Source organism: Oreochromis aureus, linkage group 19, assembly GCF_013358895.1.
Source record: "Oreochromis aureus strain Israel breed Guangdong linkage group 19, ZZ_aureus, whole genome shotgun sequence".
NCBI classification, from domain to species: domain Eukaryota; kingdom Metazoa; phylum Chordata; class Actinopteri; order Cichliformes; family Cichlidae; genus Oreochromis; species Oreochromis aureus.
In genome coordinates, this window is record NC_052960.1 from 5,301,363 (window position 1) to 5,589,720 (window position 288,358).

At 38.8% G+C, this 288,358-nt stretch overlaps 1 protein-coding gene and 1 long non-coding RNA gene across 3 annotated transcripts; both read right to left on the minus strand.

Annotated features, from left to right (window-relative positions):
* Positions 1-46,184: 46,184 nt before the first annotated feature.
* On the minus strand, positions 46,185-156,428 carry lrfn5a (leucine rich repeat and fibronectin type III domain containing 5a). 2 transcript variants are annotated; one of them, XM_039602958.1, is made up of 12 exons: positions 155,450-156,428; positions 99,157-99,273; positions 96,121-96,341; positions 95,612-95,725; positions 70,526-70,750; positions 69,189-69,317; positions 68,923-69,103; positions 68,368-68,523; positions 67,252-67,508; positions 65,113-65,580; positions 48,762-49,035; positions 46,185-48,176 (listed from the first exon to the last, which is right to left on the minus strand). In XM_039602958.1, the coding sequence occupies exons 4-12, from the start codon at positions 95,623-95,625 to the stop codon at positions 47,220-47,222; spliced, it is 2,661 nt and encodes an 886-aa protein (XP_039458892.1). In that variant the 5' UTR covers positions 95,626-95,725; positions 96,121-96,341; positions 99,157-99,273; positions 155,450-156,428; the 3' UTR covers positions 46,185-47,219. The 2 variants fall into 2 exon arrangements, with proteins under 2 accessions (XP_039458892.1, XP_031602017.1); XM_031746157.2 differs by lacking the exons at positions 95,612-95,725; positions 96,121-96,341.
* Positions 156,429-185,602: 29,174 nt separating this feature from the next.
* Positions 185,603-186,511, minus strand: LOC120435049. The gene is made up of 2 exons (XR_005609487.1): positions 186,440-186,511; positions 185,603-185,689 (listed from the first exon to the last, which is right to left on the minus strand). It is a non-coding gene; the product is annotated as an uncharacterized LOC120435049 (long non-coding RNA).
* Between the last annotated feature and the right edge of the window lie 101,847 nt (positions 186,512-288,358).

The window sequence follows — 288,358 nt, forward strand, 5'->3', positions numbered from 1 at the left end:
TACAAATATACAAACAGATATTTAATATTTGACAATACATCTATTAAAGCTGCTACTAGTACCACTGTTACAGTTAATACAATAACTGCTATTGCACAGAAGTGGAAACATTTGAGCCCTATACAAAACAAAGTACCAGATTAACAGCAGCAGTTTTCCTGCTGCAGGAATTTTATGTGGAAAGCTTTATAGACTTTTTTAAAATCCAGACCAGTATGAAGACGAATGTATAGCTTTCAGTGTGTAAACTATAAGTGTGTCATCACTGGACTTTCTAAAAGGACGATAATCTCAAACATATAACTAAAATCAATATCTTGAATTTGAATCCAATTTGATTAAAACATAGTGACACCATGGAAACCAAAGAATATTAATAGGCTGAATGCTTTTTATTCATACGGGATGGACCAGAATTTCAAATAAATTAAAGTTTGGGAGAAAATACTGAAAAGATTTATTGTAGGTCATAAAGACAGAACTATGCTCCACAAAACATTGATTTTCGGGTTGAATTCTTTTTACTGCCTGTCTTTTGGGAGAAAACTTTATTTTTTATTTTTATTGCTTTTAAAAAGCCCAATATTATGGTCTCAAAGTTCTCTCTATAGAGCTATACATAACCTTATCTTCTATCTCTTTAGCTGAAGTGATTTCTCACAATATTTTGTATTTTGAGGGGTGTAAATAATTTTGAAAGCAGTTCATTGTTGGTGTATAGTATCAGCCAGTAATTTCATGAAATTACTCAAAGTTTTTAAAGCAAACATAAAGAACTGCAGAATATCCAGACGCAGTACGTTTGCACTATGTTTTGTGGAAGTTTGTTACTGATTATGCTGCAGGATGGATATGAGACGTTTTATTAAATGTTTCATTGTGATCTGTGAACCTTGGTCACCTTTGTAATGCAGCTGAATCTTTTTGTAACATATTGCAAAGCTTACAACCTGCATTAAGATCTAATATAAAGTGTTTTAGAGTTTTCCCTCTAAAATACATCCAAAATATAAAAGATGTGCTACTATGATTATGTTTGTAATGAAATTTTAACCTTAATCCACAGTAATGCATGTCTCAGCCTGTCTTTCAATTTCCCAAATGCTTGTTGTTTGTGGGTCATAAGAATCTTAATAAAACTGAGTTTTACAGACAAAAGATAAGAAGCCTAAAAGCTATAAAATACAAGTTTATATTAGAATTCAGACAGTAAGTAAAAGCAACATAAAAACTTGTCTTAAAATTCCTGAAACAAGAACTGTCTTTTGTTTAGTTTAAGTTGCTAAACTTAGTGTATTTTTGATTTCCTTGTGGAGCTGATTACAGCAGATTACCAGCAGATTGCTGAAAGGCATTTCCACATGCCTGGTTTGATCTCTGGGCAACACTGACTGAGCAGTCTCTGCAGATCTGAGGTATCTAGCACGCTTGCACTAAACAAAGAAATCGCTGGCATGTTTTGGACCCAGATCTTTGAGACAATAAGAAGGACCTTAAATTCAATTCTTTATTTGACTGGAAGCTACTGCAAGGATCTAATAAATGGGCTGAATTATCCTAAAAAAGTTTTCCTAACTCTTCCAGAACACAAGGCTTTTAATTTGAACTTATTTTGTTATCTTTTGTTTGTTCGTTTGTTTGTTTGTTTCATGCCTGGCACGTTTCCCATCTAAGTACAAAATCATCATCCTTGGCAAAGCTGTCAAACCATTTACATGGGTATAACTGGGTTTTGATTACTGAAAGGAATGCTCAAACCAAGTCTGAAGCTTAGCATATAAAATACTAATATCCACATGAGGCTCCCAAAAATTCCAGACCAGTAGTATTAGCCATACCCTTAGGTACCTGGATGAGCACTGTGGGTCTATAACTGCAGTATTTGTTAAAAGCACTACAGAGAGCAAAACAGAATCTCAGATGGTGAAGAAAGGAGCAAGTGGGGAGAAAGGTGGGTAGGAAAAGATAATGGATGGAGAAAGATGTATGGATTTGAAACAGAGGAAATGCAAAGGTAGGAAGTGTGAAGGGCAACACGGGTTGCTTCAGGTAAATGTGAATATTGATTTAATTAACACTTAACTGTGTTGACTCTTGCTCACACACACACACACCCTCTCTCTGGTATAAATTTTTCATCAGTGTCTTGTTTTGGGAAGGTGGTTATTTTGCTCGGAGGAGAAATTACAATGGATTCCCAAATCCATTTTCTCCTATCAATTATTCAGATGTGACCCAGGCTCATTATGCATGGAAATGTACTCAGCTCAGTGCATCGAGGGGAGGCTGTGTAAGAGTGTGCTTATGTGCGTGTGTGTTTACATCCACACTGTACAGTTTAACCCCACGTGATCACAGACGAACATGTGGGAGTGTATATGTGCACATGCAGATTTTATGTCAAAGATTGTATGTCTTCCAGCAACTGTGCACCTGTGAAGAGTGTTAATTCTCACGTGTATTCATTGAGGAACAGCTGTTGTTGCATGTGTATGTATTTGTACTCAGCTGCCTCTTACAATACCTTCTAGAGCAACATGTCCTGTTGAATAAAATGCCAGTGACTGATAACAGGAGCAGGTTAAATAATCGGTCAATTACTAATTAATGATTTCCACTTTTTATAAATTATTACTGTGGCAGAGTGACTTATTGGCATCATATTTTATAACTTCACTGCTCAAACATGCTAACACAAACCTTATAAAGCACTGGTTTCTAAATCAAACTGCTATTTTTAGCACAAAAAACATCTTGTTATGTCCCGTTCTACTTGGAATCCAGCATTCATCTAAAATGCATGCTGGATCCCATCCAGTGTCTCAAAACAGCAGTTATTTTAATTAGGTTTTCATTTTTGGTAAGTGGACAAAAATCACAGGAGCCAGGTGGTGAGCAAAGATTATGCTGGTGTGGCCAAAACCTCACGGTACACAATTTACTTAGTTGAAGAAAAAAATAAAAGAGATGCATTCTCGTGGTCTGGCTGGGGATTCTTTGACGGAATGCTGCTCAGCTGTAGCCAGAAATAAGATTTCATTAGCATAACGAAGTTTGAGGTCCAAATTGAAACTGCAAAGCACAGCACGCAAGTAAGACTAAACTGCAAATTTAATAAATTCCCAAAATAAAATTTAACATCAACATACAAAAAACTGATTTTAATTTTTCTATCTTTGTGTATTTTCAATGAATTGCTTATTTAAACTTTAATCTATTTCCATTATTACTAAGTTAATAGTTCATCCTCAGTTGTAGCAAGTTTGTAAATTATTATTTTTCTGTGAATAACACCACAAGGTTTACAAGACACCATACACCCTACGGTAGGCATGTGAGGCTACATTAAGCGGCCTTCCCCGTTGTTTGCTAGTTTTGTTTTTTTTGTTTACTTGTTTGCAGGGGGGGGGCTGGGATGCTCAGTCTGCATTTTTGGTCAGCTTTTCCAATGCTCCATATCATGTTAGCAATACTGTAACCCATATGGGTTCATGCAAAAGCATTCCTTGAGTGCTTTACCCACAGAGATGATTGGTTAATTCTGATTATGAATAAAATGTGTGGTTTTGGTGCATTTGCAGTCCACTTCTTATAACTTTGAGTATGTAGCTAATAAACATATGCTGTGTAGTTTGTAGAATTTTCCTCATCAAAAGAGAAGCACAATGTTGTTAGTCTGTAAATTAGCACTAATTAGCCACTATGTGTGTCTGTAGTTTGTGTCCGTACAGTTTATGAATGCAACTTGCATTAACTTGCACTACCCAATTACGTCACTCCAAACTATAGAAACCATTAGGTGGCATCTAATTGGCCATATCCATCCTTAATATACATTGTTTACACATAATTCTACTTATGTTTTAGTTTGTGCATTTACATTCTATGTGCTGCTTTTTTAGTAATGCAGTGCGCTCAATGGAAAGACACCACACAAATCCATGGATTAGAGTATGCATGGCGCTCACAGTTAATTTTGTCCTTGCCTTCTGTATATAATTTAGTTGTGATAGATTTTGCAGAAAAAATATCAGAGCTCATGTTATATTTCCTTCTTGCTGTGATCTGAAAAAAGAAAAAAGAAATACAAAATAAAAGCATGCGGGTCATCTCAAATGTTCTGGTTGTATTTCCATTTAAGACTTGTTCCCAGATTAATTCAGCCCGTCAGGGGTTTTCATTAATATGCTCGAGTCTAGCTGATATGAAAGAAGAAATATTCTTTAGCAGAAAAGCTTGCCCAAAGACATTCAGTCAAAAACCCCTAATGCTTTTGAACAGTATCCAAAAGAAGGTGTTAGGTAGCTTAACTTCCAAGTTCAGACATTTTCTCAACTAATAGAAGTGTGGATGTAAGTTCAAAAACATTTCTGAGGTCAAATGTGCAAAGCAAGACATTTATAAAAATGAATGAAAATGCTTGAAGTCTGAAGTTTAAATCTAAATGCTCACACAACCAAGTGTCCGTTTATATGACGGCATGTTGGAAATGAGAATCTTTCAATACTCATAAGAGGAACAAAGGTAAGTAAAAAGCATGGATTGCATAGTCAACCAGTAATTTGTACTGCCAAAAGAATTTCCCTGTTGTCTTTTCCTTATATTTGTTCACTTATTCTGTCTCTAAACTTTCTATATGCATGAGTGCAGAACTTGTTCTAATAGATGGAAACTGATTTTATTGTCACTGGGATATGCCCATTGGAAATTAGAAAAAAAAAAATACTATAGGAAAAGTCTTATACTGTGATTTTTATTTGGTAGCTTGATGCAAACCTAGACATTTTCATAAATGCTTAATTAAATTTTTATATATTTGCATACATCAACAAAGGAGTGTTGAGAGAACCCAGCGTTGCCTGTGCAGAATAATAAAAAGGCTGATGAAGTTTAATAAAGATAGAGCAAGTCACAAATACACTTGCCAGACCTGATAGGTTGCTCTGAGTTTGTGCCCGTCTCCATGCTCCAATTAATTCTGTGATGCTAATCAGGCAGCAGAAGCCTGATTAGTATGGTTGTCATGGTAGCACTCCTGGGATCTGACAAGAGTTTCTGGGATGGATTGACAGCATGGCCCTTACTCTGAATGACAATAGCATCAATAACCTCAATGGTGTATTTAAAAGGAGTATATAGTATAAACATACTCAAAGTGTAATAAATATGTGTAATAACTTACTGTCATAAAAAATATAATATTGCATGTAAGTCTTGAAAGTGATGTTTTTTGCAACATCATGATTTTTTTTTTTTTTTTAAGCTTTTTGCTTAGTAATTTTTGAACATCTAGTTCTGAAAAAAATGACCAAGACATGCATGAATCATATGGCCTTTTTGATTTTTCCCTTTTTTCATGCCAAATAGCATGTTTTTTTTATCAACATGATATGCCTGATATTTGGCTTTAACTGACAGTCACAGCTGGAGGAGAGTTCACAGCTGAGACGCAGAATGAATGTCTATAATATGTGTGAGGCTATGATAGGTTGCTGTTTAAGAAAAAAGCTTCAGTAGAGGATAAAGGACCCCACTTATCTGCAATCAGATAAGTGCAGATACCCTATATTCATATAGTCACAAAATATAGTGAGATGAATCACCATTTAGGTTGTCAGGCACGAGCTGTTTATTGACTAACAGTATTGAACACTAAAGTTTTTCATTGCCAGTCTTCAGTTGAATTCTTATCAACTTTCAAAAGCTATAGCAACCTCGGGAGGATGTATATGTTACTGCTTCCTTCCGCTGATAGTAGTCAAATTAAGTATTCTGACATGTAGTGAGACTGCACACTGTAGACATGTTGTGTCAGACAACATATTACCTTACCTTGTGCATTTTCCCTTTGAAGACTGACTTGTTTGACTGCTTATGGCAAAAAGACTTTCCTAGAAAATTTCACGCATGCTTGATGCCTAAAACAAGGTCAGGAGCATATGAAATGGTAAATGAAAGCTATATATAAGTATATATATAAGTACAATAATAAAACACAATGAACCTAAAAATGTGACTTTGTTTCACGGATACTGAGCCTAAAAATGGTCCTTGTAAGTATTTCAGTGCTCTTTGTAATCAAAGGACGTTAGGCCACAAACACGGTGATGGAAATATAACTGCTACATTTATTATCTTCAATGGCAATATTGTGTTGAGCGAAGAAGAAAATGATGTGTGCTGAATGCATTTGTAATTCGGTGAAGATATTGGGGTGGATTTTAGGCTTTTCAGAATATTAAACCCACTGAGATTTTGGTCCTGAATTAGGTTGTGTTTAGTGGCCACGAGGATCCTGTTCTTCACATATCAATAAAAAGAAAGGTTTGGTTTTATGGCACAGTTGGATACCACAGATACCACTTTTTCATTTGAAAGATGATCTTTATGCTGATTTATGAGTTAAAATAAGTCAATTTTGTGTCCTTTGTATGAGGCGCTTTGGTTGGGTGTTGCATCTTACACTAAATAGTTCATTTAAATGTTTCCGCATGTGGAGACACGAAGAAACATATCTGGTGTTGTCTAGGAAAAGTCTGTGTATAATTTGGTTTAAAAATAACATTAAGTTCCACTGTATGCATTCATACACACCTTGCAGAGATCTTATTTAATTGGCTCCAGTGATTGAGTTTAATGTGTTATTTTGAAATTAACTAACTTATTTGGACTCAACTACTAGGTTGGTGTTCCGGCTCCCCACTTCATCAAAGTGCCAGTGTGTTTAAACTGATCTGTGTATTGTCGCAGTCAATGAATCTGGTCAGCCGGTCTGCAGCTCTTTGATTAGCTGATTAGTTTGGTTCAGGATAAATCACTGTCATTCTGGGGAGTCTGCTGGCACTGTAGATGAGACATTAATAGAATTAAAGAGTCACACATGCAGAGGCAATAACTCACAGCTTCACGGGATCACTGTTGTATCGATACAGGAGGGTATGGTCCTGGTGTTTTCTAATTTGTGTCTGTGCTTATTAACTGAACATACTCTGGGTGGACATTTCAGTGTTGTTTTGCTTAATCATGGGGAAAGAACGCACACAGCATTGAGCTGTGGAAGAATTATACTTCAATAAGATTGATTTAGGTTTTGAAAATGTGTGTAACAATCTGGAAAAAGTGCAAATATTCCTACTGGCACAGCTACTGTTGATTTGGAGGCTCAGTTTTTCGTGCCAGTTTTTGCAAAATTTAACAGAAAAATGGTGGAACAAGTAGGGGAACCAGAGAGGATGCCACAGTCCTTCTATCCATTTACATTTAGGCTGTCTCAGTGTTATTTGATAGTATTTAGAGTGACTCCATGATGTCATCATCAGGTCTGTGTAGGAGCACTGGTTAACTCTGCAGACCTGAAGGCTGATATGCAACAAAACAGTTTACAACAGTATTTCCCCAAGTAAAAAAGCACTACATCAAAATATCAAGAGTACATCAGTACATAGAAATCTATGTGGATGCAAACAAAATCAAAAATACCTTTAAGGCCACTGGACTGGTTACCAGTTACCACAAGCAAGGTAAAAAAAACAAACAAAAAAAACAAAAAAACATCAAAGGTGTAGTGCTTGGAACTATCCTTACTTTTGGGGTTCTTCAGATTGTAGTCTGTATATTTTGAAATGTATTCCATCAATAGGCAGTCTGTTTTTATGTATGGTAGCAATTATAAAGCTACATACACTACTCGAATGGGGAAAAACACAATTTTTAAAGTATGTGAGTATCTCACTACCATGCACACACATAAATATTCAAAATCAATTATGATTTTGGTATTTCATATAATCCCAGATCGACATGGTAGACAGTATTATTACATCTGCTTTAATCTTTCTATGAAAAAGTGAGCAGAATTGTGTTAATGTATTCAGTTTAAAATCTATCCTGGAAAAAAGAAATGGGTTTATAGTAACTGGCTGGAAAGCAGCAATGTCTTCTTTCCTCATTTATCAAAGCTGATAAAACTTACAGCACTGCTGCTGGACACTATTAAACCTTAAGGAATATGAACTGCCAAAAATCTTCAATATATCTGTGATGGTGCTTAAAAGTCCAAAGGATCATGAAAACATATTAAATCTAAAGTTAAGAAAGTGCTCTTGCATGATGAAATCATTATTTTTTCTCACCAGAGTGCACTGCCTCCTACACACTCTGATATCACATCCAATTTATCCCAAGATGATTGGTATAAAGTCAAAAAGCATTTTAGGATTAAGTATAAAGAGCTCTTCAGGCCAGTTTTGCTGTTCACGTTAACCCTTTTGGGCCATTTACAGCATTGAATGTGATGCAGATTGGTTAAGGTTAAGGTTAAGGTACAATATCATTCAAGAAATGACACTAAAACTAAATATGCCTAGTGATAAGATGCAACCTGCCTGTTAATCGTGTGCAATTTCATAACGCGAGGCTTGAAGCGGTGAAGAAAAGGCCTTGCTTTTTCTAATTTTAACTAACTATTACCGCCTTTTAGCTGTGTACTGAAGACATAGTTAGCAAATAGCTATTCAAATTTCCTGTTCTTGAGTGACAGAAGTGGCACCCTGTGTGGTCTTCTGCAGCTGTAGCCCATCTGCTGCCTTCCTAACAGCTCAAAGCAGTCTGGCCATTCTTCTCTGACCTTTGGCTTCACACAGGTATTTTCACCAAGATCACTGGTGCTCAGAAAATATTTTCTCTTTTTCAGATCATTTTCTGAAAGTCAAAGTGGTTATTTTGTTTCTGGAATGCCCAGACTAGTCACTGAAGTCATTTAAATCACCTTTACTCCCAATCCTGATTATATTTTTGAACTTTAACAGGTTGTTTTAACCATGTTCAGATTCTAATTGCACTGAGTTGCAACCATGTGATTGGCTGATTAGATATTTGAGACAAATAGCAGTTTAATAAAGTGGCTAGTCAGTATATACCAATGCTGAATTAGTTACCAGAATAATAAGAGTCAGAAGAATATAAATAAGGAAACATCTCACTGCATAAATATTTAGTAGCAGGCTGCATATATTGTTTTCTAAGCTCATATTCATTACCTTAAATAAATGATAAGTGTTTTTTTATAAGTTGTCTTGTTTTGCATGGGTTGCCGTGTGTTATTATTTTTAATTTTTTAATAATATTAAGGGTTTTTGTTCTTACAGTTTTATTGTATGCTTTTATTGTGATATTTGTGTTTGACTTGGAAGACACAACACACCTCATCACTAATTTTATACATCTGTCCATGTCCTGTAAGAACTCCGCCATTAACCAATCAGGGTTAATCTTGCTTGCACCTAAAGACCAATAAGAAGCCTTGGCGGGAAGCATGAGGGGGCAGTCATGGGGTGGTGAAACGTGACATGGCTGCCAGAGCAGCATGTAACAGACAAAAGGACTCTATGATAATGATGATGACCACCAAAGAGCACCATGGCTGGAAGAGATTACGGTGGTCCTATCTATTCGGAGGGCGAGACGCAAACCACGGTTGTCAAGCAGAGAACAGCAATGGGCAGAGTTAATAGCTCTGGAGTTGGCGCAGGAGCGAAGGAGTGGAGAGGACGTGTGAGGACGCTGCCCTGCCTTAGTATTTTAATGGACTTTTATTGGACATTTAGCGGTTTTAATTGATCAGCTGTCATTGCTGGAATTTTTTTAAGTTTTTTTTTTTAATTTAAATTCTTCTTGTCCCTGGCCAGGGTTGTTTTTTTGCTTGAAAACTTAGTTTTATTGGCTCCTCCACTGCTCTTCCTATTTTACAAAGGTTTTCCCTTCTGATCAAACCATGTTGCATAAAGACCCAAGAATTTCTTAAGGTAAAGAAAAGGAAGACAAAATCAAAAGGCAAGCATACTCACATATATGTAACCCTACTGCAAAGCATCACGAGGGAGGAAACTGCATTTCATAAAAATTTATGGGTTCTAGACTTCAGTTATTTATTGCAAAGGGTTCAAGTATTACAGTTCGTTGTTACATTGTATAAGCTATTTAAAAAGTATCAAAAATGACTAATACTTTTATTTAAACTTTGAATAAGAGCTCAAAATCAGCGCTTCAGTCAGACCTTTTATTCTTTGGATAAATTGTATATAGCGGTGTAGTCAAGAATATCTCCATCTTTCTATTCACACATATCAGACAGATTAAATATCAAAATAAAAAAAATCTAGCCACACTGTTACTGCATTGATGTGTTGAGTACAAAAAGCAAACTATTATAATTAGATTTCTGTTGAATTCATAAAATAAAATAACCAATTGCCTCTTGTTTTAATGTGCACTTCTGAGAGAAATATTGAATGACTGTCTTTTAAAAAAATCTTTTTGGAATAAAACGCAGTGAACCCATCAATATGTCACATCGTCTAGTATTGCTGGAACTGTCCAGCAGGTTTAAAGCAACAGCTAAAAAGCATTCATGAATTTAAGCTCATTTTAGGCACTTGAGACAGCAAGGGTAGACTTTTCTTTCGCTCACAGCTTCTTCAAATGTGCTTTTTCATACATGAAGTAGAGCTGCATAATGTGTTTTATGGGTTCAATAGAAAAGGAAAAGAATGTCACATTGCTTTTAACTGTGATTCACACAGACTAAAACTGAGTTTTCTGCTGAGGACAAAAAGTTATGTATAACTTTATTAGCTTGATGTTCTTTGGCGCAGTCTAAATTTTAATACATTTCCTTGACTGGTGAGTCATATGTCATATGTCTGCTTTGAAAAGGAATCTATTTATATGTAATGAATCATTTCTTACACTAAAAAAGAAATTCTCAAACAAGTGAACAGTCAAGTAGATTGTTTTTCTAAACTTCATTAGTTCACCACCTGTAAAGGGATCTGCATTTTAGAAAAGGAGCCCACCTCTCATGTGAAATAAGTGCAGCATATATGTCAGTTTCATCCTGTTTTTCTTTGTCACCTTCCATCTGTGTCTGTGCTGCCATGTCTTGTCCTTGTTAAGATTCCTAACAGGCACCCGGGAGGCGTCAGCAAAACGACGAGTCACTAAACGAACAGACAGATTGTTAATTTCCCTCCTCTAGGCACAGACTGCACAGGGTTGAAGTCCAATCCTGTTTGGAGACTGAGCAAAATACTGTCACTTTTATTAGCTTCCTGACCACATCAATCTGTCTCTGTGTTTGTGCCCTGTCTTTCCACCTTCGACTTCCTTCTTACCACTGACATATTTTTCAGTCCCTCTATCCCTCTTCTCCTTCACTGATCTTCTGTCTCCGTCTCCCTACTGGGCAAAGTAAGCTAAAAATAAAAAGTGACACATTGTATATTAATAATATATTGAATATGAATTAGACAGGAGGGTTGAGTCACGCTGAGGGATTTTTTATGAGGCTGAAGAAATAGCTGACTAAAAGTTTATTAAAACAGACCCAACCTTTGACCAGAAAAACCAGACTGTGTTGGTAATAGACAAACCATTCCAGCTCTTCAGGAGAACAAACCAATAACCAGTAGATGAAGGAACTGCCTTCATCCACCTTTATCACGATGCAAGACAGCAGCTCTAAACAAACTGCTCAGAGACCTGAGGTAGCTGTCTTGCATTGATCTCAAATTCCAAATGGAAGCACAAAAACATGATGTTTTTCCCTCGACTATTTACATACTTTTTGAGGGCAGTGTACATCTGCTGCAGTGAGGCTTGTATTAACAAAAGCCACTAGCTCCATCAGCAACAGATGGTATGAGGGCTTTGTGTTTAGCCTCTGTTGTTTACATTCTGAAACAGTGGAGAAAAAAAAAACATGTGGTTTACTTGACAAAAAGCTCACTGGACAATAGATGACTGTAGTTGTATATATATGAATAAAACTCTCAAGTAGTTCTTGCATTTTGAACATTTGAAGTGGAATACAAGTTGAGTACACATTCTACTACCTTTGTATCTTCTGCATCATGCAGACTTATACCAGTAGACAAAGGTGACTTGTTTTTGAAGTACGCAACTAGTATTTGTTAATGTTTTTGCTTGCTCAGCGGACAGTAGGGAGATTCTAACTTTATACATCAGAGAAGAGAGTCTTTTCCCCCTCACACTGTCAGTGTTCTTTCCTGTTTGGCAAATACTCAGCAGGCTGCCTTTTTATTTCTGGTGGATGGACACTCTACTTAAAGGTCAGATTGATGAAGTGCTGCTGAATTCCCATCTCTGCTGAGGACTTCTGAAAACCCCTTAGAGTACTGTTTGGTTCTTGGTCAGGTCCTTGACAGAGGCCCTTTTTTTTTTTTGTTCTCAGTTACTCAGTGCAGCTAACTCTGGGAAGAGTGCTGGTTGTTCCAAACTTTTTCTATTTTACAGTTACTGAGGCCACTATGTCCTTAGAAAACTCCTCAAATTTAGGCCACAGTTGTATTGCAGACTTCTACAAAGAATTAAGGAGTATTTTGCTATGAAAGTGAGACCTTAAACAAAGGTGTGTTTCTGAAACATTAATTATTCACAACACTTACCTAATTTAGGCCAACACCCCGAACAGTTTACCAGTCTGCCACAGGGCTAAAATCAAACAATGAATACTCATATCTGCATCTGGTCAATTTTTAGGTTAAGCAGATGCATTACAACGAAATATACAACAGCTCCAACTTTATGGGAACATTTATGGAATAAACAGGTCAGGTAAATGTTATTCATCTTCAATGCCTATAACAGACATATCTATGAAGGCTATATGAATATTTAGAAAATGTTATGTACTGTGTGCAACAGGCAGGAATGGCACACCCAAATTGCAGACTCCAGGAGGTGAAAAGTGCACTCACAGCAGCTTTATTACTGTACACAAAAATAACTAAACTGAAAATACAAAATAACTTGATAGGCAAGGCAGGCGAGCAGAACACACAGCATGGGGTGAGGGAGATCGCCACACAGACCAACGAAAATACAGGGCTTGAATACACAGAGGGAGCAATCAGGGAATGGGAGACAGAAGGGAAACACAGCTGGGACAAATTAGACTTAACGAGACAGGGAAAGCAAAACTAGAAACACTGACATGAGACACGGACTTTCAAAGTAAAACAGGAAACATAACACAGAGGCACGGACTTGACAAGGGGTACAGCTGACAGGGGAGACAGAGCAACCATGGAACACAGAGAGAGAAACCAGAAGATTAAGAACTCTAACATAGAAACCAAAAGACTATAAATTATAAATAATGACAACATCAAAGTTCAATAATGATGCAAAACTCCAAACACTGGGTCAACAACCCAGGTACACTAACAGAAAACTCATCTGGTGGCCTGATGAACATCATTAAAACTTTCCAGCTGCTGTTCCTCTTTTATAGTTGTTCTTGCTGCTGCTGCTGCTCTGTAGGTTATCGAGAGAAAAGGCAATAAAAAGCATCCTTCCTTCTGCATGTAGATGTCAGTTATTGTGATGTGGCCAGCAAATTAGAAGCCCCTTGTCGACTACCACATGCTACCTCATTTGGGTTGAGAAGAGACAGTGATTGATGGCCAGGTGTCACGCAGCAAATTGTCCATTTCCACTCACACAGAGATATGCATAAATGCTTGCATGCACCAGTACACACAGAGTAAATGCCCACCCGCATACTTAGTCAGCCACGCAAACACTTATTTATCATGCTTACACATGCATACACACACGCACACACTGCAGACCCTAAACTAAGTAAAAAGTAGTGTGGCAGTCGTTCTCTGTATATTGCTTCCCATCAGTCACAATTTTACAAGTGGTACAGCCACCTGTAAGACCACACTAGGATATACACATACATTACCTTGCATGAGGTAAACTATAATAAAATGAGCTTGGGAGAACTAGTGAGAAGATGCTTCACTGTTAGTTTATTCTGTTAAGGTATAATTGCTTGTTACATTCTGTAAATTGGGCCAGGAGATGAGCATGGTAATCAATATATATATTTAAATGTTAAAGAGACAGCTCCACCACTGTCTTTTTAAGAAAGAATTTAAAACATGTATGCAAAGCCTAAATTCTGAATTAAATAAAAACAAACAAATAAAAAACAACAACACACACTGCTCAGGGGGCTGGACAACGTAGGTGTTCCTTAACAGCTCAGTACGCAAACTAAGCCCAAAATGACACTGAAGCTCAGAACTGTACTAAGGCTGGCCCACTGAGAGAAAGAAGCGCTTCTCCCCAGCTTTTATACTGCAAAGGTGAGTGATTGCTGAGCAGAGCCAGCTGTGCACTGGTTCTACAGGAGAAAGTGGTTGGCACTGGAGCACAGAGTGAGGAAAACAGGACACACCCACACAGCCCACACAGCAGCAATGCTACTGTAGCTCCGTAACACTGTTGTTATAGAGGTTTCCAGCCTGGTTGGTCTTTAATCGCTTTAATCTTTGTGAACTAGTAAGACTAGCAAAATGAATTCTAGTGTTTACTGTAGTCACAGGTTTTTGTAACACTTAGTTCTCAGTTGCCAGTCACCCCTGCATGCCTCCCCTGTCGCTCCTAACATTCGCCAAATGGTTTTATTCCTGTGGATAATTTTAGCATTTCATTGTGTTTTCTAGTCCTTATCTTGCGTGAAAATCATTAGCCCTGTTTTTTCCAAAAAATTATTTTGGGTAAGTCTGGTGCATCTTTTTGTTCTGTGGCGTTTTATCTATTTTTCCTTATATGTTTATTTTCATATTGTTCTTTTAGCTGGGTACTTACTGAAAGGTGTGAAGAGCCCACAGCATTTTTGTCAGTTATGTGTGGTGCATGTATCTGATTAATCACATCATCTATTTTAAATAAATTTCTCCAGTGCTCTTTGCTGTACGTAACCACATCATATTAAACAGTAATGGTCTACAGGAAGGATGTGACTTTTTTCGGTCTTCAAGGACTTTGAATAAAATGTACTATTTTCTAGATCTTACCTTTTATCAATCAATAGTTAATATGGTACTTTTTCATTTCTCTTGGACTGAAATCCAGCTTTACTGACAGTGTGCCGCTCAGGTTTCTTTGAATACACGTCAGTTGTGATGTTTACCTTTGTAGATCAAAGCACCTTTGATTCAAATCTCTTTTGAAATCACACCGGTCAGCAAGAGTTAGAGGAACTGGCCTTTCTCATCTCCTTATCTCATCTGCTGTTTTGTGTTTGATTTGCCCATATGCCTTTCTGGCTCTGTTCTTTTTTCCTATCACCTTTAAATAATCCAGTGACCTGTTAATATCACCCGTCAGAGTGAAAATATCATGGCTAATGCGGAGAGCAATAGCCGCTTTAGATTGAGCAGTCCACTTCAGCACTAATCCAGTCACAAGGGATGGAAAGGGAGAATAGAGAGGGAGACTTAATTTACACCTAGTATGGAAATGTGATTTCAGTCTAGATATGTACTTGGTCTACACTGTAGGTGCAACTCAGTTTTTTCAGACTTGCTGGACAGATTGCCTTTTCACTTTCAAAAATAGCTTTTTCTTTTGTATATGAAGGGTACACGTTTGTATGCATACATACTTACAGCAGCTGTTAAGGCTTTGTCCCATAATCAAGCAACTAAAGCATCATGAGATATTATTTAAATGTTTGTTATAAGTGTGATTTCCTTGCAGTTCTTAGACAGTACAAATATGTGGAAAAGAACAAAAAAGTTTTGAAAAGTCTTTTGTGTATCTAGGATAAGATATGCTTAAATTTGTCCCTTAAATCTGACTTAAATTCCTCTCAATGACGACTCAGAGCTACAAAAATCTGTACTATTCTAGATGTGAACCCCCCCGGTTGTCTCTAAATCTTAAGTTGCATTTTTGGTAATGGCAGATGCCATTTTAAAGGGAAATATTGTTTGTTGTTAATATAAAATATGTAGACTATTAAATGTTTTTATAAAACTTGTTATTGATTAGTACCTTAAATCACTGAATAGTTTCAGATAGTAACAAAGATAAGTTACTGACACGTAGATAGGTGAAAGCATATTAGGCTGGCAAGTATGAGAAGCTATGTGCCAGCCACGAAAACTATACCAGCATTAATGCTATTTTTAAACTATGTGGATTATATTTGTGCCTGCCATAAAATCTCTGCCTCTGATAGTATATCGCTTCAGGGGATGGCATTTTTCTAATGCAAACACATCATACTCGACTGACTCACTCAGCTTCAGGCTTCCAGCTTTGCATCTGCAGACTGTGTGTCTGAAACCTGTATTTTTTTTAATGGTGAGTATTGGGCAATTACTCTGGTTAAAAAGATGTCTGAATTTAGATGTCTGGTACTCACTTGATCTCTTGAACTCAGTAAAGATCTTGTGGTGAGGTTAAGATTTCATTTCTAACTAGACACGTATTATTTTGACTTATTAGTAACAGTGTGGGTCTACCGTGACTGAAAAGTTGGTTTTGCTTTTCCAGTTAGTACCACCCCTCGCTCGTCATCACACCAAGATGATGATGGAAGGAAATGCTCATTTTGAGAGCATCGAGACATGACTCATATCATGGTGGGTACATCTGTCTTCTTTATGCAGTCGATCATCACCAGATCTGATCATCATCAAATTTTTACCAGAGAGATTGTTATTAAAATGTTAAAATGTTGTCCAATATTTACCCCTATGCAGGTAAGGAGAAGGAAAATGAACACACAACAGAGTACAGCATTTGGTGTGGAAGAGAACTAATTTCTCTTTAATATAAATGTTCTTTTATTATTACCTTATATTTTTCTTTTGTTCCTTATTATCTTTTGCCTATTTCTATCCTCCACAGTCTTAAGACTTTTTTTTTGTATTTGTTTTTACATATTTTCAGCGCAGCACAGTGAGCGGGATCAGCACACTGCCAGACTGATAGAGGACCTTGTCAGTTGTGGTCAGTGGACTGGAATACTGGAACAGTCTTTTTTTCCTCTTTATTTGTCCCTCTTGTATCTTACCTTGTGCTTGGAAGCATGATACTGTATATGCAATAACGCTGCTTTCACAGAAAAACATTACTTTTCTTTTTTTTCTCTGCTTCAAGGAACATCATGTGCTTTATTTATTAACTGAGAACACATTAGTCTCTCAAGTCTTTTGTTATCTCTTCTCTCCTGTTTTCATGATTCACAGCGTTGAATTCCAGTTTGTTATTTTCACATCTCTCAGTTCAGCTCTTTTGTTGGTGAAGCACACAGTGATCTCAACTGGTACTTGCAGTTTGTCTTCTTTTTTTTTTTTCCCCTTTTCTGCATTTGTCAAGATGGACTTTTATTTCAGAGGTTTTTAAAAAAAAAATTATTTCTGTTTTTTTCTCACTTCTGAAATTAACTTTACCAAGTGCAGTTCTGAGGTACTCTTTTGCACATATTTCCATTTCTAACCGCTTTGTGACACATAAAGAACAAAGCTTCCTGTAAGGTAATCTTATCCCACGGATGGACTCCACCCTCACAGTCAGCGTTTGGTCTGCAGCGGCACATAAACAGTTCTCTGCTTGCTGTAGGTTCTGATTAGTAGATTTCTAGAGCAGCTCAAGAACTATCCTTGCTAACAGCAGTCCAAGATGTTGTAGTGAGAATCTATTTAACAGTGGTACGGGAGACACACCCGACAGCACCCGATTCATACCGAGAAGCACTATGACCCAAACCTGACCAGCATGCTAGCTAGCTTGCTAGAAACCAAGAGCACTGAAAAGCTGAGGCTGATAAACTAGCTCACTGATTGAGTATGGCGTCATTCTGTCATCGTTATAATGTGGTTGTGGATCCATTACTTTGGTGAAATTTCAGAGAGAGATAGCTTTACCTCAAATGTAATCTAATCTAGTGTCTCAATGGGAAGGAACATTCATAGTGCTTTTGCAGTGGCAAGTGGAATAGAAGCCATGCTACTTCCCTTTTTGTAAACCTCAGCCTTAGGCAGAAAAGATTACCTTTGTAGGCAATTTTAAAACATTTATTTGAAAGAGACATTTGCTGTTGGCATGTTTTAGTTAATGTTACAAATTTAGTTCTTTTTAGTTTTGTTTTGGTTCACTGGGCTGACATTTCAAAATCTCACACAGTCTGTTGTGCTAAATATAAAATCTGTTGTTTTGTGTGTTTTTTCCTGTAGGACTGAATGAGCTACTTGGGATTTGCAGTAGCTTGCATCTATCAGACCTGCTCAAACAACAATTTTATTCCTGAAAGAATGTTCATTGCAGGTTTAAAGCTACAACAATGGCAAATAAAAAGGACATAATGAATTTTTAACTTTCATTCCAGGAAACTGAGATTAATTTTTTTTCCAGTTATAAATGTACTATTTAAATAATATCAAGGTGTGAACTTGAGGAATTTAATGTATTTACTAGTCAAGGAAAAACGCTTTAGTGCTAAAATCTATCCTAGAGATGCATTAATATCTGAACAAAAATGTAAAAATGAAATAAATGCACAGTTTCGTTAACAGATATTCTTTGGGGGAGAAAATGGCAGGTGATATTTTGTCTCTGTGTCACACACTTCATCATAGTCTTTCCTAAAAATAGATCCTCTACAATGATGGTGCGGCTTTAAGTTCTGCAGTACACAGCTTCATCTGTTGTATTGATTTTTGTTTTGCTGAGTTTTCCAACTCAGTTTAGGGCTTTGGTGTAGAGCTAGTGAGTCATCACACAGCAGAAAGACACAGGAAAATTACCAATTACATACACTGTTATTGCTTCTTTGGTTTGTAAGAGAAGCACAATTGTCTTCAAAGGCAACGAGATCCAGTAAATACAGCCCAAACACTGGCAGTAAGGATTAGAAATCAACATGAGTTTAAGAGTTGATGAGTTGCAGCAGGAGCTTAATACAGTCTAAAGTCTGCAGGTTCGGCTGTGGTACAGCCATGAGTCACTTATCAAGCGTGCTTCAGTCTGCAGAGAGAAAACATTTGAGGTTCGGGCGGCTGCATCCCGTACCTCAAAGGACCAAGTGACAGGATGATGAAGGGGTTTATCCTGTGTGTGTTTACCCTCCACAGCCCAGTTCACAGGAGACTTCGTTGGTACAAAGTCATGAACTGTGAGAATGAAAAGGCAGTAGCAAAGCATCACTTTTGAATGCCAGATAAATATATATAAAGGGAAGTATAACATATAACAATTGTTACGTTCCCCTGAGGGGTCTAGGCGGTGAGGGGGAAGTAACAAAAAATGTACGGGTCAGAAAAAGGGTTAAATTAAAGAGTTTTATTAAAGTAGTTCAACTAAAAGAGACGGACAAGCCGCTATCACCATTTAGGGAAAACAAACAAAACTCAAGCGTTGGTCAATAAAGTAAAACGTAAGCCAAAAAGAGAGCAGCTCGCTAGCTGCAAACATGGACATGCAACTCACTAGCTGGAAACCACCAAAAACACAGCTCACTAGCTGCAAACACAACTAACACTCAGTTCACAAGCTGTAACCACACTACTGGCACTCTGGCCCAGAGCTCACCTTTCCCTGGGCTTAAATACTTTAAATTACTCATGTCAGTCAGCTGTGTAAAAGGGAAAGGTGGCACCTCAGGCAGAAGAGGTGGTGGGACACACCCACACAGGCACCTTCAGGACGAGGCCCTGCTAGGGCCGTAACACAATGAAAAAAATCAAAAATCAGTGCTTAGAGTTTGTCACTGCTTTAGAAACATAACCTCTTACCTACCACCAGGTCCCTGTTGACTCGCTGAGTTTGGATTTTGCTTTATCCACATGTTATATTTACAGAAGACACATTTTCAGAAAACTAGAAGATGTAACGTTTCAGATAAAGTCAGGGTGTTTCAAGCAGAGGTGGAAGATAACTCAACCCAAACCCTAAATATGTTTCCAGTAACTTGGTGGACTTTAATGTGTTAAATTGGGTGTAATGGGAGGTTAGGTTAAAATTTGAAATCAAACTAACAACCAAGGTTATACAACAACTTGTGTGTGCTGTATGTATTGTATACACACAGGTAACTTAGTGCAGGCAAGTGGCAGCATCTTTTCTATTACATTATACAACACATTAGGAGGAAATAGGGAAATACATGTTACTTTAACAAAAGAGCACCATATTATCATGCCCTTTAATTATTTTAATAAAGTATTCCAGTAAACGGGGCCTATTCACATAATAAAAATTACATTGATTTGAATGGGGTGACAATATTTGTCTCATGCACCTCCTTATATATAAGTTATATTATATCTACATTTATGTCAAAGGTTTGCAGTTTTCCAGTGTATGACTCTGCACTTTCAAAAGACTCTGTAATCTACAAGAAAAGCTAAGCATTTTTCCCTTTCAAACTAACATGGCATAATGATGCAGGCTGTTACGCATTGCACTGCAATAATAATGGATTCATCTTGGTTTATTATAGGACCAACAATAGCAGATAACTCTAGCCATTTAACAGCGGGTTATTTTATCCCAGTCCACATCTTATTTCTAAATTACTCATGGTCTGGATACAAAAGGATCTCAGAAATATTGTTTGTTGTTTGCTGAATCCTGATTTTGACATGACTGCATGATGTTTTTGTCAGATTTGGCAGATTTGTAATCATATTTTTATTTACTGTTCTGACCACTGAAATAAGACAGACTTTTGGGAAACTGAGGCGATTTCTTTGAAATCCTTGATTCAACCTTCTTTATTCTATGTAACAAAAGTAGTTACTGTACAAGCCGAGGAATAACTTTAATAACTGGAATATTTACTGGCATGTTAGAAGTCATGTCTTTGTGCAGCTTTGGCTTGTAAGCAAAAAGAAAGTTCGGGCTATAAATAAACAGGAAATGAATCAGAATAACAGTGTTCATCTTAATCAAATCTTAATCAAGTAATCATGTCTGCCTTGAAAAAGAAACCACTAAACCGTGGATTCATTACACACTTAAATCTTATCAGTGTCATAAACACTGACATTGATAAGATTGGAAGAAAAGAAAGAGATATTATCAAGGAAAATTGACATGAATAAGAGGTAAGACAGAAAGAAAGTAAAGGACACTCAAACATAAAAAAGCTGAAAAAACATTTGCTATTTAATGAACGTTTCCTCTAATAAAAGCAGAACTACCACCTCCATCCTCAAATGCTTATTTATGCAGCACACTCTAATTGCTATGTTTTTGGATTCATGCTACATTTCATAAATCTGGCATTTCAGGCTTCCACTTCAGATTACAGCTGTGAACAGTACCCTGTATTTATGTCAGACAAAATATGCAGAGAGAAAGTGAAAACTTTCAACTCTCAGCAGGTTAGTTGTTGTTAGCTTTAATGAGATTAAGTGTGGAGCTGATTTGATAGAACGAAAGAAAAATCACTAAAATAAGACAAACTGGGAATAAAAAGAGAGCTCTGACAAAACAGTAATGAGAGAAAGCTAGTCTAGACAGAAAGTTATAGCAGACAGAAAGTAACACTATTTCTGTCATTGAAGGATAGTCTCTGGTTTGAAAACTTCAGAAAGGCTTTATGGGGAAAAAAAAAAAAAGAACTCAATCTATCAAATGACAGAAGGCCAGACTGTATTCAACTGTGTGTTCAAGTTTTGTTCACTTTAAGCTTAAAAGCATTGTTGGAAACTTCTTTGTATATACAGTAGTGGGCATTAAAATGACAACTTTTCGATGTCTTTAACCAGCCAGTATTGCAGTAATCACATCTTTTATATATTTGCAACATGGTAATAGGTCTGGCTGAATTTCTATAGAACTTAAGTAAATGTCAGACAGTTCAGATTCAGTGACAGTAAGTGAGAGGCTATTCAGGTGTTTCTGTATTATCCTGTATCATTTATAATATCCTGCACTTTTCCAAAAAGGACTGTTCTCTGTGCCCATCTTCAACAGGTAGCATCAAATAGTTTTATCTGTACATGCTAACAAAGATGTTGTATGTAATCCAAAATCATGTCCCTGGTTTTTCCTAGTGCAAATGTCTTATGGTGCTCTGAATCTTTCCAGTCCTTTGGGGCCTACCATGGCTACACCACCAATATCACTCATCTCAGAAAGTAATCCTAGTCCTACACAGGAGGCAGGATTTTAACATCTGCATAGCTGTTGATAATTTAGGCTTGAGTTTACATTGTGCCTTTCTCCCATGCTGTGACTATAGGTTCTTCATTATGGTCTCAATTACTAGGCTAATTTACAAAACATCAATACACTGCCATAGACATTAAAGAAGTCTTAAGGGCCTGGTCATCTACTCATTTTACCCATACGGTAATCCATCTATTGTGATACCACAGGCTACTGATCTAACCTGAGGAATAAACCTTGGTGGCCCTAAATAGTCAAATGTAGTTCTGTGGTTCTTGCATTATAATGGCTACTACAGCAGTCCAACGGTGCTATTTGCTCTGCAGGAACACAAAGAGATCTCAACAATTCACTTTTGACAAGGCTCACTGGTGCTTTTTCTTATTTCTACATTTTCTGTATGTGTTCTGGATAATCTGTTATTGTTGTATATAACACACTTTCCTTGACAAACCATCAGTTTGCTTCTTTATCAGCTGCCAAACACAAAGTTTACAATATGTTACGAATAGTCATTAAACCGCCAGTGTCAGTGTGCGCCCGGATCAAACTATAAATGCACAGCTAAATCTGGACTCTACAGGCGGGGTGACATTTGTAACATACAGATGTGTGAAGTTTATCAGTCTTATGTTTATTTTTTCAAATGTTGCATAAAAATAAAGTAGGCCTTGAGGTATTTCACTGTGATAGGTGGTAAAATCTTTATCCTCTCTTTGATTCCGTAGAAGGGGAAAGATTCTGATCCCAGTAATAGTTACCATAGAAAATCTTGGCAGGTGGTACAAAGGTGACAAGGACAAGTACAGGTGAAGAACAGCGAAAGGAAGCAGAGGAGGCCATCAAAAGTATGAAAAATTGTTCAGACAGCCTCGAGTCAAAGGTCCCTTCTCAACATAAGATGAAGATGTGAATTTTCTCATCTGGCAATAGGACATATATACGCACATACTTCTTCTTGGAAGCTGATTTGCTATTGCTGCCTCTCCAGGGTCACTGCTAGTGTCTGATTCAGTGCTACACCATAATTTAAAGGAAGTGCAATGTTGCTATGCCAACACCAGTCAAGGCCAGAGATAGAGAGGAGGGAAAAGAGACTGATGTGTGATGAATATTGATTCTTTCAGTGTACCATTTGGCCAGTCACTGTTTTCTGATTAAGGGTGATGAAGCACTAAGAACTGAGCAACATGCAGTGAAACCAGTGCATCAGGCATGCAGAAATACATTCATCACTCAATGTGCACCAGCCTTTTTCATGAAAACCATTTAAATCATTCCAGATTTTTCCAGAATTTTTTAGTATTCTTTATCTAAATAATGTAATCTTACCTAACATTGCCTCATGTCACTACCTTGTTAAGTTACCATCATCAGTGGGATTTATCTGAGAGGTATACTATATGTGAGATTAATGTGTTAGCAGGTTATGTTGAGCCTGTAGTAAGAGTTATGTAACTTATTCTGAACACATAACTTGATCTGGAGATATGTTCAGTTCACTTGTTCTTTTCTCTCTGGACTGATCCAGATATGCTGCCAAATATGTTTTACACAGCTTTATTTATTTATGAATTCATGAGATTGACAGCTTTCTGCAGCATAGATCTCTTGTTTTAGCTGCAGTACCTGCCTTCTGTTTTGCTGTTTTTTTATGTTCTTCATAACTATCAATGACATTCTCCTCCTGACTGAAGTGTTCCACTGATGTGCAATAGACAAGTTAAACCATAAACAGAGCCTGAAACAGAAAGCCTGTGAGTACAAAGAAACTTGATTGTCACTGCCATGATATCCCTGGTCACTGACTGGGTTTTTAAGTTTTCTAGAGCCAGCTAATTCAAATAAAATCTAACTATATGGAATTTGCTTTGTGGTGCAATCAACAAGTTAAACAAGTTTGAATACAGATTGCAGCAACACTAAATAAGGTCATTTTAAGGTTTATATAACCTGCTACATGTTACTGCACATTGCAATAAAATTGGTTTTGCTACTGATGACTTGCTGCTTATTGTTGCAGTAGCAGTAAGCCCTGAAGTAGTCAGCAAGAGCACTGGCACACAGGTAATACACACAGGTAAGGCAGTAGCTAATCAGAAAGGTATCAGCAGCCGTAAAACCACTAAGTTCTTGATCCACACCCGTCAGAGCTATATTTTCTTTTTAAATTGTTATGTTGTAGATCACACTATTTAACAGACAAGTCTACATTTTTGGTTGTCTGATCTTGAGAGGTATTTATCTGATATACTTCACACTGAAAACTATATTGTAGGGGAATCTAGGAAGTGCAGACACATTTGAGGGTTTCTGGAGGAGTACTGGCCGTTTTTAGCATCTTTACAGCATTTTCCTTGATTTATTGCCTCACAATCATGTCTTGGCCCTCTGGGACCTGCTAATAATTTTCACAGGTCATATAACCTGGTTTATAGTTAACCCTCTCAAAGCAAATATCGTCATCTTTTGTCCCAGATTTAAGAGATCAGAACTTAAAGATTGATTTGGTGACCACACGTAGGTGGCAGTCAAGCAATAGGGTACATTAGCCCCTGTGTCCTGTTATCAGTGGTAAACCTGTTTACCCCAGGTGAACACAAATACTTTAAGGCTGCAAAAACATCATTTCCTTTGGGAAATTCCTGACGGACCCCTCATATCGTTGCAGAGATGGTGTGAGTGAGGTTTCATGCACTTGCTCTGGTTTGATCTGACCTTGTGTCTGTGAGGAAAATGAGGTCTTCATTTAATAAAGCGACTCTCACTGTCTTGGATTCTAACACCTACCACTTTAAGTTTCACCGCAGTATCTAAGTGGGTGTATTTTATTGTAGTGCAAGTCAAAGCCTGAGTCATTTCCCCCCTAGCAGCATGGATTTAAGAGTTACAAGATTGCCAGTGTTGATTGAAAAGACCGATCTAACAAAAAGCCTTGGCTGTGGACAACAATAGACACTACAAGCATTTACAGTCTGCAAAATACTAATATTTTTGCTTTTTATTGAAAAACTGTAAGCCTACCTTAGATTTTATACAGAATGTACATTTTATTTAAGACGAGAAGCTGAGCACTCATATAATCCATATATCTTTGTAAAACAATGAACACCAGATTAAACTGGTACGATATGGCTACGTTTACCCAAGAATACAAACACTAATTGGATGGAAAGGCAAGAAGGACACATAATTTTTCAAACCTCAGTTATATAGGTTCAGTAGACAAAACCCTGCCTTCTGTCTAAATTCTGTTTTATGGAATCATTAAAAAAGTAAATTTGTAGCCAAATATTTTATTTATATATATATTTTTTATTTTGTTTATATCATTTGATATTGGATACCGGTGCTTTTTTTTTTTTTTTTTTTTTTTTTAAATAATCCAGGTAATAATCAGAATTACTGTCATCCTTTATTTTTAACCCTATAATCCTGAATCCTGCTCACTCAGTCATTCCTGAGGCTCCCTGAAAAGCAAAATTGTGCGACTGAGGACACGCACAAACATGCAGGACAAGCATTATGTTTACAGCACTCAAAGCAAATGGAGGGAAACAGGAGGGTAAAAAGAAAATGTCACATGCACTTACATGTGCTGGCAAGCGTGTACATACTCAACCCTGCAACTGTGTGGCGAGAGTTTGCAAATGGACTGACACCTGCATAAACACATCAGGACACAAGCATGGGTAACCATGAGCATGTACCACGCCCACACAAATAAAGATGCCTGCACTTAACTTTCTATGTCATAGCTTCAAATAAGAAAATGTGCACATGATATTTACTCTTTCAGCCAACAAACTCTTTCAACAAATTCAAAATTTCTCCAACACTATTTGTTTATGGATCTTGTAGTTCTACTCCTCCCCCTCTGCTGACTGACAGGACCTTTAAAGCAATGACAGTAGGCTACTGCCAGGTGTAGCTCTACAGCTAAGTTCCCCTTAGTAAAGAAAGGGGTTTGGAGGTCGAAAGCATGACATGACAGGAGAGTACAAAGGTGCTATTTGCTTCTTCATCTAGGTACAGCAGGTTTCTGTTAGCTGTCTCCCTCCCCCAACCCCGACTTTTTAAAATCAGTAGTCCTCATAATCTCAGAAGTTCTAAGATTACTATTTAAGCCAGAAACCATGGAGTTATTTCAGAATCAGAATCAGAATCGTGTTTATTGGCCAAGTATATGTGCAGACAAATACAAGGAATTTGGTTCCGGTAGATGGTGGCTATCAAGCACAGCAATGTAAAACACACACACACACACACACACACACACACACGTCTATATATACATTACACATGCATACACATACATACACAAAGCTGTGTAAACCAACTATAAATAACTAAACTTATGTACATAAAATACAGAAATGAAATGAGGTGGAATGAATACTACAGAATGTACATAAGGTGCAGTTGCAGTCTGGCAGTGGGGAGCAGTGTGACAGGTCAACTGTTTAGGAGGGAGATGGCGAGGGAAAGAAACTGTTCCTGTGTCGGGTGGTCTTGGTTTGCAGGCTTCTGTACCGTCTGCCAGAGGGCAGCAGGTCAAAAAGTCTGTGTCCAGGGTGTGAGGGGTCTGTGATGATTTTCCTGCCCGCTTCCTGGTTCTTGAGAGGTACAGATCCTGGCTGGAGGGCAGGGGGCACCGATGATCCTTTCTGCTGCCCGTACAGTCCGCTGCAGTCTGCTCCTGTGCTGTTTAGTGGCTGCACCATACCAGACTGTGATGGAGGAGCACAGGACAGACTCAATGACTGCAGTGTAGAACTGGGTCAGCAGCTCCTGTGGAAGACTGTACTTCCCCAGTTGTCTCAGGAAGTACATCCTCTGCTGGGTCTTTTGAGGATGGAGTTGATGTTGGTCTCCACTTCAGGTCCTGGGAGATGGTGGTACCCAGGAACTTGAAGATCTCCACAGTCGACACAGGGCTGTCTGATATGATGAGGGGGCAGAGTTGAGGATGTCTCCTGAAGTCCACTGTCATCTCTACAGTTTTAAGAGTGTTCAGCTCCAGATTGTGCTGACTGCACCAGAGTACCAGCCGCTCAACTTCCTGCCGGTATGCAGACTCATCACCATCCTGAATGAGGCCAATGACGGTGGTGTCATCTGCAAACTTTAGGAGTTTAACAGCCGAGTTCTTGGAGGTGCAGTCATTAGTGTAGAGGGAGAACAGTAGTGGTGAGAGGACACATCCTTGAGGGGCACCAGTACTGAGGGACCGAGTTTCAGAGGTGATCTCCCCAGCCTCACTTGTTGCTTTCTGTCTGTCAGGAAGCTGGTGATCCACTGACAGGTAGCTGGAGACACGCTGAGCTGGGAGAGTTTGGAAGAGAGAAGTTCAGGCACGATGGTGTTAAAAGCCGAACTAAAGTCCACAAACAGGATCCTGGCATAAGTTCCCGGGCGGTCGAGGTGTTGCAGGATGTAATGCAGCCCCATATTCACTGCATCATCCACCGACCTGTTTGCCCGGTAGGCAAACTGCAGAGGGTCCAGCTGGTGGCCTGTAATGTCCTTCAGATGGGCTAACACCAGTCGTTCGAAGGATTTCATGACCACAGACGTCAAGGCGATAGGTCTGTAGTCGTTCAGTCCTGTGATGGTGGGTTTCTTGGGAACAGGGATGATGGTGGAGCGTTTGAAGCAGGATGGAACTTCACACAGCTCCAGGGATCTGTTGAAGATGCGAGTGAAGATGGGAGCCAGCTGTTCAGCACAGGTCTTGAGGCAGGAGGGTGAGACACCGTCTGGTCCGGGGCTTTCCTGGGCTTCTGTTTCTGGAATAGTCGGCTCACATCCTCAGTGTGTATTCTGAGTTTCAGGGAGGAGGAAAGGGGTGGGAGGTGTGATGGAGGTCGTTGAGTCTGGATTGGAGAGGGTGGTGGTGGTCGTTGAGTCTGGATTGGGAGGGAGGGGTGGTCGTTGAGACTGGATTGGAGAGGGTGAGGGTGAAGGGGAGAGGTGGAAGGTGTGTTGGGGTCAGTGTCTGAAGCGGTGTCTCTGGGGAGGGAGGGTGAGGCGTGGGAGTCTGTCCGTCTCAAACCTGCAGTAGAATGTATTTAGCTCGTTGGCCAGGTCTTTGTTTGCTTCAACAGTGGGTGGGGGCGTCTGTAGCTGGTGATTTCCTGCAGGCCCCTCCACACTGACGCAGGGTCGTTGGCTGAGAGCCGTTCTTCCAGCTTCTGGGAGTAGATCCTTTAGCTGCTTTGATCTCCTTGGTCAGTGTGTTCCTGGCTTGCTTGTACAGGGCCCTGTCACCACTTCTGTAGGCGTCCTCCTTAGCCTTACGAAGATGTTGGAGTTTAGGGGTGAACCATGGTTTATTGTTGTTGTATGTGCAGAAGGTCTTTGTTGGCACACACACGTCTTCACAAAAACTGATGTATGATGTCACAGTGTCCGTGAGCTCATCCAGGTTATCAGATGCAGCTTCAAAAACAGTCCAATCAGTGCAGTCAAAACAGTCCTGCAGTTCCTGCTTTGCTAAAGCAAATCACAAGATTAAAAAGAGGTTGTGTTTTTTTGTGTATTTGTCTTCTGTTTACAAATTTATAATACTATGGATTTTACAAATTCAGCCAGTGCCTGTGCTATGGGCATACAGTCATCCCAAATGCTAACAGCATTTCACTTGACAGTATTTGTCAAACATTGGCCTAAAATGTAGTGACAGTGGAGTTTACATCAAAAGGGGAACGCAAAAAAAAGAAAGAAAAGGCAAACATCAAAACTGTAAATCAACTCAGAAATTTCATTAGTTTAATTTATTATGAAATAATGAGGTAACAGACCTCCCCTAGCAATGATATTCAGTCAGTTGCTTTTGAAACTGTCAAAATGTCACGGCTGTGTGAAGGCAGGCAGGAATGGTGGACCCAAGAGCAGGACTCACAGAGGCAAACAAACTCAAAACCACTCAGCTTTATTGCTGGATTGCAGAAAAACAGAAAAATAACTAAACCGATCATACAAATAAACTAAACAGGCAGGCAAGCTGGCAGACGGACCACACAGTGTAGAATAAGGGACAACACAACGATAGCAGGGTAAGATGCAGACACTAAATACAAGAGGTGAACAGGATCAAGAGAAAACAGCTGGGAGACACGGCTGACACTGATTAAACAGACGAGACGGGAGCGCACACAAAACTGACACTAACATAAGACAAAAACTTTCAAAGTAAAACAGGAAACTCATCACACATGCAGAGACACACACTCAGAGACACGAGCTTTACACAGAGACCTGACTGAACTGGAACAGAGGGAGTACAGAACCAAAATCTAACTACTAGCAAATCTTAACAGAATACATAACCAGAATAAAGTAAAGTAAAATTTTATTTATATAGCACCTTTCAAGATAAAATTACAAAGTGCTTCACAGAACATAAAACATAAAACAACATCAACCAAAGGCAAGTTTAAAAAGATGGGTTTTTAACTGTTTTTTAAAAGAACTGACAGAGTCTCAAATTCAATGGAAGAGAGTTCCAGAGTCAGGGAGCCACAGAAACAAAAGCTCTGTCACCTTGTTTTTGTCTCCTTAAACAAGAACATAAGATAATATTAATAAACGCAAAACACTGAGTCATCAGACCATGACACAAAATGTGGGACTATGTATAAAACAGCATTTTTTTCTTAAACCAGAAAATTCACTTTCATTTTGATTGTTTCATTTAAAATCTACTGTGCTGGTGTGCAAAAAGGAATTTACAAGAATTCTGTCTCTAACTGCAGAAATGTTAGTTTCTACAGTTTCCCAAAAGGGAGGGGGCGGGGTCAGACAACAAAAAGACTTGCAAAGTAAACAATCTGTTCTAACAATTCTATTTTCAGAAGTCTAGACTAAGTGGGAGTGAGGAGTCGAGCTGCACATGGACAAGAAGAGCATCACATCACCAGCAGGTTCAGTATTGGGTTAGTCAGTTTAGAATAGGAAGTCCAGAGTGTTTCCCGAGTGCTGGTGACGGCGTCTCTGCCAAGATGGGATTTTTCTGTCTTGTGCTTTCTTCTCTTTGATGTGTATTGTGTATGAGTCTGTCTGTGCTATGTTCTGTCGCCCTCTGTTCATTTGCCAATAGTAGTAATTACATTACTGTCACTACACTCATGCACACAAAATCACAAACAGACAAGTACACAAAGCCATTGAAAAGATAGCCTGGTTTAAAGCATCATGCTGGTGTACCTTTCCTTTTCATACAGCTAATAAAGCCTGCAAGGAGTCTAAAGATGTATTTACCACAAAGCACCAGCTGTCTGCTGGCGGAGGATTAACTTACCTCAGAGGCGTAACAGGCACCTATTATTTTCAGAAATGCCTAAAACATCTCAGACACAGTGCTGCACTGAGCTATTATAGCAAAGCATGCTGGACAGCATGTGAAATGCAACTTTTACTTACTTTCCCTCACTTATATTTTTTGCTTTGAGGAAAACTCTTTTTAGGTTTGCCTCATTAGGCGTGCAAAACAGTGACAATGCAAACAGAGCTGAGAATAATGACTGGATGGAGATTTAGTGAGTTTCTCTTTCATATTGGGTAAAAACATACACTTCTGGTAGTGTTATCATGGCATTCAGAAGTGATATCAGAAGAACTGCATTTGTTAGAGGAGCAGCGCAGCATGCCCCTGGGTTGCTTTAAATGGATGCATGCATGTTAATGGCAGCAAAAAACATAACTCTGGTGATAGTCTCTAAAGAATAAACATTCTGTCGTAAAAATCATTTAGCAAGTAAGATTAGCAGTTAGCAAAGACCAACACATTTTCCTTTTTCCAAATAAACACATTAATTTCTGATCCCCCCCCCCCCACACACACACACACACACACACACACACACACACACACTAACTGCCCTGCTTTGATCCCATGAATCGCCTCTTTCTCTTCTCTTCCTCCTGTGCTCCAACGCTCGCTTCTCCATGTACCAGGAAGTATTGGATTGATAAAATAAACAGCCAACTCAACTTACTTTGATCTTTGCAGCTACTCTACTCCATCTGCCTTCCTACGTTCTCTCTCTGATGCTAATCTTTCTCTTGTTCATCTTCCCATGTCAGATTTGCTCCCCCAGCATGCTCTCCCATGCCTTCTTCGTATCCTTCCTTGACCTCAAGTGTATTTTCCAGACGTATGTCTCTCGTTTCTACATTGCTGCCTACCACAGCTGCTCAAGAAGTCATTTACTTCTTTCCATGTCATCTTCAGTGAGAAAAGATGACAAACTAACACCTACAGCTAGTGATGTTTTTTTTTGTTTGTTTTTTTTGTATTGTACATAATGGACAACTTAGCTTTGAGGGTTACTTTTGCTCCATCTTGCACAACTTGGTAGTGAGGCTGATGAATGCTTGCCAGTGAAGACAAAACATGTAACCTTATGATTTTCTAATTGCAAAATTGCATATCATAGAGCATCAATTCTGCATCAATGCCTTTTTTTTTTTAACAAAATCCAAACCAAACCGATCTGAAAGAAATTTGTAGATCTAACAACAATTCTGTCCCCTTTTCATTTTTGAAATCTGGTATTATTTTTCGTGCTAGGTGTTCTGTGTTATCAACCACAGGGTGATCATTTAATTCAGCATCCAATGTCAAAGCTAATCAAATGCGAAGTGTCCTTTGGCTTTGGTGCCTTGACACACTTGGCACAGCAATATTGGTTGCCAGGAGATAAATATTAAGAGGTTTACATAAATTCACCATGAATGTCAAGGTAATTTGGGGCTTTTTGCACTGTTCCTTTTCCAGGTTTGCACAGAATACATTATACAGCAAACAAGAAGTGTTTGAATTTATTTTGGCTTTTCTCTAATCCACTGTGGATCAGAATTATACATACAGGCTCTAATACATACACAATCTCCCTCAGAAGTTGTACCTCAAGCATACCACTTTTGGTTGCCATCAACAAGCTTTTGGCACAGTTGTGGCTGGATATTTGACTGTTTTTCTTGGGAGAAATAGTAGAGTTCATTTAAGTTGGTTGATTTCCAAGCACAGACCCAGCTTTTAAACATAGTTCACACATTTTCCAAAGGGTTGAGTTTGGGGCTTTGGAAAGGCTATTTGAGAAGCTTAATGTTATCTTGTTGTATCCATTCAATACCAGTTTTCATTTGTTTGGGATCACTGTCCTGTAGGAAACCCAAGTTTCAACTATCTAGCTGTTGAGGTGAAAGTGAAGAATTTGGAGGTAGTCCTCCTTCATCATTATTCCATCCACTTTTTGCAATGTATCAGCACTACCGGCAGCAAAACAGCCTTAGAGCATGATTCTACCACCACTATGCCACACAGCTAGTACAGTCATCTGAGGTTTGAAAGTTTCACCTTTACTCCATCCAAACTTTTCTCCAAAAGGTATTTGGCGCGTCCATGTAGGCACCTCCACATTTCAATTGCGCTTAAAGGTGTTGACTTTGAAGCATGGGCTTCTCTCTTAGCCAGAAACCTCTGAGTCCAATGCCAATGTAAAACTGGCTTCACTGTGGACTGTGATGCTGGTGGTCAAGCAAATCTGAAGTTGTTTTAAAAAAAAAAAATGGCTCCACGAGACTTTCCCAACTTGTCTAAATCTACAATTCTCCTTCTTAGATCTTAAGTTCACTGGACTTTCCTGTAGTTCTGAGTATTTGTCAATCCAATGAGTTTATTCAAACAAATCCTTTTTATGCCAGCAAAGAAAAACTACCAGTTGTAGTCAATCAATAACTGGAAGTTACTATGCCTTGGCATGTTAAAAGAAACTGTAGAACCTTCAGCAATATTTAAAAGATTGAAATGAGTGTATGTACATATGAATTACAGAAAACAGAGAATACAAAATAAATAATAATTTTGTACACATTTTTATATGTTATTAATGATGTATTGTTACAACCCACCTCTGCTAGGGGGCAGGGGGGGTAACATAAATGAGATTCTCACGAGGGAGATCGGTGTCAAAAAAGTTTTATTACAAAAAAACTCTGAAGTGAAAAATAATAGCAACAAACAACCGAACAGAAAACAACTTGCTTGCTTAGAAATCAAAATTTGCTTCACGGGAAATAGCGCAACTAATATTACTTGAGAGAATCTCACAGTTTAGACAAGGTTTTGCAAACAAGGCTCATAGACAGAAGCATACAGGGCAGACTGCACACTCAACACAAAGCAGCAGCCCCTGGATGAATGTTCTACAGCCTTTTAAAGATGCAGGTGTGCCCAATCAGTTGCTGATTGGTCTGGCATTCCTCAGCTTGTCCCATAGACGTTCCCTGGAGGTGCAAACCACAGGTTCCCAGGCAGCCAATTGTGTGTGTGGGTTGCCACACTCGAATTTGCATGGAGAAAGGCTGGCTCACTTCTTCCGAGGCCAGGGGCCATAACATGTATGTTGAATAATCATTTAATTCGGGAAACAGAAACATTCAAAGAAATAATTGAAAGGATCAAATTGCCATGATATCCATGCCCATAATGAGTGAATGAAAACTCCTGATTATTACAAGTTAACTGTTTTGAAAAGCTGTAAAGCCCACATCATGATGCCAGAGTGGTGGCGGTGGAAAAAGCCAGGAAATTGCAGCTTATATCCCATTTGGGACATTTGTGTTTTGAAGTTTTTGGTTTTTTCTTGCTTTGTTTGTTACTCGCTGGTTAGTTTAACTTTCACCTGCTGATCAGGCTTATCCAATAAAATTTACTTTTAAGATAAAGGCATATTTATTATCAGAATATAAATCAGAGTACTTTATTGATCCCTAGGGGAAATTATTTTGGTTACAGTGCTCCAGTATAAACATTAACAAAGACAGACAATACACTAAGTAAGAAATAGACACAATATATACATGACGTATATACATATAAATCACTTATTGATAAATAGCTGAATAAGAAGAAGAGCGTGTGCAAAAAGGGTGTGGCTGTTGCAGTAAACAGTGTGTTAAGTGGATGAGTTGTAGAGGGAGATGGCCACAGGCAGGGATGATTTCCTGTGTCGTTCAGTGGTGCTTTTTGGTAATCTCAGTCTCTCACTGAACGTGCTCCTGTGACTGACCAGCATGTCATGGAGTGGGTGGGAGGTGTTATCCAACACTGTCTTTATTTTGTACAACATCCGCCTCTCCAACACCACCTTGAGGGAGTCCAGCTCCATCCCCATAACATTACTGGCCTTACTGATCAGTTTATTGAGTCTGTTAGCATCAGCAACCCTCAGCCTGCTCCCCCAGCATGCAATGGCGTAGACGATCGCACTGGCCACAACAGACTCGTAGAAAATCCTGAGCATTGTCCGGGAGATGTTGAAGGACCTCAGTCGCCTCAAAAAATAGAGGCGACTCTGGCCCTTCCTGTAAAGTGTTGTGGTGTTTTTAGCCCAGCCCAGTTTATTGTCAGTGTGTACTCCAATGGTATTTATTGTCCTCCACAATGTCAACATTGGCCCCCTGGGTTGAAACAGGGGTCAAGTGTTTCCTGGTCTTCCTGAAGTCCACTATCAGTTCCTTGGTCTTTGCAACGTTGAGCTGAAGATGATTCTGCTCACACCACGTGACAAAGGAGTCGACCACAGCCCGGTACTATGACTCATCATCCCTGCTGATGCATCCAACCACTGCAGAGTCATCAGAAAACTTCTGAAGATGGCAGGTCTCTGTGCAATGGCTGAAGTCTGTGGTGTAGAGGGTGAAGAGGAAGGGGGAGAGGACGGTCCCTTGTGGTGCCACCTTGTCAGACATACACTGTGGAAGACGCACATGTTGTGGTCTTCCTGTCTGGTAATCAACAATCCAAGACACCAGAGAAGCATCCACTTGCATCGCTCTCAGCTTATCTCCCAGGAGGGTCGGCCTGATGGTGTTGAAAGCACTGGAAAAGTCAAACAACATGACCCTCACAGTGCTCGCCGGCTGGTCCAGATGGGTGTAGACACGATTAAGCAGGTAGATGATGGCGTCCTCAGTTCCGAGATGGGGCTGGTAAGCGAACTGAAGGGGATCCAGATGTGGCCTGACTATGGGTTGGAGCTGGTCCAGGATGAGCCTTTCCAGGGTCTTCATGATGTGGGAGGTCAGTGCCACAGGCCTGTAGTCCTGGGGGCCACTGGGGCGTGGTGTCTTTGGTACAGGGACGAGGCATGATGTCTTCCACAGCACTGGGACCCTCTGTAGACTCAGACTTAGCATGAACAGTTTATGGAAGACTCCAAACAGCTGGGGGGGACAGGCCTTGAGGACGCTGGGACTCACTCCGTCTGGTCCAGCAGACTTGCCTGAGTGGAGCCAGCTCATTTGCATCTGAACCTGGTCTTGAGTGAAAGTGATGGGTGGGGAAGGGGTGCCAGGATTCTCACCTGAGGCAGCAGCGCTATGTGGAGAGAGAGGCAGACACAGCGGTGTGGCTCTGGATTCCAGGCTGACTACAGTCGAGGTTGTGGGGGTGTGAGCAGTCACTGCAGTGTCGAACCTGTTGAAAAACAAATTCAACTCATTAGAACACCAGTGTCTCATTAATAAGTGTCTGAATGTGAGAAGTGTGAGAGATCTTTTAATATTGCTAAAAACATGTTGTGTCATGGCACTTGTGCCAGATTCACACCCTGTGCACTCTAAAATCTCAGTCTTAACTTCACTTGCCTGAAGAAGCTAAAGTTGGCTTCAAATGCAATGCTGGATGAATATCTTCATGGGCCATGGGGTTGCTGGAGCCTATCCCAGCTATCATAGAGGAAGAGGCAGGGTATATGTCTTCAAGAAGCAATTTCTAAAGTAAAAGCATAGACCCAATTATGCTTTCTTGGCCAAAATCTTGCCATGGACTACAAGATACACGAATTAACTCCTGTAGTGTTTGAGTAGTTGTACTCCTTTTTTGTATATGTACAAAAAAGATTTTTAAAAGCTGCATAAATTCTGATGTTTTTAATGTGACACATTGTTATCTAATGCCCCTGAGCAACTTCTCTTTGTCAACACATTTCAAAACATAAAATAAAAAAAATCTTCTCTACTCAACATCACATTTAAAAAAAAAAAAAAAAAAAAACACATGCATTCATGGATCTTTTCCTCCTTCTCTCTCTCAGTCTACAAGAACATCGAATATATTCATCCAAAACATATTTCCAGTTAGCAGTCATTCATCCATCTGCAGAGAGGTAAAGAAACGTGCTCACAGTGCAGAGTGGAGTAAATTGGTGAACCATGTCTGCACTTTTGGGATGCAGGGAATGGGTGAGGAGAAGGAAGAGAGGAGGAAAAGAAAATGAAAGCAGAATGGTGAGCTTTGGATTGGACTGCTAGTGGTTTCTTATCTGATTTTTGTTCCTTAATTGCTGTTTTGTCTTTGATTTTTCTCCCTTTTTCACAGCATATTTATCCCACAGTAAAGTATGTTTAACCATGTTTGCTCCCATTTCTTTACACAATCATTCTCCTCTGTCAAACACACCCTTCCATCAATTCGATGTGAAGTCTGAATATAAATTTTGCATAACCTTGCCAATCTACTCAGCAATTTTCCTAAAGACCCTGATGCTTTTCACTGCCTTGTTTTGAGGGACTGAAGCTTGATTCTAATAAATGTAGACAAAACAAACTGCACCCGAAACAGAAGTTTTTTTTTCTTGGCCTTTCTTCAAGTTTCCACTTTCTTGCTTTTCATTTTTTAAAATGTCTTTGTACCTCAGTTTCAGCCGAGTGCTCACTGAGGGCTGAATGGTTTGCAAATTAGCAAAGTCAGCAAGTGTCAGTTGGGCCAGCATGTAGAAGCTAGCTGCCTTTCCTTTCTCATTTTACTTCCAGAGCTACATGTAATCACATCGTGTACCTAAATTAGTACCACGTATTCCCAGCAAGAAAGCACTTTAGCTTATTCCCCAAGTTCTTGAATTGTCTGACTTTGAATTTCCCGTTGTGTCTTTTTCTAAAATGAAAAGAGAATTTGCATCCCCATATGGGGCCTACTGTGGATTGAAGTCTTTAGGAGGTATTTAGAATTCTGCACTTACACTGTGCTGTAGCTTCTCAACTCAAGATGTAGAGTGGCATGCTGTGCTTTGTTTGTATGCATTTGTTATGCTGCAGCTTTAACACATGCTGTTTTGACAACACTATGCTTACACTTTAGAAATTATACCTTTTCAGCAGTGCAGCCTGTCTTCTACTCAACAATTCATCCTCACAGTTAATAAACATGGATTCAAACCTCCTTACATTCTCCCTTCTTCCTCTCACACCTCACTTACCCTTGTACCCTGATGCCATTTCTCCTTTTCGGCACAGCCCGCCACCCCATACTCCACCCTCTTGGCTTTTTCATCTATGCCTCTTAAAAAAAGAGAGGGGCATCACATGAAAAGTCAGACAGCATGGGATATTCAAATTAGTCTGGCCCCCTTAGGAGAGTGCTGCAGGAGAGTGCACACTTAAGGTGCTTTAGGATGGAAGGGTGGCAAAAATGGATGAAAAAGTAGTGTGAGGGTTGTACAAGCACTGCCCTCATTCCTTCATCCGTCTTTCCAGTCCCTTACGACACAAAGCCTTTCATGTGTACTTGGCACTCAGCTCTGTCTCTGATTTTTAACATTTTGTGGTGAGTGAGCAGGGCTGACATCCCCAGCTCAGCACGGGGCTGCAGGAAGGTGTTTGTTCTCTCACTTCAGCTATTCCTATTCTGTTTAAAGCTCAGCTGTGTGACTAATTGGTTGGCAAGTCAAATTTATGAAGTAAAAGCAACACGGCGAAAAACGATTGTTTTTGCTTGTTTGTTTTCCAGGACAGGAGAACTTCCAGAGCGCACAATCTGGAACTGAAACAGCCTTTTCACTGTAGTGTCATCCTGTTGTTGGCTACAATGTGTCATCACTCTCTCAGAGCTTTTTCGGAAGATGTTTTAGGAGTTGGGAAAAAAAAAAGTTAGGAAGAGCCACTCATGCTACCACTAGAGTGAAATCCCCGCCAGCATTCAAAAGTGACCAAAACTTTAGCCAGAAAGCACAGGTACTGAAAAGTGGCCTGTGATCACCACCTGCAGAACCACCACTTTATTGGGGATGTCTCGCTAATTGCCTATAATTTCCACCTGTTGACTACTCCATTTGCACAACAGCATGTGAAATTGATTGTCAATCAGTGTTGCTTCCTAAGTGGACAGTTTGATTTCACAGAAGTGAGACTGACTTGGAGTTACATTGTGTTGTTTAAGTGTTCCCTTTATTTTTTTTGAGCAATGTATAATAAAAAATAAATTATAGATTCAGAATAACTTACAGCCAACTTGGCTGTAGTTTGTCATTTTTACTGTTTATGCTTGCTGGCATTGTGATGTTTAACAGGTGCCTATATTCTGAGGAATTTATGACTGAATTATATCAAGTTTCATTTGAGAGAAGGATACACTTTTGCGGACATGTATGCGGGTTTATTCCATACAATCCAGAAAAATGATGCTACTAACAAAACCATACCGTTTGTATTTGAAAGATAACAAAAATGAAAATCCATAAATGCAGTTGGTACTAAAGAAATACAGTCTTGTCTTCTTCAACCACCCCACCTATTCATGTACGTGTGGGTTCAGACACAAGTGAGAAAATGAGCTCAAACATAATCATACCAAAAAACAAACCCAGCACCCCAGGGGCTGAACTAAAAATTATGTGCCTCTTTCTCCCATGCTGCATGAAATTGGATGTGATTCATAGCACTAACTCTTCACTTCTTCAGAATATGAGCAACTTTCAAACATGACAACTTCCACAACACTAACAGTCTTTCTCTTTCCTATCTCTTTTGGTGTGCTTTTACTTTTCTTGGCAAACTACCACCCACATCCAGAGGAACCGCATAAAAGACAGGAAGAAATGCAGCGAAGCAATGACTGAAGTGAAGTGCCGCATGACCAGCTTTTGGTCAGTGTAATTAATTAAATGTTTCTTTTTTTCTTGGTTCATCTTGGTTCAGTTCATAATGATATGTCATTATATTTGTTCAGTAAATGTAATAAATGAATGAGCATGGACAAGAAACTACAGTGCACCAAAGCATTGTTTTTTTTCTTTGTTTACAAGTAAGTAATCCAAAATAGAGGTGTGAATACAACCTACAATAACACAGTAGTAGCACAATTGAATGCCAAGATGTTTTTTTAAGGAAGTGGCAAAACTAGACTGTGACTAGTCATGAGAAGGAAAACACTTCTAATTAATATGCAACATGTATCTGTTGTTGAAGCAGCATCATTTGTGACACTAAATTAATTCAGACAGGAACCTAAATGGATCTGATATTTAACTGAATTCCTTGAAGACGTGAAGGAAATTGTAATTAAAGCCGTACCCGGCTTTTAATGTTATGAAGGAGATAGCAGCACTCAGTCTCCAGCAGTGTAACGTTAAACAACCACAGGAAAAGAGGGCACATGTAAGAGTGGAAGCCAATCTTGAGACAGATGAAAACAATGGAAATATTAATATTAATGTTAAGTGTATGTTTTGGATTGTTGCTTTTTACTTATTGGTCCATACATGGCTGTCGATATATGTCACTTTTTCACCTGATTTATTGAGATGAAACTTACGTGGTTGTGATATTTCTACTCATTTAATATATGTTGTAATTTATTCCTTGACAGTGAATGAGATAAATGGAAGGACAGATTGATGGATAAATTGATTTATTATTTAATTTTTGTGATTGATAGCAAATAACGTAAAGTCGCCATGGTGATGTGTTGTAGAAAATATCAAGTGTTAAAAAAAATGCTCTGGGAAAAAATGCCTGGTTAATGTTAGCGGTCAAACAGCAGGTCAGGCAACAGTAACTTAAATGACCATTCATTACAACCAAGGTTTGCAGAAGAGAGTCTCTTGATAGACATCATGGTTAACCTTAATGCAGATAGGCAACAGTAGCAAAGGACCACTCCTGTTAACTAAAAACTGAGGTTGCACTTTGCACAGGCTCGCCAAAACTGGAAAGCAGAAGACTGGAAAAACTTTGCCTGGTCTGATGAGTCTTGATTTTTCCTTTGATATTCAGAGGACAGAATTTGATTTAAACAACATGCAAGCATGGCTCCATCCTGCCTTGTATAAATGGTTCACACTGCTTCTCATGGTGTCAAGGTATGGGGGATATTTTCTTGGCAAACTCTTGGCCCTTTGGTACAAATCTACACCCTAAAGTGTCCTGAGTTTTTCACATGAGAAAAATACAAAGGACAATTCAGTGTCATGCATAGTTTGAATATTCAAGGTCACCTTGTCTTGAGTCAGATGGGATATTGCTTAACCTTTTTATTATTGTCCTCTTTCCTTGAAAATATTTTTTCACTCGCTCTTCATTTTCTTCTTTCCATATACGAAAGCACATCAGTCTTCCTTTCATGTGTGTCCACGTTGTTAAACAAAATATTTGATGGCTTTGCTTATATTATGTAGAAATACCTCAGAACTGCACATGGCCACACAGTCTTGGCAGCAAATGATGTCGTATCCACTTGCACAACCATTTACGTAAGCTGCCTCATCTCAAGGACCCTTTATCTATTCTGAAGAGTATCTTTTTCTTGTGTCTTCAAATGTATTCAAGAACAAGTGAATGTAAAAGCACTGAAACTATGTCATTAAAAATAAATAAATAAATAACGTAAAAAATGGACGTAATGTCTTGGCAGATGTGTAAAATATTTTTGAAACTGCAACATGCCTGATTAGTGACCTTTTGTTCTCACTACTGATGTTCATTTATAGAACTCATTTTTCTGAAGAATTTGAACATCATGCCCTTAATAACTCTCATATCTCTGTTCAAAGTAGTACTTAGAGGAGACATCTGTCCTCAGCACAGTGTTAATAGTTTGAAGGAGACATCAGGGGATTGGGTGTTAGACACGGAGAGCTGGGCAGGGTCATAGAACAGCATCAGCACAGGAGCAGGACCAGTATTTCCTCAATAGTGTGAGTAGGAACAGGGAGCAGCTGGACTACCTATGCATTCTGACTGGTCTGTGGGTACCACCAGTGACAAGGACTATAGCAAAATGTAAATGAGTGAAAAATTGGTCAGAAGGGATAAGGACAGTGGCCATCACCTCCAAAACCATTGGGGGGGGGGGGGTTGTTGTTTTGTTGTTGCCTCTCCAAAGCACCAAAGTCATCATTTCAATTTGTACCAAAGCAGATGAAATGGATAATGGATTTACAGAGGGTTCTGCTTCCTAACTGGACAGACTGTGTTATACTATATGGTTAAGTGTTCCCTGATTTATTTATTTAATTTTGTGTGTGGGGAGTTCCCGGAAAAGAAGTAGGATTCTAGGCACTTCATTATCGTATCATACAAGTCTCTTTTGTATGAAGGCAGACATATTTTTGGAATTTAGTTTCCACTAAATATCACAAATAAATGAATATCAAGTCAGGGTTAAACTAAGCCCTTATTTTTTACATTTTCCATCATGGGCCACACTTTGATCTTAAGTGAACAAAAGATGGATAGCAATCCTGTGCCAAAGATTATGGTTCTATTTTATTTAATAATCAATATCGTGGCACAAACTCCAAAATAAAAAATCTAACCAAAGAGAAAATTATGGCTCATTGTCAGAAAGCTGGTTCGTCATATGTAGGATGAGATTATTATTATTAAAGATAGAGACTAAAAACACATGTTAAAAGCTAACTGTTTTTTACCTGCATCAAGTTTTTCTTCCATTATCTTGAATAACACAATATGTTAGGCACGAATGATTTCACCACAAGAAAACATTTCAGCTGCAGTTTCCAGAGGGACTTCTGTTCAAGTCTATGCAACCCACTGTGCCCCGTGTGTTTGATGCCAAGGGGTCCTGAGACCACCCTGACTGGGCCTTTACTTTGCAACATGGCCTGTTTTTCACCATTAGATGTCAGGCTTTATACATAGTTTAAGATTTGGGATATTGTCCTTCTTTTAGAAGGAAAGCAACTGGATCTTATACTATGGTGTCCAACAGATGTTCAGATTTTTCTAATTAACTCACCTTTTTCCACAGTTTCACTGTTATGTCTCCAAGGCACACTTCTAGCCAACCCCTTATTCCTCCAGATGACTCACACTTCAGCTGGTGCTTGATCAGATGGCCTCCATTAGACTGCTCTTCCATATCCTGTTCCCCAGCTATGGATCACTCTTCACCACAGTTATTTATTCATTTACCATCTTACTCAGAATATTAACTGAAATTTACTGCAAATGCCTCAGATTATTACTTTAAGCTTCTTCTCTGTTACAAAAACGATCATTCACTGTATAAAATCTGCTCTTAAATCCTCAAAATATAAAATCAGAAATGAAAGAACCACAGTGGGAGGGTGGAAAGGGAAAGAGAGCTGGGCTTAAAGGGAAAGGAATTGAGGAAGAAGGATACAGGGAGGGATAGTCTCCTCCAAAGCATCTTACCATTAAGCATTCACAGCTTAAGGCAGGCATTTGAAGGAGATATGCTTTTAAAGAGAGGAAGCTTATGAATGTGTAAGTTCCCTATGTTGGTGGGGTGAGCTCTTTGATTGGCTGCGGACAGGAGAGGTCGGGCTTGATGGGACAGCTCAGGTGAGGTGAGTGACACACCTGTTCTGCAGAGACTAATCAGTCCCTCTCCGTATTTTAGTAATGCCTCCTCTGCTGGGCCTGCAGAGGTGGTGCACGTAGCTAGCAAGGAAAAGAGGACTGTTAAGAAAGCTTGTGCAGAGTTGGGCTTGTAATGAAGAAGCTCTGTTAATGTGTTTCTCATGTTTGCTGAAAGTGTTTGTGAGAAACCGTAGAACTGGGTTGGCATTCTGTGCTGACAGGAAACCTACGAATGAGTGAACCTCGTGTCATATTCCCATTTGTGAACGAACAGGACAGCTGTCCACCAGTTACCGTGGACTTTTTACACAAATTAATCAAGGAGAGTTGTAGGAAGGTGTTTTGTTTCCTCTCTCATCTTCTCCTGTAACTCTCCAGTGGCTCGAGTTCCTATTTAAACATTTACTCCATGTCTGCTTGCCTCATCAGCTGCTGTAATTTAACACCAGGGAGTGATATGGGTATGGTGATGGGGGGGGAGGGATTTTGGTTTTGAAGATTCCCACTCTAATTAAATTGTGTTATCAGAATAAAACACAATTTTCATTGATATTAATATATTAACCTAAATGCCACCCAGAGCGGGAAGAAGAACCACAATAAACACTCAAATTGCTTGTAAAGGTCAGTAATGACTCACCATTAGTTCTGTCAGTTCAATTTACTTAATTAAAACAACAGTGTCTGTTAATTGAAGTGAGAACATCAATTGGCAATTGCCTGTCAGAACAGTTTCATGTCAAACAATTTTTTGGTAATTTAATTTAAAAGTGAATCAATTTCCTGCATTGATGTTAACTAATATCGACTTCACCCATACTGAGTGTGGCCCACAGACTGCCTCGTTACTCTTTGTGTTTGTCGATGTGGAAATTCTATTTGGAAATTCTTTTGTTCCTATTTTGTGCGAGTGTATGGCACATTCTGATTGTGGAGTTTACAGGCTACAATATGGAGGTTTTTGTCCGTTTGAATTATTTCCAAAATCGACAAATCTACTAGCACAAAATCGCACAACAGAATGTTTGAGAAAAATCAGCTTTTAGTGTCAGTTCAACACAGGTCCACCTCCCACTGGGAGGAGGCCTTGGGTAGACCCATGCAGGACACGCTGGAGAGATTATATCTCTTGGCAGACCTGGGAATGCCTCGATGTTACCCAGGATAAGTTGGAGCAGGTGGCTGATGAGAGCAAGGTCTGGGTTTCTCTGTTTAGGCTGCTGACCTGGTCTGGTCCACGACAAGCAGGAGGAAATGGATAGATGTGTGCATAATAATTTGAAGACATCAGTCATACAATTATCTATATCACTACCTCTGTATATCATAATTATAACTTCTAACTTAATATACCACCTTGTAATTTAAAAAAATACCACAAAATTCTATTATAAACTACAGTTAACTCAAAAAAAAGGATATTTTCTTTTTAAATGGGGCAGTTACAATACAGAGGGTTGTTTAAGTTTGTTCTTTAAGTTGGAAGTCATGTTTTCTCCCCTTTCTGTTGTGCCTCTGTTGTGCTATGGGAGTTAGCCCTCCCAGCAGGATGTCAAAATGCCAATCCCCGACTTTCATTTATGAGTAGCGTAGTCTCATGTTTGATGTTAAAATACACAACCCAGTAAATGTTGGGGAAAAAATAACCACTGTGCACTGGTCTCATTTAAAGCGCTGCCTTATGGTTTGACAGCTGTGGACTGTTTCACTGAAAATTGTCTGGTTGTAGCTGTAGCCCCACCTCTCATCACCAATGATGATTCTTCACATTAAATTTGGGTCAGAATGAAAAAGATGTTGATGTTTGATGTCTGGTTTGTCAGCTGTAGTGGGAAACAACACCCAGGCTCCTGTCTAATTTTCTTGCTCTTGTTTTGATCTCCAGTTTTGTAATCAAGTTCTTCTTGTGCCCTAGATTTCCTTTGTGTGCCAGCAAGACAGCCATCTGTTAATCCCACTCACCACCAAATCAACCTCATGCTTGCAAATATAGACTGCCACTGTTCACCGGCTCCTCTAGCATCAGTGACATATCTCGTCACAACCCCATTCACTTGGAATCATCAGCCCTTCAACTCTACTGTCTCTTTTGAGGAAATAATCTGGGTTTAAATGTTTTATTGTAACACAGAGTCCTGCAAAGTCCACCAGTTCTTAGTTCAGACATATACCCAATATATATATGTATGATAATTCAGTAATAATGCTTTAATTACACCTAGGCTGGACTATTGTAATTCATTATTCTCAGTTTGCTCGAAAAGCTGCCTAAAAAGCCTTCAGTTGATTCAGAATGCTGCAGCAACACTGCTGAAAGTGAATAGAAAGAGAGGATATTTCTCCCACAACAGCTTCTCTTCATCAGCTGCCTGCTAAATTTATTTAAAACCCTACTCCTCACTTACAAGGTCTTGAATAATTGGACGCCGTCTTATCCTAAAGACCTCATAGTACCGTATAACTCCAACAGAGCTTTGCTCTCAGACAGCTGGCTTACTCATGGTTCCTAGGGTATTTAAAAGTAGAATGGGAGGCAGAACCTTCAGCTTCCACACCCTCTTCCATGGAACCAGTTTGGAACCAGTTTGGATTCGGGAGACAGACACCCTCTCTACTTTCAAGATTAAGGTGATTAAGGTCATAAATAGGGATGTATTAGATGACCTTGAACCTTCCCTTAGTTATGCTGTATTAGGCCTAAAATAGAACAGAACAGAATTGAACTGTAGCCTTCACTGCAACCTTCTGAATCCACGTAATATTAACCCTCCTGTCTTCTGCACACAAGTGAAGATTTTTATGGTTCTTGCCTGCGAATCAACAGAAATAATTTTCTTTGGCAATTGTGCTGTGCTTCCATTTATCCTCATTACCACTTTCAGATTTTGGATGTAGATTTTGTTGAATATCATTCTGGTCCATGCATAAGACCTTTTAAAAACTCACCACAGACAGAGATACAACAGCATGTTTCCTTTGAGTGGAGAGGATAGTAGCTCTTCTGTTATAAGAAGTGCCTGTTACTTTAGAAGAGCGCTCTATATGAGAATCATAAAGCACTGTATGGAGCTGAATTAGTGCTCCCTCTCTTATTTCTCATGTGCTACACAACAGGCTTCCCTGTCTATTTTTCTTGAGAGAGCTATGATTGTTTTGTAAGCACTTAAAAACAGGTCACGTGAGCCTTACTCATTGGCACATTGGCAAACTGTCAAAGCCTCACAGGGAGCACTTTTTCCTAAATTGCTTCCCTCTAATAAATGCAGTCAGTGAGAAGTGGGAGGTATGGAAATCAGATTCTGTGCTCTGAATAAACCTCCAGACTATGTCTGTGTTTGAGTGTGTGTGTGTAACTATGCCTGAGGTTTTAAGGTAAACACCGATACATCAAATTATCAATAGACGAATGAAAAGCCGCGTCATTCAAACAATTTTACAATTGAAAAGATAATATATAATAATGGTATGAAAAACTGGAGCAATACGCCAATACAGTATATTTTAGACATGCTGTATATTCGCTGTAAAGCACACCCATAACATTCCCATTTTCATTTTATCCCTTTTTTATTTTACACAACATAACAACACAGTACATGTTGTCTTTTTCTGTACAGAAGCTTTCTGTGAGCTTGTGACCAACACAGGCTGTATTATACCAGTGTCAGTGAAAAGCTCACAAGGTTCTCACGTTGCTTTTTTTTTCTTTGCTTTTTTTTAATACTTCCCTTTAAAAAATATCAATTTCATAAGAGGTTCATTAAAGTCTTCATCTGTCTGTAACATTTTGTCTTTATATGTCCAGAAAAGGTCGGTACTCCGCAATAGGTAAGAAAGGCTATGTGTGAAATCTCTCTTCCTTAATCCGTCCCCTCATTCGTGGAGCCATGGTGGAGTCCTAAATCCGGTTAAAGTATCTGTTAGTGAGGGTCTGTTAGTGCAAAAGAAGGCACCGACTGCTATTCTCTTGCCACATTATGGATGCACATCTCTGTGAGCTTGTGAACATTAAGAATGGTGTGCTTTTCCCATTTTTGTATTTTTTATTCCTCTTATTTCCTGTATTAATTCCCTTTTTGTGGTATTTTTCAGATAAGGTGAACGTGAATCGGGAAATGATGTGGCGAGTCCATTGTCTTGTTTTTCTTTTGTGCTATAAAGTGGAACCAACGAGACAACTCGAGGACGCTATGAGACAAGGCAAGTTATCCACTCGCTGAATGATTGACTGCAAAATGGATACTGTTGAAGTGGAAACAAAATCAAAAAACAAAACTGTAAACTGTAAACCAAGTACAAATAACTGTGGAGAAAAGTTATGAAAAGATTGATTATTTAAAAAAAAGAAAGGGAAAAAAAAGCGCACACATGTTTACCAGAAACACAGTCATCCTGTCACACGTTTAGAAAGAAAATTCAAACAGGAAAACACACAGTAACAACACACAAAGTTTTTCGTGACACAAGCAGGCTTTTCACGCATACGCCTATAAACAAAACTGATTCACACTGCACGCATCCACTCACACAAAGGACAAACAATGAATAAACCAAAGTTCATTTTATGGTCACTGGCTCATTCCAGTTCAAACTGTGCTTTCTAAGATCCAGTCAGAGTCACACCGCCCTTTGTCCGACTCTTCGTCCCCATCTTTTGGGAGTAGCATACCGCTCATTGATTGGCTCCTTTTGTTCCGTATTACGCGTCCTATTTTGGGTGCTCCTCCTCCTCCTCCTCCCTGGTGGGCGGAGTGAGTTTTTGAGCCTCCTTCACTGAGTGAGTACCTCCTCCTAGCTCTGCTTCTTCCTCCCTCCTCCACAGGAAGAGTCTGATATCTGGCAGAGGAGGAGGTGGTGCGAGGAGCCCGGCGCAGGATGGGCGTCTCTCTGAATCGCACAGATGGGACTGGGCTCGGTGTGGCGATGGGGCTGAAGAAAGGGGAAGAGGCAAAGGGAGGTGGTGGGGTCTGATTGAGAGCGGTGGAGTTATTTCGGTTGGTGTTGAGATTCTCCAGGGGTCCGGGGGATGGGGAATGAAGGAGGGCGGAGGAGGCGGTGGAAGTGGAGGAAGGTGGCCGTGTCGAGGAGGCAGTTGGGAGGTTCTCGATCATCCCCTGGCCACTGGAGCAAGCAGAGCCGGGCTTAGTTGGGGCGGGCTTTCGCTTTGGCTTGTGTAGGGAGCCTGTGGTGGTGGTGGGTGATGCAATGCCGGCTTGAGCTCTCTCTTCAACTGTTTTCTCTCGTTCCTCGGCTCCAGCTGTTGGGCTTCTGGCTGACCAAGCCTGGCTGAGAACCGATGTGGCTGTGGGGCAGTCAGGCAGGGAAGACTCAGAGGCCTGAGCTATTGTATCCTTTCCCCCACCTCCCGCTGCTGCAGCTCCACTCCTCTTTGTGCCTCCTGAGAGGTCGTCTAATCCGATTGAGCCATGTTTAGAGGAGCTTGGAGTCACGGTGCAGCCCTGTGATTGCTGCCCATTGGTCTGTGAGTGAACGTTGGTCATTGACATTGAAATGCCTTTGCCACCCTCACTAGGGTTACACACCTGAGGAAAAAGCATAGGCAAAAGGGAAATTTAGATCCAATTTTTCTCATCCTGAGTGTCTCCCTTTGAACCCTTTCAAGTAACAAGAAAAACACTTTTTGAGTTATACTTTTATGCATCTTAAGGCACACGTTCAGTCCTTTTGATGAGCTCTCCAGTACGTCTTCACCTGGTTCTTCCCTTTTAAATTCACGTTGAGTCCAACCTGTTGGTCCCTGTATCAGGATTAAGTTGCTGTTGTAAATAAAACAAAATATGCTATGATATTTAAAAATTTAAAGGAGGCCACCTAATACCACTATGACTACAACAGATGCAGCTTTTGCATCAGTTAAGGATACTTTAAAATGCTTAAAAATGTCAGTTTATGTAGACAAATCATTTTAATGCTTTTAAGCTCTAATTTACAGTTTTGACTAGAAAGATACAAAAAAGACCAAAAAATAAAAAAAAATCACTAGATCACTTTGTGACTTTTTCTTGTTACATGATCACCATAACGACAATCATTCAGCTAAAAGCTCTCTTGCCTCATTCCTGCTGCCTTATGGCTAGACTGGACAAGAGCGACAGAGATAGACCCACCTTATATCGTATCATCAGGATGATAATAAAAACTAGAACCGAGGCCACTATTATCCCTCCGATGATAATGATCATAGTCCCGCCCAGGAACTGAGACTGCATAAAATGACATCTCATGTACTCTGACTCGGTGGTGAACTGCACGCAGCCGACCACTCGCGTCGCTGTCAGAGAGGTGATAACGTCATCGTAGATGGCCAGGACACAGAGGTCGTACTGGGTGCCAGCCGCCAGGTTGTTGACTAGGAAGTTCTTGCTTGATGGAGGGATCATTCTGTGGCAAGAAGACAGGGGAGGCAAAATGACAGTTCAACATGTGAGTGTCAGCAGTTTCTTGGCTTTATCAAGCTTCTTGAAGCCTTTTTGAGATGGCTAATATAGTCTACCTTAATGGAAAACAGTAGCTTTCATAGAGAAACAAATAAACTAGTAATTATATTTGACTCAACATCTATTATTTTGATTTTATAACTAATGCTGTGTTTTCCTGCCTAAGGAGTGCAGATAGAAAGTCGATACTAGTTAAATGCTTCTATGCATGGTTCCTGACAAATAAAGAACTAAAGTCATGGCAATAGTGCCTAAGAGGCAGAATAGCAAGAATCAGGAGCAGTTACATACACCAGTAATTAGCCCAGTGTATTCCCTTCCTGTGGCTGTTTTGGAGATTTAACATTTGTAGGTTGAAGGAAATTAACATAATTAGCACTGTAAGAGATAGTTTAGGTGCAGTATCACAATTGCAACAAAATGCAACAAGACTGAGTGGCCTCGCTATATTCAGTTGTTCTATTCTGTCCATGGAATGTTAAAAATAAAGTTGAACTAAACAGGGAGATTTTCATAAAAATATGAAAAGTACATGAAATAATTGCGGTGGGAGGACATTACTCTTTTTTATTTCAAATGAACCATCATTCATAACCTTAAACCATTTTCTGACATCAGGTGAACTTCTTCTCAGTTCTCCTGTGTACGACTGTAAGACGGGCAAGACAATGGGCTCCTCATGTCATCATAGCGAAAACACTGTGCATATTTTCTGCACAATCTAAATAATTAATATATCCACTGCTTTGTTTCTACAAACATGTGACACCATCCTCCAGAGTAATAAAACAGTACAGTGTATTTAAAAGAAGACAGGAATGCAGAAAAAAATCAAGAAATGAAATGACAGAGTAAACACACTCTGCTCCATTGTGTGTAGCTGGATGCTGAAGCCTCAAAAAAAGGATTCTAATTAAAAGACTTATTATGGCACAGAAGTTTTGAGCCGACAACCTTTGACAGCATGGACCTGTGACCATGCACAAGTATACTTAAACCGTCCAGTCTTTCCTCGTCAGTTTTGACAATAAGGATGAATAAACAATGAATCATTTTGGATATTCTCTTGGACACTCGGCCACTTTGAGTCAAATTTGTTGCTCTTTACTGGACACTTGTCACATTGACTGGAGGTTTTACACATTTGTCCTTCAGTTTCTCTAAAAAAAAGTCTTGTCAGCGGTCCTGGAATTTGTCATTAAAATGCTAATGAAATTCCTCATTAAATCCGAAGAGGGCAGCTAGTTCACAAGCCCGTGGTCGAGCGTGCACTGAGAGCAGCAGAGGGCTACTTTGGCCAGGTTAAAGCATCTGGTTTCAAGTTCGAGTTAAGCGAAGGTTAGAAGACATGTTAAGGTTTAATGGTTAGTATTAAGAGCTCGGGGATGAATTTAATGGCAGGTCATCACTATACCCTCTATGGAATAACAGCACAAGGCTTTAAGTGGGTGTGAGTGCATGTGAGGAAGGGTATTCATATGACCCTATGAATACTAATAGGATCATCTGAACAGTGGATGACCATGAGAATTCTACCCTTTGCTTCTCTAAATGGTTTTATCATAATAGTGGTGAACCTTGACTACACGTAAACACACATCCTGAAAATGCCATTAGTTCAATGGTGGGACACATACAAGGATGCTGAAGATAGCAGGTTAATGATAGGAATGAAAGTCACTGGTACCTACAAGCTCAAACACAAGCAGCTGCATTTGGATACACATCCACAGACAGGGATTAATTTCTCTATTAACTGCTGTGCTTGCTTTGGGTAAATGGTAAATGGCCTGTATTTATATACCGCTTTTCTAGTCCTTAAGGACCCCAAAGCGCTTTACACAACCTGTCATCCACCCATTCACACACACATTCACACACTGGTGATGGCAAGCTACATTGTAGCCACAGCCACCCTGGGGCGCACTGACATAGGCGAGGCTGCCGGACACTGGTGCCACCAGTAGACCAGAAGTCAGGTTGGTACACAGCTGACAGCCCTATTTGACAACTGTCAGAATTCATATTATGGCAAGAACCAATCAGCTAAGTAGAGAGAAATGGCAATGCATCATTACTTTAAGAACTCAAGGTAGTCAGTCCAGACACTTTGAATGAGTTCCCAAGTGAAGTCGCAAAAACCAGCAACTGCTATGACGAAACTGGATTGCTGCGCCAGATGGCCTGGCCTCCGCAGTCACCTGACCTAAACCCAGTCAAGACGGTTTGGGATGAGATGGACCGCAGAGTGAAGGCAAAAGGGCCAACAAGTGCTCAGAATCTCTGGGAACTCCTTCAAGACTGTTGGAAAACCATTTCAGGTGACGACCTCATGAAGCTCATCGAGAGAATGCCAAGAGTGTGCAAAGCAGTAATCAAAGCAAAGGGCGAGTATTTTGAAGAATCTAAAATATAAAACATGTTTTGAGTTATAAAAAAAAAATGTCATGAAAATAAAGAAAAGCCATTAAATGTGAAGCTGTGTCCAAACCTTTGACTGGTAGTGTATAATGCTTTTCAAGGGTATGTGGGTTTAAAAAGTCATCAACTTTCAATGGCACTGTGGGAAATAGTGTTTCTAGTTTTATAGTATAGTATCGTTCAACTATTTGCTTTCAAATAGTCAGACTTCCTTGTAGTAGTATTATTATTTTTATTATTATTTATTTATTTTAATGGTTTTGAGGAATATTTCTTCAGGCCTTCTGAGGTCAAAGTTTTTCTTTGGACATTGCTTTTGCCCCCCAGTCATTTTCAGTCCAGTTCTTGGATCAGAAAATCTAGGCTGTTTAAATATAGTTTAAGTATATTTATCATAATCATCAACAGTTTTTGTCCACCTTTGTCTGTTAGAAAAGTAACTTAAAATAGGAAAAGAAAATATTGCAGGGGAAATGCTGTTCTTCCTAAACATTTCTTCCTAAAATGTACATTTTCCGCTTTTATAATGGAGGCAGAAAAAATATGATTTTAAATAGTACAAAGCATTTTCTACTGTCAAAAACAAACCGGGAAAAGAATAGGCAGGAATAATGCACTGGGCTCAAGGGCTTGTTCGCTTCCTTGCCATACATGAATCTTTCCAAGAAACCATTAGCTGCATGAGCCCTCCTTTTTACAGGTACTAAATCAGAATGTTTCTTCATTAAAATATCAGCACTCTCTGGCCAATGAAATACTGAAAAACGTTTTCATTTTCAGTGTGGAAGCAAAGCTATCATCATTTATAATTTATGTAGACAATCAACAATCAAGATGTTGAAAATCTGTTTGGGCTTTACTCAGCACACAAAAGTACATTTTTTCACATTTTTTGTGTGTTTTTTTTCTTCTTTTTTGTGTTTTCCCCTTACATTCCTTCTTGAGCTGTTAGCAGTGTGAACTCATCCAAAGTGACTCATTCATTGTGGTTAATTTCTTTGTGTCTGAGCTGGATCTTGCTGCCAGTCTTTGAAGCCCTACAGTGGGTAGATGATTGCCTTGGCCGAGACTATTACACTAATCTATCTACTCTGCTCTGCCAAGCCCTCAGCCCAGGGCGCCTCTGTGTGAGTGTGTGTGTGTTTCAGGGTTTCATTACACTGTCATTACACAAGAGAAAATGTCAGCTTGGATGTTTCTCTATGAGTATCCATTTATGTACTTATATTTATATGTGTCTGCTACATGTATGTTATTATGTGTGTGTTTGTGTGTGTGAGTTCCATTACAGTAATATTCTTTTCCACTGCAAGTCTACTATTCCTGCTGTTTGTCACCGTACCTGGACTCCTGGACTTCATCACTAACACGACTATATGATTGTAAACACAAGCCTGCATGTGCACGGTTGTGGCTTCTGCGTTGTATTAGAGTGCATGTTAATCGAGTTTCGCTTTTCTCGCCCCGGTTCAGGTCAAAGCAAGCATCTCAATTTGTTGCTTCCTGCTTTCTGTCTCATGACAAATTCTTCCATCCATGAATGGAACAGTGAACTCTGATACCAGATTGTTCTGTTTCAGACATTTTCACTTGATTAAACATTGGACAAAGCCTAAAGGCCACAGATATGCAGTCTTTCAGGAGGTTTGGAGGCATGCATGGCAGTGGTGCAACACACAAAACCAGGACCTTCAGGTCAAGCTGGAGTTTTGCAATATGGGCTGAGGACTTCTAATAGCTCAGCTGTAGTCCTTGCCCCCAGCAGCACGGTCCAGTTAGATCATATGTGACACACTGGGTGAACAACACACAATTATTTTCACTGCTTCGGCTAGCTCATTAGTCGTTTTGTGTATCTGCAGGGAAATCTTTTTTTTTCCATTTCAGAGAAGAGAGAGAGTTTTCTAGTTTAGCACTTTAGCTTAATGTTTATGTGTTTTTCAAAAAGTTGAAGATCGTTTTTTAAAGGGCTAGTTTGACATTTTGAAAAGTATACAGTACTTATTTGTTTTTTGTACGTACAGTTATGATCGAATTAGGTACGTGGCATTGCTGGCCATTAAAACAAAAAGGAAGTAAAAGCCATAGCGCTATAACAAAATAGCTATGGAGGCACAGTGCCTCCACAGCTCACGAATTACCACGTTTTTATTTGAGGTCTATAGCTTATGCTGTGCTGGTATTTCATTGGAGTATTTTGAGTTTAAAAATACATATTTACATATATGTACACATATATAAAAATACATATCGGAAACTGGCTCTTTATGTACTTTCTCACTTGTTTGCCTTCTGTGTGAGCGAGCCACAGTGGAAATGTCCCTTTAAGACCTCCCTGTTTCTGACCTGCAAAATCCTGGCTTTTTATATTTTTTTTCCAACTTCAGAGTTTGAGGGGTTTTCTTAAGTCTGCAAGTGAACACAAGCTGAACAACTCTGGCAACAACAAAACAGGCACTGTTTGGGGTCATGCATGGATGATCTGATGTCAGTTTGATGTGAGAAGAGGAGACAACATTGGGCCTGAAGCCTGGATTTTGTGATTTACTTCCTTACATACTTGTGATTACTTTAAGTTTGAGAGTGACCATGCGAAAAAATACATTTGAGACAACAAAACAGTGTATGCACATATATGATCACCCATGACACTCAAACCACTAAGAGTGAAAATTAATAGAACTGGTCATCTCATTAACAATACTGATGAAGTTCATGTGATATGACGCACTACAACTGAATTCTATTTTACTTTTTCATTATTTGACCTGCTGTATTTCACCACTATCTTCTTTCCTTAAACAACATTTGAATAGAAAAACACAGTAAAACTGCACAGCAGTGTTACTCAAACAGAGAAAGGACCAAAATGTGGGTCACAGATATCTAAAAGTAGGTTGTCCAATTATTTCAGAAAATTGTATGCAGTGCTTCTGGCTAGAGCTTTCCATGTTACTGCAATGGAAGCTAGTCTAGATTAAATAGCCCGGAACATGGAAAACTTTGTCAGATAAGCTAAGAAAATAGCCTGCAAAAGCAGTTATAGGTTTTAAAAAACTTTTCTTTGCATAGCACTTTTTAAACATGCCTTAGCTTCATTTTATTACATGCTTTTTTTGCTTTTGTGTAGTAAAAATGGTTTGCATTGCACAGCAATCACTCACATTAGTCATTACTTTCACAGGCTACTGAAAATAACTTTCAAGTTAATTTTCTAAACAATTGAGCAAACAATCCGACAACACAAATACAATCAAACCAGTTACGTATAACAGGTTTATATACACAAAGTGAAAAAGATTAATGGTAGCTCCACACCTGCTCCATTACTGCTAACCTCAAAGCTAATGTAGCTTACACAGCAGATGGCACCACGCCATGCTAATAGGTCCAAGTCTCTCGGGCAGACAGAAAACATTGCAGTAGTGAGCTTTATATCTCTGTGTTACCGTGCATAGTGCCCCTGACACCAGAACTAATGGTTAACAAGCACCCACGCAGCTTGTAGTCATAGGTGGGACAAGGACAGGTGGGCACTCCTAACAACTTGTGCATTTCTTTCATATTTAACCCTGTATGCGGTCAGACTGTGGTGCAGCAAAGGAATAAAACAAAAGCTTTGGAAAACATTTCTACAAACAGTGTTAAGAAATTACTTTAATTACAGTCATAATATCACAGTTCCCAAGAAAACACACTGCCACCTCATTTAAATGCCAGAGTGTATCAGCATTATCTAAAAACTATAATTATCCCAACCCTTCAAATTGCTTTCCAGATAATCATCCTTACACACTGAATGAAAGTAGCTTAAAAGATCAGTGTTCGTTCTCACTTGGCTGTAAAAATTTCAATCTGATCAAAGACGCCATTTTGGGGGTCTTGAGAAATCATAATGTGAATTACTGCTTGCAGTGACCATCAATAAAAGATTTCATGAATGAAGGAAGTTTAGTTCTAAAATTAGTTTTATGAATATTAAAAAAAACCTCTCAGGGGTAACGTAACATAGAGCAGATCAAACTGAGTTTATTTGTGATCAAAAGACACTTTAGAATAAAAGTTCATAATTCAAAAGCTGCTCTAGTTGAGATTTTTATTGTAACAGATATTTCAAATGTGAAAAGGTTCTGCCTACAGTGTCAAACTAACAGAAGACTTTTTAATAAACTGTGCAGCTTTTCATTTGCTCATTATAGTTTTGGCATTTTTACAACACATTCCACTATGAGCTAGACTTACCCACTTATGCACATTTCATACAGCACCAATTGTACTCATGCAGTGCTGCAGTGTGCATGAGTGATAACATGGTCTCACATATGGATCAGGGTAATTTGGAGATGAAAGCTTGTCAAAGACAAAGAACTCGAGAAGGAACATGTGGACTGAAGAATGGCCTGCTCTAGCTCCTGCACCGCAGTCACCTGGTAGACTTTAGTACTGTATTTTGGATGATTTCTCTCATCATCATAATTTCCAAAGAAATTAACGTATAAACAGCCCAGATGAAACAACCGCAAATTACCAAAGAGCATCCAAAGATAGCATCTAAAAGACACCGTGTGTGACATCAGTGGGAAGCAAAACATTCACGTTTGACCAGCAATATGATGGTGAATGAAACCTAATACTGCCCTACTGCCTCAACCAAATTAGGCGGTAGAGCAGGATCGGGTAACACAAGAGTGAATAAAATCATTTATATAAGGAACATATACAAAACCACTGACTTCACTAGAGTGAGGAAAACAAAATCAGTAACTTACATAACATAAACAACCTGCAGTGAGACTAAACTATTATTAAATAAATAATGTAAAAAGTCTTAGCTGAATCTCATTACAGTTATGACTAGATGTCAAAGTGTCATGCAGCTAAAGCTGTCCCAGATGTGCAAAAGATGTTTCAGCATTATCTGCTGCAAGCCGTAGACCTCCATCTGCCCAGCTCAGCTCCATTCTTCCAGCTTCGCTGAGTCATCTGCATCTCCTTAATGCTGTGGCTGGCTGCTTCTATATATCCTCCCTGCATAATGTTACTTCTTAAATCTGTTGTTCTTGATCTCCCGCAATTTTTTTCATATTTTTTCTGTTCCTTTCCTTCTGCCTCCTTTCCAGCTTTCCTCTTTGTCATCTTTGCTGCCTTCTTTTTTCGACCTCTCTCTCTCTTTCCTAAATCATTCATTTTCTGAACCATTTCAGTTTGGTTATTCTTCCAGCTGCCCTCACGTTCCCTCCCCTTCTCACACGCCCTTTACCACCTACCTCCATGTTTACTTCATCATTTTACCCTCTTTTTTCCATCCTTTACTCCCTCCTTCTCTTTTCCCAACTGTTCCACACTTTCAGCCTTTCTCTGCTGCACCAAGGCATATAAATCGTTATGTTCCCTTTGTCTACCCCTTGTTTCACTTTTACCATCACTTCTTTCCTTTAGACTCATCCCCACTGCTGTGATACTTTCCTTGTACTTCTTATGTTAGCTTAAAACCCAATAGACTACTTACAGCAATAAGAGTGTTATGTTAGTCCTGCTATATGTTTATGGCACTATAAAATCAGAATTGGAACATTACGGCAGGATAAAGGCGGATGCTTTTTCATGTCTTAAGTGCAGTTGAGCTAGGTGTTACTGTATACTTGGGCCACAGGGACCACTGGCAAGGGTAAACTACTGTACTTCCTGTTACAGAAAGAGGAGAGAGAGAAACAGAGGGAGTGAGTGTATGTGTTCTTTAAAAGCTTGGATTCATCCCCCACCCCCTGTTGTGTGGTCGCATAAAAAAGCTTGCCACACAATTTGCTTGATGTGTAGTTTTTCTGGCAAATGGCAACCAGCCCCTGTAGCTCGATCTGCTGGACTGGAAAACAACAGCTGAAAAAAAATATCAAAGAACAAATGGCAGCACAGTTCACAATAGAGGTTGTGTGCATTTCTATATTGCTCAGAGAGTAATATAGAGTTAGAGAGTTAATGTCTTTTGATACGCCATAGCCTCAGATTTGGCAGATATTTTGAAGTCTTTATGTCACAGGACCTGTTGTAGCTTTAAATAAATTGCTACTCCAGGGCTTGAGTTTATGGGTATATACAGTGCAGCACAAGTTCTTTTATTTAGTCATTTTCAAAAGTCAGTTTGGTTTCGCTCTTAGCTATAATGTCAATTTTCTCTGTCTCTCTCTCTATAGAGAGGTAAATTTCTGTTTTTTTCTGCTCTGAGGAACCAATACTTAACTGGATATACTGAGACAGAGCTGCTTGTTATCTGAGTGGATATTAATGGAGCACTGTGCACGCCGTTTCAAACAATCTAAGTTGTTGTTCTAAACTGTTTTTTAATTAATGGATGTGACTGTGTTCAAGTGTCTCTGGAATTTTTTGAAAATGTTTTTTTTCATAAAGTTTCAAACATCATGTATGCACATCAGGTTCAGTTAGGTTTTACACAAGATTGTTGTGAACGAGTCTAAAGTTTTGAACTCGAGAAGATCTTTAATGCAACATAAACCATTTACAACTGCTATTAAATATTTCTAATTTCATTATCTTTATTTTTGCTTTTGCTCCACTTCACTGGAAAACAGCATTCATCAACATTTCTTTCTATGTTCAGTGCACACATGTCTTTAAGAGGCCTTTTACCATCACCATTATAAAATGCAACTCACTGACTAAACAAGACACCTATTCATCTTATAATTTCCAAATTGATTTTTTTCTCTGATCCAATAATAGGTTGTATTCATCCAAACCTTTAATTAAATACAGAAATTGGTTCTTCACTGTAATAAGAATGTGTTATGCTTTGTGGCCATTTTGCACTCGCCCGTATCGACACTCACTGTGAGCTTCAGCATCATCATCGACGTGGCTGTGACCTCCACAATAAAACCAGTCAGGTGTTAAGGCCAGGGACTATATGTGCTGCTTCTGCTCTAGTCATGAGTAAAAGGTCATCACATTATTTACTCAATACCACTCTTTACTTGACATGACCCTGAAATATCAGGCTTAAATTTGGAAATGAGCTGTGTTGATGACTCAATTTACTTCCTCTGGCAGTTATGTCTGTTTAAGAATGAAGAACGGAGAAAAATCCAAATCCAAGTTTAGAGTTATAGAGACCATGAGAAGAGAGGATGATGAGACATAACGGCTGCTTAATAATTGAACTACAAATATTTTTTACTGAATCCACAGTTGGTTCTACATTATAAAGTGGCTTGAATTAAATGGTGTGGTGCTCTTGGTACGCTCGATTAAGACCTTGAGTACCTTGTAAAATAAGGTTGATTCATTTTGCTTTCAGACAAAGCAGTTCTCTTAAAAGTTCCCTGAAAAAAATGTACCAAATTTATTTTTTGGGTCACTGTGGTTGATGAACAATGAAGTTTATGGAGGACAATTTGGCATTTATAAAGCTTTGGAAAAAATCATAACAAACTGGGGCCATAGCCAGTAGGAATATCTTGGTTTATGCTTTAATCTTAATTCTGTGATATAAGATATTTGCCAGTATCAGGCATGATGTGACTCTATTTACGTACATGCTGAATAAATATCAGACACACTTTAAATACCTAATTAACATGACACACCTTAATTTGCTGCAAACTACTTAATCAAAATAGTATTTTGATTAAGTAGAGTACTAGAGTACAAATTCTGCAGCATGAGTTCACAGTGACATTTCTGTCACCACCTAAACAATAATTAACATTAATTAGCAAAGCTGACCTTGCTTGGTGTTGGCACCATTTGTCATGTTACTTAGTAAAAGTGACAGTGAGCGCCAGCAAAAAAACATCCAAGATACTTCTGCATGAATGTAAGTTATACGCAAAGAATCCAATTTAAAAGCAATCTGTACCCCGCGAAATAGAGCAGGGCTTTAATTGGGGAAAGCAGCTCAGGCAAATAGTAAAGAAAGGATCAGAATTTGATCAGCTTTATCGCATAGGGCACTGGTCCAAATGGACTGAGAAGTGACTAATAATCACAACTCGAGACTTCAAATGTTCTGTAATACTTTGGAGAATGTCAGATATTATAAAAAAAGATGATAGATAATTTAGTCATATTTTAAAGACAAACCAAAATATTATCTTGTTTAATATTTTAATATGCAAAGATTTGCTGGATTTCTTTGCGTTAAAGGACACTGTGATATGTATTTCATCACAATATTTTTTTTCTTTGCAGTTATTAATTAGGACAATAGCTCATTAATCAGTTAATACAAATGTTTTTCAGATTGACATATAATGTCAAATTATATTTTGTTGCAGTCCAACTGCCTCTTTTGGGATTCCAAATATTCAATGTAACTCAGATGGCTATGGAATAAATCCAGGGGATTATTCTCTTACTCTTCTCCAAAATGATGTACCTTCCTGTGAAGAGAAAGCTTGAGGACAACATTTCGACAATAACGTAGCTGAATATGTTTTACAGAAAATATCCTCAAACAAATAAGCTAACATGCATGTGTTTCAACACAGGCACAGTGGAGGCCTACACACAAATCCCCAGCAGGACAGTAGGGTTAAATTCACAACTTCAGCAACAGTGCTAACCACTAACCATAATGCTGCCCACCCTAAATAAAACTAATCACGGTACACTTCTTTTTCTTCATTATTCCCTTTAGAGGTCACCACAGAGGATTACCTCCCTCCATCTCACCCTATTCCCAGAATCATTATTCTTCACACCAACCCTCTTCTCTTTTCCTCCTGGCTGTAAGCTGCATGTTCACCATCCTTGGTCCTACCATCCCTCCTCCACACATGTCTAAACGATTCTCAGCGTTACCTCTGTAACTTTGTCTCCAAGTGATACATTATAAACTGTTCCTTTCACTCTTGCTCCTGTCTTTCTGTCACCACTCATCTTCACCCACTCCATCCTATCTCTCTTGTGCACCGTCCGTTGCTTTGGATGGTTGGCTCTAGGTATTTAAACTCAGCTACCTTGACTACCTCTACTCATTCCAGCATCACCTTTCCACCTGTCTCATTCACACACAGGTATTCTGTCTTACTTCTACTGACTTTCATTCCTTTTCTTTCCAGAGCATGCTTTGGGAAGGACAGCTACAGGTAGAAGATGGAGAACCAGCTTCAGCAAAACAATGTTGGTGAAGTCTGGAGAGGCCTCAGAACCATCTCAGGCCACAAACATCAGAACTCTCTGCCTGGGAGGGATGTGAGGTGGGCAAATGAACTGAATCATTTCTTCAACAGATTTGATTCAGCCATGAGGCAGTCTCCAACATTGGCTGCAGACTCACCCACCCCCACTGCTGCTGTTCCACCTCTGACACCTCAGACACTTCACACCTCCTCTATTCACCCTGCTCACTCCTCCCCACCCCCAACAACAGCATCCAATACACATTCAACACAAGGCTCCAGCCTGTCTCTCTCAACCACCCAGGTTAGGAGGGAACTGAGGAGGATTAATGGCAAAAAGAAAGCGGGTCCAGATGGCATCAGCTCGAGGGTCGTCAGGTCCTGCGCGGACCAACTGTGTGGGGTGATCGAGCACCTCTTCAACCTGAGCCTGAGGCTGGGACGAGTCCCACAGCTCTGGAAAACCTCCTGTGTTGTACCAGTGCCAAAGACTTCACGCCCCAAGGACCTCAACAGCTACAGGCCGGTGGCTCTAACATCCCACCTGATGAAGACCCTGGAGCGGCTGGTCCTGGCTCAGCTTTGGCGCCTGGTGAGCTCATCACTGGACCCACTTCAGTTTGCCTACCAGCCTGGCATTGGAGTGGATGATGACATCATCCACCTCCTACATCGTCCCCTCGCTCACCTGGAGACCGCTGGGAGCACTGTGAGAATCATGTTCTTCGATTTCTCCAGTGCCTTCAACACTATTCTTCCCTCGGTTCTGAAGGACAAGCTGGAAAACTCTGGAGTGGACCATCACCTCACTACCTGGATTTTGGACTACCTCACCGACCGACCACAGTATGTGAGGACTCAGGGCTGTGTGTCGGACAGGGTCGTCTGCAGTACGGGGGCCCCACAGGGAACGGTTCTGGCTCCGTTCCTCTTCACCATCTACACTGCAGACTTCTCCCACAACTCCACCCAGTGCTTCCTGCAGAAGTTCTCTGATGACTCTGCAATAGTCGGCCTCATCACTGATGGGGACGACAAGGAGTACAGAGGACTGACTCAGGACTTTGTGGACTGGTGCCAGCTGAACTACCTCCAGATCAATGCCAGTAAAACCAAGGAGCTGGTGGTAGACTTCCGCAGGCACAAGCATCCTCCACTGCAACCACTGAACATCCAAGGTATGGACATTGAGGCTGTGGACAGTGACAGGTACCTTGGTGTTCATCTGAACAACAACTCAGACGCCCTCTACAGGAAAGGACAGAGCAGGCTGTACCTGCTGCGGAGACTCAGGTCGTTTGGAGTGGAGGGCCCACTCCTGAAGACCTTCTATGACTCTGTGGTGGCCTCAGCCATCTTCTATGGTGTGGTCTGCTGGGGCGGCAACATCTCTGCTGGGGACAGGAAGAGACTGAACAGGCTGATCTGAAGGGCCAGCTCTGTTCTAGGATTCCCTCTGGACCCAGTGGAGGTGGTGAGTGACAGGAGAATGGCGGCTAAGCTGTCATCCCTGTTGGACAACATTTCCCACCCCATGCAAGAGACTGTGACAGCACTGAGCAGCTTCTTCAGTGGGAGACTGCGGCACCCACGGTGTGGGACGGAGAGATTTCGCAGGTCTTTCCTCCCCATTGCTGTCAGACTCCACAACAAAGACTTTTGCAGCTGATCAAACCCTCACACGTGCAATAAAACTGCTATATGTGCAATTCTTTTTCTGACGAAGTTGTACTTTTGTATTTTCTTACTCAGTTGTATATAGCATTTGTATTTCTATTTTATTCTATTGTATATATTATTATATTCTATTTTATTCTATTGTATATAGTATTTTATTTTATTTTATTGCATTCCAGTGTTTTCTAATTTCTGCTACATAACTTGCACTTTTGCTGTAACAAAACAAATTTCCCACCTGTGGGACTAATAAAGGTCATCTTATCTTATCTTATCTTTCTGCAAACATCATACTCCATGACATTTATAGCAAGTATTGTATAGTGGAAAAAATTGCATAGTGGTATTCAAGTCTGAGAATTCCATCATTTAAGCACTGTCAGGTCAAGCTGGAAGACGACAGTTTGAGAGATGCATGTTCCAGATTCTGATCTACATCCCCATACAAAAAAAAGAGACATACTGTATATAATCAGACAAACATGTGGCTATTCATCTTTATTTCTTCTCTCTTAAAACCATGCAGTTTGCTGGGCTCTCTCTCTAACATTAAAGGCAAAGAAATTACTCATGTTAATAAAAACTAGAACGGCAGTGAGATTGCTGCTCTGAAGAGAGGTTTACTATCGACTAGACCGGACTCCGCAATAGAAATACAATCCTTAAGCAGCAGGACTGGCGTTAAAACAGCAGTACTGTATCAGTAAACATCTGCCGGTCTCAAGTGTCCTTGAGCAAGACACCAAATCCCTGTGAGCTCCAGGGGTTCTGTTCTCCAGCTGACCCCAATCTCCCTGAGGAAGAAGTAGTGGGTGAGGTTTCCCTGCACAAATCGATACAGAATCAAGTATTATAAGTCTTACTTTTCAGATTTGCAGCAACTAGCAGGGTCATAAGGTTAACGTAAATGAAAGGGTACATTTGTGAAGGTTTAAACCGTCACTCACTGCATTCGACGTATGAAGGAAACACAGAACCCATCCAACACCCAACGGTATTATGTTGAGCAAGTGGGGAGTAAAGTACAAAATGTCTATTGTGGCATTGAACCTGGAAAGTAAGAGCCCCATCTGACAGTGACAGTGGGGCCACGTTTCCCGTGTCTATCATTTTCTTTCCTGCCTACATTCACCATTTTTTTCTGCCATCTCTCTTTGTGTTCCATTCATCCTTCTCTTTTCTCCCTCTTTTACTATTCTCTTTTTACCACTCTGTCCCTCTTCTCTGTCTTTGATGTGCAGGTAATGAAAAAGCAGAATCAATTGGCTGCTGCTTTGTGCCAGCAGAGGTGTTGAATGGAAATCAATCCGTTACCTAAAGACAAGGGAACTGCAAAATAACACAGACACACCAACGACTTCCTACTGAAAAAAGGGAGAGTACGGGGAAGCGGGGAATATGAAAGCACAGGACGAAAGGGAAAGTGATCTAACGGAGAGAAGAATGATCAGCATGGGTCGTGATAGGCTGTCTAATCATTCCTCCTCTGTGGCCCCACAGAAAGCTGCTTGTTTGTAATACTTAATGTAGTATTTTGAAGTCTCAAGGTGAAGGTCTAAATGCACAGACTCTGTGCTGTGAATCTAAGCGAGAGCAACAAAACAGCTACAATGTTATCTTAAAAAGACAGACAGCTATAAATCCTACTTTTCCCATCTCTGTATGTTACACTTTCTAAACGGGGTTTAGGGACGAAGAATTATGAAGAAAGAAGACTTTCCTGGAAACCAAGGGCACGGTCATGATGACCCAATTGGTCATTCCTGGTGTTCCTCGAGTTCCTGTTGACCATTATGCATATTGATGTACGTGTAGGGATTAGTAGTGATAGGAAAGAGATTTCCCTATGGAAGCTTGAGGTGTTTGCTAATTCCCTCTCCCCCCTAATTTACTGGAGTAAATATTTGGCTCAAATAACAATCATTCCCTGTGAGACTGATCTAATCTGTGTAATCCTGTGCAAACAACAAAAGTCAAGAAAGGCCAGCAGAGTCCTCGGCGTCAAGGCCATCCTGTTTGAGTCAGCAGGCTGGACTGTGTTGTGTTAGTTTGCGATGAGGTTGAACACTCATGTTTCTTTGCTTTCCATCCTAGTCTCATATCCTTGTTAGTCGAACTTGCCCTGATATGAACTTTTTGTCTGTCATGTAAGGCAGTAAATAAGGACAGATTGCCTGTGCATATGCTCTGATAAAAACCAAGCTTATGTCTTTCACTTTAGGATTAATTATGCAAATTTCAGACAAGGAAGTGTGTAGGTTGAAAAAAATCACAGTGAATAAATAATTATTTTCATGATCAAACAGAATTGGCAAATACATATTTTTTGTTTGTCTTTTGGGGTATTTTAACCTAGAATTTCCATCGTCATGGCCTTGTTTTGCCCATGTGCATACATCTCACTTACCTTCAAGCTCATGCAGAGACTTCATAGTGACCTTACAACTCCCACATGTATCCCTTTCATGGTCACTATCCTTTCTTCGTAGTGCCCCAGTAGCCCACTTGGAGTGGCCTAATAACTCTCTTATAGTCACCTTGCAGTGCCAATATATCAGCCTTGTAGGTATGTCAGTGCCCAAATGCCTTACATTCTCACTTATCTCCAGCTGTTCCACTTGTATTTCGGGTGAAAACATTTTCCAAGAGGATCATTAAAGTTAGATCTATTCTGATGTAATTTGATCTGTGCTGCTCAGGCTTGGCTCATTTTCTCAGTAGGCCACATCATACTCAATTTCTCACTCTGTGTAATGAATGTAATGCAGTGATGCTGTCAAGATTACCTGTAAACCAGTGAGTCATCCTGACTTCCGTTATACTGTATCTGGAACATCCGAATTCCTGGTATATTCCTCTGGAAGTTGAACTTGATCAGTGCAGTTGATGACGTGGCCTCAGCTGTCACCACCCTCTTATCCACACCACTCTTCACATCACCTGTCGCGTTGCTCCCATTGGCGCCGCCTCGGGTTGATGTGGAAATGTCCGACGATCGCGTGTCAGACTCCTGGATGTTGTTTGTGTTGTTGGAAATGTGCGGGAGTTTGATAATAACCAAATCCACTGTTTGGTGAGCCTCGCCGGCGGGGTTGGAGGAGATGCAGGTGAACGAGCCAGTGTCTTGCACCTTACTGATGACAATGTCCAGAGTTCCGTTAGCGTAGACAAGTGTTCTGGAGGAATTAGAGACCAGTTTACCCTCAGGAGAGATCCAGTGAATGGCTGGCTCTGGGTCACCTCTTGCCTTACACCTTAAAAGACAGAAAACCAGTGAATTGAAACTCGAAACAAGACAGCACAGGGACAACAGTACAGTAGAAGCAAAGCTTAATGGTTTCTGGAATCCTGCTACCTTTCCTCTGAGACTTGGGTGAAAAGTAAGAGAGGCTAAACCTTATCTACTATGTTGACAGAGCACATTAATTTGAATTAGAGTACAAATGATAGCCTTTGTACTACAGTTGGTTAGCTAATAATGGAGTAGTATTAGGTTGAAGTAGTATTACTTCTATATTAAAAGGTTTCTGGATCAATACAATTATTTTAACTCCATGCTGACATTTAAAAATTCCTTGTCTTGGTCTAAAATTAGTAAGTTAAGATACTAAACAAGTAGTTATTAAAATTTCTTGTGTCATAGTTATAGCTCTCTTGAGACAGAGATCCAAATAAACAGCGAGAAACGGTATCATAGTCAAATTTTATACCTTTATGGCATGTGACACGAATTACCCAAAAAGAAAGAGTCAGAGAAAAACAATGCTCATGATATTCTATTTCATCAAACAAAAATGGTTTTGCAACAAAGCAGACTCAATTTGAAGGATTCAAAATTAGAAACAATCAAAGTGAGGAGCATGTTTGTCAGGGTAATTTAGCTTTTCCTTTTTCTGCAGGTAATTACAATTACTGTGAAGTGCTGCAAAACTTATAGAATAAGAGCTAACAAAAATCTAATTTTCAGCTGGAGTCACACTACACATTCTCCACACATGGTTGTTAATGTTAGAAATGAACTAAAAAGGGCTCCTGGGATCTGAAGTTTATTTGAAGTGAAAAAGGGAGAAATGAAAGTGACACAAACACATACATTTAAGCTGTTTCAACCCTAACCCCAGACCTTTTAAAGGGTAAAGATATGCAAACTGCACTGTGCATTTCTTCTTCTAATTACTAAAGATTAGTGTTGATTTGTTGACATTTTCTACCTAAGGTTTTTAAAGGTAATTGGTAATTATGTGACAGCGCACCTCAGATGTTGCAGAGGAAAATTTGAGTGGTGAAAAGTGTGTAAAATAATTCCCCCATTTTTTAAAAGCAACAAGTAATGGTCACTCTTTTGAGTAACAATATTACTATGATAAAGTAAGTGCTGGGTATAAAAATGTGTTGTCAACACCTAATTACCTAACCATACACTTTCTCCACTTTTTGAATTTCATGAAATAAATTGGTATTACACGAGATTACAAATTTAAATAGATTGGCCCACGCTGTCCACTTATACCTTTTATATGACACTGACGACAAGATAGAATGAAAGAAAAGGGGATAATAATGTTTCACTGATTTTCTTTTTCCCCTTTTCATCATATTTCCATATCTGGAAACATAACAGCTATCATGAGTATAAGTATGTGACCAATATATATGCAAATGAAATAATCACCATCTCTCAAACGTTGTTGTTGTCTTGATTTAGTTTTGTCCTGTAAAGTCTTTGGTAATGTTTCTCTCTCTCTCTGATGTTTTGTGCATCAGAAAGCAGTGAGGCTTTTCATATTCTTGCATGTTTGTGCAAGTCAGGTGGTTACAGGATGATGGCAAAACTGCACCACATAATAAGAACTTTACTCCCTAATTATTATTGATTTCATAACCACCATATTATGTTTAGATGCATTTCTAGCAAGAACTGATACCTGAGAGCAACTCTCTGGCCTTCAAGGACCCTCATCTCGTGAGAGTATCTGGTGATGAGTGGAGGCTCGCAGAGAAACTCCTCTTCAGGGATGGACCAGAAGTATCGGCCAGACAGGTGCTGGGGTGTGGCACACGTCTCCAGGTCATCCTCCCTGTTCAGCCTTCGCAGCCAAAGTAACTCACAGTTGCAGTGGAGAGGGTTGCCACCGAATGACAGTGCAAAAGAAGAGGCGTGCATCCCTGACGTTGCTAGAACCTGGGAGTGCAACACAAGTGCATTAAAAAAATTAGAACAGCAACATTTTTATAGACAATTCCACTACGTTCGGTCAAGTTTGGCCAGTTGAATGTGTATTTCTTACTCCATCTAATATAAACTACTAAATAATGAGAAGTAAGAGTGCTGGAGACATGTCCTCACATTTGACTGTAGAATACTTTGGTATACAAAGAAGCATGGTCAACTCAATGATTGCAAGGTGCCCAGGACCTGAGGCTGCAAAACAAGTCCAAATAATGGACTCTCGATTCTATGCATGACAGTTGGTATGAGGTGTTTGTGCAGATAGGCTGTGATTGGTGATAACCAAATGTGCCACTGTGCTTTATGGCCATCAATACTTCTACTCTGGACTCTTCTTTTTAGATAAGAAAGGCTTCCTCCTTTCAAATCTTCCAAACAAACCATACTTTTCACTTCCCTTCTGTTTGTACTATTGCAATTTTAACATTTAACATGTTAAATAAGGGCTGCAGAGTCTGAGATGTAGCTGCTGTACTTTTGCAGTTTGTCTGAGCATTGCATGGTCTGATCTTTTGCTGAGATATTCAGTGTGCTTGAGCCCAGCAAAATGCACATACTAACTGTTTTAGAGGTGGTCACACCTACTTTGATTGCATTTGATTTGCAGCTTTTTTACATTACAGTAAAATAAATCGATTCAATAATTGCACTGAAAAATAAACAGCTTTAGCCTGCTGATTCACAACCTGTTTTTTCTTTATTTTGCGTGAATTCCCTCAGGATTTAATTGCCTAAATACGGTGGTATTGTGTGGTAGGCTGTGTTTAATGTTTTTGATTGAATGTGGTGGGAAAGAAAATTCTAAGAATACCTGTGCTCGTTGAAAAAGTGGGTCAGGTGGTAGCTTTTGGAGTTTATTAGAGGTGACATCCAGCCGGTTTAGTTTCTGTAAAAGGGAAAAGGTTCCCTCTGGAATGTATTCCAACATGTTGTGGTCTAAACTCAGCGTGTGGAGGCTTGTCATTCGCTGGATAAATAAAGGAATAAAAGAGACATTAATTGTTGTTTCTTTCAATGTGGTTACATTTTCAGTCATTCGATAATTATAAGGGGAACAGAGAAATGAAATAAAATGTGTGGTGAAAAAAAAACCAACCTTTTTAAAGTTTTAAAGTTGACTATACTTAGTTACCAAGCATTACAGTACTGACAATACTTACAAACACATCTTGGCTATCAGTGAAACTGCATATACAGTTATTGAACTGTCAACATAATGACCTCTGCTTAGTCCCAAAGCTCATTTAAGTCTAAAATAAATGCACCCACACTTTTTAAGGTCCTTGCCTCGGGATGCTTATTTTTTTTTAATGCCCTCCAGCCAAACAAGCTTCAAAGTAGTGTTGCATGTTAAAGAGGTTCTAACCTGGATGGCCTCCCATGGAATAGAGTCGAGGTTATTGTAACTAAGATCCAATTCTTCCAGTGCCAGCAGGTCATTGAATGCTCCCTGGTGAATCATGACCAGCTGGTTGTTGTTCAGAATCAGGTGATGAAGCTTGGACATCCCACTGAATGTATCATTGCCTATCCTCGTCAGTCGATTGCTGTGGGAGATTGAAGAGAAATAAAACTTCAGAGAAAATGTATCAATAAGATTTCACATTGTAAGAAATTATTTTTAGTTCATACCTGTTGAGGTGTAGGGCTCTGAGGTTTTCCAGATCAGCAAAGGCATGAGGTGTGATGTAGGAAATGGTGTTTCTGGATAATGTTAGGTCCACCAAACGCGTCATGTTTGCAAAATCTTTTCTTTTCACACTGTGGGCAAAGATGAGACAAAGATAAAATACAGTTAAAATGAACATGACTAACTCTATATCTGTTCTTCCAGGACTAAATATGTTGTGTTTTAAGCACTGACACATCAATCTCCAGATGAAAATGAAGAGTTGATGTTAAATGTGTGCAAGTCAGGACAGAGTTGAAATGCAGTGTCATCGCTAACAGGGGAAATGCAGAAACTTTTTGAATATTTAGAGATAAAAAAACATTCTCAAACAAAGATTGTGTGTGGTATTCCTTTTATCCTTTCCAGCTCATTCAATATTAGTGAGCTTGAACAACTCTGTCCAATGGAACTGCAGTTTAGAGTCTCTAAACTGCAGTTCCATCAGGAGACAGCCCTGAGCTGCTCCGCTGAGAACAAACCAACTACGACTGAAGATAATTTGTCTGAATCCCCCATAAAAGGCTCACTTGGTGACGACGTTTTGTTCAAAATTCAGCCAGTTAGTTATTTTTAGTTATTTCTCCAAGACGCTTGAGGCTGGGATGACCAATGACATCATGGATCGTGCTTCCAGTTTTGAAGAAACATTTTATCCACATTAACACTAAACTTTCCACAGGCTATCATATTTATTTATGTAGGTATCTATTGATGATCAAGTTAACAATGAAGTAATTCGAATAATGAAGTAGTTAAATCTTTTTATCTTCAGTTAATATAAGGGTTCAGTAAACAAAGGCAATAATTACACTATTTTATCAGAAAAAATATGGGGTCACTGTTTTAGGCAGTAATAACTGTAATAATTATATCCCAGATCTTACTGCATATGATAACCTTGGGATATTTCTAAATGTAAAAGCAAAAGTTGCACTTATAATTTTTCATATTAGCACTTTAATTATCCGTAGACACGTATGATTTTTCCCCTTTTATTCCAGAGTAGCTATAACATTAGCTCAGTAGTAGAAACTCAATTAGAAAAAAGAAATTTAACAATCCATCTGTTACAAACAGCTATAGCAAACCTCCCAACTGAAGTAACTGCCATACTAGTGACCCACATTACACTTATAAAATATAGCATAGCGAGAGTGGCATATGTTGGCAAATAACATTATGTACTGCAGTAATGCAGACGTTCTACCAGTAGAGTTTCAACAGCAGCTATCGAAGGGTTTTAATGTAAATGGTTGTAGTCTCATGAGTATCGTTATTATTGATATGATGTGATCACCTTGTGACAAAATTGTCAGCCAGTCGTAGCTCCACTGTATGTCTGTCAATGTTGGGTGGGACAAATAGTAGACCTTTCTTGGCACAGAGGGTTGCCAGGTTGGGTGACAGTATTTGACATACGCAGCGTTTTGGGCATATCTGTGCCCGCACAGCCATGGCGACGGCCAGCATTACACACAGTAGCAGCCTTTCCATGGTTACCCCCCGTACCTGGAAACAACACCTAAAATAAATGGAAACAAGACAGACCGAGAGAGAGAAATAGAGATGTTAATAACATTTGAAATGAGATGCATATAACTAAGTTAAGTGGTCCCATCCCCATTTTTCACATGAATTATTGTTATTACTATTTTAATAAATGTTTCAGTTATTGTTCAGTGACTTGTGATTTGGTTAGATTTACACCTCAAAAGTTCTTGGTTATGTTTAGGAAACAAAACTCCTGGTTTGCAGTCACATACACTGCTTCACAGTATTAACCATGTTATAAACCCTGTCCTTGCTTTTCTGGATCATCACTGTTACAGCCATCTGGAGGCCATGTGGATCTGTTTGATATGTATGCTGCAATAGGAAAGAAGGAAAAACTTATGGCACAAGTAAAATGTTAAATACCAATGGAACTTGTGACAAAGAAACTGAGATAAAACATGCTTCCCCTTCAAAAGAATCTTTAAAAAGGAGAAGGACGTACTTTCTCAAGCTTCTCTATAATAATACATTATTTATCACTAACTGCACATCCTTTGATATCAACTCAAATAACTGTAAATGCAAAGATGTATATTAAAAGTCAAGTGTAGATATGATGATGAGTGCAGTAAGGAGACAGATGACTGGGCCTGTAAAATCACTTGTGGTGGGTTTTTTTAATGTGATTTTCTGTGCATATCAAAGAATAAAGTGATCAGTCATGATCATCAGAAAAAAAAAAAATCTTTAGAACCCAACATGACTATATCCACCAAACAAGAGGAGGATTTTATTAGTCTCATTTATTGCTCAGCAGTGTTATTGTGCATGAACATGAGTGAAAAGGCACACATACTCAGTCATCATTAACAAGCCGCAGTGCTTGTAGTTAATTAGAGGAGTGTTAGTGTGAGAGTGCAGGGTGGTCAGAGAAAATCCTCATTAATGGCAACCTTGATTTCAGGTTTGAAGGACATGGGAGAATCACCATTAAACAGATCACAGTGCAAACAAGCATGCACACACACGCAAACATCTACGCATTCACAGAAAAACACAACACAGACCTGATGAGGGTGAAACTGAAGTTGAGGATTTGTCTCTGTGAACTTTTCTCACACGTTTTATTTGAGCTAAAATGCAGCAGAACAATAGAAACAACTTGTATGCTGTGTGTTCCATAATAGGTTTGTTAAGACGTTTTAAAGTTACAACTGGGAATACTGCTCATGAGATAACCTATTATAAATAACACACCATGATTATGATTATAGGCAAACTGTTTTATTCATGACATGCTACTGCTTTATAAATCAAATCCAAACCAAAAAGGGAAAAATATCCAACAAAACAGATTTTTTACAATCTGAGAATCCAAGCAGGGTAAAAACCATAAACCTCAACAATAAAGTCTTAGTTTGGTCTGCTTTGAGAGAATTGCCCATCATATGTCATTACTGTGGAGACTGATTTGTTCCAATCAGTGTCTTTGCTGAGAAGCAGCCAGTTAGTGGAAAGGAAATGAGTGCAGAATGAAACAGCAGCAGCATTTGGAGCCATTTCAACAGAAAAATGAATTTTAAGCCAGAGTATTTGTAAAGAAAGCACATGGTACAGCCGGTTCATCTAACCAACTTGCGTAGCTGGTGTTCATACCATTACCCGAGTCCCTGTGTATTAAAGGAGCCGCACAACCAAATGTCTTGTAGAAAGCAACACGTCTCATCAGTCCTTGGATGTCATTCCCATCACTAACAAGCACACAGTGAAGGTGTTAAAATCAAAATGCTTTTTTGTTCAATTCTGCCTCCATCTGTGGTGTGAATTCATCACTGTGGTGTTCCTGCACTGCACTTCCCAGACATACACTGTTAGTACAACCAACACTGCTCATAGTAACCTCGCAGTTCTCTTGTTTATTCCAAACTGGAACCACATTTTGTTTTTGTCAGATGTATTTTTCCTGGAGAAGAATTACAAGATCCTACCACTTCCAGTCTCTCTGTGCTCGCTTTGTTTTTGTGTATCATTGTTTTTTATTCCATTGTTATCATTTTCTTGTCATACTTAGCCTCTTCATGGTTGTTTTGCAGCTCTTATCTTTTCTTATCTTATCTTATCACATCACTTTGAGGATATTTTATTGTTTTGTCCTGTGTTTTTCTTTATGTGTGTTACTTAGGTTGTTCTGCATCCTGTCCTCTCTTGTCTTTTGACTGGAAAAGACAAATCTGAGCGAGGTCTTCTTGACCCTTTGCATCCCTGAGTCTGTGTCCATGTTCAGTTCAGTAATCCTTCCATGGGCATTTAATGTTGGGGTGAGTGTCAGGTTGGAGCACTGGCCACTACATAACCTACCTGGAGGTCAAAAATATTTTTTATATCCTACTATTTGCCACTTTTAGAGTTTCGAACTACTGTAAATGGCACCTGTATGTTAAGACTAGAGTTCAATAAATTATATAGAGTCGTGTAATATTAACTCACTACCCAGGACTGATTACGAAACCATTCACCAATCCGTAGTCTAGTTGTGAGGTCCTCTCTGTACTTCTTTCATTTCTGTGTGTAATCACTGACGTGAAATTTGCTACGATGTCAGAGGTCGTACAATTCCTGTATTTCTTTTCCTCTCTGTTTGAGTGCAGAGAAAGAAGAGCAGAAAGATGGAGCAGCAGCTAAAAAGATCGCCGGATGACTCATATGCTCTGGTGCTACAGAGTGAGAGAGAGAGGGTGAGCGAGAGACAGCTCTTGACCCTTCTGACACGAAAGCAGATATCACCTCATTAATTACTCTGAGAAATGACTGTAATGAGAATGAATGAGTGAGACGGAGAAATGGAAAGGAAACGGGGAGAATTATCAGAGAGAGTGAGGGGAAAAAAAAGAGAGATCAGAGAGCCAGCTAATTAAAATGAGTGCTGAGGTGTGAAAGGAAAAGGGGGAGAGGGACGAATTTCATTTAGAGAGAGGAGACAAGGCAGGATAGATGAAGAGTTGTTCTGTCACGCTTTATATGCGATATGCAAACCGTAAAGCCATCCGCTATACAGGAGGGATAAGGCTATATGTCACACACATATAAAAGTGAACATTTCACCAGCACTGAACTTAATTTTCACACAAACTCTTCGTCACTCGCAACCTGATGTAGCTTGAGGTGACATGTAGGACCACTGGGATCAAATGGAATGGTGAATTAACCAAAGGGATTATGGGTAAGGAAGACAAATTAAGCTCTGTTTGCAGCGATGTGTAAAATATGATTCTGTTTCACACATGTGTGCAGGCTGCTTTATCCACTTCTTTGAAATCCATCCACCCTGTTCCCCCGAAGGTCTCCCATAAAGCCAGTTTCACCCCTGGCTTGCTCACTGATGAACAACCGGCTTCCCCGGACAGCTCAAATGGATTCTCCACACGCTCCATATACTGAAACTGATCTCGGGCTGCATTCAAATCTCAAAGGGATAACCAGAGGAACAACTTGGCAGTTAAGAGCGATGGCTTGGAAGTATTCGCACATTCAAACTTGTTTGAAGCTGCGTAGAAGCCACGATTGAAGATTTTTTTAAGTGTTTTTTTTCTTCCTGATCAGCTTTTTCACACATCCAATAAGCGAGTGACACATTTGTGATCATGCACTTTATGGTAAACCTAATAAATGACACCGTAGCAAATTTTTTAACACCAATTCCTCCTGAGCATTTCTGGCTACTTTTTCGCTACAGTTTTGAAATTTATCAGAGAGACAATAACAATCGCGTCAGTATGAGGAATAAACATCTAAGCACAAATATAAGGACTCACAAATGTCAGCAAATTCCTGGAGAGAGATTGCTGAAACTATTGGAATGGACAGGAGGGAATGTATAAAGAAGAGGAAAAACTACAGAGACAAATATGTTTGCCCCTGAAAAAAAACACTGATTTTAACAAAGTGAGAGGAGAGAATAAAGTCCCTGCATTTTATTCTTTTCTCGGGTGGCCCCAACACAACCACACAGTTATTAATACGTTAAGAATCAGCACAAGCATACATGCTGTCAACGACTTCAACCACTTGTATAGGTTATGTCATAGGCTAAACAAAGGTTCAACAAAGGTTCTGCGCAGAAATTTAAATCAGACCATAGACTGCCCATCATTTGAAATATACACGTATAGTAGGAACTAAGCGCCTAGTGTATTTCTCCAGTGACTTACCACAAAACCAGGCTAAATTTGCAAAAGTGATGCACAAAAGATGAAAATTAAAAACGACCTATCATTATTTAAAGTGAATCGTTAAGTAAAACAGCACCTGTTCCGCTCGTATTCATCTCTGAGTGACTGTTGTAAGTCGAGAGCTCGTAGCAACAATCTTTACCGCGTGACGTGGATGTAGCATCACAAGTAGGAAACTATTCTGACAATTCTAAAGTGTCATCCAGTGGTTTTGCAGGGCTCTTTACTGAGGAGTGTAAGGTAGTTTACTACAGCACTTGTTGTGTTGAAATAGATTATTTATGTCAGTGTTAGGAAAACCCTTCACACGTTTAAGGGTCCTCCCACAGTCTGAGAGGACTGGGCTCTCTTTGGGGAGAGTGACATTTGTTTACTGCAACATATTCTTCCAGACAGCAAAAAAATACACAGAAGCTTACAACCTCCAGATATTAAAGTGATATAGAAAATTAGATTACCGCAGGGACTACATTTAAGAACATTAAGCATTAGCTGAGGTGCATCTCAATCACCTATTAGGGAAAATAACATGCAAAGCTCAAGCTAATCTATGACATTACGGTAAAGCTGTTGATTTTGTATTATTTGCAGATAATGTGTCTCACATTTTAGTTATCATGTGTTTGTGGCTTATAATTCACCTCATCGTTCTTCAAAAATGTAAGTGCAAGATGTTATATCACAGGCCTTTCCTGAATGTTTTCGTTCATTTGGAATAGTTAGTACAACAGAAGTATCTTATGATGTACCCCAGTTTGAAAAGTTTCCCTTGTGTTGTACCATCAACATCAGATATTATAATGAAATGCTTTCAGTGATTTTGTTGCTGTTACATGTGTTAGTTATGGTAAATGCACTTTATACAACTCGCCTCGTGCACCATTCATACAAGCACTTTTTCTATCTTTTTTTTTTTCTTTCTGTTGAAGTGCTTTTATCAAACTTTCATACACATTCACACTCTGATGGATGCATCAGTGAGCGACTTGGGGTTAATATCTTGCCCAAGGATATTTGGAGCAGCCAGGGATCGAACAACCAACCTTCCAGATTAGTCGATGACCTGCACCACCTCCAACAGCCACCAGGTAAGAACAAGCAAGCATTTTTCCTTTAATCTGATGAATTCACGTTTTTAATCATTTAAAGTTTTCAAGCTGACTCGAGGATGACAAAAAAGAGAGGTTGACTTCAGAGCTGTTCTGTAGCTTTTAACCACATTGCATCAGATTATTGACACAGAAATGATCACATTTAATTTTCTGTTTTTTCAGCACATTAAAGAGAATATAGCCCAACAGATTCTACCCTACTTTTGAAGTTTCCAACTAAAGTAACAGCCCCAAAATCCAGCAAGACATGTCTTCAGAACGTAATTCAAAATAATAACCTTGAGCTCTGTGGATAAAAAAACGTGTGAGAATTTTTGTCCTAAACACTAAACGAGAAGGAGATTTAAAAAAAAAAAGGTTTTATTTTAGCCTCCTCCAAACTGCAATTCAGCTGCAACCCTACCAAACTGGATGCAGCAGAAATGAAACAAAGCACTGTATCCACTTTCTAAAAGTGGCAGCGGGTCAATAATATAACCTTGTACAGGAATCTCCAGGGTGGAAAGGGTTAAAGTGCTTGTAGATATTGCAACTGGGAAAGCTCATTTGACATGACTGAGAGCTCCAGAGCAGTTAATATATGGACCCTGTGTTTTCTTTAGCTCAGCATGTGACATGAGCCATTAACACTAAATGACAATGAATGCAACTTATTGTGGTTATTCACATTAATAAGGAATGTCAGATCGAATCAAAAAAGATTTCTTGTGTTTTGTGTGCTCTTTTTTGGCTTGGAGAAACATGTTGGAAAACATGTTCCAACATGGTCCAAACTCCTTAGACCATGTTGGAAAAAGTTCCCAATCCCCTGTTAATTTCACTCATTAATGCACCTAAGCACTTGCAGGAAATGCACCCACCTATTACAGGAGGATCTGGGACAATCGAAAGAAAATTTCAGCTAAATGTAACAACATTCAGCACTAGTGTTTGCATGCTCACAGATTTTAAGAGAATTAGAGCTTGTAGCTTATAATTGTTGTTGCTGGAAATACCTTAGAGCTCCTGTTTTTCATTTTGTCAAGCAAATTAATAGCTTACATGGTCTTCTGTGGCTACAAGAATGCACCTTCATGGCTTGTACCAGCATCTAATGCATAACAAAATGCACCAATGCCCAGACCACTTAAAGTAACCTGCTGGCTTTCTGTTCTCTCTCCTGCACCGTTTGCTTTGTTTTTCTGTGCGTCCACTGGAGTAAACCTTATGCTTAAGCTAATGCTTTACTCACTTGAACAACAGGGGTCAGCAGCTGCCTAAATACATCACAATTACTCTTTATTCAATTAGTGCACTTTGAGAACGTAGCGCTGAGTAGGCCTAAACACACACACACACACACACACACACACACACACACACACACAGGAAAATGAATCCCAGCCACACCAAGTCTAATCTGTATGCAAGCTTTGCATTTAAAACAGATACTCAATAGCTTCTGTGTACATACAGACACACATTAATTATAATAGTGATAGATTTGCCAAAGATTTTACTTAATAATTTAAAAAAATATCAACCTAACCTAAAAATGTGTTAAAACATTCTTCAATTAACCTTTTCATCTCAGTGGTCAATGTGCAAAAAAAAGGCTTTATCAATCACTAAAATACAAACCACCGCTATTTGTGGTGATGGATTTATCTGAGAAGCCTATTGGTTCTAGTATGAGATGAGCTGAGAGGTGAAGCAGGTTTAACACCATAGTTCCCACAAACACTATCCCGAAAATACTGTTAGAATGCATAACTTGAACAAAGAATGGCTGTAATATAAATATTTTTTTTATATATTGTAAAGAAAAAAACAATAAGACCAACTTATATCAGGATTGAATGGAGTGCCACCTTTGCAGGTAATATTCAGGTTGAATTGTATAGTTTAGCTTAATATTTTGGTATCAGGATAAGGACTATTCTGTGTAACAAAAGTCATGGGAACTAGAGTATAAAAGTTTATAAATAATATGGAGAAGAAACAACTTTCAACTGCGAGTACCCAAAATTACCTAAAAGTACTAATTTTGAAAAAAACAAATGCCGCTGGGTACTCGTGTTTGCAGCAGGTAAACACATTGTGCAGTCCATTTTTGTGGCATTTAAAAAAACGTGAGTTTTGTATATAAATCTCTCTCATTCCCAGCTATATGTATTAACCTAGAGAGAACAACTGCTGGTTAGGAAAGGGGTTTACTGAACAGTCCATTTCAGTCTCTCCACCTCACTTTATACTGAATTCATTCTGCACATGCATGTTTTCATTGCATTAAGGACAAGAAATCCTCCTTAAGCCTGCCTCCTGTCCTGCATCACAATCTCTGCTTCATGACAGAATTGGATTTAATGGTTCAAATCAAACCAATCAAAGGCAGATACAGCCAGCTGGATGATTTATAGGAGTACACGAGCTGCCCGAAATTCAAGATGATCACCGCCAAGGTCATTCTAATAGGAGTGGAACGTGAGAACACACACATGCCCTAAAGCCATAGGCTGCACACTGATGTGGAAGCATGTTTAATGCATGCACACAGAAATGTATACTAGATGTACTATACTGAGACATGTATTGATTTTAGATTCAGTTATAAATGCACTCGCTTCTGTTTTTGTTTGACTGAGGAACAGAAGAGAAGCAGTAAAAGGAAGAAAGCAGATTTGTAACATGAGATCTTGGCGGTTTGGTGCTTTAAGTGCCTGATTCATGGAGAAGCTGTGTAATATCTGGTCTACAATTTTATTTCTGCAACATTGCATCACACCACTATTTTTCAAGAGACAGCAAAGTACATCTATCACTGAATGGATGCACCCTCATGTTCACAATACACTTTCTATGTCATAAAATTACTACCTGTCAAAACGCACACAGATACATACATCAAAGCTGCTGAAGACATTGTGTAAAACTGTCTCAGCTCATTGTTTTATGAGGTATCAATGACTTTTGGTGACTGTGGTTTAGATTAGAATGCATTTTGAATTAAGATAAAATCTTGAATGAGGCTAACTGGAAACTAACTGGAAAGCTAATTGGATGGTTCACCGCATATTCAGAACAAAATACATCAGAAATTGATCCCAGAAGATGAATCACACTTGCATTGGTGATGTCCTGAATTTTTCTAATCTGATATGTTAAACCATTGTTTTACTCATTTATTTCACATGCAGATTAAGATTTTGCATTTGAAATGATAAAGCATCCCATGGATTGCCTTGATGTTCACTGTAGTATCCTTAGATGATCTTTGGATTTAGATGTAGCATCATGATTGGGCCAAGTCTGTTCAACATTTTAAAACATAAAAATATCCATAAAAGAAATGAGACTGTCAAAATCCTTAGTTGTACTTGCATCCTTTAGCATACTAGCACTTTTCTGTGTTGGCAATGTCTGGAATTTAACATTTAGTGATTGAGCACAGTGATTTTATTTTAGGTGTTTTCGTTTTGTCATCCAAACAAAAAAAATGATGTTTTTATTCCATCAATCCGCAGGAAACACTTTAAAACCTCTAACATGTGTTAAAATAGTCGTGAATGCTCAAAACAAACAATTTGTTTTGAGTACACCCCGTAAAAATCTAGGCTGTCACAATATAAAAACAATAATGGTTCCTAAATGCCCAGAGCTACTGTATGTTTAATGCAGGGTTGGTAAATAATAATTGCTATTTATGGCTGTGAGTACAGCTCGAAGGCCTTTTGGTGATCTTCTGGAAAGCTCTCTTAAGATTAACAAGCTTTGTTTCTGCTGGGCATCATTTTTTCTGAGTGCATACAACAGGTGAATAAAAGAAGCATTTATGACTCATAGTCACAGTATGAAAAGTGACTGCGAGTCTCCTTTGAAAAGCATTCCCTTGATTTTGAAAAAAGGCAGTTTGGAGACCGGTATGAAGAATTTTCTCGAAAAATATTCTCTTTACTAGTGCAGCACACAGATGAAAGTGCTTTTGCATTAAAATTGTGAATACATATGATAACAGAACGATGTGGATTGAAGCAAAAAAGGGTTCACTTCAATTTCATCAACCTGCTTTCCTGCTCATGGCCATGAGGTCTAGCTTGAAATGCTTAACCTTGAGAACAAAATTCCTGGTTATTTAGTTTTAACTGAAAAAAAATTAAAATCCTTCCTAAAATGTAAGGCTTAAAAGACTCATTAATAACTTCTGCCTAATCAAAACTGCAACAGTGCGTAAATCACAGCCTTAGATAAAGTTGTTCATTTTTACGCTGAAATAAAGAGTACCATTTATCTCTGTCATCTAAATGTTTACATCACATACCACATGCATCCCATACTTGAAGCACAGGTATGTATGTTTCTTTAATTCTATTAATCTATACCATCTTTACAGATGCACTTCATTTTCATATACTCGTACATGTATATATGAGAAGAAATTAGAAGGACACACCTAACATATCAAAGTCTGTATGTCCCTTTACTGTGACAAGTCCCACCCAATATAGTTAAAATGAGAGCCATTACCAACTTTTAGAAGAGTGGCAAACCAAGAGAAGGGAAGCATCTGCTGCCTACAACTATGACTTTCTGTCTCATTCAAGCAAGCACACCTTAAAAAAAATCAAAGGACATTTTAACCTACAACATGGCACAAAGGAAATATAGACAAAAAAGTGTTCACAATATTGCAGGGTGAGTGGATATCTGAGGAATTAAGAACAAGGGTGATGTGCAGAGCTGTAGTAACTACAGAGGGATAAAGCAGATGAGCCATGCCGTGGAGCTACGGAAAGTTGTTGAAGGTAGGTTAAGAAGAGAGGCGACAACAGTGAGCAGCAGCGTGGCTTTATGTCGAGAAAGAGCACTACAAATGTGATGTTTGCTTTGAGAGTGTTGTCAGAGAAGTGTAGAGAAGGTCAGAATGAGCTGCACTGTGTCTTTGTAAATGTAGAGAAATCACATGATAGGGTAGCAAGACAGTGATGAGACTTGAAGAGGTGGAGATATGATTTGGAGAGAAGAGGAATGAGTTCAAATACCTGGGGCCAACAATACAACGCAATCAACTATGCACAAGAGAGGCGAAGAAGAGAGTGCCCTCCATCCACTCCCCCCACTAACAAAATCTGCTATGATTTATGGTTTGCAGAAAGTGGCATTAACACAAAGAAAACAGGCAGAGATGGAGGTGGAGAGTTAGAAAGGAGTATATCAGAGGGACAGCTCACGTTGAGCAGTTTGAATATACAGAACAAAGGGCATGAAGATGGAGCTCCCACGCAGGAGGAAAAAACCTCAGAGGAGGTTTACAAATGTAGTGATTGCAGTGACTGGAGTGACAAAGGTGGATGCTTTGGACTAAAATGGAAGCTAGATTCCAATCAAATTAAAACCATGCAGGTTGTTATTTCAATATACAAAAACATTTTTAAAAATGTGTCTTTCTCAATATTAATACTGATACATGCTTAATTTAAAAATGGTGGCGTGTCAGTAATACACTTTTGTTGCTAAAAATATTATGTACTGTAAATGTCTTCACCCTGTTTAGAGGGTTGGACGTCAATGTGGCAGCAAAGTGAGTGTACACTTACAAGCAAACTGAGCAAAACCAGAAGGAATGATAAACTTAACCAGTAGAATTATTTTACAAGCAAAATGTTGTGTTGTTTCTGACATAAATAAATGCAAAACAAGTGAATCGACCCCTTCTGCAAAAGGAAGTGGGATTACTGAGATGAATTTGAAGAAATGAGAGACTCGGAGGGGGAAAGATACACAGAAAGGGTTTATTTTCATAATTAGGTCTCTAGGGTGAAAAAAAGTATTAATCGTGAATTGGAAAGGGGCAATGAATATTTTATTTAAGCCCTATAAATTGGGTCAGGCTCCTTTATATTAGAATAAATGAAAGACAGAAACTGGCAGTAATGGATTCAAATACAGTACGAGGGTAAGCAAGATAACATAAAATGAAGAGAGAAAGACAAAAAAAAGAAAGGGACACTCTCTTTATTGAAGACATCAAAAATGGCTTTAATATAGCTAATAAAAATACATCCCAGCAAAAATGAATATTCTTTAGTATTGATGTAGAATGACTTTATTTTATGGGTTGTTTGGGGTTATTAAAATTAATCATGAACACCACCTACATGATTTCATAAAGTTAATAATTAATAAGCAAAATGCAACACAATTATCAGAAACAGAGCGACATTAACATTTTTTTAGAGTTGAATTTCTGGCTTGATTTAAGTCCTAATCTCTGTTTTGGTCTCTACCATTGGGTGACTGTTTAAGGGGTGAGCTCTTTTTTTCTTCTAACCAGTTTGCCAGAGCACTTTGATCAAGTGCTCTGGCACTATGAAAGGAAAAGAATCTGCTTTCAGACACATATTCACATAATCTATCCATAAATATATACAAAGTGACATGCTGAATTGGAGTTAGTAGCAAAGTCATATTGTAGCAGTCCTTTCTAGTGTCTGAGAGCACCATGTGCACAAATAGCGTTTTTAGTTTAGAGAAAATCACAGTTAAAGTTTTGCTAGGTTTTCTTTCCCCATATATTTTTGTATCTAAAACTTAAAATGCACAGAAACACTAACAAAACTTTTATTGATCACAGGAACCTTTTCAAGCTCAACACAATTAACACATTTACCCGACTAGCTGTGAACACAGTCTTTGTGATATGTGTCAGGTTCCCAACAATATGCCCCATAACACAGTCTTTTTTATTTAAGAACAAAACACTTTGTTTTATGGTGTTTAATTTTTGAGTTTCTTCTAATCTTTTAAACCGTCCAGCTTCACCTCCTGGTCAGCTGGTCCGGTAGCTGACATTGAATCACTCACAAATTGTTGCACCAGCTGCAGAGTGTCCTGTCAAAGATGCCTAATGGACACACTTAGTTGAGAAAGCTTTATTGAACGGGACTATTTCCTCTTCCATTACTCTAGCAACTGAAAGCATTGCAATATGGGGCATAATTTTAAATGAATGCATGGGTGTTATCTGACAGCAGTGTAGGAAACTGATCATTTCATAAGGAATAATAAAATGCAATAAAGCTGCATTTTTCATTACTAAAATGCATTGAAAAGCTGCCCAGAACACTCACACATACGTTGAACCATTCACTCACTTTTAGCAGTCACTTTTTCTCCATCATTACATGCGTTCAGATTTCATAATTAAGTGGGTATTTGCGTATGTCGGCACTCTTATGTTAGTCTGCAAATGCCTTTTTTTGTGCCAATAAAGTACGTTTGATTTGAATGGATGAAGACAGGGAGCGGGAGAGAGAGAGAAAGACAGAAAAAGGTGGGAGGATGACAAACAGTTTCCATCATCATCCTCCAGGCAAGAGGAGGCTGCACGCTTATATAAGAATACACACGCAAAACACACATATATGCATTTGAACACACACAACGACATTGTTTTTGTTTGTTTATATGCAGATCAGTAAATGGGGCTGGCCTACAGAGCAAAATGTTGTGGGAGGGCATGGCAAACATATTATGGCATTAGCTTGTAATGACACTTTGTCGGTCTGTGTGTGTGTGGTATCTGAAAATAGCCTGCATGAGAGCACAACGTGGAATGTGGAAGCATTACACTCTGGTCTCACATCTCGCATGTGCCTGTCTGTCTCTCATCTTATTTTCTACTGCACTGCACTAGTGCATTTGACACTAAGATTGCATGTGTGTATTTCTCTGTGCGCATGTGTGCATGTGTGTAAAGCACTTGAAAATGATAATCGAGAAGCAGTCAACTTTAGTCTTCCAAGGAATTAAAGATAAAACAGCAATATTCTTGCTGGAAAACCACAGCTTGCAAATCTAACAGAAAGGAAATTTCCTAGAGGAGGAGAAGCTTCTTCTTCCCAAATTCTCCTCTGTCCCAGCACGAGGCCCTCACATCTCAACTATTGACTTTTCTCTGTGTCGGTGCAGAAGCAATCAAACAGCTACAGCCTTTAACAATCCCCAACAGCCTCTGCAGTTCTGAATGTAACCTTGAATGTGATTTTCTTCATTTTTTTTTTTTTTCGAAAATTTGATCTTAAAAGAAGATAATCAGGTTTCTGCTTATTATATTGCAAATATGGATCTTGCATCCTTTAATCACATAGGAAACAAATAATAGTAAATATCCAAAGCTACACCACAAAATATGTAATTTGCACCAAAGTGATGTTATTTCACCCAGGCAGTTCAGATACAGCTAATTACCAGCTAATTGGTTTATGCTGATGAATAATACTTAGTATATTATTGTAACTTTATTTGTCTTTATTCCATAACAAAATGCCAAAATGGCATCTTACACTTAAGCATTCTACAAATGCTTAAGTGACACATTCAAGAAAGCAAATCTTCATGCTTGTATGCCTACTGTCAGAACTGTTTGTTTTCTGGTTCATTCATACTGTGTGGTATTTATACTACTTTTTACCAACATGAAAAAGGGGGGAAATAAGTAATGGTTACTAATGTTATTATTTTTTTTTACTTTGATAACGCAAGATAAAAATATTAATAGTGTTTAGTGAATAGGAATGTCTTTGTTTTATTATTTGTGTATAGTTCAGTAATTATATTTTCATTTATAGACATTAGTTACCTTACATCCCCGGGGGAATCAATAACACAATATTGGCATCTCTGTCAATAGTCAAACCAGCTGTTGACAGTCATCAGTGTGAAAGCTGATTGCAAATTATATCTACCTAAATACCTCAGATTTAGTCACTGAGATTCATTTCTCTCTCTACTTCTATGTTCCCCCTATTTTTCAGGCAACATTTAAATAGATAAATAATGCCCCGACTATATATTTTATACTTATTAGGGTGTTGTCATAGTGACCTGACGAAGCACCCCCATAGCACACCTCCGTTTTTAAAAGAATTGATTTCTTTAACCACACTTTGCTTTCCTGTCATCTTCATGCCGGTCTTATCTTTCACCTTATAACATATTTCTTTCTTTGACATTTTCATGATGTTCTCTTTTGCACACTTTCCTGCATGTAACACTAGTACAGTAGAAGTCTAATGCCGAAAGAATTAAGGGCAACATCCATCACGCTAATTTGTTCAGTCACTGCCTGATTTTAGGATTTACTTAAGAGTTAAATAGGAATGCACCATTTGTGCTTTACTTTCTTAAAGGTTCTGCCGTTGAGTCATTTGAATAATGATTTTTTAAGGAAATTTAAGTTTTGTTTTGCGCAGTACCTCAACACAAGCTATCTGGGAAAAAATGCACAAAGCAGAGTTACTTGGTTCACTTTGCTAAAAAGTATATTAAATATAAATGAAAATATAGAGCTAAAATACTTCACAGTGAGAGGTTATATAACCAGTGGACTACCTAGTTTATCCTGCATCTTGGTGTTATCCAAGTTACTAAATAAAGAATGTTCATATCTCTTTTCCCCCCTGTGAGTGTAGCTGGAGGATGTACCTAAGACACAGTTAAGTTTGAAAAAGACTATGCTAAATACTGGTCTCAAGCCAGGCCACTGAGATGTTTACTTCATGGAAAAAAGCTCTCTTGCTCTTGTAATTTTTAACTGACATTCTCAATAAGAAATGAGATACAGAGAGCAAGAGAGGAGGGACGGATAGACACAAACAGGTAGGACTGTAGCGTGCAAGCAGTCTGTCGCAGGGGATATTGTATTTGTCTGTGTGTGGGCTGGGGGTGGGATAAATAATTTATAGTCATCCAAACATGAGCACACTCTTACATTATTTACATGCAGTACATTTAACACCCAATCACACAGAAACGCTAAATTTAATGTGCTCTGCATTGGGGAAAAAAAGTGAAAGAGATGAAATATTAACAAATGCTCGGTAAGTGTACAGCAACAAAGAGAAAGGCACAAGAAGGAAAAACGAAAGGAAGAAAGAAAGATTAAAGGCGAATCTCAGTAAGAGACATGGCTAGAGGAAATCAGCCATGTGAGGAAAATATTAAACTTGCATAGACCTTTGTCTCAGTGTTTACCTTGCTCCTTGGTGTCCCATCGTGTCATAGTAATAAAAATAGTAGTAGAGTACTTCAAAGCGAACAGGGGGTGAGAGTACTGTGGTCAGGTCATCTGCGGTTTTTCACTGCTTCTTTTTCCCCAAAGCTGATAGTACACAAGCAATAACTTTTTAAATATAATTCCAGAATTGACTTAGCCATACAGAGAAAGTGATGCCCAAGGTGCCTTTGAGCAAAGACTCTTGTGCTACCCTGCTTGCTTCAGTGGAGCAGGCCAGTGGTTAAATGCAGAACAATGTGGTTGTACTAGCCATTTCCCAGGTGTCAGTGTGTGTAAATGTAAAGTAGGTTTTTTAGCTGAAGGGAAAAGAAATACACTCTTTGCTCTGAAAAAAATAGCTATCTGCTGTTTGTTGCATTTCCTAAAACCCCTTCATTTAATTTCATTTAATTTAAAGATTAAAATAGTCTTAATAATGCTACAATTAATATTAAAAGTTATTCATAAAGGACTTCTTTGTAAGAGTTACAGAAATTGCCTATGATTTCATCCTGTGTAATAATGCCTTATCTATATCCACCAATTTTCACTTTACTTTTTATAGATTTTATATTAGATAATGGATCCCTTTTAATAATATTGGTTGATTACCAGTGATATCGTCGTAATTTTCTGACCTGTTCTATTTTTCTCAGCTTTTGGACTAAGATGCAAAAGTTACACTGAAAAATATGACAAGTGAGTTACAAAGATCTTACAAGAAGGCCTCAAGTCATAGTCAATACGCATGTATGTGTGTGTGTGTGTGTCCATGTGAGAGTGGATGTGCTATGTTGCCTTTAATGTGTGACAGACTTATCAAGAGCCACTGGCTAATCACTTCAGTATCTAGGTTAAATACAGATCAATGGTGTATGTGTGAGTCTCTGTGTGTGTGTTTTCATGTGTGTACACATAAAAACATGCACAAATAATCAACAGAACAATTACACTAAATACAGCTTGTGTTTGTGCATATGTGTGCTTACATTAGCTGTGGCATAAAAATACATGCACATCTATTTTTATATCAGGATTTATACACACTTCACAACATCTGAGAGTGTGACTAATCTAAATTTATCCATCAAAAGCTACTTGTCACCTCACAGTCATAGAATGATTCAGTGACTGAGGTGAAAGATGATGATGATGTTTGTATGTGCAAAAAAGAAAAAGCTTAAAAATCTCACATCTTTTAGAATATATGTCAGAAACATCCCCATAATTACTGGAGTTAACTGTTTTGCTGTCTATTACTGTTTTTTGTGAAGCAACCTCTTGTCCAAGTTTTGGCCACATTAATTAATAAAAAGAAAAAGAAGTTGCTTTACCAAGTAGTTAAACTTTTATATAAAATGATATAGATCAATTATATGGCCATATGTAATGGATATATTTAATACGATACTTTCTAATAGATTAAACTAACCAATAGCACATTCAGCTAAACAGTTTGATTGACCAAAAAAAAATTTTTAAATAAGCATTTTCAGAAGGATGGTCATGTGTTAACATGGTTTAGCACTGTTTTGTTTTTGGGGTTTTTGTCTAAATATATTTATTTCGATCTGATTCAACAACATTTGTGTTTACTCACTGCATCTAGCAGTTTTGATTAAGTAGAAGCAAAAAAAATATATATCACGTTTTTCCTGTGGTTTTCCGAATGTCATTCTGGGCAAGAAAAAGTAGATTTGTTATATCTCAAAATTCTCCCAAGCAACTCTTATTCATAGAGCCTGAGGTTATTAATTTTGGACTGACAGTTGGTGAGGTATTACCTATACATCTATATGCCCACAGCAACCCTTATCCATCATTAAGTTGCAATAGCACGAGGTTGACATGAGCTATGTAAGCTACGGTAAGCGATACCATTTGAGAGGTCATAATTTAACTTTTGTCAGCAAAGGTATATTTCAGAAGCAGGCATTAAGCATTCTTCCTTCTTTTCATTAACTGAAACTTAGAAAATCTTCCTAGAAAGTCTTTATCTGTAGCTAATCCTGGGCTCGCCTGCACACAAGGCAGACTAAGCAAATCTGTCAGGTCGTTCCTGTCACCAACAGCCTTTTACAGGTTCTTTTGGGGGATTTCAAGCCACTCTCAGGCCACATGAGAGCTAAATGTTCTTGCTGTTCTGATCTCTGACCAAATGTCTAAATTTCTTACTTTCTCCTTTAGTATGAGTCCTGCCACAAAAGGAGGCGGCTTAGTTTGATCACATCTGAGTCTTTCAGTCACTACCCAAAGCTTACAACTGCAAGTGAGAGTTGAAATGTTCCTCTAAATGTTCCCTCAATGGTCCAGTAGATCCTCTGCATTACTGTTGATATCACTCCATTTCTTTTTGACTTTTGCTTGAGAATAAGAAACCAAGATACTTGAAGCAGAAAAACTGTTCTCAAAGGGTAGGTAGTGATGATTTATGTAGTGGAGCAAAGAAGGTTAAACACAGGTTCAGCAGGTTTTATTTTTTAAACTTCTCCCTAAGGAAGAGCTTGGATTTATGCTTGTGGTTCAAGTATAGTGTCTTTGGAGGCTGTGGCACTCAGCATCACTGTGGAACCACAGTGTGGAGCGTGACGCTTCACCTCTGAGACTTCTCAGAGATGCAGATTATTGGCTTAGTGGCTGATTCCAAGACTTCCAAGGCTGTAGATACTCACACAGAGGTTGCATATGCCACTTAGCGACACACAGTCACCATTCAAGCTAGAGAGGTGTGGAGGTCATGATCGCAAGCAGATTATGTTTCTCTCTCCTAGGCCTTGTGGTTTTAAAAGTCCATACAGTAAAAGCAGATCCATTGCAAATGTGCCCAATAAAGTTGTGCCTCTCAGATCTGGAGTTCAGCTCAAGGAGTTCCCTACGGACAATGGTGGTTGCCTCCAGGCAGTTATGGTTAGCCTTATGCTGGTTGGAAAGCAAAGAGAAATTCAGCAGTGAAAGTGAAGCGAAGCAAGTGATGCATCTCCAATTGGTGGTGACAGATACATCCTTGGACAGTGTGAAAGACGTACTGAATGAGTGTCCTAAAGCTATGGGAAATGCTTTATCCTTTCTGTCACTTCTGTCCATATATTTAATACATCAAGGTATTTCTAGTATGTAGAGAATACAACAGTACGAGAGTGGGCAGTATAGTCGCAGCATCCCACATCGACATCCTTTATTCTCGAAGCTGTTTGCGTTCCAGCCTGGTGAATGGACACTTCTAAAATGTTCACTACTAATGCTCATCGCCTGCATTTTTATCAGCACAGCAGCAGTAGACAGCATCATATTTTTATTACACTGAAAGCTGTTTTTGTCCAGTGTGCACCCTGCCTTTTGCCTTTCTGTCATTTAGCATAAACTCTGGCAAACCCCAAAACCCTAAACCCTGAATAGATGATCATTACATAAACAGATTAATGAACGCAGCAAAGCAAAATAAAAAGTTAAACTAGGTGTTTTTATGCTCATTCCCATCCCTTATTCCTTTTGATTCTTTCACTGTCTTTCTTCTTCAACCTTTTGTCCCATGATACCTTTGTCAATTGCTGATGTATGTGGAAAATTTAGGCAGGACATGCTCTGCTGTTGCACATGTATGGGTGTAGGTTCTTTAGAGAAATATGTTGTGAACTCCCTGAACAGAAAATACACTTCCTACACTTTCTTAATGAAGTAACTGTGTGTGTGCGTGTGTGCTGTAAAACCATGTATTTGACAGCAAAAGCTGTCAAATACATCTTGACAGTTAAGTCTAGATAGTCTGACAAATGTCAGAGTAAAAAAAACAAATCATATAATAACATGAAGCTAATTAAATGATTAAATATGAGACTTCACGCACAATTCACCAAGGCAGAACTGAAAAGCTTCATACGTTCTTGCTACTTTCTATATGCATCTAAACTGGCCTTTAAATTCCAGTAACACTGCCTCAGATCTGTTTACAGTTTGACAAGCTGTTGTAGCAGGCGAGAGAAATCTGGCCAAGAGGGCTACAGAATTTACAGAAAATACACAAACTAGAACACAAATCAACGTAATAAGTAAAGGCAGAATTACAACTGATATTCAGTACAGGCAAGAGAACAAAGAAACCTGAATATCAGATCATTACAAAAGCAACAGCAAAAATAAGATAAGATAAGATAAGATAACCTTTATTAGTCCCACACGTGGGAAATTTGTTTTGTCACAGCAGGAAGTGGACAGTGCAAAAGTTATGAAGCAAAAATTAGAAAAAAAATAAAATAAGAATAGTCATATTGACCAAGAGAACTTTGTCAGTATGACTACTTCTGCCCTTTCAGCGCCGTTGAACCTATGAATTTTAGATGATGACTCTTTGGGAATCATATAAACTTAGATTTAACATCAACTTAAGTTGTGTTAAATGGGACTAAATGGGTTTGTACAACTTAACAGACAGACAGACATGTACATTAATGCAGTTGAGAAATGTTCCACATTTCAGTTAAAGTACATAAATCTTTTCCAACAAGAGCTGGCATCTCATTTGTAGTTGCATCCAAGTAAGAAGAATTTCTTATTTAAATGGTTTTTGAGAGGTAGGACCTTTTTAAGGTTGAACGACTTCAGAGCTGGCTTCTTGAGGGCAAAAAATGTACATTTTTACTAACAGATAGTAGCACAGCATTTGTTTTTTTGTACGCAAATTCCAATTCCACCACCTTTTTCTGAGGTGGTCACAGTGAAACACATTGAATCTGTAATTGAAATGTCTATAATTAGTTTTCTAAGCCAAGCTTCAAACAAGAATATCAGTATGTCACTCAAATCTTCACCAAACCCAGATTAGGAAGAGGACTTTGACATTTAGATGAGCAATACAAAGTTCAGATCCGGTTTAAAATCACAAGGAGTACTCAAACATTTTTAATCTGGACCAGAGATGGGTTGTAAGTATCCAGAGAAAAGCTTTTTAGTTTGGGGATTGTCAGTGCACACCAAAATACAGACCACACTAAAAATGAATAAACACATCATTATGCAGTATGCAAAAGTAAGTTGCAGCTTTAAGTGGAGTACAGGGAAAATACGAACTTGCTGAAACTCCAACATTATCCTTGAATCTCCACAAGAGAACATGCATTCATCAATGCAAACTCATGCACTTAGCACTTTTTATATGAAGAATTCAGCATGTTCTTGAATGTATTTTTACATCTGGAGAGAGACTGAGGTGAAGGATTACACAAAGAGGCAGAAACAGAGAAAGAGATTTCCAACAAAAAGAAATAGTGAAATAAACAGAAAAAGAAAAAGAAAGAAAGACAATGAGAGAAAGAGAAAAGAAACCTTGTAATCTCTGGGTGCTCAGCTGAATAACAAATAAGGGAGAGCGAATGGGACTGAGAGACAATGAAAAGAGATAGGAGACACCAAGCAGGAACAGGAAGGAGAAATATGAGAGGAGAAAAAAAGACATCAGACACATCAGAGGCCGAAGCTGTAAAACGGAGCCAGATATGTTGGTAGAGGCACATTTAGCTTAAGGGAAGGTAGGATTGCTGTCTGCCTGAACACATTGGTTTTAAAAGTAAACGGGGCGTCTGAGTGAAACAGAAATGTGGAGTTTGATGTGCAGAAAGGAAACAGCAAATTTTAAAAGTACACTGGGGAATATAGCCAACACTAAACGTTGTTCTTGTGATGAGAGCATATCCACCCAACAAATTCACTAAGTGAAGTCAAAAATATTCAGTTTTAAAACCAAAGAATCAAGTACTGTAGCCAGTATTTTACAAAGATTTTTGTTGTTGTTTAAAGATTCAGTTAATTATTTAATAATTCAGTTCATTGTATAATATATCCACTTCAAGGTCAAAGGAGCCTATCGCAGCTCTCAGAGGCTACGTTCACACTGCAGGCGAAAGCGCATCAAATCCGATTTTTTTTTTTTACCCTATGCGACCCATATCCAGAGATGGGCAGTAACGCGTTACTTGTAACGCGTTACTGTAATCTGATTACTTTTTTCAAGTAACGAGTAATGTAAGGGATTACTATTGCAAAAACGGTAATTAGATTACCGTTACTTTCACGTAGGAACGCTGCGTTACTGCGTTACTAAAACCGTGATTTTTTTGCGAGAACGTCTCATGACAGTGGACGTAAGCGAGTGCGACGTTCGTGACAACAGCTGTCTGCAGATCATAATATATCGAGTGCGGGACAGAGTGTAGCATGCAGCGTTTAAAGCGTGGAAGTACTGACCTTATTTTGAGTTTGATTCCATAAAAAGTGACAAAACATTAGTGTCCGTTAGCGTGGAAGAAAACTACTTTTACAGCGAAAAACCCTAAACTTCCAAGCAAGCACCGAGTGTACTACGACGTAATGTGAAATTCACAGAGAAACTCATGGATTCTTCCACTGACCGCTGCGGCACACCTGCACCAGGGTAAACCTCCTCCGCCTACCCCAGTCCTGCTTTACAGGTGAAAATAGAGCAACAGGACCGCTAGTCTTTGATTTTATTTATTTTCTGCTGTGTTTTACTTGCATCTATTTGAAAGAGTGAGTGTAAACACAAAAAATATTTTATTTTATATGCTGGAATGTGCAGAAAATAGGTTTAAATGTTAAACAAATTTCTTCCAGTCAGAGAATGTTGCATATAATTTAATTTTTGCTTGATGCATAAAGTTAAAAGATTAAAACTAATAAAACAAGTTTTAAAAAGAGACTTTTACATTTGATTACATTTTGTATGATGAATTATGCAGAAAAAGTAGAATTGGGCTGAAAGATCTATCGCTTTATCACCTATTCAGGTTGTAAATCGTGTTTTTAAAAAGTAACTAAGTAACTAAGTAACTAAGTAATTGATTACTTTTGAAAATAAGTAATCAGTAAAGTAACGGGATTACTTTTTGGGGGAAGTAATCAGTAATTAGTAACTGATTACTTTTTTCAAGTAACTTGACCAACACTGCCCATATCCGATCATGGTATGACAGTGTGAACGGCACAAATCCGATATTTTCAAATCCGATCTGGGTCACTTTCGTATGTGGTACTGAATCCCATACATATCCGATGTTTTAGAAGGCGACTGCTGTTTGAACGGTCATGTCGCATTAAATCCGTCTTTTACGTCACTGACACAAGACAGACACCAATTATCAGCACCGGAGAAGCGCCCGAGAAGACATCGCGAACGCTTCCTGGCCATCCAGTGTAGATGTCAGTGAAACTGTTGGGAAGACAACGTGAACATTTTATTTGTACTGTATAATCTGCAGATTCTGACAGAAATCTGCAGCTATCCTTTGAAGCACCGCTCCTCTCTAAAACAGCAATAACGATAATTATTAGGTTATTTACATTATTATGTAAATAACAAAATAACTTAAAGCAAAAATTGGGAAACGTAAAGTCCGAAGTCTTTATATTAAGGGCCATCAGTCAAACAATATTGTTTGCTCTGGGTCTAAACAGAGCGCGTTGTGTGTGACGTCTTCTTTTGCGCATGCGGGCCGCTTTGAGCGTTCACACTAGAGCGCGTTTGCTGTCGCATTTTATTTGTAGTGTGAACAAGCAGACAAAAAAAATCGGATTTGATCAAAAAATCGGAATTGAGCATGAAGACCTGCAGTGTGAACGTAGCCAGAGTTTTCTGTCCTGGACTGTAGTACCAAGTACCAAGTACAGAAAAGCCCCAGTTTGGATTTAAAGACCTTTCTGCTGTCAGGCAAATGTGCTAACCACCATACCACCATGCTGCCCCTGGAACTCAAAGTAAGGTCAGTATTTCCACGCTTTAAACGCTGTATGGTCGTACTCTCTCCTGCACTCCATATTATCCATTGTTGATCATATGTCATTGTCATGAGACACTTTTACAAACAAAATCACGGTTTAGTAACCCAGCGTGCTTATGGGAAAGCAACAGTAATATAATTACTTTTTTTGGCAATAGTAATCCAGTACTTTACTCATTATTTGAAAAAAGTAATCGGACTACAGGCGTTACATGTAACGCGTTACTGCCTATCTCTGAGATTAACTTATACATTTTTATTCTATAGTTATTTTTACTTTGTCTGATTGATCGAAACCAGGCTGAGGACCAGAGTCTGTCCCTAACCTCACTGTCTCTGTCCATCTTTGTCATCCATCATTGGTTTCTAGCCAGCCTGTGGGCTTTCCGTTTAAAATAAATAAGTATGGCTACCCTCACGTCTAGTTTCACACACTCCATTTCCTGCTTCTGCCTACGGTGAACAAGAACAACAGAGAGACAGAGACTTTTAGAAAGGAAGTCAGAAATAATACAAGTGTGTGCGATGTGACGAGGTAGCAACAGAGACAGGAATTCACTTCCTGTACGAAAGATAACAAATCCTGAGAGGCATTCTTTGTGAAGAACGGCATTTCTAAATCTCATAAACAAAAAGAAATGGCCTTAATAAAGCAGATACAAAGAGAAAATGAGAAGCTTTTTCTGTTTGATATACATCCTTTAATCTTTGGTATGCAGCCAAACAAACATGTTCCACTTTTAAACATCCATAAATCACTCCCAAATTAACTCAGTGAACAATATAGGCAGTGTGACTGCTGGCACCTGTCGTGGCAGCTTTATCTTCTTTACGCTTCAAAAAATAAACCCTCTAACATCCAGGTTTCACCTTCCATCGTCCATAAAGAAGCTTTAAGGTCGTTAAAGTCATCTTATTCCACATAGTCTAACAGTAAGTGCCCGTTCCAATCCTTCATTACACCCATATGATGTTATTTTTCTGGTTTTTAATATAGGGATACCTTTTTTCTTTTGATAACTGATTCATTTAGCACGAAAGTACACACTTTAACATGTGTCACGGCTGAGATTTCTTTTATTTTGTTTTCGATTTGCTTGTGTACCTTCAATAAATCATTCCCTTGGTTGGTTATAATGGACATATTCACAAGCTTTTACTGCTTTACGATGTATTGGGAAGATAAATCTTTTCAGCTGTAAAGCTGCATACACAGTGAAAAAGATTTGTTTGTCATGAAGCTGCCCGCTGGTCGCTGCGGACATGCCTTGCTCGGGTTACCTGGGTGACCCTCTAAAGCATTTACTAGCAGCTCATATGTCAAACGTATTCTTCACTCTCACTGGTAGTCTCTTCAGTCGCTTGCCAGAAAGCTTATCAGGGGTCCGAGTGGCAATTTACCGATCTGCCATTTGACTAGCTGGCACAATTGGTAGTCTGGTTCTTCGCAGTAACAGGATGAACTGAGTCATAAAGTAAATAACTGTTTTAATCTAACCTTGATCAGATCCTTATTTTAGACACATATATAAAATCTCACACTATGTTACATCTGTTCAAAGTTTATAATTTCCATTTATCTTTTGCAGGAAATGTGTTTGCCATCTCTTTTTTTGTTCATTTAAAAAAAAAAATACACAGAAACCAGTTTGGAAGTGTTCAGCATGACTAACAGCTGCACGCAAAACAAAGAGAGAGAAATAGGGATTTGTAAACATGACTAATTACCTTAGAGTGTGCATCCTATGTACCTGCGTCTCCTCTCATGTGTGAATTATACTCCTCCTTTTGTTTTTTTCCTTTTATCTCTTCTCCCTGTCCTCTCCCTTTTCCTCCTCACACCTATTATCCCACAGGACCAGAGGCAAGGAAGGAAGGAATAGGTTAGTTGGGTGACCCAGACTATGCCTGCCCTCAGCTGTTCTCGGCTGCCAAATGTCCCCCTGGGATGAGGGCAGTCCTTCAACTCTCTAGTAGAGAGAAGACACATATGCTAAAAGGCCATCACACAGAAAGGTAAGGAGGAGGTTAACAGAAGGAATGTAGTATGATTACACAAAAAGAAAGTGAGGGAAAAATGGAAATATGTGATGAAGACTTGAAATGTAAAATGAGAGAAGGAAAAAAGCAAAAGAAAAAAGTAAAAGCATCACATAAAGCGAGCAGAAAGATGTCCATTACAGAAAAAAACAACTGAGGGGGAGAAACGAGAACATGTGACTAAAAGTGTACCTTACAGGAACATCATTGAAGAAGGTGATGGAAAGGTGAAACCCATCTATCCTTCCAACCTGTCACTTCATTCAGAGCTTCTTATACTTCAGTCATATATTCATTCCCCCTTTTATTCATCCTTCCTCCCCATCCCTCCATCAAGCCAGGTCTCCATTCATCAAAGTGAGCAGGGGACAGGCAGACTCGACTTTGACTTTGATCTGTTTTGCTAAGAATTCGAGGGCTTCAGCACAAATGGACACACACACACACACACACACACACACACACACACACACACACACATAAGGGTGATCCATCTCTAAGGAAAGCATTTGTTCAAGTTGCTCACAAGAGTCTGCACGGTTGCAGGTTGAATTCCCCAGCTGGCATACAGGCCTCTGAGTGAACTCTAAAGAACTGAAACGTGTCGCACTTTGTTCATTAAGAAGATAAAACAAACACAGGCTGCTGTTTGATCTCTCATCTCATACTACTTCTATGCACCTCTCTCACTCTTTTCCCCCTAAAGCCCTGAGAAAAAAAATGGTCAATAAATAAATACATAAAATCACCACAATTTCTTCTCTTGGTTTATCTGCACATTCACAGGAGTTAATAAAGAAAAAAGATGGTTTGACTGATTCCTGGTTTGATTCCAGGAGGAGAGACAAATCCCTTGAGCAATATGATAGGTAGGGCATTTAGCATCAAAATCCGACAAATCAAACATGTGACGCTACAGAACCCGCTGTGGTGATCTGTTGTAAATAAGGGAGCAGCTGAAAGTACAGGGCTGTAAAAAGCTACTTGACCCCTTTTTGCTGTGCTATTCTTTGCACATTTTTAATACTTAAATGCTTCAGATCATCACACAAATTTTAATATCAGACAAAGATACCATGGTTAAATACAAAATGCATTTTTTAAATGATGATTTCATTTATTAAGGGGTGGGGGGCATCCAAACGATCCTTGCTGCTATGGAAATAAGTAATTTTCATCTAAGCCTAATAACAAGTTTCCCTGATATTATAATCGACATTGTTTTGGGTATTTCCAAGACAGATCCTTCTGCAGAGATCTGTACCAGTAAGTGTATGCGTGTGAATGATCCATGTGCAAGAACCAAATTCATTGTTGTTATGAGGTCAAATTCATATTTTTAGGTCCGTGTGTTCGGTTCATATGTTCAGTCTGTCCAGATTCTGTCAAATTTGCAGGTGATCACAAAGGGTAACACCATCATTTGCACTGTAGTATCTGCATTACTGGAAACTACAGCACTCTGAAATATCTCCTGGCTACACCGGAATAAACAACAATTATCATATAATTCAATAAAATGCCAAGCTTATAGAATTATTATAATTAATGTTTAGAGCAATGCAGTTAATTCTTGTGTCAGTGAAATTACTGATTCATTAATTTTACAGTTTACTCTAAGAGTGGTAATTAACCTGTGAAAATAGCTACACCCCAGTATACACATGGGGACACCGTTTAGGCTGCAAGTACCTTTCATCATTGAATTATCTGCTTAATTTCACAATTATCTATATAGTGTTATTTTGGGGACATTTAAATAAAATTTCCTTTAAAGATTAGTCAACAATCAGTGCACTGTCTCTAATCAAATGAGACTACAAACTCATAACCCCACACCACACCCCACCCTTTTGTTTTGTCTCCTCACTGTCATTTTTCCTGTACAGAGGTACAGCTGAGTTCAGCAGTCAGCCACGCCCTAGAGGGACACATTGAGGTTATAAGTGTAGCTCTAACAACTAGCTGAAGAGAGGAAAGGAAAAGCAGGCCAGGGGAAAGTGAGCCATAGAGAGAGCGGGGGCACTGGGGAGAGGGAATCAACAACAAAGTCTCTGACGTTAAGGAGGTTGGAGGTGGATTTCTGACATAAAAAAGCTAATATGAAGATGAAGCTACTAGACCTCAGCCTGAAAACATTATGGGGGAGATAAGAGATAAGGACTGAAAGAAGAAAACAGATGGAAATAAAATAAGTGAGGACTTATTAATTACAAAGAAGAACAATCATGCAACCTATTAAGTCCAGTGGGGCTACTAATTTCTGTAGTATAGCCTTGTTTTTACTCGTTTCCACTGCAGGGCCAAACTCTTCCCCAAGGCAAACTCAAGGGCAATGAGATAACACCTTGCTGATATTCACCACAAAAATGCCAAAAGGCTTAGCTGCTTTTCACTGAATCTACATTTCAAATACAAGCAAGGGCATCGGATTCATTAAAAAAGTGTGAAGATGGTCACTGTATAATACGCTGTGCCCACAAGTCAGATGCCTGATCTCGTTTTTATAAACAGAAGCTTAACGAGCTTAGCCACCACACTTTGTACATACTGGTTGTGATGGCTGGTAATCTCTTCTTAATGAGGACAAAATAACCTGAAATAAGGCAGCGAATGCTTCAAATGTGTTGACATGACAAATGGGGACCGTTGGGACAAGGGTACCTTGGCCCCCGTACTTCTTGTATCCTTGACTATCAAGTCAAACTGAGCTAACCTGGCATCCAAATGACCCACCAAAACATGGTGGTTGCCCCAGATTTCACCAGCTTTTCTTTTCTATTGCAACTCAAAGCCTGGTGTCTGCTAACGGAAATGAGACTGGCCTGCCTTCCACTAAGCCTCTGTTGTAGCAAACAAAACTAAGAGGATTTTTGTTCCCATTATAAAATTCCTTTTTGGGGAATTTTACTTTTTGCTGGCACGTGAAATATTTATACCATTAGAATGTGTCCAACAGGATATATTAACCATACAAAGTACATATTTTTAAATCAACTAATTGTGGTTATATAATGGCTTTCAATCTAGAACTGTTGGCACAGCATTTTCCTATAAAACTGTTCCTGTACATCTGATAAAATTTTGGCAAGACAACTCTTTGTTTGTTCAGCCTTTATGATAGGCTAAATTACTGGCCTTTTAGTTTATGTGAGAATGCTACCAATTTCAAGCTCATGGCAAGAAAAAACATAAAATGTATTTTTTTTTTAAATTACAAAAATACTTCTTACCTTTAGAGATGTAAATGCTGATGACACGCCGCAGGATTCACATGTTACCAAGGCTACCACAGCTACAGCATCATGGATGAAGGTACAGGTCCAAAATTTTCTCCTCGGTTTTTCTCACTATAGAGGTAAAAAAAAGACATCATTACTGGACTTGAAAAATAGTGAACAGTGAACATAAATAGAATTGAGTGTTTCCATGCCATATTTTGCCTTTAAGATCTATAGTGGCTTTTTTTAAGTGTTTTGGCCTCTAGTGTAGCTGTGGTGTACAGAGTTCCACACCAATGATTGGCTTCAAAAACAGTCTAATTATATATAAATTGCTTGGCTGGCCTTTAACTGAGAACTAAAGAGCTGCAATTGTGCACCACTGAACCAGGAGGAAGTGTGCTAAGGTGAGTGCCCGTGTCGCATAGACTGATCCTACCACACAGGAAATGTGCTCTCATACGCTGCTGTGACTGGATATCAATGACTTGAACAACCCAGACCATTGATCCAGAGATATCTCTCTCTCTTTCTCTCTCTCTCTCTCCCTTGCTTGCTTTATCCCCTCCCAGTTTCTCTTTAAATTCCTCTCCTCTGTCTTTTATCCTGCTTTTCCACATGGATTTTTTCCTTTTTTGCCCCTTGCTTCACTCCTTTCCTCTATCCTCCCCCTCCCTCTGTGGCTCTTGCTTTTCAGCTTTCCTCCTTCAAAGGACAGAGGACACAGCTGAAACAAAGGCTGCCTGTATACCAGCTGAGCCAGCAGGATGGAGGGAAGGAGGGAAGCAGGGAAGGATGGAGGATGAAGGGATGAAAGTGAGGCAAGCAGGAAAGAACGAGGGCAAAGAGTAAGGTGGAAGAAGGTGGAAGGGAGGGGTGTAGGACAGGGCTAAGAAAATGAAGGCACAAGTGTGTGTGTGTTGGGGGAGGGGTGCAGGTTGTGCCAAGAGACAGAGAGTGATGAAGCAGGGATGGAGGTAAAAAAAAAAAAAAAGGGGGCAAAAGGTATGTGAAAGAGAAAAGATGAAGGATAGGCGAAGACAGAGACTGATGGAGAGAGATTGCTCTCACATCAAAAGTGTGTATCAGTCTGTATCAGCAGGATCTCTCTCTCACACACACAAACACACTCACACACAAATCTGCCCTAAAAAACGCAAACACAGGTACTTCATTTTATCTACCTTTCCAAAATCAATCCATTGGATTGCTATCACAGGTTTCAACACAATTTATTTATTTATCATTGTTGTCTCATTCACACAAATGTTTTACTGTACAGAGACACTGTAGACAGATTTTTTTTTAATTTTTATTCATAGTTCTTAAGATGACCTTGGAAAGGAAAAGGAAACTTCTGTAGTGAGATAAAGTCTCTTTGTCAGCAAATCTGCCACTGGCAGCAAAAGTGATTGACTTGTGTTAACATGCACAACCGCACCCGCCAATGCATGCAAGGCAATGAGGCCTATCTATTGGGCTCATGGGGCAGAAAAAAAACGCATGTTTTAGTAAGCACACAGTATCATCTATCTCTGTTGCTTTTTTTTATACTGTATGTTTTGTTGCTGAATAAAACAAATTACTGAATGATTGATTCAGTGTGCTACTCATCGTCTGTTTCCTCCCCTAAATATTCATTTATTAATAAACTTTTGAATTCTGCTACCCTGAAAATGACCCTGAGGGAGGCACAACTACGAATACAGAGTGGAAAGTGTTCCAATTAATTTGCTTGTGCAGCAGAATCTCGTCCAAGGCTCTTATGTAACTCCACACCAAACTTATTAGCGCAGCTACTTACAGACACAAACAGACAAATAGAAGTCATCTATGGAGTCAGGTCTTTCTCACCTTACTTTAACCCTTTCCTTACTGACTGTCTCAGTCCCCAGCCAATTTGACAGAGAATAATTTAACCCTACCCATGATTATAAACCTGTTATTAAGACTTGATTTACAGTTTCAAATTGGTACAGTTTTAAATTAAAAGTCTAAATAGTGATCGGTACCGAATTCTGTAAAAACAAAAACAGCATTATACAAACTGTGAATCAATACATTTATTTTAGATTCCCAGCTTGACAAGACAACCAGTCCAGCTTATTGAGCCTGCATCCTGGTGAGACTACATTAACTCCACCTTAGTCTGGAGTTTGCATGGGTGCATTTATCTTTAATGAGGCCTGGATACCCGGGGTGAAGTGCCATAGCAACTTTGTTCAACATGGTTTCCCCATGATGTTGAAAGCTTTGAATGATCCCAAGGTGAAAAGAAGAATTCCAATTTGTCAAGAGAAAAAGGGATCCTAAAAATATTTGCTTTCAATTATTCAATATCTTATGTAACTCCAAACCAGGAAATGCCATAAGTAGGCTGAACAGCCACAGGATGTCTTCGGAGTTACAGTTTGTTTATTCTGTATTTTAGAGTTCACAGTATGGGCAGCATAGTGAGACACCACAGACATCAAAGATTTCTTGTAGTCAAAGCCAGGAGGTGTGTACCAGCAAATCACTGCAATATGATGTCATGATGTCATTCACAGTGGAAAAAATGTTAGAAAACGTCTTTATGGTTTCATAGTTGACAACTGTGCAGACTTTCATTTGCATATTAGTTTACTTCATTCAAACGAACATCTTTTAATTACCAGCATGACTCTCATAGTTAGATAAACAATATTATTATAATAATAATTATAATAATATTATAATATTATTTCCTGTTATGTTCTGAAATGGGACCTATAATGTTATTTTTCCAAGTCCCTTTCTACTAGTGTAGCTTTGCATGATTCACAGTTCAAAATTCTTCTTTTGTGCTTTACATCGGTCCTTGGTGCAGCCCCTCAGTTCATCCACTGTCTTAAAGAAGTTGTAGTTCCTTTCCTAGCCTGCCTTCAAGCAGACTTTCTTCTAATAGCTGATTGTTGCAAACAAAAGGTTTGTACAGCTGGATTTCTTTGCTCACTGACATCATACAAACCTATAAGTAGAAAAAATAAAGACTGAGCATTTAGAGCACTCTGTAGCCTGAGCTGTCAGCTCCAAGGAATTAACTGTATATACCCTGATCTTATTATTGGTAACTGTTTAAATCACTGTATCATCATCATTGAATCAGTACATAGAATAAATAAAGAAAGGCATAATGTGTGTTCAAATGAATGTGTTTCGTCATTTAAACACTAACTCCAGCTGCACCTGCAACTCCACACTCCACTAACACATTATGGATGATGTGTGGTAGATGTTTTGGGTCGGATAGACTTCTGTATGCACAGACAGGTTGTGGTCAAATCTTTAAAGTTTGTTTCCAGTGAGTATAACTGTGGAAGCAAAAGTGCCAGGCATAATAAAGCCCTGTTTATGCAAGTTTACTTGTGTGCGTGAGTCTGTGTGTGTGTGTGTGTGTGTGTGTGTGTGTGTGTGTGTGTGTGTGTGTGTGTGTGTGTGTGTGTGTGTGTGTGTGTGTGTAACGCTTGACTGAGTCCATGGATAGAACCCATTGCCAGCCAGCCAGCAAGTCACTCTTCTGAATTATTGAAACAGGTCAGTAGGCAAGAGGAGAACAGCGTCTGTACGTCTGTGTTTGTGATTGTCTGTCTGTGCACAGCAGTGCACTGCAAATTCAGAGCTTAAGCTTTCTGCTGTGTTCTATAGAGGGAATTAATGGCTGTGCCTTCTATTCACTAAGATTATAAATAGAAAACAAGTCAACATTTTAACAAATGCAAAATGCTGCAAACACAGGATTAGGTGTGTTGAAAATAGTTAGACGTCTTGAATACAGAGCTCTATCGGAAAACATTTACCTGGAAAGTAAAAACATCTACCTGGGATGACCTAAAAAATGCTGATATTTCTCAGTCACATTAAATTAAGAAGAAGAAGCTTCAGAGCAGCTGTGCTCTTTTCTGTTCTTGTTGTTGTCCTGTGCCGTTTTTCTGTCCAACCAAAAGCAGCCAAAATAAATAGTGCAGCAGTATAAATACCAAGGGTAACCAATGTTCCTAGATGAGATAAATATAAAGAAGCCAGACAGCGCTTCTGATCTGTGCTGCTGTGATATTTAACGCACCAATGGAACAGATGCACAAACGAGTTGTTGGACTTTGTTTTTGGCTTTTTTTTTATCCTGGAAAAAAGGAAAGTAAAAACGTTACTTTTCTTTTAATAAAATGTGCTCTCTTTGGTTTGGGTTTTAGTTCAAACATAGTAAAGGATTGGATTTGAGTAAAAGAAAAAACAAACAAACAAACAATGATCAACACATCGCATGAACCTGTCATTTTAACAGAAATGAATCTGGTGTGCCTGCTGCTAACTGTTTACTTTGGCAAGAAAATACTAAATGTAGATAGATCTAGATAGATACTTCTTACTATTCTTGCCCTGGAAGCTCTTGTTTTATTATTACAATAAAGATGCTTTTTGTTTGTTGTTTCTTTGCTTGCATTTATATGCTTTCCTTTCTTCTTTTATTCTCCAATTTACATCTGTATTCTTTGTTGCTGCACACCCCCATGCCCCCTAGGAGACTATAAAGACCATCCTGACTCAGCTTATCTTACAAATGCACCATGTTATCTTTGCACAAGTGCATACTGTGAACTGGAAAATGAGTAAGTCTAATTAGCGCAGTGTTATCTTCGAGTCCAACCCACTCAGTAGTAATAGAGCGCAGTATTGATGCTCCCACACATTTATACGCATTAACTCATCCAGTCACTCTAAAAGCTGGTAGTGTACTACAGAGAGCAGTTATATAACTGAGGTGTGGTCAGTCACTTGCGGTTACACAACTCAGCAACGATGAGTGTATTTTAGCAAGCAAGCGTATGTGCAGCATGTCTCACTACTGTGATGCTACTTTCACCAGCTGTGAAACTGTGCAAATAAACCACACGCCTGTAGAACAAGCACTCAGCCACAGTTGGGATTTGTTTGTCTTCATTGCTGCTTTTCTGTGTTTCATGTCTGTCTCCAAATTCAAATGAAGCCAGTGAGCAATTAAGATTTGCATATTCTCAGAGAATAACGCTGGGTTTTAAAAACAGGTACACTGTAAAATGTAATATTGTGTTTAATTAAAAATATTAAATAGGCTGAACTCATTTTTTATCAATTTGTTATTAGAACTCAATTTAAATAAGTTACCAGTACTTTTTATGCAAAAACGCTGATAAACTCCATTTATTTGAGTTGTCTTAACTTAGAAAAACTAAGTAAGCTGGAAGTTTTGCTTCTCAGGGCGGAAGGATGAAAGATGTGTTTTGAAAATGCCACGTGACTGCCGTTCTGCTCCCTCCCGGATCAGTCCGCATGTTCATGGTGCCAGCATTTGTTATGGAATATATTGAGCAAACCTGGAGATATTATTGTTGTCATTGCTGTGGATCTTTACTGACTTGGTGAGTAAATGTTTACTCTTATTCAAACTGATTTTGTGGCTTCTCTTAGTTTAGCACCAGGTTTATAATCTTGCTAGCTAGTTAGTGTTAGCCTAGCGTTGCTGCTGCCGCTGGGCTCATCTTACTTAAAAATTAACACCACAGCCTTAAAAACCTTACATAAAACTATGTCGGTGAAATTTTCTGTTGATTGTTTGAAATAAATAAGTGAGATAAGAGCCCAGACAAAATTCTTCGGGAGGTGCAGCCGTTAAGGGTGGGGTAGGTAGGGGTGGGGTGGATAACAGAGCTCTCGAAAGCGTGGAAGCACTTTTGCAAATATGTGATATTTTGATAAATTAAGTAGATATTTGAGCATTACATAGCTACATTCTAGCCTGAAAATATCTTAAAAGGTTATTTTGTGACCCAGAAAGGGTAGTCTGCGGAAAAGGAGGATCGCATTTGTCGGCCACGGTTGTTGGAGCCTGTGTACTTGTAAGCGCGGCAATGGCGGAGGAGCGCGGCTAAAAAACTTATTACTTTTTCTGGGTCACAAAATAAACTTTTAAGATATTTTCAGGCGAGAATGTAGCTGTGTAAATTTCAAATATCTGCTCGATTTATCAAGACATCACATATTTGCAAAAATGCTCCGACGTTTTCAGAGACGTCCATTTCTTGTTCATGCTCTTTGGCAGCTTTTGAACATCTGTGGCATCTATTAATGTCAAATCTAGCCTTTATTTAACAACATAAGCAAACTCTATGTTACGATGATTGCACAATCATTAAGGATCAAATCAATGTTCTGTTTTTTCTCCCTCTGCTTGCTTCTTACTGTCTTTGAGGCCGATCGGGACCAGCACTCCTGTTGTTGGACAGAAAGACATCAACTCAGTGGTAAGTGTTTTGGTTTTCCAATATATTAGCAACTGTCAGTGACATTTATATTAATCAGGCTGAACTTTAATCATACTTTAGATCAGCCTGTTTTACTTATTGTTTTGTTTGTGCTTTGGTTTGGGGAAGTTGTTTCTTTACTGATCTTTTCCTGTCTTCTGTTATTAGACTTGAGATATGACTGCACGATGCTGTTGCTGGTGACCACAGTTAACTCTACAAGACATGCTGTGTAAGTAAACAAACAGCAACAGTTTGGTCTGCATTTCTTGAAAGATCACATCCCCCAAACTTAGTTTAGAGGGTCTACACTGTATATAGTGAAGTCTGCAAGTTTTCTAACAGCAAAATTTGTTTTGTGCCCAAAATCATTTTGCACACCATTAGAATGAAAGTTATTGGCTATGTTTGCATAGCCCTTTTTAAAATGATGCTTTGATGACATTATTGTATGTTGGGTGGTGGTCACAGCTATCCAGACTGACAATTGGGACATTGAATGTCACCTCCAGTGGGGAGGGAGCCTGAGATCGTCTAAATTGGAGTCTGTTTTATACCAGAAGCAGAAAAAAATGTTTTAAGAAAGCAATTAAGTTAAAATATGATTGTTTGCTTGCAGGACACCAGGAGAGATGAGTCCTCCATCACAGATGGTCAGTGAAGATGGTCGCCTGCAAGTTCAAGCTCATTGCATCTCCAACCCACATCCACTGCCACTGTACTTAAGGGAAGTTAAAGACTTTCTTCTGCACCTACATTTGGATCACCTCGATCCATGACAGTCATTCAGGCAGTAATGCCTGGACTGGAAACAAGCCGTCCTTAAAATAATACAACATTCCAGCTCATGTGTTGGAATGGAAAACAAATGTGTTGTTTAAATTAGAGACTGCACTTGTGACAGAACAACAAATATTTTATTTTGATTATATAAGTAATGTAAGTACAAAACAAACTTGTGGTAGGCCTAAACTTATTTTCAGAATAATTACATCTGAGACTTTGTTTCATTGTAAGATTATAACAGCGATGGCAATATAATTGTTTGTTGTTCAGCAGAACAGTGTCCAGTATGTTGGCTGTTATACTTTGTTGTGTTTGAAAATAAAAGTTGGGCTGATTTTAACATCATTACAAAAAGTGTTGTTAATTATTTTTAATCATATTCAGGTTACCACAAATTGTTTTTTCATTTAGTTGAACTTGAAATGTTTGTCAGTAGGTAAACAATTAGTATTGTACAGTCAGAAATATCAAGTTATTCTTAATACTGCAGACTTGCAATGTATAAGTTGTCCTAACAGAACAGTCTTGTTAAGTAAGCTTTACTTAGTTTTTTTGAGGCAACGAGTTTCCATAATTTTTTTGAGTTCTGGGAACTAAAAAAAGGCTGTACAGTGTACTCAAAATGAGTAAGTTGCCCTAACTTGGTCATCTTATGTAAACTTGATCCAATTTTTTTGAGTTCTGGGAACAAATGAGCTTGTACAGAGTACTCAAAATAAATAATTTGTCCTAACTTAGTAATTTTTAGCTAAGCTTTACTCAATTTTTTTGAGGCAACGAGTTTCCATAATTTTTTTGAGTTCTGGGAACTAATTAGATTTTACAGTGTAGCTGTTTTGGACTTGACCTATACAGATGATAATATCTCTAATATCTGTCCAGACTGCAATGGCTTCTTTATATCAACACATTCAACCACTATGGTCACCCCCGAACAATCATATTAATCATGTTTTGCACAAAACAAAAGAGTTAATTTATCGAACAGAACTGTGAGATTTAACAAAATTTTTCACATTTTCTCGACATTAATGTTGTTGATAAAATCCCACGTCCTAATTACGATGTCAGAAGACAAATATCACTATCATCCATTCATTTATCCAACTCAGGGTTGTGATTGGGCTGTAAGCTATCCCAGCTGTACTACTACCATTAGGAAAATAAACACTATTAAATTGCTTAATATGGACAATGTGACTGTTGACAAAGATCTGTGAATGTATGGCTGTTGTCACAAATATCAACCATTTCATTGTGTTTTTGCTTTTTGCGACAATTAGCATATTTATGCCCATCTATTGTAATCCGTTATGTGTTGTGTATTCGTTATGTGAAGCCTGGGAAACCAGCAGGTCCTGCATCTGTGTTTTTATACAGGGAGTGCAGAATTATTAGGCAAATGAGTATTTTGTCCACATCATCCTCTTCATGCATGTTGTCTCACTCCAAGCTGTATAGGCTCGAAAGCCTACTACCAATTAAGCATATTAGGTGATGTGCATTTCTGTAATGAGAAGGGGTGTGGTCTAATGACATCAACACCCTATATCAGGTGTGCATAATTATTAGGCAACTTCCTTTCCTTTGGCAAAATGGGTCAAAAGAAGGACTTGACAGGCTCAGAAAAGTCAAAAATAGTGAGATATCTTGCAGAGGGATGCAGCAGTCTTAAAATTGCAAAGCTTCTGAGCGTGATCATCGAACAATCAAGCGTTTCATTCAAAATAGTCAACAGGGTCGCAAGAAGCGTGTGGAAAAACCAAGGCGCAAAATAACTGCCCATGAACTGAGAAAAGTCAAGCGTGCAGCTGCCAAGATGCCACTTGCCACCAGTTTGGCCATATTTCAGAGCTGCAACATCACTGGAGTGCCCAAAAGCACAAGGTGTGCAATACTCAGAGACATGGCCAAGGTAAGAAAGGCTGAAAGACGACCACCACTGAACAAGACACACAAGCTGAAACGTCAAGACTGGGCCAAGAAATATCTCAAGACTGATTTTTCTAAGGTTTTATGGACTGATGAAATGAGAGTGAGTCTTGATGGGCCAGATGGATGGGCCCGTGGCTGGATTGGTAAAGGGCAGAGAGCTCCAGTCCGACTCAGGCGCCAGCAAGGTGGAGGTGGAGTACTGGTTTGGGCTGGTATCATCAAAGATGAGCTTGTGGGGCCTTTTCGGGTTGAGGATGGAGTCAAGCTCAACTCCCAGTCCTACTGCCAGTTTCTGGAAGACACCTTCTTCAAGCAGTGGTACAGGAAGAAGTCTGCATCCTTCAAGAAAAACATGATTTTCATGCAGGACAATGCTCCATCACACGCGTCCAAGTACTCCACAGCGTGGCTGGCAAGAAAGGGTATAAAAGAAGAAAAACTAATGACATGGCCTCCTTGTTCACCTGATCTGAACCCCATTGAGAACCTGTGGTCCATCATCAAATGTGAGATTTACAAGGAGGGAAAACAGTACACCTCTCTGAACAGTGTCTGGGAGGCTGTGGTTGCTGCTGCACGCAATGTTGATGGTGAACAAATCAAAACACTGACAGAATCCATGGATGGCAGGCTTTTGAGTGTCCTTGCAAAGAAAGGTGGCTATATTGGTCACTGATTTGTTTTTGTTTTGTTTTTGAATGTCAGAAATGTATATTTGTGAATGTGGAGATGTTATATTGGTTTCACTGGTAAAAATAAAGAATTGAAATGGGTATATATTTGTTTTTTGTTAAGTTGCCTAATAATTATGCACAGTAATAGTCACCTGCACACACAGATATCCCCCTAAAATAGCTAAAACTAAAAACAAACAAAACTACTTCCAAAAACATTCAGCTTTGATATTAATGAGTTTTTTGGGTTCATTGAGAACATGGTTGTTGTTCAATAATAAAATTATTCTTCAAAAATACAACTTGCCTAATAATTCTGCACTCCCTGTATGTGCAGTAACCGAGTGCAGCAGTAAATGTCTGTATAATTTCTGTAGCTCTGGGTCTCTTAAAATGGGGTGTGGCTGCACTTAAGTTTCTGGTTTTCTTTTTCACTGCTAAATTTGAAATCTGATGAATATTCAGAACGCCACTCAAAAACAAAACCACAGCTCAGTGCAAAATCGTGGACCCAATATGAGAGGATTTTGTGTATGTGTGGGGAGGTGCGTTTTGTGAGGGGTTGGGGGTGGGGTGTGGTGCTTCCAGCTGGGCAATCTTTCATCCTTGCACCTGTCATTCTTTACCACCTCATCCCTTCATCTCAGTGACTGCTATCCACTCCGCCCTCTGTAACTCTGCCTCTCTCTGTTGATCTGTATATCCATCCATCTCTGCCCACCCAAGTCCCTTTTCCTACCCATCATCCCTCAGTACACGCAGGTGTACTAAGGGATGATGGGATATCTACCCCCTGTTGTTCTGTCATGGTGGAAAACCAAAGTGTTTTCAGCTACGTAAGATCAAGACTGTGTTTGGATTTCACTGTTTGTGTCAACATTTAAAACTAATTCTGGTCATGCCACCTTTCCCTAATGGTATGAGAGTTATGCCATTTCACTAGCTGTTACAGTTGCAAATGCATCCATCAGTTATTTCTAGCAAAACACAATGTATAAGGTACTGAAAAAAAATAATGTGTAAAAGGAGGAAAGAAAACATCATAAAAGACACATTTTGATACATAACAGAAATTAGCGCACACCATCCCCACATCCATTTTGTTTAAACCACAGACAGGCACCAGTCTGTCTTGGGTCCTACAAAGAAATGTCAAGAACCTTTTAGTTTGCACACACAACTGTCGACACAGGTCTCAACAGGGTCAAAACTGGAGCCTTTTTTGTTGTGAGGGGAAATTTGTAACCAGTGCACCGCCACACCACCATGGGCAATTTCAAATTTGCCAAGACCGTGAACAAAAGTAATAACAGAGCAGAGGTGGGCCACCAGCACTGCAATCAACAAGGCAGAAAGCTCTTTAAAAGACACACACGGCCGTAACAGTGTGTTGACAACTACTGCAGTGAACCCATGGCTGGGAGTGACCTGGGTGGAACCTCTTGGCTCTGATATAGAAGTGAGGAAATCAACTGGAAGCCTTGAGGAGAGAGGCTGTGATCTGGCCAGACAGTGCTGTGAATAAGGATCCAAACACTGCTCAGGTTGGGTGCCACCTGCCACTTTAAGATGGCTGTAAGTGACATCACTGATAAGCTTAAACTTGAGCATGTTACTGTAACTGGAAATTAACCATTGCTGTTGAGTAGGGATAAAAACCTCATCTAGGTACTGTAAAGCAGTGCATTAACTATGTGTGTAGATGATAATGAATGTCATCAGAAGTTTGCTCCAATAATTATTAGAGAAACCATCTCTGTATTACTAAAGCACATCATTATGTTGTGGTGAAGAAGAATTACAACATAGTTAGTAATGTTATCTAATAAGTGAAGAGTGAACAGCCAATGATATATGGACCATACCTGCTTATAGTTTGTTTAACACAACATGCAGACATATCTCATATTCCACCAGTGGCTCCATAAAAAGACAAACTTACAGGCCGACAATGAAAGAACAGAAGCAGGGCAAAGAAAGTGGGCACTCTTTTTACACCTTCAGCATCACTCCTACACAGATGCACATTCAGCACCAATACACACACATGCATGTGCGAAAAAGTTCCTCTGAATGCAAGCAGGGTTTCCTAGAAAATCCCATTGCTAGTGACTTATCTCCACTTAAGCTCTTTTCACACTAACACCTGCAGCAAAAAAGACATGCTGCAAAAGGCCACCTTCCTGGTTATAGTGCTTTTCAGCGTCCTCGGAGCACATCAAAATGCTACTACACCTTTTTGTTAAGAAAACTAGAATTTGAAGTGTGGAAGTGTGGAATCCATTTTGATGTTTTTACTTTGCATACCTTTTTTCTGCACTGAACAGAACATGTGGTTCCAAGGTTTTGTAGTTAAGGTGTCATTATGAAAAGTTATGACTGCATGGTTAATGCAGGTTGCTTTTCTTAGTTTGAGTCCGTTTTGAGCACATAATGGATATAGAAGCCTTTTCAGTCGATGACAGTGTTCTTAAATCACAAAGATCCCAGTATGCTTTAGCATCCCACCTGCTTCTCTTCATATCATGTTATTATATATTACCCATTACCCTGAATTAGAAAGGAATCACACACTGGATCACTATCCAAGTTTGATGATTGCAGGTGATCAAAGGAAGGTATATTTAGACCTTGGAGTTGTGGAGAGAACTTGTATCTTATTCAGTATTTTACTGCAAACTATGTACAAACAAAGGAAAAAAGTAACATAGACTCACTTCACATAGACAGCAGCTGTTGTTTACAAGAAGACTTCTTCCTGAGTTAAGAGCTTCAAGAATTATGTTTATACAGGTTAGCGAACAGTTCAGTCTTAAATATCTGGTGGCAGGATTCTATTAACACAACCCGCAAATATTGCTGAGTAACTGATAAATCACTAGTAGACATCTCTATCAATCTCTCACGATCCAAAACTCCATGAAATTATTGCATGTGATACATCACTAGTGGATGCACAGAGATGCACTGTACTGCACTCAAAGAGGCTACACAGCACATAATAATCTGTGGGAGGTGTAAGGTTGATCAATAACAGTGACTCAACAATTTCTAGGCCAGATGCTGAGACGTCAGCTTTTAGAAACTCATTATCTGAGACGTATTCAGCATGTTGGAACAATAAACTCCCACCAATGAGAATGAAAAGAAATTCCAAATCCCTGATATTCTTCTCCAGTAAGCTACCTCAGTTTAAACAATTGGACACTGGGCCCAATATCTGGATGGATTATTTGCACAAATGTTGATTTCATAGAGGCTGTGGTTTTCCATGCTTTTGCAGAAAGAAGAGATTAGTCAGTTAAATCGCTTGGATTAAAGATCCTGATTAAATAGCCTTGCCAATTAATTAAACTATTTATATCAAAATAATAAGTAACTCTAGCCTCCTTATCCCAGTAATCTGCTCTGCGGTAGGCATCAAATTCACACATTTCAAGTACAAAACCAGACTTGTAAGGGCTGCTTTTTAAATAATAGTGTCCCTACAATTATCAGTTATTTTCTCACATTTAACTGAATTCCCTGATCTGCTGTTGCAGGACGTTTTGCACTGCACTTTTACCCCACGACTGGCTGGATGCATGAATAAGCTGGTGTTCCAAATAAAGAAAGTGAATATTTGTGATTTTGGTTAAAACAAAGCAAAACAAGACAACTGGGAAGTTTTAAATTTTAATGGAATATTTTTGCTCGTTTTTTTCCAATGTTTTGGTACTTAAATAAAAAGTCTCAGTGAACTAATTGATAATAAATCAATCCACCAAGTTGTTTTGATGACTGGTATTCACTCAGGATTTAGCTTGAATTAGAAATCTGGCATGTTCAAACAGAAGTGGAGGGTATCACATCTGTATCAGATACCCGTTTGTGAGTAATTTGTGATAGCTGGTTGCATGCAAATTGTAGGTGGTAACAAATTGTTTAAAAATTTGTCTTACAAACCTCCTGCATAAGTTATCATAATAATGATAACTATAGGAATAATAGGAAATCATCTTATACAGCAGCGGTCCCCAACCCCCGGGCCTCGGACCGGTACCGGTCCGTGAGTCGTTTGGTACTGGGCCGCGAGAGTTGAGGCTCAGGTGTGAAATGTATGGTTTTCAGGGTTTTTATCGGTTTTCAGCGTTATTTTGTTATCGTTTTTATCGTTAACTCGGTTTTCCTGGGTCTTTTCACGTGTGTTATGAATCAATCTTCTTTTTTTCGGTACCGGTACTAGTTTTATTTTGTTGTATTTATCCGCGACACCTTAAAGGCCGGTCCGTGAAAATATTGTCGGGCATAAACCGGTCCGTGGCGCAAAAAAGGCTGGGGACCGCTGTTATACAGTATTTCAAAGTCATCCTGGAGTCATATTTGTCTGCATTTGGCATTTAAATTCACGGCATCCTCTTCACTAAAACAAAAGCAGTTTAAATGAGCCTAGCAGGCTCATTTTCCTGCAGACTGCAAACTTGGCCACATGGTCTCTTATATCTCTTTCAGAGAGTGACTTATCTTTGCTCTTCAAACTGAAACAGACTCATTTGAAGCATGGATGAATGAGAAATGCCCTTGCAGTCAACAAATTTAGTGCAGTCACAACCACACTTCTTTTACCAGGTAGGTTGGGAATTTACCAGTAATTCAGGTTGTGCTGTCAGGAACATTCCCTATTTTAAAACAGTGATGCCAGAAAGCCAACCTGCGAACCTGCAATCCTGCCAGCAAGACAAGCAGCTGTTGAGTATTTTCATTTCATTCTCTAAGTCAACACAGGCTTAATCTCCCATGGTGAAACAAAGTTTTATTTATTTATTTAATTCAAATTTATTTATTTCATTGGGGATTTATGCCATTTTGATTTCACGAAACAGGTGGTTCAGACATGTTTAAGAGTAATCCACTCAGAATAATACTGTTATTTGTTCCAGGCCGTTAAGTCCATTGAGCTGCATTTCAGTGATATTTCAGGCTGAATACATTTTCACAGCCCACCAAACAGATGGTTTGTCCACACAAAACAGAGAAACGAGAAAAAAAAACGGAGCCGAGTGGCACTGTAAACCATAAATGTAGAAAATTTTTAAGGCATTCTACAGATGTTTGCATACAGAAAATCGGTGATTAAGTTTTGTCACCTTGAGTCAAATTTTGTTGGTAAAAGTAGAGTAAGAATAATTTGTCCAAATTAGATTAAGAAAGTGTTAGATTTGTTAAGAGTTTAGTGTAGGAACATGGAGATTAAGAGAAATGTGCAGGGCTGATTTAAGTCACCAGATACATTACAGTTTCCACAATTAGTTTTCCCTGTATGCACGCTATTATTAGGCTATGCGGTTGTTAGAAATATTACTAGAAATATATTACTCTTGACTGCATATGTTAATATGTACAACAAACAACAATTAGAAAAATGTACAAGTGACTGCGCACCAATGTACAAAGCAAGGTTTATAGAGTCCTGATCTGAACCGGACAGAACACCTTTGGGATGTCCTATCCCTGATAGAGAACGCAAGCCAGACCTTCTCGTCCAGCATCACCTTGGATATGGGAAAGAGAGATATAACTGAAGCCATACCGGCTTGGACATCACCCAGATTAACAAGGTCTGCGTCTGGTGGTGAAGGAACCAGGACATACTGATGAGAAGTGGGTTACCGGAACAAAAAGGCATGCATGGGCAAGGGATGAGAATAGGGTGCTGTTGGTATGCTACTAACCAAGTAATCCCAGCAGAAAGAGTTAGATGAAGAGGATATGGAACCTATGGAATTTTCCATACCCAACATCAAGACCAAAAGCAAAACAACTAGTTTGGTGTTTCAAACTAGGAAGAGAAAGCACAGATACACTAATCATGGTAGCACAGGAACAAGCTCTAAACACAAGGTCCCAGCCTCCATAGCGGTTGGGGTCTACCACACCAGGCAAGACCTCAGGAGCAGGCTGTGTAAAGATGCCCCTGAGGCAATCCAGGACATAACAGGAGGATGCAAGATGTTAGCAGGCAGGGCACGCATAAACAAGTGGCTGGCATAGTATACAGGAACATCTCTGATGAGTATGGCCTGGAAGTCCGAAGGTCAAAATGGGAGACACCTCCTAGGGTGGTTGAGAATGACCAAACTAAGATCCTGTTGAACTTCCAAATACAAACGGACAAATTGGTGATGGCTAACCAATTGGACATAGTAGTAGGCAAGCAGAAGAAGATGACCGTAGTAATAGATGTAGCTATACTGAGTGATAGCAACATCAAGAAAAAGGAACACGAGAAGTTTGAGAAATACCAAGGGTAGAGAGGGGTAGTCCGGAAGATGTGGAGGGTAAAGGAAACAGTGCTCGCTGTGGTAATTGGAGCACTCAGGGCAGTGTCTCTCAAACTTGGGTGTGGGCCAGGAACAACATCTAAGATCTCTGTCCAGAAGAGAGTGGCAAAGATACGGCACAGGACCCAAGCTTGATGAAGACCTTGAAGGACCAAGATTAATTCCAATCTACCCTTTCTATTCTTGAGGCTTATGAGTGGCTTGCACCTTGCAGTGAACCCTCTGTATTTACTTTCGTGCACTCTTCTCTTTATGGTAGACTTGGAGATCGATATGCCTGCCTATTGGAGATTTTTGATCACTTGGTTGGCTGTCGTTAAAGGGTTTGACTTCACCATGGAAATGATTCTGCGATTATCCACCACTGTTGTTTTCCATGGACTTTCAGGTTTTTTTTGCATTGCTGAGTTCACCAATGCTTTCTTTCTTTTTCAGAACGACCCAGACGGTAGATTTTGCCACTCCTACTATTGTAGCAATTTCTTAGATGGCTTGTTTCATCTGCATGGAGAGCCCATTTGACTGCATGTTGTCTATTCACAGCAAAATCTCCCAAATGCAAGCACCACACCTCAGATGAACTCCAGGCCTTTTATCTGCTTAATTGATAATGACCACCCTGCCCATGAAATAGCTTTTGAGTCAATCGCTTTTGGTTGGTCCTTTAAAAAAAAGAGGGTGGCATATATGTGTGTGTATATATATATATATATATATATATATATATATATATATATATATATATATATATATATATATATACATACACACACACACACACACACACACACACACACACACACACACACACACACACACACACACATATATATTGCAAATAGTTGGAGAGGAAACAGGGAGAAGATAGTTCACCACAGAGACACAAATGCCTTTGATCTGTAGCCCCATGAAACTGCCCAGCCTATCTTACACTCTTGCAGTGCATGGGTGCATGTACAGATGTGTGTATGCGTGTGCTTGTGTTATGCATAATTATGTATCTCTCTCTGCAAAATGTCAGTGGACTTCAAAGGACATCAGACAAGTACACAGAACACACACATTGCATATCCCATTATTTTGTGAAATAGCCCAGAATATACTCTTCTGGAGTGTGTTTGTGACGTGAGTGTGTGTCCGTGCGTGTATCTAGGACAGAATTAGTGTCTCTATTCCAGTTATGTTTCCATCTTTTACCAAAGAGAAAAAAGTAGTTTTCAAGAATGGAAAGTTGGTGCAATGACATACACAGATTCATAACCCCAGGTTTTACATGCTGTTGTCATAGTGCAAGTTCCATAGGGTATGTCATTTACAATTTGACTAAAGTGGATCAGAATTAACAAACCACGAAATCCTTCCAACTTGCACAGCTTGTCAGGAAGTAGCACACACTCAACAACCAAGCAAAGAAAGAGAGTAGAATGCAGATTTGGCAATAGATACAATATATTTGAAGGCGGTTGCTAGGCAGCAAGTCAAGTCCCATGAGAATCACTGAATCCTTTATGTCTCAAAACAGAAATGGACAAAACTGTAAGAAGCAGTCTATAAATCAACAAGAACAATTGCAAAAAAAAGCTATAATTGGATGAGATGATGTGTGTCAGATAGGAGAGGCCATAAGCTCTAGCCATCCATAGACAATGGTGAACACCCGCTGAAAGTCATACAGAAAGATTGCCAACAATATTGTTAATCAAACAATGGGTTTTTGCTGCAATGCAAAGTGTCATTTGGCAGTTTACGACAGAAAACCACCACTAACTTTCCATCACCTTGTTACAGTGTTCTTAAGAGAGTCCATCTTAATCCTTTAAAGCCTGAACCATGAAAATTCTAATTTTTGGAAAAATGGAGTGTTAATTGAACCTTCTGAAACTAAATAAATAAATATAAATATTTTTTTCCTTAAGAATCATCAGTATGATGCCCTGAAAAATCAAAATAAAATCACACTGATGATGTAGAAGTCTAAAAAATTCACAAAAACTTATGTATCTAAAATGATAAACTTTAGAGGCTTTAAAGGGTAAAGCTGAATTGAGCCTTTAACAGGGATAGACAGTAAACTATCTATTGTTATCTCTACCTGTGGTGTAAAACATAGGGAACCAAAACCAGCCCAACAGTCCAAGCTAGACTACTAGATGGCTTTGTAAGTGTAAAAATTGCAGGGATGTCTTAAATTTTTCAATAAAATACACTCGCCATTCTGGTGAGGTGATGCCAGTATTTCTTCACTTGAGTGAAAATGTACAGAAAGTATTCATGAATCTTGACAAACTGTTGGAATTTCAAAAATAAAAACTCATTATTAAAACTGTACTCATTAAAAATATATACATTTCAGTATGTTCCTCATCTGATTTACAAAAGGATATTTCATTAAATTAAATGTAAATTGTACTTCTTCAGATTAAAACAAATCTTGGTTATCATGGGATATTATATTCCGGGCTGGGCATTTGACACCCCTGACCTACATTGTTTCATCACTGGTTTTATATTTATTGATTACTTACACTTTTGTGATCATGAATTACATGACATTGCAATTTGAATAAACATAGGGGATAATGTAAGAGATAGTTACAGACAACATAATAACAGTATCAAGTCTACAACCCACTTACATTACTAAACATTTAGAATTTATTCTTTTTTTCAAGCCCTTCAAAGTACCTGCCTGCACTATTGAAGTCAGCAGCGGCTCAGTGTTTTTAGGCTTCTTTTCCGCATTTAAAACACTCAATAGGGATTACATATGATGACTGATTTGGCCAGTCTAATATCTTCCAGTTTGTATCACAGAAGCCTCAGCTGGCAGACTGTGTGTTTGGGCTCATTGTCTTGTTGTACGATGAAGATCTGGCCAATGAGACTGAAGGATTTGCCAGACAAAATGTGTCAGTACACCTCTGAATTCATCCAACTGCTGCTGCCATCATCAATGAAGACACTGAGCCAGTTGCCAGAGACAGCCACACATTCCAAGGCCATGCCTTCTCCAAGTTTCACTGATGAGTTTGAATTGTTTGGATTCCTATCTTTCTACACACTTTGGACTTTCTGTTGATTTTGGTCTCATCTATCAATAAAACTGATTCAGGACCCTTCTGGTTTGTCTATATTTTTTGGGAAATTCCAATCAAGCCTTTGGATTTTTGCTGATGGGAATTTTTCATATTAGAGAAGCATCTGCAGTTACGCCTAAATTATACTTCTGCAATTATATATGTGGAGCTTCAAACACAGCCTATGTAAGTGTACAACAACATTGCCAGCAATTTTATAATTGCCACATAATTTCCTTGGGGATCATTAAAGTATTCTGATTCTAATGATTTAGATTTTCACTTTTCTTGATTAACTTAACTTAGTTAACCTAGTTGAAAACTTTGAACTCATGGCCCCTGCTTGTTCTATATTCCTAACAAATGCACAGACAATATGAAGCAACAGCCCAATGAAAACGATTTCTATGCATAATGTGCTTTTGATTGCAAATGTGGTCCAACAGCTGAGTAGTCTATTTCTCACATACTGACTCATTACTTCAATCTTAACTCAATTCTGTAATTCACAAGCAACAGACCAAATCTTTGAGTTATTGCATATTAGTTAGGAAATGTTTTTTTCTAAACTGAGACCATTGGAAAATGCTTAACTTTAGAGCCAGAAATCCATTCCAAACATTCCAATACTCACAAGTCTCATTAGTAGTTAAAGTGCTTCTGACTGCTTTTCCACTTGCATTTGCATCTCGTTTATAAACCAGCAGGCCCATACATATTAAAATACTCAGAGGGGAAAAATACACCACAGAATTTGCCCATTTAGTCATTATCAACTCTGCACAATTACATTGAGATTTGTGAGCATTTATGAGAGGATATTGCTTTGTTTATGTTCACAAACTGAAAAAAACAACTGCCTCATGAGCTGCTATATGGTGTGAAATCAGTTGCATGCTAAATCTAAGTGAGCATCTAGCAAACAAGTTAACTTCCATATGTAACTAACATTGTTAGTTTTTTTTCATGGCACCATGGGAAAAAATACTATAGCTTTGAATTCGTTTTGAGTCAGTGTATCTCTGTAAAAGTGTTTGAATTGGGGAACAAAATGAAACAAACGCATGACAATGACTCATTACATATGAATGACCACACAGAATTATGTTTATTTCATGATTAATGATGCTATTGTGCTATAAAAACCGTTATAATTACTGTAAACTGGGGCTTTTTGTTCAAAGGCTGGAAAGGTTCACTGGGTACTGTACATAATTTCAGTATGGCTCAAGTTCAGTATGGATACATCCAATTCAGTTACAATTCTTTATACATCACACACACATACAATTCAGCAAAGAGACACTAGAATAGAATAGAATAGAATAGAATAGAATAGAATAGAATAGAATATGTCCAGCAGCAAAGTGACAGGCAGATGGAGCATGCAGATTCAAAAAACTATTTACAACATAATGAAAGAAATAGTGTACAGACATTTTAGTGTCTCTCGTGTAGCAGGTAACATATTGGGTGAAGGTGGGCAGAGTGGAGGACAGGGAGACCTGATTAAAATCACCGGAGTATTGTATGGATAACATCGCAGGTTGTTGCAGCGTCAGCACGGAGTAGATTAAAAAAAAAAAGATGTCCACGTTTAAGTGTGTGTCCAGAGTTAGCCACATATCAGATTATAATTAACCGGGTCTCTCTATAAGCCCGCTGATGCTGGGTAAGGGCCACCAATTCATCCACTTTGTTGTTAAGGGATCTCGCATCCTCAGCTCGCAGGGAACATCAGGGATGCAGCTACGGAGAGCTTCATTCTTGATAACAGCTGATCCACATGAATGCAGCAGCATGCAATTTTCTCAGCTTTATGGCATACATACCTCTCTTGAGCTTTACTTAGAGTATGGATATGTTATAAAAAATACTTCACAAAATTTGACCTGCTATCTTTTTTTGTCTGTGTGTGTGTGTGTGTGTGTGTGTGTGGGGGTTAACCTGTAACTGTGTGATATCAACTTCTTTGCTAATTTTTAGTGAACTTGCCTCTAACGTAAATGAAGAATGCTGCATCACTAATGTTATGTTTTAATAGCTGACACTAACCACTAATATGTCTGTCTTGCCAGTGGCCTACCTTCAGGCTTCCACCATCATGGTTTTCATAAACCTACAACAAATTCTGTGACAGACGGCTCTTTAATCCATGCACTAATGTTGCACAATAATACAGGCCAGCAATACCTACATTACATAAGATCATGACGGAACTACCCACCATCTGGTTACAATGACGTTAGTAACTAATAGTCAACTTGTTTCTTACTCCAGCTATTGAATCCAACACAGTATACCATCTTTCACTATGTTCAGTTGAATTCAGTTTTATTTATATAGTGCCCAATCACAATAATAGTTGCCTCAAGACGCTTTATATTGTAAGTTAGAGACCCTACAATAAAAGAATAAGCAAAAGCAACCCAGATATCACAGTAACCCACATTTACTGGAGAATGTGTAATTATTTTGATGACGCAACAAACTATATATTCATATACAGGGGCATGCACTTACTGAAGATATTGTGGTTGCAAAGTTGTAGAAAAATATAATAAATTGACTAAAAGCTGACATCAGCTACCTGACTTCAAACTGAAAATTGCATCATAATAAATGTAACTAAATGGGTTTACTTGTAATATAAATTTGAAATGCACATTTCCTAGAAAAACTCCCATTTAGTTTTAGGCAACTTATGGATCTCAGATAGCCAGGAAGCTTAGTTTCCATCATTGTTGAGATGATTCACAAAAAGAGGCATATTACCTTCTATTAATCAAAGATACATGATGGATATGTTAAATAAATTGATGTTTCTTTTTAGAAGGTCCACCATTACTTTTTCCCAAAGCCCCCAAATCTGTTGTATATTCCTATGGCCGCACACATGATGTGGGGAAAAAAAATACAAGGATGGCAGATGACCAGACAAGGAAGCAGAAACCTTCCTGAACCAGTGTCAGTATTGAATTGCAGTGCTGTGATTTCCACTTTTTGTCTTCCCGGTGTTTCTCTAGCAAAACTTTACTTTGACCATGCTGGTTCTGTTTTATTGGATTAGGCAGAGCTGGGCTGTCTGCCAGAGACTGATGTAATTACATTGTTAACAGTCATTGTGTCAGGTACTGTGAGCTATACACAGGTTGTAGCCTTTACCTCTCTCACTTTCAGAGATGACATTACACTCGCTCTACCTAGCTCTTACTCTTGTCCTCTCTCAGTCTCGCTCTGTCATGAAGGCAGACACTAAAGTCTTGCCAGGGTGACAGTGACTGTGTCTGTTTAAAAAACATTTGACTTATACCTTTTTACTGCTGTCCTCTCTTTTTTTGCATCTCTTTGTCCCAGTGACATTAAATTTGCCTTCAACTTTTGCCACTGCTTTCAGGTTGTATTCCATCTCCCTATGACACAACACTTCTCTAACCTTTCTTTTCATTTTTTCAGTGGAGTAATAATATTAGTCTGTTACTCTCCAATAGACGATGACCAATTTCTGTTTATATTTACTCTGTTACTAACAATGAATACATATATTTGAAATCTTAAAAGAGATATGTTGCTACAAAGGAATCCCTGAATATCAAACTTCAACTGTAGAATGTGGCTGTTTTACTCACTAACAGAATTCTCTTCCATCATTGCTGTTATACTCTGAATTTACTCTGAATAGAGTTGTTTGGAGTCCTCCACGGGCTGACAGAGGTCATCCAAGCGACTCTGCTATGCTGAATCCTGACTATCCTCAGCACCATTTACTTAACAGGCAGCGGAAGACTCTGTTTTAGCTCCACTGCAACAAGGACAGATCGTTATTACTTCATGCCACAATACATCACTACACCACATTTAATCATTAGTTATTATAAATCTCCGGATCTCTTCCACATTGTGTCTTTTGTCCTGTCTTCCTTCACTCACCCCCAACTGGTCGCAGGTTTCTTCCTGTTAAAACAGATTTTTTTTTCTTCCCATTCTTGCGCTTGGCAGCAGTGAGAAGTGCTTGGGCCATCTGTTTGTTGTGGTTTTCTCTGTATTATTGTCAGTTCTGTACCTTACAAAATAAAGCACCTTGAGGCATGATATAAATAAAAAGGCCCTGAATTAAACAATGTCAGGATTTATGTGTTAGATTTGAATTATGAAGCTCCTTATTATATTATTTATATTTGGATTTATTGAACGCTTCACTTGTTTGTTCTATTTTTGTGTAATTTATTTACATTTTCTATCTGTTATGCATTGTGTTGCATATTGCATATTTATTAAACTCAAAATATGAGGGGTCTGTAACTACAAATGTAGAAAAACATACAAAAAGACTATTTATTGGTGTTGAACATAATATATATTATTATATATATAGTATATTGTATAATATATAGTGACACCCCTACATGACTTTCAATAGAAATGTTTTGTAAACATTTGTAACTTACACTTTAAGTATTTATCCATTTACTCTAGTCCTTTGTCAGTAGTTACAGATATGAGTTTTAAAAGCTTTGGAAAGTAGGGTTTTGCTGGTTTATCCCATTATTTGTGACAGAATCTCTGAAGCTCTATGAGATCTTTCCATCTTCTGGTCACTCCATAGATCTGCTACAGACCTTAAGCCTAGGATTTTGCCACACAATCCAAGGATAGTCGGAGACTTGCCCTGAAGTCACTCCAGCTTTGCCTCGGCAGAATACTTGTAGGTCATTCTAGGATTAAAGGTAATCTGTTGTCTCAGTCAGTAAGTTCTAGAGAAGGTTTTCTTCGAAGGCCTTGCTCTATTTGGCAGTTTTCATCATTGCCCTCAGTTATAATATTTATATATTTTTGCTGCACAGTTAAATCTCAATGGCATGATGCTGCTACCACCATGTTTCAAAGCATGTTTCAATGGATTAGTTAAATCATGAACAATGCTGGAGTCTGCCAAACATCATACTGGAAATTCTGCCTGAATGGTTTTGTTTTAGACCCATCAAAGTGGATAATTATTTTGCTTTTGCTCCAAAAGTTCCCTAAAAACAAACTTTTAAGACAGAGATTTCAGCAATTTAGAAAAACAAAAAAAATCAAAACATGCTTTTGCAGGTATTATGGGTTGATGTTTGTAAAATGAGGGGTTTTTTTCCATTTCACATTAAAAATGAAAAACTTTTTACAGTAATGTGTGTAAATACATGTGTAAAATGTACAAACAACACTATAAGTTTATCTTTGACTCCTGTAGTGTGAAAATGTTTCTGGAAAAAGAACAGCAAACCATGTCTCTGTTGTGTCACCCCTGCACCCTGATTTATGTGAACGACATTACTTCACACAAAATGAATTGCATTTTTATACCCTGAAAGGCTCCTGTGGTAGTGCTTGCATTTAGGATTATCTAGCAGTAAGATTCCAAGTTCAAAACAAGCCATTGGCCATTTAAATTCTCAGTTTGTTGTTTTGTTATTATTGCCTACTCTACACCACTATGTCAATGAAAACTGCCTCCTTGTCTTTAGCACAGAAAAAGAAAACTGATTGTGGTGTTCTTTACTTTTCTGCCGAGCTTCAGATTTTCAGTGTGACCCTCTTTAGTAGGATCGAGCACTTATTGTTCCACTGACCTTTCTGCTTCTTACCACGCTTTCATACTCATTCTAAACATAATGCAACCAGAAGCCTGATTTTCCTTAAGTTGAAACTAAGGTACAAGATAAGTACACTGCTTATGAGAGAGTCCTTTACTGATGTTTGCCCACAGAATGTTCAGTAGGCACAGATTTGCAGGGAAAAATATGCACGCATACACAGCAGGCTGCAAATATAATGTCACCTTCTCATGTACTCAGAGGTAAAAATGACTGGACCACAACCTTGAATTACATTATTCGTCTGTGTGTGTGTTTGGGGGAGGGTATTTTTGTTTATGTTCATATGTGTGTATAGGTGATTAATCAGAGAAGTTTGTCAGCCCACAGATGATATATGAGCCCTACAAACATGCACACACAAACAAGAGTAGATGTACACAGTTTACATAAACACACACACACACAAACACACACTGTACACATCTGTCATAAATTTCAGAGTACTACTTTATGCTGCGCAAATATCTCCTCTTTTGTGCTTTTTCTCTATTTCTACAGCTTTCTTCAACGGAGACAAAAGTTCCTCAAAGCGCCACCAGTTTACCTTGATATCAAGTTTAACTGAGGACCAAGATCAAAAAGAAAAAACTCGCTAGACCCAAGAAACAAAAGGAATGAAAATTTGACAAGGGAAAATGTTTATCTAAGCCCAGCCGAGGTGGCTTAGGATGAGTTGGATCGTAAAATGAATGAAAAGCAGCATATGCAGGAGCTCTTCAATACATGATGACTGCCGCAGGAAGCCAACAGTGAAAATGGGAAGAGTATGCAAATCTGTTATCAAAGCAAAGCAGATGGCTACTTTGAAAAATCAAAGAATGAAAACATATTTGGCTCACTATATACTCCCGTATGTGTTGGTGTGTAATTTTCATGTTTTCGTTATTGTTCTACAGTGTGAAAATAAAGTCAGCGCTTCAACGAGGTGTGTTGAAACATTTTGTGTATATCCACAACTAACAGGATTTAATTCGTCACACACACACACACACACACACACACACACACACACACACACACTTAACTTCAGAATAAGAAAATATACAAGTTAGTCTCTGAGTTGTGATTGAGTCTCCTTTGTTGACTTGAGTAACGAGCGATTTAATCCACAGACTGGTGTGATTTTACTATAGCTGGTGTACTTATGCCCAATCCACACAATGACTTCAGTCCATTCTTAGCTGTAAATCTCCACACTAAAAGAATTTCCTTGCTACAGGATCCCAGAACGATGGATGGTAATTACACAGAGTCCCAAAACAGATCACTGTGCATAACTTATAAAGTGCATCTTAATGAGAGAATGTGACCGTGAGTGAAAATAAGCAATCCCCGGCTACATCTCTTTCTGCCACACCATGTCTTTCTACTAACTGGTTTACCCATGTTACCATTTCTCCTGTGGCAGTTAAACACAGTTGTGCTCTTCCCAGGATTTATCTTTGGAAGATCAAAAGGATTCTCCTCACCTCAAGAAAGTAACAGCCAGCCGTCTTTCACTCTTATAACAGACCTGCAGTGCTGTAGGAGATAAGTCCTGTTCAGCACAGTAACAGCCTCCATTTGATTTGTCGTTACCTTCTTTTAGCCTTCGTCAAAAAACTCAATATTCAGATACTAATCAATGCTGCTTTTTTTTAAATGGAATTTGATCCTCATTTTCAGAAGTGTTGATACCAAAAGTGTCATCTTCACACAGCACCACTGCAGACAGGCAGCCAAGCCACCCAAGCAACACTTCAGGAAGAAAAGCTCCCATTTCAAATTTAAGTTTTAACGTTATCATCAATGTCAGCCTGGTCGGTGCATGTTACAATTAAAAGTTCAACTATCACCAGCTACCCAAAAGCCACATTAGCTGTCTGTTATCATGAAGGTAGCAGCTAGAGGCTATAGCTGGGAATAAAATGATAACATGGGAATTAGGTAGCAAATGTTATCAGCCCTGCCCATCTGTTATGTTAATACACGATTTTAGAGTAACAGGGTAACACAATTATTTGTGTCTAAAAAGTGTTATTTTTATCTTAAAGTCCCAGATTAAAGCTGAGAAAGATCTTCCAGCCAGTAGACAGAAACAGTGTCGGGCTGCTGTAGCAACTACTTGATCAGAACAAAGTTACCAAAAGCACAACATTACCTCAAACAACCTTAAAATCTTTTTTGTTTTTTGGTATTATGAAAGAGAATAAAAAATTCTTGTAATATTGTATTTTTTCACTACATCAGACAAATGAAAAATAGTGTCGTAATCATTGTTATTGATCTTCATGAAAATATATATAATATATGGACCAACAACAGCTGTGGGCAGAGGATAAACTTGGTCAAAGCCCACTAGAACACAGCTCAGTTTGCTGATGTAAAAGCCTAAACTGCTGGAGCTCACTGCCTCCTTCAGTATTGGCTCTACCAACTCATTTACAAATCTCAAATCTGCTTTTTCACACTTTTGATGTGCTAATATATACAGCTCAAAAAATTCAAGGAAAGACTTGAATCACACATTGGCTCTTGATGAATGAAATATTCAAGATGAAAATCTTTCTTAACATACCGGGGATTTATGCTTCAGCTGGAATTCTACATTGTAGGTACGAACTAACCTCAAAAACTCTCCGATGTCATAACCTCATGTGCACTTCCCTGGAAAAGTAACCACACAGTCTGTAACTACTGTGATTGGCCTGTTCAGTATCACTGGGTCCTGCTATGCATTTCTGACTACTTCATTTTTTAATTAATCAGTGAAAGAATAATAATCGTTACTTCAGTGTAAGCGGTAATAATCTTAAAAAAAATTACCATAACAAAGAGTGGGGACCAAGTAGAGGCAAGAAAATCCCAGGACTTTGTTTCTATTTTGCCAGGCAGCGCATCATTTGACTATAGTTGTGAAATTTTACTGACGTTAGAGATTTTTCTTTTTTTCCCCTATTAAAATACCAGAGACTTTAAAGAATTAATGAAAGTCAGAAACCAGCATTTGCAAGCATAGCACAATATATAAAAGAAGTCCTGCCATTAATTAATGTTTCAATCTTAAATATGATCAACCTATCTCTAATAATCGGCTATGTACCACAGGCCTTCAAGCTGGCAGTAGTTAAACCTTTACTTAAAAAGTCATCTCTAGACCCAGCTGTCTTAGCTAATTATAGGCCAATCTCCAACCTTCCTTTCATATCAAAAATCCTTGAAAGAGTAGTTGTCAAACAGCTAACAGATCATCTGCAGAGGAATGGCTTATTTGAAGAGTTTCAGTCAGGTTTCAGAGCTCATCACAGCACAGAAACAGCTTTAGTGAAGGTTACAAATGATCTTCTTATGGCCTCTGACAGTGGACTCATCTCTGTGCTTGTCCTGCTAGACCTCAGTGCAGCGTTCGATACTGTTGACCATAATATCCTATTAGAGCGATTAGAACATGCTGTAGGTATTATAGGTACTGCACTGCAGTGGTTTGTATATATCTATCTAATAGACTGCAATTTGTAAATGCAAATGGAGAGTTTTCTTCACACGCTGAGGTTAATTATGGAGTTGCACAGGGTTCAGTGCTAGGACCAATTCTGTTTACATTATACATGCTTCCCTTAGGCCAGGGGTGTCGAACTCCAGGCCTTGAGGGCCGGTGTCCTGCAGGATTTAGATCTCATCCTGGGCCAACACACCTGAATCAAATGATTAGTTCATTACCAGGCCTCTGGAGAACTTCAAGACATGTTGAGGAGGTAATTTAGCCATTTGAATCAGCTGTGTTGGATCAACGACGCATCTAAAACCTGCAGGACACCGGCCCTCGAGGCCTGGAGTTCGACACCCCTGCCTTAGGCAGTATCATCAGAAGACATAGTATACATTTTCACTGCTATGCTGATGACACCCAGCTCTATCTGTCCATGAAGTCAGATAACACACATCAATTAGGTAAACTGCAGGAATGTCTTAAAGACAAAAAGACTTGGATGGCCGCTAATTTTCTGCTCCTAGGACCTGGCGTCCACATATGTGGACATCACATTTTGGGTTATTTAAACCAAAATACTCAATTTTGCTCTACAAGGGCCTGATATCCACTTACGAGGACATTATACTGCTACTGTTCTATCAAAATTTTAAACGAATATCCTCATATGTGGCTCTCATTTTTCTTAAAAACAAAAATCAGGTAAAAAAAAAAAATCTGGTAACTCTTTGTTTTTAGATTCATTGGGCCCCAATATGCCCAAATATCAAAGAGAAATTAAAAATGCATGCCGTAGAAGAGTTCGGGTCTTAGGAGGTTAATTCAGATAAAAATGAGGTTATTGTACTCGGCCCTGAAAATCTTAGAAATATGGTATCTAAGCAGATTCTTACTCTGGATGGCATTACCTTGGCCTCCACTAACACTGTGAGGAACCTTGGAGTCATTTTTGACCAGGACATGTCCTTCAATGCACATATTAAACAAATATGTAAGACTGCTTTCTTCCATTTGCGCAACATCTCTAAAATTAGAAATATCCTGTCTCAGAGTGACGCTGAAAAACTAGTTCATGCATTTATTACTTCCAGGCTGGACTACTGTAATTCTTTATTATCAGGATGTCCTAAAAACTCGCTGAAAAGCCTTCAGTTAATCCAAAATGCTGCAGCAAGAGTCCTGACAGGGACTAGAAAGAGAGAGCAGATTTCTCCTGTATTGGCTTCCCTTCATTGGCTTCCTGTTAAATCCAGAACTGAATTCAAAATCCTACTTCTCACATACAAGGCCTTAAATAATCAGGCCCCATCTTATCTTAATGACCTTGTAGTACCATATTACCTCATTAGAGCACTTCGCTCTCACACTGCAGGCTTACTTGCTGTCCCTAGAGTATTTAAAAGTAGAATGGGAGGGAGAGCCTTCAGTTTTCAGGCCCCTCTTCTGTGGAACCAGCTTCAAGTTTGGATTTGGGAGACAGATACTATCTCTACCTTTAAGATTAGGCTTAAAACTTTCCTTTTTGCTAAAGCATATAGTTAGGGCTGGACCAGGTGACCCTGAATCCTCCCTTAGTTATGCTGCAAGAAGCATAGGCTGCTGGGGGACTCCCATGATGCATTCAGTTTTTCCTTTTCAGTCACCTTTTTCACTTATTATGTGTTAATAGACCTCTCTGCATCGAATCATATCTGTTATTAATCTCTGTCTCTCTTCCACAGCATGTCTTTATCCTGTCTTCGTTCTCTCACCCCAACCGGTCGCAACAGATGGCCCCGCCCCTTCCTGAGCCTGGTTCTGCCGGAGGTTTCTTCCTGTTAAAAGGGAGTTTTTCCTTCCCACTGTTGCCAAAGTGCTTGCTCATAGGAGGTCATATGATTGTTGAGTTTTTCTCTGTATGTATTATTGTAGGGTCTTACAATATAAAGCGCCTTGAGGGGACTGTTGTTGTGATTTGGCGCTATATAGATAAAACTGAATTGAATTGAAATGAATATCTCTGAGCTAAATGAAAGCAGTATGGTTTTAACAGATCAAGACAATCTACCAATGAACATTTAGGATGGTTCAGTATGGGATTCAAAATCATTTATGTTGATAAACAAATGGAAGTAGTTTCAGATTTGGCAAAATGTTGTCTGTCTTCAGTTGTAGCAGCTTTGTTCCACAGCAAATTAACTTTAAATTGCTGGAAGAACATGAGAGCCTTTTTATTTTGAGGAAACACTTCTGTCACTCTGTTCTGAATGCAGTTGAGGTACTGAACCCAGAGGTCGATTTGAACATAAATACATTTTCTGACTCCAACTCCATTTCTGTTCCCAACACACAGTACGTGTGTGCGGCTATGCAGTTTTTTCCATGTGTCTTTTCAAAGTCAAAAGCAAGATTGCTTTGCTAAGAAGTGCTAAAAGCTCTTAATGCAATGCTGACAGGTTGTTCGCTGCACTTGTGTGCGTCCAACTTCCTGGCACGCTGCTGCCCACCAAGCATGCCACATGTCACAACCACTTTCCCCTTGAGTCATCAGGCATAGACTTGAACATGCACTTTCAAGCAGTCACTCCCACACTCACACGAAGCTCAAAATCACCAAATGGTGTTCTGCACTTATTTTATGTCATGCATAGACAGCCGTGCACGCACTGGGCAATCAGGGAGGAATCGTGCATACTGACTGATTGCTGCAATGTCAAGGAGGAGAGGTGAAGAGATGTAGAGAGACAGAAAAGGACAAAGGGGAGTGTTTTCTTCACATCCTTTTCACTGTGTCATTACTGGGTAATTATGGTGCTAATGACCCTGCAACTCTAACACCTGTCAACTTCACAAACACTCTGTCATATACTCCCCCTTTCCTCCACTTAACTCATCCTTTTCTGTACACAGTGGCGCTTAAATCAGCAAGACTGAAAATACAGGTTAGAGAATGATTTCACGCTCACCAGTTTTAAACAGTTCTACAGTTTAACACCTAGTAAGTAACCTTAGGGATCTATCGTGGGTCTACTCGGGGAATAAAAAACATGTTTAAAATTCTCCTAATGTAGACTACAAAAGTGTCATACTTGATATGGAAGAAAATAAATACTGTTAAGAATCCACGGAGCAAGATACTTAACAGTGTTTGGATACCATTCTTGCTAGCAGAACAGTGTAAAAGTTGTTTTTGTGCTATAAATGAATGAAAGTCACAACATTTGCTGGAAAAGAACACCATGGCTCAGCAAAAAAAATAAAAAAAAACTTTTCCTGAAAAAAATTATAATAAACCTGACAGCACAGGTTGTAGTTGCTGTGAGAAGTAAAGGCTGGGAAAGATGTGTTAGAATTCAGGGAACACAGAGTCCAGTCTGGGGTTCAGGGGTGTCTAGCAACCGAAATCTGAAAACAGGCTGGAATATAACAGAAGGAAATACGATGATTTTGAATTAATTCAAGGCTGGTAACTAAAATAAAACTTATCTGTAACCGCGGGTGTTGCCATGATACTGGTCACAACAGTATCTAAATAATGCCAATTGCTGAATAACGTGGACACAAGACAACTGGAGGGAAGCAATTTGACCACAGGGCAAGATTCACCTGTTAATCTGGGAATATCTTAACATACTTCATACGGGATATGTTTAGGTATTGCGAGCAGTGTGCAACACTGTGGACTTTAAACAATAAAACATTTATTTGGTTTGTTTTGAAACTATTTTGTTTACTTAATTAAACTCATTTTTGTTTCTGTGTATAGTTCTACAAAATCGAAAGTAGTAAACACAAAGAAGGAAAAGCTTTGAATTTATGTGTGCCCAAATGTTTGATTGTAGGGGCCTGTGTTATATTAATGCAGCAATAATATTCATAAATAAGCCAAAGGTCTCTGTTCAGTAATAGATTGACCAAAAATGTGTTTATTTAATAACATCTGGCCCCATCTGTTAAGATATTTAGCAAATATTTGATTTTTCGAGTCAACTCTAAACATTGTGGCCAGACGTCAGGTCAAGAGCTACTGAGAGGCTTGCGGGATGCTCCTGTGACCCAAATCTAAAATAATCAAAAGAAACTGTTTTTGTTCATCTATGTCTGAAAACTGCAAAACACATCGCTTCTACTTTCTTCATAACCACAAAAGAGAGATGAGGGAAAGTGAAGAAGCCTGAAGCTAGCCTAAAATAATTGACTTCAGTGCAACTGGGTGAGACAAAGACATTAAAAGAATAGTAAATTATTAAAGTTATTACTTGGAAACATGACTTCAGGAGACAGACATGGACAGAATATGAATTCTAACACTGCTAGTGCATTTGATCTTGGTAATTCATGTTTCTAGAAAATGTTCTATTGTTTTCAGTTTGAGTTCAATATTTATAAATGTGGTTTTTGCAATATTTTCACATCTATCCACATTACATGTAGTTAACCTTAAAACAGTACAGCAAGACTTTTATACATAAGATGCAGCCTTCAGAAGAGTTTGAAGTCTATAGATTTTTGTATCCTTTCCAAACTTTGGTTGTTTGATAAGAATGGCAAGAATGCAGTCTTGTTTGGCAAGTTTAGGTTCCACAGTTTTTAAACTTTAATCATGCATAGGGCTAAAAACGAAATGGCTAATAGAAATATGTTGGCATAGTGCTAAATTAGTAAAGCACACCTTTTTAGGATAGAAAAGCATTAGTGTCATGGTCAAATACACTGCTGTAAAGATAAGATTAATGTTGAGAATGACTGAATTATAATTGCAGTCATATGACACACATAAAACTCAGAGGCGCACCGATCCATCACGATGACCTCCACTAACTTACTTTACACCTCAACATAAAGTGAGTATAAAAAAAAGAACAGTTGGCATAAATTGCAAGGTGCAATGTGATTTATAGGGCTACTGAGCTTTAAGGGGCATAGTAGCTGAAAAGACAAACAAAACAAGCTTTGATGTATCTGTTAAATGTTAGAAAAGTACTCTGTATTTTGTAAGAGCATTAAGTACTCAGAAATAGAGAACATGCACACAATCCACTTAACGTTTTCCCATGGTTATAATCACTAAAAGCCTCTGTAAATTAAGCTCCCATCTCTTTATTGAAGAGACTAATGGTTGGGCTAATATAGCTTTGTTTTGTGTGTATGCTGTGTGCTGTGTGTCTACGAGCATGATTTGTTTGCCTGAATTTGCATACATACCACCATGCACTGATTCTCCCTATCTCACGTTGAAACATCTCAATTATGGCTCCTTAGTTGTGTGTTGTTCCCTGAGTGTGAGTGCTGGTGTTACACAGGATCTATTATGGCCCCGGTTTGTCAAGGAACACAGAGGCAGGGCTCAGTGCCAAGACTGAGACCTATCAAATGCATCCATGTGTGTGGGTGTTTTTGCTTCACTCAAAGGAAAATTTATTCAGACTAAAACATGGGAATAGTAGGAAGGCAATTTGTTGTTTTCTGTCACATTTTTCCCTAAATCACGATGAAATTAACTGCCGGGGCTCAATTAGTAATTTATGCAAACAAGGGCGGTAACAAATCGACTTTTGTCTATTTAAGTATTTTTGCACGCATGTATGTGTGTGCTGAAACGTTAAATGAAAGCAGAGCTTTCATTTCAGCACAGTCTTCATCACTCTGCTTTCTCTTATATGTCTGATGCTTTCTCGCTCCAACCAACTAAAAGTTTGGTAAGGATAACGGCAGGAACACGATTCAACATTTTCTCAATTGAGTCATTACAACCCAAATGAAGAGACTTGGTGGCAAAGTTAACCCACAGCCATATTCCCATTAGCAAACAGTCTCACACGCACACAGTAGGAGCATTTAGAGAATTGGCTGTGAGGCTGCTCCCAGCTTGCCCACTGTGAGCTGAATTGAGCTGTACAAACAGCGTTTAGATGGTTATACCCGCGTGTGCATGTGCGTGTGTGTGAGTGGGGATGTGTGTGTTCATTATGTCTTTGGAAGTGAGACAAATATGATGTGCAGTGTTGAGTATTTAAGCACCAGGAATGAAGAAGGGATGGGTGAACATAATTATTTAAGATGGAAAAACGAGGAAGGAGGAAGGCAGGAGAAGATACTTCACCCACTTGCCCCACAGTTGGTTAAAAAATAATAAATTATACGTGACATTGCTCTCAATAAAATAATGGTTAATTCATTGTGAAATGCCCAATAAAAAAGAGATGGGTTCCTGGGTTTGAATCTGATGGCCAGCTGGAACTTTTTTTTCTCGGGTAGTCCAGCTTCCTCTCACAGTCCAAAGATTCCTTCAGTAACAGAAGAATCTGAACTGGAGCTAGGTCTAGCTGCCTGTCCCTCTGTGTTAGCCCTCTAATAGATTGCCGACCTGTCCAGGGTGTATCCCACCTTTCACCCAGTGACAGCTATGATGGGCTGTAGCCCCCCCGAGACCCCGACTTGGATAGAAAACTGATGGATGTTCTGGGACAATGCCATCCTTCAAGAGCCAAGTACAGACAACAGGTATGACATTTCATTAAGTTAAGATTGATAATGCAACTGTAATTCATTCATTCATTTGACATTCAGCAAAATTAGGAATGGAATTGTAGAAAGTAATATAGCAACTCTTAAATGAACCCCCTACTAGTCATCATAAATAAAGCAAAATCATAAATCAAACGAGCAGATCTACTGAGCAAATAAAAACCTGCACATAAGTATGCGTTTTTTTGGTTTTTTGTCTCTGCGGTCTCTCCACCCTTTTCCTGTCGTCTTTTTCCCCTTAACGTCCCTGCATATTCTTATTTGGCAAAGTTTAAAAATCACTTTTGAAAATATATATTTAACATTAATTAGCTACTCCTCACCACTTAACTGTGCTTTCTGTCATCCTGCAGTCCCCCCTGTCACCTTCTTTGTACTCACCTACTCCTCCTCATGGGTGATGCAGTATGATGCACACTGTTCTAATTTGACCCCTGGAGCTCCTCCTCCGAAGTCTCTCTCTCCATCTGACTGCGCCACCCCATGTGACTTTATCCTCTCCCATGTCACTCAGTCCCTTTTCATCCTTTCACACTTTTCAAATATGACTTTCTTGTGTTTCCTGTTTCCTCTTCTCCTGACATTCGCACCTTCCTCCTCAGGGCTTAACGAGCACTGCTCTCTCTCTTTCGCACTTTCTTTTCTCTCATTTCCCCTTGTTGCTCCTTTTGTCCTTCCATTCCTCCTCTCAATTACCTTGTCTGGGCAGCATCTGGCAGCCTGACCCAGTGTGTGGGTATGTGTGTGTTTGGAGCTGTTGTGGACCATGTGCTTACAGCTGGAACAGCTGCTAACGGAAAACAAGTAGCTGGCTTCCCCGTAGATTTGGAGACAGATTACTGTAGGAACGCAGTCACATTATTCAGTCAGGACCTTTCCTGTGTCACCCGGGGCCTCAGACGAAACAAATGGCTGCGTGTTGGTGAATTATCACAATCTTATCCAATCAGCAACTCTAAAAACTGCAACAGACGTATGGATCATGAAACAGAAAGCCAAAAATGAAGAAGTCGTACTGATTTCGCATCAGATTTATTAAAGCCCCATGAGTTATGATTATATTATTATTGAGGATATAATTATTTATCCTTTTCCATTAACTAAATGTCCAGCTGCTCATTCACACATCCAATCTATTTAATCTAAAGAAAGTTTGGCTTGAGCTAACACTTGCTCAGAAAGCCTTTTATGTTCCCAATGGAGTGACCCGGATTTGTATCTATATGTCCTTTTACATAATTTCACTACTTTTGTCCTACAGATACCTTTGAATTATCACTGACACAGTAGAACTGTGTCATACAGCTAAACAGGTGAGAGGGAAGCAGTTAAACTGCATTAACAGAATTTAAAGGAGAGAGATGTGGTATCCTGTGCCACCTAACATCATAATCCTGTGACATTGCCTCATCCTGCAGCAATGAAAGTGCACCCTGTTTACCATTAACATGATTACCTGTTTGTAGTAGTGTAAGATCTGCCGTCCTCTGACTGTCTGCCAGCTATGGGGCTGATGGATGAAATGGAGAAAGACGATTAGGAAACCTGATATTAAACTTCTTACAGGGTCTCTTAAAACCTCTTAGGCTCTTTCACTCTCTTTCTCTGAATCACTCTCACTTTACCGTCCCGGCTTTCTCTCTCATTCTCCGGGACTATTGAATAAATCATGAAATTCAATCTGACTCTGCAATCACTCCAGTCTTTTGGTTCTCTTTCTTTTTCGCTCTGTGCTACTGCCTCTCATCCTAATTCCAGCAATTGAATAAAGGATGAGATTTTGAAGTCTTTCATGCAATTGTTTATCCTACAATCCTCTCTTATTTCAATCTTTTTTATCTCTCCTCCTTGTGGTAATTGCTACAAGAGTACTACAGGACTAGTGGTTCTCTTCTAAAACAAAAGGGGAAATAAACCTCATTACTGTCATGTGATACTCATTATGATGTGTGAATGTCTGCATCCAGCTATATAAGTTGTAATTATAAGCGAATATTACACAACAATTAATATTATGTAAAAACAGACTAACCTAATTAAATATGTATTTACTCTCCAGCACATAAAATAGGCCAAGTCAGCTGCACCAGAAAAACCACCACAACACTAAAATACAGGCAACAACTGTGCTAAGCTGATAAGGCAGCTACACTTTGTTGTCACTAGTTTCATTATATTAGATAGAATACCTGAATTGTCTGCTGCTACTGAAGTTACTACAGCCTCACTGCATTAGCAGTAGAACACAAAAGAAGCACCATATTAGATCTGATAAAGCATATCTGGCTGAAAAGCAGCAAAGATTCTACAGCTAAGCTGTTGCTGCCTGTGGATTTACACTGGATAAACTTTTTCCTTAAAGTAAACACCTTACCGCTAAGAAAAAGACCCAGATTTCCAAAGCATCTGTCTTTTACTGATAAGTATTGCAATGTACCTCAAGAAGGAGTTGTTCTATTTATTTATTTATTTAAAGCCATTTATTAGTGTTGTACCTTGTGGATTTTTGGGAGCAGTTTAGAGGATGATAGCTAGCTGTGTTGTTTAATTTCAAATCTCCTGAGGACCTTCTTGTCATTACTGGTAATACAGCATAAAACCCTACTGTACTTGTCAATCCATCAGTCTGTCTCTTTCTTTGTATCACCCACACTCCATCTCCATTTCTCTCTCTCTGTCTCTCTCTCATTCTCTCTTTGTCCTCTTATCTGATTGAGTGAATAATTCATGTCTATTCTTCAAGGAGGCTCTCTGTTCTCCCTCCTGGTGTTTTCTTTTAAAGCACTTGGGATAGTGTGTATGTGTGCAGCATTTGTGTGGTTGAACAAAGCTAAACTCCAGTTCCCCCTTTTATTCACATACATGCATGCTCACACACACAAACACAGAAAACAAAGCAAGTCATATTTCCGAAAACATTTTTTTTTTTCAAACAACAAAGAAATATCAAATGTGAATTCTGTATGCTGGTAAATGTGTGGGTGTGCCTTAGTGATGTGCTTGCCGGTGTTGTTCTCTTGCAAATATGGGTATGCACTGCGAGCGTGAAAGCACATAAAAGTGTGAATTTTACTATTATGTCTTCTATAAAGCATGCCTAAGTGAGTGTGTTGTGTATCTGAGTAAACGAGTGTCTCTCTCCAAATGGGAGAAACCATCTTAAAATATGGTTTTTATCAGTATTCACCCCAGCATTAGAAAACAATGCAATTTGGTTACGGGAATGCATTACAGAACCTGAGAGATCGTTTTAGTTCAGCCCTATCTAAACCCTCTGTCCTGCATACTGATGTATGCACTTAAACACACTCAGAGACACTTTTACATTTAAATCATCAGCTGAACCGAGAACAAGAGCCTCACTGCAGTAAATGAATGCATTAAAATTCCTATAACAGTGTTTTTACCTTACAGTGTATGCATGTGTTAGATGTTTAATTTTACAATAACAGTTCATAACCAGTAGTCAGTGGTTGTTGTACTGTCAAAAAAAGGTATTATATAAAAATATTATGCCATTAAACAGCTACATCTAGTTATTCCCTAATTCCACTTGTAGTTGATATAGAAAACCTTTGATTCAGTTTGTTAGCGTATTTTAAAATGGCAGCATCCAAGTCAGAAACAAGTAAACGTGCTAAAGTTAACCACAATTTGAAATTATTTAAGCCTTTCAATCACATTTTTTAAAAGCAATGCAACTTATATAGTGTTAAGACTCCTTTCAGCTACCATGTTAGAAATATGAGGTGTAATCAAAACTCAAAAATCAAACACCTGACCTAATTTAAAACTGGCCATTCTCACCTTCAAGATGATCGTGTTGTGCATGTCTAGACAGATCCCATTAAGGCTACTATTTTTAGATTGCACTGGGTGCTCTGCAATGCCACTGTGGACCTCAAACTTGTGCGGTGAACAAACATCAACTTCTGTTTCAAACTGACCTGAATTTTATTTGAAGTAATCATCACTGCCGATAGGCGCTGGATTTCCAGCTACGAGCAAGCACTTTTCAGTCCAACAGTTTCCAAGTCCAAAGGCATTTTTTTCAGGTAAGGAGCAAAGCGAGGACTATAATTGTTTTCTTTAACATTCCAGGGGTTCGTATGTCTGTGAAGGTTCTCAGTCATCCAGGTCATCGTAGTCAAAGAAGTTTGCAAAGAAAAGCGTCTGGACTTCTTTGAGTTGCTTGAAGACGTTTCACCTCTCATCCGAAGCTTCTTCAGTTCTAAGGTCAAATGGCCGAGAGTCCCAGATTTAAACCCAGTGGGAGTATCCCCAAAGAGGGACAAGGACCCCTGGTGATCGTCTAATCACATGCGCATGTGATTAGACCTTGGCGCATGTGATTAGGCGATCACCAGGGGTCCTTTGTCCCTCTTTGGGGAAACTCCCACTGGGTTTAAATCTGGGACTCGGCCATTTGACCTTAGAACTGAAGAAGCTTCTCGGATGAGAGGTGAAACGTCTTCAAGCAACTCAAAGAAGTCCAGACGCTTTTCTTTGCAAACTCCTTTGATTCCAGGGGTTCTGAACCCTCGATTTGTCCCCCAGGCTGGACTGTCATTTCAAAATTCTCCTCAAATGTCCTGAGGCATCTGAGAAAGAACGATCGATGGAAACACCCTTCGGTGTGTGCCAGCTTGTGCCAGGACAGAGTATGTTGACAACACAATCTTAGCTCACCACCTTTTCCACTCTCCAGATTTGCTCCCAGCAACTCGGTCCACTTTGCAGAAATTAAAATTAAGTTCAAGGATGATCATTTTGACACACTGGGAAGGATTCAGCACACATACATCGATATTATTTAGAACCATTCCCAAAACTTTATGGTGATATGTTACAGTTGCCTATGCATTTACATCAGGTAAATTAAAGTGCATGTCAGTAAAAATGTAAGTATTTTTCAGTTATAACTGTACCAATACAAATTTAGTGGTTTACACATTCGGCAGATGGCCGCCCCTCCCTGAGCCCGGTTCTGCTCGAGGATTCTTCCTGTTAAAAGGGAGTTTTTCCTTCCCACTGTCACCAAAGTGCTTGCTCATGAGGGGTCATATGATTGTTGGGGTTTTCTCTGGTTTTTTTGTATTATTGTAGGGTCTTTACCTTACAATATAAAGCACCTTGAAACAACTATCATTGTGATTTGGCGCTATATAAATAAAACTGAACTGAATCGAGTTGAACTAAGAGGAGACACAAATACCTGATGGGTTGGGTCAGGAAGGGCATCCAGTGTAAACATCTACCAAATTTAAAAAAAACAAAACAAAAGAAAAACACATGGAGCTACCCAGTCTGGTGAACCATCGTGAATAAAGGAGCAGCTGAAAGCTTTCGGTACATGCCTGGGCCAGCTCTTGCCTTACGAATTTCCTCTAGAGCATACATGTGGTATTTCTCTAAATGTCTTGTGCATGCCATGCAACACTAAAACAGGAATTGAAGACCCTGGAACTATCCATCCATCCATTTTTTTCTTCCGCTTATCCAGTTTTGGGTTGCAGGTAGGTTGGAGCCTGTCCCAGCTGTTACGTCTTTTTCAGGGCTAATACACAGACAGACTCTTCTGCCTACCATAGGGTGAGCAGTGGTTCTCTGGAAGCCATTTGAGCTACTCTGGAACTAATCATTGTTGTTCTGTGTAAACGTTGTGGTTATAACAGAATATATGGCAGTTAATTTAGTATAAGTGATTCTGTTTGATACGACTACAATCCTACAGATTCTAACTTGAGTGTTGCATTGTTGCTTGATAGAAAGGCACATAATCAACGTTGGCTTTGGGTTATTCTTAGCATTGTGTCAACCAGGTTCTATTTCTTTGATCAGTTTTGTCTTAACCTTTAAAATGTATTTAATTATAATATAATTTATTCCTTCAAACAGGGTCTAAGGCTCTTTTTGATATTGTGCTTTGCTGAATGTGTAGTCCTGTGAGAGAATATGTCTCCTGGGGTTTATACTTCAGGGTCCAAGTTTGGGCAGCTTCAAAGTGATACAGCCCTGCTTTTGGTTATCGCAAAAGTCATACACTTGTTTTTATTGCTAATTAATCACACATTTCTTGGTGATATCTACTCATCCAGCACTGCTTGTTGCTATTTTCACACACATTTATCATCATTGGGTTTGTCAGTTTTTCCTCCAACACAAAGGCAGAAGTGAGGATCCAAAGTCGTGAGAGAAGAGTACATCAAAGACAGAAACACGTCAGGCACATTGGATGAAAATCAAATAACATTAAATATAGAAACAAATTTTCTTTTGATACTGCCACAGCGAACAGAGATGTCAAGGTCCAAATCGCAGGCTTTAGCAAGAGGAATAAAGGAAAACATCAGCTGTGGATGCGCTTCGGCTGATATTAACCAACTGAAATTTATTTTTTTGTCATCTATACAATAGTCCACAAGTGCGGTAGATGTGTATCAAACAGTAAGTAAACAGTCTACTAATTAATTAATGTGGTTGTGAAGTGTTTATGTGTGAATGTCAGCATGAATGGCTGTCTGTCTGTTTGCATTAACCCTGCGAAAGAGTGGCGAGCTGTTCAGGGTGTACCCTTCCTCTCATGCCATAACAGCTGGGACAGGCTCCACCCACCTGCAACCCAAAACTGGATAAATGGAAGTGGACTTTGCTTTAACTCCACCCAGCAGCTTCTATGCCCTTTCATGGGAAGGACACATCTCTTTAAATGTTTTTTTGTGATATCATGAGGTTGTTTTGTTTCTGCTTTCATCTTCTCCTGTATCACAGACACTGTTTGCCAATGGCTGCCACATGACTTAAGTAAATGCAATAGCCCGCGATACACGGGACGCTCACCAGGCATACCAACAGACCCATGGCAATCATCAAGTGTTCTTGTCCACCACACAAAAGGTTGAGTTAATTTCTTTTCTGCTGATTGGAATCACACCCACTCCACCCGTCTACAGCCCGGAGACAAAATGAATATTCATGCCAGTTTAGACCCTGGTCATGAATATGTATAACAGTTAACACCAGATATGCAAACAAGCCAGCCAACCCAGATGGCTTGAGATCATGACATAATGATCACACACATTCATGCACAAACACACTCACACTGAAAGAAGGGGAAAAAACATAAAAGCATAAAAACAACATCAAAAAGAAGAAAGGGGAAGAGGAGAAAGGAGAAAAGGATTACAAATGCATGAAAAAACAGATTTTGACATCTAGAGGATGTACCACTAAGACTGGGTTAGCATAGCAAACATGTTAGGAAACATGTAAGGAAATGGAAATGCATTTATAGCTAAGCCCATGTAAGTTTCGAGTGACATTGCTATTGGCAATGCTGTCATAGTGATGTTAAATGGGTATATGGTTTAAAGTGTTCACCAACTTTCTTTAACATAAGTCAAAGGTAAATCTTTAATTAAAACTGTTTTTTAAGCTGACATCAGACATTTTTTTTCACTCCATTTCATGTGATAACTGTGATCGTATACGCTGCTTCCTACTGCCACTCACACAAGGAAATAAAACCTGCCTAGATACTGTTGGCACAATAAGATATTTCCTTTGAGCCAAAGCCTTGCTAACAAGCTTATCTCATCATGCACGCTATGAACACGTGTGTGTGCATATGTGTGTGGTCTTGTGAGCACTGGTTACCCGCTACTGTATGTATGACACATCTAATACTACCACACACATATGCAGGGTAGGATTAAGGCCAACTAGCCTGTTCTCTGTTAGCGCAACATCACCTGAGATCACACACACACACACACACACACACTTCACTTTTTCACATAATACATGAGCTGTATATTCATTTTGAAAAGTCAGGCAGTTTATTTTGACACCAGAAATGACTGAATGCATTTATGGCTTTGCCTGAAAGCAGGAGTGACATTTTTACATAGCACAATAAAGATCTGTGAAATTAGGCAAAACTCATTTGAAAAGCTCAAGTAACTTTTTAGCTTTCTCCAGATTGTGTTACGGCCAAATCAGACAGCTGCAGTAGCATCAGATTTGTTTTACTGTGCAGTCAGAATGAGGTCATGCTGAGCAACAAAGCTCAACTGGGTCACAGGCTGTGACTCACTGTATGTTGCAATATACCTGGACTCATTAAAACTAACCCAGCAAAGTGGCGTCAGCACAGAGCTCTCTCTGACTTCCACTGCTGTGCATTTATTACTGTCAAACATTTTTGTTTACTCAGTATATGGAGCAATGAAAGTTTGTGGTTAGTCTTTAACTTAATCTATCGGATTATCCAAATGTAGGCTTATTTGTGAGCGATTTGTGAGTATTTGTGTTTACTATAATAGTTAAAACTGAAGCTTCACTGATGCCCTTTTAAAGTTCATTGACAGCCATCTGTAGTGTATAACTAGGGGTGGGTTTTAATAATCGATTAAAATCGATTCTGGTTTGGATAACGTGAAATAGATTCATTAAAATCCTGAATCGATTTTTTAATATAAATTTATTTTGCCCGAAACGCCAGAATCTCAGGTGAAACCTCACAAAATTTCAACAACCACCAAACAGCTAAGACAGTAAATGAGAGCAGGTACACGGATTCTGCACAAGGACGTAAACACACAGCGCGGACCCGCGGATCAGAATCAGTGAGATGTCGCTTTTCTCACCCGACGGGCGCTGCAGCTTTAAGCGGCTGCGCACGCTCCCGCGGACAGCAATCACTTTCTGGCAGACAATCACTTTTTGGCACAACAACTGCATGGACACGGTCGGGGCTGAAAGCCGACAGCTCGCTGATTCTGATGTTTCGGCGGGTCCGCGCTTTGTGTTCACGCCCTTTTTGCGCTGATTCTAAAGCTGTTAGTTTGATCTCTCTCCAAACAATATAGCAAAAGAAGATCCAAACTACGCTTCACATAAACATCGTCATGAAATCACTCTGACTTTTACTGTTTTGCTTCCACCACGATAAAAATCACACTTCATGCACAGCTCTCTCTCTCTCTCTCTCTCTCTCTCTGTACTTCAAGAACAGTTTCCCATCTAAAAATCTGTTTTCTGCATTATTCGCTTGCTTGTTACGCACAAGTCTACTGTTGTTTACAGCGCTGTCGGCCGCTGTTTTTTTTTGTTTGTTTTTTTCGTTTTACATTCTTCTGAAAAGAAAACCTAATTTCTGCCGTTCAATACTGAACAAATTTAAACTTTTTAAAATTATGCAAAATGCAAAACCCTTAGCCGTGTCTCTAATAAAACCGCTGTAACGTCAGAGGTAACGTTCATATGTTGATTAATGGTTTTCTTTCGTTTTTGATGTACTGCAGAATATTTTTATAAAATCCCAGGCCAGGAAAACCACCTTCATGTTTTTCTGTTTTATCTTCAGCTACTTTGACACAAAGGCATCTGCTGTGACGCTCACACCTTTGATAAAGTCTTGCGTGTGTCAGCTTCCTTTTTATAGATACAAAAATATGTAAATGTACTGATCTGAATTATAATATTTCTGACTGTCAAAATTTCCCAGATTCAAATCGAATTTAATTGAATCGAATCGAATCGAATTGAATCGAATCGTGGATCAAATCGATTCGGGACCTTGTGAATCGGAAACGAATCGATTCTAGAAATCAGTGACGATACCCAGCCCTATCTATAACGTAAATGCCTTATAAAAGAACCGTCCTAGTAGCAGTGAGAAGCCTGTTTTGTTGTATTTTCTTTTTTCTGGTTTGAGGAAGGTAAGATGTTTTCTTTTCTTTTTATTTCATGAAACCTGAGTCAGTTTTACTTGTTTTGGTCGATCCACACACTACTTCGACTTTCACTAACAATTAAATCAAATCTCTGTGGACTGCAGCTGTCTTGCCACTTGTTATCTTTGGGAGCAGGAAGAGGAGGTATAAATTTTTGTGTTATGCTGAGGTTCTCCCTCAGCAAACCCTAACTAAGGTCAGTACCACAATGTGGCCATTAGTCAGTGTAGGACGGTGCAGACCATGATGTATACTATAGCTTTCTTAACTTATTTTCCACAAAAAGACAAATGTACATAAAGCTAAAGTAAAAGTAGCATTCTAATACCAAAGGTCAGAGCATGAACATTTTGAATCTGCAGCATTTTTCAATGGGATCGGGCCAAAATGGTGTAAGTGTAAAATAAACTTTATCAATAGTGGTCTGTATGAAAACTGTAATATAAAAACAGCTTGGCAGGCATGATAACAATCTGTATTCCTTGCATATAAATCAGAAGGAATAAACAAGATTGTTGGTACCGTACATAGAAGCTTTCTGTTTTCCATTTATAGTCCAAGTAGTACCGATTACGTATATTTGACCTTGCAAGTTGTATGAAAACCCTCTGTGGGGAACGAAGAAGAACATAGTGTTGACACCATGGGCTAAATTGTATGCCAACCATTTAATTTTTACAAGCTATTATAATTCATGTGAGTCATGAATTATAAGTCATGTAAATAGAGACTGGAAGACAGAACAGAAGGTCTTGGCCTGGATATCACTGACTGCACAGAAGCCTAGAAAGTACAGAGCACTGCCATCAGAGCGGAGGTCAAGAGAGTAGTAGATGGGTTCCAGACTGTGGCAACATAACTGTATGTTTGGATTCTCAAGACAGACACTCTCTCTGCTTTTAAGATTAGGCTCAAAGGTTTGCTTTTTGATAAAGCTCATAGTTACGGCTTGTTCAGGTCATCCTGAACCATCCTTTAGTTATGCTGCAATAGGCTCAGGCTGCTGGGGGCCTTCCTTGGGGGTGCACTGAGCATTTATTTTTCCCTCCCTGTGTGTTTAATACCCCACAACTATATTCAATCACTAGTTACTATTAATTTCTATTAATAGTTAACTATTAATTTTTATAGGGTCTTTACCTTAGAATATAAATGAATTTTTCACTATATAAATAAAACTGAATTGAAATTGAACGTAAAGCAGATTAAATTGATGTTTTGATGCATTTTGTTTGGGCTGAAAGCAGCCCTGAAGAACTGTGAAATAAGGGGAGTGAATGCTGTTTTGTAAAGCATTTACTTAAAACTACCAAAAAATTAAATTGTAATCTGACACCATGAGAGTTAGATCAAAATCATCACATAAGGAATTAGATTGCTGGTTGTGATTTTTTTCATGAAGGAAAAAGAAAGGCTTAACACTGCTAAACCTTAAGCTTCAGGAATTTCAATTTCCACCTTAAAAACATTTCAACATTGAATCAGTGATCACTTCACAACTGTGAGGCCAAAATGAAACCTCGGGGTGCAAAAATTCTCAATTCGACTTCTCATTTATTATCAGCCAGAGTAGTTGATGCTACTACGCACTGAATGCAGCAGAAATAAAGAACTGAATTGTTACACTCACTTTAGTTCATTTAAGCATAGAAATCATCTAAAAATGATGTTGGGTTACATTTTAATGAGAGACACAGGCCTGGTCTCAGTAAAAGGACCTCCAGGGTAGATAGACCAATGTGAAAATCAGTATTTTACTGTCTTCCACAGTTGAAAATGTCACATAGCAACTTTATCATCACAGTGCTACAGATGGGAAAGGATAAACCACCAGAGGTCAAACAGAACAAGATTTTCACTTTGTTGCATTTCCAGCTTGCAGGAAACGCATGCCCCTTCCACAACTGCAATGTTATTCTGGTCTACTACAATAACAACATCCAGTTGTAATCAAGACTGAGATCAAAACCTACCAAGGATTACTCTTAATGTATGCATGTCCAAAAGTGTGCCTAGTCCATATCTTGTAAATGTGCTGAGTCATTGTGTGGTGCTGGTAAATGGCTGAATCAAGCCTCCACTTTAGTTCCCAGAGGACAGCTGCAGTAATGTGGTACATCCTTTTATCAGCCTACTTGCTATGTTTGTGTGTGTGCAAATAGTGTGTGTGTGTGTGTGTGTGTGTGTGTGTGTGTGTGTGTGTGTGTGTGTGTGTGTGTGTACACACTTGCAGGAAAGAATATGTGTTTGTGCTATATGAATCCACACTCTGCTACTCCCTGCATCTTCTCCATTAATCATTTGCTTTTTTCAGCCCTTCCTGCACAACTGACACTCCTGATACAGTTAGATACACAGATTGCAAGTCACGATATCAATCTTGAAAGGCCTCTCCATCAATTTTAAACTAGCACCTTACTGATTTAATCTGAAAAAAATCAAAAATCTAATTTTGGCATTGTGATACAAGTCTGCACACAAGTTAATGTTTGCAAACTATAGTAGTGGATGCTCTTACAAACCGCAATGTTGCAGTTCCCTAACATGAATTCCTTTACTATAATAACATATTTGTTTTAATGTACAAATGTTCTTAAATACAAAGTGTCTCATCAAGCATTGTGCCACATGTGACATAACTTCTTTAATTATCGGCATAATGAGAAAAAAGATAAGAAGATATTCATCTGCTTTAAGTACACTTACATTTAAAGGATTCATGATATCATGTATGGCAAAAGATAAAAGGCAGAGCAGTCCACCATTTTCAAGAAGTGGAGATTATTAGCAGTTTTAAGTCTGCTGCATTAATGGAAATAATTTTGTGTTTATTCATATGTAAGCTTTAATGTTACAGTATTAACTGCCAACTAATAAATCACTATAATTCCCATCTGTTATTTCACAAAATGTTATGCAACAGACACAAAGCATGAGAATGGTAAACCCATTCTTAATACCAGACAGCTTCCTCATTCGGTGCCCCATACTCTAGGCCCTTTGGCAAATGTTGTGTCTTAATAACAGGTTAGTGTAATTAAAATAAGTTTAGACATGGTTCACATCTGTTACTCTGCAGGATGAGAATATTCATTGGCTCTCAAAGCTTATGTAACCATTAAACGTCTAAATACTGATCCTACTGCTCCTCAGGTCCAAATAATTAAGACCAAAAGCAAAATGCGAAACATCAGCCACGGCTCCCTGTGTGTGAATTGTGAGTCTGTTTTGTACAAAGAGCACAAGTGCAGATAAGGCTATAAAAATAGAAGCATGTTAAAACAATTCTTTTTTTTCTGTTTCTAGTTTGTAACAGATTGTATTAGTCTGTCCCTACAATGTTTGTGTGTCTATGTGTGTTTGTGAGAAAGCAGAGTGGTAGATAGATCAAGCCATTCTGACTGACAAAATGACAGCTCATTATCACAGACAAACAGCCCCTAAGGCTATGAGTACACACACACACACACACACACACACACACACAGAGGTGGGGGGAGAGACCATAAAGAGTATCTGCTGGTCTATGGATTCATTTGATCTAACCACCAAAAAGAGCAGCTGTAATAGTCTGTTGTCAAAAAAAAAAAATCATGGCATTTTTAAATATCTAAGTATTTTGTCTCGGGTCTCTATTATATACATATTCTGTTGAACTGCAGGAGCCCTGCTCCTGTGGTGTTATTTTCATTCTGTGATTTGACTGGCTAGCAGCAGCTGCCCAAAAAAACTTCAACTTTGAGTGCAAGCAGAGCATGCAAGACAAAGTCTTGCATCCATGATTCATTTTGACAATACACAACATCACCTTGTTCAAACTAAGTGAGAGCAATGACGCATAAAACTGCGTGAATCCTGCCTTACTGACTTCTACACTAACAACAACCATCAAACCAGAAAAAAATCATTAGCAAACTAAGTGTAAAGATAATGGAACAAAGCTATAACTCATTATAACAAAACATGCATAAAAATATTTTAGCTTAGAACAGAATAGAATAGAATAGCCCTTTATTGTAATTATACATGTAAAAAAAAAAAATGTGGGTGCTCCACACCAGTTTTGCAAGAATAAAATATAAATAGTAAGACAGCAGGAATAAATAACAAACATCAGGAATATATACGAAACAAGAGTAACGCACACAATAGAAAAGGTACACATGAGAGAAAAACTCATGTTACAGAACTAACATCTATAAGCTAACAGTAATAAGCTACCATTTCAATTTAAAGACTTAATTCAGTCTAGGATTAGAACAGGTCCAAATTTAAACTGCCATTGATTGTAAATTACATGAAAACGTCATCCCTTTATCTTTAACTACATAACCCTCTTGAAATTTTTATCTACCTTTTTACTCATTTGTTTATTTACCTAGAAACCTGAAAAGACCCCCGAATTCGATCAGCAACAACTCCACAAAGCCAACATGAAGGCCTTGTTCTCCATGAATAAAAGAATTCTGGGAAACTAAGCACAGCAAGTTTCTTTGCTATGCAAATTCAGTGAAGAACTCTGTCCTTCTAAAATGAAGGCTTTTTGTTCTTTAGTAACTAATACAACCTGGTTACATAAACTGAAACTGTGAGTATATATGACATTATTTGGTCATTATAACCCCCAAGGTTAAAGAAATATGTATTTTTGAAGAGTGCTAAATGGCCAAGTGAACTGTGCAGGACTAGTATGGTTAATCACATTCCTTAAAGGAGATTTAAATCCTACTAAATACTTGCAAAAATGCTTCCACAACTTCAACCTCTATATGTACAGTTATTTCTAATCTAATGAAAACACACAGCACAGTTGCTGTCCAATCAATCTGTTTTAGACTTGCTACACTGTGCCCCAGCTCTTTTTTTCCCCCCAAATAATTAACTGCTCAGCATCCTCAAAGTTTTTGGATAATGCCTCTAACCATATCAATATCCCTTAGCCAAACATATCAAGTCATCAGATTTTGAAGTGTTTGTTGCTGGGATGCAGCTTGCTGAGCTCAGGTTACTGCCAAGTAGAAAGAGTAAAAAAATAAATAAAAATACAGCCAGCAGCTAGGATTAGCTGGCTGCTATTTATAGTATTTGGTGTAAAAGCTAGCTAAGTGGGATGCAGTGATTTGGAAGTCATTATTTCTTATAAAGCAGATGGATAAAACCTCAAGTGAAAGCAAAAGCACCCTAAAACATACTATTATGTGTAGGCTTCACATAAGAGTAAAAGAAAACAAATCAGCATGGAACCCTAAACAACAACCAGCACATGTGGATGCAAATGAGTTTTTAACTGCAATTAACTGTGCATTGAATATAATATTTTCAGCTCTGCACTTTCAGAAGAAGCAAGGCATTTACTTTATTAACTTGGAGTTGGGGAGTTTAATGAGACACAATGTCATAGCTCAAAAGGAAGAAACAACACAGTCATGACCTCCATTGTACTGTATTAATAATTACAATTTAAAAAGGTGACCTTTTAGTTCACTTAACCCAAAGACTTCCTAAGGAATTCAAGTCTGCTAAACAGCAACCTATACTGTGCCACACTGCAAAATGCACCCATAGCTAGGGGCCAGCCTGCTGTGTAGCGTTAATCTGCGTGTGAACAGATGGCATGCACTAACAAGCTAGGCTAAATGTAGCTATTGTTGGCAAGAACCAACACTGATCTCTGACTTCCTGATCCCAAGCCTCTTAATTAAATGCACCATTTAATCTACTCGGTTTTCAGCCCTGCGTCAAAAAAGGAAGAGAGAGAGAGAGAGAGAGAGAGAGAGAGAGAGAGAGCGTAGCATAAACAAAAACAAAAACAACAGTTGACCATCACTGAACTCTTTAAAGCCTCTACAACCTGTTTGTAGCCTTAAACAGTCAAACTACTGGCGCACACTGAGCTGTCCATGGTGCTGAAATGACTACTTGCTTCATGTTAACGCTGTCCATTGTCCTGAAAGGTGTAGCTCCATAATATAGCTTTACATGTTGTGTAGCACAAGCCATAAAGAGGGCAAGGCATTATTGCATTGTCTTTTGACTGTGTTGTTTTAAGCCATCTGACTTTCTGTACAGTGTAGAAATTGTAGCCCTTTATTATACACAGTCCCTTGGTATTATATATGGTATCCTTGGTATACATGTGAAGAGCAACAAACAATACTTGTGGTCTTCAGTACTTTCACACAAAGTTGCTTAATTTTTTTTTTAAATCTAGTTTTAAAAGAAGTCACAGTCAAGTAGTCAATATCTTCTTTGGATGTATTTGTTGTTTCTTCTGTAATTAAGTTTATGAAACTAGTTTTAGCCAGCAGCAAGGGGAATCGCCTAGCTCTAACTGCCTACCCTGTTTCAGAACAATAGAAGCAGGTGGCCTAGTCTGATAAATCACATTTTCTTTTTCATCACGTGGATGGCTGCGTGCATGTGCGTTGCTTACCTGGGGAACACCTGGCGCAAGGATGCACTATGGAGAGGTCTGGAAACTGGGGGATTGGTCGTTCAACCAGAAATGACAGACTCAAGAGACTGTAAGCTGATTAAAGGTGATTAGCACGTTGGGAAATAAAACATTAGGGGTTTGTTATTATTCTATTTTTCCTGCCTGAGTTCAAATTTGTCTGTTTAATGTTTACAGTGTGTTAATGTTAATGTGTAACAGCCTGGTAATATTTAAGCCTATAAGAATGAATTAATGGTGCTATTCCTGAGTAGCTAATAGTTTAAAGCTTTTAATTTTAGGATTTATTACATATGCATTCAAAAAGAAATAAAGAATTGCGTTTTCAGTATACAAAATTTTAGAAGAAGAGCGTTTAAATGAATCACACAAGTGTGATTTACTAAATTCATGGCACACTATGCACTGCGTTGAATCTTTTTTTTAAAAAAAACAAATCTTGTTTTTGCACTTGCTGGTTTTTTCAAAGATGGGGAAAAATTGCTGTATAGAGTGCATAATCAGCACATATGGATGGCTTGAAGCTGTGAGTAAAGTGGCAAAACTTTACTTTTGTTCTGCAGCTCTTAAATAAATCATCGCCCTCATCACCCAAGTACATGAATGTGATTCACAGATTTACAATAACAGTAACTGGATTAATAAATGGATGGGTCGGAATCTGATTGTACTGTAATTGATGCCCTCCTATGGCTAAGTCTTGAGTTCCTCTGGAGCAAACAGATTTACCCAAAGAGCACCAACATTTATCAACACACAGCCTCAAGCAATTTTTAAGTTTACATTTAAAATCAAAAACAAATCAATTCTTCTTTAGCTGCCCCCTGGTCTTGGTGGAATGCTGGCCATTACATTACTTGCTTATAAATTAGCACATTTTAAGTAGATCACAACTTTGCATTGCCATGGGAGTGGAATCACATTTTTCCAGTGCTTCCCACTTAACAAATCTGGCCCATAGGTTAATGTGAATGTCTACTTAATCAGCCTGTACTTAATGCATATGTGTCACTCACAGTAGCGTATAGATTGACAGATACACACACAGACATGGTAACAGTGCTGTAGGCACTGAGCCAGAAATCTGTATTGTGTCACATTCAGTTATCTGTGCTGCACACAGCTCATTATCGCCCAACATGCCTCACATCTGTCATGTCACACAGTCTTCATACTCACACCATCATACACGCACAGCCAAACGTACACCCAAACACCCTCCCCACCAGCTTCCTAAAGCAGGATGCAGTGTCAGACACGTCACAGGTGATTGTGAAGCAGCAGGTGTGTGAAAAAAGGTAGCATGGGGAGGGGTGGGGTGGCTAATGTGGGTGTGAACATTATGTAACTTACGTAAGAAAGAAAGAGGCCATATGAGAAGAAAAATAGAACATATTTACTACAAACAAAGATGGTGTGTTGAAGCTGCACTTAAGAAGCTGATGAGCTAAATTTACAAATTTATACAAATCTATTCAACAATAATTACAGACTTTGTAATGGGTTTCAATCAGGATCTTAACTAGAGCTACCAATCAGCCAAAGACTAATCCTGCCTTACAGAGAAAGACTATTAATTAAGTAACTTAGTAGCTCAAATACACTATAGCTTTATTAGTGTGTGTTAGCAAAGCAATCAAATTGTTACTTAGTTTATACCTAACAGTGTTTTAGTGTTAGTATGTGAAATGGTATGTTAATTTAATTGGTAAATTCTATATAATTATTATTTATGGATTTGCTTTTGTTTATAAGAAAATGGAGCAGTGAATTTTGTAGTTAAGAGCTCAAATGCTAAATTTCTAAACTCAAACAGAAACCACTGAATTGGGTTAACATTCAGGAATTATGTATAATATTCTTCAAACAAATGAAAAGCCTGATTGATGCGTTGTAGGCAAATTTGTGGTTAATGCCAGAGTAAAAAAACAACAATATTTTGGTGAGATTTAAAAAAACAAAAAAACAAAAAACAAACATGGAAATATATGATATGGGAGGCATAGTTCCAACCCACCCTGCCTCTGGCTTCCTCCAGCTGCTGTGTTATTTGTATATCAGCTGTTATCCATAATAATTCACTTAATGGAAGCATATACACAAGAAATGAGGACCCAAATCAAATCGTGAGGCACATCATCGCTGACTGCAGATACATAGCTGAATACACCTAATTAAACTTGACACTTGACATGTTCTAATAAAATAAAGAGAACACTGACAGTCTCTGAGACAAATGCTTAATTATGGGGCATATTAAGGGGCAATAAGACAGACACACTTCAGCGATAAGGTACTATCAGTGAAGATTAATGCAAACAACAATCGCAATACATAAATGCCAGGTGAGACTCCAATACCAATCAAAAAGAATAGCTCTAATTGCATAATGAGAAACATCTCAACCATTTAGGAAACAGTGACTCTGACACAGTCATACTGGCTTTTTAAAAGCTACTTTAAGATCCAATAAAGTCTTGACTGAGGGTTTACTTACTTCTGTGGTTTATGACAGAAAAGTCATTTAATAGATTATTTTCCACGCAGTATTTTGACAACATACTGTAAGATAACAGGTTCTCAGCTGCTCGTTTTTTACTGGAAGAAACGAGCCCAGTGAATGTCACCGGTCACTTTGTCTGACAGCTCTGAGCTGTCACTCATGTGTGCCTCAGCTGATAGTTTGGTGAACAGCAGACAGAAGAATAGGGTTTGTTTTTGTTTGGTCCTCCAGACTCTGATGGCATTTTAAGGACATGTTGTTTCACTCGATAATGACCACACACTCATGCACACATAATTTCAGACGGCCGCAGAAGCATTCCAGATGTCACATCGTCAGGCCAGCTCCCTATAAGGCCTGCCTCTCCTCTGCTAATAGGAAATGTTCCCTAACATCTGTGGTCTCCATCCCTCTTTCTCTCACTATCTCTCCTGCTCTCTCTGTCTGTCTCTGAGCAGTAGAATAAATTGAATTAGAGCTCCACCACCCACTCTGCAGGATCCTGCAGCCCTCTGTCAGATAGCTAAACAGAGAGAGGAAAGAGAGAGGGAAAAAGTTGGAGACAGATAAACAGAGGGGGAAAAAAGATGGGCATAATAAAGAATAAATAACAGCCTTACCACCTCTTTATCCTGCTGTGCTTTGAGGTTGTGGTAATGCAAGCTAAAGAATAATGCTTCTGAATCACACCTACACCTGAGAGAAATTTCATAGACAGCAGCACACAAAAAAAGCATAAACCAAGTCTTACAAGCCCATCAGATGGTCATCAAATGCTATTAATTTTACACTGATGCAACCAAGGTGAATCAAATGTCAGCAACTATTCTGAAGTAGCTTTAATAAAAACTCTTTATTCCAAGTCTTTCAAAATGAAAACTCAGTTTGTAACACGCATGCAGTGTCATTCATCCCAAACCTAATGGTATGGTAAACCACTCCTTTTAGGCATAAAAAGGAGGCTAAACACAACTAAAATGGACTAAAAATCACCAGTTTCCCTCCTCGCTCATTCACCCACACTCTTTTTCTAGAGCAGGGGATGCATTTGCATAATGCCTCCATATCCACGGGCCATTAGCACCAGCACGAGTGGCTCGTGTGCATAAATTTATTGCCTTGATCAATCAATGCAAGCTACTGTACTAGTACAAACTGACGAAACTCCAGTCCAGCAAAATGCAGAACCGTGGGAAAGACAAAAGAAGAAACCCCAGAGACAGGGTAACGATGACATGGGAACAAATTTGGTTAGATTAGTAAAAATTTGTATTAAGGGCATAATTAATTAAAAGAAAATACACATAATTGGTCAATAATTTTCATTCTGCTTTAAATGAACCCCTTGAAAGGACATCTGTGAACAGGATTTTTCTTTGGAATGACAGCAACAAACTTAGCAATAGCATATCCCATTATAAACGTTATTTTATTATTAGAGCTAATTTCATTGCAGCCATTTTGTGTGTGTTTTTTCTGTGTTTCATACATTATAATGCAGGAATGAGTCTCAGCCAAGGGATGGAGCACAATGCCAGCTCAAAACTGCTTTCATTTCTTTATACAAATACTTCCTGTGGGCTGGAGGGATATTCAACCTTCCAGCTACACACTGTCAAAAATGATACGTAAAACAAACATTAAACTTAAATGATGGTTTTTGAAAACCCATATGAACTGCAGGCATGGATGATCATGTTTACATGGAGTGCCAGTGGACTACAGTCCAGAGCTGGGCCAATATGTGTAAGGCTTGCGGTTTTAGCAGTTTGCTTCTGTTGTGTAAGCATATCTACTATCACACTGTAGACTTTATATCTTTGTGGATGCCACAGTTCCAGCTCGAAGAGCACATTTGACATGGGCCCTGCACATAATCTGCTCTGATGCAGAGTCAAGATCAGCGCAATGGATTGAAAATGCAGGCAACTTTGAAATTAATCAATAAATGGATAAAATTTCAGGTTGTTTAGATATTGTACTTTTTATGTTGCCTCGGTTTTACACACGCACACAAAATATACTGTCCTATGCCATTCAGTGGTAGCGGCCTCTCCCCCTCTTTCGCTCTCTCACGCGTGCCCGCGCACGCACACACATACACAAAACATCCCTGTCATTATTTCAAACTGACAGACGGCGGATACTAAAGCTACATCGTTGTAGTGTTGTAGTTGCATTGTGTGCGGGTTTAATTGCTTTACGCACGCGCACAAACACTGATGCATGATTTTATTTTATTTTTTTTTCATAAAAGCACACACACACGCGCGGATATCAGGTAAAGGTGTGGCGCGTACTGCACAAAAAGGCGTGCTGAAGTGCAGATTTGTGTACCTGCGCGCTTTAATAACCGCTGCATGGACATTTAAGTGGGTTTCTGCTCGCTGGAGACGCACGTTGCGCGCACGCTCAAGTTGTTCATTCTTTCTGGTTGGGCTCGCGGGCTCCAGCGCCCGCGTACACACACGCACGCACGCACACACACACACACACACACACACACAGAGCTGCTCAAAATGTAGGCTTTACCTCCACAGACTCACACAGAGCCTTTGTAACTTACGCCAGGTTCAATTTTGACCTTACAATGTTCTCAGCGGTGGTTTTCTTTAATGCACTAGCCCCTTCTCTGTGCCCTCCAGCCACCTACCCAATGCTATCAAAACTACACCCCCTCTGCCTCCTTCCCGCAGCATATCAGCATCCAGACTAAATGTCAGCGCACGGGAGTCTAGAAATAACTCTTTTACCCCTCAACAGACGACCATTCCCCGGCTCCAGCAGACCCAGGCACAGAGAAGGAAGAGTTGGAGGCATAGGTAGATAGATAGAGAGGGCAAGAGAAAGCCGAGCCTTCATTTTGTGCGTTAAACAAGAAATAAAAGAGTTTAAACTTTACCTCTTTCAAGGATACGTTTTCTTCGTTCACCGGCTGTCAGCGCGCAATTATTTCTCCAAATCCCATTATTGCGACAATTATAGTTGTAATTCCACACAAATAGGCTCCAAATACGAAAATATACCCCATATACGTATATATCTTAGTAAATGTGCGTAATATCCTTTGGTTGTCTGTAAATTCCGTTTAGGTTTATAGTTCAATCCGGTCTTCCGGAGGGGTGCGTCCGTTTTGCATTCTCACAGCGCCCGACGACTACATCCTCCTCTTGTTCTCGCTCCTCTCTCTTTCACACTCTCCCCCGTCTTCTTCTCTCCCGGTTTCATCCCTCCATCCGCTTGGTAAGGGAAGAATCCCATCCGAGAGAAAACTGGAGTGATTCTCTTAGCCCTCCACCCGTCTCCTTCCTGTTCTCTATCTTCCTTCTTTTTGTCTTCTATTTCTCGCCTCTTCTTCCGCTCCTTCTCCTCCCTCTTTCACCTAGGGCAGGTGAAACAGGGAGAATTCCGCTGCAAGGCAGAAAATATCCCAGGTAGGAAAAAAAGGGGTGGAAAACTCAAATTAATCCAGAAAAATTCCGCGGGTTAGGGAGAGTTTGTTGGTTATTAAGCACTTAAAAATCCAAACCAGTACATTTCCTGGCTTGTCAGACAAGCTTTTAATATCGAATTTGGGATTTTCTTTTACACCCACTCCCTCCCGTTCCCTTTCTCGCTGTCCTCTCTCTCTTGCTCTCTCTCTCTTTCTGTCTCTGAGTGTCTCTTCCCGTCGCTCACCCTCTCTCAACTCTGTGGGTCTCCGCTGCAGTCAGGAGTTAAAGAGAAGAGGAAAATGTATAAAAGGGCAGAAAATGAAGCAGAATAAAAAGAGCAGTAACGTCCCGGCCAAGCTGTCGCCCGGTTACTCGCTCACTGAAAGCTTAACCTGCTTCGCGATCCTCTTCGCAGGTCGCTGCTCTGTTACCGTTAATCCCCGGAGCGTGTCGGGTCCGACAAGTGCCATGTTTCATGTGAGAGGAGAACACCGCTTCCTCATACACATTTCAAAATAAAAGCAGAGAGTGGCGCTTTTCAAGTACTTTAGAAAAAAAAACAAACAAACATATGGGTCTGGTTTTGAAGATAAGGACAGAATCTGAAAATGTGACTGGATATTGGAACATTTAGGAAATTGCACCACTGGTGCTACAGTGGTAGATGGCTGAATACCATTTGAGGAATCTATCCACCCATGCAAGGGTGCATATCATTCAAAATGCATTCCAAAATTTCCCAAATTCCTAAAAGTCTTCACTTTTGAATGGTAATAGAACTCCCCACCCCAGGCACCCCCCATGCCATGAATGTGAAGCTTAATTGACATCTGCTCTTGATAAAGTAGTCATATAAAAATGTCTGAGGCTGTCCATAGTCCTTAAGTGTCTGATTTTCATTGTCTGCCCATAGAAGAGCCCTTTGCTTCATGATGTTCCTATGTAAACACGAATTCTGCTACCAATCACTTAATGAATTTTTCCAAGGGTTTACACAAGAAACCAGGCTGTTGTGGAGGACTGCACCAACAAGCTTATAAAGACATAAATAGATACTGTCCCATTTTCACATGTTACCCTTGGGAAAATTAATTGCCCACCCTGCTTTAAGGGGACTGCAGACTATGCAATGCAGAGAACTGAGGGTTATCTTTAGCCAATGTGGGCCAATTAACAAACGCATTGAGTCAATTAAACTAAAATAATCTGTTTAATATGGTAAATTAACTTTAACCTGTATTTAAACAAAATGCTATCAATATCAATTTAAGAGAGAGCAAAAGAGAGCCAGGTAGGTGTGATGGTCATACTTGCCAACCTCAGAATTAGGGAGACATTCAAAAGGCCTGTTGGGGGGTGTGTATATATATATATATATATATATATGCAAAAAACTTGAATTTTACAATGTGAAATTGGACGGTCTAGCCTTCAGAATTACATCACGTGATCGCTAGGTGGAGTTAAACTCTGTTGTCTGCTCCTTGCTATCTAAAATATTACTGGACGCTGTTGTAAATTTTCGACCATCTCACACTTCTGTTTAATCAGTTTTCTGTTTGACTTTATTCAGCTCCTCCCGAGGGATTAATAAAGTGTTATTTAATCTCATCTAATGTAATAACTTTAATATCCGCCACACTGAAAAAAGCCACACAATAACATGTTTAAGTTATTTAAGTGACTTATATATCACGTTTAACCTGAGTAGCGAAAGACCGCGGTTTGAAAACGATGTGCCGGGAGTTTGCTGTTCTCCCGGCTCAGATATTTGAAGTTTACACACCTACATTCTCGCCTGAAAAGATGTTAAAAGTTTATTTTGCGACCCAGAAAGAGTAATACGAGCAATATTAAAACTAAGTAGCTGCAGTAGTAGTAGCCATTGTTGGAAACTGGAATTGGCTGGGCCAATCTGGGATATGGTTTCTCAAATTTGTTGTACGGGTGGAAAATCGGGAGAAATTCGGGAGAATGGTGACTCCGGGAGATTTTAGGGAGGGGCACTGAAATTCGGGATTCTCCCGGAAAAATCGGGAGGGTTGGCATGTATGGTGATGGTTAGTTTCTAACCATAATATTCAACAACCTTAACGCTGATGACCATAGTACCAGAATACGTTGTGTATGGAATTGTTGCGCTTTTATTTTGAAATAAAATGACCATACTTCCGGAATACCCACCGATAACCCTGTGGTAGTTTACAATGCTCAGAACAGGTGCGTGGAAGTTCTTATTTGAAACATTTTTATTCCATGTGTGCAGCGCACGAACCGCAAACATATTTTTTTCTCGTCTTTATCGAAATTATTTTTCTTGTCTATGCCTCCATCTCCCGTGTCAGTTAGTCTCGACGGTGGTCGTCATTCTGTTCTGGCTCATTTGGAAGTCCACAGTACTCTAAACATCAAATATGCATCACCTGTCATGTCATTCAACTCACTCTCTTCTTGTTCCTATGTCTCTATGTGACAGATGGTTATGGCTTAAAGAAAAGAAAGAAGTGAGTAATCAAGTGACCCCTCTCTGCGTTGATAAGCAGAACACTGTAAAATAATGACATGGAAGGGAGAGGTGAAGCTGCTGACAGAGATTAGAGAATTTATACAGTTTGAAGTGGATCTAGTCTGATTTTTATGTACCCACTTCACAGTCGACATGATGTTTTGAGACAAGTGGATATGTAGTCTGAGAACGTGATCCAGGCTGCAAGGCATCACATACCTTAAATATATTAAAACTGTTAAGGATAGGGATAAAATCAGGGGATATCAGATTCGGTGGTTCACAGGGGATCCGCTCAGATGTATGGGGTCTTATCAGCTCTCCATTCCACAAAAGCCAAAATTTAAGATATGGCTTTTCTGCAGGACACTGATAAGAAATGCTGGTGGTCCATGGAATCAGAGACTGGGTGGTCTATGGTTAGGATTGCTGGAGCAGAAAGGAAATTAAAAATAAAAAATAAGAAAAAATCAGAGAGCAGTTTTGTGTGTAGCTTTGCCATACAGTCAAGATGTCATTACTGACTAATGGATTCTCTCATTTTGTAATCATTAATGTTTAATTAATCAATGGGCTAGTCTTTCTAAATCATCAACAGGGTTGCTGGGTTAGGTGCCTTGAAGGCTAATTAGTTTTCATTTAACCTGGGATGTTCCATAATAATTTCTCTATTTAGTCTCTATTGGCCATGCTAAATTTGCATGGTGAATGAGCGATAACCCAACATGTTGTGCAAAAGTATATTTTTCTATTTGATTTACTTGTTGAAGAGTTGTAAAGCTGTTATGAGTGAACACTGCTGTAGTCTATTAAAAAATGCTGAATTGGAATGTCCTGTTGGATGGAAGTCATATCTGAGGGATTAAATAAGGTCATTTTTCTGTTATGACTCAAATAGCACTTAAGAACTGCTGATGTCAGCTACACTAACTACTAGCTACTTTACATCGCTCCACAATGTCAGCTTAATAGAGCTTAATGTTTACCGTTACATGTGTGACCTCAGTGCCACAGACTGACTGGCAGTGACAATAAATGGACAAAGTCTAACCTTCAGGCTACTGCTGCTGCCAATCAGTTTATTGATTAGCTCTTAACAGATGTTAAAATCAGTGCGACATTGTCAGCTGGCTGATGGGATTGCTCCCTGCTGAAATCGCAATCCATTTGTTAGCCAAGAGGCCACAAATGTGTGAAATCAACAATCGATTAACCATTTGAAACCTAATCAGACTCATCTACTATGGCATTTTTAAAAAATCACCATGAGTGATGGCATAGGTCCTGAAGTGTCACTTTGTTGTGGTTAGGTTAACTTTATGAGTACAATCAAATGAATGCCAACACCTTCAGATAAAATTCCCATTTCGTTTTGTATGACGATATTATATACACACATTTATGGCCCTGACAAACACATCATCGTGACTTTAGTAATCCTTTGGCTTTTCCTCTAGATGGTGGGGATGTTGTTATTTTCATTAATCAGCATGGGACATGGTTTATGAGTGAATTTGGATAAAGAAGGACAAATTTTGACAAATGTCCTGTCAAACTATAGACAGTTCTTCTTTTCTTTTTTTAATCTTCTGTCATTTTTATTTGAAACTAAAATCAGTCCTACCTGCAGTTTAATATATAATAAGGAAAGTGGCACAAGCAGTCACTGACCGATCCTCTTGACACTCTGAGCCAGAAAAGCAGAGACTTCCAGTGGTGCCGATCAGTGCATTGATTGTATGATCATCCGGGGACCATGTTGGAAACAGTGGTAAGACGGAAATAATTGGATGGCTAGATAAAAATCCGCTCACTGAGACTTGGATCAGTGATCACAGAGGTAGACATCCAGTAACCAATTGAAGATGAGGTCTGATGTGGTGTAAGGCTGTGTAAAGCAGCTGTAGTTCAGTGATATTTGTATTATTATTCTGTATCACCTTAGAACATTTGCTTTACAGAAATAGCCTTTTAGAACAGTCCAACCTGTTGCAGCTGTCAGAGCAGACTCTTCTGAGATAATCTTTTAAATTCTCTTCATTTACCAGAATATAACTGGGTCACACATATTTTCATACAACTGGCTGTAACTGAAGCTACAAAAATCCCCAGGACAAGTACTATTTGTGCCATCCTCGATCCACTGGAGCAAAACCTGGAGATGGGAGCACAAAAGCACTGTAAGTATCAACATAAGCTGCCAAAGCTTTAGCCTTCTGTCACTATGGATCAAGCTATTGATTAGCTGTTATGGCTTTTGCAGATGGCAGCAGGTAATACTGACTGCAGTCCATTTGCACACAGATGAGTGGTCAGGGGTGTAGGCCTACCTACTCACCAGTGACCCAATCCAGGATTTTTTTCTTTTAATTTTTTATATATTTACTTATTTGTTTAAAAAAAAATCAAAAACACTTAGAGCATGTATAAATGACCTCACTAGGTGCCCTGCTCCAGGCAGCAGGAAAAAGGACTTGTACTAATGTACACCAATGGACAAAACTAATCAAACTAAAACTTAAAAAAAAATTACAACATATATACCATACAACATGAATATTAAGCATTAAGTGTAAAAATTCTGTGAGAACATGGATCTGCACTGATTAAAAGGTCCAGCAGAGCACATACCTCTTTTTTCATTTTCTGAAATCTCCAACTTTTACAACTAGCTGGTCCCTGCAAGTGAATTCATAAAATTTATATAGTTAATTTATATATTACTATATATTATGTATATATATATATATATATCATGGAAGGACAGGCCCCTGCATGGTATGTACCACCGGCAGATAGAGGAGGTGGCTGATATCCAGAAATCCTACCAGTGGCTGGACAAAGCTGGACTGAAAGACAGCACAGAGGCACTAATCATGGCAGCACAAGAACAAGCTCTGAGTACAAGATCCATAGAGGCTGGGGTCTACCACACCAGGCAAGACCCCAGGTGCAGGCTGTGTAAAGATGCCCCAGAGACAATCCAGCACATAACAGCAGGGTGCAAGAGGCTAGCAGGCAAGGCATACATGGAACGCCATAACCAAGTGGCCGGCATAGTGTACAGGAACATCTGTGCCGAGTATAACCTGGAAGTCCCGAGGTCAAAATGGGAGATGCCCCCAAGGGTGGTGGAGAATGACCGAGCTAAGATCCTGTGGGACTTCCAGATGCAGACGGACAAAATGGTGGTGGCTAACCAACCGGACATAGTGGTGGTAGACAAACAGAAGAAGACGGCTGTAGTGATCGACGTAGCGGTTCGAATGACAGCAATATCAGGAAGAAGGAACACGAGAAGCTGGAGAAATACCAAGGGCTCAGAGAAGAGCTCAAGAGGATGTGGAGGGTGAAGGTAACGGTGGTCCCCGTGGTAATCGGAGCACTAGGTGCGGTGACTCCCAAGCTAGGCGAGTGGCTCCAGCAGATCCGGGAACAACATCGGAGATCTCTGTCCAGAAGAGCGCAGTCCTGGGAACAGCTAAGATACTGCGCATGAGGACCCTCAAGCTCCCAGGCCTCTGGTAGAGGACCCGAGCTTGAAGGATAAACCGCCCGCAGGGGCGTGCTGGTGTGTTTTTTTATATATATATATATATATATATATATATATATATATATATATATATATATATATATATACACACATACATACATATACACACATTTAATTTCTAGATGACAAATTACTGAATATACTTTATAGTAATTTATCTTAAGCTACTGTACTGTATATGTTACGTTTAGTAAAAAAACAAACAAAAAACAATAAATCACAAACCGCATGTCTTATTACACACGGGGAAACACATTTTGTAACTCAGCAGCTTTCAGCTTACTGCTGTTTATGGCTTTTTATAAGACAGAAAAGTTTGATCAGTTTAGTTGCTCTTGCAGGAAGTTATTTCCTTCCTGCACATAAAATACTTAAAAGCAGTGGTGGTGTGAGTTTTGTGAGTATGCTTTTCATCCATTGTAAATGACATTCTGTAGGCATACAATGTGCAACACCCAATAAAAGAAAATAGAACGTATTGGGAGAGTGGTATTTCATCCAGAAAGGATGATTACAGTAGCAGGAAATGGGAGCTGAGGATCACGAGGGGAGAAACTGGCAGATGAATCAAATGAAAGTGTAATGTTCCTGCTTCCTGCAGGTTTGGTATCATCTCTAAGCGCATCTTAAGCTATAGTGGTGCAGGGAAATGGTTCTTAAGCTTAGGAGGACTGATAACACGGATTTTTTGATCGTCTTAGCCCTAGGATGCTTTTGGAATCAGACCGCTGAAATTTTCAGTAATTTGAAAAGTTAAACAGTATTTTATCCCTATTATAATTATATAGGTGAATATAGGATTTCCTACTATAAAGCAAATATGATTAGATACTGTGTTTCTGATCGGTCTTGTAAAATTACTCATTACCAAGTTATAGCTATGATTGAATCTTGTTTTGTAAATGATAGAAGTGGCTGTGCAGCATACCCTTCACATAATACAGATGATCCAGTGAACATAAATCCCCTGCAGTATGGTGAATTTATGTGAAAATTTCAAGCTGGGTTGGTATCATGTAATTGGAACATTGTGTGCCAAATTTAGAAAGCGAACACAACCAAAAGCTGGATGTGTTCCTGTTAAACACCAAAGTTAATTGACACAATGAAGCCTGAATTATACAGGTGAGTGTGTCCACATATTCACTCTATTATACATATCAGGAATATAAGTTACAAGGATAGAATTTTAAACAAATGTTACATTTAAGGATTTATTTTGAAATTTCTCTGCAGGGTCCTGTTGACCACATTGCTTCATTCAGTTCAGAAGCCATGATGCTTTGATGGTAGTACATAACACTACTAGAAATAATGTAATTATTTGTGACATTATTAAATGTTCTGATAATTAACTGCAACTTGCAAGAACAAAAAAGAAATATACTTTGACGACTTCAGGCTGCATATTATTAATACGGAAAGCAGACTAATGAGTAATCCCCTGCCTGCCCTTTTTTTATTCTGTTGTGGAACTCGAATTAATGAGAGTTCACCCTCATTAAATTCAGTATAGCTGCTAAAACTGGAGGTAATTTAAGCATCTTGGACAATATGCCAGCGCAGACAGACAGCCCTGCTGTGCAAAGAAGGAGTTAGCCGTCAAAAAAAAGGCAGCAGAGCCATTTCAAGCTGTTAGATCAGAGCTTTTCAATACAGTGGATAGTGCAAGAGTCACAACAAGACTGCACTGATGCTCTTATTAAATGAACTAAACCAGTACTTGCCTGAATTTTATTACTTATAATGAGATCAAAAGTAAGTTGTTTTGATATTTACTACATTTTTAAACAAGTCAGAGAGCTTTGATCAAAGAGCTCAACTATTTCAGCACAATGCAGGGAATCAGTCAGCTGGTTCTACAGTCTTAAATGCCTCAGCATTAGTGAAACAGAGAACCAAACTCCACAAGTATCCACAAAACCTATTTTATACAGTTAACATTACTGTGTCCACAGTATCTGGTTTCTTATTGGTCTGTAGTTTCACTGACAGTATATTCCAATATACTATGTTATTGCCATTATTTGAAAGGGGATAAAAGAATAATTTAAAAATAAAAAAAGATGTTCTTGCTAAAAATACAGCTGTATGCTACTACTGCAGTTTAATTTGATTTAGAGTATGTGAGCACAGACCAACCTGCTTAAAAACATACATAGCCGCACAATATGGTGGAAGACAGGTTAATGGGAACTATAAAATACAATTAAATAAAACTATTACATGGTTTTAAGCCTGAAAAAAAATATTTTCCATGGGTAAGACACTAAGGCACTAAAGTAGGCTTTTTATACTGTTGAGTCATCTATAGTGCATGAAGCATCTACAGACAGTCTACAGTATGAGGTTCATTATCAGCCAAAGTTTTGACAGCTCTGACACAGTCAGCTTTGTTAGAAAATAATAAGGCTGAGAAACACTTTTTATCCATACTAAATTACACACACACACACACTTAAAGAAACAGACTCTTAGAGTTATCTTTGCACTACAGCAATAAAGCTAAATGCAAACATTACACCGCACAGTTTCTATACAAATATAATTTTCCCTTCTGTGTGTGTGTGTGTAGTTGCGTGTGTTTTTGTAATAATGAAATTGTAATTACTAAGCATTTTGGATCCTAGTGTTGAGCTACAGATTTTCAGTAATGTCACACTTTCTAGCCCCTTATAGCAAACGATGATACAACATTTTTAATTTGAAAAAACAAAAACCAGCTCAAATTATCAGCAGAATATGCTGGCCTGCAAAACCTCTTACACAATAGCTGCAAAAGAAGTGGCTGTAAAATGGGAAATAAAGTTTTTAAAAGATGGCAAACCCAGTGTTCTTTGTAAAAGCTCACTACATTTGTGATATTTCATAAAATACTCTTTTAAGGATCAAAGTCTCTTGACAAAAAGATAAGAGATGTTGAAAAGTTAAGGAGAACTGCATGAATGTGTTATTTTATCGAACAGTCCTGAACATTTTGTCCTAACATAACACCATGAAACACTGGAATGTGCTTCTGTGTGCGTGTGTCTGTGTGCATGCATGTGTGTATGCTGTCATGTACATGTTCTTTTCATGGTGAGATCTGCTCCATACACTCTACCTTGCAATGTTATCTATCCTAACTCAGATAAGGCTTCTAAAACTGTGTAGATGCGTGTTTGTGCGCATGTGTGTGAGAAAAGAGTGTGTGCGCTGGCAAACAGATAAGCCTTCCCTGCAAGCCTCTTATTCATGCTGTACCTAACAAGACAAGGCCACAATCACTCTGAAACCGTCTTTTACTTGTTTACACTTCACCATGACCAAAGGGAGCTGTGTGTCTGCATGTTTAGTGTGCCTTTGTCATTACATGCCATACATTACATATGCCAACAGTTGTGTTACTATCTGTGCTTACATGCATGCTCCTTTGGCATTTTTGAGCCTCTGCCGACATATTTGCCTTTTTGTATTGACTGTGTGTTTGCGTACGGGGCTATGTGTCTGTTCCTGCGTGTGCACCCTGACAGATAAGCCTCCCCTGCAAGCCTCTTATTCGTTCAGCACTGAACAACAACAAGGCTGGCATTACTAATAAACTCTATGCTCTGATATGACCAACAAATTTAGAGTTTCTCAAAGAGGCTCATACGGGCATGGCCGACACATTGTAAGCTCCAAAACATTGGCATTCCTAGAGAGACATAAGCATGAGAGAGACTAGGTAAAGGGAAGAAAATGTCAGAAAATTAGTCTGAGTCTTTACGCCCTCAAGAAAATAGTATTATTGTGGAAATCATTTCCTATACAGCATAAAGTAAAAACATGCCATTGATTGCCATTTCTGTCAGCGGGTGCACATGGACACAATAAAAGAATCCATGACTACTGTGTCCATTTCTGGGGTAATTACCTTGTAAAAGCACTTTAAACAGCAACTTCATGTTTCATTAAAAACTGACATAATAATGTTTCATGACACAACGAATGACACCAAAATGTTCATTTGCCAAAATGGGGTTGATAATTACAAGAGATAATCAGGAGCTGGTTCTTATTTAGAATAATTTCAAATTGTGTGATTCCTGAGAGTCATTCAGCTTTAATAATTGCTGACTAAATGCCTGGATGTGAAAGCACTACTAATTGTGGAAAGGGATTTTAAAAAGTGTTTTTGCATGTTTTCCTAAATCGCAGTGTTTTGAGCGCTCATGGCCACTGAAGTAACCAATTTGTATCAATCAAGCAGTAAAAACAGTATACAACAATTGCCCAGCCTATGTTTAAGTAAAGCTGGAGAATATCTCGGCTTGGGACTAAATTTTCAGGATGTTTCCTACATATTGCACAGTAACGTCATACAAGCAGGGCTACAAAGCTGTTTCACACCCAGCTTTTGGGAAGTCTGACCACAACGCCATCTTCCTGGTGCAGTCGACATCAACGAGTTTACGGAAGTAGCAGTAAGCTTCGTCAACATGCTAGCGGAGACCTTGTAGTACCATATCACCCTATTAGAGCACTTTGCTCTTGCACTGCAGGCTTACTTGTTGTTCCTAGAGTATTTAAAAGTAGAATGGGAGGCAGAGCCTTCAGTTTTCAGGCCCCTCTTCTGTGGAACCAGCTTCCAGCTTGGATTCGGGAGACAGACACTATCTCTACCTTTAAGATTAGGCTTAAAACTTTCCTTTTTGGTAAAGCATATAGTTAGGGCTGGACCAGGTGACCCTGAATCCTCCCTTAGTTGTGCTGCAATAGACGTAGGCTGCCAGGGGATTCCCATGATGCATTCAGTTTTTCCTTTCCAGTCACCTTTCTCACTCACTATGTGTTAATAGACCTCTCTGCATTGAATCATTCTTGTTATTAATCTCTGTCTCTCTTCCACAGCATGTCTTCTATCCTGTTTTCCTTCTCTCACCCCAACCGGTCGCAGCAGATGGCCCCGCCCCTCCCTGAGCCTGGTTCTGCCGGAGGTTTCTTCCTGTTAAAAGGGAGTTTTTCCTTCCCACTGTCGCCAAAGTGCTTGCTCATAGGGGGTCATATGATTGTTGGGTTTTTCTCTGTATCTACTATACAATATAAAGCGCCTTGAGGCGACTGCTGTTGTGATTTGGCGCTATATAAATAAAACTGAATTGAATCATTCCCACTGCGAGAGTCACCACATTCCCAAACCAGAAACCATGCGTGGACAGGTCGGTGCTGCAGTGAATGCCAGGACCGCCACCTACAACGTGGGTCTTGCCACTGGCAATATGAGCACCTACAAAGCGGCCTCATACAGCGTGCGGCACGCGTGAGAGATGCCAAACGCCGGTATCGCGTTTCCACCAGGAGTCTCGCTTCCACCAGGGCGATACACGAAGCATCTGGCAGGGACTATGACCATTATGGATTACAAAGCCAGGGACACTGCGCCGATCAACGCCAACTCTACGCCCGTTTTAAGGCTAGCCAGGCGGCTAATGCTAACTACTGCCTGACAACTGAGGACAGTGACATCATCAGCGAGAGACCGGTGATCAGCATCGCGGAGCACGACGTCCGAGCTGCACTGAGGAGAGTGAACACAAGGAAAGTGGTGGGGCCAGACGACATCACCGGCCGTCTGCTGCGCTGCTGTGCTGACCAGCTAGCAGGTGTGTTCACTTCCATCTTCAATGAATCCCTGGCGAAGTCTGTGGTCCCCACATGCTTCAAGAGATCCACCATCATCCCTGTGCCCAAGAACCACAAGCCCTCATGCCTGAACGACTACTGGCCAGTTGCACTGACCTTGGTAGTAATGAAGGTGTTCGAGAGGCTGCTGAAGAACATCATCTCCTCCTCCATCCCAAACAACACATAGCCGCTCCAGTTCGCCTACCGACCCAATAGATCCGCAGAGGATGCCATCGCCCATGTCCTGCACACCACCCTTAGCCACGTGGAAAAGAAAAGGGTAACTATGTGAGACTGCTGTTTGTTTATTATAGTTCAGTGTTTAACACAATAGTGCCCAGCAGACTGTTCACAAAGCTGAGTGATCTAGGACTCAGCAGCCGTCTGTGTGCATGGGTGCTGGACTTCCTCACTGGCAGAACTCAGGTGGTGAGGGTGGGTAGATGCGTCTCTAACAGCATCACCATCAACATAGGAGCACCATAGTGGTGCGTACTCTCGCCACTGCTCTACTCCCTCTATACTTCAGACTGTGTGGCCACCCATGGCTCCAACTCCATTATGGTGTTGGGCGACACAGTGGTGTTGGGCGCCATCTCCAACAATGATGAGTCTGGCATCGTGGTGCCAGGATAACCACCTCCAGCTGAACGTCGGCAAGACCAAGGAGCTAGTAGTGGACTTCAGAAGGCGTCAGCACAGGGACTAAAAGCCTATTATTATCAATGGAGCTCCAGTGGAGAGGGTGCAGTCCTTCAAGTATCTTGGTGTCCACATCTCCTCAGACCTGACATGGTCTGCCCACATTCATATACAGTCCAAAAAGGCTAGGCAGCTCCTGTACCACCTCCAACAACTGAGGAAGTTCAGGGTCTCACCAGTGATCCTCAGGACTTTCTATGCAGGCGCATAGAAAGGCGCAGAAGGCGCAGCAGCGCCTCTTCTTTCTCAGGAGACTGAAAAGATTCAGCATGAGCCCCCGCATCCTCAGGTCCTTCTATCGCTGTGCCATTGAGAGCATCCTCACTGGATGCATCACCACCTGGTATGGCAACAGCACCGCTTACAACCGCAAAGCTCTCCAGAGACTGGTGCGGTGTGTTGAAAGGATAATTGGAGGTGAGCTTCCCTCCCTCCAAGACATCTACAGGAAGCGGTGCCTGAGGAAAGCGGGGAGGATCATCAAGGACTCCAGTCACCCCAGCCATAAACTGTTCAGGCTACTTCCATCAGGAAGGAGGTTCTGCAGCATCCGGTCCCATACCAGCAGACTGAGAGACAGCTTTTTCCACCAGGCCATCAGACTGCTGAACACGTCATAGACACCTCACCCTCACTACTGGAACTTCAACATTATGCACTCCACACTGTACATTAATGCCACTGTTTTGCACATGTCCAACTACCAACCTCTGTATATTTTATATATTTATTTTATTGTTTACTCTATTTCATTTGTAAAATATGTATATACACACTCACACACACACACACACGTAGAAAAACATATTTAGTATACACATCCAGTAATGCATATACTCTTATATATTGTACATATATTTACTACTTTCAGATTTAGCCATTCTTATATTTTGCTTGTTTTACGTTATTGTATTTTGCACAACTCTGTTGCTTGTGAAGCTCGCACACAAGAATTTCACTCGCATGTACCTGCACATGTGACGTGACAATAAAAGTGATTTGATTTGATTTGATTTGCAGGCGCTGTGGAGAGCATCCTCAAACAGAACATCTCATCCTGGTTTGGGAACAGCTGTGTTAAGGACCAAAAAGCTCTTCGGAGAGTGATCCAAACAGCAGTGATCTCCCACCAGGAGATGCTGGACTAGAGCAACTCAGATAATGAAGGACCCGTCCCATCCTGGCAACAAATTGTTCCAACTTCTGTTCCACACAATGCCACTTACTGCACATAATGCCCCCCATGTATATATTCACTTAATGTATATAATGTTCTTCTCTCCCCTTTTGCACAGTCGAGGAGTGTGTCAGGATACATTTCAGTGCGTGTTGTACTTGTATAACTATGCATGTGACAAATAAAGAATCTTGAATTTGCTAATTCATGTGCTACAATGTGGTGAGACTACTTCTATCGTTTCATGTGTGTGCATGACTTACCTTTGTAAAATTGCATCCGGACAAACCTTTAGACTTCTGGAACAATTCCCCTTTGGTCAAACAAGACCAGTGTGGCGATTTTAGCCATAATACACAGCACCACGTTAGCCAAAACTGAAACACCGTATAAGCACAATCACTTCATACCAGCTGTGAAGTATGGTGGTGGAGGGGTGCTGATGTGGATTTGTATTGCAGCCACAGCACCTGGGCACTTTACATTCATTGTGTTGACTACTAACTCCTCTATACCAAAGTACTCTGGAGTCAAACGTGGGCCCATCTGTCCAACAGCTAAAAGCTAGGACAAAACTAAGTCATGAAACTGGACAATGATCCCAAGCACAATCCACTACAGAACAGAATGGCTGCAAATCAAAAGAGTCACAGTGGTGCAGATCTCAGCATGCCAGAAATGATGTGGTGGGAACTAAAGAAAGCTATGAATAAATCAATGCCTGAAAACCGAAATGAACTAAAGCAGCGTTTTAAGGAAGGGTGAGCTAAAATTCCTTCAGAAGAATGTGAGTGACTGATAAAGTCATGCAGAAAACATTTACTTCAAGTTGCTTCAAATTATTGGCGTTAAAGTCTTTTTGACGAGCGAATGAATCATGGAGTGTATGTAATTTTTCACACACTGCTTCTGCACTTTGGCTTATATTATATATTTCTTAAATAAATAATGAGAGTGTAATATGTCATTTGTTGTGTATACATTATGTTAAGACATCATGTTTACTAATGGTGCAACGAATCAAAACTCTCACGGTTCGGGTCGGATCACGTTTTTTCCGCCACGGATCGGATCAATTTTCGGATCAGCAGAAAAAGAAAAAAAGACAAAAATTAAACTCGCCATTTACTTATTTAAATATTTTTTGCCTATTAAAAAACATTCAACTCAAGACTCATTCCACGCAATTATATAAAAACAAATTAAGATGCAATATAGGGCAGTACAGGGCTTTCTATCTACCACTCCGCTGTAATACAGGGAGTGCAGAATTATTAGGCAAATGAGTATTTTGTCCACATCATCCTCTTCATGCATGTTGTCTCACTCCAAGCTGTATAGGCTCGAAAGCCTACTACCAATTAAGCATATTAGGTGATGTGCATCTCTGTAATGAGAAGGGGTGTGGTCTAATGACATCAACACCCTATATCAGGTGTGCATAATTATTAGGCAACTTCCTTTCCTTTGGCAAAATGGGTCAAAAGAAGGACTTGACAGGCTCAGAAAAGTCAAAAATAGTGAGATATCTTGCAGAGGGATGCGGCAGTCTTAAAATTGCAAAGCTTCTGAAGCGTGATCATCAAACAATCAAGCGTTTCATTCAAAATAGTCAACAGGGTCGCAAGAAGCGTGTGGAAACACCAAGGCGCAAAATAACTGCCCATGAACTGAGAAAAGTCAAGCGTGCAGCTGCCAAGATGCCACTTGCCACCAGTTTGGCCATATTTCAGAGCTGCAACATCACTGGAGTGCCCAAAAGCACAAGGTGTGCAATACTCAGAGACATGGCCAAGGTAAGAAAGGCTGAAAGACGACCACCACTGAACAAGACACACAAGCTGAAACGTCAAGACTGGGCCAAGAAATATCTCAAGACTGATTTTTCTAAGGTTTTATGGACTGATGAAATGAGAGTGAGTCTTGATGGGCCAGATGGATGGGCCCGTGGCTGGATTGGTAAAGGGCAGAGAGCTCCAGTCCGACTCAGACGCCAGCAAGGTGGAGGTGGAGTACTGGTTTGGGCTGGTATCATCAAAGGTGAGCTTGTGGGGCCTTTTCGGGTTGAGGATGGAGTCAAGCTCAACTCCCAGTCCTACTGCCAGTTTCTGGAAGACACCTTCTTCAAGCAGTGGTACAGGAAGAAGTCTGCATCCTTCAAGAAAAACACGATTTTCATGCAGGACAATGCTCCATCACACGCGTCCAAGTACTCCACAGCGTGGCTGGCAAGGGAGGGTATAAAAGAAGAAAAACTAATGACATGGCCTCCTTGTTCACCTGATCTGAACCCCATTGAGAACCTGTGGTCCATCATCAAATGTGAGATTTACAAGGAGGGAAAACAGTACACCTCTCTGAACAGTGTCTGGGAGGCTGTGGTTGCTGCTGCACGCAATGTTGATGGTGAACAGATCAAAACACTGACAGAATCCATGGATGGCAGGCTTTTGAGTGTCCTTGCAAAGAAAGGTGGCTATATTGGTCGCTGATTTGTTTTTGTTTTGTTTTTGAATGTCAGAAATGTATATTTGTGAATGTGGAGATGTTATATTGGTTTCACTGGTAAAAATAAATAATTGAAATGGGTATATATTTGTTTTTGTTAAGTTGCCTAATAATTATGCACAGTAATAGTCACCTGCACACACAGATATCCCCTAAAATAGCTAAAACTAAAACAAACTAAAAACTACTTCCAAAAACATTCAGCTTTGATATTAATGAATTTTTTGGGTTCACTGAGAACATGGTTGTTGTTCAATAATAAAATTATTCCTCAAAAATACAACTTGCCTAATAATTCTGCACTCCCTGTATAATGAGCGGTCACGGTCATGTAGCTTTCCGTTGACCTGGAGGTCCACCCATTTGTAGTTAGGACAACAGAAGATGCCTGGGACAGTTCAACCATAACTATAAACTTTTCCTGCTCACACATGTTGTCACTGAAGTGGATGCGCAACGGGATATCATAGCGTAGCTCAAGCATGTTCATCATAGTTTAAACTAGTGCTGTCAGCGCAAATCTTGTTAAAAAGACGTTAATGCCATAACTGCATTAACGTGGCAAATCTCCGTTAACCAGTTACTGCGGATCGCCCCGTGCGTGGGGCTGAATGTCAATGCGTCAACTAACACGTTGACTAGTTTAAACCCCTTGTATTGTGTAACAGCAGTCTGGCGAGGCAGGAGCGGCTGGCAGGTCCAGCGGGCATGTGGTGTGGAGGTTAGTTGAAATACCCGTAGCCAGTCGGTTAAATCCAATAACAGACCTTTATTCGCCGTCAGCAACATTACACTTTATAAGTCGGGTCCCCTCGGCAGTACTCGTCCGAGCATACATGCGCGGGGATTGGTATCGCCGGCGCCAGCTTGTTACAACAGTAAGGTTTCTTTTTGGGAAAAAGAACATGAACAGCATGGAATGGCTGCCGCTAACAACACACACTCCCACTAGGAGACTCCCACAACTACTACAATAGTAGGGCAACCCCCCCTAGTGGTGCTATAACCCAAAAGGGTTGTTACAATTGCACAACAGAATACTGCCTTCCATCTGCAGCTAAACACCCCCAATAGCTTTTGTAATAGCTTAAGCCCGGTCGGATTGGGCAGCAAAAGGCTGCTTAAATACCGCAAACTCCTCTGCTCCTCCACTTGGACCACTAGTGCTGACCATAGCTATCACTTGACAGACTGACCACGCGCACCATACACATACTTTTTTCTTCTTTTTCGAATCACGTGCGTGCCGAACCGTGGAGTGGGATCGGTTCGGATTACGAATCAACCGTGATCCGTTCCACCACTAATGTTTACTGCGTCCACACGAGCTTAGAATTAGCGGCGGATATAGATCATTTTTCCTATTTTTTGATTCGATCCTGTATATTCAGATTAAAAAATATGTAATCTATCTCAAACTCAGTACACTCACACAAAAGAGGCACTTGAGCATGACCACGATGCTACAGAATGCTTTCTACATCTTCACTAGACACTGAAGAGAAACTCTGAACTATAGAAGAGGCAGTGAGTGGGAGAAGGGGAAAACAGGAGTGGGTGAGTCAGCTGTTGGAGCAAACTATCCAGAACCAAGACACACTAAACAAAATTGTGCAGCCTCTTTTGTACTATATGAATAAATTCATATGTCATTTCTCATTCATGATGGTTCCATGCATCACTAGGTCATGTTTCTATTTGCTGATCACTGTCACCGTTTGGCTTTAAACTAAATGTTTAATTCAATAATACTCATTCTAAGCCTGAACATGGCTACAAGGAATTTATGGAGCCACAGTATCATGAAAAATTGTTAGTTTACGAATCCTGAAACAAGGAGTGACGTCTATGTAGCAAAGCTGCTGTGAAAATCTGGTGTACAGTCTAAAGTAACCCAGTTAAACCCAGCTCTCTCATACAGTAACTGACCTAGAATGTGTGTTTTACCTGCTTTTTAGTGACTACCAACAACAGAGAGCAAGGCCTAGGGTTAACATTACAAGCCTGAAATGTGTAAACTGACTAAGCCTATGAAACACAGAGAAATTCATTCAATAAAATGTATATCCTAATTCTCGATCATTTATTGATATAAAAAAAAAAAAACTGCTATGCATACCCGATTTCACTATCCAGTTCTTACATGGTAGATGAAAAGTCTGAGGATTGGCAAAATAACTGAAATGCAAACTCTGTTACCAGATTTCATGGTAATCTTCACGATGACTCAAAACACATCATGAAAGAGACCCTGAGAACAATGAATGTCATAATAAAATACATGTATAATATCCAAGTTAATCTATGTGTCTGCCTGCCCGACCGTCTCTTTGTCTGTCTATCCATTCATCCATCCCTTACTGTAGATGTTAAATCATGAAAAACCTCTGACCTATAAATTATCATGCTTCATTCTCTAGCAGCCCTTGGTGAATATAAACGTCTTGGTGACACTTTAGGAGGAGTAAAAGGATGTCCAAAGCATGGATGCAGACTTAAACCTCTGGCTAGAGCTAGAGTTTGTAAAGCAATAGACGGTTATCTTACATATATTTTAATCCTTCCCAAAGTTGTGCATGAGCTGACAAACCAACATTGTGTTTTCAGAATGACAACACTATAGTAGTGAAGAAAAAACACCCAGTAGTGCAGTATTCAAATAAAAAAAATTGTAAGCAGGGAGACTTTCCCGAGCTTATGAACTCAATACACTTGCCCCTCGGTTACTGCACTGTTCTTTTGAAACCATTTAAATTCAGCACAATTTGAACTATTTCTTTGTGAAGCAAACAGGAGCAGCAAATGTCAACACCGCCATTTTTTAAAGTGCCAAATAAAATATTTTGAACAGCATTTCCTTTTTCTCCCATTTTCCATTTACTTTTGTCATGTGCCTGCATCAGTATGAGCAACTGCTTACATTGGTAATGCAGTGCTGGCAATGTGGCTGCCTGCAAGTGTGTCAAAGGGATAGTCTGGTGTTATAAAAAGTATATGGTTTATTTTTCATGTTTGTCACTGTGGCAGCTGAGATACGTTTTTGAGTTTATACATTATTCTTCATAAAATGATGTACTCATATGATGCACATCTGCACTGTTGCTGGTGTTGATTAATAATTTCAGGGTTCCTTGAAATAAAAAGAAATAAAAAAAACTCTCTCTCTTTGTTCCAGCAACATCCCAGTAGCTAGCAGAAAAGGTAATGTGGCGTAGAGGAAGCTAATAACAAAGCACAGCGTTTTGCTAATTCACTGAAGCTTATTTGTATGTTTTCAGCAGTTTTAGTCAAGTCAGTTCACACTGTGGAAAAACAGTGACGTCTGTCTCACTTCATTGCAGTAACATTACGTGTTTTCACCAGCTCCATTAATATTTCACTTCATCTCTTATCAGTTCAACTTTACATGATGTGTGTGTGTGAGTGTGTGTGTGTATTGAGGAACAGCCAAGGGAGGGGCACTCAGACTGAAAAAAGGAAGGGAAGAGGTAATGTGACCGCAAACAGCAGCATGATAGCCTATGAAACTGAGCTTAAGTGACACTAGTGCACATAAATTAGGCAAATAACTTGAATATCAGCTTTTATTTGTATTTTTATCCATTTTTGTTATGTTGTCATTTGGTCCTTTACTAATTTATACCAATTCAGTAAATGTATCCTCTTGGTTGCATTTAATTGCTGCAAGGTTTGAGAAGCAATGTTCAAGTTAAGGTTGCCTTAAAGACAAATGAATAATTCCCAGGCTGCTCCTCTCAGAGGGAGCTCATTGATTTAACACTGGTATTGGATCAGCACACAAAACGAGTAGAAGCCCTATGCCAAGGTATCTGTTAGGTATAAACTGGTATAAACTGATTATCTCATTATAACACAACTGACAGCTGGACTTTAACAAAGCCACAGCATCACGCTTTACAGGTACAAACTTTCTGCTGTGAACTTCTGCTGCTAACCACACTCAAAAAAGTGTACTGTGAAGTAAATGTAATGTATGAATGAACATTTTGGGTAAAGCTTCTCGCGTAAGCTTCTGCCCTGCGACTGTTATCACTGCACTCAGCGGATGAACATTATCTGCAGTGGGATACACGAGGCAGTGATTAAAGGTCTGTCTATATTCATAGCTGAAGTCACAGCACAAAGAGAGCCAGCGGGGTCATTACAGGATAAAGGGAGATAGTAAATTAAACCTGGAGAACTTCTCTTCTAATCTCTTTCTTGTTCACCGTTGCTTTTCTCAACTTTTCCGTTTGCCTTTTGTCCCTCTGACACCTCTGACAGGGATCTTTGTAGCCTCCCCATCTAACTTCTTATTTATTTCTTTTCTTACACTAAATTTAGGAATTTAGGAAATGTTATTCTTATTAACTTTTAAATGAAAACTAAAAGAAAGCAAACATTTGCACACAAACATATGAGAAAATTACAGTGACTAATTTCTCTCTCTCTTCTTGTATCACAACTTTTAAGCTAATGTAGAGATACAGAGATAACTATTAAATGAAATTTGTGGATCCACTGTAAAACAGAGGAATGGTAAAAACATTTTTTAACAGCTGGCCCCTGCATAAATGCCTAAAATCCTAAAATCTTTCCCTAAAATGGATTTAAATTATTGAATAGATAATTTACATTTGAGTGTACTGTAAAAGAAAATAACACCATGTCCTCTAGCTGTAACTGTTGGGTTAAATTAAAGTTTCATTTATCCTAATTATTGTTTGAAGTTTGAATCTCCTTATAGGGCTTGGAAATTATGGTTTATGGATTTATGATTTCAGAAGCTTCAGTCAAGGTTCACAATTTGTTTACATTGATCTAAACTCTAAAGAGTCTAAACCAGTGGTTCTTAACCCTGTTGGAGGTACCGAACCCCACCAGTTTCATATGCGCATTCACTGAACCCCTCTTTAGTGAAAAATAAAATATGATTTTTTTTTTCAAATTCAAGACACAGATATGTTTTTTACTGGTGCACAAAATGAGCCGTGCATGTCACGGCAGAGACTCTGCCGAACACCTGAGACCGACTCACCAAACCCCTAGGGTTCGATCGAACCCAGGTTAAGAACCACTGGTTTATACTAAAACTTTAATTTCTCCCATGATATGATGATTATTTTGATGGTTCTGACTGAAGAAGGCTCTCTGTGTTTGAGTGCAGAATTACAGTAAACTTCAGTTTATTCTAATCATACATCAGTGTTATTGTTATGAAGTGATGCACCAGACAATAAACACCACACAATACCAGCTAAAGGTGCTAAAAGGTGTTACCTAAATGTTTTTTTACACTGAGCGTTACTAATAAGGGTGTCAGAACTCATGAGACAGTTCTATAGTTGGATCTAAAATATGACTTAGACACAGTATATATTTATACTTTCTTCATGTAGCCTTGAGATCTCTAAAAGTGGTAGAAGATACACTTCACTGCAGCAATAGGGAAACATTTATTACATATAACCCAGCTTTTGTACCATTTAATACAACAGATATTACATTTGAAAACTCTCAAACTTTCAATGAGACCTGATATAGAGCACACTCTAATTAGACTGTTTTGGGCTAGTAAATACATGTGTAGCGAAGTCAGAAAATGTGTGATGTGTTGTTTCCTTTTATTTTTCCCAGGTCACGTTGTTATAATTCATTATATTTTGATAGATCGCGATAGACAGGACTGAAGATGAAGAACAGCTAATGATCCACGACCTCACTAACAGTGAGCTTTAAATACAGGGAGATTTAAATTACACTCAGTCACTGTGGTTCATTTCAACAACTACCAGGTTGCAAATGAGACAGTCATTGCAAGTGAGTCCAATAATCACCAAAAATAAAAGATGCCAAAAAAGGGGTTTGACTTATTCTTTACTATTCTTGCTAAATCTGTAACACACAAGCTGCAGACTGTGTCAGTTAGGATTCTTTGTCATCGTACCAGCACGTATAAAAACAGCTATGACGCCAATCAAAAGTCACAACATTAAAAGGAGATTGATAAAAACAAGGATTTTAGTTAAATTAATTTATGTCCTAGTTTAAACGTCTGAGGATCTGTAATCAGTACTTTGTTGCTGGCCATCTAATAGACAAAAGAAAATGAGATTCATCCTCTAGGGATTGGCGATTCCACATTAATCCAATATCTATTAAGACAGTCAGTCTGGATCAAAATGGTAGACTGGCCTACCGACAGCTAACTGATTCCTAACCTTAAAGCTACACTATGAGAATAGATTAAAAATAGTTCATCTGCAGCCTCAGTCACACAGACCTAGAAACCGGGTCGGTGACCCCCGAGAAATATCTAGTCGGTAGGGAAAAATGTGTATTTATTCATTCGGCAGAGTGGTACTGATACTTAAAAAAGTGAAATATTACAACGTTAACTGGAAACAGAATGTTTAACTTTACAGTATAAGTTGTGCTGTAATGCTAAAACCAACACATTTCAAAAGGAGCAACTTTGACTTTGAAGACAAATGGTGGCTGTTTCCGATTTGTGTTTCACTCAGTTTGAGATTTTACTACTGTAGTTTGCATGGATGTCAGGCAATCTGCTAGCAATAATAACACAGGATTTAAGTGAAGACTTTGCAGCACATAATATATGAATGATAATGTTTCCTAAATAATGTATATGTAAGTATTTGTAAGTACTTTGAACAATAAATAAGTATTTGTGTGGCCCTTAATGTTAAATTATTGTCTGAGTGTACATTTTCATAGCGCAGACAGAAACCACTACTGCCCTCCCAAATAGTGCTCTCTGAGCAAAGCAGATCAATGGAATGGAGTTTACTCAGATTAATGGCACCTCCTGACTATGCATTCTGGACTAGGTAAACTTATTGGAAACTGGCCACATCCATCACTATGTATGAGGGTATTTAGGGAGGACAGTGACCTGACAATGTGGAGATTCATTGAATGAGAAGCAATGGTATAATGGGCATGATGAACCTAAACCTGAACTAATTTTCACTCAAATCTCCACATCTTAGTCTCTATGTGAATCATTATAAAACACAATATCTCCTCAGGAGGCATATTTATGCACTCATATGGTTTAAAGCCCCTGCGTCACTTTTCGCAGGAGGGGGATGGACTCCTGCTCGCAGACTTGACTTTAGGGACGAATCCTTAACTTGGAGATGCAACTCACAGAGGTAATAAGAACCATTTATCCTCATTGCCAGCACATCATTGAATCTCTTGCCTAAGGCATTTTGATGATTTGATGCATCTGCACACCGACTTACAGATCTATGCCCTCTGCCAGCGGATGCTGTAGAAGGTGCAAGTCCAAATGCCTCTGTATTATTTATAAGTCAACAGGAATCATGAAAATGACAAAACAAATCCACAAGATTTTATTTGTAACACAAATAAAAGTTTACTTTTTCAGACATTTTCAGACATATATTTTTGGAATATAGTTTGAGTTAGTGTATTTTTTGAGTATTAATACCAGTACTGCTGTGTTACATTAGCTGTTGCGCCATGACATGGCAGGGACTGAGATGGCCTGATTCTGCAGTTAAATAGAAATGTTTGGGCAAACATTGCTCAGGACTTTAATGTGCAGATAGCGATCTGGTCAATTTGATGGCAGATAAAGAACTCTATGTTTAAAGATGACCTAATCACTACCACAACACTGATAAAAAGGCAGAGATCACACAGCCATAGATCTGAACAAAATATACATATAGAACATGATATTCATGCAATTTCAAAAAATCAATAAAGATATTGAAAAACTCCATAGACCTGTGCCTGCTTCAATTCTCTCTGAAGGTTTGTTGCACTTCCTACTTTCTTTAAGCCAATAATAACAGTGTCATACTGAAAGAGATGTCAGATTACCATCTGCAATGATGCCTGACATCTTTACATTACATCACTGGCCTGCAAGCTACACAAGAGCATTCTAATAAAGGTCATTAGCAACTTAAGCCAAACCTTGTGCATTAAAGCTGGGTTTTTCTGTCACTTGTAAAGACCCATGTGGACAGCTGTGAACACCGTGGATGAAAAGTTGTTCTAATTATACCAGTTTCCCAGTCTGCTTTGAGTAAGCATGCATAGTAGTGCCCCCGGAATGGTCGTTTGCTCTCTAATAACAAGCGTTAAATTCTACTTCAGGTAAAATGTGCAAAAAAAAAAAAAAAAAAGCATGGCATGACAAAAGCTGAAAGGACTTTTTGTCAGGATTCAACTGTGACTCTGAGCCAACATCTCAAGACTAAACTCTAGTGGTAATACAGGGAGTGCAGAATTATTAGGCAAATGAGTATTTTGTCCACATCATCCTCTTCATGCATGTTGTCTTACTCCAAGCTGTATAGGCTCGAAAGCCTACTACCAATTAAACATATTAGGTGATGTGCATCTCTGTAATGAGAAGGGGTGTGGTCTAATGACATCAACACCCTATATCAGGTGTGCATAATTATTAGGCAACTTCCTTTCCTTTGGCAAAATGGGTCAAAAGAAGGACTTGACAGGCTCAGAAAAGTCAAAAATAGTGAGATATCTTGCAGAGGGATGCAGCAGTCTTAAAATTGCAAAGCTTCTGAAGCGTGATCATCGAACAATCAAGCGTTTCATTCAAAATAGTCAACAGGGTCGCAAGAAGCGTGTGGAAAAACCAAGGCGCAAAATAACTGCCCATGAACTGAGAAAAGTCAAGCGTGCAGCTGTCAAGATGCCACTTGCCACCAGTTTGGCCATATTTCAGAGCTGCAACATCACTGGAGTGCCCAAAAGCACAAGGTGTGCAATACTCAGAGACATGGCCAAGGTAAGAAAGGCTGAAAGGCGACCACCACTGAACAAGACACTCAAGCTGAAACGTCAAGACTGGGCCAAGAAATATCTCAAGACTGATTTTTCTAAGGTTTTATGGACCGATGAAATGAGAGTGAGTCTTGATGGGCCAGATGGATGGGCCCGTGGCTGGATTGGTAAAGGGCAGAGAGCTCCAGTCCGACTCAGACGCCAGCAAGGTGGAGGTGGAGTACTGGTTTGGGCTGGTATCATCAAAGATGAGCTTGTGGGGCCTTTTCGGGTTGAGGATGGAGTCAAGCTCAACTCCCAGTCCTACTGCCAGTTTCTGGAAGACACCTTCTTCAAGCAGTGGTACAGGAAGAAGTCTGCATCCTTCAAGAAAAACATGATTTTCATGCAGGACAATGCTCCATCACACGCGTCCAAGTACTCCACAGCGTGGCTGGCAAGAAAGGGTATAAAAGAAGAAAAACTAATGACATGGCCTCCTTGTTCACCTGATCTGAACCCCATTGAGAACCTGTGGTCCATCATCAAATGTGAGATTTACAAGGAGGGAAAACAGTACACCTCTCTGAACAGTGTCTGGGAGGCTGTGGTTGCTGCTGCACGCAATGTTGATGGTGAACAGATCAAAACACTGACAGAATCCATGGATGGCAGGCTTTTGAGTGTCCTTGCAAAGAAAGGTGGCTATATTGGTCGCTGATTTGTTTTTGTTTTGTTTTTGAATGTCAGAAATGTATATTTGTGAATGTGGAGATGTTATATTGGTTTCACTGGTAAAAATAAATAATTGAAATGGGTATATATTTGTTTTTGTTAAGTTGCCTAATAATTATGCACAGTAATAGTCACCTGCACACACAGATATCCCCTAAAATAGCTAAAACTAAAAACTACTTCCAAAAACATTCAGCTTTGATATTAATGAGTTTTTTGGGTTCATTGAGAACATGGTTGTTGTTCAATAATAAAATTATTCCTCAAAAATACAACTTGCCTAATAATTCTGCACTCCCTGTACATTTAGTATAACATACATGCTTTATGGCCTTTACAGACCATTAAGGAGCTTTAAGGGTTGCCATTCATGTACTAGAGTTACAGTTATTCGTTTGCATGCGGAAGCATTTCCGGGCTGTGCACAGACTTTGTCAAGTCTTGATGATGCAGGCAGATGGCAGCTTAATCTTTTCTGGATGATGAAGGGTATTGTTTTATTTCCACTGTAATGTTTATGTGGCCTACCTACCTCAATAGAGCTAAAGTAATACTTGAAGTTCTTGGCACTTTATTGAATAACTGTGCTATAGCAAAATATTCATGCATGGTGCTGGACTTGAAGTCTTTCACCAGCAGTTCTCACAATGTGGATACTAAACAGCAGACTATATGAAAGACTTGTAAATAACTGACTGATGATGACTAGCTCTTCATCGCTGACGGTCACCAATCATGACAGCAAAGCCTTTCAACTGCAAACAGAGCACAGCTTCAGTGACAGTTGTCAGTCATGTGACACACAAAGACAAGTGATCCCTTGGTGCAGCCATGCTGTCATTTTTTTCTGTCATACCATTGATCAGACATTCAGCACCCAGTAGATATCTATGCCTCTGACACTGTACTGTACATGTGCTCCTACTGACATGCAAATACAGCCAAAGAAACAAAACTTTACTACTTTTAGATTTCTGTAATCACAGTTAGATTTAGATTTTAGTTAGATTTTTTTCTAGTGCTGTCAGCGTTAATCTCTTTAATACAACGTTAACGCCATAAGCGCATTAACGCGGCAAATCCCTGTTAGCGAGTTAACGCGGATCGCCCCGTACGAGGGCTGCACGGCGTCAACGCGTTAGCGCTGTTAGCTCGTTAATGCATTAGCACCGTGCAGCCCTCGTTGGCGTTAACGTCATATTAACGAGATTAACGCTGACAGCACAAATTTTTTTTGTAGATTTTCTTTATTTTTTTAATCTCACTACAGAACATCCCTGATGGGGCTTATCCATTTTATAATTAAATATTTATTATAACTCCATTTCCGTAAAATGTAAATAAAATCTGAATGTATGTAATGATTTGTAAATCTCAAAAACATACATTTTATTCGCAATAAAACATTGATACATTTCAGATGTTTAAACTGAGCTAATACGCAAAAAATAATTTAATTTGATAGCACATCATAAAAGTTGGGACTGGGCCAGATTTACCACTGTGTAGCATCCCCTCTTCTTTTAAAAACAGAATGTGTGGGAACTGAGGAGAGCAGCTGTTGAACATTTGAGAGAGGAATGTTATCCTGTTCTCATCTCATATAGGATTCTAGCTGCTCAGTAGACCTGGGTCAGTAGGTAGTTTAGCATTGTCAAATTATGGAAGCTGTTTGCTGAAAACATGCTGTGTGTGGATTTGAGCATATATTTTTCTAATGCCTGTATACTTGTGTCTTTCCAGATGTGTAAGCTGTCAATTTCATAGGCACTAATGCACCCACATATCATCAGAGATTCAGGTATTTGAACTGAGTGCTGAAACAAACTGAGTAGTTTCTCTCCTCTTTAAAACAGAGGATGCAGCATTAACGTTTTCCAAAAAGAATTGAAAATTTCAACTAGACTGACCACAGGTGTCCACTTTGCCTCAGTCACTTTTAACTGAACTGTGGTCCAGAAAAGACAGCTGCAGTTCTCGATCCTGTTAACATATCACTTATTCTTTGCATGACAGCGTTTTAACCGGTATTTCTGGATGGCACATTTGTTTTAAACCACTGAAAAAAAAAAAAAAACACATTAGGTATACAAGAAACTCTTTTTAAAGATCAAAAACTAGGTTTACAACAAAGGCATCAATAAGGGTGGAAGTTCTGCTGACTGACTGGCCCAGTCGCATCTCCAGTCTTGTTTGGCTGTGCTGATCTGGGGTTTTCACCTCACAGCTGAGAGGTTTGCCGGGGGAGGATTTGGGACAAATTATTACATTGTTTATTTGCAGTTTATACATCAGAACAGAAACTGTCCAATAAACTGCAATTTTGGATGTAGCTTTGAGAGATTCTGCAAACAGTGACGATAACAAGCATTTAAAAAATTGGAAAATCTAGTTGTTCATGATTGCATTCAATGCTTGATTGTTTTTGTGTGCACAGATTTTCTGATTCTCAGTCTGCATCTTTAGCCGGATTTACCATACTCCATCACAAACATGAAAGAGTCACTGTCAGCTAATCATTCAGTCCTGATAGCTGTAGTAATGGTGGGTCCATTAAATACAGACAGGTACACAGTTTGGCTCTTTAACTTATTATTTATTTATTTATTTATTTATTTATTTTTCACATTGTATTTGATTTAAAACATCATTACTGAGGTAGGTAAGTTTCCAAAGCTAGACTGTGCTTTTGCTGAATTCATATTATTAATCTAAAGTATTTAATCCAGTCATTTTTCATTAGTGTTAAATGAAGTACCTCTGTTTCTTTATTGCTTATTTAGAGTGAAAGAGACTAATAAATCCTTTGTAACTTTAGCTTTTGTGGCATACTGATGGGCAGCATGTTTATCCAAAGGCTTTTTTTATTTAGGAGGGAATTTATGCTATTTTTAAGACATGATGATCTGCTATTGACATGTGTACCTAAGTACCTCAAGACCTTGATAGTTTTAAGCCTTGGGCATCCCTCAAAATTTACACCCTCCTACGTCCCTCGTTACCCAAAATGGTCCCCATCCAAAAGGTGCTATAGCAATATCATATATGATTTTTTTTTTTTTTTCCACTTCAGATCTTTTAAACAACTTCAGACCTATCCACAGATATAAAGTTTTTCATAAGTTTTTTTTAATTTTTTTTAGGTTTTTATGGCTTTATTGTCATAAAAACCCCTGTTTTTTGGGGGGTAAAAAACCATAATATGCAATATTTTCAAAAAAATAGTTGCAAATGGAACTACTTGGCATGAGGTTATTAGAGCCTTGAATAGGTAAAGAATTCATAACAGAATTGATTTGGATGCATTATTATTTTTGGAGCAATAAGAGTTTTTAAAATTTACACCCTCCTACGTCCCTCGTTACCCAAAATGGTCCCCATCCAAAAGGTGATATAGCAATATCATATATGAATTTTTTTTTCATTTTTTTTCACATCAGATCTTTTAAACAACTTCAGACCTATCCACAGATAAAGTTTTTCATAATTTTTTTTAAATATTTTTTAGGTTTTTATGGCTTTATTGTCATAAAAACCCCTGGTTTTTTTTGGGGGGGGGGGGACCATAATATGCAATATTTTCAAAAAATTTGTTGCAAAATAGATTATTTGACATGAGGTTATTACAGCCTTGAATAGGTCAATAATTGATAATGTGGCAGCACGAGGTGGAAATAAAGTAAATACTCTTCAGTTTTAAAAAAAAGACAACGCCACCCTGGGAATTTCACCCAGAGAATACTGGAAGTAACACTAAATAACCAAAAAGGCAGTCAGGTTTGTTATACTCAATACAGAGACGAGGTTCGATGATAAAATAAATTGACAATTTATTAATTAAAACAACGTTTAAAAGCACAGTCATAAATATCAGTGTATAAGTATGCTAAAAAGGTATTCAGAGCTGAGGCTTACCAGTGGAGGGCAGGGATGCACACACAAACTCAAAAAAAAGAAGAAAATACACCAAGACACAAGTGCAGCACACTATCACACACTCACACTATAAATTAAACAAGGCAGGTGTGTACACTCAGAGGATCCCACCACCAAGGCACCCTGGTCTCCTCCACGTCGGCACTCCGCATCTGAATAAAAGAAACAAAGAAAATTTAATATATTACAACAAAACTAATATGCAGCGCTGGGGATAACCCAACTGCAGGACCACACTGGTGATCTACAGCTAGAAAAAGGGCCTCCCACCAGTGGCGTAACAAAAATCCAAACTACAAATCAAACAACAGTAAAACAACATACAATCTGGGTAAAACTCTAAAATATGGAGCAAACGGAATCGCCAGATTGCTCCAACTTGCCGCCTGCACGGCTATAAGTTAATTATCCAGTCAGTCAATCAGTATGCGCGCCAGCCGACCGACCCGCGTGGCATGCATATGGCCGTTGTTCACGCCGACGTCCACTTTAAAGGCTGGCAGCAGCAAAGAAACTTCGCAGCCGGAACAGACAGTAAAATAAAGTAAAACAAAGCAAAGCATCACAGCAGCAAAGCAAAGCAAAGCAGCAAAGCAAAGCAAAGCAAAGCAAAGCAAAGCAAAGCAAAGCAAAGCAAAGCAAAGCAAAGCAAAGCAAAGCAAAGCAAAGCAAAGCAAAGCAAAGCAAAGCAAAGCAAAGCAAAGCAAAGCAAAGCAAAGCAAAGCAAAGCAAAGCAAAGCAAAGCAAAGCAAAGCAAAGCAAAGCAAAGCAAAGCAAAGCAAAGCAAAGCAGCAGCACTTCAGTTCACGTAGCTTGGCGCAAAACTCAGGCCCACACTTCCAAGTAAGCCGTGTCATAAAACGTAAGCAGAATGGCTCAGAGGAGGCTTCTACAGCTACGACCAGCTGCGATGGAGGCTTCGGAAAAGTAACCCGCAACTAAGCTCAGCAACACCAACAGGAAGTCAGGTGACCAAAAGGAGGTCACAGGCAAGCGATCCAGGGACACTCAAATGGCCACTATTTATACTAGCGCCCCCTAATGCGCCAGGCTGAAAGTGGGTTGGACCGAGGGATAACATTCATCCTGCCACAATCTACCCCTCCTTTTTGCATCGTCGCCCCGACGATGGATTACAAAGACACCCAGGTTAATCCCAAGGCCTAAAAAATGCGGAGACAGTATGTATTCTAAGCTCAGAAATAGAGTTTGCAGCCCCTTGTGCCACCTCCCCTGTTGGTCTTGGGAGATGATGGATGTTTGAATGCTGGCGGCCGTGGACCGTGCGGTTCTTCGCACAACAATATGTCTTGTATCAGAGCTCGTAGTGGGAACAGGAAGAAAGCTAGATGGAACTGGTGCTGCACTCGGAGTAACTGTACAAGTGGCTGGAACATCGGAAGTTCGATCTTCTGGCGGGAGCAACAACTCAGAGCTACTTGGAATCACTGCCACTGGGCTGTAAGATGGTGAAACATTTACTTGAGGAGCTCCTATGCTCAGGAATAACAGGTCACTGTCACTTGATGAGTCATGTTCTGGCTCTCATGGATGATATTTCTGGTCCATGTGGGCTACCGCACGGAGCAGGCCCTTCTGATGGTGTAGGTGCCATTACCACAGCCTTCAGCAAGGTACGATGAACATGCTTCACACTGCTAGGATCATCTGCAGGTGCAATGGTATATACTGCCCCACCTCCTTTAGGTGCCTTCAGGATTCTATATACCGCTGGTTTCCATCGATCTTGGATTTTACATCTCCTCTTCCACTCAAATCGCGCGCAGGAACACCAACTGCCCGTCGTTCAATGGCGCCTCTTTCACATTTTTATCATGGTGCCTCTTTCTGCGGTCGGCAGCCAATTGCAGTCGTTCCTTGGCTCCTTCATGTACAACCTGTAGCCGGGCTTGATGCTCCTGAATCCACTCGTGCACATCTCCATTGATGGGGTCCGGTACTCTGCCCAACAGAAAGTCCACTGGCAACCTGGGTTCTTGCCCAAACATCAATAAGAATGGAGTTTCCCCAGTAGCCTGATGGGGAGTGGTGTTATAACAGTAGAGTAACTGGGGCAAACATACATTCCAGTCTCTTTTTCTGGATACTGGCAGGGTCCGCAACAAATTGTGCAAAGTCCTATTAAAACGTTCGCACTGACCATTTCCAGCCGGATGATAAGGAGTAGTATGGGACTTCTCAATACCATAAAACTTGCAGAGCTGCTGGATCAGGAGCTTTCAAAGTTACGACCCTGATCGGAATGAATACGGGCAGGTACACCAAACTCGAAAACCACTCAGTCACGAGAACCTGGGCCACTGTAGCAGCACATTGGTCACGAGTGGGGACAGCCAATGTATACTTGCTGAAAACATCAGTCATTACCAAGACGTTCTCCAGCCCATTCCGGGAGGGTTCGAGCAGAGTGTAATCAATGGCCAAGATTTCATTTGGTCGAGAGGCCAACAAATGTCCCATGAAACTTTGAGCTGCTGGTCGGGTGTCTTTTGCAACTTGGCAACGTTCACATCTCTGACACCAGCTAGCTACCTCAGCAGACATACCTGGCCAGTAGCACCGTGAGCGGAGAAGCGCTAGGGTCCTTTCCACACCTTGATGGCCGTGGTCCTGATGAACATGAGTCAACACCTGCTCAATTAGTGCACTAGGCAGCAAAAGCTGAAGTACCACCTCGGCACCATCAGGGCGATGAACCTGACGGTACAGAACTCCATCCCTTTCAATCAGACGATCCCATTGTCGTAGCAGCACCAAAGCAGGTGGGGCAAGCTGCTGCCGCTCCTCAAAGCTGGGTCGCTGCTTCCGTCTCCAGAACACCAGGATCTCCTTTATCACTGGGTCGACCTGTTGGAGGGTATGAAGATCAGGAGTAGTGAGATGGGGCAAAACTGTAATGGCAGCTTGGGATACCTCAGCTGGTCCCAGCCGCAAGGCTTGTTGAAGAGGTTCAGGCAAGGCTGTACCAGGAACCATGGCTTTAATTTCCTCAGGATCGGATGGATGCTGGCGAGATAAAGCGTCTGCATTCTTATTACTTCTTCCTGACCTGTACTTTAAGTCGAAGTCAAACGAAGCGAGCTGAGCTGCCCAGCGCTGTTCAGTAGCCCCAAGTTTAGCAGAAGACAAGTGACTAAGAGGATTGTTGTCGGTGTAAACAATACACTTGTGGCCCAACAAGTACTCTCTAAACTTCTCAGTCATGGCCCACTTAAGTGCCAAAACTCCAGCTTCATTGAGCTATAATTTAGCATATTGCGCTCAGTAGGCCTCAAACCCCGACTGGCATAGGCTATTGGCCTCACCTTACCTCCCTGCTCCTGGGAGAGCACTGCCCCTAGGCCGCCATGGCTGGCATCCACTTCTAAAATAAAAGGCAAAGAGAAATCTGCATAAGCAAGCACTGGTGCTGTTGTCAGTTTAGTCTTTAATGCCTCAAAACTTTGAGCACACTCTGAAGTCCAGTTCTCCGCTACACCATGCTCTGACCTCTTCTTTGATTTTCTGCCTCCCACTCTGCCACCAGTCTATGCAGAGGTGCCGCCAACTTAGCAAAACCCTCTACTGAAAACGGCGATAATAGCTGGCAAACCCAAGAAAGGAGCGTAGTTCGAAACAGTCTTAGGAGGCTGCCAGTTAGCCACCACTTCCACCTTGCTAGGGTCGGTGGAGACGCCTGATCGGAGATGACGTGGCCCAAGTAGCGAACCTCCCGCTGGAAAAAGGCACATTTGGCAAGCTTTGCTTTCAAGCCCTCCTGCTGAAGCCGACCTAGCACCACATCCAGCCGCTCAAGATGTTGCTGTACTGTTGATGAGAAGATTACAATGTCATCAAGATAGAGAAGCAGAGACTGGCACTGTTGATCACCGAAAAGGCGTTGCATTAGTCTCTGGAAGGTGCTAGGGGCATTACAGAGCCCAAATGGCATTCGGTTCCACTCAAATAAGCCGAAAGGAGTACAGAAGGCAGTCTTGGGCTTATCCTCTTCCGTAACTGGGACCTGATTGTAGCCACTTGCTAAATCCATGGTGGAAAACCAACGGGCACCAGTCAGCGCATCTAGGGATTCTTCAATGCGCGGCAGGGGGGAATGCATCTTTCCTTGTCTTGTTGTTCAATTGCCGATAATCAACACACATGCGGGGCTGCCATCCTTTTTCTTAACGAGCACGATGGGAGAAGCATAGGGGCTGCTACTCTCTAATCACCTTGGCCCCTAGTAACTGATTAATATGCTCTTTCACAACCTCATACTCTGAAGGGGATGCGCCTATAACGCTGCCGCACGGGATATCATCTAAGAGCGGAATGTCATGGGAGATCAAGTTAGTGCAACCCAAATCAGTGTCATGAGCAGAAAAGACCGAGCTGTATTTGTTAAGGAGAGACCTCACCTGTCCCTGTTCCTCTGCTGACAGTTTAGACAAATCAATTCCTTCCATCTGATCCTGCACAGTAGGAGTGGCAGTGTGAGATGCCATTGTGGCTATGTTAGGGGTATTTCTGTCACACCAGCAGGCAAACTGACCACATGAACATCTTCCAGGGTCCCTATAACGGTCCTGGGATGAAGCAAGACTGCCGTGGTCCCTACATTAACAACTGGTATGTATGCAGTACCTCTAACCACTCGAACCAATGCAGGGGACGCTAAAAGTCCAGCAGGCAAGTTAACATCATTAGGTTCAAATAACACGGTGGCACCTGAATATTGCTCAGAACAGGTGGCAGCCACTATTTTCATTACACCACCGGAATGCAACATGCTCGCTTACCTCTCACTCTCACATGGCCAGACAAATCCAGTGGGGCTCTTATACTAACATCATGGCACTTTTGCAGCGCATGCACAGGGGTTTAGGGGCCTCTGTGACAGAGCCCAAACTAAACAATGCTTCACCATGTTGCCCAAAAAGCTCGTGGTAACACTTCCGAATGACATTCATCCCCAATACACCCGGAACCGTGGAAGGTCCTGCACCTGGAGGATCTTTAACGATCAACACGCCACACTGTGGAAGAAACTTATCACAGAGCTCTACACTTAAAAGCTCGATATAGCCAAGGTAGGGAATGGACAAACCATTAGCCGCTTTAAGCTGCAACCAATGACAAGCTTGGAGACGCTCTTGACCCCAGGACTCAAAATGCTGGCGGAAAAAGCTTTCAGTAATGGTAGAGACCATGGACCCCGTATCAACCAAACAAGGTACCTTTATACCGCCCATGTCCACATCTATATGCGGACAGGATGAAATTAATTTGGAGACTGCCTCTGGACCATTAGAAACAACCCTTGAGCCAATAGACACCCCACCCGAACTGTGGCTCGGCAATACGGAGGGTGCTAGTTTTCCAAGCCGATTTAAAGGAGAGTGCCTGCGATTATGCAGAGGAGCCTGCGAAGGAGGCCGGGAACGAGGAACACGTTCCCCATCACACTCCCGAGCAAAATGTCCAGGTTGCTGACAACGCCGGCATATAATGGAATCGCTCCGTCCTGAGCGAGACATTCGATGGGGCCCTGCAATCGAGCAATGCTCTGAGTGAGCTGATTAAGTTGCTCCTGCTGGCGCTTTAACAATTCCTTCATCTCACTCATCTCAGACAAATGGGTGGACTGGGCTATTCCTGAAGGACCACTATGGACCCCATACTGAATGCCATAGACAGAAGGGACAGAACTGCTTCTATGTCTAACACCACTAGGCAACCCTTCACGTTCCCACCTAATAGCTTCCCCTCTAATCTCTAGCAATGTTAGTGTTGGCTGCCTCCTTACTAGCTGCTTTAACTCCCGCCGCAAGGTACTGTCTAAGACCTGTTCAACAAATTGATCTCTTAATAAAACATCAGCATTGGGCATGCCACTGGGGGCACTTGATTTAACTTTTTCCATAAGACCCAAGAGAGCGAGAGAAAACTCTTGCAGTGTCTCACCTTCCTGCTGTTTTCTAGAGAAGAAAGCTTCCTGCAATGCTACATAGGAGTCTGAACAGCCATAAAGTTCTTGCAATATAGTGATTATCTTAGCGGGATCAGTCCTCTCTGCACTAGAGCGATATTTGATCTCCTCACGTGCTTCCCCTTCCAGGTGGTCAAACAGGAAAATGCTTTATCAGCCACAGACAAATGACGTGCCCTAGCACAAGCTTCTATTTCTTCCAACCATTCATTCAACCCTATACCTGATTTTCCTCTAAACATAGGGCATTTTCTGTCACGGGGCACAAAAACTAGTCTCTCTGCTACAGAGACACTAGCAGTTGGGGCTAACAGATGATGCGGTTGAAGTAGAAGGTGTAGCACCAGTACCTGACTCAACAGCCCTCTCCTGACGCAGCCTCTCATTGTCTGCTTTCAGCTGCGCGATCAAGTCCCTGAGTTCCTGTAACTCTTCCTCCATCTCTGTAACACAGCTGTGGAATCCCACACCAAAGTAGCTGCTGCTTTGCTTTTATCCTGTACAAAATAAAATTTAAAAACAGTTTACGTTACACCAGATAATAAAAAATTAAAAAGGAACACACGTCTCTGTTTTTAAAGAGTATATCCTGTCGACAACGCCAAGTTTGTGGCAGCACGAGGTGGAAATAAAGTAAATACTCTTCAGTTTAAAAAAAAGACAACGCCACCCTGGGAATTTCACCCAGAGAATACTGGAAGTAACACTAAATAACCAAAAAGGCAGTCAGGTTTGTTATACTCAATACAGAGACGAGGTTCGATGATAAAATAAATTGACAATTTATTAATTAAAACAACGTTTAAAAGCACAGTCATAAATATCAGTGTATAAGTATGCTAAAAAGGTATTCAGAGCTGAGGCTTACCAGTGGAGGGCAGGGATGCCACACACAAAACAAAAAAAAAAGAAGAAAATACACCAAGACACAAGTGCAGCACACTATCACACACTCACACTATAAATTAAACAAGGCAGGTGTGTACACTCAGAGGATCCCACCACCAAGGCACCCTGGTCTCCTCCACGTCGGCACTCCGCATCTGAATAAAAGAAACAAAGAAAATTTAATATATTACAACAAAACTAATATGCAGCGCTGGGGATAACCCAACTGCAGGACCACACTGGTGATCTACAGCTAGAAAAAGGGCCTCCCACCAGTGGCGTAACAAAATCCAAACTACAAATCAAACAACAGTAAAACAACATACAATCTGGGTAAAACTCTAAAATATGGAGCAAACGGAATCGCCGTATTGCTCCAACTTGCCGTCTGCACGGCTATAAGTTAATTATCCAGTCAGTCAATCAGTATGCGCGCCAGCCGACCCGCGTGGCATGCATATGGCCGTTGTTCACGCCGACGTCCACTTTAAAGGCTGGCAGCAGCAAAGAAACTTCGCAGCCGGAACAGACAGTAAAAATAAAGTAAAACAAAGCAAAGCATCACAGCAAAGCAAAGCAAAGCAGCAAAGCAAAGCAAAGCAAAGCAAAGCAAAGCAAAGCAAAGCAAAGCAAAGCAAAGCAAAGCAAAGCAAAGCAAAGCAAAGCAAAGCAAAGCAAAGCAAAGCAAAGCAAAGCAAAGCAAAGCAAAGCAAAGCAAAGCAAAGCAAAGCAAAGCAAAGCAAAGCAAAGCAAAGCAAAGCAAAGCAAAGCAAAGCAAAGCAGCAGCACTTCAGTTCACGTAGCTTGGCGCAAAACTCAGGCCCACACTTCCAAGTAAGCCGTGTCATAAAACGTAAGCAGAATGGCTCAGAGGAGGCTTCTACAGCTACGACCAGCTGCGATGGAGGCTTCGGAAAAGTAACCCGCAACTAAGCTCAGCAACACCAACAGGAAGTCAGGTGACCAAAAAGGAGGTCACAGGCAAGCGATCCAGGGACACTCAAATGGCCACTATTTATACTAGCGCCCCCTAATGCGCCAGGCTGAAAGTGGGTTGGACCGAGGGATAACATTCATCCTGCCACAATCAGAACATTAATTTGGATGCATTACTATTATTGGAACAATAACACTTTATTGCAAACAAAACAAACTGAACTGATCTGAACAAACTCAACAACAAACTAAACAAAGATGTAATTTACATTTTATAGCATGAACCACAAGATGGGTAGATTTTGCAGACAGGACATATCTTATATATATCTAACATTTGCAGCAGTTACGATAATAATGTGCTGTTTGCACGATGAACACAGCTTCCAAGCTCCCCTAAATTGACTGTGCGCTTCGTGTTGTGCGTGCGCGCGTCAGTGCATTTCGTGGCGTCTGTGCAGAAATGACTCGTAAGACCAGGCTGCAAACTATTCTCACAGACTTCAAATGTGCACTTGAATCCAAAAAGATAGAAAACGATCTCTCTCTCTCTCTTCCTCCGGCTCTGTTGACATGCCACTGGGAGAGTAACGACTGCCCCTCCCCCGTCTGCTCAGCAAACAGGTGGCTGTTTTTGCACCCCTCCCCCCTCTGCTCAACAAACACGTGCCTGCTTTTGCACCCCTCCCCTCGCTTGCTGAGAGCAAACACAAGGCTCATTTGCAAAATGAAGCAGAATAACAAAGACAGAGGTTCAGAGAAAGGAAAAAAAAATGGAGCAAGCCCCCTTTGTTTACTTCATGGAGGCGGCTCTACGGGCCGTTTTGTTTGCGACCGACACACACACACACACACACACACACACACACACAGTATATATATATTCTCAATCACATTCACACCACTCTCTTATATCAGTTCCACTACATCAAGACTATTTTATGGTGGTCAGCTGTTTTATTGCCATGTATTTTGCAAGGTAAGATAACCATGTCCTGCATTCAAAACCACTGAAAATGTCTATGGGGGTGCTGTACCTAATATTGTGCTCATTTGATCCAAAACCTATTTTTCCTTTATTTTGAAGGCAGAGGCTTAGATCTATTAGGTATTCACGAGAAAAGCATTATCACATGTCAGGATTACAGTATATCAAAAATATGTGATTATAATGGGAGTCAATGGGGCCCAAAATGGTACGAGGGATACAGGAGGTAGTACATATGTGAATCTCCTTTACTATACACCACACCATAGAGGGGATCATTGAATTTTAAAAATAATCCTAAAATGCACATCATAAGTCAGTTTCATGCAACTAGTCTTTAAAATGACTGATATATTGAGAATCAAAAATCCAAAGTTACCCAAAATGGTCCCTTTTTCACGAGGCTGAACATCAGATTATAGATGTCTAATAATAAAAGGCAATTTTTCAAACACAATTCTCTAAGACGACACAGTTTCTCTTTGTGCCATTCTAGTTTTCTTTCAATGTATTTACGCTTATTTAACCTTACAAACCTGACATCAGTTTGTTTTCATCCTTTTCTCTCCTGTGAGATAGCACATGTTGTGGAGGTGCCATTTTTCCAATGACTCACAAAATCCCTCCTGACCTTAAATGTCTCTGTTCTAATGTTCCAAAGGTCAAAAATTATAAGTTTTTAAAGGGCATAACTTGTACATAATGATTTGTACTGGCATGATGTAACAGGGCAATCTTATTGTTATATAAGGTTGCATTCAAACTTTGTATTGTCACCTAAGTGAAGTTTTACAAGTTTTGTTTGGGTAAGAAAAAAAAGGTAGTCTTTTTTTTTTTTTTTAACTACACAGTCTACACCACTGAGCTGCTTTGCCCAGATATCAGGGTTATTCTCCCATTTTATTTCTCACCCCGTCTTTCTTGCTTACTGACAGTAAATGGATTCAGAGCTACAATTAGCATCAATCTGCCATACAGCTCAAATAAATGACTCCTAATAGACTCCACTGCAAGATGCTGCAACAGACTGCACAATGAGATACACTGAGATACACTGATAGAGCCAGCAACCCCCCTACACACCATGTGCTGCTTGAATTTCAATTATCTTTTACCCAAACAGCATTTTGATAGTATTTTGTTACATAAGTAATACAAAGCATAAAATCACAGCAACAGCATTGTTATCATGATGGAGTAATGCTGAGATGAGAAAGAAGGCCATATGACAAAAAAAGCAGACTTAATGTCTTTGCAAGTGTTAGCATTATCAAGTATTACACATTTCTCTTGAGGACTAAAAATACGATAATACAGAAAAACATATATCAGTAAGAAAATAACATTAGCAGCAGTGTTGGCGCTGGTATACAGTATATTTGTGTGAAGGTTGATGAATGGCCCACTCAACATAAAAAAATCTGTTCTTTACAACCTTCAAAAAATACAAGTGTTTTTTGATTGAGAATGACAAGCAGGTTCTTGTAAGCAATTATCCTTTACTTGGAAAGCAATGAAGTATTATGTTTATGTCCTTGTCTGACGGCTAAGAGTGCAGGCCACTGTTTTATCCTGATATTGGCAATGCTCTGCTTCATTAAATCTACAAAAGTGCTGCTGCAAAGGTCACTTGCATATGCCACACGGTCAACCACATTACAGTGTGATAAATTTGTCGAGCAGTTTTCTAAGAATCCACTGAGTGACACTAGTGAAAGTAGCATTCAAAGGACAACCATCATTCAGTAGATTCTGCCAAACTAAACCATGAAGAGGACAGTAGGGATCAAGTACACATAGCACAGATAGGAAGCAAATAAACACATGCATATTTTTGCTTACTCCTCCGTGAGCAAGTTTACTCCTAAAGGTTTTAGAGAAACTAGGAACAAGTGTGTTTTGTCTCAAAAGCAAGAAATAAAGACTAAATAAGTAGTGCTGATATCCAGCATATACAGCATACACATCAACCTGACTTTTTTGTGTGGGTTTGTGCGCTTGCCTTCTTCTCGGAGAACCTGAACCAGACTGTACGATTATGCGTACGATAGATATTGTAAAGTGTTTTTCCTGCTTGGAGTTTATGAAGAATCAGCTCACAGAATTGTGCAGTCCATAACAGCAAGTCTAAATTAAAGCAACAAGACGCTTGGCTTAGAATTTGCAGTATTCTATACATCACATTCAAGTAATTTGCATGTGAAGCGCTGTTTTGTTTTTTGGCTTTCCTTTGAAGTTACCTCTCACTTTATGTCCAGTTTGCAGCAGCAGCAGTTGAAACTGCTCCCGGTAAAACATTGTGTGTGTTTTTTTACATGTTGTTTTTTTGAATTGCTGTCCTATTTCCTTTAAAGAGCTTTTTTGAATGAAATGTTTAATCTGCATCATTTTATAAAACAGCTTCGTTTGAGCTGACTGCATAATCCAGAGCAGAATTACGTTAACACAAAAAAGTGAAGCTTTCATGTGGTTATAACGATTTCTATTAAAGAAAAAGTTAGAGAGAGAAAAGTTCTTAAAAGTTGCTAAATGAACAAGACTACATGGTGACAGAAAATCTGCACCCCACAGCAAAGCACTTAGAACTCACAACTCATTAAATCAGTTAAATTGAACCTAGTACCAAATTTTATTAACAAGCCTGTAACTATTTCTGTCAGAGAAGGTCAGAGAAGGAAGGGAAAGCCAGTCATGCTGTCCCACCGGAGATTTTCAAGCTACAAACCTGAAAAATGGACTACTTTAACTCTAAGTTTTGTATGCTGGGCTTGTATATGTTTTTCACTAACATCTATATTATTAGCCATAAAGAAAGAAAGAAAGAAAGAAAGAAAGAAAGTAACATACAGAAGCGTAGAGCTGCCAGGCAAAAGAAAAATAAAGCTATATCACATTTTAACGTGAAAACTTTATTGTTCTAACAATATACTTTTCACGTTTGAACAACATAATATCCCGTTATTACAATATACATAATTATCATGTTATAACAAAAAAATTTACGTTCTTACAATAGAAATATTATATTGTACAAACGTGATAATTATGTATATTGTAATCACGTGATATTATGTTGTTCTAACATGAAAAGTATATTGTTAGAACAATAAACTTTTCACATTTTAACGTAATATAGCTCTATTTTTCTTTTGTCTGGGTGGCAGCTCTACGCTTCCGTGGTAAGATCTCAAATGAATGCTTTCAAAATTATTCAGTAAATTTACTCCTTAGATATATATATTTAGTTTTTTGCTTTGAAGTTACATTTACTGTCATCAGCAGAAGGTAATCTTTGGTCTTAACTGACCTAAAGCTGAAGAAATTATATGAGGTAAGACTGGATTTCAAAAGTATTGACAGCATGTATAATAATGTTGCAGTCTGTCTCTGTGAGCTGAATGAAGAACTCAGAGTGTTGATAAAGACAGTGTCAGTGTGGAAGTTGCATTGGTAGAATTGGTTTTCATATTTGATTCAGGGTCTGCCTGCTGTATAAGCTTGCTCCATGTAGTAACAGCCCATCACAAACTCTGCATGGGGCACATTTCAAGACAATGGCTGATTCTTCATCTCCCCCTGTTCCTTCTTTCTCCGTCTCCTTTCATCTCCTTGAAAGAAGGAGTCCCCCCTCACTCCTTCACCCCCTCCCACACACACTCACCAATTTCCTTTTTTCTGTTGCTGATTAGACTCTCTATTGAGTTGTAACTCTCTCAGCTTTCCACAGGAGGCCTTTATTTTTAATTTAAGATTGACATTACTTTTAGATATGCTGCAGAAAGGAATTTATTACTGCAAAATCAAAAAAGGGAAATTCCCTTGAAATTATATTTCGCAAAGGGAGTTGACTAGTATATGACAAAAATGTATTCTTATCCACAGAGCTGCGTAGATCTGTTAAACCACAAAAATAATAATTGAAATAAAAAAAAAATTAAAAAAAAAAAAATCACAAAAACAAAACACAAAGCTTCTCGGCAGTGTTTGTGTAAAGTGAATTTTGTTGCCAGACCTGGTTTAGCCTAGATGAGTCAAAGTAATTTCCCTTCATAATAATTATGAAAGGACAAACACAGCAATCATACTTGAGTGTTTTTTTATTCTGATTTGAGCTAAATGGCTCGTAGATGTGCAACATTTAGTTTCACTGACAGCTAGAGAGAACGGACCAGTGAAATTTAAGTGGAAATGGCCTTTTTCAGACCTTCATTTTTTCCAGATTTTTTCATGTAAACCCAAAAAGATCTAAGCAATGAGCATGGTGAGGGCTCACAAGGCCTTTCTATGATGCTTTTGGATTGTGTTAATAACTGTGTGGAAACAAAATCAAATCAGGACCAAAAAGAAACATTCTTTAGGCAAAGAATTACAAAAAAAATTCACTGGGCACAAGTAAACTTGTGTTATATTAAGGATTAAGAGTTTTAAATAAGGATTAATCCTAGTTACACTTTCCATTGATCATTACTAATCATGTAACCATTGAGCACTCTGTAGAAAAGCCCAAATGAAGCATCTAAAAAAAATCAACCAGGCAAGAAATGAGGCACAATGCAAAAAGCCCAGTGGTGGTACATTTAGTGTCATGGTATGTACATCTATCCCTTCCTGTAGGATGGTGTTACGGCCCTAGCAGGGCCTCCTCCTGAAGTTGCCTGTGTGGGTGTGTCCTACCAACTCTCCTGCCTTAGGTGCCACCTTTTTCTTTTGTACAGCTGACTCACATCAGCAATTAAAGGTATTTAAGCCCAGAGAAAGGTGAGCTCTGGGCCAGAGAGCCATGTGAGTGGTTGCAGCTAGTGAGCTGTATTTTGTGATTGCTTGCTCCTGCTTGGTGGAGAGGAGTGTGTTTGGTTACTAATCTCTTTTTGACTTACTTTTCAGTTTACTGACTGACGCTTGAGTTTTGTTTGTTTCCTTAAATGGTGATAGCGGCTTGCCCGTCTCTTTTAGTTGAGTTATTAATAGAAACTTTAATAAAACTCTTTGATTTAACCCTTTTGCCTCCTTGTCTCCTTTTCCGACCCGCACACTTTTTGTTACTTTCCCTCATCGCCTGGACCCTTTTAGGGGAACGTAACAGATGGCATTTAAGCAGTTTGTATCAATGCACATCATTTAGAGTGACGCACCACTTTACCTAAAGATGCAAAAATGGAAAGAAGGAAATACTCATACTCAACACAGTGTCAAGCCTTATCGGTATTATGTTGTGTATAAGATTTCCTTTAAACATTGTGTCATGTGCATTGTGGACCTTTTTGCATTTTCACACAGTATGAATAAAACAAGCCTGTTGTAGGTAACTGGGTCAAGCAAGGTCAACATTCTGAGGACATCAGTACAAATCAATCTTCTATCATTACGTCTGTTGCTCTTTTTCACCTTTCTCATGGATATCAACTGACAAGTGCAGTGATGCTTTTGTGGAAACTGCATTAAAAATAGCAATCACATCTCTGTGAATGACTGTCCTACTTTGTTAATGCTTAATGACCTCTGAATTAAACTTCACTCCAATTATTGAGGACATTGATGAAGTGTCTGATACAATTATTACAACCAAACTTTTCGCTGCTCTACTTTTTCAGACAAGGATAACGCTGCTTCATTTTGTGAGCTCCAGAGTGAAGAAATAAATATATCTTCTCATGTGCCTTTGGATGACTAAATGATAGGAAGTCACTTGTGTTCCTTTTCTTTCGCAATTCTAAATTTACACTGCTTCTTCCCTAACTGAGCCTCAATTACCACTGAACTGAGCAACTCCATAATCCACAACAGCAACATAAGAAAAAGGATGTTTACACTTTAATGAGACATAGGGAAATTGGTATTTCAGTATCTTCCTTAATACGTTCTCGCTATAGTTTAATTAATTATCACATAATTAAGTCAGTTGTTACATTTATACAATTAATTATAGAATATTGTCAAATCTGACTCAAAATGTCTGATTCTGAAACAAACAAACAAACAAACAAAAAAAGAAAAGCAGGAAAAAAGAAGGTCGTTAAAACTAAAGAATGTGCCACAGATTTTTAAAAACATTTAAAGCAAGTTTTGGTGCTCAGGAGAATATAAAGAGAAAGTCGGACCACATGGGATTTAATTTTAAATGATCGATAATATTGACTAAAAAATCAATAATGCAAGAACAGCAATATCTTACGAGTTTACCCAATGTTCTGAATACAAATCTGTGTGTCGACATTTTGGTACTTCATGCTTGATTAAACTTTGCTGCATATTGCTATGCCGTACATACAGAATAAGCAAAAGCCACAGGTATTCTTCATCTATACTTTTGAATGTGTAGTTGGTGATTGCTATGCTTACTTAAATAATGGTCTGTCTGTGCGGCATTGATGAAAATACTTTTTTTTTTTCACAAGTTAGATTAGTTTTGCCAGAAATGTATGATTGCAGTGTAATTTAACCCAGGTGAGAAGGGCTCAATTAATTGTATTATTCATCATCTACTGATTTGTATATTTGTTTGCACAAATAAATATAAACTGCTTTTAGCAGCTTATAAATATGTCTGTGACCCTGTCTAGAGAATGTCACAGCTTTCTCACTGCAGCATGAGCTTTCTTCCATGGTGACAGTGAGCAGGAAGGAGTTGATAAGCAAAATTAATAAAAAGATATTCATTTTAGAAGTAAGGGGGTCTTCTGGGACTAATTTTGAACAGTGACATGATATGATTTAATGATTCAAAGCAGAAGCAGAAATATGTGCCAACTACAACTACAACAACTGGCATTGGCGTGCCAAATGGCTTAAATCAATACATCGTTACAGACTTCACTCATAGACCCACAGACTTCACAAGATTTTGCAACAGAAGGGAGAAAGAAAGAAAGGTTGAGGGAACTTTACTCTTTAACTCCCTCTCTGTTTCCTTGTCTCGCTTTGACCCAAAGCCAATCTAGGCCAGGAGACCTCTTCTATTCTAGGTCAAGAATAGAAGAGAAAAGAGTGATGAACAGAAGAAAATGTGTGTGTGTTTGTGTGTGTTTTGTGAATGGAGATTAGAAGCTGTGGGTGCTTTTGCACAGGAAAAAAAAAACCACTACTTGAGTAGGTTATTCATGCTTGTATAACTATGCAGGCTTCATTTACAACTTCCAGTGGATGAAAAAATTGAGTTTAAGAAAAACAGAAACAAAGGATGAGGAAAAAAATTTAAATGAGAAATAGAAGTGCAGAAGAAATGTGGGGGAGTACCTGGATGGAAAGAAAATGAGGAAATGCCAGCTAGTGACACAGGGAAATACATGGCACCTGTTCCTTCCTAGTGCCTAAAGAAAGCTCTTTTGGCACACAAGATGTGAGGTTTTTTGGCTTCCCTGCTGTTTGGAAGCAAGGTTATGAATGATACAAGCATTCGGTGTGGTGCTGTGAGCTAAATGCTATAAACAGTGTGACCTAACGACTGAGCCACATACACACTTTGTTCAGCTTAATCTTGTATTACCAAGGTGTCCCCTCAAGACAAACCACATACAAGACTGGGTCCAAAAACATTAGTGGAAATCATCTGGAAATGCAACATTTACAAAAAGCACATGCTACAAATTTTCAAAGTCAAATTTACAACTGGTTTTCCTTTCATTCATGTAATGTTTTTACTTAAATTATGGTTTATACACTTAGTGCAAATCTTTCAGAAATCATTTAGCTCTAAACATAAAGGATAAGGCATACTGTGAAAAAAACTCCCAGGTGGAACAACAAATTCCAATTCACCTAAAAGTTGTTTGGTGGAACAAAGTGGTGCCAAACAATGTCAGCAATAGAAACATGCACAAACAGTGAGTTTACAACCCCCCCCCCCCAATACAAGTCAGTTGCACAAAAGACTAACTTGAATAGATCTCAAGGCAAATGCTTTTTCATTTTTTTAGTTTTAGGAAAACAACAACAACCTAGCAAAGGGGGACACGAGGCAGCGTACTCCTCATGTCTGTCTATGAGGACAGCAACAGTGGTAATGTGCAAAATGGACAGATGTAGAAATGAATACATCAGAGGGACAGCTCAGGTTGGGCAGTGTGGTGACGAAGTTATAGAGTCAGGGCTGACATGGTCTGGATATGTGCAGTGGATGTATTGGGAAAAGGGTGTTGAATATGGAGCTGCCAAGCTGGAGGAAAAGACCATACAGAAGATTCATAGATGCAGTTAAGGAGGACATGCAGAGGGTTGGTGTGACAGAAGAGGGTGCTAGGGATAGGGTGAGATGGATGCAGATCTGCTATGGTGACTCCTAAAGGGACCGGCTAAAAAGAGAAGAAGAAAAATGATTTTAGTGTAGTACCTTCTGCCATCATAAATGCTCTTTATGCTAAAATATTTTCATAGCACCATAAAGAATTCATTTACAGTGCAAAGAACCATCTTGCAGTGCACGCATCAAAAACCATACATTAGGATCATTATAGGTACGTTGGCTAAAAGCATCCAGTAAATTATATGTTTGGCGGAGCATTCACTCTCCTTCACTCTGCATAATATCAGCATAGCAATGAGCAGGTGAACTACATGAGCGTCTTTTCTATCTGCAGTATAAGTAGCAGCAGCACATTGCACATTATGCCTATCAAAGCAAAATATGCTGTAATGGGAATATTTAAGTCTCCCTATGGATAACACGGAACACCAGATAGCCACATGATGGTAATTCACTTTGCTTGGATGAGTGTGCTTTGACATTGTTGTCAGGTACACAGAGCCCCTCTCCAAGCTATTTTGCCCTCAGGACATGGTAAGATGTTTACATGATACTCACAGACACGAGTCTCATTGACATGCTTCTGTCTCAACATGCGAGTAGATGCTATGCAGTAAATAAATTTGCATCTAGGAAAGAAAAGATTAGCTAGTTTTCCCTGCTCAAATTCAAATCCTGTTGACATACATGTATAAACCTACTCTTGCATACACAGCCTTTCATTACCGCCGGGCAGACAGAAAAACGTTTCAGATGATCAGCTTCGTTATTTTGAACACATGAAAGGCAATGTGTGCTGAATAACCTGACTCTAAATTATTCCCTCAGGCCCTTAAGTCAAATTAAACCTGGTCTGATGCATTTGTGTGTGGACCAGTGCAACTGACTCTGTGTTTGCTTGCTGATTTTAAAATGTAATTAAAACCATTTTAACCTCTGTAAGGTAAATTGTTCCTGATAATCAGGAAAGAGATCCTTGCAGGTTACATTTGTCAAAACACAACCATGTTAGCGTCTAACCACAGGACTGATAAGAATTCACTCTGTATGATGTTTTTTTTCCCTAGAATTAGATTTGCCACGATCTGATGCTGCCAATCACACCAAAATCATAAGTCAGTGTATTCATGAAAAGTACAAGCTTCTTAAAAAAATGAAAAGAATAAAATAAATCACATCTGTGACATTTATCCATCAATTTTATCTTGTCATTTTCTGACAAATTACACTTTGATTAGATTTCTGTTGCAATCACAGTATCAAAAGTGCTTATTCAACTTTCCAAAGAAGAAATTTGAAATGCTGAACATTTGTTTTTAGCAGTTTATGCACAGTAGAACGTTTGGCCCAAGTTAGGTGTGTCCTTAAAGCACAACAGACAAAATGTCTGGTAGTTTCCTGGTTTATTATTTTTCTACGAGTGAGCTGCAAGGCCCATTTTCATGTATAATAGGCCACAGTTTGTTTTCTTTCAGAAAATACGATAGCAATCTTGATGTTGTGTCTATGCACTGCAAATGGAGTTTGTGGTAGGACATAATCAGTCTAGTGACCAGCTAGAAAAAGCTAGTATTTGGGTGTCAAGATGGCATATGATTGAGGTTCAAAGTTTCTCTTTAATGTGCACGCAGCATGTGAGTAAAAGTTGCATATTTGTATTCATCCCATAGATGGCGCTACTCAGAGGAAATGTTTGATTATCTGAAATAAACATAAAAATGTTAAGTTGAAGTGTTAATTTACGGAAGAGGATTAGGGCCACTGGAAAAAAAAAAAAAAGTGGGCACATCTTTTTTTTTTTTTTCTTCTTTTCCAGAATTCTGAGATTCAAGTCAGAATTCTGCCTTTTTTCTCAGAATTCAGGAAAAGAAGAAAAAAAAGACGTGCCCACTTTTTTTTTCCCAGTGGCCCTAATCCTCCTCCGTAGTTAATTAGAGAATTGTTTGTACAAAATTTTACTGGCTAATTTCACATCATGTGGTAGAATTATGTCTTTTTAATGAAGATGCTACCAGTTGCATGTATTATGCATTTAAATCTTTTCATCTTCAAAAAGAACTTAAAATGCACTTAAAACACTAGATAGATCAATATGCACCAATCTCACACTGTATTTTCTAATTATATGTGGTAAATTTACAGTACTAATCATTTTCCCCAGACTGCCAGAATTTAAATACAAAATAATATTAAGTGCTATGCTACTGTATTTTTTTTTTTTTTTTTTTTTAAATTTCCATATCTGGTACAAAATCACATATTTTATATTCAGTTTCTCAGTCAGTTATTTAAATATCATTTTTGCATGCAATAACATCGCGATTCTACATGCAGATGTTAATTATTGATTCTAATTGTTAAATATTAACATTTAAATTCAGTTATATTATGATTAACATATGCATCTTAATTACAGCCTCAGTCCTACATTTTAAACATGTCATTTAAGATCAGGAACTGATTAATCACTTGGTGGCTAATCACTCATGTGAGAGTCATAGGATGCACTCTGCAAGTGTGTTTGAGTATGGGTGTGTTGCAGTGTTTGTATGCTTTCAATGTATAGTTGAATTGCTAATTTGAGCAGATGCTGTGTGTGTACACATATAGCCAGAGAGGCGAGTGTACTGGCATGCAAGAATTTTGAAACAAGATAAACACACGCAGATGGAGAAAGAGGCAGGAAGATACAGAAAATTACACATGCTTATCATGGAGTTTTAACTGTTTATTATACAGCCTACACCAAACTGAGAGCTACCACACACCTATAAGTCAAGTAGATTCTGTTTGTTTAGTGTAGCTGTGAATCAGAACAGAGTGTAAAGTTTGAAGTGCAGAGTCTGAAGATCGCATCAAATCTTGGATCATTGTGACATCATCAGAGAAAAGTTGAAGTTGTTAAAGACTGGCCAGCAGGTCGATTGCTCAAAAACCCCATTTTATAGCTAAAATGTTAAAACAGGCTTTAGTCATAGTTCTCATTTGTTTTTCTTCTGTGTTTATATACTACAAAATAGAGGAAAATATGGTGACAGTGGGAGTTTCAGATGAGTGAGAGAATGAGACTCGCTGTTGTTTGGATTTCACAAGGAGGATGTTGAAGAAAATGCAGTACTTTGCAAAACATGCCGTAAAACTATTGCCGCAAAAGGCAGCAGTACCACAAAATTATTCCACCAGGTGAAAAGTCATCCACTGCAAAATTAAGACCATTTTAAAACTTCACATGTGAACGTCTCCCACACACCAAAGAAAACTAAATAAACCAGCTATTATACAAGTTTCAGCAAGAGAAACAGCACAGGAGGTTTGAGTCCATGTTATTGTTTATCGAACATGAAGTATATTTGTGGTCTTCTTTTGCGGTTGGTTCAGTGAATTTTGGTCGTGACGTGATGAAACTTCCAGTTTTGGAAACCATGAGATCTCTGCTTTTAGACAATGTGTCGTTTGCTTGGTTACATAAAGATAAGTGAGTTTGTGGCTTCATTGTTTGTGTTTAGGCACATTTTGCAAAATTTTGTAACTGCTGTTTTAATTGTTTGTTGTTTTCGTGGTGTTTGGTGGTTGTAGAAATTGTTTATATCAGCTTTTAGCTGAGATTTTGAGGTTTCTGTGGATACCACACATATTTACATTAAAAAAAAAAAAAAAACTTGACTTCACTGAGGCTTAAACTGCAGCTCACCCCCTTTGCCCCCAGTACCGGGGGCGCTGGGGCTCAAGACATATCGTGATATAGCCACAATGGATCCTAAACAAGATTTACCTTTTTTTTTTTTTTTTAAACCTGTCCCGTTTGGTTCTTTTGCCATCAGAATTATTGTCTAAAGGCGAAGAAAGATGCCCAACGGATTTACTTTACCAAATGGACCATCCCAGCCTTGCCGTAATGGTCCATTTGATTCACCTTTTATTGTTTATTTTATTTTCACTTGCTGAATACGGGACAGACTTGACTGGGGAAGGAAAGGGAGAAAGAAAGAGGGAAAGAAAAACAGCGGGGAAGAGGGACGGGAAAAAGGGCAAAAACCAAAACCAACAGAATAAGCAGACAAAAAAAATACATATATCGATCACCTGGATCACCTGTTGAGAAAGAAAGAAGAAAGCAAGCAGAAGAAAACAAGAGTAATAAACATCATCACAATGATCTATGGGAATATGACAGTAAATACTAAATATTAAAACATTATTGTGCAGCACGTAAGATCGACAGCGCACAGTGTGCTTTGAGGTAGGAGCCAAAAAGGGTGTAGTTTGTGTGTGTGATCACCTGTGTGTACACCTGTGAGCATGGACGCGCTTGTTTTGTTTTTTTAAAAGGTTCCTTCATGTAATGATCGGCTAGAGGGTGTGGGGGGCCACTGCCCCGTCCTCCAGGGCATGACGCAGGTATGGAGGAGATCAAAACTCTAGACATCCAGAGGCCCCCAGAACACAAGAGACCAAGGAAGACCAACAGAGGGGCAGCTGCAAGATTTACTTCTTGCTACTCTCAGTAAGAATGGAATATGTCCAAATTATATTGGCGTATTTGATATAGACTCTTAGGCTGTTACATAGCCCTTTACAACCAAACAATCTATTTTGATCGGCAGTGTTGGGGAGTAACGGACTACATGTACCAGCGTTACGTATTTAAAATACAAAATATGAGTGACTGTATTCCGTTACAGTTACCGTTTAAAAAGGTGGTATTCAGAATAGAGTTACTTTGTTGAAATGAAGGGATTACACGGTGGTCTTTTCCTGTTTCACATGTTAGGCTATACTCTCTCTGTTTTTGGTAATTCCACGCCGGTGGAAACCCAAACAAAGCACGCATTAAGAGCCTGTGTCTCAATCTCGTGGCCCACGTCACCTCTACTTGCATAATGACGTGAACAAATATTTTTTGAAATTACTATTCAAATACTTATTTAATATGAAGGCAATAGGCAGAGTGTACGCATGTAAATATAATAATAACCACTGCAGCCAAAACGAGTGCCTGTTGTAAGTAAGCTCTTAAGACTCGACCGTTTACTGTGTTCATGTTTTTCTCCGAAACAATAAGTTCCGTTGGAGCAGCCTTTCAACGCCCCGCTCTGTCTCTTGCTAGCAAAGTTGACCCAAACAACAAAGTAAAGCTAGTTTTCAGCTACGAGCCCGACACGGAACCTGACGTATTAGCCAGAGGTCCCGTTACTATGATTCGGAGCCGCGGACCTGTTTTATATATGCGTGGAATAGTTTTCTATACGAGATCACCGCAAAAAGTGCAGCCTTACGTAATGTCCACCCTACTGTTACTCATTTTATTTTAAGATTTAAAAAATCTAGTTGGTATTGGTATGACGAGTATCCTTCAGTAATAGTAATAAAATCACACAGCAATAGTACATTCATGTAGTTGTAAAAAGCTTGATAATATATTAAGTAATCCAAAGTATTCAGAATACATTACTCTCATTGAGTAACGTAACGGAATACATTACAAACTACATTTTGGGGCATGCATTCTGTAATCTGTAGTGGAATACATTTTAAAGTAACCTTCCCAGCACTGTCGATCAGTGGCCTGGATGTTAGTGTTCATGCGGGGACAGAACCAGTGGAAGTCTGATCTGAACCTCCAGCTCCTCCACAGTCTCCAGTGTTGCTATCGGGCACAACCTCAGGCATCTGCCACCACCTTTGTCTTAAATCAGCTGAATCAGCTTCTGCCATAGGGGGTTGTTGTGACCAGACAATCAGCTAATAACTCTGTCAAGCATGCCATAACTATTGCCATGGTGGCTAACTCAGTCCTGCGAGGTCCATCAACCCCCTCCTCCACAAGTATTCTCCCTTCTGCTTCCAAAGTAGTGCAGAGATCAGATGCAGTTTAAAGGATCCTTTGGTTTAGCAATGTGAAGAGCTCTGGTGTAAAGATCAGCGGTCTGGTTTAGCTCATGAAGCTGAAGCCTCCACCTGACCTGCTGTTACCACTGCTTCATAAGTAGTAACAGTGACAGGTCCAGGTGAACTGAACAACGGAATCAAAAAAGAAATGCACAAATCAATTTCTCCTTAAGTGAAATAACGAGTATAAAGATGAACTACAATAAAAAATGTAGCAGAGTTATTTTTTCTATATTCATCTAGGAAGACTGAGTTGTGTTTTTGTAAGCATATAAAATATACAGTGTAGGACTGTTAACATTATGGTTCAATTCAACACTATTAATCAGATGACACAATGATACGTACAGTACATTTATTAGGCTTTAATGAACAGGAAATAACCTCTTTCTAACCTTTTGCCAACCACTGTATCTGGGGGCAGGTGTACTGTAACAAGTATTTAGTGTAATTTTTGTGGGTTATAATAAATTACAATTTCTCTTCAACAGACATACAAAACAGTAAGAGCTGAGGGAAATGTGAGCTGATGGAAGGCAAATTTCATTTTGTCTTCAATCTGACAGACAATACCCTAAGCTGTCACAGTGGAAATCTGCATATCATATTCACATTAACACAGCTCGTTAATCGGAAGTATCACAGGGAGTTCTGCCTCATCTTTGTTGTTCAAAATTCAATATATTTTATAAAAATGGTATGTCATCCCTGAAACCAGTTTTGTTTGTGTCAATGTGACTCAATAGGCCAGAATAAGCAAATGAGACAATGAGAACAGGAGAAACTGAAAAAAAAAAAAAAAAGGTTACAAGGTTTTGTATCCCTCCCCCATGTTGGTTCTCCTTAGGTCAGACCATGAAAATTAAAATCAAATTTGATTGCAAAAACTGGTTGTATATGTATATACAATTAAAGGTCAAGGGACTCCTGTCCTTTTATAGCCTCAAACAACCACAACTGCATACTTCAAAAAATCAAAGAAATAATGTAATGTTCTGATGGAATGCAGTCTGGTATTCCTGTTATCTGTTGGTTGATGATGACAGTACCTTAGAAGTACACTGCTTTAGATTACTGATCAACAATACGTGCTAATGTTAGATTTGGAGTTGAATTCTTGGTCTATTTATTTCATGGTCTGCAACAATCTCAAAAAGTCTTCTACTTCTCATTAAAGCAGCAACAGAATGTTTTCTATTACATAAGATGTTACTTTTCTCTTTTCACTTTTCTCATTTTTTTTTGTCAAATACATATTTAATTATCAATTCTTAAAACTTATGTAAACCTAAAGAAAATCAACTTTTAAAACAATATTTTCCATCCATCGTTACATAGAGGACAATATAAAATAAAGTGCAATCCCCTCTATACCTCAGTTACCTTACAATATTTATAGATTCATCCTTACTCCATAATCTTTCCTTTTGAATATGTAGTTGTAATATGTCACATTCAAATTGTGGACACTGACTTTAAAACAGATTATATTTGGTATATATATTTTACATCAATAATCTTTCTTGAATTCTCAGTTTTCTTTTTTGGCTTTTGCCAGACTTTGTATGCATGATGACACTCTGCTCAGACAAGTCTGCAGGCTCTGTTGGCATGAGCCTCAGGGTTCTCACAGCTTGTGCCCCCCAGCAAGTGAAGCATTTGATCACATCTTTAGGATGAGCCTGAATTTGCATGGTTTGGAAGAGGTCATGCATGTTTTGAAGACATCACATCCTAGTGGCCCTAAGGACTATGCATCCATGGGACTTACATCACACATCATGAAGACCCTGGATAAACTCATTCTGGACAAGCTCCAGCCCACAGTGGTAGACCCCCTCCAGTTTGCCAACCAACTCTATTTTGGAGTTCAGGATCCCATTCTCTGCCTGCTCAACCATGTGTACACCAACCTGGACAAGCCAGTAAGTACCATCAGGCCAGCTCTACACAGTGATAAACTGACAGGCATGCAGGTGGGTACCTCCCTAGTGACCTGGATAGTTGACTACCTAACTGGCAGTATGTGTGCCTGCAGGACTGTGTGTTGGGCACTGTACTAAGCAGCACGAGAACCTGCACTGAGACCTGCTCCCTTCAGAAGTTTTCTGACTTTGCAGTAGTGAGGTGTATCAGACAGGGTGATGAAGAAGACTACAGGGCTGTGGTGGACAACTTTATTATGTGGTGTGAGTAAAACCAAGCAACCAAGGGCCAAAGTCATCTCTATTTTCTGAAAGAGCTGAATTCCTTTAACTTCGGTTGGATGAAGCTCAGAGTTTTTGACAAGTCTGTGGTGGCCAGTGTCATTCACTATGCTGCAGTGTGCTGGGACAGTAGAGACCAAAAGATTCAATAAACTGATCTGCAAGGCCAATTGACTTTATATTCTTGGTATACTCTCATATTTTTCTGCTATCTGTACCTGAGCTGTGGTAATGCACAAATTTCCCCGCCATGGGATGAATAAAGTCTTATCTTATCTCATCTTATAATGCTGTGGGTTTGGTGTGAGAAGTTGACACTGAGTGAGTTTTTAAAATGGAGGATTCTGTCCAATGTTCAGACAGTATCGGACAATTCTTCATACCCTCTCCATCTCATGTTGGACAGCCATGGGAGTATATTAAACAAAACAGTCACCCCACCACGATCCACCACATAACACCATAAGAAACCTTTTCTGTTTGGGTATAAAGTCATTCGAGAGTCAAATGAGAGAGTCATTTGAGAGCTCTCTATGACACCTTGGCTATTTTCACTTGTCACTTGTGCACCTTACTTCCACTTATATATTTTTTTTTAAATATAGAGCTTACATTTTCTACCTTTTGTATTTATTTTTAATTTGAGGATCTGTAACAAAACAATCAAAACAATCAAATATTTACTATAAAAAATACAACATGAAAGAAATGAAGAGATATCCAATCGGAGATGAAATAGCGACTGATTACAATTAAATTGAAGCTTACAGGGGACCAATGTAATGATGATATTTTCTAATGTGAAGTTAAAGTGATAATCTATGTAGTCACTTAAAAGTAAAGTGAAACCGGGAAACCAAAGTCTTTGGGTTCCGGGGGGTTGCAAAGCTGAAACTTAAAGGAATTGACGGAAGGGCACCAGGAGTGGAGCCTGCGGCTTAATTTGACTCAACACGGGAAACCTCACTGTTAAAAGATTATTGAACATATATGTGATCAGCTCCATGAAATGTATTCCTTAATCTATTATTAAGCACATGTCTACGTGACTTTTGACGTAGTTTCATACGAGTATTTTAGACACTCACCCGGCCCGGACACGGAAAAGATTGACAGATTGATAGTGTATTTTTATCTTTAGTTTTTTAAAACAAATTTTGTTACAGCAGCTCATGACAGTATAAATTAATCTAATCAAGATGGATTAGACATTGATGAGATGCAAGTAGAGATTTATCAAATCATGCTACTAAATAGAGTGAACAAAAAGGCTATTTCCACATTTTCTCAGGCTAACAAAGGGGCGAAGGGATGAGTAGTTATCCAATTTATTGACTTCAGGCAAGCTTACACACACACACACACACACACACACACACACACACACACACACACACACACACACACACACACACACACACACACCTCAAAGACAGCAAAAACTACAAACTGCACTACAAGAAATAAGTGATGAATTTGATCTGTTGATCAGCAGTCTTTCAAAAGAAAAATATGTGAAGGACTTTCTCTCTCTGTGAAATACAGCATGGTTAAGTTGTTCAGAACATTTCTCAGGTAAAACTGACCAGAGTCTGGTCTACATAATATCATCAAAATATATCTCTATATGTAAGAGGGCACCGTGCAGTCCAATGAATCAGCATTTCAAAGGTTTTTTTTTTTATTATTTATTCTTTATTTTTATTTTTTTTTACGGATAATTGTGCTTAAAGTTAAGCAGGAGAGGGACCATGGTGCTTAAAATCACTGCACAGTTCAAAAAACATCATCTATGATGAAATATTATACGTATCTATAAAGTTTTTAGATACAGTATTAAAATGAAAGTATAGCATAGCAATGAAAATATAGCAATCACACTTGTCAAGATAAACATCACAAGGTGCTTCATTAGGGCATAAAAAACTGTTGCCAAATGCAAGTCTAGAAAGTGAAAAAAAAGACTCGTTTTTATATGTTTTTTTAAAAGAGGCCATTAAGTCTGCAGATCTCAAGCTCAGAGGGAGAGAGTTCCAAAGTTCAACTGCTGCAAAAGCTCTGTCTCCTTCAGTTTTTAGCTTCATGTGACGCACAGCCAATAGGCTCTGATCACATGACTTCAGGGACATGCTGGGGACGTATGGATGTAAAAGTTCACTGATGTAAGATGTTGCTTGTCCATGCAGAGTTCTAAAGGTCAAATCCAGAATCTTAAAATGGACTCTGAATTCAGTGGGGATCCAGTGCAGCTGGGTCAGCAACAGTGTAATATCAGAGTATTTGGAAGACTTTGTCAGAATACTAGCAGCAGTGTTTTGAAAAAACTGCAGACGTTCCAAGTAGTTTTTATTGGACAAGCAAATATTGAATTACAGTAGTCTAAATGAGATTAAATAAATGGTAAATTAAATAAATGCATGAATAACAATTTAAATTTCATAGCCTTAAACAACAGTACTTATAATGGGGCAATATTTCTTAATGGATAAAAAAAAAAAACAAGAGTGAACTAGAGATTTGATACATGATTTTGCACATCTAGCCAGAGGACCAAGAGTTTCCATTGCCTCTGAATATTTTACGCGTCGGGAGTGAGAACGGGTTGGAAAAATCCGTAAGGATTTGAGTTTTTTCTAAATTACATTGAGCAAGTTGTCCACCATCCAACTTTTAATAGTCTAAGCACCAATTAAGGATCAGCAGCTTAGAAACATCTTGGGGCTTAAAAGAGATATATTAATGAAAGTCATATGCATAGCAGCAATAACAAATGCCACATAACAGAATTAATAAGGTCCCTAAAACAGAATCCTGTAGCACACCATGGGTAATAGAAGTGGAAGAGGATTTGTGCTTAGAAACAGTAACAGAAAATCACCATTGAGATAGATGTGATGCAAAGCACTCCAAAGCACACCCAGATCCACCCAGCCATTATATCTCAGCCTATCAAGCAAAATGTGACACACAAAGCAGAAGTGAGATCCAACAACAGCAAAACAGAACAATCTCCTGCATCACTTTGCATCAAAATGTCACAGACACTGGAAATTCATGGTGTTAATGAATTTACTTTTCATTTAGCAAGTCAAAAGTGTGGGCTAATAGATATGCCTCAGTTCTCATCAGATAGCATTAGATAATTGCAAACATGGTTGCAGATTCTTAGTCTTGCTGCTTCTTGTATGTTATGTCATCCCTATTAATTTGACAAATTCAGCTCTGTCCATACTCACTGACACTGATAGTATTTTGTTTTTCGCATTGCACTTTTTTTTATTAAAAGGCATTTGGTTCTGAGATGTTCCCCACCTTTCAACACTTTGCTTAAATTCTGCACATTTTCCATTCTAAAGTTGAGATAAGCAATATCTAATTGTAGTTCATCTTTTAGTTAATAGAATAACTCCTGGGTTTATTAATAATGTTTGGCTGCAAAATTATGTGCATAACAACTGTTTTCAGATGCATCTATTATGTATCTTTTTGTATTTTTAACACAATTCTTTCAGGCAATCCTATAACAGTTTTGAGTAACCTACCAAGACACAAACAAGATACGAGACACAAATGAAACATGCAATTCATCTCTTAAAGATTTTCATGATGCAGGTGTGTAATTACACTCTCCTGTCCGCTTGTTTCTCCTGTCTGGCCTCTTATTTACCGTGTGTCAATACCTCTCATTTATTCATGTCTTTGTTTTTGCCACTCACCCTGCTTTTCTCTTTGTTTCCCTTGGTCGTTTCCCTCTTGTTTTCCAGAAGGACTCTTAGTGAGTATATGGATGACATCTGAAACACTTTATCTTCTCTTTCTTGATATTTTATGCCATAGCAAGATAAGCCAACCACTATTCGTTTTACGATATTCACAAATAGTTCCAAGCTTGTTCACACAGAATAGATTGATTTATAACACAAAGCTTTAAGCAATTTATTAACAAGGCTGAGAATCTTTCCTTATTTTCATTGTGGAATTTTAAAAACTGTTACTGGAATATTTACTTTCTCAAATCAAAATAAACTTAATCTAAAGAATATTAAAAATGCTGTAGCAAACATCTGAAAGTTCTGACTTCAGCTCTTCAGTATTCTGTCAAAGCTTAGCTAAGGATGAAACACTGCTCTATCAATAACAACAAACAAATCTAAGATTACAGCTTGAACAGACTTAGTACATAGATCACGATATACATCAATCATGCTGCTTAATAATCTGATTCAAATTCCACACCCCTAAAGAGATAACAAGGAAAAAGATGAAATTCAGAATTGCGATGACTGAATTAATGCAAGAAATAAAAACAAATGTCCTATTTAGGATGTTTCCCACTTTGGTATGTATTGTTGGAGGATTTATTGCTGCCTTTTTATTAAGTCGTTTCCATTCGTTTGTTTTGCTGACTGGAGAATTTTGGCCAGTTGTTTATCTTAAAGATTTGTGTCCTAATATTTACTGTATTGGATAGAATCATGCACATTTGCTCTTTTGCTAAACTTCTGGGAATTTGTGAAAAATGGTTGTAAACCAACTTAGATAACATTTATCATGAAAAATCGTACTAGCAACTAACACTGTCCCACCTCACATTGCATGGCTGACAGATCATTTATTTATTAAGGTAGCCAGCAAACAAGTCAGCGGGTGATGTCAGAGAAAGGGTGTGAAGTTATGCTTTGTTAGACTCACAGTAATTTCCCCATTTTGGTTTAAAAGGTGGGTATTTCTTATCTTACATTCCTCAAGTGTTCTACAAATAGTTTTTCTGTTTCCTGTTAATCATACAAACAATCCTTGAAGAAGGTAGTAACACATATCAGGTATTATGGTTTTGTCTAAACTGTCAGTGATTTCCTGAAGCTAGTCTGTAATTTTTCATGGATTAAAACTTTTAAAAAAAAGTTATGTTGAAATTCTTTATAAATTAAATGAATAAAAAAATAACCTTACTTTATTGTGGGTATCAATGTGACTGTGATGTTCTGGATTCATTTCAAATCCCCATGTATGATTCTTTAACCTCAAGTTCAAAACCAGTATGTGTCAAGATTGCAAAGGCTTGAACTGCTAATAAGCTCATTCAGTGTTTAAAGAACAATTACAGGATTGACTGGGATCTGTCCAGCAGGTATCATGCTTCCAGTAATGGGTTTAACTGGACAGTGTGATACTAATGTGTAATAAATAACAGATCACAGTAAAAACAACAAATATATGTGACTCAGGTACCACGTTGGATACAAACCCCAATAAAATGTTGAGATGACAGTGTTTTTGCCAACTGAGCCACATAGGTGTTTTCCCCAGGGGCATGTTATCCCTTCTGCTGTCATCACTGACTGACTGACAGCAGCAAACTTTAACTCTGTGGTTTTCTAAGAGGTGATTGAAGTACCTTTCTGTTGTATTTTCACTCAGCTCACAGTGATGTACTTAGCATTTGCTGCCCTGTGGTCAAGAATTTAAAGGCAGTTGATGCAATCATTGCTTATCACATTTGGTTGTGCTTTAATTTGGGAAATCACATCATATCTTCATTGTTCTGGCAATTATGTTTCTTGGGATTTATTTTTTTCTATTTATTGGGAAAGGCAAAAACATCTTTATTTTGGTTGTGTTTCACTGCCATTTCACAAAATGTACATAACAATGTTATGAAGCAGTTTGTTTATAGAGAATTATTTTTTGTTCCAAAAACATTTTTTTGCAAAACAAAACAAAACAAAAAAAACCAAGGACTCTACTTTGCTGACAAAAAAATACATTTGACCAATTTCATTATTTGAGTACAAGACATCTGGGTAAAAATACATAGCTAATCTATGCAAAAACTGAAGCATGATTGGAAAAATATTCACTGTGGTTCACATCTATGAATAACATGGTAACATTGCTGATTTGTTGGATGATTTCAGCAAGAGAAATGTTGAAATGTGCTGCAGATGTTTACGTCATTATCAGGCACCATCTGAGCGAGATGGACATGCACAATTCAAAGTCCTTTAGTATTGCGGAGGTTTATTTGAATGACATTTATGTCCATTAACTGAAGTACCTGATGTTCCAAAACATGCTTATTTTACTAAAATGTGTTCACTTTTTTAATTATGTTTCACTAAACAACATTAATCTATTATCTTAAGGTTCTTTAAACTTCTTAGGTTTACACAGGGTGCTGTCTTTGAATAATTAAATAAAAAGAAACAGAAATGTTGACTGTGTTCTGAGCTTAAACTTTGCACGCTAATGTGAAAACACGATCCTAATCACTCCAAACTTAAGGCATTCAAATTAATGTCCTATAACACTATGTTTAAGAGAACGCTAATGTCATGTCACTATCTAAAACATACCGACAGACAGACATAGTCAATTACATTAGAGTATCAACATTACCTCAATCAGCGAACTCATTTGCAGGGAACTCAGTTCTCAATCTGTTAGTACAAACATTTGATAGATAAACACTGTTGTCAGCAATAGCGCAGCACTGTCAATGTGAAATTACATCCTGCAACTGGGGAGGAGTACACCTCAGGGTGAGGTGAAGCAAAGAGTTGGGCAAGAGAAAGGTGGTGGCTTGGGAAGTGTGGCTCCGACAAGGCAATTAAACGCACCTTGGGCTTGATGGATTTCTAATTGGAGGCTGATCACATCGGAGGTGTGCTGGATTATAGTGTCTGTAATGAATGGGAGAGACAGAGCGTGACAGATTAGTGCTGTTACGCCTCTCCCTGAATTGTGGGGAGAGTGTGTATAAAAGGCAGTCAGTGTGTGTCTGTGTCTGTATTACAGCATTTGCGTGTTTTTGTGTCCGGATTTAAGAAGAGTCAGGTGTGTGTATGTGTGTGCAGCATGTGTGCATTATTTTTGCTTGTTTGTTTATTCTGTATTTCTTTCAGGGAGTAGTTACAAATGCATTAATCACACAAAAGGGAAAAGATGCTTTGTACCAGTTTTGGCTAGTAGCTAATTTCCATCTGGAGTCCCTGAACGGGTAAAAAACTGTAAGCCGTGGTTAAAATGTGCTGCAGATAGCCCTACGAGGATGTTAGTGTATACTGTATCAGTGTAAAACGTTGTGTATGTGTGTGCGAGTGCATACATCACTAAAATGTTACAACCCCAATTACAAAAATGTTGTGATGCTGCCTGAAATACAAACCAAATTCAATGATCTGCAAATCTAATAGACCCATGTTTTATTCACAAAAGATCATCGAAGCCATATTAACTGTTTGAGCTGGGAAAGTTTGTTATTTTAAGAAAATATTAGCTCATTTTCAATTAGATGGCAGCAATACTTCTAAATGAAAAAAACAAAAAAAACAAAGCACAACCATGTTTACCACTTCGGAGCAACTCATCTTCTTTTATTAACAGTCTGTAAATGTTTGGGGGTAGCACTTTATAATAATGTCACACTCACACTAATAAACATTAGTAAGGTATTAGCAAGTGCTGAATTCATCATTTATATTTTATTACTAAAAAATATGTGTGTGTGTGTGTGTGTGTGTGTGTGTTGTTCATGTTTCATGCTAATCATCCTGTCCATCACCATTGCATCCGCAGTGATGATGGACAGGCTGACAGATGGTGTCAGGCAGGAGTCTCTATGGACTATGATGTTTGCAGGAAACATTGTGACCTCTAGTGAGAGTAGGGAGCAGGTGGCAAAGAGAAGTGGAGGTATGCTCTGGAGAATAGGGGAATGGAAGTCAGCAGAAACAAGATAGAATACATGTGTCTGTCAACGAGAGGGAGAAAGATATAGCTCGGCTGCAACAAAAGAAGAAGAGGACAGAAAAGATTCATAAATGTTCTGAAGGGGGACATGCAGAGTTTTGGTATAACAGAAGAGGGTATTAGGGACAGGATGGAGGCGGAGGATCCACCTACCCTTAAAAGGCATAGCCAAAAGAAGAAGGAGAAGGGAACAACTGTGCAACTGCACAATCCAAGTACAGAAAATAAGTTAAATTTAAATCAGTGACTCCATAAGTTGAGTACAAAAGCGAATGACAGGTATATTTTTGTATTTCTGTGTGATGTGTAACAACAGTGTTTGAGTGTGCTTCTGTACAATTTACAGTATCATCTGCCTGTTGTGCATCAAAAAGAGCATCAGCTAGTTGTTACTAACATGACTGAAGATAACCAAGGTTGCAACAATAGGGATGAACTGGGAAGGGTGCTATGAAGGCGATGACAGAGGTAAAGACAAAAAAAGAGAGAAAAGGGGATCAGAGGGAGTAGTCAGCCTCGACTGTTTTGAACAAGCAGAAGGAGAGGCGGAGAGGAGGTGGAGAGAAAGAGGGGAGGATGAAAAGGAGACTGAATGAAGTGAGAAAACAGAGGGGGAGACGAGAGACAGTTGGTGTGTATGTGTGTATGTCTGTAAAGTGAAGGGGAAAAAACAGGAAGAAAGAACAGGCGAGGAACTTTTAATGGCCCTGCTGTTGTCTTTGTCAGCACACTGTGACAGCCAGAATCAATTATTAAACAAGACCACGAGCCTTTGGAGGAGAAAAAGAAGACAGTATAGTGGCGAGGTGATGAGAGCAGGGCAGAGGGGTGGAGGGAAGATTAGAGCAGAGCGTTGATGTAAAGGGGATGAGGAAAGGAGAACAATGTATGGAAAGGACAGATGAGGGTAAATTAGGAGATCGAGCAAAAGGAGAGGATGAAGGGGAAAAAACAAAGTTAATGAGAGAAAAAAGTCAAGAGCAAGATGAGACTTATTTTTTTGTTTTGTGCAGAGAAGCAACTATAATTGAGTGATAGAAGTGTGGATTAAATGAGATGCAAGAGGCGTCGTGCCTTCTTTCATGTTGCAGTCCTTCTGGTCATGCTGTGTATGTTTCATTGTTTTATAATCAAGCAAAGGAGAACTTGAGCCTCTGGGAATGTTGGTATGGAGGAGCTGGGTTAGTGTTGCGCTATGCAACAGAGGATGAGGTTTGTGAGTGTTGTTCTTGAAGGGTGGTAACACAATACACAAAAAACAAAAATATATGCCAAGATTATGGAATTTTGTGTTCTGCATTATAGAGAATGGAAAGCAAAATTTAGAAAAATTAAGTACCCATCTAACGATTCCATTACTTGTATAACCACTTCTATTAACAACTTGAAATAACACTCTTCTGTGTTGTGCCATCTATTTAGCCAGAAGTTGTTCGGTTTCCCCGGTGTATATATCACATCCATCCTCCTGCACTTAACAGCAAGCACTAAATTACTCTGTTCTGATGAACCCGGTCCTCGGGGTGGACCGGTTTGTGGAGTAGTGTGTTTTGAGGTTTGAAACAGGTGTTTTGAGAAAATGTAGCTCAGCTGTTCCCTTACTCCTGACAGATTAGGAATCACTAAAGACTTTTGTTTAGGTAACAGTTAACAGTCTTTCTTGTCTCCTGGATCACTGGCAGAATTCTTTAGGTGCCTTCCAGCTTTGACAAATGTCCAGTTGGGATAATCACATTTACCCAGGGCCTTTTTGATATGATTTTCTTCTGCTTCAGAAGACCTGCCTCTTCTGAAGGTTGAGGAAACCTGCAGGCCAGGACTCCACAGTCTATTTACACCTACAGGGCAGTGGCCACTCGTTCAATGATGAGAGCGTAGGGTACACCTCCTGGATGGGGAGGAATGCTGTTTGAACGGGGAGTCAGGGAGGCCATTTAAGTGAAAACAGAAAGACCATCTCTGAAACCAGGAGGGGGCCTATCTTAGATGCTACAGCTTTCACCATCTTACAATGCTGTGATTACAACCATTCCCCAACTCTATGTGAATGGTACTCATGGCTATTGAACATTTCCCTGAAAATGCAACATCAGTAATATTTTCTTACCTGGATGATCGAGCATGCATCAAGACATAATAAGAGTCAGTCTTATTTTGAGCTAGTGATCTTAGCATCGAGGATGTGATGCTAATTATTTATTTATCACGCTTTTTTTGTAGAAACTAGACACTACTGATTCCTCGCTAAACAAATCAACAAACACAAGCAACAGCTCAAGAACTAATAAGTACTCCTTCTGATTATTTACTTATCTGATGCCTTATTATATCCAATAAAGGTACAGCCATCAACAAAAAGCCTCTCATGATACAGAGTTCAAGGGATGTTGAAAAAATAAATAAAAAAAAATCAAAAGAATCATTATCAATAAATTTAAAGGTCACTGCTGGGGGATTATTAGATTCCTGAGACGAGCGTGTCAGAGCAAAGCAAAAAATGAAACAATCTCAGCACACAGAGAGGCCACAGATTGTGGCTGACCCAGCTTGAGAAGAGTGGAAAAACGAACAAAATAAGAGAGAGGCAATTCATTTCATCTTATTATTGCAGACTGTGAAAAAAGACAAGTCATTACAGTTATTTAGCCAGAAAATGTGTTTTTTAGGACACACTGAATGTTGCAAGAGTGGTTCTACAGTGTATTACATACCAGATATAATGGATAGCTGAAGTGTCCCTACTCTTTAAGACTGTGTAGTTGTTATTCCTTAAACCCTACAGCAGTACAGTGCAGTACAGCAGTTGGACTTTTTGCTCTGTTGTTGTCAGTTTTATATAATGACCAGAAATCTCTCTGGAGAAAACAACTTCTTCCTGATAGTCATGGGAAACCAGCCCACCATGGCTACACATAAGTCTTGGCTGGTTTATACTTTCAGGAAATACAATACTAATGCTCAGGCGATCGTCCAGATTTTTAGATTAGTCCTTGTTTGTCATCTTGTCAAATTGTAGCAGCTATCATAATGGTCACAACTAAGCTTAATATATTAAATAATTTATAGCAAAGTGTTATTTTTCTATGTGGTACAGCACTGCCAACACATCCACTAAGTTTGTGCTTCATTTAGTGAGAGAAATTCTAGTATTTGTTAATCTGTTAGCTCGCTTCCCAGCCATGCTAGGTTGACTGAAAATTTTGCACTGAATTTTCACTCTCCAGACTCACTGACTTTACATTTACTTCAGCTGCAGATCCCAGAAATAACTGAGAAACAAATAAAGGTTGAATACTTTAAAGAGGTGTGTTCTCAACACAGATGCAAGAGTCCAGTTTGACCAAAGAGCACTGAAAGATCCACTTAAAAAAGATGTGACTAGACCAGCTTCAAAGGGATGGAGAATGCACAGTTTTTAAAAAAAATCTTCAAATGAACTATTACAAAAAGAAGTGTGAAAAGCCGGAGAACACCACAGTAGATTATCCAGTGAATGAGACATTAGCAAAACAGTTATGAGCTAAAATAAATGACTGAGGGAACCATTTTTGGATCATGCATAGAGAATATTGTTATTAGGGGAGACCGGGGATAGTTGTAACGTGCGTCAGTTGTAACACTTCCAATTTCTCCAATCAGGGCTAAGTTTCAAATGATGTGATTCATCCTGTACATGCCCAATTCAGTTCTGCTATCACATGTGAAAAATCAGCACATTTTGTCAAACACAGACAATTTAACACTAAAAAAAGGAATTTGTATGCCAAAAAGTAAGTTTTTCTACTTTATTTCAATTTCTAATAGCATTATCTGCTTTGCAGTTAAACTCATCAAACTTAAATTATGTTATTTGTATGTCTATGGGGATATATTCTGTGTTGGTCTTTAGTGCTAATGTTTTAGCCATTGGCTGTAATGTTAGCTAGTTCATGGCTATAGGAGTCTGGGTCAGTTGTAACAGCAACGGTCTGGGTTAGTTGTAACAATAATGCAGATGTTACAACTTACCACACAATTACTTTAACTTATATTAAACAAGTTGGGGCAATGACATCAGCAGAGAGAGGTTCAGTGGTCACCTTTGTATATGCGGTTAATGCCATTGGCAACACAATTCCTCCACTGTTTGTGTTCCCACACATACATTATACAGACCACTGTGTCAGAGATGGACCAGTAGGAAGTATTGGTAGTGGAAATAAATCAGGATGGGTGCAAGAAACAGATTTCCTCATCTTTCTGAAGCACTTTGCAAACCGCACCAAGGTAAGCCATGATAAAAAGTAATGGAATTGCGATGCTGGTGCACAACTAAATTTTTTCAGTTTCATTGTTATGTTCAAAAGTTGGTGCAAGACTTGTAGGTTATAATGCCCCCTGAGCCAATGAGGCCAAACTTAAGGAAGACCAACCAAAATTAATGAAATATTCAGTTGCAGAAAATTCCATCATTTGTCTTTTTTGGGGGGTTGGAATATGTTCAAAAGCTGGATTTCTGCATTCTGTCACACACACACACACAGCTACATAAATGGCTCTAAGTGCATTCATGTGTTGAATACAAAAGATTACATGTTAATGTTTTGTCAGTGCCCTTATTTCATTGTGTTACATTTCACCCCAGGATATGTTACAACTAACCCAGACTATGGGGTTAATTGTAACATTTCACTCTTCGTGTTTGAGACCATACCATGCAATGGGCAATTGTGCTGCAGAGAAAATAGCTGCACTATTTAATAGCAGAGACATGTAAATACTTTGCATTAAATTTTGAATCAACTACCTTAAAAGAGCTCCAATTTACAGACAGAAATGTCAAAAATGTTACAACTATCCCCGGTCTCCCCTATATGATCTGTATTGTATTATTATAATCCCTTCCAGCTTGGATGGGCAGTTAATTTTCAATAGCATTAACAGACATTATTTAAGCCTGTTATTTTAAAATGCCCTCAACCTTTCCTACTGAAATGTACTATTTTCAACTGAGGTTTTGAAGCATAATTATTCCTTAATGTCATGCCACCAGTCCAACTTAAAAATATTTAAGGTGTTACATTTGTCTTTTTTTTTTCTTATGTTGCAAGTGATGTAATTATGATACATTTCTGCCATTTTTAATAATCCAGGAAAGTGCAGGTGGAGCAGACTGTTTGCCTCATTAAAGCAATCTGCTTTCAGGTTCTTTGATATTCTGACATCTTCAACCAGGGTTAGATTTTCAGCAAAACCCCAGTTTTTTTTTGTTTTGTTTTTTTTGTTTGTTTGTTTGTTTTAGTTCAATCTATTTTCACAGCAACAAGTAGGTGAAGGCTCAGTTGTGGTGTGGGGTTGTGCTTCAGCCAGTGGTGTTGGTGATCTTATCAAAAGTGATGACAAAAAGTCAATTTTTTTCCCTCCATTCAGTACAATCTAGAAAGGCTATAAAAAGGCTACAAAAATATTTAATGTTCAATCTTTGTTTTGTTTTTTCTTCAGATTAAGCATGCATAAATTCAATTAGTAAGACCTGCATTTATCTATCTGCCTGCATTAATTGACTATTTGAAAGGACATTTAACTTGTTGACCTGTTTAATAATTACCATTTACAGTCTGTCAGTAGTTTGGTGGTCATTTGTTCCCTTGAAACTATGATGATGAAATAACTAAAGCCAAGATGTTTCCGCTGGACCAACCCAAATTATTTTGAAGAGGGAATTACTTCACATGGTAGCATTTATCTGACAGGCAAACTACACACTCCAGGGATGACAGAAGGTTGGAAACATGAAATTGTCCAAAAACGTTTTGGTGTACTGAAGCATGAAGACTTCCTTTCACTACCTCTTAAACAGCTTTCACCTCCACCAAACTTCACACTTGGCACAATGCAGTCAGACAAGTACCGTAATCCTGGCAACCGCCAAACATAGACTCATCCTTCTGATTTCCAGGTGGAGAAAGGTAATTCACCACTCCAAAGACACATCTCCACTGCTCTAGAGTCCAGTTGTGGTGTGCTTTACACCTCTGCATCCAGTGATTAGCAGTGTGCTTGGATGCAGCGGCTTGGATCTGAATGGACTGTTCTTGAGCCCACACGAAGTTTGGAGGTCTGAGGTCATTGACTCTGAGAAACTTGGTGGCCTCTGCACACTATGTGGCTCAGCATCAGCTGACCTCGCTCTGTAATTTTTGCGTACCCTGCCACCACGTGGCTGAGTTGCTGTCATTCTCAGTCGCTTCGTCTTTGTTATTATAAACTATTCCACAATCACTAACAGCTGACTGTCGAATATTTAGTAGTGAGGAAATTTCAGGACTGGACTTGTTGCACAGCACATCTTATTATGCAACCAGACTGAAATTCACTGAGCTGAGAGTGACCCATTCTTTCCCAAATGTTTGCTGAAGCAGTCTGCATGCCTAGGTGCTTGCTTTTTTTTTTTTATAGATCTGTGGCAATGGAAGTGATTGGAACACCTGGATTCACAGATTTGGATGGGTGAGAAAATACTATTGGCATTCCATGTATAAATACATGAAAACCAAATAAGAGGTGTTAAATTTGTCTAAATCAAGGATATGAATCAAGGATCCAAAACAAAAACAGTTTTGTCTCATACTGACACTGTAATGGCTACATCAATTAAAACAGGAACAAAGGAGGATGTTGAGTAATGGTAATTCTTAAGTGTCCAAATAATACTAAATAATCAAAAGCTGGGATAGGCTCCAGCGCCCCCCGCAACCCTGAAAAGGATAAGCGGAAGCGAATGGATGGATGGATGGATGGATGGAATCAAAAATTCAATAAGGAGAGATCCTTTGAAAGAACTGAACATAATATGTGTTCAGACAGAGAAATTTGGCAATTAGACTCTGATGACCCATCATGGCAGAACGGAATCCCAGCGGTGATAGGATTTAGGATTTAGATGCTGGTGGTGAAGATTAAGACTGAGGCTTGGATGGAGCTCTGAGTGTACTGGGTGCAATCAAGATGGGAAGGGTGTGGGTTGCAGGAATGAGGGTCTGAAAGGGAGAATGAGTTGATGCAGAGTGGCATCTAATTGGCTCAAAGGTGGACAAGAAGATGATTGGACTAAAGTAATGATGTCAGTATTGACACTGACAGCATGGGAACGTGGTAGTGATGTAAAGAACAGAGTAGCAGCCAAACACCCAGAAAAGACAGATGAGTGATTACAGATCTTTCTTATTAAACTGATGAATAAGCTTCAGGGGAGTCAGCTTTTTAGTTTCTAAACCTTTATCCCTAAATCCTATTCTTGATTTTTCCTTAACCCCAAGACTAAATAACTTTTCTTCCTTAAGATTAAAGGTCGCCTTATCTAATTAAAAATCATATTTATTTTACAACAGTGATTGCAATAGGTTTGGAAAGCATACACAAGCCATGGCATCCTGCAAACGTGGATACCAGATCAGAAAATGTTTCTCTGTGCGTTTTGACAGAGCACTTATAAATTTGCTGTCAAACTTGCACAAAAAAAGAGCATGTTTTTTTCAATACCAGTGATAAATAAAGTGCTTACTTACTTAAAAAAAATAAAGATATTATCAAATGTAGCTGTAACTTTGCTTTAGTGGTTGCTTGTTCAGCACTGTGGATGCTGAGGTGAAACTTATAACCAACTGGGAATTTAACTTTAAAGCAGCAGGTGGGACTTAAGGGGTTTTCATCTAGTGGATATCCCATTTGGGAAAGAATATCTTCATGCCTGTGCCTTTATTAAACCTGGAGGGGAGCAGTTCTGCATTTCAGGAATCACATTGACCAGCAGAGCAGCTGTTCTTCACCCTGCTCAGTCAATATGTGCAGTGAAGAGAGCAGAATGGTCACGATCACACAGCTTGCCTCCTTTTTTATTGAATCACTTTGCAACAAACACTAAGAGCTATGAGTTAACCATTAAAAACCTTAAACAAATGAGAACAAATGTAAAAGGTTTAAAATTGTATTGTCTAAATCATCATGTATTTGATAACTGATGAATAATTCATTTGTCAACAGAGCTATCTGCTGTTTAGAAAGTAAAGTCAATTACAAACTTCTCTGATATCCAAGAACCTCCAGGATATATGTGCCAGGTTTGAAATTAAAAGCAACTTAATATATTGCTCAGATATTGTTGCTTTATTTATACTGACAGTTAATTCATGTAGGGGAGACCGGGGATAGTTGTAACATTTTTGACATTTCTGTCTGTAAATTGGAGCTCTTTTAATGTAGTGGATTCAAAATTTAATGCAAAGTATTTACATGTCTCGGCTATTAAATAGTGCAGCTATTTTCTCTGCAGCACAATTACCCATTGCATGGTATGGTCTCAAACACAGAGAGTGAAATGTTACAATTAACCCCATAGTCTGGGTTAGTTGTAACATATCCTGGGGTGAAATGTAACACAATGAAATAAGGGTACTGACAAAACAATAACATGTAATCTTTTTTATTCAACACATGAATGCACTTAGAGCCATTTATGTAGCTGTGTGTGTGACAGAATGCAGAAATCCAGCTTTTGAACATATTCCAACCCCCCAAAAAAGACAAATGATGGAATTTTCTGCAACTGAATATTTCATTAATTTTGGTTGGTCTTCCTTAAGTTTGGCCTCATTGGCTCAGTGGGCATTATAACCTACAACTCTTGCACCAACTTTTGAACATAACAATGAAGCTGAAAAATGTAGTTGTGCACCAGCATCGCAATTCCATTACTTTTTATCATGGCTTACCTTGGTGCGGTTTGCAAAGTGCTTCAGAAAGATGAGGAAATCTGTTTCTTGCACCCATCCTGATTTATTTCCACTACCAATACTTCCTACTGGTCCATCTCTGACACAGTTGTCTGCATAATGTATGTGTGGGAACACAAACAGTGGTTGTGTTGCCAGTGGCATTAACCGCATATACACAAGCGACCAGTGAACCTCTCTCTGCTGATGTCGTTGCCCCAACTTGTTTAATATAAGTTAAAGTAATTGTGTGGTAAGTTGTAACATCTGCATTATTGTTACAACTGACCCAGACTCTTATAGCCATGAACTAGCTAAGATTACAGCCAACGGCTAAAACATTAGCACTAAAGACCTACACAGAATATATCCCCATAGACATACAAATAACATAATTTAAGTTTGATGAGTTTAACTGCAAAGCAGATAATGCTATTAGAAATTGAATTAAAGTAGAAAAACTTACTTTTTGGCATACAAATTACTTTTTTTCGTGTTAAATTGTCTGTGTTTGACAAAATGTGCTGATTTTTCACATGTGATAGCAGAACTGAATTGGGCATGTACAGGATGAGTCACATCATTTGAAACTTAGCCCTGATTGGAGAAATTGGAAGTGTTACAACTGACCCACGTTACAACTATCCCCGGTCTCCCCTAGCTGTTTTATAAAACATTTGTTTTAAACTGAGCTAACTGTAAAATTTTAACCACATCCAATTTGCTATTTTGCAGTAATTACAAATGTGGTAGACATTTATTGAAATATAGATTTGTTTGCTGAAGGTCTTAATTTGGCACTATGGCCTTCCTTTGGCCATGTCCCAACTCTCCACCAAATTTGATGAAAATTGGACAGATAGCTTTTGTCTTATTATCCCAACAAGCATACAAATACAGAGTAAAATAAATATTGGTGAAATGGCCAAACCAGCAAACAGCTGTGAGGTAATAAAGTCAAAGAAATGGTACCCATATGCCACATTGCTGTGCTCAGTCTCAGGCACCACAAAGAAATGGTTCTCAGCTGTTGGGTTGGGTGTATTAAGTCAAGCCAGATTGGCTCTGCTGATAGCAATAGCTTGGCTCTATCTGTTGCTCAATCTAACACTTTGGTAAAATGTAAATAGCTCAAGCACCATTAAATGGATTGTAGTGAAATGCCTTGCTGATATGTGTTCGCAGACAGCTTGTGTGTGTGAGTGTGAGTGGGAGGGGGTGTGTAGTTTCTAATTTTTGTGTCAAAGTCCCAGAAAGCTTACTGACAGCACTCTGTTGTCTCATTAGAAAAAATGCCTTTGACGTGACTTTTTTTGTTTTTTGGTGGTGAGGCTGTGTAAGTTCACTAGTATGTTGACTAGATTTATAAATAAATATAGCTATCCAGGATAACAACGTCCATTTTACATTTGACTCAGTGAAACAACTAAACTTTCAACGTCTCCATTATTGGTGGAAAAAGGTCACTATTCGTCAAAGGAAAGCTAACTTAGCTAAAGCTAAATTAAACTCTAGAAAACTAATTTTCTGAGATGATAACAAGGTAACTCACACTTGCATTTTTAATCTAGCAGGCCAGAGGCCATTAACTTTAGATCTACAAAGATATAAATCTCAGTGTTTACGGTATTCTACTGATTTAACTCACTTTGTGTTCCCACTACCGCCGTATCTCAACCAGGCAGCAAACCTATTCTCAATACATTTGCATGTCAACAGGCTTGTTTAATCCATGCTTGAAAAACCTTGAAAATGGTGTTTGACATCAATGCAAATAATTCAGTTTACCACTGTTGCCCTGGCTCAACCACAGATTCACAACAGGAACACACACACACACACACACACACACACACACACACACACACACACGGCATGTGAAGCCTGAGGAAATGCCAAATGCCAAAGTGTGCCATGTCTTAGTACCCAACAGAACACGCTGTAGTCCTTTTAACGCTTGTTGACTCTTACATAAACACTGCACTTTGACTTTCATATGAGCATTTTACATAAAAGTTGTTGAATTGAATATGAAGAGTGGGACCAGGCTTTGCTGCTTGTCCTGGCAGTGAGCACTGAGGCAAACACATGCATACGCACAAATCTGGATTCAAAGCAGAAGCACAAATGAACTACAGTTACAACTGGGAGGCTCAACAATATATAAAAAAATGAAACAGGTTGAGCAACCCACACACATGCACACAGCGCTCAAGCAGAACAATTTTTGGAGGCACAAGTCACCAGACCCACATTGCAAGTCATGTGAACTCACATGGAACACAAAGTAAAATCCCAGAAAAGTTATTTTTAGATAAACTTTTATGTTATTGTATTGTCTAACTCATTCACAAGGCAGTAATCTTCCATGATCTCAGAAGGATTCCTTCATTTATTCATAAATGGTGAAGCGGTTTCTTATTTATGATGTGGTCACAAAGCTGAGGAAAGGATATTCGAACAATGGCTTTATTTCTTATGTGTGAGAGCTGGAAATCCAGTAAGCACTAACTTTACTGGACACTAACAAAGACAAGGAGGTTCTGTATGTGTGTATTTTCAGCATTGCTTATTCACACAGGAACACAGGGTTTTAAAGGCACAAATGCTGAAACTGTATTTGTATTTTTAATCTTCTGCTTGAGAGACCTGAACATGGATGCATGCACAAACTCATGCGGCATGTCTTTTAAGCGAAAAGCACAGATAAACTGTTATTTATTGTTCTGTGCCAAAATGTTTTGATGTTGTTTAACAGACACAGAAGTCCAACTGTGCTTGATGTTGTGAATACTACCATGTATTACTGCATTATCATAAAACAACAAAAGAAGCAGGTCGTAGTGGTAAAAACAAAAGAACACACTTTTTTCCCTCAGCCCACAGGTTTTTATTTAATCCTGCAAACAATACCAAAGCATAGTTAAGGCAATTGAGCCCGGAACAATATGATAAAAACATACCAATAAGCCAAAAAAACAAAAGCACTGACAGGGACGTAAATGACTGATCATGTTGTTTCTCTGCAATATTTGACTGGGAATATGTGAAGGTTTAATTTCAAAACACTTGTAATAAGAAATGTGGCTGATGACCAAAACAGCCAGGCAAGGTACAGCCAGAAAAAAAACTGAGGTTTCAAAAGAAATTATGCTTTCATTTACAGTACATACAGCAGAGTCCAAACTGTTCTGCAGAACCAAAAAATGAGCCAGACTGAGGGCAGGAAACAGTGCTGAGTGATTTTACTTTGAAAATGGCAGGTGTCCAGCATGCAATCAGCTCAGAACTGTAAGAAACCAATGGGGTGCTGGTATACTCATCTACAGCCTGAAGAAGTCTGCTCAAATGCTGTCTTCATGTAAAACTTGTAGCCAAATAGTCAATCCCATGCAGGTTAAGGTTAACCTTGGCCTAAAAACACAACAGCTGGGCTACAGAACAATCCTAGCAGATAACTCTGGAGTGATGATTTCATTATAAAACATTAAATATTATTGAAGAACAAAATACTACAAAATGTTTAGCAGCAACTGTATTGGGAGTCTGCTAGTAAATAATTACTGTACATATGCACTGAGACATACAGAATTCCATACAAAACTGATAATAACTTCCTTATGTCTACAGGGATTTTCATGAGATTTACTTTACCAATTTTAATATAAGTTTAGAAATTTTAAACTTATTAATTTATTGCTATCATTGTGAGAATTGAATATTATACTTGAACTTGGGACTTAAAACCACCTAAATTCAAAGATTCTGACGTGTGATTATCTCCACAATCATCCCTATAGTCATATATAATGATTTATTTATATCATATATAAGTAAGTATTCGCTTCATATTTAGAATCTTTGAAGATTCATGTAGGACAGATTTGATAAAAATGGGTGCGACATTGTGCTCAGTTTGTTTTAGATCACCCACTATAGTACAGTTGACCCCCACCTATTCATGGTTCATTATTCAAGAATTCAATTATTTGCGGGTTTTTCTGTGGAAAGTGTAACGTGGGCTGTATTCAGTGGATAAGAGGAGGTGGCAGAAACACTCAGAAGGACAGTCAAAAACTTTTCATTTTCATTTTTTTTAAATTAATTAATTAATTTATTTTTTATTATGAGCTTGCTGTCCCCTCCATCTAGGCGTGCCATTCTTTAGCTGTCTTTGACACACAACAGTGGTAAATATGATGCTTTCACTCTCATTCTCTTTAACAACCTCAAATATTCGTTTTCATCTATACATCCACCCATTTGCTATACTCACTTCATCATTCAGAGTCACATCTCAACGGATGGCTGGCAAAGTGTCGTGTTAATCCTGGACATGTTGTCAGTGCATCACTAACAACCAATTTAACTAACCAAGTTAACCTAACGTACACATTTGGGTGAAAGTAAAAACAAGTCTACCACATGCTGGGCTAATACATATGAGAAAGTATAGGCAGAGAGGAGTGCAAGAAGAATGGAGAGATTATGTGCTGGATGGATAAATAAGGGGACATGCAGTTTATAGAGGGAATGGATGGATTATAGGATAGATCAAGTACACCTATGACCTTTGCAAGAATTGAAACTAAATAAATGGTTTGAGAGAAGCACTGATGAAAAGATGTTGTAATAAGATTTACATGGGATTACATAGTGTATAATCTGACCTGTTTACTAAAGCCTGCCTACATTACCTACTATACAGATGAATAGATCTCCATTTCTACATACAGTCTATGATGTATGAATTAAAACATAATTTTCACATTTTTTTCACAAATTCCTTAGAGCCACAGTTTCTGGTTTTCTGGTTGACGCAACATCATTTGTGTATTCAATATATCTCATTCTCCTTTTCCATTAAATGTAAATCCAAAGGTTTATTTTAAAATCATCTTGTGCATGGTCGCTCTAAAAGCACATCACCTTTAACTTGTGAAATTGCTATAAATTTTATCATTGGCTCATCATCCTGTAAACAACAACAACTGAGAATCGCTTGTCTTTGTGCTGGTACTAGCAACAATATTTGAACACTGGAGATATCCAGATTCCCGTGAGTTCCTTCCTGTTTTTATCCTCTACTTTTACACCAAATTAATTAATTCAAATCATCTGCTCTTTTAGTTTTTTGAAGCTAGATATCTTTAATTTCCTCCTTATTTTAGTGCAGCTGCTGTTGAATGCTAGGATATTTCACCTTAATTTCCATTTGTCTAGCAGTGGAAGCCGCTAGGCTTATATTTAACATAAAACCATGTGCTAATCAAAAGAATAAACAGGAAAAGAGGAATCTGACATGTTGGAATCATTAATGGATGAATGGATGGATGAGAGGACTGACTGACTTCTGTTTGGTCAAATTTATGCACAATTGTGCTTCGTTTTTGGACTACGAAGACATAACCTTCTATAATCAACCAATGAAATAAAAAATACCTTTTTATTCTTTTTCATCTAGTATTTCAAGAACCTTAAACTCATTTTATATTAGCTTTGACAACAGCTGACAAGGAAAAAATATATATATATGTGTTACAGGCTATAGGGCTTTGTCACAAAATTAGAGTAAGATATGATTTTCAGGTTATTGTTCCATTCAAATGGAACAAACAGCATGGATCTCTTCCACCAACTCCCAACTCTCACTACAGATCACAATGTTATCTGCAAACATCGTAGTCCACTGACCTCATCTGTCAACCATCACGATTGCAAACAAGAATAGACTCAGACGCCAATGTAATTCCACCCGCACCTTGAAACCAAATATCCTACTGCACACCTCACAGCAGTCCTTCTTTCCAGCACCCCCTCACATTCTCTACTAGTCCTGACATCCTGATACAATATCACAGTTACTTATTCATGTTCTTGAAAATCGGTACTAGAGTACTTTCCACCTTCTCAGCACACTCTCTTCACTTGTTAGAACAATTCCATCTCATCCTTCATCGAATTCTTTCCTGTTCTTCTCCATTCGATCACCAAGTCTCTTTGTCTTCTTTCCTCTGTCCAGAGTAAAGATACGTTATTGGAAATTCTCTTACCATTTCAGCTACACCAATCATCTGGTAACTGTTCACTACGGCCCAAAGCCTCAAATTCTGCCCTACCTCTGCACACCATTCTTCGGCTTCCACCATTTAATCATTGCCTTTGCAAAGTCCATCTGATGCTTTCTAGATACATTTTTGCAGCCTGCAATCTCTTTCAGGGTGAAAGAGATAGCTCATTTCTCCCATATTGGCTTTTGTTTATTGTTAATAAATTATTTAACAGTGAAATTACAAGTAATTTGATTCTGTTAAATACAGATTAAGCTTAAAATCCTTCTCACATACATGGTCTTGAATAATCAGGGCCCATTTTTTTCTTAAAGACCCCATAATAAAAATATCATTCCAAAAGAGCACTGAACTCTCAGACTGCTGGCTTGCTCACAGTTCCTAAGATATTTAAAAGGAAAACAGAAGGCAGAACTTTCACCCCTTCTTCTGAGGAACCATGCTGCAATCTGGATTTGGGAGACAAACAACCTCTCTACTTTTAAGATTAGGCTCAAAACTTTCCTTTTTGATAAAGCAGACATGCAGGGCTGGATACGGTGGACCTCCTTTAGTTATGCTGCAATAGGCCAAGGCTGCTGGGGGTTTCCCACGTTTCCCTTGTCTTTGGCAAAGAGTAGCACAGTTTCTACCAGCCTGTTGGGCAGCAATACAGTAGGTCCATCTTAACCTGGGCTCCAGTAATCCAGTTTGAAATTCTTATTCCAGATGATCCATATGTCTGGCCAAAATTTTATGTGGATGATCTTCCCGACACAACCCTAGCCATTTATCTTGGGACTGGCAGTCGGAGAACACTGGCTTTTGACCCCTGGGGTTTTGACCTGGGGCTCTTTGAGCTTTGTTTTATCAAAGTGATAATTAAAATGAAAACAAAAGTGGACAGCTCACAGCAGTCTCTGTTTAAGTAAGCACTGAGGAACAACATTATTTATTAGTTTTATTCTTAAGAGCTTGACAAGAGGGCAACTGGGCTTCCTTTGATTTTTAACATCTTCAAAAGCCTAAGGGGCTTCTTTGGTCTGGAACTGAAGAAGTCTCTTAGATCAGACCTAAATCTTCAAAAACCTACAGAAGTCCAGTTACCTATTTTCTTTATTCCAGTTGCCTTGTTTTCCAGAAGAAGGCAACTAAACTAAAAGAAAAAATATATATAAAAGAAGTCCAGCTGTCATTCAAGAGGCTCCTTTGTTATAAAATTGATGAAACAGATGAGAGGCCAAACATATTCAAAAACCAAAGGCAGCTGCCTACTTTTCAAGCTCTCAAGACTAGTATGACCTGCACAATAGAGTTACTGTAGATTAAATGTAATTTTATATAAGGGACTGTTTTAGCTTACACGTTTAAGTTAAAAATAGTGTATGTGCAAATGTTTTCGATGACGACAGAAAAAAGGCGTGGAGGTTTTAAATGAAATCCAGTGCAATGAAAACCATATATTAATTAATTAAATGTTTGGAGGTGACCACTTATAAGTTAAAGACAAGATCATGGAAGAACTTGCACAATGACATTGGCTTCCTTTTCTAAAACCCATTTATGGAGAAACATAACATCTGCAGATATTAACAACCCTATTAAACTTCTGTTGGAAATCATAATATTAAATTACTGGGAAAAGAGGCAACAGAAATAACTACACATGCTCGAAACTGACACAGATATAGTACCATTACTTACACATATACATGTAGAAACATACTCAAATATATATGAATAAAAAAAAGTTTATACTTGGTAATATTAGAAATACTGATTGAACATGTGGCTAAATCCTGTTTTGGCATTACAGATTCAGTATGTGCACACATGGATCCAAGGTGAATTTTATCAAACCCATTAATTTATTAATTTAATATAATTATGACAGAAAGTTAAGTTGACAGATAATTAACTTTAATCTGAATACCAAGTTGTATTTATAATCTCCTCTTTGTACATTAGCCGTTTCAGTTTACCTTTTCGTTTCAGGAGCATAATATTAATAATAATAATAATAATAAATAACAATAACAATAATGGCATATACCCGATCCTTTCTTATTTATATAAATAGCTCTGATATAGCATGTATAGTATTCAGTCATATATAAATATTCAACATATAGCCCTAAATTGTTTTCCAAATTTAAATAAATTAAAGTCACTGAAATTAGGAAAGCAACATGTTCATGATGCCTTTGCAAAGTTTGTTGTTAGCATCATCAATACGAAAGGAAGCTGAAGAATAAAGATCGATGATAAATAAACAGGTCACAACACTGTTTAACAAGAGGTTAAATATACACATTTTTTTCTAAAAACAAGACAGACACCACAAAAGTATTAATGTTTCAGTGTCAAAGTTGGACAATTTAAACTTGCAAACCATGATGTTGACGTTTTTCCCCCCATTTTATTATATCAAACAAGGTACCTAATATGACACGGATTATGCATACTGTTGGTAGTTGGTATTATACTTATAACATTGTTTCTAACATCAGTTATGTATCTTCCATCTTTCTATCTTTAGGACTGGATTTGCAAAGCATATAACAGAGCAGTCTGGCTGCTATAAAACTCTGAAAAGACAAGAATGACAGATTTTTTTCATGCATTATCAACAGATAAGATATCTTATCTCTTCAGCATTCATGAAAGCACCAAAAAATGATTTCCCATTGCATAGTCTAAAGAACAATCAACAGTTTTTGGAAGCCAATTTCATACTTAAATCTCAGACATAGAAATTAACTTTACCTCAATTAACCCACCAATCGACAACGACTTTAAGATACACATCTCAGGAACCCCTTTCTTCCCTGGTCACTTAATGCCTAATCTCTTTAGACAGCTGCTAAAATCATATCAATGTCAGACTATCTACAATTTCAAACTTTAGTTTGATAGGCTGATCGGGCTTCTGGTGTTACGTTTAACATTCTAGTGTCACTTTGCTTCCTAATTTCTTTGAGGTGGAGGGATAGAAAACAAGCAGGAAAAGGCTGATTTTTTTTTTTGGTCAACTTGGTCAGTTTTCCCCTGTCTTTTCATTCTTTTGGTACTACAGGGAGACAGACAGGTGGTTTTTTTGGCCAGGTGGATGAGTCTTGTGAACTGAACAGATCTAAAGGTCCAGAAGAGCTGCACAACACTTGGTTTTTGGATTTACATTAACATTTATAAACTTAAACTACTCAATGTACGAGTTTATTTATATGCAGATTAGTTCCTCCATTAAACAACATTTAATCAAAAATACATGTGAATCACATTCGACAGAGCCAGTATAGTTGGTCGCTTGCAGTTCAAATTATTGGCATGTTTTGAATCTTGCATGGACCTTTTGTCCTTTCTATTTCTCTACGATCTCCCTTTGTTTCTGTTCCTTCTCTGGGTTCTTTTCTAACACACACACACACACACACACACACACACACACACACACACACACACACACACACAGAGGTTGTAACCATTTCTCATTGTTAGGGTATGCCAGATTGTGCTGTCTGTGCGCATGTGTCACTGTGTTACAGTGTGTTTGTGCACACATTCGGGTGTGTTCACACATAGGGAGAGTGCTTAAAATAGTGGGCGATCATTTGTATTCTAACACATGGGCTAAGGATCTCTGTGGTCATTGAAATTTCTAAAACACTGAAGATGGTTTCTGCTTTTAAAAGATGTCTTGATTAGCACTGAGTGTGAACAATTTATCCTGGCCTTTCAGCTGCTTTCTTGATAGCACAGACTGACCTTCAAGAAGAATGCAAAACACAATGTAAGTCTGAGTGGTGGAAATCTAATATAAACTTTCAGGAACTAAAAAGAACACAGAAGGTTAAAGCCAATAATCAGTCTACTAATATTTTTCCCTTAAATACACACACACACACACACACACACACACACACACACACACACACACACACACACACACACACACACACACACACACACACACACACACACACACACACACACACACACGGAGAGAGAGACATAAATACAAAAAATCCCACAACACTAAAAAGAAAAAAAACCCACAATATTTCTTAAATTTAAATGGTTATTGTTAGAAACCAACAGTGCAAATTTGATAATACTGATTTATTTTCAATCATATAAAAAATAAAATAAATAAGCAACTTCTTCTTTTACTATCATTAGGACTGAAAATGTATTTTTTTGCTCTCATGCTAAACCTTACTAAACTTTCCCCATCCTCTGAGGGTGCACGGCATGGCTATCAATACTGCTATGATAACATGTGCATGTATTATTGTACTGCTTCATTTCTACATAATCAAATGTAATGGAGCAGATTTTTCAACAGATTTAGTAACATTAGCATTCGTTTACTCATTGTTAAAAGGCATTTGTTTACCCTCTAAATTAAAAAGGTTAATTAGGCACAAATAAATTTCACTTTGGTGAAGTTTTTCAGATTTCAAATTATTTTCTGGAAAACAGTTGATTCAGCTTTAAAGTACTGTCTGTTAATAAAATAGACAGTCATAGATCGTTTGTTGGAAAATAAAAAAGGTACAATGATAACTGCAGTAACTAGTGAGATAGCATGTACTTTGTTACCATATATAGTAAGAACGCCTGTGTAGTTTTATATTATATTATATATTATATGAATTGAATTTCTGGTGTTGCAAATACAGTAATGTTTTTATTTCGACACGTATCTGTGATTCATTCAGTCATTTACCCATAATATGATTATTATATTGTGACTTTGTTGTTAAATAACCTTAGGAGATATTTTGATGCTTGCAAACATGCAACACAGCAGAACTAAACGTCGCTGTCTATGTATGTATGTACCCGTACACTGAAATAACACACAGACTAAAGCATTCTTTGTATTTTTCATGATTCTGGACAGGTCCATTAATGCTAGAGGCATTCTACTAATTTGAAAATGTATCTGAGCCACCATGAATATTTCAGATCCACAGTAGGCCCATGGTGGTGCTGAGTCAGCATCATTTGCAATCTAATACCCCTGCTTTATGGAAAACATGCTAAGTACCCACACGAGGATGATTCAACGCTCATTTCTGGAATTTGAAGTGGAAGAAAAAAATCCTGCAGAATAGATCCAAAGCAATGCTAGCACGTTTTTACTCATGCCATTGGATTTGCACGATCAAAACTTTCTGTCTTGTTGTCAAGTGAAAACATATATTGAAGTACATTGAAGTGATGATGTGTGAGCCAAAAAGAGTGAGACAAAAGCAGTAAGTTATTTAAACACATTATTTGTTGTGTTTCAGACCATTGTACCGGTCTAAAGTTATGGTTTCATTTTCTGTCTGTAAATACATTTAAAGAATACTTATAGGTTAATGTAATTAGTTATGAAGTAGAAAGACAGACCAAAAAACGAAACTAACGAATGAAAAAAAAAAAAAAATTTGACCCCAAATATTATTTGATCCTACTACATCACAAAATGTGGTACGCATCAGTAAAGACAACAATGAAAATGCCTTTGCAGGACTTGTGCAGGACACAAGTATGTGCGTTCACACATGCACAGATTGTGACCTAAGGAAACAGTCCTTTAAGTACAGTCTCTATATGTCACCCACCAGCCACACACGTATACACACGGAGAGGATATGAAAGTTCAATGATTCTTACCATACCTTCCAATAAAAAACAATTTGTTTGGGGCGATCGTGGCTCAAGAGTTGGGAGTTCGCCTTGTAATCGGAAGGTTGCCTCTCGGTCATTGTGTCCTTGGGCAAGACGCTTCACCCGTTGCCTACTGGTGGTGGTCAGAGGGCCCGGTGGCGCCAGTGTCCGGCAGCCTCGCCTCTGTCAGTGCGCCCCAGGGTGGCTGTGGCTACAATGTAGCTGCCATCACCAGTGGGTGGATGACTGGATGTGTAAAGTGCTTTGGGGTCCTTAGGGACTAGTAAAGTGCTATATAAATACAGGCCATTTACCATAATTTGGCTAACCCCAACCTTAAACTAAATGTGAATGTTAAATCTGAATTGTTTTTAATGGGGAAATTCAATTATGCAGAATTTTTGGACCCAAAAGTTATTGACAACCCACACAGAGGCTGAAGAGATTTATGTCCTATAATATAAGAAATATAAGAGCACACACTGACATTCCCAAGCCTACAAAATGTGTGTATTTTTCACCGTCGTAGCCTTGCATAATTTCACATGGCCTTAGACAAGAGGCGCGAACGTGACCAGGACTACGGTGCACTGTTTGTGTGTGTGTGTGTGTGTGTGTGTGTGTGTGTGTGTGTGTGTGTGTGTGTGTGTGTGTGTGTGTGTGTGTGTGTCTGTTAGGTTATAACTGGGACAGCAGCTTTAATCCCTCTGAAGACTGATGACCCAAGCTTTGAAGAAACAGTTGGTGCTACCAGCCAGCTTATACAGACATATGCACATATGACTACAGCTCCTGGAATTGATTGCCTCTACAAATATATCAATACAGTGGTCGGAAAGAAAGAAAATACTTCAACAAGTGCTGGGAGCCTGGAAAACTGTTCCAGCTGTTCAAAATACAAGGATACGAGGATGCTCAAATCTTCACAATTTACAAACAAAAAAGACTGTGCACTGTGCAGACTGTGGAAACCAATGTGAAATTTACCTTCTTGCTGTTGCTGCTAAATTGCTACTGTAGCCAAAATCCTCAGTCACCTTCAGAAATATCTATTAGAAGAGATTTTTCCTGAAAGCCAGTGTGGCTTCCAGTCTTTCACCCACTGTCGACATGATCGTTACACTAGGACAACTGCAAGAGCAGTGCATTGAATAACATTTTTGTAGATTTTATAAACACTTTGGACACAGTAGTCAGAGCGCTGCTACATCTGTACGGTTGCCCGGATATCTTTGAATCAGCAGACAAATCCAAGCAACTGGTGCTTCTAGTTATCAGCAAGCATCAGCCCAGACACATGGACACTCAAATTTATGGACCGCAAATGAAAATCTCTTAAACCCATGTTTTCTTAACAATAAAATATAGAAAACAAGTAAAATGTTTAAACTAAGACATTTTACTATTTCATTAAAAATATTAGGTAACTTTCATTTTAATGGCAGCAACACATCTAAGAAAACATTTCGTGCATCATGTAATGAAAAGTATGATTTAAAAAAAAGACAGTTGAGGATCTGGAATCCTATATCAGACAAGAATGGGACAAAATTCCTCTCCAAACGTCCAGCAGCTAGTCTCCTCAGTTCCAGAACATTTACAGGCTGTTGTTAAAAAAGAAGGTACGATACACAGTGGTAAACAAAGCCCTGATCCAATTCTCTTAAGATACTTTGCTGCCATTAAACTCAAAATAATCGTTTTTACTCAGTTCATACATTTTATAGTATTTCTATCTTCTGTTGTGGTTTTATAGTTTCATTTGGTTTATATCTACATTTTATATAGTGCAAGGCTTTTTTGGAAATGGGGTTGTTTACATATTTGTGTCTCTGTGTGGTTCTTTGAAGTTATAATTTACAGCCTTTGTCAAAGAGAAATATTGTTTTAGGAATAATTGGGGCTTTGGGACACCATTGCACTGTTAGTTAATTGTCATATAGAGAATGGACTATCCTGGGGTTTTGTGTAAAATCTATGGGTGCCATAGTTTAGTTGACTTGTGAGGGACAGCAGACCTGAATAAAAATGAGCAAAACAAAATCAGATAGGTTAATATTTAATTGTTTGAGGGCTCGATGTTATATTTTCACATTATTAAGAGGCAGTATAACAATGCCTGTTACTTAAAAGCAAAGCTCCAAGGTGATATATAATATCAAAATGTCCCCATGAGCAATATGGTTTAAGCATTCTTGTTTGCAGAATGACTGAAAGAAATGGTTGTGCAAGTTATGAAAAATATTCAGAAACTTGTGTGTTTTAAGGAGTTTCTTTTCACATATGATCCAGTTCTTATATTTAGAATTGTGCTTTTGCATTGTTAGAATGCATAATTGTTGTGACTGCTGATGCTTTAAGACCTCCATAAATATTCAGTGGGTTAAAGGTCGCTTGACACTAGAATAATATCAGTATTAGTCAGCACTCCAACTTAGTGTATATGTGTAACCTTAGATTAACAAGCAACATGTCTGGCATTACTGCCAGACATGTGGAACTATAAGTGCTGCTATGTCTCAGCCCACTCCAAGTTTGGTCTTTTCTCAGTCCTGAGAAGATTAGTTATGTCACTACTTGCAAGTCGGTTAACTTAAACAAACCTCTCATGAGTAAATAAGATCTATCCTAAAAACCCCTCTTAACCCAATATGAACAAAACCAACATATGAGAGATGTGTACTGCAACTGCAGCCTGGACTGCTAAGTGAGAGAGAAATCTTAATGGCCATTACCTTCTGTTGCTGAAGCCACATGGTTCCTCGTTGTATGAACTGCTAGAGCATGTGACTGATAACACAAGCAGAGCTATAGACAAACCAAAACTATTAGCCATATGTTGTTATACATACAGAACAATGTGCAATCAGATAAACTGCTCTGGCAAATAGACTTCAGAGAATAAACAGTAAAACTGAAATTTCTGTCTGAACAAACACTATTACAGTACGTAAATCAGGAGGCTGCTACTGATATGTTTATCTGCATGATTTTGCATATCATTTACAATCATAACAAAACACCCACACAATGTCTGCGTTGGCGAATCAAAACATAAATTGAATGGGAGCCGGCGATAAGGTCAAGCACCTGCATCAGGCTTCCTAGTGGGTGAGTGTTGTCATGTTTTTGTTTTTTTGGTAAAACTAAGGTAACTGAGGTATTTGTTTTCAGATATTATATGCATGTTTTAGTTCTATAAAAAAAAAATAATCAGTAAACCACGCAGCTGAAAATGATTGACTGTTCTTATATAAGAGCTGTAGACAAATTACTTAGATTACTGTGAAAATGTTTTGGTGCTTTACATTAGCTCATTACAGAAAATACATTTTAAAGAACAGGCAATTGTCTTGTACAGTCATCTTTTTGTCCATCCATCCATTCATTCAGTTTCTTCTGCTTATCCAATTCAGGGTTTATCCCAGCTGGCATGGAGTAAGAGGCAGCCTAGACCCTCTACAGGTCACCAGTCTGTTGCAGGGCTAATATAGAAAGAGACAGACAACCATTTGCACTCAAATTCTTACCTGTTGGCAATTCAGAATCTCTATTTAACCTAATCCCAGATGTCTTTGCACTGTGGGAGGAAGTGGGAGTACCCGGCGAGAGCCCACACAGACAAAAGGAGAACATGCAAATTCCAGAAGCCTAGAAAGGCCCTGGCCAGACAGTGGATCAAACCTTCCTGCTATGAAGCAACAGTATTACCATGCGACTGTGTTGCCATTTTGTTTGTGAAAAAATGTTAACTTTTAAAAAAAAAAAATCAAAGATAAATTATGTAAATGTGTATATCAGCAGCCTGAGCCTACTGATTCAGTCTCTCTATCACTGATGCACTTCAAGTTGAACTCAGCTGACATACTATACTACGGTATCAATCAATCAAAGACTCTGTTCAAAGTTATGTTCAAAGTACTTAAAATAAAGCAGACAGTTTGCTTATATTGCATCATCTGAGTCGTTCACGTCAGATCATAAAAAATGAAATATCCTTTATACTTTATGTGGTTCTTTTTATGTCACTTTTTTCTTTTTTTCCCTTCCTAGTGGGGGTGACTCCGTAAATGTAAATACAGAAGACAGCTACGATGAAATCTGTCAGTGGGGGAAAGACAACTGTATTAAAACTCTTGATGTAGGAGAGTGGAGTGACAATTATATGCAAGCAATACTAGTTTAATGGAACTGGAGTATACATTTTCCCAAAATTTAAAATAAAAAAAGTTCTAGTATATTAACTAGCGGAAATATATATCTATGTTTTCACAGTCAGTGATTTGTCTACCTAATTCTAGTAGAAGACACGGGTTGTGTTGTCTTCAGCTCACAGTGAGTTATTGTAATTTAAGTTAAACATACAAAGCTGGTTGCTAAGACATCAGTTAAGTTAGAAACTCAAATATAAGAATTTTCTTTATATATCTAACCAGTGAAAAGGCCTAATCAGTGTGTGAATTTATTTATCACAAAGTATCTGAGGAAACACAGTATATGCTACTGCAAGTGAATCCTTTGCAACAGGTGCTGTGACTGCCTGAGCTACTTCCGCCTGCAAGGTCTACTTCTGGAGAAAGCTAATCATCTGCACCAAAGGACAGAGACCTGTTGAAAGAATACAACAGCAACCAAGGCCACTTGATAACTACAGCAGCCATAATCTGACTTTTGACAAATCACTGTTTAACATTCCTGATCTAGTAAGTAAGCAGAAAAAAAATATTTATATATAGCACTTATAAATCACAAAGTGCTTTGCAAGAAAACACAAGTAAAGTAGAACATATAACAGAATACATGAGCTCAGAGAAACTTGACCATGTAGTGCCCCAAATTAAAATTTTAAATTTTTAAATGACTTTTTAAATTTACAGGCAAACAATAAAGACAAGGGAAAACGGGAGAGATATGTGATCTCCTGTTTGTGCCATTAAAAAAAAAATCTTATCATAATATGACAAATAAACTAAGGTAAAACAACATACTACATCAGTCTGACAATCTTATGTATTGTATCTATCAATATGAGTTTGACATTTTATATGACAAAGCAGCCTAGTGTGTTTGTTTAAAATGTAAAATTCTGAACAAATTATGCGTTAACGTTTGGTCCGTAACTCAACTAAATCATTCAACTATGGAAAATGGTTTACTGAGTAAAGAGAAAGAGAAATAATCTCTACATAAAAATCTGAACTAGTTAAAACCCAGGTGACCATCTTGTGTGAATGTAGCTATGGGTTTTCGGTGCTTTCAGGATCCCCCCACCCCCACCACAGTCTTCTATGCATTGATCATGCTGTACTCTCCACTGTCAACAGACTGAATACTGATTCATACAGGTCAGTCAGGTGTGCCCAGTAATTTTGAAACAAGAGCTAATTTTCCCACTCTAGTGTAATTAAAACCACAATGTTTTGCTGTTGTTGCTTTACTTTCCCACACTAATTACTGTAATGAAAATTATGATGGGAGGAATTTGATCAAATTCAATCAGGTCGCTCTTTACCCTGCACCACTAATCACCACTAATATTTGTAAAGCTGAGCAGAATATGAAAGGACTCTTTTTACAGATACTTGCACTAACCTGTGGAACATGGTCCAATCACATAATCTGCGATACCTTTGTAACAGCAGAAAAAAATGACAAAAAACACTAAATACTTCAAACACAGTGTTTAAATAGTATTTGCATATTCATGGTAATCATGTCTGCTTATTTTTTTTAGCTCTTATATCTTAATAAATAATTAATAAGAGAAGATTTAGATTTAGGAATTAAGTTAGAAGGAAATAGTCATCTGATAGATTCATTTCAGTAACACACTTCCTACACTTCTAAAATCTAAACCAATCAAATTATGTTCAGGGGACTTAAAAAGGCACGGAACAGTCAGACGTGAGGAACATGGATCCTCTTGGCAGTTTGAATATCTTTGACAAATTTCATTACAAAGCCATTTGAAAGCTGTCAAGATATTTCAGTCTTCCATTCCTACTATTATCCCACTAGTATAAACATGAAGTAAATATGAGATATAAAAAGTTAATGTCTCATGCCAGACATCTAATTACAATAATAATATTAATGTTCTCATTATAATATATTTTCTTTCATCAACTCTCTCGGAATGAGACTCATTAACTGCTCAACGTGTTATGACAGTGTCTTTGTGAGACATCATAATATTGTTCCCATTAGTCTTAAACCACCTACTGCTACCGGTGGGCCAAACAAGAAGAAGAGCAGCAATGCAGCTACTGTCTGAAGCGCGCACCACTCATCCATGATAACATAATTGGAGCAATCTTATCATCAGGTACATCACAGAGGACAAGCACTCATTCATTACATTTATATTTGAAATATTTATCTGAGGCTCTTGTTGTTTAAGAGGCATTTAAATAAGATCTAGTTCTGGATTATCAATATGCCCCAACTTGTGATGTTGTGTGACAGAATTTTCTGTGAACATAAATGCGTTAGACATGAAACATTATTCTATTTATTTACCTACACTGCAGTCAAACTGCGAACACATCAACAAGGTGTTGTAGGAACCATTTATGGTTAGCTGTCATGTAGATTATGTGTTGTCTCAGGGAGCAAAAGTAGAAGTGATAATAGAGTCAAGAAAAGATAACAAGATAACATGCATTCATACATTATTTATGGCATTGTTTAATATTGTTTTCCTGTCAAAAACCTGCATCCCGGTGGTCCATTCGTTCATCACGTTTAGCAGGCGCAGATTTATGATCACCGCACCGTGTTTTTATCTGAACTCGTATACTTCACAGGGAATCTGATCAATTCCATCTCTGTCTCCCTCTGTTGTTTCAGGTTTATGTCCAGGTGTAAAAACAATATTGTAACTGAAAAGTCACTCCATCTTAATAGTCCTCTGTTTACATGTATTTTCAGACTCCTATCTCAACTTGTCTATAGCACGATCACAACATGTACTAGACATTAGGAACACAAAGATAAAATAATTTAAGGTGGTTTAAAAATTTAGGCCAGCCAATATGATAAGTCTAAATCTCCCTCTGACTTTTTTTTCTTATTTTTCACCAACTCACCTTCCTGAGTTGCTGATTGAAAATAGTAATTGGTCTTTGGCCTAAGATTGATTGTATTAGTTTGTTAGTAAACTGGCTATAAATGACATCACTGCTGCTCATGCTAAACACAACTGACAACAAACAAATTGCTGTCTGACCACTGGAATGAGCACACAAGCACCAGAAAGTGTTGGTTCCTGTCAAAGTAAATGGACAAAAGAAAAATGTATTTGTGTATGTATTAAAAGGTGTATTTGTACTGAGTAGAGTAAGAAGCAGACCATGTGCACAGAAGTGCAAGGTTAGGTGGTGTATGTGCTTTTTTTTTTTCTTATGTGTATGTCTGTGACTTCACTTCCATCTTACTCCCTGCTTGTTCAGCATTAGTGACTGTCAGGTGCCTGGAGGGAGGTCCCACAGCATGAACCAAACCCACACCAGCTGCTGCTGCAATGGCTTTTAGCTGTCTATTTTGTGTGTGTGTGTGTGTGTGTGTGTGTGTGTGTGTGTGTGTGCATCTGCATGTGTGTGTGTTGTATGTGAATGGGGTGGTGGCTAGGAAGTGAGCAGGGTCCCTCTCATCAGTGATTGGGTAAGTCATGGACACCTCACGCTGTAACACTCAAAGGGTTGGTGCTAATCAATACACACACACACACACACACACACACACCCACACCCACCCACCACAGGGTATTTTGCAGGCAGCTGTAATCAGTCTGTGGCTGTGGCAGCCTGATGGCAGATTGATTCTCTCTTGTTCCTCTTCTTTTATCAGAGTCTCTGTTTACTCTTTTCTTCTTCTTTCTCTGTGACTTGCTCTTTATCTCTGTCTTTTCATTAATTTTTGTTTCTCTTCCAGTGCTCTTTTCATTCTCTTCCTTTACCTCTGCCTGTCACCTCTTTTTCCCCATTGTGTGCCCCCACCCTTCCCCTTACTTTCCATTCCATTCCCTCAGGTTCCTCTGCAACTTCCCAAACCCGTTATTCTATTTCTTGTGTTCATCTGTTTGCCAGGGTAAAAATAGATGCTTTCTGCACCATGGAATCAAATATTGTTCTTCCAGCTTCGGAAAACTCAGAATCAGAGCAGAAGATATGACATTTTGAAAATAAGTACTGAAAAATAAATTAATAAACATCTTAAATGAAAAAGAAAAACACACTGCACCCACAAAAGAAAAAGGAACAAATCTGTGATCTTATTTCACAATTATGGTAAATATGGTAAATTATGAGAATTATGCCAAAATCTAACTTGAAGCTGTCAATAAATCCAAAAGGAGAAATACAGAAATAATAATAGCTTAATCATTACACTTAATTATTCAAAATGCAAGTGCTAATTATAACAAATATGTAGCAGGCTCAAATTGTAGCCGAAAGTGTAACCCTTCAACACTTCCTTTCAACATTATACAACCTCGTTCGTGTAAGTGTTTGCATCTGTGCAAAAAGGTAATTAATGTGACAAAACTGATTTGGCAAGAAACTTTTTTTTTCTTTTTTTTTTCTGTAGCGGAGTGTGTTTACTTCCAATGCATGCTGTACTCAGGTATTAGAGTCAAATTCTGCAGGTGTGAGAACCCTAAACCCCTTTTTCCATTAGTACCTACTCGAATCGATTCGCCACAGTTTTTAGGGTTTTCTATTAGGACATAGTATCTGGTAGCAGGTACAAAAATGCAAGGTCATCAAACTGCATGCCGCCAATTCGCCAACGCTCGCCCGCGTTGCTATGACGATGATCACCCACATGATGTGGTAATCGATTGTGGTGGAAAACCAGTCGATCCGAGTCGAGTCGTGGCAAGCCACAGTGAGTTGATCCGAGTAGGTACTAATGGAAAAGGGGCTTTTGATTGGGTGTAGTGATGCAGCGTGGGAAGAACACTTGCTTAGAAAATGAGTGAGAGTAATTTCCAATTCAGTAACTTGTATCGTAAGCTCCAATAAATTTTTCTTTGTGTACAGGCTGTGATCAGCTGACCTGTTCTACTCCTTTAAGGCTTACTGGTTTTTATGGATTTAACCAGCTTAATTGAGCAAGCTACTTGTGAATCTCATCCCATCGTGGATGCACGTTCACAATATTTCTCTGAAGAAAATACTTGACTGGCTGAGTAGCTTCTCATGGATAAGTTACAATCCATGCAATTGGTGTCCATTTCCTGTGTGTACACATTTTGATTACCTTAAAAACAAAAGGAAAAGTTTAAAAATTTCTAACTTAAAACAACTCTACAGTAAATGTGTGAAGACTGGGAGATTTAAAAATAGAAATGGTCCGGGTCCTAAACTGCACTACAGTTAAAAAAAAAATCCAATATCTGATGGTAAATGGCCTGTATTTGTATAGCGCTTTACTTAGTCCCTATGGACCCCAAAGCGCTTTACACTACATTCAGTCATCCACCCATTGACACACACACACACACACACACACACACACACACACACACACACACACACAGGTGATGGCAAGCTGCATTGTAGCCACAGCCACCCTGGGGCGCACTGACAGAGGCGAGGCTGCCGGACACTGGCGCCACCGGGCCCTCTGACCACCGCCAGTAGGCAACGGGTGAAGTGTCTTGCCCAAGGACACAACGACCGAGACTGTCGGAGCCGGGGCTCGAACCGGCAACCTTCCGATTACAAGACGAACTGCCCACTCTTGAGCCACGATCGCCCCTGATTAAAAACTATAAATTGAATTAGGAAATTAAAAGTAAGCTTTAGATTTTCATTTTATTAAATTTTACTTGCTGAAGAGTCCTTACCATTAAAAATAATCTCTCATCTTCATTTATGGTTGCTTCTCATCAGTAGCACTAGATAGATGCTCTAGTACCAAAAATGATGTTTGCACTGTGAACACACCACTCAGATTAAAAAGAAAAATGATGTGTTACAGTATAAGCAGAATGTGAGATGTGATTATTTTACTACTCCATATCCATGCGGTTAACTGAAAGCAACTCCAGGCCGCAGAACATGAAAAATCACACAATTATAAGTCGACCAAATTTAACTGCTCAATAACTGAAGGTGCTGAAACTTCGTTCCAGATTGTTATGGCCTATTTTAACCCCTAGATATAATTATACAAAACTTTTTCATTACTGTGAATGGTGTTGTGAATGTTAGTCAGAAACTTCAGTTGAATAAGTCAACCAAAAAGATTTATTTCTTGTTGCTTAGTGACATTAAACTTTTGTAAGTCACTGACAAAAAATTAAATAAATGACAATAAAAAGATAAAACAATTACATCACGTGTGCCCAAAGTGCATTTTGATCTCTGGCTACAATATTACCATCGTAAAATAGTTCATTTATTTTATCTATTTAACCAGGACTTGTCTCTTTTTCAAGAGACCTGGCCAAGAAATCAGGTACTGTCAATGCGGAATTCTTAACTGTGCAACTACAGGACTTCACTTTCCACCTGCAGCCATTATTAGTGGATAAACATGTAGCGTAAGGAAATGTGAATGATTCATTAGGTTGCATTCTGATGGCTGACTGAAAGTGAATCTGGGGCCAAATGGATTAAGTGTTTATCAATAATGCAAATTTTATTTACAGTCTCACTCAGAGGTTTATATAAATCTTCTCATTCACAAAATGTTTTCTACCATAACCAGCATGGCTACCAAACCATCCCATTTGGTTTAAAACCTGGGGTTCCAGCTATTGTTTTTTTTCTTATCATTTTATTTGTTTTATCTTTAGGTTTTCCAAAGGCTATTTTTCAAGGAATATTATGATGCAGGAACAGCCTCTAGAAGCAATTTCAGTTAACAACCTTATGAAGCTAGCTGAGAGAATATGCAAAGTTGCCATGACAAATCTAGCTCAGTTAAATACAAAAAAATCTTGTAAACTTATAATCATTTGCATGCTTTTTTGTTTATTATGTAATTCTTTATATTTTGTTCCGTAGTAAAAAATACACTGAAAGGTAGCAGTGTTTTCAGAACATCGCTACCAAATTGTATCTAGTTTCTATCCGTCCCTTAAATTTTACCTAGCAAAAGCCCACATAATTGTACATTATTTAAGGTGACAGATTTTACTGCAGTCTTTTTTTTCCTTTTCCCAGAACCTGCTACTATTTGCAGCACCATGACCCAGTTTCTCCAACAGCATCATTAAAACTTTAACTTTATGTTTATTCAAATTTACCCCCAGTGGAAAACCAATATAACCCAGTCATATCATTTTTGCCAAGACCTGAAACTCTGCCAGCTGCGTCTACACCAGTGAAATGCCAGCCATCCATCACCACAAAGATACCTGTCATACACATCCATCATTTTTCACCACTGCAGTCACATAAACCAAAAAACAAACACAAGTACGCACACACATGCAAACACACATACACATCACTCGGATGGAAATCTATCCTTTATCTTCATAGTGAAACACTCACACACAGAGAGAAAAAACACACTACATATAAAGTGACGCCTACTCACACATGGGAATCATTCACTTAGACAGCTGTATCCATCATTCGTCCGAGTACAGTCACAGCAGCCGTCACCTACTTCTGGATGAATTTTACATTAGCACAGACTGTAAAGTGCTATTCTTTTCTTTTTTGGGTGCTATTAAGACATGTGGACCGGGACAGCCGTCTCCATTAATACCAAGTTTTCTCCTGTTTACTATCACACACATCTTTACCTTCATATTTTCCAGTACATACTGTATAAAAGCCTTTCACCCAAAGGTCAGAGCTTTTATGCATGTTTACATTAAAATGTACTCCTCAAGAAACAGTGATATAGTTTTGTTTTTGTGTGCCATCAGAAACATTTACAATATCCAACAAAGTCAACATTACAAAGCAACTGACTTTTCCCTGGAAACTTGAAGTATTGTGTGGATCCACTTTTAGGATTTACTTTTGTATTTAATTTTTCAAACAAGATTCAGCGTAAAATACAGCCACATTTGTCTATCTGTACAATCCTTATAATGCCTGCATGTTTTGGTGTCCTGAGATTGATCCTAAAGCACTGGGGTTGTTTAAGGAAATCTAGATCTAGTGCTTTTAGAGCTTGATCCATGCTAAAGAAACAGATGTTTATGTTGACCTCTGCAGCTCTGCAGAGCATGCATGCAAAACAAAGTTGTTGTATGAACATTAAGAAGCATTTGAACAACTAGCTCTGTGGATTCAATGTAAATGATAATAACAGTGTTATTATGACTGCGATATATGTTTGATCTATAGAAATAACAATTCATATTCACAGACTTTGCATCCCTTTTGAGTATAATAATAATGATAATAATGTGTACTTTAGTCATCATACTCTCTCTGCATTTAACGCATTCACTCAGTGAAGCAGTGGGCGGCCACTAATTAGGCACCCGGGGAACAGTGTGCTTGCTCAGGGGTACCTCAGGGTAGCCGTTCAGTGGATTCAAACCCCCGACCTTCCCATTATGGGTTGACCACGTTACCTACTGAGCTATCCCTGCCCTAAGTATGGGGTATGGGGTTTAGATAACCAATAATAACATTTAAGCCCCTTTAAAAAAAAATATGCAGGAAGTCATTCATTCAATTGTATGACATAATGTGGGTAAATTGCACTTGTTGGTGTACTGAAGAGTTGGGTTTCAGTTTAGGATAGAGTTGACAGTACAAGAAAGCCAAAGGGTCCACACGAAGAAATAAGCTCTTCTTTCACTGCTACTACTACTACTACTACTTTACTAGTGCCTTTAAAGTTCTTTTTTCTTGTCTAATTTATCAGATTTGTTCTCATTTCTCCTATAAAATACATCCTTTGTCATGAAGTAATGTCTGCTGGTAGAATGGACTTCTAAACTGGCATTATTTTTAACATTGTGCTTCACTGTATTCTGCATGGTGCTGTGGTGTCAAACTATGTTCTGTCAAAGCCCAGGAGTGTGCAGGTTTTCCATTCAAACCCAGTGGCATGTGATAGGCTGAAAATGAAAGGGTACAAATCTGTTCCAGGGTGACCTTGGGACTACCGTCATACACGGGGCGCAAAGCCTTTGTAGCATCTTTTCTGTTTTTATAGTGAGGTGTGCAATATTACAGAAATTTAAATAATCCTTTATACAAAGCCGAATGTCTGAAAATCCTTTACCAATGACCTTTCTATCATAACGTGTAGGATAAATATATTAACACCCAATTATAAAGCTATAAATGTAGTGCTTATTTGCATTATCTTTGCTTGGTTGAGCTCATACACTGTGGAGTTCTTCATCCAGTTACGTATCAGTGTAACATCAAACATCTGTTACCTTTCTTCTATCTACACATAACTAAAATATAGAAAAAAAAAAACAAATATTTTGGTATTTTACAGAAAAAAATGAAGAAAAAAGTTAATGTCATGCTAAATTCCTCACTGTTTGGTCATGTTAGCTAGTCCCTGATCCTCAGTCTAATACAGCTTAGAACTGTCGCTCTTTTCTTTGTAGGTTTTTTTGGACAAGAGCCCTTTTCCCACACACTAGAATTGCAGTAAACACCCTTCAGATGCCTGTTTAAGCTTGTATTTGGTATCAGCAAGCTATCAGTGCAGTGATGCTCTTTTAGAAATTCCTCCTTCTGATCATAGTGGGTTACTGCTTCCCACTATGAGCTGAATGCCTCAAGAGACACAAGAGAAGTCTCCAGCAGTGTCCAATCACATCATGCAAATGCAGCCCCTGGGTGTACTCAGAAAAGTGATGACATCGGTAGGTATCAAAAAGACAGATTGTTTTAAGCCACCGGAATTCGAGTCTGGCATCCCAACTACCGTTTACGACATGAAGGATTTGGCTTTCATCTTGCAGTGTGACCAGTGAGAGTTTTTCAGACTACAGGTCTCTACTATAGTATAATATATCTCATGCCATAGCAGTGGGCTTTAGTTTTATTATGATTTCTTTTGACACTGTTTGCAACTTGCATAAAAAGGATTTCATCCATTTCTCCATCTGTCCTGCCATTAGTCATACAAACACTCAGCTGTCTTTGGCCATCTGCATACTCAAACATATGACACTGTTTAAATGATATTAATGCATCAAATTACAGTTATTTATTTTAAAGTAAAAGTTACTGTAGTGTCACTGCAAGTATTTCCAATTTTTCTCTCAAAACACAATGAGCTTCTTAAAGTGCTGGTTGGTTACTCAAAAAATAAAACAATCTCAGTTTCATTTTACAATAGTTGGTTACTTACCTCTATTTTCTAATAGAAACCAGTACAAAACCACTGACGAGATTTCTTTAAAAGCTTGGGTGTGTGTAATATCTTACCTAGCAGTTGAGCTATGGTTGACTATAGCAGTGGTTCCCAAACTTTTTTTTGCAGGCCCCGCTTTTTTACAAGAAAAATGTTCGCGCCCCCCCGCACAAACACATCCTCCAAACACACACACCCATATTTTGCTCCATTGCGGTTTATTTCACACCTCCAACATTTAGTAGACAATTAAGCAAATACAAGTAAACGGCAATAAATTACAGGCAGTAATAAAATATACTACTAAGTCTTTTACGCTACGTCCACACCTACACGGGTATTTTTGAAAACGCAGCTGTTTCTATGCGTTTGGGCTTTTCGTCAACACGTAAACGGCGTTGCGATTCACCGAAAACGGAGAATATTTAAAACTCCTTTTTTGCGTTTACGTGTGGACGAGGATTACAGAGTTCGTCACGCAACGACAAAGGTGCCTCTTTTCACGTCACGCTGTGCGCCACGTTATTGTTTACATGAGATGGATTGCAGAATGGCAGATAGAGACAAAATACTGTTACTGTTAATCTGACTATCTTCAGGTTTTACACGCTTACATATACACACGCAGTTACTGTCCCTCCATTTAGAAAGGCAGAGGCGTCACGGTGTAATTATTTTACGTGTAGTTGTTTTTTTTTTTTTCTGTGTAATAATATTCAACATTGCTGTCAAGACATTTTTCAAAAAATGCCTCTCTGTGCAAAATGGGTTCAAAAACAAAAACAGCTGCGGGATACTGTTTGTCCGTGATTTGAACCGGGGGAACAAATTACGGCAGGATCAGCCTGATATTATTTGTATCCCACTGTAACTTTACTGCATAAAGAGCTAACATGTCCAAAATGTCAGGAGTAGTTATTACAAGAAGTGTTTGTGAACTAAAAATCAACATTGTTGGATCCTGTTTGTCCGTGATTTGGAGAGCACAGCGCTGCTCCCGACGCAGGGAAACTAATTATGCAGGGGAGACCTACCTTGGCACTTGTGCAGGTGAAGCCAAAGGGAAGATATGCTTCACCATATTTTCCTGTCTTTGGCTTGGAAGGAAGTTGGTTTGGAAACACATTCAGCGATGCTTCATCTCCTGGTTTGCGTTTGTGTGGGAGCCCCGTCAAAAAACCTGTCCACAGTGTCCAAGCGCTTTTTTTTTTTTTTTTTTCTTTTCATCCCGCGCCCCCCCAGACTTTGGGAACCTCTGGACTATAGACAGAGGTGCAAGCAGACAAATTAGCTGACTGCAAGCTGGCTGAAATAGAGCATGACAGGTTGTGGTTGGCTGAGCCTAGATCAGGTGATGCAGAGCTGGTCTGGAGAGTTTGCAGGCTGGCTGGTGAGCAATGGTCCTAGAAAACAGAAATAAAGATTCTAAGTGAATACAAGAATTTCCACTGAAAGTAGGAGATATTGGCCCAAATTCCCTACGTGAACAGAGATGCTGCTAGATTTTTCAGTTCTGACCAACACTATCTACTGAGCACATCACAAATCACAGTGTCAAAAATGAAGACACCTGTTAAGAGAGCCAGTTCTGTACTAATAAAAATAATGGGTTTTACGGAAATCTTAATCTCTGAAAAACGCATTGCAATTCAGATCAATGGGAGGCAGCTGGAGAAGAATCAATATGTTAATTGATATAAGGTTGAGCAATTTCCATTAGAAAGTGGCAGAGATTGTTTGAGGACTTGGAGATTGAGGCAGCTGTTCTCTGCATAAATCTGAACACACTATTTATGCAGAGAAGGTCTGATTTACAACAAACACATGGGATATAAACCTGCAAAATTTATGGACAAGTGACGAAAAAGAGCAATCTAGATTTTAATGAAGGCACTGTAACCGTTTCCTGTGTGCTAATGTGTCCATCTGTATTGTTTTTGTTTGCGTGCCATGTGAGACTACATTTCTGCAAAATCCCAAAGCACTTTCACTAACCTGTAGACTTTCATAATACAGACTTATCATAGCATAAAAACACAGATGCAGCCAGGTGCGATCCAACTTGAGATCCAATTGATTTCATGAGCATTTCAGATCTGTTTGTCATGATATGGCTGTGTGCAGACAGGAAAAGGACCCAAATAGAGACTCACGGAGACGAAGAGTAAACTACAAAAAAAAACCCACAGCTTTATTTGCTGGCTGGAAAAAGCAATACAAAAACCTAAACTGGGAAATCTAAACATACGGAGAAACACAGGGAGAGACACACAACTGTGAGGGAGATCATAACAAGGAAATGAGAACACACGAGGAAACACAGCTGACACGAATAACCATAACGAGACAGGGGAAGCAAAACTGAACAGAATGAACATGGAAACATGAGACCTTCACAATAAAACAGGAAACAGAGGAACATGATGCAGGAGTAGAGGAGAGGCAGACGACAGGGCGCGAGAGAACAGGAGGGAGAGAGCAGACATGACGAGCTGGGGAAGCATAAATGAATAAAACACAAGGAGGGGAAAAAAGACACAAGAACTCACACAACTATATAAACACAGACACAGAGGGCAAAGACACAAGAGGAGATCTAATAAATAATCAAGGAACTAAACAGGGACCATCAGAAAAATACTTAAGACTAGCAAAGAGATCTTATTCATAGATCATAATACAAATGGACAAAAACACAGGAAAATGCTGGGTCCAGTGACCCAGGATCATGACACTGTTCATCTTAAAGCCCTGCCTCTTATCTTGGAAATGCCAAAAAAAAAAAAAAAAAAAAAAACCAAAGGTATTAGGTCATGATTAGAATCACGAGTAAACAAAATTAAGCTGCAAAGAAAGGTTATTGTGTGTTAAGTTACTTCCCACAGTGATTCTAGGTGAACACAAGTCACTTTGCCACCTTTAAAAGTTGTTTTTAATAACCCGGCAGCATTCGATATGCATGGCAAAAACAGCAAAACACATACTCAGACACCAAGATCAGAGAAAAGAATCTGGGTTACAGAGTGTGGAGTGTTTGGGTGCGGCTGTGTCCCCTTTTAAAGCAGTTCTTAACAACTAAGTTCAGCGTTGTTTCAATTATTCATTGTCTGTACTGATTCCTGTCTATTTTTTAACTCTATTTGGAGTATTCTCTCCTTCCCCCTCTCTCTCCGTTTTTTCAAAAGTTATCAGAACATCGCGTCCTCTCTGCGTCTCCACCACCTCCTTCTCTCTCTCCTGCTCTGTCGTGTTCTGATTGACAAGTGTGATGGTGTTTGCCTCCCCTTTTCCTGACCTTCAACTCTCAGGAACACACACAAATATACACACTGAGTGCACAGCAAGACTGCTAATGGCTTCTACCTTTGCAGACTGTCAATAGGGAATTATAGTCCTTATACACCAAAATGGAAACCCGCAGAGAGAAAGCATTCAATATTCATATCACTGAAGCAAAGAGAGAAATGGTCCTGACTCAGACAGGAAGATGGGTAGAAACAATTATGTTACTGTCATCAAATATTGAATATCTTGATCATCATTTTTAAGACTTAATCTTTCTCTATAGCCATTGGTGTTTTGATAGCTATGGCATGCAACAGTGGGGGGGACATAATCATCAGAATTTTTCTGACTGCAATAATCTTACTTAAAAAGAGGACACTAATTTCACATGTGGTGCAATGTTGCACAGAAATGTTTATTTGTTATGAAATGATTAATACAAATGTGGCTGTTTGTGGATGTGGAATATTTTAATGATGCGGAGGGAGGTGGGCCTTCGTTCTCTTTCAAAGTAAAGACACTCAGATTTCATAAAAGAAAAAAGGGGCTGTGTGTCCCTGGATTGTAGTCTCACTAGTCAGTGTATCCTCTAAATCCTTTCTTCTCTCCAATGTCTTTCATCCAACCCTCCTCTCGTTCTCTCTTCTCTGCTGCTCTCCTTTCCTCTGTCTTCTTTCATTTTTAAGTGTGTTTTGTTATGATGCACAAAGGTGCTTACTGGCATGCCAAAATATTCTTGCAGGGACCAAAATCCCACACTTGCCAGCAATGCAGACATCAGGGGATTTTAGCTAAAACCCCAATAATAAAAATGACTTTTCTTTGCTCTCGCTTTCTTCCACTAAGTCTTTTATGAATGTCTTTTTTTTGATTTGACTCTACCCCCTCTGCTTTATCCCTCCATCCCTCCCACTGCTGTATTCTCTCTCTCTCTCTCATCATCATCTTTCCTTAGGCCTCTGTCACAGTAGAGAAAAAAAAGATGGCAACCTCTGTCCAAGTATGAAGAAAAAGCAATTGCATTGAATTTGTTTGTTGACAGGGACTGCTTTACAAGTGGTTGTGTTGACCAGCTGGTCGCCCAGAGGTTGAGGATGCAGTACATTCAACCTCTGGGCGATCACTTTCAACCATAAGCCAGTTGTACAGGTCATCTGGTGAGTCGGCCTCTTTCAAAATCAGCTCAGTTGGACTGGGATTGAATGCAATCAATTTCAGATTTGTTAATAACTGCCATTAAATTTATAAAATTAAGCAGATTTCCAACACATTGCAATCAGACTCACCAGTGTCAAGAGACAAAAACTCCTCATAATGTATGGACGCTTCAACTTGAAGCCCAACACCCTGAACCTCTACAAGTGACAGAAAGATTAGTCACATTAGTTAATTAGTGTAAGAGCAACAATCTATGGAGGAAAGCATCCACAGATTAGGAAGATGCCTCCCAGAGACGGGCTTGGAGTGGCTGTAGGTCAGAAGGTAGAGCAGGTCATCTACTAATTGGAATGTTGATGCTCGAGTCTGCTGCTATCCTAGGACTGCACTCTTCTGGACAGAGATCTCTGATGTTGTTCCTGGGATCTGCTGGAGCCACTTGCCTAGTTTGGGGGTCACCGCACCTAGTGCTCTGATTACCACTGGGACCACTGTTACCTATACCCTCTACATTTGCTCTTCTCTGAGCCTTTGATATTTCTCAAGCTCCTGATGTTACTGTCATTCGGAACTGCTACATCCATTCCAGGGCTACTTGCGTAGTATCATTTGAACAACACCCTATTTTCGTTTCTTGCCCACCGATGCCTGCTTGTTCCAGTAGCCCACTTCTCATCAGGGTGCCCTGGTTCTCATATATCCATGCTACAAATACCAAATAGAACAGGAGAAGGGGAAAGAATAAAATTTGGTATATTCAGACTCAATGGCTACATCAACAAAGTTTCAGACCAGGAACAGTATTCGAGGTGCAACAATACGACCAGTGGTCAAACCAACCTGTTTTGTTTACAGACTCTTATGAACACGCGCAAAAATAAACAGTTCCAAGTACTAAAGCCTAAACTGCCATCTGTCCTTCTCGACTGACAGAAACACAGAGAAAAAAGAACATGTTGTAATAGAAACACTGGAAGGTAAAATAAATCAGTGAGTCCTACTATGATATGAATTTAAATAGACTCCTTTAGAGCTACATTCCTTGAGGATTTGAGAAAAGTGAAAAGAAAGGAAACCAGAAAATAAAGAGTGCAAAATCACCTCTGCCAGATCATGCTAAAACAGCATGTCTAGAACAAAATTTCCACTCTAGCACAGCATGAAAGTGTTTTTTTTTTTTTCATTTAAAACAGCAACTTCAAAAACAAACACTACACGGCAGCTAAAGGGCACATGAAATAAAATGAAACAGAAGTTTGAAAAACTAGAACATTAAAAATTCATATTAAATAGTAAGAAGAAAATACTTGGATATTACTTATAAAAACAGCTTTTCTGGTGTTATCTTAAAATGGTACATACTTGGTAACAGAAAAACCACCATGAAACAATTTCTGTAACAATGTGTCTGAGATTGCCTTTGATGACAAGCAGGTAATATTCAACATACTGTAGAAGATCTTTCCTTTATGCCCAGCAGTATTAACAAACATTGTCATCAATGTATTAATTGGGCCGGGGCACGTTGGGTCCCACATGTCATTAGGATTAGCTTTCAGTTTAATTATGCATACTGCATATATGCTATTTTTTCCACTAATAGTCATTATTACTACTGTGATTAGTGTTTTTTGTTTTGTTTTGTTTTTTTAAGTATATCCTGCGACAACTGACAGAAACACTCTCAAGCCTCTTTAGATAGAACTTAAACTAAATTGTAATCATGCCTGTTGACAGGAATAATAATAAACAGTGACTGCATTTTAAATATAGCATGAAGGTTTTCTTAACTTCTTGCACCTATTTATTACTTATATTGATAACTTCAATTCAACTCTTTGAAGGTCTATGAAAGGATGTAGGCTGCATGTATTTATAAAATATAACCAAAGCAGCTTATTTGTTTAATCAGCTAGTTTACATTTCTTTTTTTTTCTTCCTTTTCATTATTTTCTTAAACAAAGACACTGAGACACGTTTTAGTTTTTTTTTTTTTCATAAACCAGTTATCAAATCAACAAAGGTAGTTTCAGACACTTAAAAAGCTTTTTTTTGTCCCCCAATCAGCTTTGCAGATTACTGCTGTGCAAAAACAATTTAACTTTTAACAGCACAAACCCAATTTTACTAACACATCATGCCACTGGAATGTAGTTTCTGTGAATGGGCCTTTATACACTAGATATTCAGGAAGAAAGATGCCCCAGTAAAGCATGGCTTAGTAAATGGTGGAGAAACCCTTATTGCCAAAATCAGTCGTAAGATGTTCTTGTAACTGGTCACCAAACAACCCAGGAGAGATTTTTTTTCCCGCTCCTTTTAACAGAAACTCTAAATCCTTTAGATTTCTTGGCTGTTGCTTGGCAACTTGTAGCTTAATCGTTCTCTACAGATTTTCTACAGGATTGAGATCTGGAGACTGGCTAGGCCGCTCCATGATCTTACTATGGTTCTTCTTCGCCACTGCTTTGTTGCCTTGATGGCATGTTTTGGGTCAGTGTCATGCAGATCTATCCACATCCCATCTTCAGTGTTCTGACTGAGGGAAGGAGATTGCCACCCAAGATTTTATGGTACATGGCCAGAGGGATCAATGTACGGGCCTGTCCATGGCAGCCTCAAAATAATGTGCTTGGCTGTGGGGATAGTGTTGTTTGGGCCAAAAGAGCTGGGTTCAGATTTTGGTTCCATCTAAGCACTGCACATTTTCCCAAGCCTTGTCTGAATCATTTAGATCTTCACTGGCAAACTTCAGATGGGCCTGATGTGCCTTCTTGAACAGGGGAGCCTTGTGGGTACTGAAATATTTCAATCCATTACAGCATAGGGTGTTGCTAGTGGTCTTCTTGGTGACTGTGTATCCAAATGTCTTCAGACCATTACAAGCTGCTTCCGTGTACTTCTGGACTGATCCACTACATTTTTCGCACTAACTTTCACCCATGAGGCAAGATCTTGAACGGAGCTTCAGACCAAGGGTGACGGATGGTCATTTTTTATTCTTCTTTTATTTCTTACTTCTGAATCACAAACGCAAGTCCTGATCATACCCTCAGTTGTCAGCTTCTCACCAAGCTCATTGCTAATGGTCTTTTAGCCAGTTACAGCCTTCAGGAGGTCTACAGTCTTTTGCCCGATGTCTTTGACAGATCTTTGGTCGTGTCCAGGGTGGCTGAGGTTGATTCTGCAAACGGGTGTGCTTTACACATAAGTTAAGACCAGAAGTATCAGTAATCGACTGATTGATTGTAACCTATGTGTCAGGCTCACAGTCAATTTGTGGTTATTATATACTTGACATGATGACATACAAATCCTATTCTAACTTTTATACAATGTTTTTTTCCCAGGATTATTCTGTCTGTTAAAATGAAACAACCATGCAATTAGAGACATTTATTCCCTTTGTAAGTAAGCAAACTTACAAATTCAGCAGGGGATTGAATAATTTATATCCCTTACTGTAGATGCACTATTGCTTAAACACAAATATGTTAAACCTTTAGAATCCTAAGTGTGAGTTAGTGTAAAATATTTTTACAGACACAGAAAATATTAATAACTAATTTTTTATACCTACAGTTCAGATCTATGCAGTTTATTGAATAATCATAGACTGTACAAAGAAGGGAAAGACATAATGGCTTGAGAATTCACCTGAATATATGTAGACTTTTCATGGTCAAATAATTGAGGATCGTGTCTTTGATATGAGGTACAAAGCAGGCAGGTTTAAAATGGCTTCCAGCAATTCTACTTCAAACACTTAAACACTGGGGACTGCAAACAACAGAGAAGATGGAGGGTAGCTTTAGATATGCACAACCACATGTGATTCTGTCTGTGCGAGACTGCCTGTGTGTCGCCAGTGTGTATAACTGTGAGGAGAGGACTAAAGAAGATTCTACTTTGGTAGAATGGTGTTGCATAAGACGTGCCTTGAGATACCTGATATGTTGTGTGAGAATGTTTCTCACATGGTAAAAAGGCACATTTTAATGAGGCTTATGTCATGGTCAGACAGTCTCATCTTTTCTCTACCTTTCCTTGTCATTAATCTTTTTTCATTAACTCCGGTTATCAAAGCAACTTGTGTCAATTCATTCGGCATTTATTTGGTAATAAAATCCACCTCCCGCTATACATTCAGATTGTTTATCATGTCCCAAGCACATAACTTCCATACGGCTTACTGCTGGCACAATGTTACTTCCATATGTATATATAAATGTCTTTTTATTAAACTCAGGTGTCATAGGTACAAAGCTTCCTGAATCTGAAAGAAAGATTTACTCTGCAGTGTTACGCTTACTACATTATGCTGATGAATTCAAGCAAAAATAAATATAACCAGACTAAGAACACAGGAATCTATATAACTATACTTGGTTCTTTTTTCATCATGATTCTAAACTTTCTTTCACTTCTAAGGTTTTCCAAACCACTACATAATAAAAAAATGATCAATTCCTTACCAAGTCTACAGAAGCAGTGTGTGTACAACCACTTTTAGCAGCAATAACTTGAAGTAATGGTTCTCTGTATGATTTTATCAGTTTCACATCATTATGGAGGAAATTTGGCCCACTCTTCTTTCCAGTATTGCTTCAGTTTGTGTGCTATTGTTTATACAGTAAGAGCAACAGCATTTTTATTTGGGCTGAGGTTTGGACTTTGACCAGGTATTGCAGTCTTTTCTTTTTTTCAGCTATTCTGTTGAAGATTTAGTGATGTGTTTGGGATCATTGTCCTGTTGCATGACCCAATTTTGGCCTACCTTGAGCTGTTGGATATAAAGCCCCACACTTTACTCTAGGGCTCTAGATGGGTGGGATTGATTAGTTTTATGACTTCTTGCTCATTAAAAGAGGAATAACTGTTTTTATAACACAATGGCAGTTGGATCAAACAAAGACAAAAGAGATATATACTTTTTGTAAATGGCTCCTATTCCTCATGAGCCAAAACTCGGTTACCTTCCCCTTCCAAGCAGCAACATGCCGTCTCACTCCTTTATATCTTTTGGCATAGTTTTCAGATCTGCAATAAATGTTATTTAATATTAAGAATATGTCAGTCAGAAACATTGTGTTTGCAAAGTGTTACCGACCCCAAAGCCAAGAATTTATGATTGGTTTGTCTTTGTGTGTCTCTTTATGGTCATCTCCATATAATGCAAATAAATAAAATGAAATCACCTGTTTTTCTGAACAAGGACATCTGTAACAAATGGAATCTTTTCCTTTTCGGATTAAAATTTGGTATATTTACCCCAACATATCCCATTTTTTATGGCTACAAGTATTTTTGCTTCTTCACAACCCTCCTCCTCCACCCCACAATGCTCCCAGCTAACTATAATTGAGCAGTTCTGCTACGTGTGAAGCCACACTCTACATACTGAGACAAAAGTGGAGCACCTGGACTGTCAAGATGAGGAGCTATATGGTCTCTTTATGAGCTTAAAGAAACCCCCAGAGCTTATAAAAATTTCTAAAATAGTTCCAAGTTCGGAGGGACATTACATGGTGGAGTTTGATTTTCACCCTGTGCCTTCAAAGTGCTCTCTCCATGTACTTGGCTTCTTTCCTCCAAGAAATTCATGTTATGTGTTAGCCCTGCAGTAGACTGGTGCCCAATCCAGGGGGTACCCTGCCTTCCACCCTATGATGACTGGCAAAGGCACCAGCCCCCAAATGATTTAAAAAAAAATAAATTAATTTTAAAAAAAATTACGTTCTTGGAAAGTCGAGTATTACTGGGTTAGAGTTAGTATTTCATGTTTACAGTTTCCCATTCTGTCACATACACAAGGTAGTTTGTCAGCTTGATGTATGTGACAGAAGCAGAAAAAGAGATCTAGAGTTGGAAGGAGACGTAGTTATGATTTGTATTTTGTTTCCCCCTTTGTTGTCTCTTCTGATAGTCATAGACTGTATGTTTATAAAGTTTCTGTATATTTTTGTGTGTGGGGATGGATTCCCGGAGATAATGCGTTGTGAAGTAATTTGACAGCGTAACACAGTGAGAATGAATAAGCTGCAACAGAACAGAGCAACACACATCAGCTGCTCTGGACAGATAATCTAGTTAGGCTGCGGGTACACAACACCACTGAACAGGCTGAGGAGAGATTTAAGATTACAACCCAGAAGATGGATATCTGCTCATTCTGCTCACATTCTCTTGCAGAGCATGATTGTCAGTTAGTTTAGCTGGCAAACACTGACTTCTGGAGCAGAAGTTGTAGATTAATGGAACAATCAAGATCAAAACTTTCATTTACAGAACCCATGGTAAGCTTCCAGATTTTTCTTAGGCAAATATTTTTCTTAACAGTCTAAAGACTTATTCTTATTGAGTTTGTCACTTTAAACATTAGTTTTCTAATCCGTTTTTGAGCCTGCAGAAATATTCCACAGTTTGTATGCCCATGTCAATAGCAGTAGGTAAAAGGCATTGCTTTCTTCAAAATATAGTGACCCAGGAATACAATTAAGACCTTTACTGTACATAGCAGACATGGGATTTTGTTTTACTATTTTGTGCTTTAAAAATATTTTTAAGATAAGACTATTTGTAATGCAGCCATTAACACAGACTGTGTGTTAATGGCTGCAAAATTCCAGTTTTTGAGCTGGAAATAAACAGATCCGACCAATCAGACCCACATGGTTAAAAAACCAAAAATTGCTGTGGTCGTTTCAAATAATCAAAATAGTGTAAGCAAAGGTTTTTCTCTCTGATGTGTTTCTTTCTGAAAACAGCACGGCAGCTCAGACAAAAAAGAAGAGCTTGAAAGAAAATCAATATGTTTTAATATAAAAGAAAATTTTTCTGATCCAAATGAATGGATACTTTGTGTGAGCCTGTGCACTAAAATTCAGGTGAAACTCAAAACGTATTACAAGCTATTCCACTGTTTAAATATGTGAAGACCTTTCTTGCAAACGTAATGCATACTTGAATCACATGGTGTGTATATATCATTTATACCAATCACAAGAAAAACACAAAAGGGCAACTTTTAGTACCTCACAGGCAGATAAATAAATATTTTAATACAGAGTAAATACTAAACAATTAGTACTTCATTTTTTAAATTTTTGTTACCATATAAGGATCAAAGGACATTTTTTATGTGAAGTGCACATTTATTTAAATGCAAATCATTATAACTTTTTGACAATTTTCGACCATATTGACTAACTCTTTACATTTGACTGTGATTTCAAACAGATAATTTTTATTCAAAGCTTAATTGTACAAATTCCAAAGTATGTTAAAATATTTATACAACAGCAGTGGTTCCTTGCGTTCCCTTAAGAGGGTGGACAACAAAGCTGTAATTTACTATCTTTCAATCAGGATATTTATTTTTTAGTTTTGTGTGCAAACCATTATTTTGACTGCCTGAGTGCAGCATACTAATAATAAAAAAAGTAGGGGTGAATATTGTTTAAGCATTTTTTAATCTCACTTATTTTTCATCTTACTTATTTGCAAGGCTGGATTTTGACTGAGAATGGAAGTGGAACAGATTTGTAGAATATTCAAATACTAATCTAATCTAATCCTAATCCTTGTAATACCTAATCTCAAAAAGTACTAAACCTAAAGTGGGACTGCATCGAAAATTATGAATAAAAATATAAAATATTCACAGGTGCAAATGCAAACATTATTGTTCATAAGTGGTGCATACTGAAACACACACACACACACAGAGAAACAAATATTAGTCAAAGTAAAGAGTGGGCAGCTGTAGACTGACTTTATGGAAGACAGACCAGGTGTGACAACACTTTGAGAGAAGGGAGGTAAAGACGAGAACTGGGAAAGGAAGAGAGACAAACAGAGAAGAAGAAAATAGAAGTGATAGCAACTGAGGAATTGAGTGTTGTTTATATGGCATATTAGATGCATCCCTCCATGCTGGGCTGAATACAGCAGCTGTGTCTCTCTCTCTCTCTCTCTCACTCTCACACACACACACACACACACACACACACACACACACACACACACAAGCAAAACTGTGACTTAAAAAGCAATGGAGAGAGGCAGAGTAAATTTAGGCCACGGGTTTGGAAAGCGATTGCTTGTATTTGTCTGCATGCGAGACTACAGAGATCGCATCTCTTTACTGTACAAACAGTGGGCAAGGACTAAATTCTGGCTCTCATCATGCAGACAGTATTTTACTTTATGCTTTTAAAAAAAGACAGTGAGAAATCCAAAAGTACACGTGGTGGCACAAATTGAATTTAACATGAGAGTCTTTTATAATCCAATACAATATTTGCCAGAAGAATTTTGTTTTAAAGGGAGATTTGAATAAAATGTCGAAATATATTACAATACATTATGTGAAATATATAATTTTGGTACAAATAAAAAACTTTATGGCAAGTATTATTTTTTAATACTATATATATATATTAAAATGTTATTTATATTATACTTATTATTATAAAGGTTGACTACGCTGTAAAGTGGCCAAAACTAACACTACTGTATACGTATTGCTTATATACCTCACTTTCACTGTGCTAGTCCGTTTGCTATTGAAGATGAAATTTGCCAGAAAAACTAGACTATGAATCTTTTTTTTTTTTTTTTTGCTCTGTTTTGGCAGGATGGAAACTTTAAAACTAGCACATAACATATGATTCATATATGCTTGTTACGACACAGGATTTAATGGTTCAGTATGGTTCAAATTAAAATGGGTGGGTGCACATTACACCCGTTAAACTGATTGTTGATAGAATTTACTTCACCTTCTCCAAAAATATATATTTAAAATTTGGCTGTGTGTGTTTGAACCAAAATGGATGGAATCTATCCATCACTTACCTTATGGCTATAATCCTACACTTTAAACAGTTTTTACTGAAATGGTCTTAAACTCTTGGACCCCCCCTGCCAAAAAAATAAATAAATAAACAAATGAAAACATAACAAAAGAAAACTCAATGACACTGCAAAACAATTTACCACAGTTGGAAATGGACAGGCTGGTGGGGGTGAGTATTTGCAGGAGGTGGTGAGACAGAGCTTTGCACAGGGGAAATGCTGCAATTTAGGGACCAAAAATGTGAATTAGTTTTTGTTTTGATGCATTCTCCACAGTTTGTTTACAACTGGCATGGCTATGAAACTGATCAAATAGAAGAACACTGAAGTGTTGAGAGCAAAGATAAAACGGGAGCTTGGTGTGGGTGATGGTGGCATTGCAATGATCTAATCATCCCATAGTCTAAAAAACGGATTCCTTCATTGATGTTGTTTTCATCTTTACATACAAATTCACCCCCCATCTGTGACCCTCTAGCTTTCCCACCCCTTTGTCTTTGCCCTCTTTCTGGAATGCAATCAATGCAAATCAAGGACAACACATTACAATTTTTTAGTTTATTTCTATTTAGTAGTCACACTATAATGTATATGTTGTATATTATTGTGTGTATTACTGCTAAAACTGTTTGCCTAATTATATTGATTTTAGCTGTCGGAGTGGGAGTGATGAATTTATTTGAGGACTGACAGGTATAGGCATGGGCAGATCCACATAAGACTAAAAGATATTAAATGGCTGTGTAAATGAATAGATTAATACCTACGTATACAGAAAACTAGACTGACTGATGATTATTTTGAGGAATTGATGGACTGATATTCTATATAAGTGTAAACACCTTAATGTATGGCGTGATCATTAGGAGAATGGATGGCTGGCCGATTGCGTAGGTAAATGGCATATGTTATCTGGTCTAAAGGTAATACACTAAACAGTGGCTGGACGGATGAATACGTTTGAAAATGTGTGACTGAATGTGTATAACAGTAAATACGTGAAAGCTATGCATGTTGGAATCTCCCCCTTAATATATATCATATTTCTGTTTAAATTACATAAATCGATTGATATGTCCTTATTTTTGTGTGTGTGAAAATGAAAGAGTATACTTCGGATTGAAGCTGATCCAACAAAAAAAAGATCTGAAAATTTGAATCCAGCTATAGTTGCTGATACAGGAGCTGAGAGACGTGCATAATGGCAAAATGCATTTAAGTAGCACAGATTTGAGTGAATTTGAGTAATTCCTCTCAAGCTTCCAGGAGGAGAGGAACCTGGAACTGTGCAGAACTGTGGGCATTCTGACAAATTAACCTGAATCTAAAGCACATAAAGAGTCCTGTTGATGTGTTTTGTGTTCAGCCAGGGACTTGAATCATTTCTTTGTGATTGCCAAGAGGAGCTCAACCTGCAGTTCAGATTTTATTTTGTATTTTATGGAGCATGCATACATACATATAGGCCTTATTATGGAGCAAAGCAGCTCCTGTTTAGAAGACCTCAGCCATTTTTGTTCAAGACAGTGGAGGCCAATACCCAAATACTTTTACCCCAGGATATCTACAGGTACAAACTGTCTGAAATTTAAATTATTGTATAAACTGAAAACGTCTAATAACTTTTTTTAACCAATGAACTTATGATGAAAAAAGGGGGAAGCTTCCCATGCGGATTTAGAGGTCTACTGAAAATGTATTTTCCTTGAGTTTAGATGAAGGTATTATGATATTCAACATTTGTAGCAGAAGCTATATTTCAACAGAAAGTAACAAGACAAATCAGGTCACATACTTTTGACTGCTTCTTATTACTGACCAGTTTTCTGTTTGACATATTTTTATGCATGCAAAATGTGCTGTTTCAATTTTAGTAATACTGTAGCGGTACCAGTAATATATGCATTCATTTTCTTTGCATACTTGCTATGTTGGATTAGTGTTAAGTGAGGAGGTGGGAATTAGTAATAAATCACAAGGGTATAATGCATTCATCGCTATTAGAAATAACCGGACTGTGGTTAAAATTTACACAATGCTTATTTTAAAAAAAGAAAGAAAGTCTGACAAAACTACTTGAATAATACACATGAGGATAAAGTCCACATTAATAACAATGATTTCCTTTAAACAAAAAATATGGAGGAAGTTTACAACTACCCTGCAAGTACTTGTCTCTATAAATCACTGTGCTTAGATTTTTTTTTTCTTTAAAACTGCTTTTTGTAAGCTGCATTAGTCAAATAAAACTGTTGGCTTTTACCCATTTAATGTTTGTTTTTTTATTAAATGTCAGTACCGTCAGTCAAAGCAGAACTAGAACATAAAAAAAGAGGAATTTAATCTTTTTTCTTTTGAAAAGACCAACTGTTAATAGTGAAATTTTATTTCACCAACAGTGTGGTGAGTCTCCTCCTCAGTTTAAAGAGTAATCAAGCACCATAGCTACATCTACTGTTTATAGAACCTGGGATATATGTGATATGAAGAGGAAATATTGCATAAAATCAGTTGGCTCTCCATGAAATAAAAAAAAAAAAAATTCTGTTCAGTTACACAGATAGGAATGTAATACACCTATGACAAATATACCTGGTTTTGTCCAAATACCCCAACCACAGCTAGGAAACTCAGATCTAACATATCAATACCAGATAAACTGGAGTCCATGGAGTTTAAATGTTGCTTTTCAGGAACAACGATGTATCTGAATTGAGGGAGGTCGGTCTCCACAATTAGTCTCCCGGGGACACTGAAAGTCATCTTTGATTGGGTACTTTTGCATGTATTGTCAGTAGTCTCCTGTCAACCAGCAGCAACACAGGGGAGTGTGTGCCAGCCATGTCTATACCATCATTCATAGATTTCTCATCCTTCAACTACACACAAGGTGGATAGAACTTGTCGACCTTTATGGGCACCAAGTGTGGCGGCATACATATATATAGGCTTTACACTGGACCTTGTAATTCTTTCTGTAGTGTATAATACTTATTTGTCCTAAAACTGCTGGAGGAAATACAACTCAAATACAGTTTTTTTGTAAGTTCTCAGTCTCTATTAAGTGCTAGTAATATTTGGGTTAGTCACAGATTTCTCTGTCCCTACTCTTTTGATGATTGCTGTCACTGTGTTGATAACCTACTTATGCTTCTCACTGCTGAGAGTTCTCCAACAGGAAAAAAATCCCCTAAGGCTAAGAGGTAGCCATAGTTATATTCTGGTAATGGTGGATTTCAACTGTCTTTGAGCTTTACAGCAGAGAATTAAAATCTTAAGACTTTTTATAATGTCATTATTGGACAGGACCCAGGTACCTTGAGTGACCACCAACAAAACAATTCAAATACACAAGCACAAAATTATAATATGCCTTTGACAGTCATGCTCTCTCCATCCTGAATCAACAAAGCCTTCAGCACTGTGACCACTGGTCATGAGGATACATCAGTGGAGAAGATTTCTAGGATTTTTGAATAGAGTGAAGCAGCGTGGAATGAAAAGCAGTAAGGGACATGGAGTCACAGGGACATCAGAAAATTCTCTCAGAAATAAATGCCAACCTGCATCGCTTGAAAACTGGTTGAAAATTCAGCAAGTTATGATGATTTTTCTTGTGGACAGACTTCATAACCATGCATTAGGAGAAGTGGCTGCCCAGTAATGCACATACTGAAGCACATTCAGCCATGAGGTTTTGCAGTAACTGATTTATTTATACACTTTTTTACAAATTTTGGTGGTCAGTACACTCATTTCAAGCACTGACCAGATGGGAGTTGTGTCCCAAGCACAGGATAAACAGTTAAAATGAATCTTATCTGGCAGAGATCCTGCAGAATATTTTTGGAAAAATAACAATTTATGTGCTTCTGCTCCTTATCTCCTCCTTGACAGCCCGAATACCTGTTAAACAAACAGAAAGTAAGACATCAGCAGCAATGATTGAAGCCCACATAGAGGCCGTCTCGCTGCCTGTTCGCATTTGTTTGAGACTACTGCTGATTAGTGCTCGGAGGGTTTAGATGTCAGCAAGGATTCACATGATTTATCTCCAATTCTCCTGAAAATCCGCTTCAAACACACCTGAGGTGGCGCAAGATATTTATACACACCGACAAGTGTGCCCACGTGTACAGATATGCATGCTCAACAAATAAAGACATGCACAGCCCACGCAAGTCAAAACAATTACATATACAATATGTGCTTCCACATTAATATAACATCTGAATTCAGTAAAGCATATTTAACTTCCAAACATTTCCTGAAAACCTATTAGTCTTTTGGTTAGATTGCTGTTAAGAGGTTGGGTGTTTTGCAAGACTGCCAATAGCCTGACCAGTCATTTAACATAAAAATCCATACTGTTACACAAGTTGGTTTGCATGGTTTCACACATGCCACCAACCTATGTGAGGTTTGTCACATGTGCTCAGTAGCCTCCAAAAAGTTAAACGGTCCTTCACATATAAGTCTTGTGGGGTTTTCCTCAAGAAAAGTCTATGTCAAAATCAAGACTGGGGAAGGGAACAGAACGGTATGAATTACTCGCACTTAATAGCCCCATTTTTTCCTCCATGCTTCCAGTCCTCCATTTTTTTAACCAGCTTTACATTTTTTCCTCCAAATTGCCCTATATTTTTACCAAATATAACAGAAAAAAAAGACAAGATGAAAGAAGGAGATGGAAATGAGATGAAAGGATTGTAAATGTTGGTAGTGACTAGGAGTCCTACTTACTTTTATGTGTTTGCACTTCAAAAACAAATGCACACAGAAAACAATAACCTGAAGGGTAAAATGCCCATTTTTATTTTCATTAAACAAGCTTAGCATTGTTTCATCTTTACTTATTTGGTTGATAGTAGCAGAGATTTTCTCTAATCTTTCATCTATTTTGGTCCCCGTTTTTCAGTTGAGCAGCTTTTACATTCAGTAATGGTCTTGAGGTTTTGGTCTTCTGTTTGTCATTGAATCTAAGAAACCACTTGAAACTGAAAAAAATAATTTCCTTTGTTGTGAAAGCAGCCTAAACTCAGAGGCATGTCAATATGTAATTATTAGTTAGACATTTGGATTTAATTCAATGCAGAGCAATCTCCTAAGTGCTGTGGGCAAGTGAGACTCTCGTACAGAAAATGATTTATCCCGAAACAAAATGAAGTTTCTTACAACTGTGCCCAGTATTTCTTTCAGCTCAGGATTGAAATGTTAACATTTGGGGTTTCTTTAGGACAATAAGAAAAAGAAAAGGATGGCTTATTTCAACCATGTATCAGATGGTTTATTTGTGAAGTATTGGTGTGGTTCTCTTGGGATTCTTTTTTGAGTTTATGTTTTAATGCAATTCAAGTGGTGCAAAAGATGACTCTCAACAGAGTAAAGTTTAAAGTAGCAATTTGAGTTCTGAGCTCACAGGCACACGTAGACATGCACAATGTTTTAAATACACACACAAACATCTTCCTCCACTATACCTATTTAACAAAGTTAAACATACCATTTGTGCTGCCTGTTTGCACTCCTGGCTGAAGAATTGTAATTTTTTTTTTTTTACTTCTATCATTAAATAAATAACTAGCGTGTTACAAAAAGATTATTTACTAATACCTGAAAATGACAAGTGCTGTAGGAAATTTTCAAACCATCCCTTTAAAAAAAAAGCAATGAAACAGAATGAAAACATCTCAGTATACATAAAGCTAATATTGAATAATTGTGCATAAAATATTAAATGTAAAAATAATTAATCTGCAAAAAAGTTTCCCTATCCATATCAAATGAATTAATATTGTTGCTGCATATCTTTAAAATTAGCTTATTTTAAATACTTTTTATTGTATTTGATGTCCAGCATCAATATTCTATAAAGCATATGTTTGCTGTCCTGTCACAGATTTCCTTGCTAATGTACTAAAGAAGTTATTAACTACCTTTTCAAACTCCATCCTCTTTACATCACACATGTTGACCAAGGTTAGCAAAAGGAAACTCATCTGTCACGATGCGAAATCACTGTTTACTTGCTAATGCTAGCTCAGCTAGTAACTGAGCAGTGAAAGGTGATCCAGTAGCAGCTTTCCTTGCATGTTGCTCTTCCGTCACTTTACAGTCACACACCAGTGGGTTATCCACAATGCACATGCGCAAACCATTAGCAGGACGCTGCTTTCCCAGCTCCGCTCATTGTAAATGTGAGACAGACGCACCCTCAGAAACAGAGAAGACTATATTTGGATATGTGATTGAAATGAGCCCTTTCAGTGACAATAACCAACTGTGGCCACAAGATTGCAGCTATGCTAAGGAGGGATTTCGCTTTGCTTGATGTGTTTCTATTTTTTTATAGTCTTGATGGAACTCCACTGTTATAAAGTGAGTCTAAAAAAGAAAATGTTTTCTTAAAATCAACACTGGTAAAATTAGTTGAATTTGAACCAAAGCACTCAAGTTTTAGGCTGTAAAGCCTACACAGAACACTCCACTGAAAGTTAACACAATGTTCCATAAGTTTTTGGACAGTTGGTTATCTTTTTTTTTACTTTGTAACACCATGTGTGTCATATTTGACACATTTTTGTGAGTTTTGTATCATCAGTGTAATTGTTATCAAGAAAAACCTGAATTAATTGCACGGTAAAGTTGTAATCGAGAAACTGCACAGAAATGCCAGATGTAGCAGAAATTATACAAGTTTAAACTAACTTATGCAAATTGATATTTATTTTCTTTTTGTTTTAATTTACAGAAGATTCAATAAACAGTTCAGAAAATACAATGTTCTGCATCAAAATATTTTGCAAGAAAATCATATAAGGAGATTTACTGTAAGACTTTATCAGTTGTTCCCTTCTCGCAGACAAACAGAAGAAGAATGGAGTTTGTGTTTCACAGGTAGAGAGCCAAGATGTCTTGCTAATTTGCAACTAAATGAAAGGTGTGTGTAATCATGCTATTAAAGGAGTCAAAACTTTAAGATAAAGTTGAAAAAGACTGAAAATGTGTAAAACAGATTTATGCAAATTTGTTCCATTGTTATTTTTTTTTTTTTTTTTTTTTTTAGAGGTGTCAAATATTCTTCTTTCTATTGGGCATGACAACAGAAACTTAGAGACACTAGGCTGAGAGTTGTTAAAAGCAAGCAGTACAGGTAATGGTAGTACTTTGATGGGCAAATAATATATTGTGTGACCACTCTTTAAATTTTTGTAGTACAATGTAAGAGTAGGTTGTTTCAAACAGGGTTAGGGCTTTACAAACCCGACATGTAAAATTAGTGCAAATTGTTCTGATTCATCTATTCGTTCACATCTGACCCATCAGACCACTGCAACAAGTGTGCTGTAGCTCAAAATGCACATTAGTGCTGAATATACAAATATTAAAATAACACTATTTTACCTCAGACAAACTGGGAGAAGCTGCTGCAGTTAAATAAGGTCAATTATTAATCTGCCCCCTCAGATGTCGTCCCAACTCTGCCAACAAGGAGGTCAAACTACCACAATGACATTGTGAAATACATACAAAAGCATACAATTAAGTTTAGGGGAGAATTTGTACACATGGATTTGGAAATATAGTGACATTCAGAAATCATACTAAACCGTTCATCTGTCCAGATGAACAGAATCAACTTTCTTGGATTTCCTTTCCTGGAGTATAGCAATCTACTTCTAAAACTACAATACAATACATAAATTTTATGGCGTAAAGTATAAAACAAGTGTGTGATGCTAATTGTGAGGTAGTTGTGAAATATAAAATATTGAGGTATATTTGTATTAAAGATTATTAATTCCAACAGTTGCTGCTATATTATTGGCTGATTAGATATTTGTGTTAACAAGCAGTTGAACTGTGACGCTTTACAGACTTTTTCCCCCCAAGATGCAATGATCCATTCCACGTCCTATTTTCCATCAGTGTTGTTACCAAAGGTGAGACAATTTTTCACTCAAAAAAGCAACCTATTTTTGTGTGCATGCATGTGTAAATTGTCAGCAAAAACAGGATTTGATTGCTCTGTGAGCAAACATAAAGAAATAAAATGATTTTCTGAGAATAAGTAAATAGAAACTGGGTAAGGGTAAAACAAAGTTAGTGGTGTTTCAGTTTCAAACAAAGCTGAATAACAAAAGCAGATTCACCAAAAAGGGAAAGAAATGTAGTAGAAATAGTTTAAGCATGTGATGGAAACCATTACTGACATTTTTCCCTCAATATTGGCATTGTTAAAAGGTACATTACTGATATGCATCTTATATTTGGCTACATGGTTCTTTTTATAGGACCTTCTCATCAGCACAGAAAAGAACAACAGAAATGACATTAATTCAGACACAATAAGAAAGGAGGAGCAGGTGTGGAAACAGGTAGGAAAGCAGCTTGCAGGAAATGTAAGCACCTTATGCCAAAAAGTTACATGGATGGATATCAGTTGAGCTTGAACCTATGAATTAAATTTGATTGCAGCAGAAGGTGTGGTTACCTAAGTATTAATCTCTCAGTCTAGCCATGTTTTGGCGTAACTGTGTGTGTGTATGCAATGAGTATGTGGTTAGGCAGAGAAATCTATTACATTGGGTTTTCTTTTGTAAAACCAGTACCTAAGATGTTGCTAAAGGAGCTTCTCAAGCTTTTTGAGAGCTTCCTTTAGGGGGGTGGAAGGTGTTGTCCAAGATTAGTCACAGCTTGGCTTATAGTTTCTCCCATATGTCCCCCCCTTATTCCAAGAGGCAGCACTGGCATTCATGATCAGTTTAGACTTCTGTGTGACCCCTCCTTTACAGCAAACAAAGACGCTTGAGCACTTTCTATAAGTACTTGGTAAGTATCACTACAATTCCCATGAAAATGGAAGAACCCTAAAGGGAGTCAGTAATTGCATTTAAAATGATTGATCATTTAAAAAAAATCCAGCACAGCCTAGCTCAATAGTAAGAGTAATCTACAGCAAATGTACACAGTCAACATAGTGCACGTGTTTCAAATGTCTTGAGCTTGTGGGTGATGAGAACTTGCCAATGCATTCAAATAAACATTTGCCCCAGATGGTGAACTGTGTAGACGGCCCAGCTCAACGCCTCAATGCACCACCCTCAACTAATGACCTCATTAATGTGGAAACAAAACCAAACCAGGAGTAGGTGTTGTGTCTCTAGTAAATGGCTTGACCTATTTATTGTGGGTCTACAGGTTTGCGGTTTATTATTTTGTTTTCTCTGACCTCGGTGGGAGACCAAGCTAATGTGGTGAGAAATGTGGGCTGACCGCAGGTCTGTGTTGCTGTTAAAGGGTGAGTTATACGATTCACAGGTTGGAACTACCAATGCAAATAAAAGGAGACAAAGTTGACCAAAACCAGCAAATTTCTTTAAAATGAGACTGTCTCTAGTCCTGTACAGCATATCAAAAGTGTGGTAACATGCAGCATATTAACAGTTCTTTCTCTCTCAAACATAACCACACACTCACAATCACTGCATGTTGGGAAGAAGACACCAGCGTCTTCTTCTCATTTTATCAAAACGTCACACAAGTCTGCAAGTAAAAACACATGCAGGAATATATGAACACTATGAATATGTGCACCCACATGAACAGACAAATACATAGGTTTTCCAAATTTATTCAATCTGCTGCCAATTGCGTAACTCAGTTGTGATTAACAGGACCCAGGTAGGAGTGACATCTTTGTCCCAGTGTTTTGCAAACCAAAGCAACTGCAAAACCCTGGAGCATCAGTTACCAAAACTAAATGTGGTGTTTTGCTGAAGTGTTGTTTCACTTTACATGCCAGAGGTGAAGAGATGCAACTAGTAAACAATAACATCATTTTTATTGTTAATTATATCAGTGGGTGTAATTGTTAAATAGCTACTTTGTCACTGTTTCAGGAGTGTTTAGTGAATACATGATATGTGAATGCATGACTGCAGCAAGTGCGACTTGTAGCTGTACTGAATATGACAGTTCTCTGTTCATCTAACTGTCTCCCACTAATGTTAATGCCAATATAACCAATCTCACAATGCAGCTGTTCTCATTAACCTGCAGTCAGTGTAGTGACAATAACTGAATGATCTGTACTACCTCCTGTAAGAGTGCTGCTTATTAATGAGCAGTGATCATATTTCTCGCCGGGTCAAACTGATAATCACTAAAAGAGAAAAAATGTAAATGAAAACATGTTTGCAATAAATTCCACACAATTGAATCAGTACAGTTGATCTCAGAGAGGAAAATAGGCCTATCCTTTTTTTAAAAATTCTTTTTAACTCTTTGCTTTTAATTGAGTAAAAATAGTGACAACTTGGGTTTCACATGTTTCCCTTTTAATTTTGGTTAGAGTGGATCTATGAGATCTGTAGCTTTGTACTTATCTTCTTTACTTTAGCGATAGAGGTAAATGAGCAAGCTGCACAAAGCTAAGTGTAAGGGATGGCTGGCTCTGCAGCTTCTTGAAAAGAAAGATATATATGAATCATTTTAAACACTCTCTTAACTGAATTTGGAGAAACTCAGCAGCTAAATTCAGTTACCCTAGAGACAGCTGCAAGTCATGTCTGTTTGATGGGATATTTTGATGGCACACTTGGACAGTGTCCTTGGACTTAGAAATGTGTGCATGAATGGGCGTAAGCTGTGAAACTGAAACTAATGAATTTATGTCACTGACATAACATCAACATTGGTATTATTATGAAGCAGAAAAGACCGAGACACAATGCAAATATAAAAAAATATACAAGCAAAAAATGTATAAATAAAAAAATGTAATGTCAAGATTTTTCCACCTTTTTCTTTTAGAGATGTCTCTGCTTCTAAACTGTTTTATGATTGCCTGAGTAAATAATGCTAATACTTTATTTAATGTTTAAGTATAGGATAAAGACCCGGAGGAGGCTGTTACTGTTCGTTTTAGGGTTTTAACTGAATTTCAGTAAGGCATTAAAACATAAAAGTCATTGAGTTATAAATCTGAGAGTCACATTCCCTGAAATCACCGATATTGCAAAACCTCCAGTTGCAGCAACACCAAAGGTTGCTTGTCCTTTCTGCTCTTACACTATACTAAAAGTAATTTAAACTAAAACTCATTTATAATAAATAAATAAATAAATAAATAAAATGTTTCCACCACCCACAAAGCTAATCAAAAAACGGTACCATATATTAAAGGGAACTCAGGATCATGTTGCTTTATAAATCAATAATTTGTTTGCAGTGGTTCTATACTGGCTTGTTTAAAATGTCAAAAGAATGGAGAGATAATGGAAAGCCTGCCTCGATTTTCCAATTCATTACTCAGCTACGTTGCTAATGTTTTGATCAATAGCAAGAGGCACACAGGGCAAGCATGTCTGGTTTCAGCTCTCACCAGCCACACCTGCAATAATGAAATTGTTAAGTAATGTATGATATTCCCTTATCTTAAACAGCTATGCCAATATTTGCATTTTATTCCCTTCATATTTATGCTTCAGCTATAGTGTGTGTGTGTGTGTGTGTGTGTGTGTGTGTGTGTGTGTGTGTGTGTGTGTGTGTGTGTGTGTGTGTGTGTGTGTGTGTGTGTGTGTGTGTGTGTGTGCGCGCGCGCGCACCAGGCCTTTAAATAAGCTCCAGCAGCAAAATGAAGGACACAACACAAGACTGTCTTAAATAAGCAAGGAATTCTACTTAATGGAAAACTACTCCAACTGACTACTTCAGAAAGGCCATTAGGGTGTCAAAATCATGTATCATAATCTATCAGTCAAATCATAATAAATGCATTGCGATCATCAAGAAAAACAATAGATCTAAAATGTGAAACCTATTATCGAGTACTCAGGTAGGGTCAATACCGCTATATAGGTAATCGTCCATTTATCAAAGTTAAATATGAGATAAAACAAAGACACGTTTTATATTCATGTTTGCTAATTATCTATGCACTGAACTGAAATAATAATACCACTCTGTGATTTTTAAAACCTACTCAGCCTTCACATTTGAAAAATATTTTACAGTAATAGGCTGGAAGTGATACTGTCCTTCAGAAAGTATTGATTTTGACTTTAGTCATGGTGTGGCCCATTATCTATGGTTGTGATGTGTTTGTGTGTCGCCTTATTAAAAAGAGACAACATCGCCTTTCAATGGTATAAATTATTAAACCTCATTATTACTTGCTTGAGAAACACAGGACACAGCACAGAAGACGCCGCCAGAAAGAAGACAGAGATGGGAACAAAGCACCACTGATAGGTGTGAGAAACAGTGAGTCAGAGATATCCTGCCCACACACCCCGGGAGGCTGCTCAACATAACCAGATCATCATCATCAACATGGAATGTGGAAGCGAGCAAACAAAAGAAATCTTTATAATAAATAAATAAATAATAATAAACATTGTAAAAACAATAGTTAGATATCAAACTCCAGCGAGCCTTACCATCACAAAATGTCTTCACATAATTCAAAACTGTACTTTTTTGATGCTAGCATATTTTAAACACATTTTCACTTACACTCTCTGTTTTTATATTACATTATTATAATATTATTGTATTATTACATTGTAATAATGAAGCATTTGTAGGACAGACTCGTAACACGAGGTAATAACATGCATTAAGGCCATTGCTTTTAGGGATGTACTGTGGACATGATGGTTCTGCTTTCCGTTTTCTGCAATGCCAACTATAAAAGCTAACTAGCTATTTATTTTCCTTTTTTATACATTTAGTTAAAGCATAGTACTGAAGTCCCTTTTGACCTATCAGAGTTAACCTGACTGTTCTTTGGTCCCCTCCACAAGAGGCCAGCCAAGGTATTACCAGCATCCATGAACAATGGCCTCAGGAACCAATTTATCTGGAGTGATGTGGATACCCATTTTAACTTTGTGGCAGGGCACCTTTGGGTTCCACAGTAGTCTCTGAAAAGCTGTATATGTCAAGAAGAAGCACTGGCTATCCTCTATAAGCCAGCACCATGCAGCAATTTGCCGGAGCAATGTGACACAAAATCCCATTTCCCACTCCACAGTGTTTAACAGGATGGAAGGCGCTCCTTCTATCTCTCCCTCGCTTTTCCTCTGTCTACCTTGCTTTCCTACTCTGTCTTTCTCTGACTCTCTAACTTTTGCTTTGAAGTGCTTTCAACTCCTAAAGTCTATGTGCTCTCTCCCTTACATTCTTTCTTTCTCTTCTGTTCTTCTCCCACTCTCCTGCTTCCTCATGTCCCCCCTCTCAGTCAAGCTTTCAAATGCATCCTTATTCTCACGCTAATCCTCTTCCTCCCTGCTCAATCTTCTTTGTCCTCCTGCATGTGCCCTTTTTTGTCCTCTCTTTACCTCACTCCCATATGACCCCTCAAAGCCAGTTAAATCTGTAAATACTGTTTGTGCATGAATGATGAGTCTACAAGCAGTAGCAGGTACTTTTGCAGAAGTCTTCCTCTACACTAAAACAGGAGGGAAGTCTGATCCACATCTTTTGGTAGGCAGACAAAAATTGTGGAACATCTCAGAGTTTCATGATGTTGGGTTTCTATAATGTCATTTCCTGTTTTAGTTTGTCATTCTTAGTCTGTTTACGCTGTTGTTAGTTTTACTTCCTGCCTTTGTTAGTTTTTGTGATTAGTTTGTGTTTTTGATATCGGTTGCTTTATTACTACATTTTGGAGAAACCTGTCCAGTCACCTTATATACTTTATTTCCATGTATGTTGTATGCACATGTTTCAGTATTCCCCTTTGAAGGGTGTATTGTTTTGCCTACATTTGAAGGATTTGTTTGTTTCACCTCCTTGTCTGCCTGTCTTCATATGTATGACTATTGCCTCTTATTGGATTAAAGACCTGGATTGTTAGACTATTTATTCTGCCACCTGATGTCCTGCATTTGGGTCCTCTCATGGTTTTTGCTACACACAGAGACACTGGTTTGTCCATTTGATAGTTACAATTGATACCATTACTATTTAACAATGCACAATGTTTTTTTGATGATGCATGTTTATTGCTTATATCTTTAGTAATTGCACCATCTATATTACCTTCTCTTCCCACATGCAAAAACAAGCACAATTCAACAAGTCACATTTTCAGAACTGTGGCCCCACCTGGCATTATCCTCAGTTCTCATGACAGTTTCCATACCGCAAGTAGTATTATACTGTCACATGACACAGTCCAAATTCATACAGTTTGATGATACATCTGTATTGTCATCAGTTATGACAAAGAAAATAAGTGATTAGAGTTCCATTCAATTCAAGAGCTTTCAAGAAACTCAAAGCAAATAATCAGATCTATGCTCCAGAGCTCTGAGTTGGAGAAATGAATGTCATATTTGCTTGAACTTGCTCAGTCTTATGTTATGTTGAAGTAATTCAAAAGGATGCTTGCAAGATTTTTACTATGTCAAAAAAGAGTGAATACATTAATCCCAGTCCTTCCTGCACTTTTCCCACGATGATCAGACCCTTCTGTATATCCTAGTTTTACTTGGTCAGGATGTTCCTTAAAGCCCAAATTCTCAAAAAAGAATGGAATAATTTTTCTTTCTTTTTTTTCAACCAAACATTGTTTTCTGTTTGATTTCTTTTTTGGTTTTTTTTTATCTCAGTTCTATGGAGACAGTCAAACCCTCCATCATGGGAGGCTATTCGAGGTGCCATAGGGCAAGGGTTGCCAGCCTGTGGCAGGCCTAACCTAACATTACTGGTAATTTTTTTCACATTACACAAATAGTTTTAGCTATAAAAGTATTTTTGTAACAACGTCACCTTTTTTAACTTTGCCGCTTCACAGCTTAGATTATTTATATCGTCATTTTCTAAAAGTCTTTTTATTCTTGTCCATTAAAATATGTGTTTCTGATCAGTGTGCATGCAGTAAACACACCATCTCCTTTACTTCAATTCTATTCTTCCATCTGTTCCTTACACAGAAATACCAAAATCTCACCAGTACGCTGCTGAACAATATTTTACTATCACAGCTTTTCTCTGTGGAGGGTGTATAAGGATGTGAGACAGGTCTATATGGAATCAAAGCCCTTTTAGATAGCCTCTTCGGATAGGTGTGTGCGTGTGCGTGTGTGTTTCTGTGAGAACACTGAGAGTCTTTCATGAGATTTGTAGGTTGGCTTGTGCTGTTAAGACAGATTCTTGGATGCTCACATTTACACACACCAAGCTCTGTGGAGTGCACATAAAAGACCACAACTGTTTTCAGAAACTTCATGAAAATGTGAGAATAGATTGATTTTCCCTTTTGAAAGTATCGTATGTTTTTTGGCACACTGAGTCAAAGGTAATTGCATTAATAAGGTGATATCTTTAATGTGTCTCTGAATCTTAATGATTCATGCACCAGTTTTTGAGGCACTTTGCTATGAATTTCATTTGCAAAAGGAAGGATAGTGAAATATTAGACCTTAAGGCAATTTTGACCAAGACTACATTTTTTAATGAAGGTAAGTAGAATAAGTTATTAAATTTCACTGTTATGCATGTTATATTTCTCACCTTTTTCAGGTTTTATGTGGTATTTGAAGCCCATTAAAAATAAAGTTATATCCAAAAAGGTATCAAGCTTCTGCTACAAAACATTACATTAAAACATTACATTCCCTTACATTATTAGGGGAAATGAACAAAGGTGCTTTCCAAATTATCTCCCACTGAGCATGAATGTAGTTTTCCGACATCAGAAGATAACGTCTTCCTAAGGTTTAAATGTTTGTAGTATGGCTTGACAAAGTGAACAGCATTTCACTTATTTTACAAGTATGCATGTGTTTTCTGCAGATTTACAGAGTTAGAAAAGTTGTGCTGTTGATATACCAGCAGATAATAATCTGCTTAATTTTCTCAGGACTGTGCGGAGGCAGATCTCAGCGTTGTAGAACTCTTATCCCTGGGATTGTTTAGAAACATTTTAAGAAATAAATAACTTCAGTATAATATACATATGTAATATATCATACTAATATAAAAACTTAAGCTATAGCCCACTAATGAATTTCTGCCATGTTTACATATGCTATGAATGTCATAACTTAAAGACCTATCCTTAATTTAATTTTCAGCACAATATATTCTCTCTTTATTGATCCATAGATGTATTTACTTGACACTCAACACCACCTAGTAGACATCTGATACCCTCTTGAACTTCCACACATCATTTCCTATCACTTAGCATTCTAAGCGGCAATATCCACACTTCCCTTGTGGACAAAATCTTCAGCTCTTTCATGTACATATCAAGGCATTCACAAGCTGAGACAGAACCTCATATCCTGGCTCTGCCCTTCTCCCCTGCTGGCCGGACATGCCTGAAACACCTAATCTAGGAGATGCACACAAGGCATCACAATCAGGATCATAAGCAGCAGAACTGGCTCACTTCAGTGTGAAGGCAAAGTGTTCCCGATCAGGTGTAAAGTTTTTAGAACATTTACTGGTAAACAAAGACAAAAGTGCCCCGTCCAAACCATTCAAACTCAACGGTGAAACAAAGGATGTCATCTCCTGTTCTGAGTAATTTAGTTTAAAACTTAAAAACTGTAATTTGACATTTTAAGTCACTTTTGGCAATTAAATATGAAGATTCTTCTGATTTCTATGTTTTTGATTTTTGGCATTTCTACTCAAGGGCATATCGAGCATAGATTAATGCATCTGCTCATATGACACATAACTCCATAACACTCTTAACTTACTGCTTATGGCATGTAGTGTTTCTGTGCTGCTGACGTTTATTGTGTGACTGTTTATCTCTGTCGTCGTTCCCCTCCTGTGTTTAATATTTTAAAATCAAAAGGGTTACAGGCACACACTGTTTGATTGGAAAAAGCACAAGACGGTGAGAAAGGTACTATGAAAAGTATATGGATAAACAGGAGAAGCAGGGATGATGAAGTGTCTGAGATAGAAGAGGAGTAAACGAAAGAAGGTTAACGATAGGAAGTAAAAGCTGTACATTGAGGAAGGTGCAAAGAATGTGTAAGCAATAGAGCTGAGAGCTGGTAGTGATCAAGAGTTCAAGCTAATGAGTGATATGAAAATGGAAAAAGAGACAGCTGAGAAAGCGAGTGAGTGGGAGGATCATGGCTGAGTTGGAGACTGAAGAGTGGGTTTAAAATGCCAGGAGACAGTGTGTGGTAAATAAAAAGCTCTTTATGGCCGGCTGGGCGATTTAGTGGATTATCCCTTTACAAAGGTCAATGCTGGTTTGGAGCACGACCAAAACAACAACAGAATGAAAGAAGAACAAAAAACAAATCTCAAACAAAACCTTCTGACTCTGACTGAAGCTGTAAATGGCACCAGCAGTAAGCAAATATGACAACAATAACAGGAGCTTAACAGACAGCTTAACATCGTGAACAGAAAAATACACTCAAAGCAGAGAAAATGGGCTGCTTAAAATTAAAAATAAAATGCATAAAACATAAAAGTCCCAAAAGGCAATCGTCTGCTGCAGTTACAAATGAACATTAATGGAGCAACAAAAGAACATACACAGGGCTTATTACAGTTTGTGCTTAATGTATTAGAACACATGAAGAATACATGCTTGATAGAAATGAACCAGAATGCGAGGAACAGCTTTGCTTTCAAAATCTGGTAAAAATGTTATAATAAAAAACTTTTTAAACACTTTTCTAACATGTTATACAGCAAAACAGCTTGTAATTTTAATAACTGTAGTGATCGCATAGGTATTTCATTTTCTATTTGTTTTTATTTTTTTCTTTATGGTCACAGCATGAGATGAAGTATCCAGATCAAAATGTCCACTGAAACATAAAAGGCGAGTTTTCTTCTAAGCAAATATTAAATGCACTTAAATGCTAAAGTGCACCAAAGCTCTAGTAGCAGTTGTAATTGCCAGTTTACCTTTAACTAGCTTTCAGAAAAAAGAATAATGAACCGAGTTTGCACCAAGTGAAACTTGAGACTTGAACTTTATTAATATTGAAGTTTTTTAGATACATTTATTGTCTTTTTTTTCCTGATTAGTATGCTGTAACAAACTAGGTCACATTGCCATGAAAAAAAAGGGTGATGCAGACAATCATGATTCAAATGTATTTATTTGCAGTTTATTTTAAATTTTAAAAAAAGAACTTAAACTACCCATGTCGTGCGGTTGCATGACATTGTGTGTGTTCATACCCACTCCTTCTCATTATCTCTTTCTTATTGTACTTTCTTTCTCCTCCACTTCTTCTTCATGTGCCTCCTCGACCACTGCTGTCTCATCCCTCCTCTCCACCTGATCTCCTTCCTGCTAACCTGAAATCTCATCTCCTGAACTGAAGTCAGGAGTCTAACACACAAACCATGCATAAACATGTACATTCTAGATGTTGTCATGATTTTTCTGATTTTCAGCAGATCCCGTCTCCAGACAGCTGACAAAAAACAGCTGTAAAAAGCTGGTTATAAGCTAACAATATACCAGCTAATGATAGGCCCAAATGTCCCAAATCCAACTGTCCTACTTTATTCGCTAAGTGTCACAGTCTGTGAGTATTAGATGCACGCTTAAAGAACGTTTCAGTAACGCTGGCTAACAGCAGCAAAAACAGCAGTGCTGACCAATGGAACCATTCTGAAAATCCTTAACAGCTCAGCTCAGTATTACTGTCAAATGGTAAATGGCCTGTATTTATATAGCGCTTTACTAGTCCCTAAGGACCCCAAAGCGCTTTACATATCCAGATATCCACCCATTCACACACACATTCACACACTGGTGATGGCAAGCTACATAGTAGCCACAGCCACCCTGGGGCGCACTGACAGAGGCGAGGCTGCCGGACACTGGCGCCACCGGGCCCTCTGACCACCACCAGTAGGCAACGGGTGAAGTGTCTTGCCCAAGGACACAACGACCGAGACTATCCAAGCTGGGGCTCGAACCGGCAACCTTCCGATTACAAGGCGAACTCCCAACTCTTGAGCCATGATCGCCGCTGTCATCCGACTAAAGGCACCTTCACTAACTCATTGACCCATATCAGACTCCTTCCACACGGTTTTACAGCCTTCTCCAGAGTAGATAGTTGGGGATGGTCCACACCTGGCATTATGAGGTGAACAGCAGGCAGCCTGCACTCTCTTTATGAACACTGGCCAGAGCATTTGAGGTGACTCGGGGGTAAAATATTGCAAAATATTTGTCAAATATCCTTTTTTTGTTGATATTATTTAAAAATGTTAAAATATAGTGTGTACAAAAAGGTTTTTATACACAAACAGTAGTAGAAACATGCCAGCCGGCCACACCCATTATGTAGTACAGATGGTTAAGAAGGGGGCCAGGGGATGTGCTCCAATTATAGGGCTATCACACTACTGTACTGGAGAGGAGAGTCCATCTGTTAGTCAAGCCATGGATGCAGTAGGAACAATGTGGCTTTTGTCCTGGTTGTGGAATGCTGGACCAGCTCCTTATTCTCTTGAGGATATGTCACGGTGATTTGGGAGTTTGCCCAATCAGTCTACATGTGTTTTGTGGACTGAGGGAAATCATTTGACTGAACGCTATTGACACCATCTTCTCAACGAGAAGTCTGGGCTCGGGAGAGCCGAGTGCCCTGGAGGACTTTCCTGCGGATACACGATGGACGGGTGGCAGAACTGGAGGGTCGTGTGCCTGGCGGGACTGTCGATCGAGGACGCTGAAGATATCTACCTATTCGGAACCATGGTAACAGGGTTCTTGCTGATCGAGCTGGCTTGGCCCTGGCTTATCGGAAAATTGAGAGGCGGAGCCGGCTGTCCAAATCCCCACAAGGCTGCCTGCTGGGATTGAAACGATTGGACGAGGTGCGAGTTCTCAGAAAGGGCTCACTGAAAGCAGCAGCATGGTTAAGAGCTTGGGCGCTTACGACTGCAGTGAATGCTCAAACTAACACCTCTGAGCGTATGTTGGATTACATCAGGAAGCGAATCCACCCGAAACAACAACTCAGGGAGGAAGCTGGACTACATCTCGGATCAGTTGGCTGCGGTCGTGAGGTCTCAGGATCTGCTTTGTGAGCAACAGAGTGACAAGATCTCGGGATCGATGGCTAATAACATCTTGGAGAAACTCGAAGCTATAAAAAGGAGATTGAGAGACCTGTGTCGAGTGCTAAAAACAGCCTGAAATTCTTATGAGTTGTTTGCAAAAGAAAAATCACCATCATTATACGGCTACCCCTTGAGGCGCCAGCTGCGGGCTCAAGGCTGGAGTCGATCAAAAACAATCCCTGATAACGACTATGCTGTGACTGTTCCTTCCCATCCCATGCAAGGCCACCTGGGTTGGCTGGTAGACTGTTTACTTAGCCTGGCAGGGCGAAGGACACTGTCTCCGCTGAACTATGGACACGCATACACATACACTTACACTGATAAGCAAACACTGATCCCTCTCCCTTTCCAAACGCCTTGATGCTTGTTTCCTCTCGGGGGAACACGGCGGGTCTATGTGCCGCGCTGGAATGATAGCGCTGTGCAGGGGCGGCTGCTGTGTTAAACGGATAACTCCTCACCCCACCCATCCCGTGGCTTGTCATGTCCTTCATAATGTTGTGCTGTGGACATTCATGTGCTTTTTGTGCAGAGGAGTTTTTTGTTTCCTGTTCTCATGCTGTCCTACCATGGAAGCACAGCATGAGTAGGGGTCTCTTTTTTCCTCTTGTACTTTCCCATTGTAATGTACATTTCAATGTTTTCTCTAATGCTACCAATCTCCGACCGGTATCCCCATGTAATGTCTGTGTTGTATGTGTAAGGTCGGGGGTCCCATTTCACTGCAGGGCAACCTGCATGTGACGAATAAAGCTTTGATTGATTGATTGATTGATTGATTGATTGATTGATTGATTGATTGACTGCAGCCCTCGGGGGATCTAGTGGAAGGTGCTTCAGGAGTATGAGGGTTTTGGCCTGTTGCTATTGTCATTCGGTTCATAAACAACCATAATGAGAGTTTGGGACTTGTTGCCAATGGATGTTGGACTTTGCCAGGAAAGCCCTTTATCACTGATTCTGTTTATAATTTTTGAGGAAAGAAAGGAGCCAAGTGGCAGATGGCTTTGGTGGCCCAGTATCATGTGTCTGCATTTTGTAGAGGATGGAATGCTGTTCTCTTCATCAGAGGGTTGCCTACGGCTTGCACTGGAATGATTTGCAGCCAACTGTAAAGCAGCATGAATGAAATTTAGTGCCTCCAAGTCTGAGACTATGGAATGAGAAAATTAAGCATCTTGGATCTTCTTCACAAATGGAGAGTGGAGCGGGAGGTTGTCAAATGGACTGGGGTACTTGTCTTTTGTGGTGAAGAGAGAGCTGACCGTAAAAGTGATGTTATCAGTTTACCCGTCTATCTACCATCACCCTCACCTATGGTCATGAGTCTGACCAGTGACCAAAAGAATGAGATCATATATACAAGTAATGGAAATGAGCTTTTCTCAAAGGGTGGTTTGCCTCTCCCTTAGAGACAGAGTGAGAAGTTCAGTCATTCTGGAAGGACTCAAAGCAGTCCCTGCTCTTTCAAATCAAAAGGAGGTGGTTCAGTCATCTGCCTAGGATGCCTCCTGGGCACCTCCTGGCTGAGGTGTTATGGGCATGTCCTACTGGGAGGAGGCCCCAGGGTAGACCCAGGACATGCTGGAAAAATAATATCTTTCGGCTGGCCTAGGAACGCCTCATGTGGAAGTGGCTAGTGAGGGAGAAATCTGGCTTTCTCTGCGTAGGCTGCTTCCCCCATGATCTAGATGGACGGGCAGATTCTTTACTCACCTTCAGAAATTTAAACCCTACTAAAACTATCGTTTAAACATTAATACACTGAAATG

Coding starts and splice junctions, on each gene's coding strand:
- lrfn5a (XM_039602958.1), bottom strand. Junction 68,524..68,922: donor TTCCATGGGAGGCCATCCAG/GTTAGAACCTCT, acceptor TTATTTATCCAG/CGAATGACAAGCCTCCACAC. Junction 67,509..68,367: donor CACTTTTTCAACGAGCACAG/GTATTCTTAGAA, acceptor TTGCACTCCCAG/GTTCTAGCAACGTCAGGGAT.